Source organism: Syngnathus typhle, linkage group LG14 (assembly GCF_033458585.1).
Source record: "Syngnathus typhle isolate RoL2023-S1 ecotype Sweden linkage group LG14, RoL_Styp_1.0, whole genome shotgun sequence".
In the NCBI taxonomy this organism is placed as follows: domain Eukaryota; kingdom Metazoa; phylum Chordata; class Actinopteri; order Syngnathiformes; family Syngnathidae; genus Syngnathus; species Syngnathus typhle.
The window spans coordinates 12422505-12698378 of NC_083751.1; the positions used below are offsets into that span (position 1 = coordinate 12422505).

A 275874-nucleotide genomic window follows, 5' to 3' on the forward strand; every position below is an offset into this window, starting at 1 on the left:
AAACTTGAGAACTGCGAGCAGCCGAGACCACAATAACAACTGTGATAACGACGACCTGACATGATAGTCGTCTTTTTTTGTTGCATGTCAAGGTGTCTGTCAGGCGTCAGCAGAGCGTCTTCCACTTTGATAACTGGACGTAGGCGAGTCTCACCTGGGTGGAACAACATTTTCAAAATGGAAACTTGGCCTCTGATCTTCATGTTGGAGCAACCGTGACACATTCTTTCCAGCTCAGTGACCTAGTGGTAGAGTGTCCGCCCTGAGACTGGAAGGTTGTGGGTTCAAACCCCGGCCAGGTCATACCAAAGACTATAAAAATGGGACCCATTGCCTCCCTGCTTGGCACTCAGCATTAAGGGTTGGAATTGGGGGGTTAGATCACCAAATGATTCCCGAGCGCGGCGGCACCGCTGCTGCTCACTGCTCCCCTCTCCCCCAGGGGATGGATCAAAATCACATGGGGATGGGTTAAATGCAGAGGACAAATTTCACCACACTCAGATGTGTGTGTGACGATCATTGGGACTTTAACTTTAACTTCTTCCAAACAACCTTTTGACGCACATGCCCATGCACGCCACGGTGGACATCTGTTTTGTCTTTGCCTGTACGGGAGGCATATTGGGGCGGAAGGGGGGGGGGGGGGTATCGCCAGAGGCTGCCGTGGTGGCCATCCGCCCACCCGGCGCTGTGTCCCGCCTCCTGGTCCACATGACCGCACACTGGTGTGCCAGCCATATTTAATCATACCCCTCCACCCCATCCCAACAGTACACACACATGCAGACGCACACACGTATTTAGTGGTGTGTGAGTGTGTGGGGGTGTGGGTGCATCTTTGTTTGGGTGGTTTACTGGACTTGAAAACTTTTTTGGAGGTTGCCCCTGAATGACGTCACAATATTAGGAACACCACTTCCCTTCCATTTTGTTTAGTGGAAGTAACGAGGGCCGCCAGAACCGAAAAGTGTTATAATGGCCGCTCGCGTTGGGCTGCGCATGCTTCAAAACTCACTCACACTCAGCAGCAGGAATGCTGGAACGTGCGAAGAGGGCAAAACACATTGTGGGTGGACCATGATGATGATGATGATGAGAAGCATGATGATGATGAAGACGAGGTTGAGGATAGGGCCCAGTTGAAAGGTTAATCAATTCTGATGTGTTGTTGACATGTTCACTGTAGCAGCAGCTGCGTCGCACACACTGCCAACAACACATGCACGCGCGCACGCGCGCACGCGCGCACGCACGCACGCACACACACTTGAAATGTAGAAGTCAGCGAGTGAAGCGTCCAGCTATTTTTCAACAACTGTCTGTGTGTGTGTGTGTGTGTGTGTGTGCGTGTGCGTGTGTGTGTGAGCGTGTGCTTGCGTGCGTGTGCGTGCGTGCGTGCGTGCGTGTGTGCCATCTGCCTGCTGCGTGTGTGCCAACTCAATAATGTCATTTTTTTACAGCTGCGGACTTGATTTTCCCTCAAAAATGAAAAAAGACAAAGACAAGGTGAAAAGGGCTGACCACGCATGCATGTCATTTTTGTAATACATTCCATCAAACGTGTTGTCAAGAACCGCGATGGAAACATGACCAATATGGATCTAATATTTAATAAAACGCTTCTTTGCAAAGTATAATCTCGTCCGGCGATGCCATGTGAGCCGTGGCTGTCAAGTGATGAGCACAAAGTCAGCGCGTGCGCTCACATTGACAGGTGCATGCGTGTGGCCCCCGGTGTTTGCGCGTGTCGCACCGCGTTAGCGGGCGCCGCTCATACGCCACGACGTGCGGGAGCGTCGGCGTAGCTACTCGCCGGCTGCCCTGAGAGGCCCCGAGGACGCCGCCGACTCGCCGGGACGGCGGCCAAGTGCATGGCGGCAAGGACGACACTTGGCCGCCACCAAGAAAGGCTGGCCCGCATCCATCTCGGCCCATCGCCGACCATCAGCTGAAGCGGTGCTGAAGCGGTGCTGAGCGGTGGCCAAGCGGCTCGTCCGGGTCCAGGCGGCACGCTCATTACGTTCCGTTACGTCGGCGCACGCCCGCTGTCACCTGCGGGAGCTTTCCAAAGTGAAAAGACAGAAAAGACGCGGCTGGGCTTCATCTCACTGCGGAGAAGAAACGGCAAACAGGAAAAAGGTCTCCTTGGTCATTTTGGCTTCATAAACAGTCCAAAATAGGGGTGTAAATCGCAGGTTTTGTCACAATACGATATCATATCGATACAAAGAACTACGATACGGTATTTGCCGATATCTTAAAGCCTGTTGCGATTCATTCACGATATATCGCGATATAGTGCTCTACGATCGATTTTTTTTTTTTTTTAAATAAAAAATATAGAACAATATCCTGATTTATAACAATTCATACGCAAAATCAAGAAGGTACTGCAAACTCTTTATTTAGGAAATTACAAGAGTATTGTAGTATACAAAGTGCTTATTTTAACACTGAACTTTGATGTCGTGTTTTTTCTTTAAATGTGCGGCGAGATTTGTGGTCCCTGAATATTTGATCACCGCATGGCAGGATTTTCAAACTGCATGTGTCTTGTCCGTTGAGCCATCTTTTCTTTGCAATCCAAAGTGCTTCCAAACGAATGACTTGAACCCTAAAGGGGAGCAAATTTCCTCGTCTTTTTGGACACTAGCCATAGCACCAGCCCAGGAGCCGCGTATTAGTTGTCGACTCCCCTTTCACGTGCGTGCTCTGCTCACAACACAACGCCGCGCGCACTGCTCCCGGAAAGAGGAAGCGAGCAACAATGAACTGGATTTCAAAATAAAGTCGCGTCTAATGTCCGAGGTCAAACACGGCGATATAAATCGATGTTTACATTTAGCATCGATGCCAATAAATCGTAGAGCATTATATCGATTAATCGATGTGTATCGATGAATTGTTACACCCCTAGTCCAAAACTTCACTTTGAATAGCGAAGTCTTCGATTTGAGCCAAGCTCCTCTGCCGGGCGGAGCAAGGGAGGCCCCCCAAAAAAGACGCACACTTTTATTTGGAGGGCAAACCACGTGGAGCTATGCTACAATGCTACAAAGTGTGCTTTCATTCAACATGTACTTTGTTGTGGCACCCAAAAGAGTGGCACGCACTTCTCAGGAGGGAAGTGCTAGCATACCTTATCAAACATTTTCCAAGCCCAAGAAACAGTTAGCCTAGCTTAGCACAAGCGTTTGCCCTATTAGGAAGAGGGTTAGCCGCCAGCCTCCCCGTTTACTCACATAGCCAAACAACACGACCCCCGAACCCCCCCACGCACGGTTTAACTGGTCATTTACATAATTAATGTGATTGGCCCACAGTGGGAAACATTACTGCCATTGGCAATCACATCCACACTTGCTCACAGACACCAGAGTCGCTCATCTTAGCTACAGTATAGCCGTGATAATCTTACATATGGTAAGAATTGCTATTAAATACCAATCCTTCACACCTAGCCAAAATAGGAGTTCACCTAGCCAAAATAGGAGTTCAAACACACACACGCACACAAGCAAAGGCGCACGCTCGCAGACGTGTGTCCTGCACGCATTCGGGTTTGTCAGCTTATTGAAGAAAATAAAAGGGCTAGGCGTGACCTTGTGTCCTTTCCAAAGTCAAAGTCTTGTGGCGGGGGCGTAGGACACATATGTCGGCCCCCCCACCCCAGCAGATGTCTGACACGCATGTCAATCTGCTACCCGGAACATTGACCATGTTGCAGATGGAGCCGTTTTGCTCTTTTTCTCTTTAGGAAGTTCAGCAAAGTGGAAGAGCAAAAGCAAGATGGATGGGACGACCATGCAATTCTGCGTGTCTGCGTCTTCCGTCGTTGCTGCCAAGGCCGCAGGGAATTGTAAAACTCCCCTTTTTGTACACTGAGAATAAAACTAGCGAGTGATGCTGCATGCATAACGCTCGCACTTCAACACACGACTGCCAAACGACGAAATGCACGCAAAAACACGCAAACACAAAGCGCACGCACTAACAAAGTGACGGCTTCATCTGGGGTTAATGACGCTAACGATGCTAATTAAAATCTGTCAGGGGTGAATGCTAATGCAGTAATGTGAAGCGCATCTATATCAGAACCCCACTGCCCACCCATGTCACGGTTAGCGCGCCATGCCAATGACGGCGGGCGGGCGGGACTGTGTGTGAGGGTGTGGCCATATTGCGCCATAGCAGGGGTGGGCAATTCCAGTCCTCGAGGGCCGGTGTCCTGCATGTTTTCTATGTCACCCTGTTGCAACACACCTGATTCAAATGGTCAGATAATTAGCAAGGTCTGCAGAAGCTAGATAACAATCCTGATCATTTGAATCAGGTGTGTTGCAGCAGGGAGACCTATAAAACATGCAGGAGACCGGCTCTCAAGGACCGGAATTGCCCACCCCTGCGCTTTCGGGAGCAAGTGGCATGGCGTAAAAAGAAAACATAACCAAACTTAGAGGAATGAAATTACACCTATTTTCATGGGGGGCGGGGGGTCCAAAAACCAAGCACTAATGGCTCCTGAATGGTCGAGGTCAAATCTGGGCCTTCCATCCGAGCAGTCCCGCCCAACCCCCACTGCCGCCCGCGGGCACAAGCTCAGCCAGCCCGTAACCGCCACAATATGTCCCATTTGCATTTTACACGTTTGCATTTGGAGAAAATGTTGCACCCTCGCCATGCACGTGGAGCCGCGGGCCAAAGCGGCAGCCGACGTGGCTCAGCTCCAGCCAACATTTCAATATTTTACAGGCGGGAGGGCAGCAGTGGCTATGATCACGCTCGATGGCCTTCGCCTGCACCGAGTGGCAAGAGAGCGGCAGCGATGGATTGAAATCAACACTTGCGGCAAGGCGGGCTCGCTGCTTGCTATAGCTGCCTTGGCGCTTCTCACAGAATTTTAGAGTTTAAACTTGAAGCACGGATGTTTTTCCCATCCATATATTCCACAGCAAGACGATGATGAAAAATCATCTCAAACAAAATGTGTTGACTTTGAAAATTTGCCATTTTCTCACTTTTGTTTTGGGCCTTGGTTTGTTGTTCTTGTCCCTTCTTTCATGGTCTCGTTAGATCATTGCTCCCATGCACCTGTTCTCATGAGCCCCGCCCCTTGTGTCTTCCAATCAGCTCCCTCAGCCACCTATGCAGGTGTTCCTCATTATCTTGTCTACATGTGTTTACGTCAATAATATTGGAAAAGGCAAAATATAAATAAAATAACCCAATATGACATCCATTTTCTGTACTGCATTGTCCCCACGGGGATCGCGGCCGTGCTGGAGCCTATCCCAGCCATCATCGAGGAGTAGGCGGGGGACACCCTCAACTTGTCAGGGTCGTGTACTTCTTTTTTCCACAGGGAGCAACCGTGAGCAGAGTGGTGGAGGGCTCAAGTGTGGCTCATCAGGCTCATTAAAGGAGGGCTCTTAAGGAGCGTGCTGTCAACCGCTCAACGCCTGAGTGTCCCTACCAGTGTGATCACCTCCACGGTTGTGCCTCTAGCTCAGGGGTGGGCAAACTTTTGGACTCGCGGGCCGAACTGGGTTCTAAATTTGGACCGGAGGGCCGGACAAGGAGCAGATGGACGTAGGCGTTGTGTGAAGTCATATAAGCGACCTGTAAAGGTCATTGCATAAAAGATCTTGGCCTTTAGTAGGTAGTAAAGCATGGATATTCCAAACAAGTTTTTTGAAAACAAATGCATTTATTAACAGCATTAAAAAAAAAAAAATCACTAAAAATCTGCTATCTTATCACATCAAACGGCAAACATTCTGACCAAATATATCATCTTGAAGAATCGGTGAAAGCATACATCCAAATAAAGTAATCAAAACAGCAACACGGTGAGGGGTATCTGAAAATCAGAGCAGAGTTTTAACTCGCAAACACCTGGTAACAGAGGTGAGGAAACGGGAAACACCTCCTTAAAGTAAGCCTTAAGAACTTTACAGGTTAAGATTAGTCGCAAATAGGTGGTGCATCAATGTCCTTGAGCATCCTGCATTGTTTGAAAATGAGAATGGTCGCTAGTTTCAATCCCTGCTATGTGTACAAATCATATTCAAAATGCATTTTTTTACAATAAACTTGAGAGCCTCCCGTTCATTTTCAGTGGGAACAGTGTTGTTGGTCTCCCTTTTTTGCTAGTGCGTCATAGTCTGGAGTAAAATTTGTTGTGGCAATTCTTAGGCGAGATCCGAGGTGTTGGTCCGTTTACCTTGATCTGTGACGGGTTGATGTTGATGTGGCTGAACGTCACGTCGCGTACGTCGAGCCAAATTGTCCACTCTTTTTTAACATTCGGCACTCACTTCTTTTTTTCGGGCCACTCATTTTAATGGAAGGATTCCAGGGGAACGTTTGTGGGTGGCTTTAGCGCAAAACTGCATCTGAAAACTCAGCGCGCGAATTATAAGAATGCTGTCGTCAAAGCTCACGCTCTAAATTCGGGACTGATACGAATAGAGCGAGAGTGCGCCAAGTCCGTACTACTGAGTACGTACGTACACGCACTTGTGAGTGTGCACCGAGCTTTCTGACACGGCTTCCGGTAGTAAATGCGCAGGCGAGCGCTTCGCCATCTACTGGGAAAACGCAGTCATTGCAGGCAAAATGACCAAAAAAAAAAAGTTTAATAATACAATTTGTTCAGGGTTGGCGGGCCGGATTAAACGGTCCCGTGGGCCGGATGTGGCCCGCGGGCCGTAGTTTGCCCACCCCTGCTCTAGCTCCTAGATCTTGCTCCTAGTTCTCGCCTTACTCATCGACGCCACGTTCTCCTGATCCTCTGGTCTGCAGTAAGATCTCCGCCATAGCCACGTTGAATCCTCTGACCAAGTCTTGTGTATTTCGCTTGCAGATTCCCTCCACAGATCACCGCCAAGATCCTTCCCGTCTGGTTGAACTCCACACCCTCCACCTTTGCTGCTCCCGCTCCTTGCTCCTGGCTCAGATCCTCCCGCTCTACCTCCACCGCATCTCCTCCAATAAACACTCCTCACTCATTTTGGGCTTCTGAGTTGGTTTTCTGCGTGTGGGTCAAACCAATAGGCAAAAAGATGACAGAACTGGTTTCCAGCCAATCGCAGGACACACAGAAACAAACAACCATCCGCACTCGCACTCACACCTAGGGGCAATTTGGAGTACTCAATTGGTCTACCAAGCATGTTCTTGGGATGTGGGAGGAAACCAGAGTGCCCGGAGAAAACCCACGCAGGCACGGGGAGAATATGCAAACTCCACACAGGGAGGGCCGAGGTGGAATCGAACCCACGCCCTCCTACTGTGAGGCGGACGTGCTAACCAGTGCCCCACCACCCAATATAACACATCTTTATATATTTGTAAAGGTAATCATTGAGTAGATCCACCAAAGGTAAAAAGTATTGACGCCAAAATCTCAACACCTCGAAAAGTTCAGCATTACAAAAAGAATCTGTGAGGAAAAAAACCGAAATCATGCAAAATAGTTTTTTTCATGAAAAAAGCGTTGGGGCAAATTTCCGTAGGCGTGCACGCACTTGCGTGGGTGCATGTGTGTTTGCATGAGAAGAAAACGCGCGTGCACACTGCACAGCACATTGAATGAATAAATTAAAAGTGTTTAAGTGAGTTAACTATTCAACTGAGAACATCCCCAACATCTGGACTGACACACTACAACCTGCCCCCCCCCCCCCATCATGTATGTTTAATGTGTGCGTATCCCGAATGAGATAAGAAAGGGAGCAAGTGAAGGATGTCCGAGGGTGACACGGAGGGCCGCCTTTGAGTGAGCTTATTAGCATAATGTGGCTTTCCTCCTTTCAGCTACGCCCCCGCCATCCACCCATCCGTCCGGTTGTCAGTCAGTCCGTCAAGGCGGCATCCGCTCCGTCGCGTTGCATCAGTCTCCGCGGCGACGGGACGGCGGCGTCCGCGGCGGTCACCCGCGGTGACGGGCGGCGTCTCGGCGTATGTAAAGCAACCGTCTGCGTGCGAGGGCGCTAATCTATGCTAATTTGACATTTACCAGCTCATTTACATAACAAGCAGCAAAGACGCTCCGCGAACACAAACAGCAAGACGGCTCCCTGTGCCAAGGCGGAGCTGAGCTGGTCGAGGGGGAGGGGCTTGTCGGAGCCAAGTTTGGTGAGCGAGCTGACCGCTAATGGACTTTTGCCTCTATCGGTGAGCTCTGACTTGTTGCGGTTCTTTATCAATGGTGCATGTCATCGATCCGGGACCTTGACACTTCTAGTTGCTCCGGCGATCATGAACCGACCTTCAAAGATTTTGTAGGGAGTTCCACAGGGGAGGCCCGTGCGGGGTTCCCAGCATGATGCGGGCGCGCTCAGCTCATGCCCCGCTACAGCGGTTCGGCTAGATGGCTCTGTGCGGCTGCTCTTCCAAAATGCTGTCGGCTATACGTCTCTCGACTTCTTTGCTTATTTGCCAACTTTCTTGTTGACTCTCATGTGGCACCGAGCGCTGTCCGCGGTGTCACGCTCCGATGCAACAGTTGGCCGACGCAGCCTCGCCGTGCCGTGCGTGCATGCCTGCGCTCTTTTCACAGCCCAAACTGCATGCATGCGTGGGTCAGCGAAGGCGCTCGTCGCGCCAGCCCGCCGGGGCGGCCTTTTGGCTGCCACCTCCTCACGCCCTCACCTCCGCCAGGAGGGAGAATCCAATACGGGCACACGCACGAACACTGATGTCATCTGGCTGCGAAAGCGCCCATTTGACCCCTCTGTCTAATGAAGCAACTGGGCGGCGGCCAGAGAACTGGAGCTAGGCCACAAGCCCCGCCGCGGCCCTCACACTCTTCTCACACGCGGAGGGACACGCGTTATTTTGCACAAAGTTCTATACAATACGGCTAGTTCAGGGGTGGGCAAACTTTTTGACTCGCGGGCCGAACTGGGTTCTAAATTTGGACCGGAGGGCCGGACCAGGAGCAGATGGTATAGGCGTTGTGTGAAGTCATATAAGCGACCTGTAAAGGTCATTGCATAAAAGATCTTGGCCTTTAGTAGGTAGTAAAGCATGGATATTCCAAACAAGTTTTTTGAAAACAAATGCATTCATTAACAGCATTAAAAAAAAAAAAAATCACTAAAAAACTGCTATCAGTGATTCTCATAAAATACGACACTGTTATTATGAATAACAATCTCCATCACTTCAGTGCCTGCAGGTCAGATTAATGAAAGATGTTTATCTTATGGGATCACATCAAACGGCAAACATTCTGACCAAATATATCATCTTGAAGAATCGGTGAAAGCATACATCCAAATAAAGTAATCAAAACAGCAACACGGTGAGGGGTATCTGAAAATCAGAGCAGAGTTTTAACTCACAAACACCTGGTAACAGAGGTGAGGAAACGGGAAACACTTAAGAACTTTACAGGTTAAGATTAGTCGCAAATAGGTGGTGCATCAATGTCCTTGAGCATCCTGCATTGTTTGAAAATGAGAATGGTCGCTAGTTTCAATCCCTGCTATGTGTACAAATCATATTCAAAATGCATTTTTTTACAATAAACTTGAGAGCCTCCCGTTCATTTTCAGTGGGAACAGTGTTGTTGGTGTCCCTTTTTTGCTAGTGCGTCATAGTCTGGAGTAAAATTTGTTGTGGCAATTCTTAGGCGAGATCCGAGGTGTTGGTCCGTTTACCTTGATCTGTGACGGGTTGATGTTGATGGGTCATACCAAAGACTGTAAAAATGGGACCCATTGCCTCCCTGCTTGGCACTCAGCATTAAGGGTTGGAATTGGGGGGTTAGATCACCAACTGATTCCCGAGCGCGGCACCGCTGCTGCTCACTGCTCCCCTCTCCCCCAGGGGATGGATTAAAATCACACGGGGATGGGTTAAATGCAGAGGACAAATTTCACCACACCCAGGTGTGTGTGTGACGATCATTGGGACTTTAATCTTTAATCTTTAATCTTTAATGTGGCTGAACGTCACGTCGCGTACGTCGAGCCAAATCGGCCACTCTTTTTTAAACACTCGGCACTCACTTCTTTTTTTCGGGCCACTCATTTTAATGGAAGGATTCCAGGGGAAGGTTTGTGGGTGGCTTTAGCGCAAAACTGCATCTGAAAGCTCAGCGCGCGAATTATAAGAATGCTGTCGTCAAAGCCCACGCTCTAAATTCGGGACTGATACGAATAGAGCGAGAGTGCGCCAAGTCCGTACTACTGAGTACGTACACGCACTTGTGAGTGTGCACCGAGCTTTCTGACACGGCTTCCGGTAGTAAATGCGCAGGCGAGCGCTTCGCCATCTACTGGGAAAACGCAGTCATTGCAGGCAAAATGACCAAAAAAAAAAAAGTGTAATAATACAATTTGTTCAGGGTTGGCGGGCCGGATTAAACGGTCCCGTGGGCCGGATGTGGCCCGCGGGCCGTAGTTTGCCCACCCCTGGGCTAGTTTAAACTAAAAGACGCAAACACGCAGCGACATGCGACCAAACTGGCGTACACTCGCGCACCGTAAATAACCAAAATGCGATTTTTGTCCCGGCGAAAGGGATTGTATTTTATTTGAAAATACACTAAAATAACTTACGCTTTTCAATAAACACTTTTCGCAGTTTGCGCATAACGTGGCTGAAAGCAAACGTGTAGCCAAGAAAGTTTCCTCCGAACCCTCAGCCACAAATCATTGATTGATTGATTGATTGATTGATTGATTACGCGTACATGTGCGCGTGCGCTATTGCAGTTCGGCCAAACCGCAAGCGGCCCGTCAGCAAACTATCCTGACGCATTAACAAATAAATAAATAAATAAATAGTGTATAAATAAATGGATAAATAAATAAATAAATTGATGAATAAATAAATAAATAAATAAATAAATAAATAAATAAATAAATAAATAAATAAATAAATAAATAACCATACATCCATTCATCCATCCACTCATCCATTTTCTGTACCACTTTGTCCCGACGGGGTCGCGGGCTTGCTGGAGCCTATCCCAGCAGTCATCGGGCAGTAGGTGGGGGAACCCCTGAACTCGTTGCCATGCAGCCAATTCCATTCATTCATCCAGTTTCCATACCGCTTGTCCCCACGGGGTTCGCGGGCGTGCCTATCCCAGCAGTCATCGGGCAGGAGGCGGGGGACACCCTGAACTGGTTGCCAGCCAATCGCAGGCCACACAGAGATGAACAACCATCCCACTCGCACACACCTATCGGGGCAATTTGAAGTGCTCAATCAGCCAACCATGCATGTTTTTGGGATGTGGGAGGAAACCGGAGTCCCCGGAGAAAACCCACGCAGGCACGGGGAGAACCTGCAAACTCCACACAAGAAGGGCCGGAGGTTGAATCGAACCCGCACCCTCCTAACTGTGAGGCAGACGTGCTAACCAGTGCCCCACCGTGCCACCCAAATAAATAAATAAATAAATAAATAAATAAATAAATAAATAAATAAATAAATAAATAAATAAATAAATAAATAAATAAATAAATAAATAAATTAAATAAAACAAAATGAATAAATAATCACCCCGACGCCATCGGACAGGAAGCGGCTGTTGTCCCCGCGCCAGAGCTTCTCTCGCCGGGGGCTGCTAATCGCCCGCTACGGCTACGGACCACCGCACGCTTGCTTGCAGAATTTGTCATCAGGAGCCCCGGGAGCGGACGACGAGCGAGGACAAGCGTGTCACCGTCCTCAACGCACATACATCGTCGACGCAAACGCCGCGTTGTTGTTGGCAACGTATCTTGTCTTGTTTTGCTGCGGTGCGTTGTCATTTCCTCTGCATGCTGTCTTCTTGTTTCCTCCCCTTAATCGCGATGGCGCAGCGTGATGCCCAAACAGGTATTTTGTGTGTGGTCGTGTTACGTACTTGAGTGGATTCAAGTTGTTGCTCGTCGTTGTGACGTTGTGTGCGCACCTCATTTGTCGTCAAGTGCAGCTTTGCCTGCCGGTAGTCGCTGATGGCGGAGGGGTACACTTGCCTGTCTTGTGTGCCGACATCGTGAGTTGGAATTCCCGCATAGGACGGGGTGAATGTTTATGTGTGTGTGCGCGCGTGTGCAACTTTTTTTTTTTGCTTGCTTCTGTTGCGTGTAGTTCCATGCAGCCATTTTTTGTGGTGATGTCCCGTATGCTCGTCTTGTCCGAGTCGGTGGATGAGCATTTCACGAGCGTGCGCCTTGTTGTTCCGCAGGCGGCGAACGCACTGTCAAGCTGCTTCCTCATTTCAAGTGGAAAAAGAAGTAATTACGTGGAAATATGATAATGTGCAACGCTGCGGGAGCCGCCCCGCCTGCCCGCATGCCTGCCCCTTGTTAGCCAGACTGCCCCCATGACCCCCCCCCCCCCCCCCCCCCTCCTGGTATTTCTTGCAGCGAGTCTCGGCCTTTCACGACTGGACAAACATTAGTGACCGGTCGGCCTCGCTTTGCATCAATTCCTTGCCTCGTCGGCATAATTTGAGGATGAGCTCTACCCCACCGGGCCTCAAGGAGTCAATGGTGGAGGTGATACCCCATCCCCACCCGTTGCTAGTTATTTCTGTAACCTGATATAGAGGACTATTTTAGGTTATTTTATAGACCTAAAATAGACGTCTAAATAGGTCGACCGAAAATAGACGACAAATTTAAATCCATTAAATATGAAATATTAAACCTTAAACCAGCTGTAGGTTGTATAAATAATGAACAGAGGGTTGCATTGCTTTGTTTTAAACGACCATTGATCCGGGTGGAGTGTGGTTATTTCCGTAACCTGATCGACGTCTATGTAGACCTACCGTTTTTTTCCGTGTATAGTGCGCAATATTTTACTAATTTATTGTCCTAAAATCTGGGGTGCGTATTATACATGGGTACAAAGAAAAAAAAATTTTTTTTTTTTTTTTTTTTTTTAAATAAAGTCATGGTACAACAAAACCAACAACAGGACTGACCGACAAAGTCGTGGAACAAAAAGACAGGGTGACATTACCAAAGACAGGAACAGAATGACAGTAACACATGCAATGATCCAACGGTGAGCGAGGGGCAGACAGGACTTAAATACAAAACACGTTACATCGATTGAGGTGACACAGGAAGAGCGGGGTGACACGAACAGAAACTATGGCAACCTAGACACATAGCAAAACTGGGGACGAGACATGACAAATCTCCCCCGAAATAAAACTCACCTTTCTTCTTGTTTGTTGTCAATCGCGCATCGCATTCAGCCATCCTGCCCAACACACTTAGTAAAATTCATAATTGACGACACATCGTTTGATGCGATGGTGCAATCCTCGATGGTGTGTTATTGTCAAATATTGTTTGTTTTTTAATCTCCATCGCGGACCGGACGTCATACGGAGGCCACCATTACAGATGCGCAGAACGGTTGCGCAAGACACGTCAGCTATATAAAGAGCGAGAGTTCAGTTCTCCACCTATTAGTTTCAATTCACAGTTTAATTAGCAGTTTCAATCAGCAAATAACAAAATGCGTATTACAGGTAATATTTTATTTCACAACACTTTGTCACAACCGTGCCAGAGCACGGGCTGCCTGCACTTCCCTCGGCCACACCCCTTTCATTACCGTAATGTCTGTCACCTGGTTCCTCTTGTTACCCTGTGTATTTAAGCCCTGCCCGTGTATTTCTCCCTGTCGGTGTCTACTGCTGTGATCCGTCCCTGTCCGCGCCCAGTGTTCCTGTCGTTTGGTTTTCTTGGTCTGTCTGGAGGCTCACGGTCAGAATTTTATCCTTGTCCAAGTGTCCATGTATCCAAGTTTCCAAGAAGACTTCTGTCTGTTTTCTGGCCGTGAGTCTCTATCCCGTTTGTGTCTTCGTTTCCCCACCTGACTCCCTTCCAACTCCCTTTCCCTTCAATAAATCCTAGTCCAAGCTGCATTTGGTCGCCCTGGCTCACCTCACTCCTGACAGAAGACACCGACCAACACAGCGACCAGCGCTTGGACCCCCCTCCACTACCAGCTTCCGTTGTCCAAGCCAAGCCGGGCCACAGCCAAGCCACAGCCCAAGCCACAGCCCAAGCCACAGCCCAAGCCACAGCCCAAGCCGAAGCCGAAGCCGAAGCCGAAGCCGAAGCCGAAGCCGAAGCCGAAGCCAAGCCAAAGCCGAAGCCGAAGCCAAGCCGAGCCAAAGCCGAGCCAAAGCCGAGCCGAGCCGAGCCGAGCCGAGCCGAGCCAAGCCAAGCCAAGCCAAGCCAAGCCAAGCCAAAGCCAAGCCAAGCCAAGCCAAGCCAAGCCAAGCCAAGCCAAGCCAAGCCAAGCCAAGCCAAAGCCGAGCCGAGCCGAGCCGAGCCAAGCCAAAGCCGAGCCAAAGCCGAGCCAAGCCAAAGCCGAGCCAAGCCAAAGCCAAGCCGCAACCAAAGCCGAGCCAAGCCGCAACCAAAGCCGAGCCAAGCCGCAACCAAAGCCGAGCCAAGCCGCAACCAAGCCACGCCTCATCTGCGACGCCATCGGACCCGTGGCCGCCATCGGTTCCCCAAGTCGCCGCCCGAGTGCGGTTCATGTCCCCCAGGTCGCCGCCCGAGTGCGGTTCATGTTCCCCAAAGTTCCTGCCGATTGCGCGTCAGGCCCCCAGTGTGTGCCGCGAGTGTGGCCCTGGGCCCCTGACCTCCGCTGAGTGCAGTTCGGTTCCCCAAGTTCCTGCCGATTGCGCGTCAGGCCCCCAGTGTGTGCCGCGAGTGTGGCCCTGGGCCCCTGACCTCCGCTGAGTGCAGTTCTGTTCCCCAAGTTCCTGCCGATTGCGCGTCAGGCCCCCAGTGTGTGCCGCGAGTGTGGCCCTGGGCCCCTGACCTCCGCTGAGTGCAGTTCTGTCCCCCAAGTCTCCCCCGAGTGCGGCTCTCTGCCCCTAGGCGCCGCCCCCCGAGTGCGGCTCTCTGCCCCTAGTCGTCGCCCCCCGAGTGCGGCTCTCTGCCCCTAGTCGCCGCCCCCCGAGTGCGGCTCTCTGCCCCTAGTCGCCGCCCGAGTGCGGCTCTCTGCCCACCCGCCCCCCCGCGTGCCGTCGTGAGGGATTGGATTTTGGGACGTCGGGAGCCGTCCCTTGTGGGGGGGGGTACTGTCACAACCGTGCCAGAGCACGGGCTGCCTGCACTTCCCTCGGCCACACCCCTTTCGTTACCGTAATGTCTGTCACCTGGTTCTTCTTGTTACCCTGTGTATTTAAGCCCTGCCCGTGTATTTCTCCCTGTCGGTGTCTACTGCTGTGATCCGTCCCTGTCCGCGCCCAGTGTTCCTGTCGTTTGGTTTTCTTGGTCTGTCTGGAGGCTCACGGTCAGAATTTTATCCTTGTCCAAGTGTCCATGTATCCAAGTTTCCAAGAAGACTTCTGTCTGTTTTCTGGCCGTGAGTCTCTATCCCGTTTGTGTCTTCGTTTCCCCACCTGACTCCCTTCCAACTCCCTTTCCCTTCAATAAATCCTAGTCCAAGCTGCATTTGGTCGCCCTGGCTCACCTCACTCCTGACACACTTTGCCTTGTTCCTTTCGTCTCTGCTGTTCATTTCAAACACGCTCCATACGACCGCAATGCTCTTGTATCAGACGCTCGCTCGATCACCTGCTAGTTTGCCGTCTGTCACAATGTACCCTACACAAATCCGAAACATTTGTTGCGGCTCCGAGTCACGACAAGGGGCAAGTTTTGGTTTCCAAGGTTGTTTTTATTCCTCTTCAACGTCTCTCCCATACAGAGCCGCCTTTTTCACGTCCGCAGCCCATGCGCGCACGGAGCGCGGTGGTGCGTTTAGGGGCAGTCGGAGAAATCAACGCCAACAAAAAAAATGACATCCAGCCTAGTTAAGACCATACCAAAGACTTTAAAAATGGGACCCATTGCCTCCCTGCGTGTGTGACGATCTTTGGGACTTAAAAAAAAAAAAAAAAAAAAAAAAAGAAAATTAAAAAAACATTTTAAAAAAATTCATAAAAATTGGGTGCGTATTATACATGGGTACAAGCTTTTTTCCAGCATCAGCATGCCATTGTTAGGGGTGCGTACTATACATGGGGGCGCACTATACACGGAAAAAAACGGTAATTGCTGTACTGTCAAAGTTACTGACTACTAGGGGTGTAACGATTCATCGATACACATCGATTAATCGATATAATACTCTACGATTTGTTGGCATCGATGCTGAACGTAAACATTGATCTATATCGCCCGTTTTTGACCTCTTACATTAGACGCGACTTTATTTTGAAATCCAGTTCATTGTTGCTTGCTTACTCTTTCCGGGAGCAGTGCGAGGCGTGTTGTGTTGTGAGCAGAGCAGGCACGTGAAAGGGGAGCCGACAACTACGCGGCTCCTGGGCTGGTACTATGGCTAGTGTCCAAGAAGAAGAGGAAATTTGCTCCCCTTTGGGCTTCAAGTCATTAGTTTGGAAGCACTTTGTAATTTCCTAAATAAAGAGTTTGCAGTACTGTTAGAAAAATGTATATATATGTTATCATGCGTTCTCTACTCAATGCCTTACTGCAATATTACTGCAATATATGCTTGCTGTTTGGCCTTGCTGTTTTTATGATGTACCACAGAAGGACAGTTCCTTTCTAACAAAGACCACTTTGTTAGACAACATGCCTCATTGCTGTCCTGCACCCCAGATGAACCTCCAAGTGACCATTAAAGTCAGGGTTTTCCTAACTATCTTTATCGTAGGATTAGGTTGGAATGTATATAACTAGTAATAAATAACTTAGCTTGTTGCATCCTACACAATGTCGTAAAACTTCCCTTGCTATGTTTTAACTAGAGGTCAAAGGGTTTTTCTTCTGTATCCAGTCCACTCAAACTCCTCTTCCCAGTTGTTCTTATCAGTATGTAAACACCTAGTGTCTCACACTGTGGGTAGGGCAAATCCAAATAAAAAGAGCGGGAGTGCCTACAGATTTTTAGTGTGTGTAGAGATTGTCTCAAGCTATCTGTACTGCACTCCTCGCGAGAAAAGACTTAATATTCTGTCTCACTTGTGGTTTGTTTGCTGTTGCTCTTCTATTCACTTATTCAGTCAGCGAAATAAACCTGACAGAAATTGGGGGCTCGTTCCGGGATCTCAACACGCCCTGAACGGTTCCAGCGGGCTCTTCGACGCAGGTGACAATCCTCGGCCGAGGTAAACAAAAGCCCTTTGACGGGACTGTCTCGATCAGTCCGGCTGGACACCGGGAAGGTTGACGAGATCTTCCGAGGAAGAGAATCAGCAGACCGTGAGTAGGAATATTAATTCTACTAAATAGAAACAGTTAAATTCCGCAGGGGCGGATGTGGAGCCCCCTAGCTTTCAAGCTAGTTAAATTCTGCAGCAGGAGGGGCGGACTCCTCTGTTATTAAAAAACAAAACAAAAAAACCTTGAGAATTCTAGACCCTATCAAGTACAACTAGAAACAGTTCAATTCTGCAGGGGCGGATGTGGAGCCCCCTAACGTTTTATGTTAGTTAAATTCCGCAGCAGGAGGGGCAGACTCCTCTGTTCTTAAAAAAAAAACGCGCGTGGTATGCTTGTGAACGGTTTGACTGAGAGTGATCTGATTTGAGCGCTCCTCTTAAATAGTAAGCGAAAGTCCCTACCCCGACATGAACTATAAATGGGTTAAAAAATATAAATTTGAGGGACAACCAAATTATTAGGACTTAGAGGTACCATAAACGAAACAACATAAATAAATCTTAAAGAAATTAAAGAAGGCATCTGATGATGTAGTGTTTTGGGAGAGAGAGACAGAGAGAGAGAGAAAGAGAGAAGGAAAGAGAGAGCTCAGAAAGCACTGTATTGCAGGTAGGAAGATGATGAGACTGGGCCTAACAGTAGGCAGGCAAGAGAAAACCAAAATTACAGAGTTAGAGAAGAAGGGAGAAGTCTAGAGAAAGTAGAGAAGCACGTAGAGAAAACACATGCTACAAATTCAAAACTAAAGATCATAGCGGGAGGAATACATAAATCACGCCCTCCATGCAGAAAGAGTAGTAATAGACAAACAAAAACGAAAACAAATGAAAGCTTCAAAAAACACTTTTTTGGTAGACCAGGATAGTGACACTTTTTACCAAAATGCAGGCAGAGGACAGAAAGGCCAGAGAGGGCGAGCAATACCCAACAGAGAAGGCTTTAGAGGCCGAGGAAGAGGAGTTGTGCAAACTCCAATAGAATGCTGGAGTTGCGGGGAAAACGGTCACATGGCACGCGACTGCATAAATTACCAAAGACAGTTATGACTAGGCCAAAGTCAAATCAAATCAGGTTTCCATGTAATGAAGTGGGAACCTGGCTGCCAAAATTAAAGAGAAATTAGCTTAAATATACAGGAGATATTTGTGTTAAAAGGATAAAGTAATATAAAGTAACACTGAAGTTAAATTTGCTAAATAAATAGAAAAGAATTACAAATAGCTTCTAAAAGTGAAATAGAGAATAAATCTGAAAAGTAAGACAAACAAAAAGGTGTGTTAGTGGGATCGATGTGTGTTCTATTTGTTGTGCGTCATTCTTTTGTGCTGGTGTGTGTGTGTGTGCGTGTGCGCGCAGAGGATCCTCATGAATGGGTGTGTGTATGAGTGCGAGTGAGATGTGTGTTCTATGGAAGAAATCAGTAATGGAGGAAATCAGTAATGGAGAATGTTCTGGAGACTGTTGAGCAATACTAGGGAAATTGAGAAGTGGATGATGGTGTGTTTAAGTTGGTTGGAGAAACTGAGATGAGCAAGGTGTGTGCAATAGAGAAAATAAGGCGTGTGTGGCAGAGAGTTACGAGAACGGTGGCTTGATAGGATGGGAACAAGAGACAGCAAATGTTGTGTAAAAGACTGAAAGATGTTGAAGGTGAACATGATGGGGGAGGGCAACAGCAAAGTTGGCCTGCCTTTTGAGAAGGTGGAACTGATAAGCGTGCCTGCGCTCGCGCGTTGTCGCGGGGCGGGGCTGTCCGCGTGGGCCTTTGCTATGCTCGTGTGGGCGGTGGGCCGGCATCATGGTTGTTGCAGGAAATGGCCAGCCTGTGACCAATCAACATTGATGCTACGCCCCCCCCTCGCACGAGGGGTGCTATGGCTGCGGGCGGGGCTGGGACAGTGTGATTTCCTCAGAGAGTGATGCTTAAGGAAGATGTGACAATATTTGCATGAAGGATAAAAGGCACTGAGGAGAAAACAAAAGTATAACCAAAACGTCAAAATAGAGGATGACGTTTGCGCAGCGTTGTTTGTTTGTATTGTTTGTGAGCTGTGTCTCTGCTGTAAGTTTTTGTGTTGTCTGTGTGCTGTCAGTGTTATGTGTTAAAATTGGCTAATGTAGGTGCACAAAAGAATTTGCTAGATTGTAGTCTATATGATTTGCACCGCAAAACAAAAGCAATTTTGTGAAAATAAGAAGAAAAGAAAGGCAAGCAATTTTTTTTGTGGGCAGAAACTGGTCCACACTGCATTAATGCCTAGCCCTGATAAAACAAAATTTGAGAGATGGAAAGAACTTCCTTTCTGGAATTGGATGAAGCAAAATTATTAAATAACATTTCAAAGCTAAATTTAGAAGAAATAGTCGATTGGTTGTGTAAAGACTACACAAGTTTTTGCATTTGAGGATAAGAGAGTGATTGAATTAGTTAAAGTTAAGAAACAACAAGAATTGTCTATTATATTAATTTACTGGCGGTTATTTTGTTAGTTTTTATCTTTATCTTGATTGGTTTGACACCTGGAGGGAGGAAAGGTTAGGATGTGGAACACGGGTTGAGACAACCAGTTACACACGCAAAACATGTGTGCACTGGGACACTGAGAAGCATTTTGAAAGGTGTGTCAAAATTAAATGAAGATGAAATCATATGTAGTAATACAACGCTTTACTACATATGGATTCTCTAAATCGTACAATTGAGTAAAATAAAACATACTTTTTGACTTTTGTTCAAATTACTAAGATTCTTGTGATAAACGATGAGAAACTGATTGAAAAGAAACTACAAGAAACTACAACTAAGCTAGTTGTGGAAGCAGTCCAATTGCCACGACAATTAGCTATGTGCACGTGTGCAGGGCACGCACGAGACTGATAAGGTGTCAAGAGGTAACAAGCTTGCAGACGGAACCGCATAGCTGCAGTGCAAAAGACGCTTCAAATTTTATACACACAAGAAGCGGATTGAATTACTGAAACATTTTTAAAGATGTGCAGCGACAAAGTCCATAGATTGAAATTCAATCATGGACAAAAAGAGGGGCAAGAGTAGAGAATGGCATCTATAAATGACCAGAAGACAGACCTATCCTACCAAAGAACCTATACCAATTGGCAGCAATATTGAGCCATAGTGCGTGTCACATGGCTCAAGAGGAGGGATAGTGGGGCAGGTCAGTCAGCTTTATACAACATACGGATTTGATTCATATCCAAAACATTTTCAAAAAAAAAAAAAATGAATAAAACAATTGTAGAGCTTGTTTAACATGTGCTAAACACAATCCACAGGGTTATAATGCCTGGTCATAATAGATGCATTCTCAAAATGGTTTGATTTGGTTTAAACAAAAACACTGAATGCCTTAACAGTGGCAAAAACTTTATGTAAAAATAATAATAATAATAATAATACCGAGATATGGGATTTTGAAAATTAATTCTCGTGACAGAACTGGTATAAAGTGTGAAAATGTGCATGGGAAAAATGGAAGATCATGGACAAAATGTTTAGACCTGGTCAAACTGTACATAAATGTTACAAGTACTGTGGGTTTAACCCCGTATGAAAAATTGTTTGGGCGACAATATAGATTACCATGTTTTAAAACCAAGTGGGAAACTAAGGATGATTTAAATTTGGCATTTACATTTTATATTTATAATTAATATTTTAAAGGCAAAAAGAACAAAGCACGTTCTCATTAAGAGCAGTGAAAACAAAACACTGGTGTTCTTCCAAGGGGGAAGGGCCACATTGAATATTGATAATTACGTCAACTGCCATTAAAATAGCAGAAAGGCCAGTTGAGGTGGTCCTAGCAAATTAAAAAAGGGTAATTTCTTTTGAGGTAACGTTCAATCGGGAAAAAGTGACCCAAAGGGAGCCTTACCTCTTAGAGAAATGCCGGGAACAAGAAAATGGAACAATGACGTTATTGCATGTAAGGTGGCTATCTTTGTTGCCACTTTGTTAACTTCAGCAATATGGTATTTGCGGGAACTAAGTCATAATGAGTAGGGGAGAGATGAGTGAACAACTTATATTGATCACTCCAAAAACATTTTTTTTTAATTATGCTGCATTGTAGCAATTTAAAAGATCAATTTGACCTTTGCAGGATGATCTGCTGTGTCAGATCTGCACTGCCATGAGAGTATGATGTTTATATGTATACTTTGTCAACAACCGCTGTAGATGTTAACGAATGGGATGAATATATCTAAAGTGAATGTGGATAATTTGTTTCAGGTAACTAGTATAAGAATAAACTGCTAAACGAAACAATTGATTGTTAATGGCAAAACAAGCTGTAAAGACAATTGAATATGTCATGTGTATGGGTTTGCGACCATTGCTTTATGTTCTACCGTCACCGATGATCAAAGATCGTGTGAAGTCTATCACGTCGATTGGATTGTAAGATGTGTGACAGAGCATTCTATATAGTAATATCCATTGAAGAAAGAAAAAAGAAGCCATTGCTTTCAGAGAATGTAGTCAAGCTAAATTGTATATGTATCAACATCCCAAGATCTGAAAAAAGAAAAGGAAAAAAAAGCTGGTAAAAACCAGAATATCTTTGAATTTGACAGCCGATGATGATCTGACCGAAATTGATGCAATTGGTGTTCCCGGAGGAGTGCCGGATAAGTGTAAGCTGGTGAATCAGATAGCTGGTTTTGAATCCACCCTGTGTTGGTGGTGTACTCTTAACAAAAATGTCGACAGGATCAACTACATCCATTACAACGTGCAGAGGCTTGGAAATTGGACCGAGGCGGGTTTCAGGGCGGTCCACTCCCAACTGGCCGCTACTTCCCTCATGGCTTTCCAGAACCAAATGGCCCTTGACATGCTACTCTCAAAAGAGGGTGGTGTCTGCGCCATGTTTGGTGAGCAATGCTGCACATTTATTCCAAATGGTACTGCCGCTGATGGAAGCCTGTCCCAGGCCCTTGAGGGCCTGAGGACCTTGAATGGGAAAATGAAGGAACACAGTGGAGTGTGTGGTGAATGGTCTTTGTTGTTTCGCTGGTCTCCAAAAAAACACTCAGTGGACGATGGCTGGTCCGGGTAAGGAAGCACTTCGGTGACACACGGCTGATTGGGAAAAGATTTATTCAACCGATGTCAAAGTGATGTCTCTCCAAAAGTTAGGGTGGCCCCAAGAGCAAAGATGTTTCAGCTCTTGACAGCACAGATGTTCGCCCCAAAAAGGCCCTCGCGCTTCTTGCTCTTGCCCCTTGTGCCCCTGCGCCTTGCGCGCCCCTTGCTCTTCGCGCTCTCCTCTTCGCGTTCTTGACCCCCCTTCTATCTGTTCTCCCCCATCATTTGTACCTCGTAAGACAACAGCTGCGGTCCGAGTCTCACTCTATTGGTTACTTCCGATGCCCTTAAAAGTGCATGGACAAAGGTATTCCTGGTCACGGACGAATGGCCCTTCCATATTCTAAGCACCTACACATTGCTGAAACTAGATCTTCTGTGTACCGCAAAAATAGCTTAGGGTCTTCTCACTGCTGCAAGGTCGCCATTTAAGGTGACATACAGTGACGCATAGAATCCAAAATTTACCTCATTCCCCCCTCCGGGACTTTATAAATGTCCCGAAAACGGTCCAAAAAGAGATGACATCGGTAAACATCCAAAAATCTTCACCCAACCAAATTTTCTGATCACGTCTACAATTTGGCCTATACCTGCACAGCCTATATCACGCTCGAGGCATGCTACTTAAGGTTATTTTAACTAGGAAAGCTCAAACTACTTTGGTATCCAATTGCTCCCTGACAGCAATCTGAGGCCTCTCAGGAACCACAAATAAAGAAAATTGAAGTCCACATTATTCAAATGACGATAACCACCCCCCTTAGGTAATATCTCAATACCGTCGATAATTAATGAAGCAATGAATTTGGTGTGGTCCGTTAGAAACCTCAAAAAGTTGCCGGCCCTCCCTCGAGAAAAAACCATGCCAGTCTAATGACACGGAAAAAGAGGGAGGCCTTTTCTAACATCCTCAGTGATTCCTTCCACCTGGCGTCAGCCAGGTACAAGGAGTCTTGGCACATATCACAATCCACAAAACAGTATGAGCTCACAAAACAGAAGGAAAAGAAATGACAAGTTCACCGACCGCTAAACAGTCAAACTGCATTGTCAATGTTAACATGTGAAAAGTTAAATGAATAAGATAAAGTAATTGCAGCATGTAGTCATCAGATAAAGTACTGATTGATAAAATATTGACGCAATATCACAGCATACTGAAACGTTGAAGCGCCCTCAGTGTTGCCCCCCTTGCATATGTAAGTGCCTGTCGATGCAAAGTCCAGTCCACTGAATGCTCAGTAGTGAATTTGCCCCGGGATCACTGCTCAGGGCCTGCCGTCCATCCAAAATCTTTGTCCACTTCACCGTCCTCAGAGTCTCTTTCCAGGCCCCGGTCAGCGTCCACGGGGTCTGCAATAATCGGGATCCACTGCCAGTATTTAACGATGACAACAGCACAAAACCTTGAGTTGCAATGAAAAAAGCAGCTATGCCCAGCGTAGGCCGGAAATCCTCCCGGCCCCCTTCGGTCACCCCCAGTAGACGACATCTCCATAACCGTCGTCTGCAAACTAAATCTTCTCTTTTGGGGTTGATTGGGGCACGGGGACGACTGGTGGTCGTCGTCTCATCGAAGTGCTCAGTAGAACCTCCGAGCGTTCTCGGCATCTACTCCTATGATCCAGAGGCCCACGTGATCCCTGAAACAAACAAACAAACAAACAAACAAACAAACAAACAAACAAACAAACAAACAAACAAACAAACAAACAAACAAACAAACAAACAAACACTCCCCCTAGGAGTTATGAATAATCCCCCTTATTTCTCGTCGTGTTGTCGGTCTCGCAAGATCCGTCCTGTAGCAGAGTAACTTCTGCCTGTTCAAGTTAGTCTTTCCTGCTGCAGCTGTCCCTGTCGGAAGTCCTGTCAACCAGTCTTTGCAATTGCTTTTTCCCAGTCCAAATATTACTTTTTACTCCAAATTTTCTCTTTGATTCAAAATTTTCTCAGTATTCTCAAATGGGCATCAGTCCTGTCAATTTTGTTCACCCAATTTGTTTATGTACATTATCTTTGTCTCCCCTTCAAGTCATCTTACTGTTCAAATCAGTCGCCCTTTTGAATGAACCTGTAATCTTCCCAAAATGATTTAACTATTCAACTCTTTTCAACATTTGTTATGCAAATTAACCCTCTTAAAATGTGTTCTTAAATACTTTCCCTTCATTAGCAGCTTTAATGCATTCATATGTTAAGAAATTATCCCTATTGCTTGTTTCTGGTCCAGTTTCCTATTTTATTTAATTACATTTGAAACATTTGTTGTCTATTGCGCTGCAGTCTAATCCCTATCAGCTGTATGATTTGTCATCATTCGTGCTTTTCCGTTGAAACACTTTAACCGTTACTGTCGCTAGATTGTTACCACGCTTTGCATCCATTCCAGATTGTTGTCTCCCATTAACTCCTTTCCTTTCGAGCTGCTTCTCCTGCTCCTTCCATCACTGCCTGTTGAATTCTGGCACGTCCTGTTAAAGCCTCAAAAATAATTGAATCCGAAAAAACATTGAATGTCGCAAATAGCTTTTATATCTACTTACTCATTTAAATGTAACTCCCCCCCTCTGACACATTCACTCAATGTGTCATCAGGCATTCAAAAAGGAACCGCCAAAACGTCCTACCGCATCATCATACGTCCTGCAGCCAGTTTGTCGAACCTTTCACTCATCCAGAACCGTCATCCCCAAGTTCCTGAAAATTGACTGTTCACCCCACACTCGGCAACAAAACAACAATCATCGCACTCCTGCCAGTGAGCATACAGCCCTGCTGACAGCGGACCCTTGTGCTCACAAAAAGTACACAGGCATAGAGTATCAAAATAAAACATAGACACACAACGAATCACGGCGCCCGGGGATTCTGTCCTGAAAATCCTCAATCATCACAAAAATCAAAAGGGTTAGGGTTAACATTTTCACGTGAATTCAATATAAACTCTCCAAGACTGCAATCGCCAACCTGCAAAATTATTACAAGTTATAAAACAGCCAGCAATCTGCTCCTTGGCTGGTGGTTGATGCTGCAATAAGTCAAGTGACGCACAGAAACAAAGCAAAGCTTGCACTTGCCACAAGCAAGCTTAAGTTTCAAATGTTTGGTTGTCATCCACATAGTCAGTCGTCCCATGAGTCCAAGTCTGTCATGTCATATAGTCCATTGTCCTAGTGTTTGATATTAGTCCTGTCTTGTCCATTCGTGTTGCTGAAATGGGCCTTCTCCATGAACTATTTTGTTGTTCATGGTGCCTCTGATTAACCATCAGCTGTTGGTTAAGGTTACAACTCATCACTCATCAAACTTGGGTGTTCCAGTCTCATGTGAGAGGAATCTTACCCTCAACTGTGACCCTTTCACCCCAACTCCAAAATACTTTGGCCTTTCACCCTGTCCCAGACACACATACACATTCTTAACCACACAAGTGCCAATTCAGTCACCTTCATCGCTCAGCTCTCATTCCACACCAAACAAATTTAGTATGTGTAAGTGAGTAGGCAATCAGTGAATATTGAAGGTAACACTTCATTTCTGGATGATCTTCTCGATTAAATATTTCATACAATCGTTCCTCACTTTTACCGTAAAACTGTCAATTAAATGCCTAACAAATTCAGTTATTTCTACTGCTGAGCCTGTTCAAGGGTGAGCATGGGGAAAGAAGCAGCCTCAGATGGTCCTTAAATAATTTTATCCTAATCAATCATTCTGATCGAACCGCTGGGTAAAGATACTCAAAAGGGTCCCTCCGACAGTCTACTCCCCTATGGTGTTTTCACTTTGCCTTGTCAATGCATTTGTTATTTGAGTCCTATCACGTTTGTCATCTCGTTAACTGTCATTTTGTGTGACTCTTATGCCGCATTATTCTTAACTGTCAAAAGTTTCCATGGCTGTTATTCCTTGACTTTCTGACACCAGAATTCCCCGTGAGGTGTAATTAACTTCTAATTTTATTAATTGATAATAATCAGGTCCATTGTACAATTTAGCCACCTCTTGACTGCATCCTATTGGGTCCTAATGTCCTATTTTCATCTCCAATTTGTCAATGACTCTATGTCTAATTGTTAAGCTGGGTGGACTAAATGTGATCCTACTCTTACTTCATACAATTTGGCCTGTTTTATCGAAATTTATCCTCTGATTATGATCCTTTCCCTTTTTCTGTAACACTACACCTTTTGTTCCTGATTTATTTATTTATCTTTTATCAAGACTCCTCAGTTGTGTCAAGTTCAGTGCCCAAGCAAGCTTCCATTCACTTCGACTCAAGCCCCACCAAGTATTGATTACGCCCCAGCAAGGAGTCCAGTTCGCTTGTTGCACATTTCATGTCTCATGGTTCTTTCGCCGCACCTCATTGTCAAGTTGTTGTCTTTAGTTGTAGCCTCAGAGCCAACTCATTCCTCACTTTCGGATGAGTCCATTTTCAACTGAGTCCATTCACATCTTGTAAGTTTCTTCACTCTCGCCTCAGAGGATGTCGTTTTCCTCCGTTGTGCTCCCCCCAAGCACAAATATAGTCCTTCTTTGCTCTTGCAAAAGGTCAAAGGTGCCTCAGAGCCATGCACCGTTTTCTTGTTGTTCTCAGCTGTCGGTGGAGTCTCGGGATCGAGTTTCAGGGTCACTGCTGGATACTGGAAAAGACAGACTGGGAAACCAAACTTAAATATCGTCTTCCAATTAGCCATTAATTACCTAGTACCTTTTGTTAATCAAACTTCCAATTCTCCTATTAACAACAATTTAATATATTTGAGAAAAACGTTGCCTTTCCTTCATGAGCTCTCGGCTGTATTGTGATGGACCTTATGGGAACAATTTTAAAGTGGCAGATTACCCCAAACTTAAAATTTCAAGTCTTAACTGTGATTTCTCTCAATTATACTGTGATTTCCAGAAGCTCATCCTAATTTCAGGCTACATTCTATTGTTTGTTTTCCTGCCTTTGATTTTATGCAATCCTCTCTATCATCTTTTCACCTTTGCTGATTTGAGCCTTCAATTTCAGATAAAGTTTCCCAATTTTGCGTACAGAATGTACATTATTCATAATTAAGTCATGTTCCAAACATAGCATCATCTCCGGTTTGACCTCAGTATTATTGGTGTTATGCTCACTTACCGATATTACTGGACTATCTTGAATTTTTAATTCTCCGCCACTACATCGAAGGCCATTTCTCAGCTGTTCACTTTTCCCATGCTCCAGTTAGGCTCTATTATTCGAATCTAGAATGTGATTTTCATTTGAGTTTCTTACTTTTGGACTTCTAAATTGGTCTTATCGCTAATTTATTTGTACCGAGCATATTTTTACAAGAATATTAAAAGAACCAACAGATTACTACCAAATCCAATCTCTCCTCGTTGGCATCTCCTCCTCTATTTTGAACTTGCTGCTTTTGACCTGTGCGTCTTGTTACAGTGGGCAATGGTCAGCCTTGTCGGGCCAACGCAATTTACGAGCAGGCTCTCCATGCATACAATTCAGTCCTATGTCTAAATCCAGAAAATTCCTTTAATTCCAGCTGCTGCTGTGCAAGTGAGGACTTGATACCGCTCTTGTTCTCATAAATTAGTGTTGACCGGTTGAGTTTTCTTTAGACACTCAATTCACCTATATTTGTGTTGTAGTGGTTAGCCCTCGCATGCTCCTACTCCACCTGTTAGACGGCTGTTAAACATTAATTCTAAGTTCATGCTGTGTCTCTATGTCCTCCATGAGACAACGGATGTATCCGCCGTCTCAGGTTTTTTATGTAACAGAAAATCTGAAGTATTGAGGAGAGCCCCAAAGAAACGAGTATCAATAATTTGTTTTCAATTTTGTCATCCTTTCAGCAATTTAAATTAATAAGTTGAGCTTTTCGTCAGATCCAATTTCCTATTCCTCTCAGAATGCTAAAAGGAGCGTCAGCTGGCCTTAGAGGGGTCCCCCATTATTTACGAGGGGGCCACACTCTTCTGCCACCGCTTGCTGTCGTCCCAGCATGTTTTTCTTTGGATACATCTATATTGGTGTCGTATTGGTTAACACACGCATGCTCCTATTTCTCCAGTTGGTCATGCATTCTTTTGCTCCTTCAGCATTCCGTCTTCCACCATTCTATCATAGTTTCTCTCGCTGCTGGCCACGCAGGCCCCTAAAATGGGCACAACTCCAGCCGTTCGCACCGCCCCGACGTCACCCGCGCGGGGAGGGGCCAGCCTGAAACACAGTGGGCAGGTACAGGTTGGCCACCCTGCCGCCCAGGGGGCTGGATCCCTCTCCCCGCGCGTGCAGCGCAGGTGGGCACGCGCCCAAAGCAACGAGAGCACACCATCCTATCCATTCCTTTTGCTGCTTCTACAAGCACGCGCTCACACCCATGCGCGCTCATGAGCATAACCACACACACGCACGCACAAGCACGCACGCACACACACCCATTTACGCACGCACACACGCACGCACACACGTATACACACACACACGCACACTTACGGGGCCCAACAAATACACACTTCAAGCGTCCATTCATTCAGAAGCTCAAACAGACAACATTAAGCTGACAGAGTTCACAAAAATTACACACGGACACAAAAGACATACAACGGGATTCGAATCCATTCCACATTTTGCTTCTTTCCAACTGCTGTTGAGCAGTTTGGTCATTTTAACTGTCATCAGAGCAGATGCACTGACAAATACGCACGTCTTACTTAACTTTTGTGTCGTTTCGTTTCGTTTCTAATAGCGCTGTATATTTCCCTTTTCTTCTGCGGAATTTAACTTAAGTGTGCACACAAATTACTTTTTATATCACTACTAAACCCCCCAGAGGCCTCTTTTCCACGTTTTCCATTTTTCACACAGCAGCCGCACAAAACCTTCGTCCAATAGCGGTTTTGTCGCCGGCTCAAATTTATCAAACTTTGACAGACGTGCATGCTATTACAGTGCGCCTCGACAAATCGGGATCGGACCGTTGCCGCGATAACGCACCAGCTACCTCGGTATTCAAAAATGACAGCCCACCGAGTTTACTCTGCCATTTTCTTGCACCAGCGTTTAAATCGAGGAGCCTTGTAACCCCCACACACTTCTAATTCGATCAGTGTCCAAACGACGTGGCTTACGCGCGCTTTATTTTCCTCGGTACCCTTAAATCTGACCGGATCTCGGCACCCATAACTGGGTCTGGCCGGACCACTTCGGCACCCTTAAAAAAGGGTCTGACCGGGTCACTTCCACATTCATGCTCACAGTTACGGATGCCAAGGCTGCGCACTTTTCCTATTTGCCAAACGCGGTCAGCGCAAGCCTCCCTTTTTTGTCGGACTTTTGACGGAGACTAACCCGGCCACCGAAACTCTCCACAGGTGCGCACTTGGCCCGTACGGCCACTGAGTGCGACTGCAGTGTCTCGGCTTTTCCAGGAACTGCATCTGGGGCGGGTCGTTTCCTGTCGCAACAGTGTTCAATCGTATCTGTGTTTTCGCCTCATTCACACAGCTAAAATTTCTATCCTCCATCGGATCTGTCGCCAAACTAAAGTCCACGTTTTATGGGACTTTCTACCATTCTTTTATTGTGACGGTCAACAGCGATGTCCCTGACAACCTGTCCCGTCACGAGCCACACTACTTCGGGCTTTTTTCTTTTTCATCATTCATCATTCTCACCAGACATGTCACTCACTCCACTGTGCACATTCCCCATTAAGTTCTAAGTTACTGTTCACTTTTTATTTCTTATTTTTTATTTATTTTCTATTTTTTATTTTATTTTTCCTTTGCTGCTTCTATTTGGGGCCACTCCCCCTTCGAAAGTCGAATTATGACGACTTTTTGACTGGGAGAGACAACTTACTCCCGAGACAGCTCATGGCCACATCAGATTCGGTTGTAACTGCCCCCCTCAAGGGGCCGACCCCCCACCTGTCCAAGAACCGAGCATATCGCGGCAACTGTGGGCGAAGCATCTCACCTTAATGACAGCCGCTGGTCGACCGCTGGATTCTCGCTCAGGAAGCGGGCAGGAATTCCCCGGGGGAACACGAATCCTGTTCGTGACGCCAAAAATGTGGTGAATGGTCTTTGTTGTTTCGCTGGTCTCCAAAAAAACACTCAGTGGACGATGGCTGGTCCGGGTAAGGAAGCACTTCGGTGACACACGGCTGATTGGGAATAGATTTATTCAACCGATGTCAAAGTGATGTCTCTCCAAAAGTTAGGGTGGCCCCAAGAGCAAAGATGTTTCAGCTCTTGACAGCTCAGATGTTCGCCCCAAAAAGGCCCTCGCGCTTCTTGCTCTTGCCCCTTGCGCCCCTGCGCCTTGCGCGCCCCTTGCTCTTCGCGCTCTCCTCTTCGCGTTCTTGACCCCCCTTCTATCTGTTCTCCCCCATCATTTGTACCTCGTAAGACAACAGCTGCGGTCCGAGTCTCACTCTATTGGTTACTTCCGATGCCCTTAAAAGTGCATGGACAAAGGTATTCCTGGTCACGGACGAATGGCCCTTCCATATTCTAAGCACCTACACATTGCTGAAACTAGATCTTCTGTGTACCGCAAAAATAGCTTAGGGTCTTCTCACTGCTGCAAGGTCGCCATTTAAGGTGACATACAGTGACGCATAGAATCCAAAATTTACCTCAAGTGAACACGGAGGTTTGGAACGACTGGCTAAACGTGTTCGGAAAGTACCGTACCCTGGTGTCCTCGGTCCTAGTCTCCCTTGCCGTTTTTTCTGCTGTTTTGACCTTGTGTGGATGTTGTTGTATTCCGTGTCTACGGTCTCTAATTAACAGGTTAATTACAACTGCTATCTCTCCAGCAGCTGAGACTTTTCCGTTGCTCCAAGGGGAAGACTTTGCGACTGACGAGGGTTGTCGCTCTGGCGATGGCCCCATCTGTGAAGCTCCTGTGGTAAACCTGTCCGATTTGTTTCCCGACTCTGACATTGATTATTAAGGTTCGATCTCCTCCCGGGTTTAGATTTGTTCTTATGAATTGTGATCCTACGGCTGAAAATCTTTTTGAGATGGCCACTTTTAGGTGATAAGATGGTCTCTGAGAACTTATGATAAACAGGAGGGAATTGTTAGAAAAATGTATATATATGTTATCATGCGTTCTCTACTCAATGCCTTACTGCAATATTACTGCAATATATGCTTGCTGTTTGGCCTTGCTGTTTTTATGATGTACCACAGAAGGACAGTTCCTTTCTAACAAAGACCACTTTGTTAGACAACATGCCTCATTGCTGTCCTGCACCCCAGATGAACCTCCAAGTGACCATTAAAGTCAGGGTTTTCCTAACTATCTTTATCGTAGGATTAGGTTGGAATGTATATAACCAGTAATAAATAACAGCTTGTTGCATCCTACACAATGTCGTAAAACTTCCCTTGCTATGTTTTAACTAGAGGTCAAAGGGTTTTTCTTCTGTATCCAGTCCACTCAAACTCCTCTTCCCAGATGTTCTTATCAGTATGTAAACACCTAGTGTCTCACACTGTGGGTAGGGCAAATCCAAATAAAAAGAGCGGGAGTGCCTACAGATTTTTAGTGTGTGTAGAGATTGTCTCAAGCTATCTGTACTGCACTCCTCGCGAGAAAAGACTTAATATTCTGTCTCACTTGTGGTTTGTTTGCTTTTGCTCTTCTATTCACTTATTCAGTCAGCGAAATAAACCTGACAAGTACCTTGTTGATTTTGCGTATGAATTGTTATAAATCAGGATATTGTTCGATATCGATCGTAGAGCACTATATCGTGATGTATCGTGAATGAATCACAGCAGGCTTTAAGATATCGGCAAATATTGTATGGTGCTTCTTTGTATCTATATGATATCGTATCGTGACAAAACCCACGATTTACACCCCTACTGACTACAGTTATTTTTTGCTTGATTTACAAGAAAAAAAGTCCTCAATTCAATTTCGTCTAGTCTTAATTCCACTCTTCTGAGACACTTCATAATTCCCTGTATACAGATTGCAAAGCAGTCTTGTGTGAGGAGGCTGCTGATTTTAAGACCTGCATGAAGACCATGGACAGGCATGATTAGTTTGACATCTGTACTGTAGATTAAAAGAAGACAACAGTGAAGGCTTACGATGTGGTGGCTGCGCTCAATGGTGACATTTTTTTCTATTGTAGACTCTACACAAATGACAATGACAACGTTCAATATGTGTGCTCGTGTGACTCATGCAGAGGGCCCTCAGGAAGACTGCTCTGATAGCGCTGCTAAATAAATAAATAAAGAAACTTTTCTGCTCATTCCTGTGCGATTGCTCTATGTTCGAAATGTGCGACTGACATGACATACATCAAGGAAAAACTATTTCACAGGTAGTTTTTTTTTTTTCCCATCTTCATATTTCTTTTACAGAGTAATCCCAAGGTCTACAATGGGTGGTGCCTCGGTATTCAAAAATGACAGCCCACCGAGTTTACTCTGCCATTTTCTTGCACCAGCGTTTAAATCGAGGAGCCTTGTAACCCCCACACACTTCTAATTCGATCAGTGTCCAAACGACGTGGCTTACGCGCGCTTTATTTTCCTCGGTACCCTTAAATCTGACCGGATCTCGGCACCCATAACTGGGTCTGGCCGGACCACTTCGGCACCCTTAAAAAAGGGTCTGACCGGGTCACTTCCACATTCATGCTCACAGTTACGGATGCCAAGGCTGCGCACTTTTCCTATTTGCCAAACGCGGTCAGCGCAAGCCTCCCTTTTTTGTCGGACTTTTGACGGAGACTAACCCGGCCACCGAAACTCTCCACAGGTGCGCACTTGGCCCGTACGGCCACTGAGTGCGACTGCAGTGTCTCGGCTTTTCCAGGAACTGCATCTGGGGCGGGTCGTTTCCTGTCGCAACAGTGTTCAATCGTATCTGTGTTTTCGCCTCATTCACACAGCTAAAATTTCTATCCTCCATCGGATCTGTCGCCAAACTAAAGTCCACGTTTTATGGGACTTTCTACCATTCTTTTATTGTGACGGTCAACAGCGATGTCCCTGACAACCTGTCCCGTCACGAGCCACACTACTTCGGGCTTTTTTCTTTTTCATCATTCATCATTCTCACCAGACATGTCACTCACTCCACTGTGCACATTCCCCATTAAGTTCTAAGTTACTGTTCACTTTTTATTTCTTATTTTTTGTTTATTTTCTATTTTTTATTTTATTTTTCCTTTGCTGCTTCTATTTGGGGCCACTCCCCCTTCGAAAGTCGAATTATGACGACTTTTTGACTGGGAGAGACAACTTACTCCCGAGACAGCTCATGGCCACATCAGATTCGGTTGTAACTGCCCCCCTCAAGGGGCCGACTCCCCACCTGTCCAAGAACCGAGCATATCGCGGCAACTGTGGGCGAAGCATCTCACCTTAATGACAGCCGCTGGTCGACCGCTGGATTCTCGCTCAGGAAGCGGGCAGGAATTCCCCGGGGGAACACGAATCCTGTTCGTGACGCCAAAAATGTGGTGAATGGTCTTTGTTGTTTCGCTGGTCTCCAAAAAAACACTCAGTGGACGATGGCTGGTCCGGGTAAGGAAGCACTTCGGTGACACACGGCTGATTGGGAAAAGATTTATTCAACCGATGTCAAAGTGATGTCTCTCCAAAAGTTAGGGTGGCCCCAAGAGCAAAGATGTTTCAGCTCTTGACAGCACAGATGTTCGCCCCAAAAAGGCCCTCGCGCTTCTTGCTCTTGCCCCTTGCGCCCCTGCGCCTTGCGCGCCCCTTGCTCTTCGCGCTCTCCTCTTCGCGTTCTTGACCCCCCTTCTATCTGTTCTCCCCCATCATTTGTACCTCGTAAGACAACAGCTGCGGTCCGAGTCTCACTCTATTGGTTACTTCCGATGCCCTTAAAAGTGCATGGACAAAGGTATTCCTGGTCACGGACGAATGGCCCTTCCATATTCTAAGCACCTACACATTGCTGAAACTAGATCTTCTGTGTACCGCAAAAATAGCTTAGGGTCTTCTCACTGCTGCAAGGTCGCCATTTAAGGTGACATACAGTGACGCATAGAATCCAAAATTTACCTCAAGTGAACACGGAGGTTTGGAACGACTGGCTAAACGTGTTCGGAAAGTACCGTACCCTGGTGTCCTCGGTCCTAGTCTCCCTTGCCGTTTTTTCTGCTGTTTTGACCTTGTGTGGATGTTGTTGTATTCCGTGTCTTGTCCGTTGAGCCATCTTTTCTTTGGAATCCAAAGTGCTTCCAAACGAATGACTTGAAGCCTAAAGGGGAGCAAATTTCCTCGTCTTTTTGGACACTAGCCATAGGACCAGCCCAGGAGCCGCGTACTAGTTGTCGACTCCCCTTTCACGTGCCTGCTCTGCTCACAACACAACAACGCCGTGCGCACTGCTCCCGGAAAGAGGAAGCAAGCAACAATGAACTGGATTTCAAAATAAAGTCGCGTCTAATGTGCGAGGTCAAACACGGCAATATAAATCGATGTTTACGTTTAGCATCGATGCCAATAAATCGTAGAGCATTATATCGATTCATCGATGTGTATCGATGAATCGTTACACCCCTAGATATGTATTTCTGAGCACTTTGAAATAAATGTTTTTTGATATATTGCCTGAATAGCTTAATGACCCTTAAGGAACTGTTTAATGCATGCCTGATGATTTTCTAAATCACGGACACTACCAAAGTCGTCTAAAAATGTTCAGTACTTGATCATGTCTTATGTTTTGACTAATGCTAGACGCCAGTTTTCGATTACTACTGAACGTTCTGGACATAGGGAAATATTTTGCCTAACAAAGAAAAGATATGGTTGGAAGCATGATTAAACTAAGAATATGATGACGCAAGCAAATACATGGAGTATCAAAAGAACAAACAAACAAAAACATGGTAAGTGGTGAGTACAAACTTTGCATAGTCAGAGAATATTATTAAATTGATGATGTCACAGCCAAAAGCTCACATAATTCAGTACAAAATTGAAAGAATGATGAATGGGCGGTGTATGACAGTGGACGAAGTGGATGTATGTACAAGAATGGTTTACACGAAAAGGACACTTGGAGATAAAACCAGTAGATGTGCCAGAGGAAGAGCGGCAGGAGGAAAACAACCAAGAACGCGGCCAAAGATGATGGCCAAGACGGGATGGAGAACAACAGCCCCCACACACACCGAATCGCCCATAATCAGCACCCAGCCCCACGGAACCAGATCTCACTGAACCAGCATCCACTCCCATGGAATCAAACTCTCCTGCGAACTTGCCACACCCCCTGACTCATCACCCATCAAACTCGGCCCACACTGGCATGTGCAACTGAATATAAGCTGACCATAAAACCTTGAACGTTGCCTTTTCTGAATGGAGACTTTCTGTTCTTGAGCATGATTGCACGAAAGGCCCAGCGCTGTATTGTACTTTCCTCAAAACAGAGCTTTCTTAACAAGAATTGTGATTGAACTCAACCAACCTGTGTAAGTCTAAATTTTGTTTCGGTGTCTTAGCCTTTTCCTAAAACTGAAGAAATAAAACGAGCACGCAGGGAGTAAATTGGATAACAGGTGATTGGCTATGGCTTTTGCCATGAGGCGCGGATAGCGCGCTTCCCAAATTGTGGACCAAAATCCAACAGAATGCATTTAACACATTGCGTTACCCAAGAATAATACAGCACCTTCTCTGCAATTCATCTGATACAACTACTCAAAATACACCCACAAGAAGTGAAAACACCGCACAGCTCCAACTTCAGCAGAAAGACTGACGCTAATGCTATAAAAACAAGTGCGGACAATATTCCATCCATCCATCCATTTTCCGTACCGCTTAGTCCCCACGGGGGTCGCGGCCGTGCTGGAGCCTATCCCAGCCGTCATCGGGCAGTAGGCGGGGGACACCCTGAACCAGTTGCCAGCCAATCACAGGGCACACAGAGACAAACAACCATACGCACTCGCACCTAGGGACAATTTGGAGTGCTCAGTCGGCCTACCAAGCATGTTTTTGGGTTGTGGGAGGAAACCAGAGTGCCCGGAGAAAACCCACGCGGGCCCGGGGAGAACATGCAAACTCCACGCAGGGAGGGCCGGAGGTGGAAACGAACCCGCACCCTCCTAACTGTGAGGCGGACGTGCTACCCAGTGCACCACCGAGCCGCCTGCGGAAAATATTATTAAAGTTTATTATTTTTGTGTCATCTCAAACTTACCGCTTTATTGTGTCCGTCGTTTCAATAGATTGAAGGAACTGAACCATCAACGAAATGAAGTCTTTCGGCAAATCCTTCTCTATACAGACTAAAGATTTCTGAAACACTCCTTAACAAGCAGGACTTTCCCCACAGACGTGAGAACACTGCTTGAAAAATGAAATTTGACCAGGCACTTTGAGGTTCTGATGTGCTGATATGTGTGGATTAATTCATCCAACAACGGAACATTTTGATCTCTCCACTTCGGCATCCTTGAGTTGTTTGGACTGCAAAAGTCTCACCGAGTAATGAACAAGGCGGATTCTACTTACCGTTTTTTCCGTGTATAGTGCGCCCCCATGTATAGTACGCACCCCTAAAAATGGCATGCTGATGCTGGAAAAAAGCTTGTACCCATGTATAATACACACCCAATTTTTATGAATTTTTAAAAAAAATTTTTTTAATTTATTTATTTATTTATTTTTAAGTCCCAATGATCGTCACACACGCAGGGAGGCAATGGGTCCCATTTTTATAGTCTTTGGTATGGTCTTAACTAGGCTGGATGTAATTTTTTTTGTTGGCGTTGATTTCTCCGACTGCCCGTAAACGCACCACCGCGCTCCGTGCGCATGGAGCGTGTTTGAAGTGAACAGCAGAGAAGAAAGGAACAAGGCAAAGTGTTGTGAAATAAAATATTACCTGTAATACAGATTTAGGTAGAGAACTGAACTCTCGCTCTTTATATAGCTGACGTGTCTTGCTCATCCGTTCTGCGCATCTGTAATGGCGGCCTCCGTATGATATCCGGTTTGCGTGTGTGCGAGAGCGAGAGAGAGCGAGAGAGAGAGAGAGAGCGCGCGAGAGAACGCTCAACCGTAGCGCGCCGCCGACCGCCCAACTGCACCGGGCTGGTCGATTATTGTGACAGAGCCGTCGCTGAAATTTAGAAGATATTTTTAAAGTCCTGATGTACTTTCTAAAATTTAAGTGGACCTCAGTGCGCACTGCGCAGGGAGCTTAATTTGGTGCGGTCGCGCAACCGCAGCGCGCCGGGCGCTCACTGTCGCATTGCTTAAAGAGCGCCTTTGTGTTTTAGGATGAACAGCAGAGACCAAAGGAACAAGGCAAAGTGTTGTGAAATAAAATATTACCTGTAATACGCATTTTGTTATTTGCTGATTGAAACTGCTAATTAAACTGTGAATTGAAACTAATAGGAAGAAAACAACTCTCGCTCTTTATATTGCTGACGTGTCTTGCGCATCCGTTCTGTGCATTTTATTTCACAACACTTTGCCTTTCTTCTCTGCTGTTCACTTCAAACACGCTCCATGCGACCGCAATGCTCTCGTATCAGACGCTTGCTCGATCACCTGCTCGTTTGCTGTCCCGTGCGCGCACGAAGCGCGGTGGTGCGTTTACGGGCAGTCGGAGAAATCAACGCCAACAAAAAAAATTACATCCAGCCTAGATAAGACCATACCAAAGACTATAAAAATGGGACCCATTGCCTCCCTGCGTGTGTGACGATCATTGGGACTTAAAAAAAAAAAAAAAAAAATTAAAAAAATTTTTTTTTTTTTTTTTTTTGTACCCATGTATAATGCGCACCCCAGATTTTAGGACAATAAATTGGTTAAATTTTGCGCACTATACACGGAAAAAAACGGTATACTCGGATTCCCGTTTGGCGACACACCATTACCATCTCAGTGGCCTAGTGGTTAGAGTGTCCGCACTGAGACTGGAAGGTTGTGGGTTCAAACCGCGGCCGGGTCATACCAAAGACTGTAAAAATGGGACCCATTGCCTCCCTGCTTGGCACTCAGCATTAAGGGTTGGAATTGCGGGTTAGAAGGAGTGGAGCTCTTTACAAGCCCTAGGCTTCGGCTCCCTCTTGCACAGTTATTGATATAATAATATGTGCTAAACAATAAACTAAACTAAACTAAACCTTGTTTGGTTTGACTCACCCCAACGGATGTGATGTAGTAGACGTCAATAAACGTAATAGAAAGTAAAAAAGAGCAAAACAATCACAACAGTATCTCTGCAGCACGTGGAGGGATATCTTACGATTTTCTACACTCCTGGATATTCCTGATACACAAAAAAATGATTTTAAAAGCAAGAAAACTCAATTTTTCATGATGTGTGTCCTTTAACATAAAACAGCTTTACTTGTTCAAGGCAGGAGTAGAAGAATTTTTTTTTTTTTTATAGCAAGGGGCCAAAAAGGATCAGGGACCGGCCGATGCTTTGGAAGAAATAAAAAATCAGGAAAACCTTGGGGAAAAAGATGTGCAGACAACTCTGGATACTCTTCAAGAGACTGGAGGGGAGATCAGATATTAAGAAGAGTATTATGGAAATGGTGACTCCATTGATTGGATTAGAAACCAAGATGGACGAAATTGGATTTCTCAAAACTGAGAATGCCAAGACAGACCAGCTGATAAAAATTCTCACCAACAGAGTAGAAAATATCAACCAACAATATAAAATGAATGATGTGATTATCTGTTGAAGTAATTGTATATGTTCTCCCATATTTACTCAACATTATTGTGTGTTGTCCTAAATAGCTTGGCAAAAACAGAAGAACGGACAAACAGAGCTGAATAATTGAATAAAAAAAGTAAAAAAATGTATTGTTTTTTACCGTTTTTTCCATGTATAATGCGCAAAATGTAACTAATTCATTGTCATAAAATCTGGGGTGCGCATTATACATGGGTACAATTTAAAAAAAAAAAGATTTAAAATATATATATATTTTTTTTTTAAGAAAATCATGGTACAACATTTTTTGAAGAAAATCTTGTCACTGATGGAGTGTGGAAAGGAGCAGGCCGACCAAGTGCAGCTTGGACCAGGGTTCATTGGAGGAACTCAAAACACAGACTTGGTAAACTAACATAACTCTCTAACAAAACCAACAACAGGACTGACCGACAAAGACGTGGAACAAAAGACAGGGTGGCATTACCAAAGACAGGAACAGAAACCTGTGTTATTGTCAAATATTGTTTGTTTTTTAATCTCCATCGCGGACTGGACGTCATACGGAGGCAGTATCACTGCGCATGCGCACTATGGATCCGATGTGAATAGTCCTCTTCTCTTCTTGACTGACAATGAATGTGATAATTTAAAACAATCAGCAAATAACAAAATGCCTATTACAGGTAATATTTTATTTCGCAACACTTTGCCTTGTTCCTTTCGTCTCTGCTGTTCACTTCAAACACGCTCCATACGAACGCAATGCTCTCGTATCAGACGCTTGCTCGATCACCTGCTCGTTTGCTGTCACAATGTACCCTACACAAATCCAAAACATCTGTTGTGGCTCCGAGTCACGACGAGGGGCAAGTTTTGGTTTCCAAGGGTGTTTTTATTCCTCTTCAACTTCTCTCCCATACATGCCTTTTTCACATGTCCGCACTTTTCATTTGAACCGAACTGATCGCGGTGGTGCCTTTACGGGCAGTCGGAGAAATCAACGCCAACAAAAAAAATACATCCAGCCTAGTTAAGACCATACCAAAGACTATAAAAATCGGACCCATTGCCTCCCTGCGTGTGTGACGATCATTGGGACTTAAAAAAAAATAAAAAAAAATTGGGTGCGTATTATACATGGGTACAGGCTTTTTTCCAGCATCAACATGCCATTTTTAGGGTGCGTATTATACATGGGGGCACATTATACACGGAAAAAAACGGTAGTCATGTAGCGAAAACGAAGGACTAGCAGGCAAGCTACAACTTAAGTCCAAGCTTGAAATCGATTGATAATGAAATGGACAAACTTTGCAGAACAAAACTGTCACGCCCGTGCCGAGCACGCTCGGCCTGCACTTCCCTCGGCCACACCCTTTTCGTTACTGTATTGTCTGTCAACTGCTTCCTCTTGTTACCCTGTGTATTTAAGCCCTGCTCGTGTGTTCCTCCTTGTCGGTGTCTACTATTCTGTTCCGTCCCTCTCCGTCCCCAGTTGGAATTGGGGGGTTAGATCACCAAATGATTCCCGAGCGCGGCGCCGCTGCTGCTCACTGCTCCCCTCTCCGCCAGGGGATGGATCAAAATCACACGGGGATGGGTCAAATGCAGAGGACAAATTTCACCACACCCAGATGCGTGTGTGACGATCATTGGGACTTAAAATAAATAAATAAATAAATAAAAATAAAATTGGGGTGTATTATGGGGTAAATTATACATGGGTACAGGCTTTTTTCCAGCATTGACATGCCATTTTTAGGGTGCGTATTATACATGGGGGCGCATTATACATGGAAAAAAACAGTAATTGTATTTCTTTTTTTCTAATAACAGTGACAGTTTTGACAGTGTAAGGTATTGTGATTGTGATTAAAATCTAAAAGAATCAGCATGACTGCGTTTACTGTTTTAGACTAGCGCTATTTGCTGGTCCTATTTGTGACAATAAGAACAAAGTCATGTTTAAAGACACGCTGCTGTTCTGGCAGCAGCTGAGTAGTTATCATAGTGAAGGTATCACGACTTGACTGTGTACTTTATTTATGTTGGTGAAAAATGCACAATCAAGGTTCTCCGGTCGAAATGCATGCATGGATTTCCGTCAGTTCGCAAATGCACCGTGGCCATCAGAGCGTCACTGCTATCAAAAGCATACAGCACCACATAAATAAGCTGAATATGTGCCAATGCTGCAAAATCAGACCCACACAACATGAAATCTCAAGATTCCCCGATTCCCCACGCGCATGCGATTAGTAAGTGGCTGATCAGGTTTTGCGCTAACTAACCAGTGGTTTGGCGATCCTGTTTACAATGCTCTCCGTAATTAATATTGGACAATTTCCAACGCCACAGCTGAACAGCTCTCACGGGGAAACACTGGTGTAATCGACCAGACTATCTCCACTCGACATTGACCCTCATGGCGTTGCACCTGTAAAATAAGTTGAAAGGAACAAAGTCTGACGTCCTTGGAAATTGACTTCCCGCCTTGCAACCTGAGGGCTGAGAGCAGAGAGGCCGGATGATGACAATGCTTCATCTTGAGATGTCTGAACTCAATAAGAAAATTGTTAAGCTACAGGAGGCCAGCATGGGAGAAGATTACCTGTCATCAGTCGATGCAAGTGCCACCTTTTGCTGGGGACGTTGCCCGGCGTGCCTTCGGGATTGTGACTCCAATTCTCTCGAAATTTATAAAACTGTCACTGTTGTATTCAGACTGTTAAAACATGTAACTAAATCAACTTGACATTGCTGTATTAAAAAAATGATATCAATTGTTATGCAAACTTCCATTTTATTTGTTATTGCTGTATTCAAATCAAATTCAAATGTCCAGTTTATTTGTTATTGCTGTATTTAAATCATTGCCGTATTCAAATAATATTCAAATTTCCACTTTATTTGTTATTGCTGTATTAAAAACATATGTTATCCTGGTCAAATTTCTGTTTTCTTATGGTAGTATTATAGGTAGTACTGTAGCAATGTAGATTGTGGACGTGTCTGGCAGTGTAACCCTTGGTTCTAACCTGGACGGGAGAATTGCTTCCTGCTTCCCTTTTCGACAAGTCAAACAAAATGTGAAATTAAGTTCAGGGACGCACGCGGAGGGGTCCGTACACTGTGCAACATTTTTGTCCTTTCTTGTTCGGTCAAATTCAAAACATGAATTGTGTTTGAATGTGTCAACTAAACTTGTGTCGAAAGACCATCCAAAAAACAAAGGGCTGTAAATGCCGTGAAAACATTCCTGCCTGTCATGGCTTAACCCCCCCATTGTGGGAGGGAGCCGCCACGTCCAACTTCACGCGAGGGCAGTAAACATGCTCATGCAACATGCCAACGGTTTCATCTGCTATGAAAAACCTGTTTCAACTCATCTTTTCTCATGGTTTTGTCAAGTTTTGTTTGGTGGAATCAAGTCTGCAAATTGGCCACGCTAACATGTGAACAGGGGCAGACTGCCACAAGAAGTCGTCTTCAAACTTGGGCACGACCAAAGAAAACCTTCCTGCTTCTGTCACATCCAAAATCATGCTCACAAGCTAACACATACTGAGCTAAAAAAAAACTTTCTTTGCCCACAGTTTCAATCTGCTTGCATGCTTGGAAAAAGGAGAGTTGTTGGAGGTTGACTTTGGTCCAGTTGAGTCCCTTTCCAAACTGTGGAGGGTGCGCTAACGCGATAACACAAATGATGTGGGTACCGCTCGCTGATGAGGCGGCAGGCGAGGTCAAAGTGTCTCTCTCGCTTTGGAAGCGCGTCGGCGGTCCCTCTCCTCTGCCTCCGGTGTGGCGTGCGCGTCGCGATGCCTTGTGACTGTTGGCCTTCGCGTGGCCACTGCGCCGCTTGGCGCCGCGCCCGCGTTGGCTTGGCGCCGCGCCCGCTCCGATACCCGCGAGCCCCTGTCAGCCTGGAATTCATTCTCCGCCGTCGTTGACCCGCAACCGACACGACGCGACAGAAGGAACGTGCACGCGGCCGCGCACGGGAACATTTTGCGGAGCGGCATCCCGGGTAAACACCCGACCCCGAACAACCCCCACTTTGGGAACAGCGACCTCGCCACATCCCGCCTGTGCTGTGCCGCCTCGCTTCCAGAACGAAGATTTTCCTTCCTTTCATCTTGCTCACCTGGCTTCGTTTTTTTTTTTATGAGTTTGTTTATTTCAGCAAGTACAACACACTTCTGACAACACAGCAAAACCGTCAGGACTCAGGGATATTTCAACACCTATGGAGTTGAATTTAACACTTCAAAAGTGTCTACCTTGGTCCACACTAAATCTAGTTAAAACAACACTTTTAAAAGTGTTATTTAAATGGGAGTTAAAACAACCCGGGTGGTAGTTGACATTTAACACTACAACTGGTCAGTGTTGATTTTACATTACACTAGTGCAGGAGTGGCCAAACTTTTTGACTTGCGGGCCGAATTGGGTTCTAAATTTTGACCGGGGGGCCGAACCAGGAGCAGATGGATGTAGTGTTTGTGTAAAGTAATATAAATGACATGTAAAGGTCATTGTATAAAAGGTTTTTACTTTTAGTAGATACTAAAGCATGGATAATAAAAAAAAAGCTTTTTGAAAACAAATGCATTTATTAACAGCATTAAAAAAATATTTCACCAAAAAACTACTATCAGTGATTCTTATCAAATACGCCACTGTTATGATGAATAACATTTTCCATCACTTCAGCGCCTACAGGTCAGATTTATGAAATATGTTTATCTAATGAGGCGAAATCACATCCAACGGCAAACATTCTGACGAAATTCATCATCTTGAAGAATCAGTGAAAGAATACATCTAAATAAAGTAATAAAAGAATCAATAGTATTGTTGGTTTCCCTTTTTTGCTAGTGCCTCATAGTCTGGAGTAAAATTTGTTGTGGTAATTCTTAGGATAGAGCCCAGGTGTCGGTCCGTTAACCTAGATCTGTGACGGGCTTTGTTGACGTTCATGTGGCTGAACGTCTTCTCACACACGTAGGTCGAGCCAAATTGTCCACTCTTTTTTAACATTCGGCACTCAGTGTGCACCTTTCTTTTCTTCGGGCCACTCATTTTAATGGAAGGATTCCAGGGGAAGGTTTGTGGGTAGCATTAGCGTAAAACTGTATCTGAAAACTCAGCGCGCGAATTACGAGAATATTGACTTCACAGCCGACACTCGAAATTCGGCACTGATAGATGAAATTACTACTTACTACAAGAGTACGCACACGCACTTGTGGGTGTGCACTGAGCTTTCTGACACGGCTCCCGGGAGTAATATGTCTCGTCACCGTGGGATAGAGAAAACGTAATTTCGGTTTCTTTGTGTGTTGTGACATGTGGAGAGATTGACAATAAAGCTGACTTTGACTTTTGAGTAAATGCGCGGACATTACTCGCGGTAAAAGTTTTTCTTCGCTTGATTTCATTTGTGTGGCGGGCTCCATTGAGAAACTGAGAAGTGCAACAGAGTTGAGCTCAAGCTTCTTGTGCGGGCCATATTCAATTATGTTTTCAAAATTTGCTGCGGGCCAATAAAAACCGGACCGCGGGCCGCAGTTGGCCCGCGGGCCGTAGTTTGGACACCCCTACACTAGTGTGTAGTGTTAAATTACACTATTTAGTGTTATTGTCATGAACGGAAACAGGTCGACCAAATGCAGCACGAATCTTTATTGAGAAGGGGAAGTGGAAAGCTGGACTGCCGGCTTGGCTGGTGTGGCTGGGCAGCCGATCGGGAACCGGTGAATGCCCGGGACAAAGGGGAACTCTGACGCGCGTCAATACCAGTCCGACAAGTCAGAGTCATCTGATGAACACGTCTCCCAAGCGCAGTCATCAGGTGGCACCACTGACAATTCCCCATCCTCAGCCGCGGAATCAGGAGGCGCCGGCCCTTAGGCCGGCACAGGGACTAAATGTCTCTCTATTGGACGATCTGTTCAAATGCGAGGCCGCAATACCTGTCGGAGTGAAGCCAGGCTGCGGATGTGGCAAAAGCAGCCGAGGAGGAGACTGGACCAGAGACTGCGGCTGACGACGAGACCGGACCCGCGGCTGCAGCCTACGGGGTGATGAAGCAGAGGACCAAGAGAAGGGGACTGGCTGGAAGCGAAGAGCGAGTCTGAAGTGTGACAGGTGTGCAACAGGTGTGAGGGGGCAAGCAAAGAGATCCCAAGCGGATCCCTGCTAGGCGGGTGCTCCTGGCTCTCCTCTGGCAAGAGGTCACCCTGTGGCCCTCACCCCCCGCAGTATAGGCATAGCCGAGCTCTGAGGTGTCTCCAACACTCCTCTGGGAAGAACGAGGTGCGTCCTATCTCCATAGGTTCAGGCCCGCCTGGCTGGGCGGGAGGAGTGTTCATGGAGCACTGGCTGCCGAGGACAGGGTCCCGGGTGGGCGACAGGCAGAGTGGAGCGACAGGGGGTCTCCATGACACCCGAGGCGTCAAGCTGGCGTCACGGCAATCGGGGGGAATTGTCAGGTCTAAGTACCATAACAAAGAGGAGAAGACAACCAGGATAGGTTTATTCGCGAGGAGAAAAATAAAGAAAGGTAGCTCAGTTACAATCTCCATCAATTCTGAGTCCTTACTCTGCGTACTCTTTTTAATATTTCGGTTGCCCTGGTTACAGAAGCGTTGCTACACTAAAGGGAGGGGGTTTGGAACTGTAGCAGCGGTGCCTATCTAAGGAATGTAGTGTGGTGTGATTCAGGATTTAATTGTCGGCCCGTGACCCCAGCACTGGAATTGCAGAGTCTGTCCTGTTTCCTCAACCGGCTGTCTTCTCCATGGTTGGCTGACTCATCCTTGACTGTGATCAGATAACTTGAAGCACGTTGAATGCCGCTTTCCTGTGGAACAATGCAACTAAACCTTTGCTAAGTTTATCTTCTTGGTAAACTAACACAACACACAATAATAATGAATAACTAGCCCTAAACACTTCAACACACATTAAGTAAATGTGGGATAACTGGTATGCAGTTCCTTAAACAAACATTGAGTAAATATGGGATAACTCATATGCAACTACTTCAAACTGTATGTAACACTTAGATATAGGTATATAACACAAAGAAAAACTGTTCCGATCAACAACAATCTAGGAATCAAAGCTACAGTCAACAAAAAGGAAAGAAGTTCCTTTGAACTATACAAAGAACATTTTGCCTGTGCAAAGGAGCTCTGCTCATCGCTAGTGAAGGCCTCTTACAGAAACAAAACAGAAAGATAAGAGAAGGACAGGAAGGATACATAAAAATGATAGGGGGTCAAAGGACATCCATGGAACAAGATAAGAAGAACTTAGAGAAGGAGTTCAACTCGTAAAATATGAGGCTCCATTTCTGGCAGGCCAAGGCTTTACTGCTAAATTATTCCAACAGGAAGGAGTCAACTTCGCTGGCGGGCTGGCTGACGGCAATAACCAACCTGGCGGAGAGAGCAGCTAACCAAGCGCGCCGGGCAGAAGAGCGCAGCGCGTAGTCGTGGTCTGGGGCAAGCAGGTAGTCGAGGCAAGCGGCGATCAGAGCGTGGTCAAGGACGGGTGAGTGGTAGTGGGTAGGGATGGGCGGATCGATACCAAAATATCGATATATCGATCCAGGCGGCTCATTTTTGAATATCGATCTCCCTAGCTAAAATATCGATACTTACAATTATTTAATTATATTTTTCCTCATTTTTTTCTGCTCCAATTTGACGACTTGCACTCATGCTAGCACTACTTTTCCTTCCGCCTGCTGCACCGGCGTGTCCTGCTCTGCTCTGCTCCCGCCCCCTTTTCTCACAAGCCAAGCCCTCCTCCTCCGCTCCCCGTTCCAATCCAAACAAACACAAACAAGCATGGCCACGGCGGCGGCCCAGTCCGAACACAAGAGAAGTCTGGTTTGGGGATATTATATTTTACTTAATAACAACGAGGCAAAATGTGAAATATGTCACAAAACAATTAAATATTGTGGCAACACCACAAACTTGACAAAACATTTAAGCAAAATTCACCCCACGGTTCATGAAGAGCTGCAGTTGAAACGTGCCGCAGACACTAAGGCAGCGACGGAAAACCCTGCAGCCACACCGAGGCTAAGGTACCAAAGTACCTTAGAAGCAGCGTTTCAGAAAGGCAAGACATATCCAGGTATCAGGTGCTAACCAAAAATCGTAAGCATTTGTGGTTGATGTGCTATTTGAAGCAATAATTACTACGCTTTAGTCAGTCATTTATAAATAAAGTTTTCCCCTTTTCAATTTGTGGTCGAACGCCATATGTTTTATTTGTAACTCCACTTCCTATAAACAACACTAAAGTATTACAATATTAAATGTAAGTATCCAGTGGCTTTACAAATTGATAGTTTTGCTGCTCATGACGATTAAGCCCTGCATCTCTGTTGGTACCATGTCTCTTTTTAGATTATACTAAAAGACAAAACTTTTTCTCAACAACAGAGAGAGAGAGAGAGAAAAAAGTAAAGAATAGCTCCTTTTTATTAAAGTTATACTATTAATATGCATCTTCCACTAATGCACTAATGTCTAAAATTCATGTACATGACGTAATACTTTTTTCTACAAAATTCAATAGATGACTCTCCAAGAGCAAGAATGCCACTGCATTTAAATTGTTTTTTTTGGCGGGAAATTACACTTCCGGTATCGATATCGGATCGAATATCGGGTATTTTGGGTAGGAAATACCGTTTTTTTCCGTGTATAGTGCGCCCCCATGCATAATACGCACCCTAAAAATGGCATGCTGATGCTGGAAAAAAGCCTGTACCCATGTATAATACGCACCCAATTTTTAAATTTTTTTTTTTTTTTTTTTTTTTTAAGTCCCAATGATCGTCACACACGCAGGGAGGCAATGGGTCCCATTTTTATAGTCTTTGGTATGGTCTTAACTAGGCTGGATGTAATTTTTTTTGTTGGCGTTGATTTCTCCGACTGCCCATAAACGCACCACCGCGCTCCGTGCGCTCACGGGAAAGAGGCGGCTCTGTATGGGAGAGACGTTGAAGAGGAATAAAAACACCCTTGGAAACCAAAACATGCCCCTCGTCGTGACTCGGAGCCGCAACAAATGTTTCGGATTTGTGTAGGGTACATTGTGACAGACTGCAAACGAGCAGGTGATCGAGCAAGCGTCTGATACGAGAGCATTGCGGTCGCATGGAGCGTGTTTGAAGTGAACAGCAGAGAAGAAAGGAACAAGGCAAAGTGTTGTGAAATAAAATGCACAGAACGGATGCGCAAGACACGTCAGCTATATAAAGAGCGAGAGTTCTTTTCTTCCTATTAGTTTCAATTCACAGTTTAATTAGCAGTTTCAATCAGCAAATAACAAAATTCGTATTACAGGTAATATTTTATTTCACAACACTTTGCCTTGTTCCTTTGGTCTCTGCTGTTCATCCTAAAACACAAAGGCGCTCTTTAAGCAATGCGACAGTGAGCGCCCGGCGCGCTGCGGTTGCGCGACCGCACCAAATCAAGCTCCCTGCGCAGTGCGCACTGAGGTCCACTTAAATTTTAGAAAGTACATCAGGACTTTAAAAATATCTTCTAAATGTCAGCGACGGCTCTGTCACAATAATGCGACCAGCGTGGTGCAGTTGGGCGGTCGGCGGCGCGCTACGGTTGAGCGTTCTCTCGCACTCTCTCTCTCGCGCTCTCTCTCGCTCTCGCTCTTTCTCGCTCTCGCACACACGCGCACACACGCAAACCGGATATCATACGGACGCCGCCATTACAGATGCGCAGAACGGATGCGCAAGACACGTCAGCTATATAAAGAGCGAGAGTTCAGTTCTCTACCTAAATCCGTATTACAGGTAATATTTTATTTCACAACACTTCGCCTTGTTCCTTTCGTCTCTGCTGTTCACTTCAAACACGCTCCATACGAGCGCAATGCTCTCGTATCAGACAAGGCTTGCTCCATCACCTGCTCGTTTGCTGTCTGTCACAATGTACCCTACACAAATCCGAAACATTTGTTGCGGCTCCGAGTCACGACGAGGGGCAAGTTTTGGTTTCCAAGGGTGTTTTTATTCCTCTTCAACGTCTCGGTGGTGCGTTTTCGGGCATTCGGAGAAATCAACGCCAACAAAAAAAATTACATCCAGCCTAGTTAAGACCATACCAAAGACTTACATTGCAAATGGGACCCATTGCCTCCCTGCGTGTGTGACGATCATTGGGACTGTGGTGTATTGATTTGGTAATGTTGGTTGGTATAAGTATTATTTCAGTGCTTATTTGCTGCCAATGTGATACTTCTACTTTTACCCAGTAGAGGGCGCACTCGCCTAGAGTTGACTACCGAGGATTGATGTTAGACAGAAGAAGTTGTACAAGAGAGAAACATGTGCTTGTACTGTGTGTGCCGTTCTTATTAAACCGTCCTCTAAACTTGGAGAGTGTGCGCGTCATTACGGCCACGATACAACATATTCTTGGCGACGAGGATGGGATCACCTAGAGTGCAGCGGTGGGGTGTGAAGTTGAGTGCATACAAATACAACATTGTCTACAAACCAGGCAAACATCATGCAAATACAGATGCCTTGAGCAGGATGCCAGTTCCTGTCAAGTTAAGGAAAGAGGAGAGTACTGAGCAAGTACTTATGATGGACATGTTGGATGAGACATTGATAGATGCAAAGCAGATAAAGAGCTGGACGGCAAAAGACACTGTTTTATCACAAGTTCATGAATACATCCTGAAAGGGTGGCCCACAGAAACCGATCCAAATCTGAAAGCTTTCCACCAGAGAAAATTGGAGCTCGGTGTTAGAGATGGCTGTGTTCTCTGGGGAGCTCGAGTGGTCATCCCTGCCAAAGGAAGAGGTAGGATGTTAAAAATGTTACATCACTCACACAGGAATGACTAAAATGAAAGGTTTGGCAAGATCATACATGTGGTGGCCGGGAATGGATCAGGATGTAGAGAGAACGGTTCAAGCATGTCACGAATGTCAGGCACATCAAAAAGCACCTGCTTCTGCTCCTCTACACCCGTGGGAATGGCCTGAATCACCATGGTCAAGGATTCATGTGGACTATGCAGGACCTTTTCTAGGAGAAATGTTTCTCGTAATTGTGGATGCACATTCAAAGTGGTTGGATGTTTACCCTACAAAAACATGCACATCCTTAGTCACAATCGAGAAACTCAGACAGAGCTTTAGTAATTTTGGAATACCAAAAATGCTGGTGTCCGACAATGGAACTTGCTTCACAAGTGCTGAGTTTGAAGCGTTCATGAAGCAAAATGGTATCAGTCATGTGAGATCCGCTCCTTTTCACCCATCCTCAAATGGACTCGCAGAGAGAGCAGTTCAAACTTTTAAAGAGGGGATGAAGAAGATGAAAGAAGGGACAATACAAACAAGGTTATCAAGATTCTTGTTTAGCTACCGGATCACACCTCACGCAACAACAGGCTTATCACCTGCCGAACTCATGATGTCACGCAGACTAAGGTCCGCCCTGGATTTGGTTGTTCCGGATATGAAAACCAAAGTGCAACAAAAGCAACTTAAACAGAAAGAAAATCATGACACACGGAGTAAGCAGAGAGGGTTTACGTCAGGAGAGGACGTACTCATCAGGAACTATTCCTATGGACCGAAATGGATTCCTGGGGTTATCCAAAACACTTCAGGACCCCTTTCCTATACCGTTAGTGTTGGTACTGGTCAAGTTGTGAAAAGGCATGTAGATCAAGTAAGAGCAAGATTATCCAATCTCGAGACAACGGTTGAGAAGGAGAAAAGCTTAGTATTTTTTCCAGAGACTGTTGCAAAGATTCCACTACCGGAAATAAATAAACCACAGATGTTAGAACTGAGTTCTAATTCAGAGAAGGTGTCAGAGTTGCTACCTGCTACCAATACCCAGGATGAAAAGGTTGTACCACCACAGACAGAGTTGAGACGTTCTAGTAGAGAGAGACATACCCCTGTTCACCTCAAAGACTTTGTTCCTTAAAGTAGAATGTTATTAAAAAAAAAAAAAGTCATACTGAGTTACATTAAGTAATTTTTCTGTTTATGTTTTATTGAGTGTATAACACATGTTGTTTTTGCTTAAATGTGGGGGAGATGTGGTGTATTGATTTGGTAATGTTGGTTGGTATAAGTATTATTTCAGTGCTTATTTGCTGCCAATGTGATACTTCTACTTTTACCCAGTAGAGGGCGCACTCGCCTAGAGTTGACTACCGAGGATTGATGTTAGACAGAAGAAGTTGTACAAGAGAGAAACATGTGCTTGTACTGTGTGTGCCGTTCTTATTAAACCGTCCTCTAAACTTGGAGAGTGTGCGCGTCATTACGGCCACGATACAACAGGGACTTAAAAAAAAAAAAAAAAAAAAAATTAAATTAAAAAAAAAAAAAATGTAAATTTTTTTTTTGTACCCATGTATAATGCGCACCCCAGATTTTAGGACAATAAATTAGTTAAATTTTGCGCACTATACACGGAAAAAAACGGTACTTGCTATCGGATCGATTCCAAAATCATTGGTATCGCCCATCCCTAGTAGTGGGATGTTGGGGTCCGATGCTTTGGAGCGTGTATTGAGTAACCCAGGAAGTGTTTAGTGGAGCGCGTATCGAGGCATGTAGCATTATGGAGCGGTGACGTCATCGGTGACAGACGAGGCTTCGTCGGCTGCCGTGATTGGCTGACATAAAAGCGGCAACACGTCCCGTGTCCTACCCGTGCAATTCGAATTTCTGTGCTACAGTACGAGATTCTTTGCAATCGAACTGTTTTCATGGAGCCTGCGAGAAAACGAAAACATTCCCCAGTGTGGGAATATTTTGATCTCATTTCCCCAAATAAGGTAAGTGTTCTTTTGTATGGTGCTGTCATCGTTTTAGCGATTGATTTGACCGACATGCAGAAAAACCAACTCAGACGTCCAGAATGAGTGAGAAGTGTTTATTGGAGGAGCTGCAGTGGAGGTAGAGCGTGAGGATCTGAGCCATGAGCACGGAGCGGGAGCAGCAGTGGCAGAGCGTGTGGAGTTCAACCAGAACGGGGTGGATCTTGGCGGTGATCGGTGGAGGTAATCTACGAGCAGGATACACAAGACTTGGTCAGAGAATTCAACGTGGCTGTGGCGGAGATCTTACTGCAGACCTGAACAACATGGCGTCGATGAACAAGGCGAGATCTATGAGCATGGAGCGAGAGGCACAACCGTGGAGGTGAGCGCAACCGTGGAGGTGAGCGCAACCGTGGAGGTGAGCGCAACCGTGGAGGTGAGCGCAACCGTGGAGGTGAGCGCAACCGTGGAGGTGAGCGCAACCGTGGAGGTGAGCGCAACCGTGGAGGTGAGCGCAACCGTGGAGGTGAGCGCAACCGTGGAGGTGAGCGCAACCGTGGAGGTGAGCGCAACCGTGGAGGTGAGCGCAACCGTGGAGGTGAGCGCAACCGTGGAGGTGAGCGCAACCGTGGAGGTGAGCATACTGAAGGGACACTCAGGCGACGAGCAGTTGACAGCATGCTCCTTAAGAGCCCTCCTTTAACGAGCCTGATGAGCCACACCTGTGCACACTGCACTCTGCTCACGGTTGCTCCCTGTGGACAAAAGAAGTATGCCACCCCGGACACTGACAGGTGCCCTATTTCATTGAAGTGTGCATTTATGTAATGCATTCTTTTCCAAGTTCAATGTTCACAAGTACAAGTCATCTTCATCCATAAGCACATCAGTCTTTCCTTGTTAAGACACAGCAGCCCTTCAAAACAAAATGTGTTCCGTCAACTTTTAGTATCTTAATAGACATTGAAACACAATATTCCATTTCTTTCAATGTTACATGTGAATGCACATGCAGAGAGAAATCTCATTAATTTTCATCAGGCTACATGAACCAAAATATAAAGGTGAAAGTACCGTTTTGGGCCGAAAATAAGACAGTAGTTTTTGCATTGAAATAAGACTGAAAAAGTGGGGGTCGTCTTACATTCGGGGTCTAGACATTATACCCATTCACAAGATATGGCAGATATCTTTAACACAAATGCTGAACTTAGCTTCCCAGGCCAAAGCCTGTCACAAAGAAGAAAAATAAAAATAGCTGTTAGAAGTGTTCCTATGTTGATGTTAAAAAAGTTACGTCACCACACCTTAAGTCTCGCGTAAATTACCTCAGCTTATCGCGATTGTTGGAGCTTGTGCACAGCAGTAAGTTAAAGGTTGCTGGTATCGACTGAGTTCGTTGCTGTGATCGTGTGCGTCTTTGACACAAAGTGAGTATGTACATTTCATTGTTACTACTGTCTACTGTTGTGCCGTTTGTCTGACCGCGGTTTGTTTCATCTGTGCGCCGTTTGATTGATAGCTTCGCGCACTCCTTTAAATTTGCCTCGCATCGTACGAGTAGCCGTTACGCAGCGGCACGGCGACTAAAGGTCGCCAGCAAATGTATTTAGTTGTCTCGATGACTTATGTTTGGTGTGTTGCTGAGAGTATTTCATTTATGGTTATTTAGTATAGCGGAACCATTACGTGCAGTTATGTAATGTGTCGTCTACTAGTGTTGTGTGACGTCAGAAGTTGAGCGTTGAATTACGTGCTGTATTTCTGTCTGTTGCAGAACCATTCACTGCACATTCACTGCACATACACACACACACCCCACACACCCTTTACATGCTTCATACAATAATCACACACAAGAATCACATTCACACACCCAAAGACTCACCCATGTACACTACACACACCTGCTCTCACGTCCTTACGACCAAACATGTGCCTATACCAGGGGTGGGCAAACCTTTTGACTCGCGGGCCGAACTGGGTTCTAAATTTGGACCGGAGGGCCGAACCAGGAGCAGATGGACGTAGTGTAGGGGTCTCCAAACTACGGCTCGCGGGCCGCAGTCCAGTTTTTATTGGCCTGCAGCAAATTCTGAAAACATAATTGAATCTGGCTCGCACAAGAAGCTTGAACTCAACTCTGTTGCACTTCTCAGTTTCCACACTAGATGGAGCCCGCCACACAAAGCGTTTGACGTCCCATTAGCACCCCAGCCCCCCCCGAAGAGAAGCGAACGCGCAGCGTTTGACGTCCTATTAGCAGCCCCCCCCCCTCAGAAGAGAAGCGAATGTGCAGCGTTTGACGTCCCATTAGCACCCCCCTGGAAGAGAAACGAACGGGCAGCGTTTGACGTCCCATTAGCACGGTGAGGGGTATCTGAAAATCAGAGCAGAGTTTTAACTCACAAACACCTGGTAACAGAGGTGAGGAAACGGGAAACACTTCCTTAAAGTAAGCCTTAAGAACTTTACAGATTAAGATTAGTCGCAAACAGGTGGTGCATCAATGTCCTTGAGCATCCTGCATTGTTTGAAAACGAGAATGGTCGCTGGTCCCTGCTATGTGTACAAATCATATTCAAAATGCATTTTTTTACAACAAACTTGAGAGCCTCCCCTTCGTTTTCAGTGGGAACAGTGTTGTTGGTCTCCCTTTTTTGCTAGTGCGTCATAGTCTGGAGTAAAATTTGTTGTGGCAATTCTTAGGAGAGATCCGAGGTGTTGGTCCGTTTACCTCGATCTGTGACGGGTTGATGTTGACGTTCATGTGGCTGAACGTCACGTCGTGTACGTCGAGCCAAATTGGCCACTCTTTTTTAAACACTCGGCACTGTGTCCACCTTGCTTTTCCTTGAGCGACTCATTTTAATAGAAGGATTCTATGGGAAGGTTTGTGGGTGGCTTTAGCGTAAAACTGTATCTGAAAGCTCAGCGCGCGAATCACAAGAATGCTGTCGTCACAGCCCACGCTCTAAATTCGGGACTGATACAAATAGAGCGCGAGTGCGCCATGTCCGTACTACCGAGTACGTACACGCACTTGTGAGTGTGCACCGAGCTTTCTGACACGGCTTTCGGTAGTAAATGCGCAGGCGAGCCGTTCCCCATCTACTGGGGGAACGCAGTCATTGCAGGCAAAATGACCCAAAAAAATGTTTAATAATACAATTTGTTCAGGTTGTTCCATTTTTTCCATTTATTTTCTTCACCCGTGATTTTCTTACAACTTGTCAATCGTTTGTTGTAGGGGTGGTCTCAGTTGTACTTAGCAGTTAGCAAGTTAGGTATTTGTAAAATCAGATACACAGAAAATATCTATGGAACGTTTTTACCTCCATGAGTCGTCACCTTATCGTGGTGGAGGGGTTTGCATGCCCCTATGATCCTAGGAGCCATGTTGTCTGGGGCTTCATGCTCCTGGTAGGGTCACCCATGGCAAACGGGTCCTAGGTGAGGGGCCAGACAAAGCACGGCTCAAAAAGCCCCTTATGATGATGAATATATATGGAAACAGATTTCCCTCGCCCGGACGCGGGTCACCCGAAAAGGAAATGTGGGTCCCCCTTCCCATGGGCTCACCACCTGTGGGAGGGGCCAAAGGGGTCGGGTGCAGTGCGAGCTGGGCGGCCAAAGGCAGGGACCTTGGCGGTCTGATCCCCGGCTGCAGAAGCTGGCTCTTGGGACATGGAATGTCACCTCTCTGGCTGGAAAGGAGCCCGAGCTGGTGTGCGAGGCAGAAAAGTTACGACTAGATATAGTTGGACTTGCCTCCACGCACAGTTTGGGTTCCGGTTCAAGCCCTCTCGAGAGGGGCTGGACTCTCTTCCACTCTGGAGTTGCCCACGGTGAGAGGCGTCGAGCAGGTGTGGGTATACTTATTGCCCCCCGGCTGGGCGCCTGCACATTGGGGTTCACCCCGGTGAACGAGAGGGTACCCTCCCTCCGCCTTCGGGTGGGGGGACGGGTCCTGACTGTTGTTTGTGTCTATGCACCAAACGGCAGCTCAGAATACCCACCCTTCTTGGAGTCCCTGGAGGAAGTGCTGGAGAGCGCTCCTTCTGGGGACTCCATCGTTCTACTGGGTGACTTCAATGCTCACGTGGGCAATGACAGTGAGACCTGGAAGGGCGTGATTGGGAGGAACGGCCCCCCCGATCTGAACCCGAGCGGTGTTCTATTGTTGGACTTCTGTGCTCGACACGGATTTTCTATAATGAACACCATGTTCAAACATAAGGGTGTCCATGTGTGCACTTGGCACCAGGACACCCTAGGCCGCAGTTCGATGATCGACTTTGTAGTCGTGTCATCGGATTTGCGGCCGCATGTTTTGGACACTCGGGCGAAGAGAGGGGCGGAGCTGTCAACTGATCACCACCTGGTGGTGGGTTGGCTTCGATGGTGGGGGAAGATGCCGGTCCGACCTGGCAGACCCAAACGCTCTGTGAGGGTCTGCTGGGAACGTCTGGTTGAATCCCCTGTCAGGAAGAGCTTCAACTCCCACCTCCGGCAGAGCTATTCACACGTCCCGGGGGAGGCGGGGGACATTGAGTCCGAGTGGACCTTGTTCCGCGCCTCCATTGTTGAGGCGGCCGACCGGAGCTGTGGCCGTAAGGTCATTGGGCCTGTCGTGGCGGCAATCCCCGAACCCGCTGGTGGACACCGGCGGTAAGGGATGCCGTCAAGCTGAAGAAGGAGTCCTATCGGGCCGTTTTGGCGTGCGGGACTCTGGAGGCAGCTGACAGGTACCGGATGGCCAAGCGGAACGCGGCTTCGGCGGTTGCTGAGGCAAAAACCCGGACGTGGGAGGAGTTTGGCGAGGCCATGGAGAATGACTTCCGGACGGCTTCGAGGAAATTCTGGTCCACCATCCGGCATCTCAGGAGGGGGAAGCAGTGCAACGTCAACACTGTTTACAGTGGAGATGGCGTGCTGCTGACCTCGACTCGGGACGTCGTGTGTCGGTGGGGAGAATACTTCGAAGACCTCCTCAATTCCACCGACACGCCTTCCATTGTGGAAGCGGGGCCTGGGGACTCTGAGGTGGACTCTCCAATCTCTGGGGTCAAAGTCACCGAGGTAGTTAAAAAACTCCTCGGTGGCAGGGCCCCGGGGGTGGATGAGATCCGCCCGGATTTCTTAAGGGCTCTGGATGTTGTGGGGCTGTCATGGCTGACACGTCTCTACAACATCGCGTGGACATCGGGGACAGTGCCTCTGGATTGGCAGACTGGGGTGGTGGTTCCCCTCTTTAAGAAGGGGGACCGGAGGGTGTGTTCCAATTACAGGGGAATTTCACTCCTCAGCCTCCCTGGTAAGGTCTATTCAGGGGTGCTGGAGAGGAGGGTCCGTCGGGAGGTCGAACCTCGGATTCAGGAGGAACAGTGTGGCTTTCGTCCTGGCCGTGGAACTGTGGACCAGCTCTTCACCCTCAGCAGGATCCTCGAGGGTGCATGGGAGTTCGCCCAACCAGTCCACATGTGTTTTGTGGACTTGGAAAAGGCGTTTGACCGTGTCCCTCGGGAGGTTCTGTTGGGGGTGCTTCGGGAGTACGGGGTACCGAGCCAACTGATAAGGGCGGTTCGGTCCCTGTATCAACGATGCCAGAGTTTGGTCCGCATTTCCGGCAGTAAGTCGGATTCGTTCTCACTGAGGGTTGGACTCCGCCAAGGCTGCCCTTTGTCACCGATTCTGTTCATAGTTTTTATGGACAGAATTTCTAGGCGCAGCCGAGGCGTTGAGGGTGTCCGGTTTGGGGACCTCAGCATCGCGTCTCTGCTTTTTGCAGACGACGTGGTGCTGTTGGCTTCTTCAGGCCGTGATCTCCAGCTCTCACTGGAGCGGTTCGCAGCCGAGTGTGAAGCGGTCGGGATGAGGGTCAGCACCTCCAAATCCGAGTCCATGGTCCTCGATCGGAAAAGGGTGGAATGCCCTCTCCGGATCGGGGATGAGATCCTGCCCCAAGTGGAGGAGTTTAAGTATCTTGGGGTGTTGTTCACGAGTGAGGGGCGGATGGAGCGCGAGATCGACAGGCGGATCGGTGCAGCGTCGGCAGTAATGCGGACTTTGTACCGGTCCGTCGTGGTAAAGAGAGAGCTGAGCCAAAAGGCAAAGCTCTCAATTTACCGGTCGATTTACGCTCCTACCCTCACCTATGGTCACGAGCTATGGGTCGTGACCGAAAGAACGAGATCCGGGATACAGGCGGCCGAAATGAGTTTTCTCCGCAGGATGTCCGGGCTCTCCCTTAGAGATAGGGTGAGAAGTTCGGTCATCCGGGAGAGACTCGGAGTAGAGTCGCTGCTCCTCCACGTTGAGAGGAGCCAGATGAGGTGGCTTGGGCATCTCATCAGGATGCCTCCTGGACGCCTCCCTGGGGAGGTGTTCCGGGCATGTCCCACCGGTAGGAGACCCCGGGGACGACCCAGGACGCGCTGGAGAGACTATGTCTCTCAGCTGGCCTGGGAACGCCTTGGGATCCCCCGGGATGAGCTAGAGGAAGTGGCTGGGGAGAGGGAAGTCTGGGAGTCCCTCCTGAAGCTGCTGCCCCCGCGACCCGACCCCGGATAAGCGGAAGAAGATGGATGGATGGACGTTTTTACTTTAAATACTTATTGAAAAATAGACTGTTTTAAATGCATTCATGTAATTTCATTAAATATCAAAATACAATTTAACCATATGATGAATTTAATAGAATATTTAATAGTCATATGATACGACTTGTTGAGCCAGCCTCCTGTCTTGCACAATGCAAGCCTTCTGACGCATCCTGAGCAGGGTTCCAGCAACTCCTTCATGGCCTTCCTGGTGACTTTGGCGTGCCAGTAGAGTCCCCAGCCAAGTGTTGAAGGGGATCAGTGGAACAGCCCGGCTGTCTTCACTGAAGTGCTGGATCCTGCCACCGCACAGCAACAGCCCACTGGCTGCCGGTCTGTTGTGGTGCTGGTAAAAATGGCTCCTTCTTGTGCTGCAAGGCAGAGGTCTCGGAAGGCGTCCTCTCTCTCTGCAACAGTGACTGTCCCAGCCAATGGGACTGCCTCCCACTTTGGTTTTTCCCTGGGCTCTGCTATGGAGAAACTTCTTTGCTACCCTCCAGACCAGTGCGAGCGACTTTAGCAGTTTGGTTAGGCTGCTGAACCGCGGGATTTTCATCAGGTTTGTGACTGCAGCCCTGAATGAAGGCCTGTGCAGATCGGCGGAGCTTAAGGTTGGTTTCAGCTTGGGTTCCTTCTTTGCTCCAGTTCGGGTCAGGGCAGCGACGAATGCCTTTTTCTGGATGCGCATGAGATTCTCTCTGGCCTCCGCCACAAAGTCCATGCATCACACGCACATTCTCTTCCCCCCCGTCTCAATGCCCAATCAGCGCAGCAAGTCATTTGTATTGGCAACAAGGAGGATTTGTGAGCTTACCGGCTGTCTGTTCCGATCTTTTGTTTCTTTTTGGTACTTTTCTGTGTTTGGTTTGTATTCCCGTGCTGCTGGAGGTGATCTTTTTTGCCCATTAGGTCTTTCCTTCTGGGGTCCTTGATTACATTCAGGTGAGTCGCGCACACGCTCTGATAGCCTCGATTGACGCAGGTGAGTAGCATGCGCACGCTCAGTCAGCTGCCGTTCGCCGCGACAATCAGGTTTCAGAAATAACCACACTTCACCCGGATCAATGGTTGTTTAAAACAAAGCAGTACAATCTCTGTTCATTATTTATACAACCTCCATCCTGGTATATGGTTTAATATTTCATATTTAATGGATTTAAATTTTAAACCCAAGCCCCTTATGATGAAAAACACAAATAGACTTTGTTTTCCCTTCCCCGGACGCAGGTCACCGGGGCCCCCCTCTGGAGCCAGGCCCGGAGGTGGGGCTCGAAAGCGAGCCCCTGGTGGCCGGGCCTTCCCTCAAGGGGCCCGGCCGGGCATCGCCCGAAAACAAAACGTGTTTTTTTCCATGTATAATGCGCAAAATTTAACTAATTTATTGTCTTAAAATACAATTTTTAATTTTAATTTTTTCAAAAAAAAAAAAAATATATATATATTTTTTTTTGAAGAAAATCATGGTACAACAATTTTTGAAGAAAATCTTGTCACGGATGGAGTGTGGAAAGGAGCAGGGCGACCAAGTGCAGCTTGGACCACGGTTCATTGGAGGAACTCAAAACACAGACTTAGTAAACTAACATAACTCTCTAACAAAACCAACAACAGGACTGACCGACAAAGACGTGGAACAAAAAGAAAGGGTGATATTACCAAAGACAGCAACAGAAACCTGTGTTATTGTCAAATATTGTTTGGTTTTTAATCTCCATCGCGGACTGGACGTCATGCGGAGGCAGTATCACTGCGCATGCACACTATGGATCCGATGCGAATAGTCCTCTTCTCTTCTTGACTGACAATGAATGTGATAGTTTAATACAATCAGCAAATAACAAAATACGTATCACAGGTAATATTTTATTTCACAACACTTTGCCTTGTTCCTTTCGTCTCTGCTGTTCACTTCAAACACGCTCCATACAAACGCAATGCTCTCGTATCAGACGCTTGCTCGATCACCTGCTCGTTTGCTGTCACAATGTACCCTACACAAATCCGAAACATTTGTTGCGGCTCCGAGTCACGTTCAAAAGCCAGCATCTGTGATGGTATGGGGGTGCATTAGTTCCCATGGCATGGGTGACTTTTCTGTGAAGGCAACATAAATGCTGAAAAGTGCATACATATTTTGGAGCAACATATGCTGCCATCCAAGCGACGTCTTTTTCATGGACGCCGCTGTTTATTTCAGCAAGATAATGCCAAGCCACATTCTCCGCGTGTTACAACAGCGTGGCTTCGAAATAAAAGAGTCCAGGTTCTCCCCTGGCCCGCTTGCAGTCCAGACCTGTCTCCCATTGAAAATGTGTGGCGCATTATGAAGCGTAAAATACGACAAGGAAGACCCCGGACTGTTGAACAACTGAAGCGGTTCATCAAGCCAGAATGGGAAAGAATTCCACATGAGAAGTGAAAAGAATTACCGTTTTTTTCCATGTATAATGCGCAAAATTTACCGTTTTTTTCCATGTATAATGCGCAAAATTTAACTAATTTATTGTCTTAAAATCTGGGGTGCGCATTATACATGGGTAAAAATTTTTTTAATTTTTATTTATTTTTTCAAGAAAATCATGGTACAACAATTTTTGAAGAAAATCTTGTCACGGATGGAGTGTGGAAAGGAGCAGGGCGACCAAGTGCAGCTTGGACCAGAGTTCATTGGAGGAACTCAAAACACAGACTTGGTAAACTAACATAACTCTCTAACAAAACTCTCGATTTTTTTTTTTTAAATAAAAAATATAGAACAATATCCTGATTTATAACAATTCATACGCAAAATCAACAAGGTACTGCAAACTCTTTATTTAGGAAATTACAAGAGTATTGTAGTATACAAAGTGCTTATTTTAACACTGAACTTTGATGTCGTGTTGTTTCTTTAAATGTGCGGCGATATTTGTGCTCCCTGAATATTTGATTACCGCAAGGCAGGATTTACAAACTGCACGTGTCTTGTCCGTTGAGCCATCTTTTCTTTGGAATCCAAAGTACTTCCAAACGAATGACTTGAAGCCTAAAGGGGAGCAAATTTCCTCGTCTTTTTGGACACTAGCCATAGCACCAGCCCAGGAGCTGCGTACTAGTTGTGGACTACCCTTTCACGTGCCTGCTCTGCTCACAACACAACAACGCCGCGCACTGCTCCCGGAAAGAGGAAGCAAGCAACAATGAACTGGATTTCAAAATAAATTCGCGTCTAATGTCCGAGGTCAAACACGGCGATATAAATCGATGTTTATGTTTAGCATCGATGCCAATAAATCGTAGAGCATTATATCGATTAATCGATGTGTATCGATGAATCGTTACACCCCTACTTGAAAGTATCTGTTTATTGTATTCGTTTATATGTTTAATAAAGACAAAGCCATCACAAAACTGTTGTAATTATTTAGATTTTGATCTAAATTAGCCTTGAATAAAACCTAAGCAATCACATGAATTAACAGAAAAAATGGACAGCCGGACTCGGACTCGTGGTCAAGAGGCCGGACTCGGACTCGGCCTCGGACTCGGCCTCGGTGCAAAAATCCGACCGAGTCCACAGCCCTTCCGTAAACATCCAATTACTGTGAGTATGCAAATGAGGCAAGACGCAGCCAGAGTGTCAAGTTACAGTCAGCGCTGTAGGACTTGGAAGAAGCAGTAAAAACTCCACCAAACTCGTGATATCAAAGTCAAAGTCTGCTTTATTGATTAATGATTAACTAATGATTAACGACAACTCAAATAATAGTTAATATAACATTCATATTATATGTTTCCCCCCCCTGAGAGATTGCCCCTTTATTGTGGTCAGGGGGTTTGCATGCCTCAGTGACCCTAAGAGCAATACCAGCAGAAGCTTTAATCTTCAGGTGGGACACCCAACCTGGACAGGTATTAGTGTAGAGGCTTAGCTTGTCCCATTTTACACAATGTCGTAAAACATCCCCTGCTCTGCTAATCTAGAGGTCAACAGCTTTAACTTGTTTATTCAGTCCACTGTCACACCCACCCTTTTTCTCTTAATAAAGATCAGTGATTCTCAAATAGTGGGGCGCGCCCCCCTTGGGGGGCGCGGTGCTATTCCTGGGGGGGCGCGTGTGACCCTGGGGAACAGGCTTTTTTTTTTGGCAGTACTAGAATAAAGTGTAATTGCGCGTTTACTACAGCAGGGGGCAGTGGCGCTCTCATTGTTACTTCTGTCACGTTTGCGACAGTGCAACATTTTACGACTTACAAGACAAGTTAGGATAGTCACGGTGGGGAGGGGGGGCGCGAATAGTTTTCTTCTTGCTAGGGGGGGGCGTAACAGAAAATAATTGAGAAGCACTGATAAAGATGCTCTTGTGGGAAGCGAGAGTCAGACTTCATTCGACCATCGTTGTAAGCACAGCGACGAGTGAACTCTCCGCCTGCAGGTGTCTAAAACGACTAACTTGTCTCCGAGTGGTTCTTGCAAAATAAGTTAGAGTGAGCACCACTCTAACATTTTGGTGCCGAAACCCGGGATCCCTCATACCCGCCATCTGGTTGACGGAAGAAGACGTGCTGCATTGTCGACAAGCCAGCGTCCATTAGGAGGATCTGGAAAAGAAAGTCCTGGGAAGAGAACTTCTTCGCTGGGCCAGCATCTTAAGTCTACCTTCGTCTGACGGAAGTGGATTGAAGGGACCCGGCAATGCAACGAACCAGAGGTCAAGTAAGTTAAAGCCCTAAAGTTGTGTGATTGTGTTGTGAAAGGCGAAAAAGTAAAACTGCACAGGGAAAACATAAAAAATAGGCAAGACAGAAGATTTTAAGTCTTGTGGAAGGAGGGGGTGTTGTAGAGTCCCCCTCCGGATGAAGTGGCTCTTCTGGAGCAGTGGTTTTCAAACTGTTTTATATATTTTTGTAAAATCTCACGTACCTCCGTGTACCCTCATTTGACAACCACTGTTCTAAGGGGTACAACTTTGCGTTGGCAGGGCTGGGTAACAGGACTGTTGTCTTTAGTTCCCAGGGAAGGAAGGGGTGTTGTAGCGTCCCCTTTCCGGATGAAGCAGCTCTTTTTTTTTAAAAGAGGACTTCGCGTTGGCAGGGCTGGGTAACAAGACTGTTGTCTTTAGTTCCCAGGGAAGGAAAGGGTGTTGTAGAGTCCCCTCTCCGGATGAAGCAGCTCTTTTTTTTAAAAAAAAAAAAAAAAAAAGAGGACTTCGCGTAGGCAGGGATAAGAAATTTGTGTGGTTGAGAGAGTGTGACTGTTGGGATAAATTGACTAAAAAGCAGTTCTAGCATTGATCCAAGGCAATAACACAGGCTAGTAATCTGTTGAAAGGTCAATTTAAACCTGCATTGAGGATCCTCAAAGAAGGAAAAAAAAATTGGAAAAACTAGAACTACTAAAATTAAGATGGGAAAAAGGAACGATAAATCTCTTGCTCTTGAAGGTGATGAGAAGTTCATGGTGAGTAGATTTCTTAATTGTATGCAATACATGCCAATGTGGAAGAAAAAGTATGGAGTAGAAGGGAAGTTGAGAGTTGAATTGTGCTAGACTGTGGTTGAAAGCTTCACAAGAGAGAAGAGAATAAATCCAAAAGACAAAAGACAGAAAGTTGAAAAGTGCTGCGACTATGTTTGTCATTCCGGAAGACAATGAGGCCACAGTGCGCAGGCGCACTGTCCCGGCCACGGCTCCAGCCGCAGCTCAAGCAGAAGAGCAAGAGAGGCATTCCGCTCGTGTGCAAAACTTGTATACAACGACTATGCAGTGGGCCAGACATGCTAAAAAAGTGATCCAAAAAGGCAAAAGTTCTGATGTATTTCATCTAGATGATGATGGTAGTGATCTAGATGAAGATACAACGGTGATCTTCCAAAGTTCCCAAAGGGGCAGAGGAAGAGTTAGAGTCCAACAAGGCCGCAGGCCGCCATTCAATTCAAACTCTACATCGAATTTGGACTGTTGAAATTATGGGGAACGGGGACACTTGGCAAGAGTGTGTCGTCGTGTAAAACTGTACCAATCAAAGGGCGGAGGAAGTGGCAGAGGAAAAGCCACATTTACAGCATGACAAGATTCCTCCACTTTGACCCCTCATGCTAATACGGAGAAGAATAGATGCTATTATGACAGCAAAACATGTCATTGTTAGATTATTGGAACATTTATTTTGGATTATTAGAGCTCCTGTCCATACAAGAAGTATGACAATGCTGTTTGTATGCCCAATGACAAATGACCAGAGATCAAATTGTGTGTGTACACTAAAGTTAGAATTTGCAAATCAAGTGGTAAATGAATGCAACTTGAAGATAAATAAAAAATTAGAATGTACTGTCCTTGTGTGCGTGGGAGGGACTAGCTCATGATCGACCACAGTAAATGGCCAGCCTGTGACGAATCATTGGTGCTGGGACCTGCCCTACGTGCGCGAGAGCTGTGCATGTGTGTTAAAATGATGAAGATTGGCTAAACTTTTAGTGTAAAGAAATTTGCTAGACTGTGGTCTATCCAATTTGCACCGCAGAACAGAAACGATTTGGAAAGATAAAAATGAGAGGAAAAGAGAAAAATGTGCTCGCGAGCAGAAATTGATCCACACTAGTGCATGTTAAGTGTCGAGCCCTCATGAGAAATTTGAAAGAAAAAAAAATGACAGTACATGCTTTCAGGAATTGGAAGAAGCAAAATTGTGAATTTAAGACATTGCAATGCTACATTTAATAGGAATAATTGATTGATGGTGTTATAAAATTATACAAACTTCTACATGCGAGCTAAATCTGAGAGATTGAGTTCTTTAAATTTAAAAACAAAGGAAAAATTCAGATTAATTTGCCAGTAGTTTTTATGAGTTGAGGTTTTTTTTTTGGATTGGTGGATTGTTCTATCAGGAACCTTGAGTTGAAAATGGTATATGAATGTTGTGTGGTGAGCTTGGATGCATTGAGACCAATGTGATGGAAAGACTCCTTTTTGGAGACTTTGTGTGAGATGCAAATGAGCATTGATGAATGATTGCCTTGAATGATAGGAAAATACAGGTTGAATGGTTGAAGCTGTTGGCGACTACTATGGAAAATTAGTAGAGCGACTTTGCTGAAAGAGTGGTTTTGAGTGTTGAATGCTAAAATGAAAAACATAGCTTTTGGATTAATAATTAACTAGAGAAAAACTGGAGAACCAGTAACGCATGCAGAAGATGTGTTAACTGGGAAATTGATAAGCGTTTTGGAAAGAAAGTCAAATTAAATGATGGGATCATATGTAGTAAAGAACACATTCTCCCAAAACGTTTGTGAAGGTGTGATGCATGGGCGTTGCCAAGCCTCAGAAGGAGGGAGTGAATAGGACAGATAGTGGAAGATAGTAATAATACAACACATATGAATTTTCTAATACATTTGGTGTCATACTGTGGTAAATTTCTATTCTGGTATCATGCAATGTATATCTCACTAGTAAGCCTAAGTGTGACCCGGTCATGTTTCGGGTCAGGTTCGTGCGGGATTGTTTGGGCCTTAGTCCATGATCTCATTGGCACGAGACATCTGGTTTCCATTAACAACTGACAAGATATGCACCCGAGTGAGGAAAGGGAGGCTAACTCATAAATAATGAGGAGATATTGGGAGTAATCTGTTGGTCCTTTCTTCAAGACCCTTCCTGGTGTAGATAGGTTAGCAACACGAGAGATTTAGAGGTTCAAAAGAAAGACAACAACATTATTGATTTGGACAATTGCAGGCTAACAGGAGCATGAGAAAGAAGAACTAAGAAGCGGGATCCAATTTGATCAGGGAGATTGGAAATTCCCAGCACCATATTCTAAGTCACATTTTTGAGCAAGCATGACACAGATAATAACGTTTGAGAGGTCAAGACATAGATCAGGGCTACATGTGGAACGCAGACCTCGTTGAGTTAATTTTGAATAATGATACTGAAGACAATGTACTGTCTCATTAAATTGGAACTATAGACAGAAGGTAGCTCGAAAATAGGATGAGTTGCAGGACTTATAATATAAAGACGAGATCGCTGTTACTAGGAGAATTTGAAGTTTGGTAAACAAACGTTACTAGCAGCAGCTACACTTGGTTACAAGTTTGATGTCCCAGTCTGTCACTCTCAGGGCCAGGATCCCTGAAACTCGATCCCGAGACTGCCTGCAGCTGTGGACGTCTACAAAACGGTGCCTGGCTTTGAGGCACCTTTGACCTTTGGCAAGGACAGAGAAAGAAATCGCTCAGAGCTCAACTTGCCATAGATAGAATTTCAACTTTTTAATAAATACACGATTGACCAGCTCAGTGGCCTAGTGGTTAGAGTGTCCGCCCTGAGACTGGAAGGTTGTGGGTTCAAACCCCGGCCGGGTCATACCAAAGACTGTAAAAATGGGACCCATTGGCTCCCTGCTTGGCACTCAGCATTAAGGGTTGGAATTGGGGGGTTAGAAGGAGTGGAGCTCTTTACAAGCCCTAGGCATAATAATATGTGCTAAACAATAAACTAAACTAAACTAAACTAAAGACTGTTGTTGTGCTTGGAGGGGGGCAAGTACACTCCGGAGGAAAGACGACATCCTTGGGGACGAGAAAAGACAGTGAGAAGCGGAGGAACTCACAATGTTGAAAATGGACTCATTTGAACAATGGACTCATTCGAGAGTGATGGATGGGTTGGCTCTGAAGCAACAACAAAAGAACACCAATTTGCAGCAGAAGACACATGGACATGAAGTGGCCGACAGCCAAATCGCACTCCTTGCTGTGGCGTGGCTGAACTTGGTGGGGCTTGAGTCAAAGTGGACAGGAGCTTCATTGTGCACTGAGTTTGACAGAACTGGGGAGATTTGATAAAAATTTAATAATGCGTAGAGCTACAGAGAGAAGCATCATGGTCAGAGATTGAACAGATTGGACAAAACAAATAGGCTAAAACGGTGAGAAACAAGAGCGAGATCTGATGTTTTGGCTCATCAGGCATAAGAAGTAGAAATTGAGTTAGATAAATTTTAGAATAGGACATTTGGACTAAAGTGAATTCAGTCAAGAGGAAGCTAGGTTGCTCAATGTACCTACTCAATAAAATAGTAAGTTCGTTGCACCACAGTGGAGTTTGGGTGGTCAGAAAGTTGGATACGTTCAATTTTTTACTTTCACACAATCATGCATAGGAGTCGCACAAGGCGACAGTTAACAAGACAATGACTGCAATAGGGATCACTTACGACTGCACCGACATGGAAAAGTAGAAGCAAGGGAGTTGAGTAAGGGATTATATGCAGAACAGTCCGCTATACAGTTACCAATAGGAGGTTCTATCAAAAGGAGCTACATGAGAGATGTATAGAATCCCTTTGTCTGTGTTCTGTGTTCGTGCGTAATCTCTGTAAAGTTGTGTCAGGCTGTTGTCGTTTGTCTGAGCCTTGGGTGCGCGCTCGGTGTGTGTGCGTTTATGTGCACAACATGTGTGGGTGCGAACGTGTTAGGAAGAAGACGGCATGGATAAGGGAATCTCCTTTAAGACAGGAGGCAATAAATGGGAAAGCCCCTGTCATGAACGGTCTTTGGTTAGGAGGAATCATTAGGAAGTGCTCAAACTCTTCTTTCAAACACTCCTATCTGCCTCGTTAAAAAGGGCATTACAATTGACTACAAGAGTTACAAAGGGCAGATGAAGAACAGTCCTTGGCAGATTATATGAACAGGTCCCTCAAACCGAAAGATATGTCCAATGCAAATTTACTGCCGCCTGATCTTTCCTCCTCACAGGTCGACAACCCCATCAATCCAGGAGCCTGGGTCTACATCAGGGTCATCAAAGGAAAGAACTGGGCCAGCCATGGTGGGAGGGACCATTCCAAGTCTTGCTGACTACCCCCACCGCAGTGAAGATCGCTGAACGACCCAGCTGGATTCACCTTAGCCACTGCAAGCTACAAGGAGTGCTGGACCCCTCATTTCGGGGCGGTGGCGAAGTCTGCGAACTACGATCCCAACTCCGCTAGGCGGGGGTATGTCTCGGTGTTCCTGTCATCTTAGTAGCAACGGGGCTCCACATGACAGGTGGATCCTCTGCTGCGTTGTGGTTGGAGCATGCTATGGTCTATGGACACATCTGTACAGACCAAGTGATAATGTTGACCGTGGAAAACGATGGTCACACGATGAGAACTTTGAGGACTGGTCATGAGACCCCAGAAACCCATACGAAACCAAGGCTTGGTACCGGTATGTGAAGGTCACTGTGAGAGCGCACACACAGGTGGGATGTTATGTGTGTGTTCAAAAACTCCCCTTGCTCCACACAAGTTCACTTGGAAGCCAAAGCGATGAATGTCACTGAAGCGAAAGGTATGGCATCCATGGGAGGAGTTGGATATCAACACTGTGCTGTCACAGTCAGTGACGCTACCCCTACCGCCCTGGACTCGCAGGAATGAATCTGTGATCAAACTCTTTTGGATTAATCCCAATGTGACTGTTGGAGGACGACAGATGCCACAAGTGGCCTAAACCAGAACGCTACCTGGAATGGACTACACGCGTTTCATCCAAGAAAACAAGACCCACGAATGCATTCACGACAACTGCTCTCCAGGAGGGAACTGGATGGGAGCTTTGGACATCACCGCTGTGTGCCAGGATGGGAGAGCCATTTCAAGGCGTAAGGGCTCTCCTGCCAACATGGCTGCACCATTGGACGGGACCTACTTCATTCGGAACGGATCGTGGCTTTATTTATCTTTTTTTATTGATAGCATTCTGGTCGCCTAAGGCAGAGGGACCGTGTGAGACTTTTCCTGCATATTAACATCGGCCAGCAGGTTTTTAGATCACACAATAAGTTTGAACTTGAGTATTGAGGAAAGATCTCATCTTCACTGGAGATTGTTGCTATCATTGGTTGTTGTTTTTGTCATGTTTCACCCTACGCGTTCCCCAACCCGTCCGCTGTCATCTCAGTTTTTTTATTGATCTTTTTTATTATTGTTTTTCTTATTTTTACTATTCTTCTTTATATTTTCTTACTTATGTTTGAGTGATCGGGTTCACATAATCATATGATAAAACAGGAGAGATATGTCAGGGTTTTCCAAACTATCTTGATCTATGATTATGTTGGAATGTATGTAACCGGTAATAAACCACTTAGCTTGTCCCATCTTACACAATGTCGTAAAACATCCCCTGCTCTGCTAATCTAGAGGTCAACAGCTTTAACTTGTTTATTCAGTCCACTGTCACCCCTACCCTTTTTCTCGTAATAAAGATGCTCTTGTGGGAAGCGAGAGTCAGACTTCATTCGACCATCGCTGTAAGCACAGCGACGAGTGAACTCTCCACCTGCAGGTGTCTAAAACGACTAACTTGTCTCCGAGTGGTTCTTGCAAAATAAGTTAGAGAGCACCACTCTAACAGCATGCATGACGATTTACTCTCTGAATTAAAACTCACTCTTTTTGAGGAATTATCATCTTGGAGTTATAATGACATAAACAACAGATAAATTGACTAGATTTCTATTGCTGAAAATCTAACACTTTTGAATTTGCTGTGTAGAATACGTGCACGTCGTGTACGTGTAGTGGCCCAAAGTGGAAAAATCATCTGGATACAAGTGGAATGTGCAGAAGGAGGAACAGAGGGGGCCCAGCAGAGGCGTATGTGTGCGCGTGTGTGTGCGCGCGCAAGTTAAAGTTTGAGCTCCGACTTCCTGTCTGCTTAGGGACTCGCTAAACGAGGAACGAGCGGCTCGCTAGGCCTTGTTGACTTTTGTCAGTCGGGATCGAGAAGCACCCGCTGCTCGTTCGTGCACGCGCGCGAGCCAATCACAGCAACGACAGACAGGTAAGCGACCGCGAGCATTCTTGGCGTGGCGCCAAGTTGGCGTGGACTACCGCTTCCTTGCCTCCTGCTGTGCAAAGCAGTCGTCCACATGCTGCTGGCGTCCGCGTCACGTCGCTAAGTACAAACAAAGGCGTCGTGTCACGTGTCAAACTTCTGACCAATACACTGAGATGAATTGATAATGACCGAATAAAGCTGTGTGAAGCCAGAAAGGCCAAGTGGTAAGATGACAATAGAGCTGAGAGAATCGAGGTCGTGTGAGAAGAAGGCTGGCGTCAAGTTGGGAGAAGTGAAAAACAAAGCTATGCAGTGACCAAGCAAGTGGAGCCAAGAGACAAAATGTGACAAATTGACAAAGTTAGCCAACGTGAAAAACAAGATGACTGACACGAGGGCCAAAATGTGGCAGTCAAGTGTTGAGAAGGTGCATAACAAAAGGACAAAAAGGGGGGGGGGGGAATCACATTGTTCTGGTGCTCTTGCCATCTTTTGTCTCGCTTTTCTTGAGGGCTCACTGTTGTCCTTGCGGTGTCTTTAGTTGTCCCGCCGTTTTTTTTCTTTGTGGTCGTGTTAGTCTCTTGAATTTGCCTTCTTCAAAAAGCACAAACACGACTATTAGTGACCATTCAAGCATGTCTCTGTCAAAGCACACAAATTAGCAATCATGTCAAATTAGCCATAAACCATCAGCGACAACAGTGATGAGCTGTCTGACAGGAAGCCTGTCAAGCGAGTAACGTCCGTGGTGCTGCCCACCGCGGTTCCAAGATGGCCGCCACGAGCGCGTCGCCGCCGCCGCTGCTGGTGCTACTGCTGCTACTGCTGGCGGGAGCGACCGCCGGTGCCATCGTGGAGGTGAACGCCGGCATGGAGGTGGCCAGGGGGCGCTCGGCCTTCCTGGGCAAGGAGATGCTGCAGATCCGGACGGAGCCCGACGCGCACTGCAAGGTGGAGGTGGCCCTCAACCAGCCGCTCACGCAGCGGGTGGGCCGCATCATGCCGCAGGTCGGCTTTCTGCCGTCGCCCGGCTCTGCGTTTTGCAGCCGCTTGTTGTCAGTATTGCTCTGGTCTTGTCTCGCTGCCATTAGGTGTTTGACTGCGACTTCCTGCCGGATGAGGTCGTGTACCAGCACAACGGAAGTCCTCTGCTGGACAGCGACCAAGTTCTACTGCGGGTCTACAGGTCAGTACCTGCCGTCCGCTCCAAGTTACTTTTAGCTAGCGATGTTGGCAAATGTGCCAATCCCGTCCCGAGCGAGAGTGGGTGTCCCAAATGAAGCCCCGATTCAGAGCCTGTGCCGTTCCTGAGAAGAAGAGACCTCGGATTGCGCAGATGACCTTATCTGTTCCTTCAACGTCTCGTAACTTCACGAAAACGTCGGAGACACCCTTGCGAGAAGTGACGAATGTGTTGCAGGCTGGGCTTGTCAGAGACGAGAGTGGAGAGAGCGGTCCTGCGGGTTCGCGTGGTGGACCGGTCGCCCGGCCTGGTAGACTTGGGCCCGACCTCCCTGTATGTTCCCAACTTTTATGCGCTCTCCAATGCCATTGACCGCTCGGTCGTCAACATCAGAAGCCGGCACGGTGCAGCGTGCACCGTGCAATTGGTCACTGCCGCCGGAGTGCTGACCGCCGGCCAGCTGGTGCGGGACGACGATGCCCTCCAGAGGAAAGGTATGGGGCTGATTCCCAAGCCCCCCCACTTCCTCCCACGGTCGGACTGACTCATTTGACAGTTATCTCCAAAGCGATGGGACGTCCTTCTTGTCATACTTGAATGTTGAAGTTCCCCGAGTGCCATCAACGTGCTTGGATGTGCTTTGCGTCCAGGTCGTGACGCGGCAGCGCTTTGCCCGGGCAACCGAGCCTGCGCGTCGGGCACCAAGGAAGTCCATTTCCTGAAGACCACCTGCCATGACTTCCTGAGTTCGGGCCTCAAGTACCGACACTTAAGCCCGCCCTCGCCCGACCTTGACTACATCGCCATCAGCGTGGAGCTGAGGGAGCAGGAGACCAGGGCTCTGCTGGAGGTTAGCTCACAGCGCGTCAAGACTGGACTGGCCTCAATTTCCAAGATGACTGCTTTCTTACTCTGGGACGTTTTTGCCTGCGGGATCCAAAGCTCCTCCTGCTAGCAGTGTATTTGCACTCGGTCAACGCTAACAATTCAAGAGAAGCGTTAACGTTGTTGCACCTTTGTTGGCAGTCAGGAAGTGACACTTTGGCATTCCGAGCGCTCCAAAAAGTTCTTCCTTCACAGTGTTCTGTATGTGCAATAACACATTTTTGCGCTCCCCCCTTCGTCAAGACGCAGTCTCTGTGGCTGCCTGTCCAGATCGTCGGGGCAACGCCAAACCAGCCGCCGCGGGCCACCTTCATGGCGTCCTTCATCCTGGAAGTGGACCAGTTTGTCCTGACGCCCATCACCACCGCCACACTGGACGCTGAAGACCCCGAGGGCCCCAAAGACGGTTTGGCGTTTAACGTGACCATCCCACCCCCCCGAGGCTACATCACCCACCTGGACGAGCATAGCAAGCCAGTCGGCTCATTCAGCTGGTCCGACCTCCACGACCTTAAGATGGCCTACCAGCCGCCCAACAGCAGCCGCCCCGCGCGCGACAACTTTCAGGTACTACCGCTAAGCTATCACTTTCAAATGGCATCCTCCCTGTGGCTCTCTTCAACACCAACTTTGCTTTGGTTCTGCGAATGATATCGTGCTAATTTTGGCTAACTTGTGCCCAAATGTTAGCCACTACAAAATAAAATACATTTCTTTTATAAGACCAAGATGTAAGAAATAGACGAAAGGTATACCGGTTTTTTCCATGTATAATACGCACCCTAAAAATGGCATGTTGATGCTGGAAAAAAGCATGTACCCATGCATAATACGCACCCAAATTTTGACTCCTACTTAAGTCCGTAAACGTAAAACTATTTCAGAAAAAAGATCATCTTTGGGAACAAAGATTCTGCAGGTCAGTATCACTGCGCATGCGCTAGCAAACTCAATAGCGAAGAAAAGTTTCGGATTTGTGTAGGGTACATTGTGACAGCAAACGAGCAGGTCATCGAGCAAGCGTCTGATACGAGAGCATTGTGTTCGTATGGAGCGTGTTTGAAGTGAACAGCAGAGAAGAAAGCGCATCTGTAATGGGGGCCTCCGTATCATATCCGGATAAAAAAAAAAAAGAAAAACATTTTTTTTTTTTTTTTTTTGGACCCATGTATAATGCGCACCCCAGATTTTAGGACAATAAATTAGTTAAATTTTGCGCATTATACATGGAAAAAAACAGTACATACTCCTTCCCTCCAACATCAGCTTCAGCATTAGCTTCTGAAGTTGGCTCATTGAAAAACCTGAGTCAAAATGTTAGTGGCTAAAATGTCTAATGACAAAAGCAATATAATTCATTCGGAGAAATCGAATGCTGATTTATGTTGGCTGGATGTCTTTTATTTTTGTCCGGCTGCTAATTTACTGGCCATGTACGTATGCCGCCACAATGTTTGGCTGCTAAACTTGTAAATCTGATTAATCAGCAGCCGTGAATGTCACTCATCTACATAGAAAATGCAGTCGACACTTATAAATACACTTTAAATACAAATTGTACTTGCTAGCGTGCTAGCCGCAGTGCTAGCTTTTCCTAACATGCGCTTTTTTGCTTGAGTGTTGTTCTCGCTGGCTCAGGAACGCTTCTGCTTTTTGTACCAGATGGAGTTCCGGGCCATTGACACTTCCGACGCTTTCAGTCCGCCCATTGTTGTCCACGTGTCCATCAGGGCAGCGGAGACCGACGCGCCCCGGGTCTCCTGGAACACGGGTAGGCCACGAGCGCATATCGGCCCCTGTCCGTCAGCTCACACATAGCCCTTCGGCCTCCGCTCAGGTTTAGACCTGCTGGAGGGTCAATCGCGAGCCATCACGTGGGAGGAGCTGCAGATCGTGGACCGCGACAACCTCGACGATGTCGTCCTGGTTGCTGTGGATGGGCCCGTGCATGGGTGCCTCATTGTGAGAGGTGAGCGCTCTTATGACCTGGCCACAAAATGGCTGCCGAAGTGAGTATGCATGCATGCGCACCCGTGGAACTGGGCGACCATGGGTGGTGGGGCCCAGCAGATTGCTCGCCGTGCGTGCTAAACGACATGCGAGTTGCCTGCGGGCATAATCATCCTCATCTTCTTCCACATTGACCAGCAACTTCTCTTACTGTCAGTGGCGGAAAGTCAAAGCGGCCAAGTGGATTTTTCCAAAATTTGTCAAGTTTTGCTGCGGCGTCGTCCCGTCTTCATTGGAACGGCGGGCAGCGTACGACGCCTTCGGTCAATTGGACGCCAGCCCGCCTGTGTTCCCGTCCCGACCACGGGCGCCCCTCCCTTTCGGGCGCTGGGCCCAATCACACCTTTGGGACCAATTAACAACACTTCCTTCACACCCGCGTGCGCCAGCGAACAGAATTAAACATCACAATGATGACATCATGGTACATCCTAAGAGGTTTTTAAAAATGAAAAAATTCCATATGGCTGAAAACGTAATGGTTGTCTTTCCGATAGGTTTTCATTGAAATTCAAATGTTAAGAAGGATGAGTTTCTCATCAATCATCGTTTAAACGACCTGAGAAACTCTTTCGTGTGAGTAACAAGCTTACTTTTTGGGTTAAAAGCATCAAAGTGATTTGCTTTTGGCGTGGCACGTGCGACAGACGGCTTGGGCCAAATAGCGGCGGGCCAGTCCCGCGCCCGGCACCACCTTCGGGCCCAATTAGCGCCTTGCCTCTCGCGCTGACCGGCCGCCTGTGTCCCCTCGGTGGTGCCGCTAACGAGTGAGCGGCTGGCGAGCGCCCGTGCCCCAATCTGTCACGTGACCCAAGCCTTCTGTCCTGGCACGTGCGCGGCCGCCGGGACGGACACCACGTGGCGGCAACCCCTCCAATTGCGTCTGGTAGGTTCGCGTGGCGCTCGCTAATTGAATCAAAGCGCGGGCGCTGACGACGACACGCAGCCTGCTGTTAGCGTTAGCGTGTTGCTCTGTGCCCGCTACGCGGCACGCCGCCCATTTTTGTTGTTATGCTGAGCCAGGAAGTGCCGAGATTGCCAAGTGGGCCGAGAGCGAACCGTGAGAAAGATGCGACCATTCTCGCTCATTAGTGGCTGTCAGGATGAGCGTTGATGGATTGACGTGACGATGACAGATTGATATCGCAATGGTGTCACAATTGCATGATGATGTCATCGTTGTGGCACAATGTCGATTGACAGCGATGGCGCTTATCGCAATGATGACGCGTGGCCGTGATGACAGAAGGGCCTACGCGATGGGGCAGCGACATATCAACGCTGTCCCGTTCCTCCTGCGGCACGGCAGGTGTGAAGGCGTTTGCATTCGGTGTGCGAGACCTGCGCGAGGGCGTGGTGGCCTACGAGCACTCGGACGGTGAGAGCACCCGCGACCATGTGGTCTTCCGCATCAGCGACGGGCGCCATAGCCTGCGCTATAAGTTCCCCATCAACATCCTGCCACGCGACGACATGCCGCCTTCCCTGGTCAACAATGTGGCGCTGGAGGTGCCCGAGGGTGGCGCCCTCAGGCTGGGCCCAGCCGCCCTCTTAGCTTCCGACCCGGACTCGCCCGACGACCGCATCCTCTTCAGGGTGGACACCCCCCCCAGGGCCGGCCGGCTTGTCTCCAGAGCCGACCCACGCAACTCCGGTGAGTGTGTGTGTTTTTGACTCTGCGTTTGTGTACGTATGTGTGTTTGCCTTTGTGAATGCATGCGCTATTCTGTCCGTTGACGTTGACAGGCCTTCCAGTCACGTTTTTCCTCCAGCGCGAGTTGACTCAGGGTCTGATCTTCTACCAACACTTCGGAGACGAAATCTTTGAGGACTCCTTTGATGTCACGCTGGCCGACTCGCACGTGCCGCCCAACCTCTCGGAAGCTTACGTTAGTTGGGGGCCCACCCACTGGCTCGCTCCCGACTCGCTGAGCGACTCCTCCGTGTCCTGCCCCGCAGATGGTGTCAGTGGTGGTGTTCCCCATGGAGGACGAGCTCCCGGTGGAGTCCGGAGGCAGCGTGCGTCACCTGACGCTGAAGGAGACTCAAGTGGCCTTTGTCACCCGTGCACACCTGTGCTTCAGCCACCCCGAACACCCGCACGCTGACCTCACCTACACCGTCACCCTGCCCTGTCACAGCCCGACGCATCCCGGGTACAGGCGTCGCGCGTGCCACAATGGGCTTCGTCAGACCTTCAGCTCAAGCGATGCTTTTGCCATGCGTGCACAGTTTGATGGACGCCGGCCGCCTCATCTTTGTAGACGGCGCCGCCGCCCTGCGGCGGGATCCCACGGCGCCGGCGCTCAAGTCCTTCACACAGGTGGGTGCGCGGAAGGGCGGCCGAGCGGTGGGCCCGAGTGCTGACCGCGCGTTGTGGCTCGTGGCAGCACGCGGTCGACCACCTGAAGGTGGCGTACATGCCACCGCTGGAGGACATCGGCCCTGACCCACTCGACGTCCGATTTATCTTCACTGTCAGCGACCGTCGTGGTGGCGCCCTCTCCGGCCTCGACTTCAACATCACCGTCACGCCCGTCGACGACCGGCCACCCGAGGTCACCACAACGTTACCTTGGTGCTCGCCCACTCGGCTCGCGCTTTGTTGACGGGCGTGTGTGGCACGTGCGCTCAGGCTTTCAGCAACCTGCTGCGCGTGGAGGAAGGCGGGACGGTGTTCGTGACGGACGAGCACGTGCTGGTGCGCGACAGCGACACCCGCCAATCGAACCTCAAGGTGGCGCTTGAGCGCTCACCGCGCTGCGGTCGACTGGAATTGCGTGGACGGAGCCTGCGACCTGGCGACTCATTCACGCTGGCCGATCTCAGAGGACTCGCCGTCAGGTGACGCTCCCCCCCCCCTTCGAGACCGCCTCATAGCCTCCATTTTACCGGTGCAATCCGCGTCGCAGGTACATCCATGACGACTCGGAGAGCACACAGGACGACGCCGGACTTCGCGTAACGGATGGCGTCAACGCTGTCTTGCTGGACCTGCTCATCCACGTGTGTATTGTGAACGGTTTTTTCTGAATGTTTTTTTTCAAAATTTGATGAGAACAATCAACAAAATTAATCTTGTGTCAATAATCCAGTAAAACTCCCAACTTGCTCATGTGACTCTGACAATCGTTTGTGTCCATTTGTGTCGTCTATTCAAATTTAACATGACATAGCTGGTGTCAACCTTTGCTCCGTCAGGTGGTGCCCGTGAATGACGTACCTCCGCAGCTGAACGCGGGCCTGCGGGGCGAGCTGCGCTGCCCCGAGGGCGGCCGCGTCCAGCTGACTGCCGACTATGTGGCGGCCACTGACCACGACAGCGAGGATGCAGAGCTGATCTTCATGTTGGCGCGGAAGCCCACCAGGGGCGAGCTGCACAGTGCGGGACTTCCCGTGGACAAGTTCACCCAGATGGACCTCCTGCAGGGTCACGTGTTCTACGTGCACACGGGTAAGGCGTACCAATGCTAACGTTACCTAATGATGATAAGCTAACACGCTTGACTGCTCCGGTGCACTCAATTCAGCTAACGTTGTTAAGGTGGCATACATGATATCGTGATGTTACTGTGTTAAATTTATCGAAGGTTTGCTTGTGCTCATGTTAAATAGCTAACATTGCTAAGCCGATCCACTCGAGCTGCATCATGATGTTGTCTTGGGCTAATGTTGCTAAACTACCACACAGCAGCTACTTCTTCAGGTTAATTTTAGTTAACATTGCTAAGCCAATGCACTTGAGTTTCATCATTCTCATCATCACGCTGACGTTGGCCAATGTTGTTCAAGCTAACGCACTTAAGCTAAACCTTCATGCTAAGCTAATGCGCAAGAGCTTAGCCACCAGCCCGGCTGCTCTCGACTGTGCAACTTCCTGTCGGAGTGTTCAGGTGGCGAGATTGGCCCCGCCTCCACATCCGACACTGTCACACTCATCATCTCCGACGGCAACGAGGGCGGGACGGACGGCTGTTGCCACCGTGACGCACCGCCCATACCTCTGCATGGCACGCTCCCCGTGTACGACCTCAACATCACGCTGCTTCCAGTCAACAACAAAGTTCCCAGCGTGGTCCTGGGTGAGTTTGTGTACGTGTGCCTGCGAGCTGCTCGTCAGCGTCGATGAAGGACGCCGACACCTTTCTGTGCCAAGCATGCTCTGCATACTGGGAAGCTTCCCTTCCTTTGGGGAAGACAATGGTCCTTGCGGGAATACGAGCCAAGAGCGCTTCGAGCGTGTTTTTGTTGATGGGCATGCGCCAGCGAGCATGTGCACGGGCGGGCGTGTGTGTGCTGCAGGAGCGTCCGCGTTGCAGGTGGACGAGGGTTTGAGGGCGTGCCTGCGCGGAGCCATCCTGGGGGCCTCAGACCCCGATAGCACTCCAGAGCAGCTGACCTTTCACCTGGATGCCAAGCCCCTGCACGGCTTCCTGGAGAACGTTCAGCCAGCAGCCGGGTCCGAAAAGAGCAATGCGGGAATTGCCGTAGGTCAGCAAGCGTGATCGGCACAATTGCATTCTCGTGCATGTCAAAAACCTTTTTGGAGTTTCGGCAGAATCATTCAAGCTGGACGAGTTGACGTCGGGCTTCGTCAACTACGTCCAATCAGAGCACAAAGGGGCGGAGCCCACGGCGGACCGATTGCTCATTGGTGTGAGTGATGGGTTGCATCACTCTGCCTCTGTCCCCGTCGACATCATCATCAAGCCCACCAATGATGAGGCGCCGTCGCTGCATCTCGCCAACTTTACAGTACGTCACCATGTGCATGTCACACCTGCGCCATATTGAGTGAGGCGTTGTGTCCAGGTGAAGGAGGGGGGCACGCGGGAGTTGACACCGTCCCTCCTGGACGCCTTTGACCTGGATGCCCCCCCGGATGAGCTGACCTTCAGCCTGACAGCGGCGCCGGCGCACGGCAGCCTGAAGATGAGCGTCTCCCGCCCTGGAGAAGAGGCCCGCGCTTCCGCCATCGCCGTCATGTCCTTCACCCTGCGGCAGCTGCGCCAGGGTAGGCCCCGCCCCTTCCTGCCGTTCCTCAAGTGGCAAAAGCTTCTTGTTGCTGACGGAGCATTTGCCCTGTTCATTGAGGCATGCACCTGTGGTACGCGCACGATGACTCGGAGAGCCTGGATGACCGGCTGACTCTGCGACTGACAGATGGCGTCCACTCACTCAGTGCTACCGCCACCGTTACCGTGATGCCCGTTGACGACCACCCGCCCCACCTCCTCAAGTATGCGCAAAATGTGAAATTTCTTTCGAAACAGGAGGCAGACGGGTTGTACGTGGCCTCCCGCCGGTCTCGTTTGTGTCTCGATTTACTTTCCACGCGGCCTCATTGGCTAGATTTTTCTCCTTTGCTTAACGTGGTTTGTGCATTGCTGTTCTTCCTTATTTGATTCCTTGGTGGTACATGCTTGCTTTTTTTGAGGCGCTCATGTCACGGGGAGCACGTGGAATGTTTCAAAGTTGTACCCGTGCCACCATGCGAAACAACGTCATTATCGGTGAGCTGGCGGGAAGTCGCCGTCGTGGGGGCGGACATGTGGCGGGTCGCTCTGCTTGAGTGCGTGAGCGCTCAAACTGTTTTCATTTGAATGAGTGATGAATTTGCACCCTTCACTGGCTTGCACGTCACCCCCCATCAACCCCGCCCCCTGTTAGGAACCCCTCCGGACCCGGGCGGCAGCGGCAGCGTGGCAGCGCGAGCAGGCGGAACAAACGCGAAGGAACGCGTGCGCTTGGCAGATGTCCGCTGCCGCTTCCTGCAGGACGAAGGCAGCGGCTGCGTTCCTGCGTGGCTTTTACTTCCGAGTGAAGACGCAGACAGACGTTTTGTCGTGTAAGCCACCCCCCCCCCCCCCACCCGCTCTCCCCTCCCGCGACACCAGCAGGCGCCCCCGCGAGGAACCTGCTGTCACACCAATGCTGCGACCTGCTCCGTCCGTCCAGCTGCTCATTTGCTGTCACGAGGGGGAAAATCCAAGCTCCTGAAATCGTTACCGCGTGTTATTTTACGTGCTTGTTTTCTTTGTGTTTGTTTCACTTCTGTCTTGCTTTGTGTCATTCTTGTTTGCTTTGCGTACCAATTGCTCGTCTTTTGTTTTAGGGTGTATTCAGACCTGACTGTTTGGTCCATTTAAAGCGTTTCGATTGTAACGCTGGTCCGTACCTTTTGTGCAGGTGTGAATACACGCAAACAAATCCTGGTGCGGATTAAAGAAACAGACCAAGACTCACTTTTTCAAGTGGTCTCTGTTCGCTTCCAAATGTACTCTGGTGCAATTTGCTTCAGGTGTGAATACAAACAGCGAAGATCCGAACCAACTGCACAAATATGCAGAGCAGGACTCATGTTTTCCTCAATTTCCGGGTCTGTACTCTCTGTGCCGCTCTGGTCATTGCTGTCCAATGGCAGCACAGATCGTCACAAGCGTGGATGTGTATACTTACCTTACAAAATATACAGTCTGAATTGGAACCGCACCAAACGAAAAAAATTAAGTCCGCTTTTGGTCTGGACCAAACAAGCGGACTAAAGAACTTTTCTGTTCTGAATACACCCTTAAATTGTCTCTCACTTTGTTTGCCGCTCTGATTGTGAACTGCAAAAGCACCATTCCCTCTAGGACCGACTGAGAAATTGAGCAAATTTTGCCTGACATGAACACCCGAACCTGAGGCTGTTTGCGTTCACGTGTGACTTTGCGGCACCTTCCGCTAACTGTCGACGTCTTCTCGTTTCAGGAATGCCGGGGCAGAGGTGGAGCCTGGCGTGCGGCGGCGGCTCTCCGCCGTGGTCCTTCAGGCCGAGGACGCCGACACGCCAGCCCATAAACTCTTCTACCTGCTACACGCCACGCCACGCTTGGGAAAGCTGCAGTTGGAGGTGATGCTAATGTTGCTCTTGCTTATGTTGTCCTTGCTTATGTTGCTTCCTCTTTTGCTCTTCCTCCAATTTGGCTTCCTCCTTGGCTCCTCCCCTCGTTGGCTTCTCGGTGGGCAACGTTCTTCCCGGTGGTCAGAGCGAGACGGGCCCGATGGAGCTGGGGGCGGGTCAGAACTTCACTCAGGATGACGTGGACGCGAACCGGCTGAGCTACATGCCTGGCGAGCGCGCCGACGCGGCCGGGTTCAAAGGTCACGACGGCTTCAGCTTCAGCCTCAGCGACCTGGAACACCAAAGCTCGCTCCACACCTTTTCTATCAACATCAGCGCCACCCACAAAGGTCAGAAGCGCTTCGCGGAAGCCGTTTCTTATCGTCCACCTTGGGTTCATTGACGACCTGTTTTTTGCTTGACGTTGTCCCCTTCGCTCCCCGCTTTGCCCCGCCTGCGTGATGCTTTTACCTGCTTTTACCTGCTTGTGTTTGCTTCTTCGTGCACCTCCTTGTGTTGGCCTCATTGCGGCTTGTTTGATTCCTTCTCTTTTACTTCATTTGTGTCCTCGTTTACTTCAAGTGGCTGCCTCGTGCGCTTTCTTGTTGACTTTCCTCTTTTCATTTCTTCGGCCCCCCCGGTCTTGATGTGTCCGGGTTGGCGCCGTTTAGTCTCGGAGGCGGTCGCACTCCACAGCGGGCGAGTGTGCCAAACATGGCGGCTTGGCACGCGGGCAACGTCTCATCTATTATTGATTGCGACCGACGCGGACGTGCCCACTTTGCCAGTCGGGTGAACACGGCCGAGACAACACCTCGGGACCACCTGGACACTTCTGGCAGGCACTTGGGGGGGGTGCTCAATTATTGACAGGCCACATGTCTCCACGCGCCAACCACCGTGACCTTCCTGTGATGACATCACCCGGATGTCATTCAGCTTTTGGCTGCTTGACGTTCTTCTTTTGGCACTTCGGAGTTGACTTTGTCACTTGCTTCCGCATTTTAATCAATGTGGTTGTTTGCATTATCAAAATCCACTTCAAGTAAATCCTCATGCGCTCGCTTCTGCGCTTTCTCGTTTGTGTCCCGGTTTGCTTTCTCAGGCGACATCTTTGTGTGGACGGGCGAGGTGCGCGTAAGGGCGGGAGAGCGCGTGGTCCTGAACACCGACTTCCTGCGGGCGTGGGACGGCGGTGGGCGCCCCAATCGGCTGCGCTACACGGTGACGGTGACGCCGCGCCACGGCCTGCTGCACGCCGTAATGCAACCTGGCATGCCGCTCGACACCTTCACGCAAATGGATGTGGCCGCGCAGCGCGTCTGCTACACGCACAACAACGGACAACTGCAACGCAGCGACACCTTCAGGTTAGTGAGGGAGGGGACGCCTCGCACCGTCAAGCATCCGAGAAAAGAAGGCTTTTCTGTTGATGTACGAGCGGCGGGCGCCAATTTGGCAGGTGGCGGACTTTGCATGTTGGGAAGCTTGGATGAGGGGGGGGCCCATTTGGGACACCAGAGAGTGCCGGCTTGCCGTGTTTGGCAACAAGATGCCAAAGACGACATGCCAACCGGCTGCACGTTTAGCGGCACAAGCGCAAACCCATCATAGCCAAAAAGAATGCGTGCGTGTGTGTTGGCATGACAACGGGTGATGAATGGTCGCCATTAGGAGAGCGACAACAACAACGCTGGCACGCCGGCGTGCCAAACATCCATGGCCAACGCCACTGACAGATGTTGCACCGCGATGCGCGTGCCAATGCGTCTGCGTGTGCGTTTGCTGGCCCAGGATTTTGAAACTTGTGGCGCTTTGTCAGCTGATTGGCTCCAGGGCGGAGGGACAGATTGTGCTGGCTGCATCTGTGTGCATAGATGTGTGTGGACACTCAGTTCGTTTGGACGTGCATGTAGTTCGTTTGGATGTGCATGTCGTTTTGTCTGTATGTTTTGCAAGAGTGATATTTGCTGCGTGATTGTGTGTTTGCATGTGTGTTTTTTTCTGCAGATGTGGGTGTGTGGTTTTGTGGCGTATTTGTATGTGGTTTTGTCTGGCACACGTCGTTATGTACACGTGTCGTCGTATATGTGTGTTGGACATGAGTCTTCATGTTTGTCATTGTGCGCGAGTGTATTTGTATTTGTGCGTGTGTTGTATATGTGTGTCTGGGTTAGGTCCAGGGCAAGTGTGTTAGTGCACGTTTGTGTGTGACGAGTGCAGCATGTTTGTGTGTTTTGCACGCGATTGGTCTGGTCCAAAGAGTTGTTGACCTTTTTTCCCCGCCAACTTTGTTTCGTGCGTCAGTTTTGTGGTGAGCAACGGTGAGCGGACACAAGTCGGCAGCGTGCATTTGTCCATCGAAGAGGTAGACCGCATCCCGCCGACGTTGGAAGTCAACGTGGGCATGCGCGTGCAAGACGGCAGCATGGCAGCCATCACCGCCGAGCACCTGCGGCTCAGCGATGCTCAGGCGTCTGCCTCCGAGCTCACCTTCACGCTGACCCGGCTGCCGCGATACGGACGCCTGCTGCTGCGGGGCATCCCGCTCGGCTCCGCACCCAGGCTCCTGATGCAGGCGGGCTTCACCCAGGCGGACGTGGATGGGCGCCAACTGGCTTACCGGCATAACCTGGGCGCCGACCCGACGAGCCGGCCGCTCAACGACAGCTTCCACTTCCTGCCTGGCGACGGCCGCAACCGGGGCTACTTGAAATACGGGCAGTTGAGGACGAAGCCGTCTGTCTTTCACATACACGTAAGCTATGATCACTTCGGTTGCAATCGAATCACCATCAATGAAGACTTGAAAATTCAGCAAAAATGAAAGTAAATGTCCCAAACTTGAATGTTTAGCCATAGCTTTAATTTTAACCGTGGACTGATGCCATAGCCCTTGTTTGAGAGCCAAATCCAGGCATAAAACGGGTTCATTCCTCAGTCCTTGAATCCTGACATAAAAAGAAAAAGTAAGCTCAAAATAGGCAGTCCAAACAATTGTGATTAGCGCGACCCAGTGGCTTCTGAGCACAACTGCAACAAAAATCAACCAATTATGTATCTGACCTGGCTAACAAAAAACAAAGACAGCTGGTGAGCAACCTGCAAATCTATGCCTCAGAACTCTGCTGACTCCCTGTTTCTGCGCTTAGGTGGAGCATGCAGACCGCTCGGCTCCCTTCCTGACCGCCTTGGGTCACCCCAGCGAGGTGGTCCAGCTGAGCGACGGCCGCCGGGCACTGTTGATCACGTCCAAGCATCTGCGGGCCGCCGACACTCACAGTCCGCCTGATCGGCTCCAGTTTGCCGTTATCACACCGCCCCGCTTTGGCCACCTGGAGAACATCCGCACTGGTAAGAGGGCTGCCATACTATGTTGTGACTGCTGAGCAAGTTGGTGCCACTCGACATGTGATTTGCTTGAGCCAAGTTGCGACGTGACCCGACTCACTGGCGGCTTGCTTCCCCACGGGCGTCCTCACCCCCATGCTTCCAGGAGCTTACGTCCAAGGCCGTTTCTCACAGCGAGATGTAGAGGGCCGCTCGCTGGTCTACGTGGTGCCTGCCGACGTAGACGTGACAGAAGACGGCTTCCTGTTCCGACTAAGCGACCTGGCAGGGAACGTCGCCGTGCCGCAAATGTAGTGTAGCCCATTTATGTGTCTGTTGCGATGCTAATTGCTACAATTACCTTCTTCGTATTAGCAGAGTTCCGAATTTTAAAAAATTGGCTTCTTTGAAAATTGTTAGAATACCAAAATAGGATTCAGAAATGGGGTAAGGGAAAAAATGATGATGCGGATGACTATTTTTCTTATACGGGGTCCTGCTGATTTCCAGAGAAAAATGTCCAAGACAGGAGCCTGCTAGGTGTGGTGGTGTCATGTGACTAGCAACTAGCATAGTGAACAGCGCACTTCAGTCTCAGATGACTAGCGTAACGAGTCGCGCGTCGGATGCAGGCTGAACCTTTCCTGGTCCCGAATCGAGTTGACAGCCAGCTGTTTTCGGACGTGCGAGACGGCGGGAATGCTCCAGATCCAGATTCAACGACGTGGGAAGAGTGCCGACCCGGCCTACGTGGCCATCCAGGTATAAAATGCACCACGGACAAAAAAAAAAAAGTGTCACAGGGAGCATACACGGTGACTCCTTGCAGGCACAGGACGGGACTGCCAAAGCGGGTAGAGACTTTACACACAGCACAGCCGGACTGATACAGTTCGATCCAGGTGAGACCAGAAGGTGACCCTTGCGTGAATACCTGACTCATAGCTGTTGGGTAACCCATCCACGCCCTCCTTGTAGGAGTGGACAGGAAAACGTGGAACCTTTACCTGGAAGCCGATGGCCTGGAGGAGAATGACGAGAACTTCACGGTCACGTTGAGGAACCCCAAGAATGCCGTCTTGGGACAGACGACCTCAGCCAAGGTGGAAATAATTGACCCCAGAGGAGGTGAGCTCGTGCACGTTTGTCCTCAACACCTTCGGAATTGTAAGTTTACATTGAGCATAACAAATGTCTTTCTGTCCTCGGCATCAATGTCATGTTCCTGTTACTTTCCATCAATGTTAGGATCAGCATGGTCTTATTCCTGTTGACCTTACGTTGTTGTTGTTCCTGACAGACATTAGCAGGAACATGCCAGCCGTAACATTTTGTTAACTGTAAGACTGAACATGTTCCTTATCAGAAAGAGGCACATGATTTTTTCTGCTCATAAGGATCATGTGTCCTATTCCTGTCGTCATGTTCCTGTCCCTGCCCGGCAGGACGTTGCAACCTCAGCATAGAACAAACTGCCAAGGCCACTCCCCCTCCGATGGTTGCCACACCTCCTCTGGCGATTGCCACACTCCTTCCGGCAGAGGACGACGGCATGCTGGATGTGGAGGCGGAGCTTCTGTGGGAGACCACCCACCCTCCCCGAGGCGACGTCCCGAACCGCCGACCCTTTACGGATGACCACGGCCAGGAAGAACTGCAGGACCAAGGGCACCCCCCACACACACACAAAGAAGTCGCCAGAAATGCCGGCAATGCTGGACTCAAGGTAGGTAGACCTGAATTTTGAGGAACTATCTTGGTCCAATATATAGGCCACAATGTAAAATCCACATGTAGGGAATGACTAAATGGTTGAATCACACATCTTCCATGTGCTAAGGTGCTGTCAGCGAGCGCAAAGCCGGACCAGAAAGTTTGGACGGTAAGACCGAACGTTGACTAAAGAAGCTAAAATAGGAACAGGACCTAGACAAAAACCAAACTCAGAATAAGGATCAGAAGAAAAAACTAAATAGATCAAGAAGCAAAACAATAATAAAAACAGGAACCGGGACAAGATACTGAATCACAAGGACCAGAAGAAAAAAAAGCCACATCAAATCCACAACCAAAATCGAAAACAGTTAGTTGGGACCACAAAAAGGTTCCAGAATCAGATCCACTATAAGAAGCAGAATAGAACAAGACCAAGAATCACAACATGATAAGAATTGGACAAAAAACATCCACAGCCAGGATTGAAAGCATGAAACAAAATCAGAACAAGAGTCCAAATCAATACAAGATTCAGAAAAACACCGGAAGCAAATTCAGAAACTAAAAATAATCAGAACCACCGTATTATCCGGACTATACGTCGTACCAGCCATATGTATAAGTATAAGTCGCATTTTTGGGAGAAATTAATTTGATAAAATCCAACACCAAGAACAGACATGCCCTCTTGAAAGGCAATTTAAAATAAAAATAGAATAGAGGCAACAAAAGGCTGAATAATTGTAACGTTATACGAGACAAACAACGAACTGTGAACATGCCTGGTATGAAATCTTCATCCTGTCAATTTTAAACAACCGCTAACTCCAGAAGTAGAAGATGCAGCGCTTCCTCTTCTACGTCGCTTTCGTCAGACTCATTGTCAGTTGCAGTTACAATTATTCCACAGGCCTAGAGCGCCCTCATGCGGTTCAGTGTGAAAATAACATGTGACAGGATACAATGTGTCAATAATTTCACGCAAGTCACTCCTGAGTATAAGTCGCACCCCTGGCCAAACTATGAAAACAACTGGAAAATACGGTACAATCAAGCGTTTGAACCAGAACAGAAAAAGATGAGAACCACCATCAAAAGAGGACACGAATCAGAATTAGAAGAATCCGAATTTGGCTAACATTCGGAACCCTAACCTGACCAACTGTCCTCAATCAGTTCCACAGTCTGACTTCCCTACGGTTGGAGGAGGCAGTGGCACTGGCACTGCCAGCAGATAGCGCCACCGATGAGCACCATCCAGGAACAGCCCCTGTGACAGATGACACGAAGGCGGACTCACACCAACGCAAAGTACGCCTGCTATCCTACAATGAGACTTGTTGTTGTCGTCTGGCGATTGCTCAGTAGCCAGTTTGTGTTGTTCAGATGGGGAGGTCGCTGGGTAGCCGCTGCCAAGAGGGCTGGACTCACCACGGCGGGTGCTGTTACCTGGCCAGCTCGTTCCTCGGCAGCTGGGCCAGCGCCGAGCGCGCCTGCTCCCTCCTGTGAGGCGCCGAGCTCAGCCAGCGCCTGAAACCTGCAGTCACATCCCTCCATGATTCATTGTGCCAATTATTGACAGGTCTAACAGCAGCCTGCCGAGCGTCCGCTCCAGGCGAGAACTGGGCTGGCTCTGGAGATTTGTCGGCAGGAAATCCTTTTGGATGGGCCGCATCGAGATGGCGCCAACGCACCGAGGTAAGTGGGCTCGCCAGTCGGCTTTCGAGCAAGCGTGTTTGGCGCTGGAAATGACGTTGCGTTTGCGTCAGGTCTTTCGGGGTCGTCGCCATGCTTGCTGGCGAAGAGCTCCTCTCGTTGGACGTCCGCCTACTGCAACGCAGACGCGCAGCACGCCTTCATCTGTGAGGCACCGCCGCTGACAGGCTAAAGCTGGAGCCGTCGTCCTGCCGCTCCTCTCGCCATGGATGACAGCGATGAAGACGCCGATGCTCGATGGCTTTTAGGTTTCTTCCCATGAGCGCCGCTCCTGCCCAAAGCATGCAAATGTTCCCCCATTGTGAAGTTGGGGAAGCTTGCAATGATGACACCTAAATGGCAGCCGCGTCTTGTTCATAATTTCCAAATGAGCAAGAAAGCTGTGGCACACCTCAAACACCAAAGACCCCCCCCCCCAAAAAAAATTCACAGCGCAATTAAATACGTGCTGCACACATTTAACATGCTACCACTCTTATTGAAAGCTGATCCGTGTATATTTTAGCCAACACCCCACACAGCCAACGCAATTGCCAATTGTGAAGGCAGTATTTTATCACCAAGCCATCAAATTACACACGGGGCAGCGATGAGTAGTCACCAGAGGTCACTAGAGCCGACAGAGGCACTTTTGACTAAACAAAAAGGAAATCGTGAGCGTTACAAGAAAATACTGGAAATATACATCCATATCTACTTTTACACGAGCTGGAGAAATGACTGGAAATATACACCCAGATATACTTTTACACGAGCTGGAGAAATTGATGAGTAAAACTGATTCTACCAAACTGTTGTCTCATTCTTATGATGCACATCGGACTGGTTTTGGACCGGTAGATGTTTGATGTTTAAGCCTAAGTGTGACCGGGTCAGGTTCGTGTGGGATTGTTTGGGGCTTGGTCCAAGAAGGTAGGCTCATTGGCGCCAGACACATCTGGTTTCCATTAACAACTGCTAAGATACGCACCGTGTAGACTTAGGGAGGCGGACTGCGGGGTCATAGGTCAGCCAACAGCCCCATGTGAGCGCTCAAAGTCAAAGTCTGCTTTATTGTCAACATCTTCACATGCCGAGACACACAAAGACATCGAAATAATGTTTTCCCTATCCCACGGTGACAAGACATATTACACGATAGACACACAAGTAAACAATGCGTAAAGCGAAGCGCAAGAGTATAAGTTTTAGGGCGAGAGTAGACAAGGGGACTCGACATCTTGGCTAGGGCGCGAGACACTTCTCTCTGACATCGGTTGAATAAAATCTTTCCCCAATCAGCCGTGTGTGACTGAAGTTTTCCTTCCCGAGCCAGCCACTTTTTCACCATTTTGTTTGGAAGACCAGCGGACCATCGAAGAGAATTCACCACACAGTCACTGAGAAAGCTGTCAAACTGACGATGATTGAGACCTCTGGCTCGGATGAAATTAACAGTTTGGACAACCACCTCCATGATGTAATCCATTTTTAGCGACTTGCAACATAATGCTTCCTGATGCAAAATGCAATGAAATGTCAAAAAATCACCTCTTCCATTTGCGGCTTGTACTTTCTCTCTGAACTTTGTCACAACCCCTGCCTTTTTCCCGATCATTGACGGCGCACCATCAGTAGGCAGGCTTACGGCGCGGGACCAGTCCGCCCCGACTCTGTCCAGCGCTCCAACAACGGAGCGGAAAATGTCATCAGCTGTTGTGGTGTCGGTCATCGGCACCAACTCGAGAAACTCTTCTGTGACAGTCAAAGTCTCGTCAACTCCACGAATGAATATGGCCAATTGAGCGACGTCCGTAACATCAGTACTCTCATCAATTGCAATGGAAAATGCCAGAAATGACTCCCATTTGCGTTTCAGTTGGCTGTCCAAGTTTGCCGATAGTTCCGAAATCCTGTCTGCCACGGTATTTCCCGTCAAGCTAATATTGGCAAAAGCTTGTCGCTTCTCAGGACACACAATTTCGGCAGCCTTCAACATACAGTTTTTGACGAACTCCCCATCACAGTATGGCTGTGACGCTAATGCTATTTGGCTAGCAATTACGTAGCTGGCTTTCACCGCAGCATCACTGACCTCTCGGCTCCGGGTGAAAACAGATTGCTGTTTCCTCAGACCCACCAGCATTTCATTTACCTTTTGTCTTCTCAGTTCTCCGTGCAAGCTGTTGTATTTTTCTCCATGCTGAGTTTCATAGTGGCGCCGAATATTGTATTCCTTAAGCACAGAAACTTGCTGCATGCACACCAGGCACACGGGTTTCCCATTCACCTCCCTGAACATATAGGAAGAGGTCCATTTTTCTTGAAAAATCCGACACTCTGTGTCCACTTTTCTCTTTTTTGACAAAGACATTTCACTGAAGAGGGTGCCAGGGTCAACAAAAAAGCGGGTAAAGCGATAGAACTGACTAAAACACAGTTTATTCTTCTTTGATAATGCAGATTTATCCTGCGGGCCAGACTGAACCCACTGGCGGTACGTTTGACACCCCTGTTGTAAAATTATCAGTGCACAAATCATTTATTTACATATACACCGTTTTAAATGGGGGGGGGGGGGGGGGACATACACGGGGCCGCCGTGAGGATCTGTTCTCCCCCTGTAACTTGGGCTAGAAATGAGGCAACCTGTTCAAATTTGCCACACTACCTGAACAGACCCCCAGGAGGACAGAAAAAAAGCCAGTTGGAGTCCAGGACTCGCCGTTTTCAAAATGGGAGGGGGGCACAAATCCTCAAGGGTTGGCATTTTTATAGAGTTCCTGTTACAATTTTTATTTTTATCACCCCCTCCCCTCACCTGTCACTTTGCTTGGGACAAAAGGAGCCTTGAGAACTGAAATTTCTTCTCAACCATTCATTCAAATCAATTCACTCAAATCATTATCGTTATGAAAAATTTCATCACAAAATGTGTGTGGTTTTTTCTTAAATGAATACGTTTGACATTGCTATAGTGTCCGCATTTATAATGCACTTTCATTTTAAAGCAAATTAATAAATGCAACAATATTAATTTGCTTTGAAAATACATTAGTAATAAAAATGGAGGAATGATGACCACAATTCAAAGTCAAAGTCAGCTTTATTGTCAATCTCTTCACATGTCAAGACACACAAAGTAACCGAAATTACGTTTTCTCTATCCCACGGTGACAAGACATACTACACGATAGACATACAAGTAAACGACACAATATAAAACAAGAAGGCACAAACAATAAATAATAAGAGTGATGAATAAGTAACAGAATAAATAAGAGGAGCAAAACGGAGCCAGTGTGCATACAGCAGAGAGTAAGCATCGCGCAAAAGTACAGGACGCTACGCAGAAAGGGGAAGCGAGTTCAGGATCCTAACAGCCTGGAGTATGAAGCTGTTGTTGAGTCTGGTGGTGCGGGAGCGCAGGCTGCTATACCTCTTCCCAGAGGGCAGAAGATCAAACAAAGAGTGAGCGGGGTGACTCACATCACTCACAATCCTGGTCGCCTTGCGGGTGAGATGGGAGATGTAAATGTCTTTCAAGGAGGGGAGTGAAGCACCAATAATCTTACCAGCCGTGTTCACTATGCGCTGCAGGGCCTTCAAGTTGTCGTCAGTGTAGCCGCCACCCCAAACAGCAATTAAGCGTAAGGTTTAAAAAGCAACTTTAAAAAGGTGTTTTTTTTGTTTTGTTTTTTTGCTTGGAACGGATTAATTTTTTTCCATTATTTGTAATGAGAAAACAAGATTCAAAATTCGAATGATTCACTTCTCAAACAGCCTTCTGGAACGGATTGTGGTCAATAACCAAGGCTCCACTGTACCTGAATAATGAAAATGGATGAATGATGATCACAATTAAGTATTAGGTCTCCTTTGTAATATATACCCCTTGTAGCATGTAATGCTCCCCAAAAAGTGGACCTCCATTGCGTCGAGGTTTATGCAAAGAGCTCACGTAATTATATCGTTGCTTTTTGGTGACGTGATTGAGTATTCCTCCAGCTCAGTGACCTAGTGCTAGAGTGTCCGCCTTGAGACTGGAAGGTTGTGGGTTCAAACCCTGGCCGGGTCATACCAAAGACTATAAAAATGGGACCCATTGCCTCCCTGCTTGGCACTCAGCATTAAGGGTTAGAATTGGGGGGTTAGATCACCAAATGATTCCCGAGCGCGGCACCGCTGCTGCTCACTGCTCCCTTCTGCCCCAGGGGATGGATTAAAATCACATGGGGATGGGTTAAATCTAGGGATGCACCGAAAATTCGGCCACCGAAAATTTTCGGCCGAAAATGACCCAAAAGTGCATTTTCGGTTTTTGGCCGAAAGACCTAAATCACCGAAACAACACGGCCGAAACTTGTGATGACGTGAGCAAACAGCGCAGCCAGCACGCGGGAAAACGGGATAAGTCTGCGGTGTGGACTGATTTCACTATCTCAGAGAAAGACCCACGGATAGCGATTTGCAAAACATGCAATGCTGAAAGGGGTGCATCTGCAAAAAGTTTCTCCATGTCGGGTTTAATTCACCACCTGAAATCCAAACATCCCGATCGCCATTCTGAATATGAGAAGAAGGCGACACAGAAAAGGAAACTGACACCGAGCACGCCCACTCCGTCTGTGGGGGACGTTTTTGAAAAGGCAAGAAAGTTCTCTGTGTTTTTATAAGAGAACATATTTAATTTTACAGTCAGTTATAAGCCTGTAAATTATTATTTAATGTACACATGAGTTGGGTCAAGTTAAACATTTTATTTTATTTTTGAATTTTAATTTATATTGTGCATTGTTGTCAGTGCTAAATAAATATTTTCATACTTTCGTAACTGGTTTATTGCAATGCCTTGATTTTAGTGAGGTTAGTACACATGTAGCCATAAATGCTGTGGTTCTAATAACTGACATTTCTTTCGGTGTTTCGGTTTTCGGTTTTCGGTTTTCGGCCTTGGTTTCCTCATTTTTGGTTTTCGGTTTCGGCCAAGAATTTTTATTTCGGTGCATCCCTAGTTAAATCAGTGCTTCTCAATTATTTTCTGTTACGCCCGCCCCTAGCAAGAAGAAAACTATTCGCGCCCCCCCTCCCCACCGTGACTATCCTAACTTGTCTTGTAAGTCGTAAAATGTTGCACTGTCGCAAACGTGACAGAAGTAACAATGAGAGCGCCACTGCCCCCTGCTGTACTAAACGCGCAATTACACTTTATTCTAGTACTGCCAAAAAAAAAGCCTGTTCCCCAGGGTCACACGCGCCCCCCCAGGAATAGCACCGCGCCCCCGGGGCGCGCCCCACTATTTGAGAAGCACTGGGTTAAATGCAGAGGACAAATTTCACCACACCCAGATGTGTGTGTGACGATTACTGGGACTTTAACTTTAACTGCTGTACGATTGGTCTTTGAACGCACCTCGCTTCAGCGGCAGAATACAAATGAACTTAAAGAAATTAAATGAATGATCATTTTTAAAAATTAAAACTAACTGATGCAAACGTGTGTTTTTCATGTTTTTATTTAAAACAACATAGTGCTGACGTCGTACGACGCCTTACGGCAACGGTTTTTAGCTTTCCAAATAAGGCGCGGCAGGGGAAACAAATCCTCACGGGGGACCCAAATCGAGCACAACACGGCGCTGTCTTTACTTTCTCACAAAGGCGCTGCGATTTCTCAACCCGGAGAAGAAGAAAAAAGACCGGGACGACGACAAAATTACGTCATAGTTTCTCCTAACAAGTGCCTAGTTCAGCGTGACACCTTTGCTGTCGGCCAATCACGGACTTTTGTTCGACTAACGTGCTTGGTGCTGTTGTAAAGCGGCCGCTGTGTGTCGACTAGCGTAGTGCATTCCAGTTATTTTAAGTGAACTGAATCTTTAGAATCAGTTTACTCAAAAAGATTCGTTCAAACGAATTGTTCACCCCCAATGATCCGTTTTTTTTTTTTTTTTTTTTTTTTACTTCAGTAACACACACAACTAAGAAATACACCTCACAATATAATATATTTGTATATGTAATATAAAGCAGGTAACCAAATGTCTGATTTTTGTTTTGATTGGCGAATATAAAAATAAGGAATAAAACACCAGACAAGTTTTAACATAATTTTTAATTAAAATAATAATAATAATAATAATAATAATAAAAGTAAATTTCAAACCAGCAATCTAATGTGAAATTGCAGTAGATATATTGGATAACAATATTTAGGCGTATACAGCAATCCCTCGTTTATCGCGGATAATTGGTTCCAAAAACCACCCGCGATAAGTGAACTCCGCGAAGTACGGTCACCAACAAGAAGTACTGGGCAGGCTAACGAGTTAGCGGAAAGATGCTAATTTGCGATCGTGCTAACACGCGAAAACAGACCTCTAAAGAAATTTAAACGAACATTTGCAGGAATACTACATTGTCGTAAAATTTAGACACGTTTCCTCAATTTAGAAGTCTTATTTTGACTTTTAAATGGTCTTGTAATTTGGAAAAAAATGTAGTGAAGCCACGATAAATGAAACGCAAAGTAGCGAGGGATCACTGGATATGCACACACGTTATTTAAAAACTACTATGAGTAAATCGTAAATCTACATTCTGACTTACATAGTTCACGCCAGGAGAAGCAACATGTTGTTATGTTTATTCTCTTACATAACCTTTGTAAAGAGCACAGATTCACGTTACTTTTGTTAGCGTGTTTTTATTTCCTGAACAAGCCTCATCACAATGATATTCATCCGCTGACCAATCACACCTCCACACCGCACGGAGAAGGGCAACAAAAAGTAGAGCATACCAAACAATGCAATATGCAAACGAGAAACAACACTTCCAAGTCAATACATAACAATTCCTCTCTTCCAGCTTTGATGCACCAATAATCATCAAATAAAAAAAATATAAGTACTATGTTTCTATGTGCTATTAAGTGTATACTTTTCTTTTTAGAGGCATTTCAAAATTCACAACAATTTTCAACATCAAATATTAACAACTTTTTTTTTTTTTTTCTTTTAAAGAACATTTGTTTCCTTTCAACATTTATAAATCAAGTCTGTCTGGTGGTTTGCGAACCCTCTCAGGATATCTGCGTCCAGGAGGATCAGGTAGGTTTGTCATTGGTTTGTGTATGTCCATTATCTCCGGTGTGGACATGTTTTCCTCAGGGGTGATGTCAGAGGCTGGAGTACTGTCCTTAGGGTTTTGTGGGACAGTAGGTGTGGTAGTTTGAGTAGCGGCATTTCCAGGTGATGCGTCCAAAAGTTGATCAACATGTCTGCGCCAGACGACATTAGGCTCAACACTCACTGTATATGAGAGTGGTCCAGTTTGTGTCAAAATTTCCGCATGTTGCCATTTGTCGCCTTGGTTACGATAGTCTCTTGCCAATACTTTTTGTCCGATGTCAAATGATCTTAGTTTCCTTTGTAATTGAGTTGGTGAACATTGTCTGTTTGAAACATGTTCTCGGATGTCCGGTTTCAGGAGATCTAAACGAGATCTTAGGTTTCTTCCCATGAACAACATTGCAGGTGACTGTCCAGTAGTAGTATGTGGAGTGTTTCTGTAGGCTAGCAGAAAGTTGGCGATTTTCTGCTGTAGTGGAACTTCCTCCCTCCTACTGGCTTTCATCGACTGTTTGAAAGTTTGTACAAAACGTTCAGCAAGTCCATTCGTCGCAGGGTGGTGAGGAGCAGAAGTAAGGTGTTTTATTCCGTTGCTTTTCAGGAAGATCTGAAACTCCTCACTAGTAAACTGGGTACCATTGTCACTTACAAGCTGAAGAGGGTATCCTGTACGTGCAAAAAGCATCTGTAACTGGTTCACTGTTACAGTTGTAGTTGCTTTCTTTACAGTGAAAACCTCGGGCCATTTCGAATGAGCGTCGACCACAATAAGGAACATGTGATCCATGAAAGGTCCAGCATAGTCAATGTGAACGCGTTGCCATGGGGCAACAGGCCATTCCCAAGTGTGGACAGGGGCAATCTGAGGTGAGCGCTGAGTCTGGTGACATCCTCTGCATGTTTTGACCAGAGTTTCAATTTGGTTGTCAAGGCCAGGCCACCACACATAACTTCTAGCAAGACTCTTCATCTTAACTACCCCCATGTGCCCATCATGCAGCGAGTTTAGAACTTTGGATCGCAGTTTGGGAGGTACAACAACGCGTGACCCCCACAGGACACATCCTTGGGACACAGTAAGTTGGTCTTTTCTGGTGAAATAGTCCTTAAGTTCAGTATCTGCATGCATTGGCCAGCCATTAACAGTTAAGTCATACACTCGAGATAGCAGAGGGTCGTTTCTTGTTTCTTTGCTTATTTGAGCGCAAGTCACCGGAAGTGGTTCCATTTGCAGCATGTGAAGATTTAAAGCAGGATCAGTAGCCTTCTCTGTCAGTGGTTGAGGAAGGCGAGAGAGACCATCTGCATTTCCGTGTAGTTTCGTCCCTTTATAGTCTATGGTATAGGTGTGTGCTCCAAGAAAGAGAGCCCAACGTTGTAAACGAGCGGCAGCCATAGCAGGAACACCTTTCTTTGGACTGAAAATGGAAACAAGAGGCTGGTGATCTGTAATCAGCATGAAGTGTTTTCCATACAGGTATTGGTTAAACTTCTTAACACCCCACACTAAGCTTAAAGCTTCTCTGTCAATCTGTGCATAATTACGCTCTGCTGGTGATAAAGAGCGTGATGCAAAGGCAATGGGGCGTTCAGAGCCATCAGTCATTTTGTGAGATAGAACTGCACCAATGCCATAAGGTGAAGCGTCACAGGCTAGACATAGGGGAAGCTTTGGATCAAAGTGTGTGAGCACCTTGTCTGAAATAATGAGTTCCTTTGCCTTTGTAAATGCCTGTTCACAGTCTTTAGTCCAGTCCCACTTTGCCTTTTGGTGCAGTAGTGCATTCAGTGGGTGCAGCACAGTGGAAAGGTTTGGCAAAAACTTGTGATAATAGTTAACAAGGCCAAGAAATGAGCGTAACTGGCTGACATTTTCTGGTTGTGGAGATTTTACTACAGCTTCAATTTTGTCTTGCGTTTTGTGAAGTCCGTGCTTGTCTATTTTGTGTCCACAATACTCAATGGACTCCTTGAAAAACTCACATTTCTTTTTGTTTGCTTTTAGACCATATTCTTCCAGTTTTGTTAGAACTGCATTCAAGTTTTGCAAGTGTGAATCTTTGTCCCAACCAGTAACAATAATATCATCCAAGTAACATTGAGTACCTGGGATTCCTTGTAGCACTTGGTCCATTGCACGTTGCCATATCGCAGGGGCACTTGTAATACCAAATACAAGCCGGTTGTATTGGTATAGTCCTTTGTGAGTATTTATGGTGAGGTACTTGCGTGAACTTTCATCCATTTCCATCTGTAGATATGCTTGTGCGAGGTCAATCTTTGTGAAGTGCTCACCATTTGCTAGAGATGCAAAAATGTCATCGATGCGAGGGAGTGGATACTGGTCTGCATGCATGACAGGGTTAACAGTTACTTTGAAATCACCACAAATGCGCACTTTGTCTGAAGATTTCTTGGCAACAGGTACGATTGGTGTAGCCCACTCAGACCAGTCCACTTTGGATACTATTCCTTGATCCATGAGATTTTGCAGCTCAGCTTCAACTTTTGGGCGTAGCGCATATGGAACAGGGCGTGCTTTATGAAACTTTGCTTTTGCACCTTCTTCCAGCTCGAGACGTGCTTTGATGTGTTTCATTGTTCCTATGCCTTCGCTGAACACATGTGCATGTTTATCCAGTATCTCAGTTAACTTCATGTCTGTGAGCTGTTTGGAGGCTATGTGCATGGACTTTATTTCATGCCAGTTAAGCTTGATTTGTCGTAGCCATCTACGACCAAATAGTGGTACACCTCCCTCTTTAAGGACGAACAGCTCAAGATTGCACTTTTGGTTTCTGTATTTCACTTTCACTTTGAGTTTTCCCAGTGGTGCAACCTTTTCTCCTGTGTATGTCTTCAGTTTTACACTGGTGCGTGACAGTTTAGTGTCTGGGAACATTTTCTTGTAGTCGTTGAATGATATGATCGACAGTGCTGACCCTGTGTCCAGTTCCATTTTTAATGGCACTCCATTAATTTTTGGTGTCAGCCAAATCACATCACCGTCATTCTCTTCTGTAGCACACAGCCCTAAACAAGCCAATTCTTCCTCACTTGAACTGTCAGAATCTGTCTGTGCTACTTTGTGCAATTTTTGTCCTTTTCTTATATTGTGTTTATCTTTTGCATTACTGTACTTTAATTTACACATCTTCTGTATGTGCCCTCTTCTATCACATTGTCGGCAGTCTTTATCCTTAAAACAACACTCTGCGGGGTCATGTGACTGTTTACCGCATCTGAAACAGGGCTTTGCTTTGGTATTATGCCGTTTGGTGTGCAGTTTAAACACAGAGCTTGTGGCTGCGTTTTTACCTTGAAGCTCCGTCGCATCCCTTGCTGCTGTCTCCGCTGAAACAGCTATTTCCACTGCTCGTTGCAAGGTGAGTTTGTCCTCCGTCAAAAGCCGTTTCTGAATGCTCTCGTTGTGCAGCCCGCACACGAACCTGTCCCTCAGAGCATCTGAAAGTCCGTCTCTGAACTGACAGTGTTCGGCCAGTTTCCTCAGTTCTGCGATGTACTCTGACACCGTCTCCGTCCTTGACTGGTTTCTCTTGTGAAATCTAAAGCGCTCAGCAATCACCAATGGAGCTGGGTTTAGATGACTTTTCATTATCTGCATTATTTCATCAAATGTTTTGTCTGCCGGTTTAGCTGGGGCGACCAGGCTGCGGAGTAAGTTATACATTTTGGCGCCCATGACACTGAGTAGGACAGCTACTTTTCTTTCGTCCTGTATCTCATTAGCTAGGCAGTACTGCTCAACTCTTTCCACATAAGTTGTCCAGTCTTCTACCGAACTGTCAAATATGTCCATATTTCCCAAGATTCCGGACATTTTATTATTTTTTTTTCACTTTTCTTGGCGTCCGTTCACTTTTACCTTGGTCCTGAGCGACACCCGTCCTCACCTCCGGCTTGCTTGATCAGAGCAGAATTCGGGGCGAGCAGACGAAACTTACGTCCACACAACCAAGTCCATGAAGCACTATTCACTTGTGTCCGGTCCACCTCCGCATTTGTAGGGTCCTTTTTAAGTCTCGTCGCCAATTTTGTTATGTTTATTCTCTTACATAACCTTTGTAAAGAGCACAGATTCACGTTACTTTTGTTAGCGTGTTTTTATTTCCTGAACAAGCCTCATCACAATGATATTCATCCGCTGACCAATCACACCTCCACACCGCACGGAGAAGGGCAACAAAAAGTAGAGCATACCAAACAATGCAATATGCAAACGAGAAACAACACTTCCAAGTCAATACATAACAATTGTTCACTGACAGATCCGTTGATGCACGCGAAGGCATTTCACTCATTGACTCGTTCGCGAACGGGAAAGTCAGGACTCGTTCCCTCACTGATACGTTCTCGCGATGAACTGGAAATGCGAATCACTGACTCGTTCACTTACAGATTCGTTCGTTGGTGAACGGGAAATGCAATTCACGACTCGTTCGTGAACGGGAAGTTACGTCATTTTTCTTCTTCGTTTTGTTTTATGGCGAGGTGGCACCAGCTTCAATGCGCATTACCGACACCTACTGGTTGAAGTCATATGACTTGAAAAAAGAACGAATCACCTTAGGAAGTTCACTCTCGTTCACTGAAAGGATTCGTTATTTTTGAACGAATCGTTCACTCACGAGCCAACACTAAGTGTCGACCTTCGCTTCTTATCGCTGTCGAGTGACGCAAAGCAGCATGGCGAGCAAGGAGCCCAATGTAAGAGTTACAACTTACAACCTTCGCGTACTGACGTGAATTGTTGCTTATTGGGGAGGGATTCCGCGTGTGAAGGTCTAACAATCGTGTGTTTAAACCAGAACCTCCTCTGAAAAAGTAAGGGATCAATTAACTAGCCTACACGCTAGCTAGCATGCGACTATGCTAACCAGCGCGATGTGCAAACTTTCGAGGGGTTTTCGATCAAGGTCATGTTGATCACGGATTTGTCTTGAAAAGTCTTAACACACAGTTGAAGACGTATCAGAAGACTATCAAAGATGTGTTGTGTTTTGTTAAAGATGTCCGCTGTTGAGCAAGGAAAACAAAGATGTGGAATAATAGTTGGTTCTTTATTTGCAAGAGCTTGGGTTGCTTTACGGTAGTCGGTACACAATGCACTTCAGCAGATAAAACGACAACCTCATCGTTCTGGTCAGAAGGCTTTATCTATAGTGTCCACAAGCAGGAATAAGAAGGAAGAGTAGAAAGGGGAGGGGAAAAGAAGGAAAAAGCAGATATTTGTCTTATCTACTGAATGTTTTGTATCTTTGTCTTATCTACTGAATGTTTTGTATCTATGTGTCATGAAGTTATTGAGCTGTGCCTTATGTGTAATGGAAAATGTGTGTATAAATTAATAAGTATTTACAATTGACATGATAAAATATATAAATTAATAGGAATATGTACACCTTGATTCACATAAGTATAACAGTATAAAAATATGGAAAGTATATAAGTTTATATAACGTAACAAAAATATGCTGTTGCTCTCTCTTCCGATGACATTCAGCAACGTCTCGACTTACCCCGTTATGCCGATTTTGTACTCCCAAATTTTTAGATGTGCGCTCACGTTATCTTGTCTTGGGGCTATTCTTTGTTTGTGTATTTTGCATCCAATATATATAATTGTAAATGTAATTTTGTACTTTTGTCTTCTCTAATTTTCTTTTTTAACGAATATTTTCTCAAGTTTTTTTTTCTATTCATCCATTTATCTAATGTTTATGTATTTCCCATCAGATATTTCTTGTTATACCCATCTATTGCAAATTCTTTCTGTCTACTTTTCACTTTTTTTTTTTATCCCGACTCAAATTTAAATGATGATGTACCCATGTTGCTTTGTACCGATTGCCGTTCTATTGCAGCGGTTGGTCCAGAATCTCCGAGACCTGATGGGTCGCATGGCAGGCTCGTCCGGCGGTAGGGGCGCCGGACTTGGAATCAAACTGCTGCTTGGCGCTGGCGCCTTGGCGTACGGCGTCAAAGAAGCCACGTACACTGGTACGCATTGACATGAATTTATAAATGGAGCATCAACTTTGTTGAGCAGATGTGGCAAAGTTCTCACAGTCAGTAAATAAGTCCTATTTCCCTCTTTTATTAACTTGTACAATTGGAATATGTTGAGAACCTTTGTAGTGCTTGTACCATGATGAAATTGCTCCAGCTGCGCTAATTTCTGGACCGCATTTCTGCTCACAGTGGAGGGCGGTCACCGAGCGGTGGTGTTCAACAGGATCGGCGGCATGCAGATGGACACTGTGCTGGCCGAGGGCCTTCATTTCAGGTGACGGGTCCGCGTAACTTGGACCTCGCCTGTTTGTATTGTGCCTCTGTTAGAATTGTTTTGGATTTCATTTCGATAGTTTCTCTTTTACTTTTTGTTTTTTAAAATTCGCTTAGTTTCAGCTCATTTTTAGAGCAAGCCTATAAGCCAGGGGTAGGGGTGGCCAACCAGTCAGACTAAGAGCCACATTCTTTACGGTGTTACAGCAAAGAGCCACATCATACACATGGGCACACATGAACATCACCCCATCACACACACCTCTGCTCCGCCAAATTTATTGTGTGACATTATCATGTCACACACACACACACCAACATGATAATAACAGAAATTGACTCATGCAGTACCAAGACCACAGGCCAGTCATTTTCAACAATGAACATTGTGTGCACTGTCTCGCACACACAAACTTTTAGTTCAACAAAGTCCACAAACAAAAACATAATTTCCAATAACGTTTTTTCACTTACTATGTATGTTCCTTAGTACAACTTCTGGCATTCCTTGCCTTGAACAATCCTCTTCTAATCTGGCTTGTATTCTGTTGTTGCCACTCGAAGTAATTCTTTTATGTGGATGTCTGATACCATTCGTTTTAGTTTGTCGTTTTCAGGAGACAAGATTTCAACAACGTCACTGAGGCATTTTTAACGAACTACCCTTACAATGATGTATGGCTATTTAGCCCGTGCAATGTTCCAAGCCAGTTGATACGATGCAGGCGTGACAGTCTCTGAGTGTTTCGTAATTTTGGGGAAAAACTGTACCTGTTTTTCTGCCTAACTTTTCAAAGTGTCCAACTTGCTCTTGCGAAAGTCATTATCGATGTTAGCATGGAGTGAGCTGAAGTGGCGCTGAAGATTTGAAGCTTTGGAATGCGCTTATGTCATCTGACATATCAGGCAGAATGGCTTGCCATTACGTTCAACAAAAAAATATAAACTTCCCACTCTGTTTAAAAACGTCCTGTGTTCAACTTCATATTTTCGTTTAGCTATGGATTTTTCCCCCGCCATTTTGAGAGCGAAATTGACACTAATTGGTTACTCGAATGGGTTTGCCCCTCCTGCTTTGTGGAATTTCGCCGCATGCGTGTTTGACGATAATACCATATTCAACTCAAGCAAAGTGAACGCGCACCAAAAAAAAAAAAAAAAACACAAATAAAAATGTTGATATGAATGTAAAAGAGCCGCATGAAACCAGGCTTAAGAGCCGCATGCGGCTCGGGAGCCGCGGGTTGGCCAAGCCTGCTCTAAGCCTTTGTGGTTTCTCAGATTTTTCCCAAAATTATTTGAGTTTTTATTAGTTTTACAATTAGATTTTTATGTAGCTTGGGTCGAGCGCAAGATAAAAAAAAAAGTCATGCGGTATTCCATAGTAAAGTAAACTAAAGGTAAGTAGTAAGTAAAGTAAATAGTTTCACCAATTTTCGTCTTCAGCTCCGGTTGTAAATCAGTACGGAAATAGATTTAAAGCTCATGTATGAAAATTGACAAAAATGGAAAAGGGCATTTTTACTCCGGTTCTTGTTTTAGCAACATAATTTTAATTAAATTTTTTTTTTTTTTTGCTAAGAGTTTTCATTTTCAGTCTTAATTATTTTTGCAATAGGCACTGAGCTTAGGTGCGCCCTGTGTGTGTTAGGATCCCGTGGTTCCAGTACCCCATCATCTATGACATCAGAGCCCGACCCAGGAAGATCTCCTCACTGACTGGTAGCAAAGGTAACCCAAACCCCACCGCATCTGTCCAAGTCTGTCACGTGGCGGCGAGGTGACGTTTTTGCCAGACAACGTAAGCAGATGCGAGACGTTTTGAAAGGTGCACCCCCGATGACTATGCTGGTCGTGCCGATTAGACCTGCAGATGGTGAACATAGCAGTTAGGGTGCTGTCGCGTCCGATGGCATCCAATCTACCTGCCATGTACCAGCGTCTGGGCAAGGACTACGATGAGCGGGTGCTGCCCTCCATCGTCAACGAGGTCCTCAAGTCGGTGGTGGCCAAGTTCAACGCGTCCCAGCTCATCACGCAAAGAGCGCAGGTACGCTCGTCTTCCGGCTGGCCGAAAACGGAAGTCGGCCGTCCGCGGGCACCCACGGTGAGCTTGTGCTTGCGCAGGTGTCGCTGTTGGTGCGCAGGGAGCTCTTTGAACGCGCCAAAGACTTCAACATCATCCTAGACGACGTGGCCATCACCGAGCTGAGCTTCAGCAGCCAGTACACCGCCGCCGTCGAGGCCAAGCAAGTCGGTAAGGAATCTATGCCCTTTGCTTTGGGAAAGTGAACCAAAAAAAAAACATCAGAGGCGATTCGCCACAAACTAAAGAAGCGCTCGCTGGCCCTTTCTTGGGGTTCAAGAAAAGGGTCATGACTTGACATTAACCAAACTAAAGAGGAGCATCATTCACATCAGACCAAAAGCAAAGCAATATTTATTCATATATAAATATTATATATTAATATATAAGAAGAAATTACGAAGATCCGGTCATCCTTTCCGGACACCCAAAACACATTTGATGCCACACAAAAACTCTGACATAAGAAAAGTGTCACTTTGACGTTGCGCACAAATTTTGGAAGAGGGAGGGAGGGAGACCCTTTCAAGCCACTTAGTGCACTCAATGGCCGCTCCGCGCCGCAGTACGAACTTTCAATGGCCGCTAAAGACGCTAGAAAGACGCTAGTAAGACTGGCTCGCACTCTGCTCGGTAAGTCGGGCGTTATTGGCTTTAAAGGCCGCTGAGAAGTCGGGCTCTTCGCCTTTAGGGAAAGTTTCTTGCCATTTTTGCTTGTGCATGCGGTGCCATCGTTGAGCGTGTTGGAGGGCAAATTTCAACATTGTTTAGCTCACAACTGTTGATGAATTGACATTTGTTGACAATTGTGCGCTTCCGCCACCGAGCATTCAAACCAAGAGTTTTTTAAATTGTGACCATTCATCCATCCGTTCTAGGGGTGTAAAACGCGGGTTTTGTCACGATATGATATCATATCGATACAAAGAACCACGATACGATATTTGCCGATATCTTAAAGCCTGCTGTGATTCATTCACGATACATCGCGATATAGTGCGCTACGATCGGCTTTTTTTTTTTTAATAAAAAATATAGAACAGTATCCTGATTTATAACAATTTATACGCAAAATCAACAAGGTAGTGCAAACTTTTTATTTAGGAAATTACAAGAGTATTGTAGTATACAAAGTGCTTATTTTAACACTGAACTTTGATGTCGAGTTTTTTCTTTAAATATGAATATAGAGATTTGTGGTCCCTGAATATTTGATCACCGCATGGCAGGATTTACAAACTGCACGTGTCTTGCCCGTTGAGCCATCTTTTCTTTGGAATCCAAAGTGCTTCCAAACGAATGACTTGAAGCCTAAAGGGGAGCAAATGTCCTCGTCTTTTTGGACACTACCCATAGCACCAGCCCAGGAGCCGCGTACTAGTTGTCGACTCCCCTTTCACATACCTGTTCTGCTCACAACACAACACGCCGCTCACTGCTCCCGGAAAGAGGAAGCAAGCAACAATGAACTGGATTTCAAAATAAAGTCGCGTCTAATGTCCGAGGTCAAACACGGCGATATAAATCGATGTTTACGTTTAGCATCGATGCCAATAAATCGTAGAGCATTATATCGATTAATCGATGTGTATCGATGAATCGTTACACCCCTAATCCGTTCTCTTCTCTTGAGCTTCACACCGGTGTTGCGTTTCACAAGTGAGTCGAACGCCGTGTCTCCGTGTGCGCAGCTCAGCAAGAGGCGCAGAGGGCTCAGTTCTACGTGGAGAAAGCCAAACAAGACCAGCGGCAGAAGATCATCCAGGCCGAAGGAGAAGCCGAGGCGGCCAAGATGGTAAAAAATACGCAGATTTTTGCAACAAAGAATCCATGGGAGATTTCTTTATACGGCGCGTTCCCAGCAGCTGCCACAAAGCGTCAACAACGGACGCAGAGCGACCGATTGTACCGAGGCAGTCTGTTGGCCAATTTTCTGCCCAAAATGTGCGCTTCCAGTTGTCTTGAATACGCCGAGACAAGTCGGCCATGGAGCAGCAATGTGGGCCATGTGGCGAGCATGAAAGCAACCCGCCCACCTCTGAATTTCTGTGTTTCAGCTTGGCCAAGCCATCACCAAGAATCCCGGCTACCTGAAGCTGAGGCGCATCCGAGCCGCTCAGACCATCGCCAAGACGGTCGGTCACTCACTCGCTCGCCTTTTATCTCAGTGTTAGGACGGCGACAATGACGAGAAATGCAATGATGACTTTGACAAGGTCAAGGAAGGTGCTCTTGACACCATTGACAATTAAGATCACGGCCATGAGCATGCTGGTGACCGCCATCATCGAGGGGAGGGGGAGGAAGCTTAGTTGGGCCTGGCCAAGAGGGATTTTCTCACAGCGCTTCCCAAGTTTGGCAGAAAAATTTTTGAATAGGCGAGTCAACCCAAAAACACACAGACTGAATTAAAGAACTTCTCCTCCCTCCTAAGTTTTAGGCCTTTAATGCCAACAACAGCACAGGGAAGATTTACAGGCAGAACTTTGGAGCGCTTATAGCAGTGCTTCTCAAATCGTGGGGCGCGCCCCCCAAGGTGCTATACCTGGGGGGGCGCGTGTGACCCTGGGGAACAGGCTTTTTTTTTGGCAGTACTAGAATAAAGTGTAATTGCGCATCTACTCAGTCTACGTGCCAGAGATGAGCCAACACATTAAATTATGAAAAGACCTTCATGTCTAATAACTGAGGCGATGTCAGTTCCTGCACTGATGTTAACGCCGATGTGGTCCCGCAGGTGTCGACGTCTCAGAACAAAGTGTACCTGAATGCTGAAAGTTTGGTCCTCAACTTGCAGAACCAGGCCTTGTTTGACAAGTGAGTGCCCCAAATGTCCCTCGTTACATGCGTAGCGCGTCTTTGAACGTGAGCACCGTGACCCCTTCGGCCATGCCTGGCTCATTTCGTGATCTTGTAACTGCTGCGCCCATTTGTACCGCAACTCGACTTAACGGAAAGAATGAAACTGTCCGACTGATTGTCGTCGGAGCCGCCTGCTCCGCTAGCTCCTTTCCATTGTGTTCCACCAAAAGAGATTCCACGTCGACAAAAAAAGCGACGCACCGATTGCTGTTGGAACTTTGCGTCTCGCCTCCTACTCGGGCTGAATAGTTTCAGAATTGACTCTTGTACAGAATATCCCATTGATTGATGAAACTGGAATTAGATGAAAACAATAGTTTGCTTCCGTCCACTTGGGGTCGCCATTCTCCTGTTCCAAACGGTCGTTCCTTTTTGAGGCGAGGGCGGGTGTACTTTGGTACTGTACTTAAGTCATTTATTGTACTTGAATCAATTTCTGTATTTTTTCTTTTCCTATGTTTGAAGGCTGCATCTGAGCGGGGATGGTTTGTGAGTGTGCGTGCACACGTAGCAAAGATTGTTTTTGGGCAGGCTTTGTCCTAGTTCGCAAACACGTTTGCCAACAGTTTTAATGGTCTGTAATAGTTTTTCTTGTCCCTCAAAAAATTGGAACATGATCCAAATTTTATGACAAGAAAAGGGAATACATTTGTGCCGTTTTGTTTATTTTCCAACTATAGTGAGTGAACCTATATTGAGTGAACTTGATCAAGTTTGACTTGGGATCAAGTCCTTGTTTCTTTCTGCTGCCCTGAGTCTCAGACAAGTTGCAAAGGGCTTCACGTGCATCAGCATTCCCAATCGGCTACTTTTACTTTGACTCAAGTCAAACGTTTTGCACCTGGATCTGTCTTGAACTTCATTCACTAAATTCATGACCCACCAACGGCCCGGTGAGTGAGCAAAGCGGGCGAGAGCGCACATTGCGGCTGCTGGGCTGCTTTGCATTCGATTGAAAAGCTTTGCTGCTGTTGCGTCTGCACGACCTGCTGACATTTTACTACTTTGATGGAAACTAATTTGCTTCATCTGACCACTAATTCCTGTTTCAGTTTATCGTTGGGCCTGAAGAAGTGATGAAGAGGCCGTCGTGTTCATCGCGACCGACCGATGGGCACTCGCGGACGCTGCGGACAGCTGGTGGACACCAAACAAAAGTCGGGAACAAGTTGATTTTGTTTTTCTTTAGTTTTGTTTTTCTCATTGTGACAAGATGCCGGTGACGTCGTTGATAGCGCCACGCAATCGCTCCTGCGTGCGTTTGTAAATGGAAATTTGACCTCCTTGGAGATTAGCATGCAACATCTCTGTTAGGACGTCAGTTTAAGCGTATCAGCTGCCCGTTTTCTGTTGCAACGTGCATGTGATGAGGTCCTCCCGCCGCGTGCGTGACTCAAGCAATTAGCACTCCTGATTTTCACGGTGGCAGTTATTGATTGTGTGATTGTCATGAATGTGTTGCTTCCCAACATCTAACTTTAACGTCGCTGCAATAGGACGACTCAGAAAACCATCTCGTCTCAGTTCACTCTGTCATCTAATGGAAGAGCATTTCATGTCATCGTTTTGAAAAATACAAAGCTTTCATGCACAGGTTTCAATAAATCGAAGACACAAGAAAGGAAAGCATTGAATGATTAAATCTAAGTTTGCTCATATTGACAAATGAAAAGGTCAGAAGACTTCCCAACGTGTCTGACGTCTTCAAGGATTCGGAACGTTTACAAAAAATATTTTTCCCCCCCCATGCAATAAAATTATAATGGGCGTCAATTGCACGCAGACTGTATATAAATCTAACTCGTTTGCTGACTCGGGTTGTGTGCCAGCTAGGCCAACCCAAATCCAGTTGTTCAAGCACAACGAGTAGTAGGAAGCGCCTCGACAGGCCTCGCTGGAATTTGGCTCAACATGTCCGAACACGCACAAAACTCGTTCACCTTGTCTGCTCCTCCTTCCGCTTCCGATTCTTCCGCTTTCTATTAGACTTTCATCAGACAACTTGACATAGCACTGACCATCTGTCATTGTTTAACACATTAGGTATAATAACATCTACAACTACAAACAGACAAAAACAAAAAAAAGACATCCACAAAACCAGGAGAGAAAAAAACTAATTACAGGGCAAGTCCATCTTATATCCTAAGAGTATACAGCCAGAGCAAGCATCTTACAGAAACAGCCTTTCAATAAATGAGGTCAGTTTTACAGCATTCTTTGTGTTAATAAGTTTTAACAAAATGTTGTAGGATTTCAGATCCTTCTTCCAATGCAGAATGTTGGATTTTGCTTTAAGGAGGTGGCATTTGTGTATACATTGTTTGGCCAACAAAATAATAAAAAATCAAATTTACCGTTATGAAAAATTATTTTTCATCAGAGATAGTAAGAGTAACAAACAAGCCCATTGATGAAAGTCAAGCCAAAACCTTTGTACAGACTCACACCAAGACCATTTGTCCATCTTCACCCCTGAAGCTCCAGAAATGCTGAAATATTTCTGCAATTGCTAGTCGAAAATCGTCCGTGCTGCACCAAGTTTCTAGACCTCTCAAGTGCAAGAAGAAGGTGCTGTTTATCAGCGCTAACTAAAGGTGCAGTCAAAACACACTAAAGGTGCAGTCAAAACACACAAAAGGTTCTTTGCACTTGGAGTTTCCGCCACTAATGTGTTTTGATCGGGCGCTTTCTAGAAGGACAAACCAAGGTTTGTCTTTGGGACCTGATTTGGACTATTGTTGCCATAGTCAAAACCTTAAATGGTGTCACTGATGTCACGTTGTACTTGCTATTTGCTGGCCAGTCCAGGGCCAGTTGATAGTCGAGATTCGCTCCGGGCTTTCGGGCTTGCCTCTCTGCAGTACTTTTCTTCTCCTCCTCCTCCTCGTCTTTTCACCCTTCACATTGCTCCACTTTTTCCATTTTTCAGCTCAGGAAAAAAAGTATATCTGTTTCTGTCTGGCCCTCCCCTTCCACGTGACGTTTTGCATCGATTCATTACAACTTGCAATGAAATGAAGTGCTCGAATCGCAACACTCCCAACTGCTTTGATGTCGTCCCTCAGAACATGTAAAAATTCAGAAAAATATATTTTTTAAATATATCAGTGTACACTTTTGTTTTAATTGAGGAGCTTGGTTTATTTTTGTTGCTTTGTGTCACAAGCCCAAATAGAAATTACAGGAAAGAGTAAGATACGCTCAAAGGAAGTGAGGAAAAGAACTGTTGAGCAGCTGTTCAGAGCCGGTCGCCGCTGTCTTTTCAGTCGTTTATTTAAGAGACAAATGCAAAATCACAGGCCGAGCACGGGCTCCTGACGCCAATCGAACCCACGCCCTCTTTTAACTCAAAGGGTAACCAATACAAAACTATTTCCTATCATTCACGTTTTTTACGTTCACATATTTTACAATGCTTTATGTATTAGAACTGCAACAAAAATGTGATTGCTGAAAATCAATGAGTAAAAAAAATTAGGTTTGAATTTGAAGTTTGCTCATAAAACTAATTCAAATGTAAGTACCACTACGTGGGAAATCGGCGCAACAATTTGGACACCATTTTTTCTGACGAAAATAATGAAATAAGAAACCTTGTCCAAACTTGATTGGTCGTCTTGTACTACCGATTTTTGACGTGGCGACTAAAGTATGCTACCCCCTGCTGTACGACTGGAAAAGGCTGGAAGCCCCATTGACGCCAGCACAGCTCAATGTTGATGTGACTTACGTACCGATATAGAGTTTGCTCCGCTTTACCTTGGTCACCATATTGTCAATTAACTTTCAATGTTGGAGTTTATCGCGTAAAATCAAGGCAAGGTCGTTCATGAATACGGGCTCCTTCTGGTACAGGATTTCCTTCGCCCCGAAGTTCCCACCCACGACCAAGTTTGCTGTTGATTGACGACGGCGTCGACCACTCACCCTACGCAAAGCGTCAGCCTTATGTTCGCTTCAGCAGACCGGCCAGTAACGAGCCGCTGGACAAAGCTTTAACGCCACACGGGCGAGGCGGGTGGACATCTTGGTGAGGGACCGAGCAATAGTCACAGCCGCCATCTTGGTGAGGGAAATAAAGCAACAAGCCATCGACTGTCGTCGTTTGTTAGCAAACAAAATTTTGCCGAATTAACAACCATATATTTCCACAGTTTCCACACGATATTTTCTCCTTCTTGTGAGGTTTTGTGGACACTTGATGCTCAGTCTGTCGTGTCTTACCATAGCTTCTCCGGTACACCCCCGCCCTCACGCCTGTCCTACTTTTTCCTCGCACATGCGCGCGCGCGTACACACACACGTATACGCACACAGACACTCACGCACGCACACATGCGCGCACACACAAACGCTTATTGTGAAATACTATTTCCAAATACAACTCGAGGCAACCCATTTAAGCACCACAGTAGAACCACGCTCGCAATACGATTTGAGACCACAGTAGTCTGGTTTGGTTAGTGTTGCAGCACGTTACATGAGTAACGAAGTCGTCAGCAAAAGTGTTAGTTGCCGTACAGCTTGCAGTGGAGGCGCAGTGGGATTTCTTGGGCGGCCTGAGACGTGTTCTTGTTTCTTCTCGTGTCATCTTGTCGGTGAGGGCATGTGACTCAAAAAGTCGTTATTTCGCAAATCAAGTTGCAACAATCGAAACAAAAAACACACTTGAATTTGCATACATGCAAAAATGCGCCCACGTCGAGCCATAAACCTCATCGTAGTGTGAACAAACGCTTATGGGCTGTGATTATTATGGGATTAGTGCCGCCAAGCGCGTGAACATGAGGGGTTTTTTTTAGTCACACGTTAGTGTTTTTGCAAGGCGGCTGCGTGCGGGCCAATGCGTGTGCGCGTGCGTGGGTGGCACACTTTTTGGGCTACAAGGGAGGCGCGTCCATTGTTTGGTGGCGTCCAATCGGCAGCCCAGTTTGAGCGAAGTGCGCTCGACCAATGGGCGCGTCCGCCGTTCGCCAGGCCCCGCCCACCTGGGTTATAAAAACGCGCGCGGCACTAAGAGAGGGCGGGTACACGCGCTGCTGAGGAGTACCGCTCCGTCTCAAGTGGAAATTGGAAATCTTCATCTCCTCACCCTCGTCTTGCTGCTAATCTGCTCGACGGCCATTCTTGTTTGTTAACCAGACAGACATCAAGACGAAGATGGCGGACAGCAAAGTGGAGAGCGGCGGGGAGCTGAGCGCCAAGGTGAGACGCGCACGCGCACGCTTGATTAATCAAGATCAGGCTGCAGGACAAGCGCGTGCGCGCGCACACGGTCGCGTGCGCGCGTTCTTTACCTCTTGCAGCATCTCGCAAATGTGTTAAGCATTTGGATTCGACATAAATCCCAAAGATGATGATAAAGTGCGCGTGCGCGTGTCACCGGCGCGTTACGTGGGAATTGAGAGCGGATTTGGCGGTCAGCGTCTCTTAAAGTGAACACGCGCAATAAGAAGACGCGCGACGCTTTCTCTTTCGATTCAAACCGCACTTTATTTGAAAATAAAGCTCATCCAAATGTCGCTTCTGTGCATGAACGGAGGCGTGTATTGGGCTTGGAGGTGTTTTGCTCCCAGAGCTTCTGTCCTCCCCCGCCGCCTCACAGTGGCGGCGGCCTCTGGCAAGGCGATAGGCAGGGAGGAGCCATCGGAGCGAGGGGCCCGGGGGGGCCGGACGCGTCGGTGCCACCACGGAGCTCAACCGAGCCGCGCGTGCTCTCACAACAGGACGCAGCATTCTGTCTGGCGGATAAAGATGTACCGGGAGTGTTTTGGGGGTCGCAAGAGATTTGATTGACGTCTCCTCGGTGGATTTTACCTTTGACTCCACACGGGGGCGCCGTTCGTTGTCACGATGGATTGAGAAGGAGCAAAATAAAGCGGAATTGGGGAGTTTAAAAAATTTCTAATATTGAATAAGAACGTGGTGTGATTACCAGCAATTTCAGAAAATGTCACAACTGTTGTTTACACATTCTAGTGTGAAGAGACTGTTGGTGGCAGGTGATATCTTTCAGCATCCTAAACCCAGTGGGAGGGACTGGAAGCATGTAGCCGATCTGAGCCTCGGCATGGGAGTGGGAGCCCAACCTCTCCCCTAAACAGGAAACCTCCGGTCACCCTCCTAATCCAGGAAGCGAAGCACATGTTTACTTTATGAATGATGTACTGTACTTGCATGTGTTTGTGTGTGCGCATGCGCAACAATACATTCAAGTGGATAAAAAGCTGTCGGCGAACACAACTGTTGCGTTCAAGTTCACATGAATGAGTTGAGGGAAATTAATGTTGCGTCCAAGTGTTTGTGGACATCTGAGGTGCGTTCAGGTGTTGGTGACAGAAAAGGCCATCTGAGGCTCGCTAAGTGTATATGTGTGTTTATGGCCTTTCAGGAGCTGAAGGAGAAGAAAACGGTGGAGGAGAAGAACGGCGACGAAACCACCGCCAATGGAAAAACTGTGAGAGCGGCTCCTCTTCATCACCATCTTCCTCTCTCAGTGTCACCCTCACTGTGCGTGCGTGTGTATGTCAGGATGAGGAGAACGGGGAGCAGGACAATGAGGCGGAGGACGACGACGACGATGTGGGGGACGAGGAAGAGGAGGATGGAGAGGGTGCGCAGCAGTATCACATACGCGAACAAAAACGAGTTCATGTCGAAAATGAACTTTCCCAACACTGCGTGTGCATGTCCAGATGAGGAAGAGGATGACGAAGACGACGACCTGGTCACACCCACGGGGAAAAGAACAGCCGAGGATGACGCCGATGACGATGAAGATGACGAGGTGAGCGAGAGATGGGAACATCGCGCTCCTGAACGGCTTGCGCGACCATTCGCCTAATGTTACCCAAAGAAGCAGAATCTGGTTAGATCCAGCTGACATCCGTCAAAGGGGCGTGTCCCGCATCGCTGAGCCGTTTGTTGCCGTTGTTGTCGTAAACAGGACGAAGTGGAGCGGAAGAAGCAGAAGACGGATAAGTAGACAGCAACCGACATGACGTCCTAACCTCAGTCCTCCCTTCTTAACGTCCAAAAGAGAATTTGTTTGTATTTTTTTTATTTACATTTTATATTTTTGTATATATTGTATGGAGGTCGGCCATCTTAATGAGTACCAAGCGGTGCTTCGAATTCATTTTAACACCCCGAAAGTGTCAGCGTACACGAGCATCTTGGCGCAAGTCCGTGTCATACACACAACACACACACGCGCGCAAACACACACCCAGCGAGCGCAAAATACACTCAAACCTGCACCCATGCAGGGCAACGGATGCGTTTAGGTACACCGCGGTGACGCGGCACTTTGCCGCATCTGTTTTTCGTGCTAGTTTGTAATAGACAAGCGGGATGTAGCGTGATGTCTAATCAGAATGTTTTCATGTCCGTGTTGAGTCGTTGGAAAATAAAGTAATTGGATTTTGTCCATTTGGAAGCATCTTTAGTCAGCGTGCTGTTGAAAAGTACTGAAAAAAGATGCTGTTTAAAGTTTTTATTTTGTACATGTCAAACTTTAATTCCAATCTAGGCTACAGTGGTGCCATCTTTCCAAATTGTAATGAAAGGAAATGATGGCCCACCCAAGAAAAAGAGGGAACTGGGAGAAATCTTACCCTGGTCAAAACAATTTGCAGGCTTTTCTTAAATAATATTTTTAACGTCACATTCTGACAACACTTTGGCGCGCACAAAAAGCAAACATCCGCTGGGAAATTAGAAAATTGCACCTTAATTCGCAGAGGTGGGCGTTGTCTTGCGTGCGTATGCCGCCGGGGAAGTCCAGTGTCTTACAGGGGCGGAGCAAGTGGAAGCTGAATTCTCGCGATATTTGAGTTCACAACAACACGAGAACTTTTTTTTTGTCACGCACAATCACAACGTCATACGCGGGACTCGAACTCAGTGTCGGCACACAAGTCAGGCAAGTGTACCCCTACACTAGGGGTGTCCAAACTTTTTGCAAGGAGGGCCATATTTAGTAACGTGAAGGGGCCCGGGTGCCAATATTTTTTTCGGTTCTCTTCCTTGCTAATGGGACGTCGAACGCTGCGCCCCGGTTAAAAAAAATCGAGCTTTTTCGATTCTTCATTTTCATGCCGTTTTTTTTCTTTCGTTCTTGCGCGAAAGTGCTTGCGCTATTCTATGTGCGCGATGTTATCCATTAACCGTTTGCCTCCTGGACCCGGATGTTGTTTTAGCGATCAACGAACGGCGTGGGTGATGTTCGATTTTTTTTCCTGTGGGCTACGCCGCTGATTTATTTATATAAATGCCGGTGCGCGAACATATTTCCGACATGTAACCGGTCCGTGGCACAAAAAAGGTTCGGGGCCACTGGTTTAAACCATGAAAATTCTCTTATTCCCGAGTTCTTTTCCCTCCGTGTATCCCCTAAAATCAGGTGTGTCCAAAGTCCGGCCCGCCGGCCAAATCCGGGCCCCGGTCAGATTTCATACGGCCCGCAGCTTCGGTCTATAATGTATTATTTATGGCCCACCTGTACTGTCAAACTGATTTAAAAAAAATCATGAAACTTGAAACTATAATACAAGCTAACAGGGAGTGACCGCGCTGAAGCAACTCCAAGCTGAAGTGGCATCACAACAGCGATTCTTCACGCGGGGCTGTTAGTAAATATGACTCAAGCAAGCTACCAAGTGGCCATGTTAATACTGTTGATGTTATGAACCTGTAGGCGTGAAACGAACTATTACTTTCTGAAAGATATTGTAAATGACGAGCAAAATTCACTTGTTCTATACAGAAAACGTTGCATTACTTATAGCTCCTGTTTAAAATGTTCATGAGGCAAAAATAATTTTAAACTCATGTAAATTTAAGTTATTTCATACAGTTTGTTCAATGTTATTTGACTATTCAGATATGAATGAAAGGCAGAATTTGTGTTTTAAGAGTTGTTCACATCTGCCTGAGTGGCTTATATTTGGTTATTTTGTCATTTCAAAAACAAAGACAATTGTGACAATGAAATTAGTTTTGCAGTTAAAAAATGGCCAAAAAAACTATTGGCCTCCAGGCCTCTTCACTCCTTGCAAAAAGTTTGGACACCCCTGCCTAAGATTATTATTCATCACAAGCTTATTAATTATCAAATTATATTGGGGTTTCCCAGTTCTCTCAGGCCACCTATTTAGCCATTCGTCTGGGGTGATGTTCCAGTCTCCACCGCATATGACTTTATCAATCAGATAATGACTTTTAAGTTCACCAATCACCTATAATAAACTGTTCATCATTTCCTCATTTTGAGTCATTGCTGTATCCATATACATTCAACAAAATCAAAATTATACCATCAATCTCTGCCACAACTGCCAACCAGTGTCCTTCCTTGTCAGTCTAATGTGTGATTACTCCACCAAGAAAGTTGTTGAAACAAACAGCCACTCTTGCAGATCTTGACGAGCCATGACTGAACAAGAGTTTGCCTCCCCATTGATTGGACCAGAACGAATCATCTGCCTCTGTAGAGTGAGTCTCGTGCAAAAAAAAGACAGTTGAATTTTTGCCCTTTACAAAAATATAGCGTTCCTTTTAACCAGCGCTCTTAAGCCCCAAACATTCAATGAACCAAAAATAGTCCTATAACATTAAACATGAATGATAAAAAAACAATTAAAAGAAATACACACACACTAAACCGTAGGAATTTACTTCTACCTGGAAGAAAAAAAGAACTCTCAACCTTAGCTCTTAAACTGCACTAATGTCCTTCACCATTAAAGTTTCATATTTTATCCCAACTGCTGTCCACCTTCTCAAACACGACAACCTTCTATGTAAACGTAGGGGCCTCGAACGTAGGCCCGTCCTCCACCATTAAAGATTCATATTCTATCCCAACTGCTGTTCATCGTCTCCAACACGACGTCCTTCTATGTAAGCGTAGGAGCCTCGAAAGTAGGCCTATTCCCCAGCTCTTCTTGCTTGCTCCACCAACGGCCACTGTCGTTTTCGCTCCCCCAAGTCTTCTTTCAGTAACATCTCTGCAAAGCGTATGCCTTTCGATTTATCGAAACGTGCGTCCAAGAGCTTTTTCATTTTTGTTTCCGACAGCATGGGCGAGTGGGCGTGTCAAGCAGTTTATTTACACTGTATTTACATTACTGTAGTAGAGACTGCAGCAATGTGGGCGTCACAAAAGTCTATGAAGCCGCCGTCACAAATATATTCTTTTTCAACGGAGTCAAAAGAAACGAGTCAATCAAAAATGTTACCCATGCAACAAATCTGAACAAATAAACATTTCAAAGATACTGCTGGCTAAATGGCATGTTCATAAATGTCGATACATTAACCAGAAACCTAATTTTAGTATAACGATTGGTCAATCCATAAATTCTAAAGCACACAAACCTTGTATTTGAGTGCTTTATTTCTTAGGCTCTATGTTTGACACCTACTAGCAGTTGTGTTTACATGTTCTGAGTTCCTATGTAAATAATTTAAAAAGTAATAAAAAGAAACAAGCCCGTCGCCATGGAAATGAAGGCCAGTTTTAAGGCTGCATTAGTGTGTCAAGTGACGTGCCGTTGGGTTGCTCCGGAAATGGCGTCATGTAACCTGAAAACCGCCTTTGAGGCGGGGATGACTGATGGTATAGTCACTATACCACTATACTCGCCTGTTTTGTGTGTGCGTGTACGTGTACACGCAGCCTGTGAATTTGAACATCAGGTATGTTTTCCTTGAAGTACTCCTATCACGAGTGATGGGTCGATGAGGCGTTTCGACACATTGCCAAACTTTATTGATACTGTGTCACTGAGTGCTGACATCTGCTGGACTTTAAACATACTACAGGCAACCTAGTTGACAGACTCAACTGACACTGATTGGATGACCTAGTACAAAGGTGGCCAACCCGCGGTTCGCGAGCCACATGCGGCTCTTTGGCATGGTTTCATACGGCTTTTACGTTCATATCAACATTTGTGTTTATTTTTCGTGCGTATTTGCTTCGCTTGAGTTCAATATGGTATTTTGGTCAAACGCGCATGCGCGTGAGGTGAAATCCCGCAAAGGAGGAGGGAGAAACCCATTTGAGGAGTGTCAATCTCGCTCTCAAAATGGCAAGGAAAAAATGCACAGCTAAACGAATATATGACGATGAACACAGGGCAGAGCGATTGGTTTTGCTGGCTTTTTAATGAATGGCGACTGTGACTACGGGGGCCCATTAGGTCCAGAAAAGCTGACAAGACGCTAAACAAGGGGTGGCCAACCCGGCCAAAATGGCAAGGAAAAAATGCACAGCTAAACGAATATATGACGATGAACACAGGACGTTTTTAACAGAGTTAAAGTTGTTTTTTGTTGAACGCAATGGCAAGCCATTCTGCCTGATATGTCGGACGTCATTAGCGCATTTAAAAGCTTCAAATGTTCAGCGCCACTTCAGCTCACTTCACGCCAATATCGATAAGGACTTTGCAAAAGGGACTGAATTTCGCAAGCACAAGTTTGAACACTTTGAAAAGTCAGGCAGAAAAGTAGGTACAGTTTTTCAAAAAAATTACGAAGCACTCAGAGACTGTCACACTTGCATTGTTTCAACTTTCAGCCCTGCAAGTTGAAACTTTCAACTGGCTTGGAACATTGCACGGGCTAAAAAGCCATACAATGAAGCGGAGTTCGTTAAAAGATGCCTCAGTGACGTGATTGAAATCTTGTCTCCTGAAAACGACAAACTAAAACGAATGGTCTGTCCCGCCACACATAGTAAGTGAAAAAACTTGTGTTTTTGTTTGTGGAATTTGTTGAACTGAGAGTTTGTCTGTGTGAGACAATGCACACAATGTTCATTGTTGAAAATGTGGTCTGTGGTTTTAGTACTGTAGGAGTCAATTTGTCATTATCATGTTGGTGCGTGACATAATAATCTCACACACTAAATTTGGCTGAGCAGAGGTGTGTGTGTGTGTGTGTGTCCGTGTTTGTGTGTGTGTGTGTGTGGGGGGGGGGTGTTCATGTGTGCTCATGTGTATGATGTGGCTCTTTGCGATGACTCAGGAAAAAATGTGGCTCTTAGTCTCTGACTGGTTGGGCACCCCTGACCTAGTATATACATTAATTAATTTAAGTAAATATATTTTATATTGTATTCTTTTACATATTCATTTAAATTTAAAATATATTTTCCTTTTTCGTTACAGTCAATCAATAATGTGATCATGCATCATAACATGAAAATCAAAGTGAACGTGTTGTGAAAGAGGATGCTTGTGCACTGGGATTTGTTTTGTACAAATTTTTATTTCCCAATGTTTAGAAATTTAGCCTGTTGTGCTTTTTGGACACAATTTCTCCAGCCGTTGAAAACATCCGCTCACACAGCACAGATGAGGCTGGAGTGCAGTGTAATGGGTCTTTTGATTGTCCCAGTATCTGACTTGGGGCTGCTCCATAATTCTTGATAACTTCCACGTTGAACCGCAAAAGATCAGATATTGTTTTTGCAGATCCATCCCGTTGACAATGCGCTTCCTTGACAGGCGATATTGCTGCTGTTGCGGTCACGTGACTTTCTTGAAGCGATACGCGCACAGACACAGGGCTTCCCTCTATGAGCGCGACACATGCGCCGACGCATCGGTGTTGCCGGGGGTCCGGCAACACTAGAGCCTATCACTATTAGATTATTTGTGAACAAAAAAAGAGATCCCAAAATAATAACTAATAAAAGGCGATTATGTTGCTTATCATGTCATATCTCTTACTATCGTACACCAGGGGTTTTCAACTGGTTTAGTCCAAGGGACCGCCATTATCACCAAGAAGCAACTCGGGAACCACTGCTTTGGTGGAATATTATTTTATTTTGCACCTAACGAGGATAGCGCTGTACAGTCTATTTATTCAATAACTAATGATGTTATTTCTCGTGATTGATGTTTTCAATCACTCTTTAACAGCATTAGGTAGCTCCGCTTTCGCAGAGCATAAAAAAATTAACATAGGCTCTTGTTGTTCCTCCCCACGGAAATCTTTAGTAAAAGGCGAAAGCTTTATACGATCTGAAGAGAAACAAGAGTGAACTACGGAGTCGGGGCAAAACAAAGATCGGATTGTTTTTGGCAAATGACTAATTTGTTTTGTTGGTCATTAAAAGCTATTCCCATCAGGAGCTCAGTTCATCGTTATTCTATTGGGTCAACGTGAACCACGTGACACTAAACCTCCGCGAACACACGAAAGTCTGCAACCGATGCACAGGTTGAAAACAGCCCGGTGACGCATTATCATTCCAAACTGTTAATAGTTGAAGTTTGTTACGGTTGTCGGTACGTGGCATTAGTATGAGTCAATATATTCAAACCGTAACTTGAATTGGTAGTCTCTTTATTTAAATAGTTTTCTCAGACCCACATTTGGTTACCGCTTCTCGGCCTTCTGGCTAAGATCAAGTGTAGTATCTGTGCTATGAGATAAATATCTGATACGTTCTTTATCCGGGGACCATATATTAAATTGTTTTTTGGAACAGGGATGTGGGATAGGGGCTTTCTCCGTCCACTCCACGCATCGACCTGGTTTTGCAATACCTCCAGGAATGGTGCACCCCCCTCTATTGGTCAGATCAAGAATAGTTTAATTAGGAAGCCATCGCAATCCGTTAGCTTCATTCTCAAAGGATAAAGCAGAAAGTCAATAACCTCTTGATGGGGGTTTGATTCCAAGTTTATGACGGCTCGACTTGAGCGGCAGCAAGGATATACGTAGCCGTTCTAAAATATAATCAATAAAATAATGTTGGAGATTTTCAATAAATACAAATTCAGACCGTTTTAGGGTTCTCAGGTGAAAAGAGATGCATTGGGATGATGGGCATGTTTTTACTTCATTTATTATGGATGCTGCCATCACCACTAGATGGCGACTCCTTTTTGGAGGTGAACAAAGGCGTGGAGGCAGTAGAAAAAGAAGCAAAGCATGAACGTAATGTTTTTGAATGTATTTTTTACTTAATTTATAATGTTTTGGTTTTGTAATAACTAAAGGTGTACTATGTTAACAGTTCTACGAATGCTGTCTCATCTACTGAATATGTGTGCTCACACTTTTGTAGCAAGTTAGCCTCTGACTGAAGGTGGTTTGCGCGGTAAAGACGTCGGCCCCGGCGACTTGTATGACTCATACTTACCTGGCAGGGGCGATACCATGTTCAAGAAGGTGGTTCACCCAGGGTGAGGCTCAGCCATTGCACTCCGGATGTGCTGACCCCTGCGAATTCCTCAAATGTGGGAATCTTGACTGCATAATTTCTGTTAGTGGGGGACTGCGTTCGCGCTCTCCCCTGGTCCAATTGTGAATAGTAACGAAATAATGATTTAGCGCGTTCCGGCCAAGTATAAAACGCACCACTTGATGGCGACTCCGTGGAAGTGTTTACACTTAAAACGTGTCGTTGAGTCCACGCTTGCTCTGCTGCTCATAGCGTTCGGTTCCAACTCCCTTCCCTGACCCCTTTGTTTGCATTGTGCACGTTCTCCACTCTGGTTTCCTTCCATTTCCCCCAAACATGCATGATAGGCCCATTGAGCGCTCCAAATTGCCCGTAGGTGCGAGTGCGGACGGTTTTTCGTCTCTGTGTGCCCTGCGATTGACTGGCAAACGTTTCAAGGTGTCCCCCGCCTACTGCCCGATGACTGCTGGGATTGGCTCCTGCACGCCCGCGACCCCCCGTGGGGACAAGCAGTACAGAAAATGGATCGATGGACAATACAAAGTATTCGTCATCAGTGCTCACGCCCGGTGGATGAACTGAAACGTGTCTACGATGTTGATTGTTTGGCTACTATAGGCAAACATGATGTTATTTTTCGTGATTGATGTTTTCTTTAACAGCATTAGGTAGCTCCGCTTTGGCAAAGCATCAAAAAAATTGACATAGGCTCTTGTTATTCCTCCCCACGGAAATCTTTAGTAAAAGGCGAAAGATTTATACTGTAGATAATTGCATGATTGTGTATTGTGCTAAAAGAATGTCCCGCACGGCTACCGTAGCTTAGACGAAGAAGCTGCTCTGGCTCCCTGGATGTAACGCAACCAAGTGATAGGTTTTGTTCTCCGAATCCTCGTGTGAGTTTATTAAACTGCTGTCCTCTGAACGTATGGTGCTTGCTTCGACGCACATAACGACATGGTGTCAGAAGACGTCTCGGACCTGCCCTCTGTGTATTGAGTGGTGTTTTTTTTCTTCGCCGTGCTCCGAAGTGCGAAAGGAATTAAGTGAAGGCTGACTATGGCGGAAGGGTTCCGCAGGCCTGGCCCGCTTGTTTTTGAAGGAGACGTTGCCGAGAATTGGCGTATTTTTGAAAGAGAATATGACATTTTTATCGAGGCTGCACACGCGGATAAACCTGCCAAGACAAAAGTGTGCATCCTCCTCAACCTTGCAGGAGCAGAAGCCATTGAACGGGAGCGTTCATTTGTATACGCTGCGGAAGTTAGAGCGCCAAGAGAAAATGGAGCCGTCATGGTCCCGGCCGAGTCTCGGGAAGACCCCACATGTCTCAAACGAAAATTTCGAGAAATGTGCAATCCACAACACAACAAGACGATGGAAAGGCACAAGTTTCACACTCGAAATCAGAAGCAAGGTGAGACTATTGAATCTTTCATCAGTGATTTGAAAATAAAGGCAAAAAGTCGCCACTTTGCAGAGCTCACAGACGAATTGATTTGTGATAGAATCGTGTGTGGCATCAACAACGACAGTTTAAGAAAGGCTCTGCTACATGATAGTGACTTGTCCCTCGCTAAAGCAATTTCTATCTGCCGTATTTATGAAATGACCGAGGAAAACACAAAAGCATTAACTCTGCAAGTAAACCCTGTGGATGCGCTACAACAAAGCTCCAGTAGAGGGCAGTACAGGTCAAGAAATAAGAAAGCAAATCATTATGATTCAAAGAACATCACTACTTGTAATCATTGTGGAGGCAGCCACCCAGCGCAAAGGGATAAATGTCCAGCGTTTGGCTTGAAATGTCACAAATGTGGAAAGATGAATCATTTCAAGGATTGCTGCAAGTCAAAGCCAGCGTATCACAACACAGAAAGAAAGAGTTTCACAAAGAAAAGCTCCACTAGAAGACCAGTGTATCACGTGGAGGTCGAGCAAGAAAAAGAATACACCGCTGATGATGATACATACTATGTAGATGGAATTTCTGTGGACACTATCAATGCACATATGAAAAATAGAGATGAAGGGTTTGTCACTCTGCATGTGCACGGGAAACCCATCGAAATGAAGATTGACACTGGAGCGAAATGTAATGTAATGGCTAAGGACATGTTTGTACAACTCTCAGAGGGGAACATTATTCCCTGTGGCAAGTCTACAAATCTAGTGGCTTATGGCGGCAGCAAGATCGAAACTGCAGGTCTTGTCTCACTGTCATGCTACTTGGATGAACAGCAACACACGCTACCCTTCTTCCTCGTGGAGCGTGATGTTATTACACTTTTGGGATTTCGTGCATGTATGCGTCTCGGACTTGTCACATTCAGCCCTCACGTGCACCAGGTCGGTACGGAGACTATTACAGACTTTGTCAAAAAATATCAAAGAGAAATACAAAGATGTGTTCAGCGATGAATTAGGAGAACTGCCAATCACCTACTCCATGGCAGTAGATCCAGCTGTACAGCCAGTCGTGCGTCCAGCGCACCGTGTCCCCTTGGCGATGCAGGCCCGCGTTAAAGCTGAACTTGATAACATGACAAGCAAAGGAGTCATCTGCCCCGTCTCTGAGCCCACGGACTGGGTTTCATCGATGGTAGCTGCACACAAGAAAGACAAAGAAGAGATACGACTGTGCATTAACCCCAAAGACATAAACACTGCTTTAAAGAGACCCCACTATCCGATGCGTAGTGTGGAAGACGTAGCCAGCAAAATGTCAGGTGCCACCCTGTTTTCGGTGCTTGATGCCAAGAACTCCTTTTGGCAAATAAAGCTAGATCAAAAGTCATCCATGTTGACAACATTCAGCACACCTTTTGGGCGCTACCGATTTCTCCGCATGCCATTTGGCATTAACTCAGCAAGTGAAGTTTTCCAAAGCTCAATGGAACAACTGTTTGCCGGTTACCCATGTGCTGTCATAGTCGATGACATAACTGTGGGAGGTCGCGATGCTGCAGAACATGATGCTAATCTGAAGAAAATATTGGATCGTGCACAAGAGATCAAACTTAGACTCAACTCTCAAAAGTGCAAGTTTCGGCTCGACCAAGTCTGCTATGTTGGTCACATATTCACAAAAGAAGGTCTGAAAGCCGATCCAACGAAAACAGAAGCCATCACGGAGATGCCGGTCCCGCAAGATGCCCTAGCTGTGCAACGATTCCTGGGCATGGTGAACTACCTGGGGAAGTTCATCCCGAATCTTGAGAAATTGAAGTCATGTCTATCCAGCTCACCTGTCCTTTCTTATTTTGATGTAGGGAAATCTGTGATGCTAACATGTGATGCATCTCGTTATGGGTTGGGTGCAGCATGTTTACAAGATGGAAAGCCAATTGCGTATGCATCTCGCACATTGTCAGATACAGAAACCCGTTATGCGCAAATTGAAAAAGAACTCCTTGCTGTTGTTTTTGCATGCACTAAGTTTAAGGACTACATCTATGGCAAGCACACTGTCATTGAAACAGACCACCAACCTCTGGTCACTATACTGAAGAAGCCGATCCTCACAGCTCCAGCTCGTCTGCAGAGGATGCTACTTCGTCTACAAGCTTTTGACATCACCTTGGTTTATAAAAAGGGCAAGCAAATGTACCTTTCCGACACCCTGTCAAGAGCCCCAAACGGTAAAGTTTCTGAATTATCCAGTGCTCACAGCTCGTTTGAAGTCATGTCAGTCAGTTTTATCTTGACAGCCAGGCTTGAAGAGCTGAGAACACACACTGCCAGTGACCAAGTGCTTCAAACTCTTAGCAATGTGATCCAGAATGGATGGCCTAACAAAGAACGTCAGGCACCGCTCTCTGTCCGCCCATACTTTCCATACAGAGACGAGTTGGTAGTGGAAGAAGGTATTGTTGTTAAAGGACACAGACCTGTCATACCAATCTCACTGCAACAAGAGTACATCCAAATTATGCATAGAGGTCACCCAGGCCTTGAATCAACTAAATGTAGAGCCAGAAGTACAGTGTTTTGGCCCAACATGAACACGGACATCACAAAAGTACTACTGTCTTGTGCTGTATGCAATAGCACACGACCACACCAGCAAAAGGAACCGCTGAAAGCTCATCCTGTCACTACCCTGCCATGGTCTACGGTCGCAACGGACATTTTTGAATGGCATGATCAACAGTATTCAGTCCTTGTAGACTCTTACTCGGGATGGTTCGAAATTGATCTGCTTTGTGATTTGTCTTCAGCTACAGTGATAAAAAAGCTAAAGAGACATTTTTCTGTTCATGGAGCACCCCATACACTGATTTCTGATAATGGCAAACAGTACACAAGCCAACGATTCCGTGACTTTTCCAAACAGTGGGACATTACTCACGTTGCCAGCAGTCCCGGATACCCGCAGTCAAATGGATTAGCCGAGCGTGCCGTCCGCAGTGCCAAACAGCTCATGGAAAAGTCACACCGAGATGGAACAGATGTTTTTCTCAACCTGCTCAACCTCAGGAACATTCCTCGAGACAACACGCTTGGATCAGCTGCACAGCGTCTCATGTCTCGCCAGACACGTTCTACCTTTCCTGTCAACAATCTGCTTGTGCCTACAATAAAGGGTGCAGGACAAGTTGCTACTCAGCTTCAAAGGAAAAGACTTGTTCAAAAGCAGTACTATGATGCAACAAGTCGCCCTCTGGTGCCACTTGTGAGAGGACAAATTGTCCGGTTACAGACTGCAGAGGGATATGACCGCCTCGGGAAAGTGGTTCAGGCTTGCAAAGAGCCGCGCTCCTACATCGTTGAATCCAACGGAGGTATCTACAGGAGGAATCGCCGTCACATCCTTCCTGTTGCTGAACCAACCCCACCTTTGCACGCCGACTCCGACCATCACTCTCAACCACCGGTTCCGAGTACGCCAGACCCTCTTCTATCCAGTCCACATGCCCGACCGTCTCACTTCTCTCAGCCATCTGCTCACTACTCCACCAATGAGCAATCAACAACATCTCCAGCTGACGTGCCCACCCGAGTGTCACACGATTGTTCTGCTTATGTGACTCGCTCAGGTCGGATTTCTAAGCCGAATCCGAAGTACAAGGATTGAACTGCATGTTTGTTAGTTGCGTTTTGAAGAAAAAAAAGAAGAAAAAAAGTTAAGCTCTAAGGTTGTTTACATACTTATTATTACCAAGTGTACCTTCGTGCATTTCCAAGAGGAATAATTTGTTAATTCAGTAAATTTTATGCTGCCAGTTTTACGCAGAATTGTTTATTGTTAGACTGTCATGTCACATTTGTATATTACAGTTTTTTAGTTAACAATATTTTTTTATAGAGGCAATGTTCTAAAAGGAGAGGATAAATGAATGTCCCGCACGGCTACCGTAGCTTAGACGAAGAAGCTGCTCTGGCTCCCCGGATGTAACGCAACCAAGTGATAGGTTTTGTTCTCTGAATCCTCGTGTGAGTTTATTAAACTACTCTGAACGTATGGTGCTTGCTTCGGCGCACATAACGACATATACGATCTGAAGAGAAACGAGTGATCTACGGAGTCGGGGCAAAACGGGCCACCCCATTGCTGGTCTCACCAGATTAACAGGCGGTCTCACGCTGAAATTGCAGCAACCATTCCTTCTAATACAAACAATAGACGTTCATAGATTTACTACACTTAGAAGGACTCAACCTAAATAGACAGTCTAAACGAGTATGTTGTGTTCATCAATGTGTTTTTTTCTTGAAACATTGTTGGCCCACAGGATTATGGATACCTGATATTTCAAACAGCGTCACCTATCGATTGGGCAACTATTTTGAGTGTGAGTTTTGAACGTATAAACAGTTGTATGTCTTGGTCCGTGTACTTTTGGTATGAGAGAACGGGAAATGATCCGATTTCCCTGTGTTATATTCAAATGATTTCAGATTTTTATTCAACACAAATCGGGAAACAAAAGACGATCGTGATTTCCTCAAATGAGTGTTACGAAATGCTGGCATGGATTGGAATGCAATTCAACTCCACTGCGTTCGAGGGTTAATGTAAATTGCCACAGCAGGAAATAGGAAGTAGTTTGGCAAAGTGGGCCGCGTGTTTTTTTGCTGCGTGGTTTTTGTTCCGTCAAAATGTTCATCAAACAGCTATTGTGCCTTCGGTCCCGAAATGTATCCAAAGATCAGATTGTTTTTGGCGAATGACTAATTCGTTTTGTTGGTCATTAAAAGCTATTCCCATCAGGAGCTCAGTTCATCGTTATTCTATTGGGTCAACGTGAACCACGTGACACTAAACCTCCGCGAACACACGAAAGTCTGCAACCGATGCACAGGTTGAAAACAGCCCGGTGACGCATTATCATTCCAAACAGTTAATAGTTGAGGTTTGTTACGGTGGTCGGTACGTGGCATTAGTATGAGTCAATATATTCAAACCGTAACTTGAATTGGTAGTCTCTTTATTTAAGTAGTTTTCTCAGACCCACTCTTGGTCATCGCTTCTCGGCCTTTTGGCTAAGATCAAGTGTATTATCTGTTATTATCAGTTTAATATCTAATATGTCTCCTATCCGGGGACCATATATTAAATTGATTATTGGAACAGGGAGATGGAATAGGCACTTTCTCCGTCCACTCCACGCATCGACCTGGTATTGCAGTACCTTCAGGAACGGTGCACCCTGCTCTACTGGTCAAATCAAGAATAGTTTATCCAGGAAGGCATCGCAATCCGTTAGCTTCATTCTCACAGGATAAAGCAGAAAGTCAATAACCTCTTGATGGGGATTTGATTCCAAGTTCATGACGGCTCGACTTGAGCGGCAGCAAGGATATACGTAACCGTTCTAAAATATAATCAATAAAATAATGTTGGAGATTTTCAATAATTACAAATTCAGACCGTTTTAGGGTTCTCAGGTGAAAAGAGATGCATTGGCATGATGGGCATGTTTTTACTTCATTTATTATGGATGCTGCCATCACCACTAGATGGCGACTCTAAGAAAAAGGAGGTGAACAAAGGCGTGGAGGCAGTAGAAAAAGAAGCAAAGCATGAACGTAATGTTTTTGAATGTATTTTTTACTTAATTTATAATGTTTTGGTTTTGTAATAACTAAAGGTGTACTATGTTAACAGTTCTACGAATGCTGTCTCATCCACTGAATATGTGTGCTCACACTTGTAGCAAATGTGGGAATCTCGACCGCATAATTTCTGTTAGCGGGGGACTGCGTTCGCGCTCTCCCCTGGTCCAATTGTGAATGGTAACGAAATAATGATTTAGTGCGTTCCGGCCAAGTATAAAACGCACCACTTGATGGCGACTCCGTGGAAGTGTTTGGACTTAAAACGTGTCATTGAATCCACGCTTGCTCTGCTGCTCATAACATTCGGTTCCAACTCCCTTCCCCGACCTCTTTGTTTGCATTGTGCACGTTCTCCACTCTGGTTTCCTTCCATTTCCCCCAAACATGCATGATAGGCCCATTGAGCGCTCCAAATTGCCCATAGGTGCGAGTGCGGACGGTTTTTCGTCTCTGTGTGCCCTGTGATTGACCGGCAAACGTTTGAAGGTGTCTCCCGCCTACTGCCCGATGACTGCTGGGATTGGCTCCAGCACGCCCGCGACCCCCCGTGGGGCCAAGCGGTACAGAAAATGGACCGATGGACAATACAAAGTCGGTGGATGAACTGAAACGTGTCTACGATGTTGATCGTTTGGTTACTATAGGCATTTCTAAAAGCCTCATGATGTTACTTTTCGTGATTGATGTTTTCTTTAACAGCATTAGGTAGCTCCGCTTTGGCAGAGCATCAAAAAAATTGACATAGGCTCTTGTTATTCCTCCTTACTAAATCTTTAGTAAAAGGCGAAAGATTTATACGATCTGAAGAGAAACAAGAGTGATCCAGTAAACGTTAAGTAGATGTGAGATAACTTGCATGAAGTCTACTTAAACTAAATTTGAGTAAATATGGGATAGCTAAAAACTGTCTCGGACAAAAGCAATTAACAGAGAAAGGACTTCTCTTGAACTAACAAGGAACAAAGGTGTTCTGTTCATAACTAGTGAGGGCCTCTCGCAGATAAGACAAGGAAGGGAGTATAAGGACTGCCCAAGGCTAGCCGGCACATATGTTGACTTGAGCGAAGATATGTGACCTTCGGTTTCAGGCCGACCAGCGCTTCAGCAAAACTAATTATTCTAACATTTCCCTCCTGTTTATCACATATTTGCTCAAATCCTCACATCACTGTAAACAACCACCTCTCGATTTTCAGTTGTCGGATCACATTTCATGAGAACAAATTTACCCCCGGGAGGAAAATGAGCCTTAATAATCAACGTCAGAGTCGGGAAACAAATCGGACAGGTTTACCACAGGAACTTCAAAGATGGAGCCATCGCCAGAGCGACAACCCTCGTCAGTCGTAAAGTCTTCCCCTTGGAGCAATGGAAAAGTCTCAGCTGCTGGAGAGATAGCAGTTGTAATTAATCTGTTAATTAGAGACCGGAGACACGGAATACAACAACATCCACGCAAGGTCAAAACAGCAGAAAACACGGCAAGGGAGACTAGGACCGAGGAAACCAGGATACGGTACTTTCCGAACACGTTTAGCCAGTCGTTCCAAACCTCCGTGTTCACTCCGCTGTGTTCCCTCATTTTCCCATTCAAGGTCCTCAGGCCCTCAAGGGCCTGGGACAGGCTTCCATCAGCGGCAGTATTATTTGGAATAAATGTGCAGCATTGCTCACCAAACATGGCGCAGACACCACCCTCTTTTGAGAGTAGCATGTCAAGGGCCATTCGGTTCTGGAAAGCCATGAGGGAAGTCGCGGCCAGTTGGGAGTGGACCGCCCTGAAACCCGCCTCGGTCCAATTTCCAAGCCTCTGCACGTTGTAATGGATGTAGTTGATCCTGTCGACATTTTTGTTAAGAGTACACCACCAACACAGGGTGGATTGAAAACCAGCTGCTATCTGATTCACCAGCTTACACTTATCCGGTACTCCTCTGGGAACACCAATTGCATCAATTTCGGTCAGATCATCGTCGGCTGTCAAATTCAAAGATATTTTGGTTTTTACCAGCTTTTTCTTTTTCTTTTCTTTTTTCAGATCTTGGGATGTTGATACATATACAATTTAGCTTGACTACATTCTCTGAAAGCAATGGCTTCTTTTTTCTTTTTTCAATGGATATTACTATAAAGAATGCTCTGTCACACATTTCATAATCCAATAGACGTGATAGATTTCACACAATCTTTTATCAATGGTGACGGTACAACATAAAGCAATGGTCACAAACCCATACATATGACATATTCAATTTTTGTTTGTCTTTACAGCTTGTTTTGCCATTAGCAATCAATTGTTTCGTTTAGCAGTTTACTCTTATACTAGTTACCTGAAACAAATTATCCACATTCACTTTAGATATATTTATTCCATTCATTAACATCTACAGCGATTGTTGACAAAGTACACATATAAACATCATACTTTCATGGCAGTCTAGATCTGACACAGCAGATCATCCTGCAAAGGTCAAATTGATCTTTTAAATCGCTACAATGCGGCATATATATATATATATTTTTTTTGGAGTGATCAATATAAGTTGTTCACTCATCTCTCCCCTACTCATTATGACTTGGTTCCCACAAATATCATATTGCTGAAGTTAACAAAGTGGCAGCAAAGATAGCCACCTTACATGCAATACCGCCATTGTTCCATTTTCTTGTTCCCGGCATTTCTCTAAGAGGTAAGGCTCCCTTTAGGTCACTTTTTCCGATTGAACGTTACCTCAAAAGAAATTACCCTTTTGTAATTTGCAAGGACCACCTCAACTGACCTTTCTGCTATTTTAATGGCAGTTGACGTAATTATCAATATTCAATGTGGCCCTTCCCCCTTGGAAGAACACCAGTGTTTTGTTTTCAATGTTCTTAATGAGAACGTGCTTTGTTCTTTTTGCCTTTAAAATATTAATTATAAATCTAAAATGTAAATGCCAAATTTAAATCATCCTTAGTTTCCCACTTGGTTTTAAAACATGGTATTAAAAATTGTTGCCCAAACAATTTTTCATACGGGGTTAAACCCACAGTACTTGTAATATTTAAGTACAGTTTGACCAGGTCTAAACATTTTGTCCATGATCTTCTATTTTTTCCATGCACATTTTCACACTTTATACCAGTTCTGTCACGAGAATTAATTTCCGAAATCCCATATCTCGGTATTATTTCTTTACATAACGTTTTTGCCACTGTTAAGGGATTCAGTGTTTTTGTTGAAGCCAATTCAAACCATTTTGAGAATGCATCTATTATGACCAGGCAGTATAACCCTGTGTATTGTGTTTAGCGGATGTTAAACAAGCTCTACAAAAAAAATTTGTTTTTAAAATGTTTGGAATATGAATCAAATCCGTATGTTGTATAAAGCTGACTGACCTGCCCCACTATCCCTCCTCTTGAGCCATGTGACACGCACTATGGCTCAATATTGCTGCCAATTGGTATAGGTTCTTTGGTAGGATAGGTCTGTCTTCTGGTCATTTATAGATGCCATTCTCTACTCTTGCCCCTCTTTTTGTCCATGATTGAATTTCAGTCTATGGACTTTGTTGCTGCACATCTTTAAAAATGTTTCAGGAATTTAATCTGCTTCTTGTGTGTATAAAATTTGAAGCATCTCTTGCACCACAGCTATGCGGTTCCGTCTGCAAGCTTGTTACCTCTTGAATTTAATCAGCTTCTTGTGTGTGTGCCCTGCACACGTGCATATAGCTACTTTTTGTGGCAATTGGATTGCTTCCACAACTAGCTTAGTTGTAGTTTCTTGTAGTTTCTTTTCAATCAGTTTCTCATCGTTTATCACAAGAATCTTAGTAAAAAAAATAAAAATCTAAATGTATGTTTTATTTTACTCAATAGTACGATTTAGAGAATCCATATGTAGTAAAGTGTTGTATTACTACATATGATTTCATCTTCATTTAATTTTGACACACCTTTCAAAATGCCTCCCAGTGCACACATGCACACAAACCGTGTTCCACATCCTAATCTTTCCTCCCTCCAGGTGTCAAACCAATCAAGATAAAGATAAAAAGCAACAAAATAACCACCAGTAAATTAATATAATAGTCAATTCTTGTTTCTTAACTTTAACTAACTCAATCACTCCCTTATTCTCAAATGTAAAAACTTGTGTGGTCTTGACACAACCAATCGACTATTTCTTCTAAATTTAGCTTTGAAATGTTGTTATTTAATAATTTTGCTTCATCCAATTCCAGAAAGCAAGTTCTTTCCATCTCTCAAATTTTGTTTCATCAGGGCTAGGCATTAATGCAGTGTGGACCAGTTTCTGCCCACAAAAAATTGCTTGCCTTTCTTCTCTTCTTATTCTTTTCAAAATTGCTTTTGTTTTGCGGTGCAAATCAATTCTTTTGTGCACCTACATTAGCCAATTTCATCCTTTTGACACACAACACTGACAGCACACAGACAACACAAAAACTTACAGCAGAGACACAGCTCACCAACAATACCAACACACAACGCTGCGCAAACGTTATCCTCTATTTTGACGTTTTGATTATACCTTTTTATTTATTTATTTTTTATCTCATCAGTGCCTTTTATCCTTCATCTAAATAAGGATAAGCATCACTCTCTGAGAAAATCACACTGTCCCTGCCCTGCCCGCAGCCATAGCACCCCTCGTGTGTGTGGGGGGGGGCAGCATCAATGTTGATTGGTCACAGGCTGGCCATTTCCTGCAACAACCATGATGCCCACACGAGCATAGCAAAGGCCCACGTGGACAGCCCCGCCCCGCGACAACGCGCGAGCGCAGGCACGCTTATCAGTTTCACCTTCTCAAAGGGCAGGCCAACTTTGCTGTTGCCCTCCCCCATCATGTTCACCTTCAACATCTTTCAGTCTTCTACACAACATTTGCTGTCTCTTATTCCCATCCTATCAAGCCACCATTCTCGTAACTCTCTGCCACACACGCCTTATTTTCTCTATTGCACACACCTTGCTCATCTCAGTTTCTCCAACCAACTTAAACACATCATTGTCCACTTCTCAATTTCCCTATTATTGCTCAACAGCCTCCAGAACATTCTCCATTACTGATTTCTTCCATAGAACACACATCTCACTCGCACTCATACCCATTCATGAGGATCCTCTGCATGCACACGCACACACACACCAGCACAAAAGGATGACGCACAACATATAACACATAAAACGCAGTAAGAACACCTTTTTGCTCGTATTACTTGTCAGATTTATTCTCTATTTACTTTTAGAAGCTATTTGTAATTCTTTTCCATTTATTTTGCAAATTTTAACTTCAGTGTTACTTTATATTACTTTATCCTTTTAACACAAATATCTCCTGTATATTTAAGCTAATTTCTCTTTAATTTTGGCAGCCAGGTTACCACTTCATTACATGGAAATCTGATTTGATTTTGGCCTAGTCATAACTGTCTTTGTTCATTTGTGCAGTCACGTGCCATGTGACCGTTTTCCCCGCAACTCCAGCATTCTATTGGAGGTTGCACAACTCCTCTTCCTCGGCCTCTAAAGCCTTCTCTGTTGGGTATTGCTCGCCCTCTCTGGCCTTTCTGTCTTCTGCCTGCATTTTGGTAAAAAGCGTTACTATCCTGGTCTACCAGAAAAGTGTCTTTTGAAGCTTTCATTTGTTTTCGTTTTTGTTTGTCTATTACTACTCTTTCTGCATGGAGGGCGTGATTGACGTATTCCTCCCGCTATGATCTTTAGTTTTGAATTTGGAGCATGTGTTTTCTCTACGCGCTTCTCTACTTTCTCTAGACTTCTCCCTTCTTCTCTAATTCTGTAAATTTTGTTTTTCTCTTGCCTGCCTACTGTTAGGCCCAGTCTCATCATCTTCCTACCTGCAATACAGTGCTTTCTGAGCTCTCTCTCTTTCTCTCTTTCTCTCTCTTTCTCTCTCTCTTTCTCTCTCTCTCTCTTTCTCTCTCTCTCTCTCTCTCTCTCTTTCTCTTTCTCTCTTTCTCTCTCTCTCCCAAAACACTACATCATCAGATGCCTTCTTTAATTTCTTTAAGATTTATTTATGTTGTTTCGTTTATGGCACCTCTAAGTCCTAATAATTTGGTTGTCCCTCAAATTGATATTTTTTAACCCATTTATCGAAATTTCTAAGTTGGTCGGGATCCTGCCTTTCAATTATTTTCCAATCGTTACATTTTAGAGTATCTCGGATATTACCGTTTTTTTCCGTGTATAGTGCGCAATATTTTACTAATTTATTGTCCTAAAATCTGGGGTGCGTATTATACATGGGTACAAAGAAAAAAAAATTTAATTTTTTTTTTTTTTTTTTTTTAAATAAAGTCATGGTACAACAAAACCAACAACAGGACTGACCGACAAAGTCGTGGAACAAAAAGACAGGGTGACATTACCAAAGACAGGAACAGAATGACAGTAACACATGCAATGATCCAACGGTGAGCGAGGGGCAGACAGGACTTAAATACAAAACACGTTACATCGATTGAGGTGACACAGGAAGAGCGGGGTGACACGAACAGAAACTATGGCAACCTAGACACATAGCAAAACTGGGGACGAGACATGACAAATCTCCCCCGAAATAAAACTCACCTTTCTTCTTGTTTGTTGTCAATCGCGCATCGCATTCAGCCATCCTGCCCAACACACTTAGTAAAATTCATAATTGACGACACATCGTTTGATGCGATGGTGCAATCCTCGATGGTGTGTTATTGTCAAATATTGTTTGTTTTTTAATCTCCATCGCGGACCGGACGTCATACGGAGGCCGCCATTACAGATGCGCAGAACGGTTGCGCAAGACACGTCAGCTATATAAAGAGCGAGAGTTCAGTTCTCCACCTATTAGTTTCATTTCACAGTTTAATTAGCAGTTTCAATCAGCAAATAACAAAATGCGTATTACAGGTAATATTTTATTTCACAACACTTTGCCTTGTTCCTTTCGTCTCTGCTGTTCATTTCAAACACGCTCCATACGACCGCAATGCTCTTGTATCAGACGCTCGCTCGATCACCTGCTAGTTTGCCGTCTGTCACAATGTACCCTACACAAATCCGAAACATTTATTGCGGCTCCGAGTCACGACGAGGGGCAAGTTTTGGTTTCCAAGGGTGTTTTTATTCCTCTTCAACGTCTCTCCCATACAGAGCCGCCGTGTGCGCACGGAGCGCGGTGGTGCGTTTAGGGGCAGTCGGAGAAATCAACGCCAACAAAAAAAATGACATCCAGCCTAGTTAAGACCATACCAAAGACTTTAAAAATGGGACCCATTGCCTCCCTGCGTGTGTGACGATCTTTGGGACTTAAAAAAAAAAAAAAAAAAAAAAAAAAAATTAAAAAAAAAATTAAAAAAAATTCATAAAAATTGGGTGCGTATTATACATGGGTACAAGCTTTTTTCCAGCATCAGCATGCCATTGTTAGGGGTGCGTACTATACATGGGGGCGCACTATACACGGAAAAAAACGGTAGTTTTACTCTTCCCGTTCCCCATTTTAATCAATTTGGTCCCAACTGTAAAACCATAGGGGTTTCTAAAGTCGGGTGTTCCCAGTGGGATAACGAAAAGATCCTGTGGTGATTCTCACTTCTACCAGCGTTCTGGTGGAGAATCCTTGCCTATTGCGTCCACAGAACCACGTTATGTGTTCCCCACTGCTTTAATATGGAATACTATATCTAGTGATATGTATTCTCATTCACACTCTCATTCACACAGTTTTGCGTGACTTTCGGTTTAACTTCCCGCGGACTACTCTAACCCTTTTGAACGGATTTCTCCGTCGGACGACTGTGTCCTTTTATTTGAACGGAATTTTCATTTTCAGCTTTTCTGTAGCTCCGCAACCTACTTACTTGGACATCGCTGTCCTACACGGATTTTCAGTTATGCAGGGTCTGTGGACTTCCGTTGTCCTAATTACACACCTAGGGTTTTACAGGGCATGACAAGCCCTCGGCCGCACCACACTTTTAAACAAAAATAAACTCACCCTCTGGTTCTCTTCACCTCTGCACCTCGGATTGCCTTCAACCTTTAGATCCCAGCTGACGAGCAGACAGCCAGCCCTTGAAAAGGATTCTAGGACCCCACCTAGGGAGGTCCTGCCGCGCGCAGTCTTTCTGGATCTCTGCTGACGCCCGCTGGAATCCTCAGGTGTATTGGCATCCGGCTCGAAGGACCAATAAAATGTCAGGTCTAAATACCATCAGACATTTATTTACAAACTGGAAACAAAGAGGAGAAGACAACCAGTATTCTTTTGCTCGCGAGGAGAATTAGGTAGAGGGCCCAGTTCACAGTCCTCCACCAATTCTGACCTGCCCTACCGTCATCTCCTCTTTTTATATTGGGTTGCCCTGGTTACAAGAGGCGTTGCTACACTAAAGGGAGGGGCGAGTGTGACTGTAGCAACGCTGTTCAGCTAGCTAATAATGTTGTGTGGTGCGAGGCCACATGGCCTTGGCCGATCCGTGACCCCAGGAATGCAGAGTCTGTTCTTAAATGGTTGGCAGCCTCATTCTCGGCTGCAATCTCCAAACCTGGATGCCGTGTCCCTCTTGTGCATACACTCCAGTAAACGTTAAGTAGATGTGAGATAACTTGCATGAAGTCTACTTAAACTAAATTTGAGTAAATATGGGATAACTAAAAACTGTCTCGGACAAAAGCAATTAACAGAGAAAGGACTTCTCTTGAACTAACAAGGAACAAAGGTGTTCTGTTCATAACTAGTGAGGGCCTCTCGCAAATAAGACAAGGAAGGGAGTATAAGGACTCCCCAAGGCTAGCCGGCACATATGTTGACTTGAGCGAAGACACGTGACCTTCGGTTTCAGGCCGACCAGCGCTTCAGCAAAACTAGTTTTTCTAACAGATCTACGGAGTCTGGGCAAAACGGGCCACCCCATTGCTGGTCTCACCAGATTAACAGGCGGTCTCACGCTGAAATTGCAGCAACCATTCCTTCTAATACAAACAATAGACGTTCATAGATTTACTACACTTAGAAGGACTCAACCTAAATAGACAGTCTAAATAAACGAGTATGTTGTGTTCATCAACGTGTTTTTTCCTTGAAACATTGTTGGCCCACAGGATTATGGATACCTGATATTTCAAACAGCGTCACCTATCGATTGGGCAACTATTTTGAGTGTGAGTTTTGAACGTATAAACAGTTGTATGTCTTGGTCCGTGTACTTTTGGTATGAGAGAACGGGAAATGATCCGATTTCCGTGTGTTATTTTCAAATGATTTCAGATTTTTATTCAACACAAATCGGGGAAACAAAAGACGATCGTAATTTCCTCAAATGAGTGTCAAGAAATGCTGGCATGGATTGGAATGCAATTCACCTCCACTGCGTTCGAGGGTTAATGTAGATTGCCACAGCAGGAAATAGGAAGTAGTTTGGCGAAGTGGGCCGCGTGTTTTTTTGCTGCGTGGTTTTTGTTCCGTCAAAATGAACAGCTATTGTGCCTTCCGTCCCGAAATGTATCGGATTGTTTTTGGCGAATGACTAATTCGTTTTGTTGGTCATTAAAAGCTATTCCCATCAGGAGCTCAGTTCATCGTTATTCTATTGGGTCAACGTGAACCACGTGACACTAAACCTCCGCGAACACACGAAAGTCTGCAACCGATGCACAGGTTGAAAACAGCCCGGTGACGCATTATCATTCCAAACTGTTAATAGTTGAGGTTTGTTACGGTGGTCGGTACGTGGCATTAGTATGAGTCAATATATTCAAACCGTAACTTGAATTGGTAGTCTCTTTATTTAAGTAGTTTTCTCAGACGCACTTTGGTTATCGCTTCTCGGCCTTTTGGCTAAGATCAAGTGTAGTATCTGTTCTTATCAGCTTAATATCTCACACGTTCTCTATTCGGGGACCATATATTAGATTGATTTATGGCACAGGGACATGGAATAGGGGCTTGCTCCGTCCACTCCATGCATTGACCTGGTATTGCAGTACCTCCAGGAACGGTGCACCCCCCTCTACTGGTCAAATCAAGAGTAGTTTATTCAGGAAGGCATCGCAATTCATTCTCACAGGATAAAGCAGAAAGTCAATGACCTCTTGATGGGGGTTTGATCAAGTTCATGACGGCTCGACTTGAGCGGCAGCAAGGATATACGTAACCGTTCTAAAATATAATCAATAAAATAATGTTGGAGATTTGCAATAAATACAAATTCAGACCGTTTTAGGGTTCTCAGGTGAAAAGAGATGCATTGGCATGATGGGCATGTTTTTACTTCATTTATTATGGATGCTGCCATCACCACTAGATGGCGACTCTAAGAAAAAGGAGGTGAACAAAGGCAGTAGAAAAAGAAGCAAAGCATGACCGTAATGTTTTTGAATGTATTTTTTACTTAGTTTATAATGTTTTGGTTTTGTAATAACTAAAGGTGTTTTATGTTAACAGTTCTACGAATGCTGTCTCATCCACTGAATATGTGTGCTCAAACTTTTGTAGCAAGTTAGCCTCTGACTGAAGGTGGTGTGCACAGTAAAGAGGTCGGCCCCGGCGACTTGTACAACTCATACTTACCTGGCAGGGGTGATACCATGTTCAAGAAGGTGGTTCACCCAGGGTGAAGCTCAGCCATTGCACTCTGGATGTGCTGACCCCTGCGAATTCCCCAAATGTGGGAATCTCGACCGCATAGTTTCTGCTAGCGGGGGACTGCGTTTGCGCTCTCCCCTGGTCCATTTGTGAATGATAACTAAATAATGATTTAGCGCGTTCCCGCCAAGTATAAAACGCACCACTTGATGGCGACTCCGTGGAACACCTAAAACGTGTCGTTGAGTCCACGCTTGCTCTGCTGCTCATAGCGTTCGGTTCCAATTCCCTTCTGTTGTTTATTCTCTTACATAACCTTTGTAAAGAGCACCGATTCACGTTACTTTTGTTAGTGTTTTTATTTCCTTAACAAGCCTCATCACAATGATATTCATCCGCTGACCCAACACACCTCCACACCGCATGGAGAGGGGCAACAAAAAGTAGAGCATACCAAACAATGCAATATGCAAACGAGAAACAACACTTCCAAGTCAATACATAACAATTCCTCTCTTCCAGCTTTGATGCACCAATAATCATCAAATAAAAAAAATATAAGTACTATGTTTCTATGTGCTATTAAGTGTATACTTTTCTTTTTAGAGGCATTTCAAAATTCACAACAATTTTCAACATCAAATATTAACAACTTTTTTTTTTTTCTTTTAAAGAACATTTGTTTCCTTTCAACATTTATAAATCAAGTCTGTCTGGTGGTTTGCGAACCCTCTCAGGATATCTGCGTCCAGGAGGATCAGGTAGGTTTGTCATTGGTTTGTGTATGTCCATTATCTCTGGTGTGGACAGAAGCTGGAGTACTGTCCTTAGGGTTTTGTGGGACAGTAGGTGTTGTAGTTTGAGTAGCGGCGTTTCCAGGTGATGCGTCCAAAAGTTGATCAACATGTCTGCGCCAGACGACATTAGGCTCAACACTCACTGTATATGAGAGTGGTCCAGTTTGTGTCAAAATTTCCGCATGTTGCCACTTGTCGCCTTGGTTACGATAGTCTCTTGCCAATACTTTTTGTCCGATGTCAAATGATCTTAGTTTCCTTTGTAATTGAGTTGCTGAACATTGTCTGTTTGAAACATGTTCTCGGATGTCAGGTTTCAGGAGATCTAAACGAGATCTTAAGTTTCTTCCCATGAACAATATTGCAGGTGACTGTCCAGTAGTAGTATGTGGAGTGTTTCTGTAGGCTAGCAGAAAGTTGGCGATTTTCTGCTGTAGTGGAACTTCCTCCCTCCTACTGGCTTTCATCGACTGTTTGAAAGTTTGCACAAAACGTTCAGCAAGTCCATTCGTTGCAGGGTGGTGAGGAGCAGAAGTAAGGTGTTTTATTCCGTTGCTTTTCAGGAAGATCTGAAACTCCTCACTAGTAAACTGGGTACCATTGTCACTTACAAGCTGAAGAGGGTATCCTGTACGAGCAAAAAGCATCTGTAACTGGTTCACTGTTACAGTTGTAGTTGCTTTCCTTACAGTGAAAACCTCGGGCCATTTTGAATGAGCGTCGACCACAATAAGGAACGTGATCCATGAAAGGTCCAGCATAGTCAATGTGAATGCGTTGCCATGGGGCAACAGGCCATTCCCAAGTGTGGACAGGGGCAATCTGAGGTGAGCGTTGAGTCTGGTGACAACCTCTGCATGTTTTGACCAGAGTTTCAAGTTGGTTGTCAAGGCCAGGCTACCACACATAACTTCTAGCAAGACTTTTCATCTTAACTACCCCCATGTGCCCATCATGCAGCGAGTTTAGAACTTTGGATCGCAGTTTGGGAGGTACAACAACGCGTGACCCCCACAGGACACATCCTTGGGACACAGTAAGTTGGTCTTTTCTGGTGAAATAGTCCTTAAGTTCAGTATCTGCATGCATTGGCCAGCCATTAACAGTTAAGTCATACACTCGAGATAGCAGAGGGTCGTTTCTTGTTTCTTTGCTTACTTGAGCGCAAGTCACCGGAAGTGGTTCCATCTGCAGCGTGAAGATTTAAAGCAGGATCAGTAGCCTTCTCTGTCAGTGGTTGAGGAAGGCGAGGGAGACCATCTGCATTTCCGTGTAGTTTTGTCCCTTTATATTCAATGGTATAGGTGTGTGCTCCAAGAAAGAGAGCCCAACGTTGTAAATGAGCGGCAGCCATAGCAGGAACACCTTTCTTTGGACTGAAAATGGAAACAAGAAGCTGGTGATCTGTAATCAGCATGAAGTGTTTTCCATACAGGTATTGGTTAAACTTTTAACACCCCACACTAAGCTTAAAGCTTCTCTGTCAATCTGTGCATAATTACGCTCTGCTGGTGATAAAGAGCGTGATGCAAAGGCAATGGGGTGTTCAGAGCCATCAGTCATTTTGTGAGATAGAACTGCACCAATGCCATAAGGCGAAGCGTCACAGGCTAGACATAGGGGAAGCTTTGGATCAAAGTGTGTGAGCACCTTGTCTGAAATAATGAGTTCCTTTGCCTTTGTAAATGCCTGTTCACAGTCTTTAGTCCAGTCCCACTTTGCATTTTGGTGCAGTAGTGCATTCAGTGGGTGCAGCACAGTGGAAAGGTTTGGCAAAAACTTGTGATAATAGTTAACAAGGCCAAGAAATGAGCGTAACTGGCTGACATTTTCTGGTTGTGGAGATTTTACTACAGCTTCAATTTTGTCCTGCGTTTTGTGAAGTCCGTGCTTGTCTATTTTGTGTCCACAATACTCAATGGACTCCTTGAAAAACTCACATTTCTTTTTGTTTGCTTTTAGACCATATTCCTCCAGTTTTGTTAGAACTGCATTCAAGTTTTGCAAGTGTGAATCTTTGTCCCAACCAGTAACAATAATATCATCCAAGTAACATTGAGTACCTGGGATTCCTTGTAGCACTTGGTCCATTGCACGTTGCCATATGGCAGGGGCACTTGTAATACCAAATACGAGCCGGTTGTATTGGTATAGTCCTTTGTGAGTATTTATGGTGAGGTACTTGCGTGAACTTTCATCCATTTCCATCTGTAGATATGCTTGTGCGAGGTCAATCTTTGTGAAGTGCTCCCCATTTGCTAGAGATGCAAAAATGTCATCGATGCGAGGGAGTGGATACTGGTCTGCATGCATGACAGGGTTAACAGTTACTTTGAAACCACCACAAATGCGCACTTTGTCTGAAGATTTTTTTGCAACAGGTACGATTGGTGTAGCCCACTCAGACCAGTCCACTTTGGATAATATCCCTTGATCCATGAGATTTTGCAGCTCAGCTTCAACTTTTGGGCGTAGCGCATATGGAACAGGGCGTGCTTTATGAAACTTTGCTTTTGCACCTTCTTCCAGCTCGAGACGTGCTTTGATGTGTTTCATTGTTCCTATGCCTTCGCTGAACACATGTGCATGTTTATCCAGTATCTCAGTTAACTTCATGTCTGTGAGCTGTTTGGAGGCTATGTGCATGGACTTTATTTCATGCCAGTTAAGCTTGATTTGTCGTAGCCATCTACGACCAAATAGTGGTACACCTCCCTCTTTAAGGACGAACAGCTCAAGATTGCACTTTTGGTTTTTGTATTTCACTTTCACTTTGAGTTTTCCCAGTGGTGCAACCTTTTCTCCTGTGTATGTTTTCAGTTTTACACTGGTGCCATTTTTAATGGCACTCCATTAATTTTTGGTGTCAGCCAAATCACATCACTGTCATTCTCTTCTGTAGCACACAGCCCTAAACAAGCCAATTCTTCCTCACTTGAACTGTCAGAATCTGTCTGTGCTACTTTGTGCAATTTTTGTCCTTTTCTTATATTATGTTTATCTTTTGCATTACTGCACTTTGATTTACACACAGTTTCAGATGTTATATTCATCCGCTCCGCATTCCAATCCCCACTCTCCTGGATTTAGCAGATTGGTTGGAGTATGAGCTTCAGATCCAGGAGGACATCGCACAATATCGCAACAGGAAGGACACTGGCCCCAAAAGGAAAGACAAAGACTGTAGGAGTAACTTGAAGCCGTCACCAAAGACCTCAGTCCTCATGTTGGGTGCGGAACCCAAACCCGACGAAGAGACTGCCAAATCTGCTCCAATCAGCCAGGTACCAAAGAGGTTATGTGCATTCTCTGACAATGATAAGCACACCTTGAATAACTGCACAAACTTCAAGATCCTATCTGCCACCCAGAAGAGTAACTGGGTTCAAGACAACAATCGATGTTGGCGGTGCGGCAGAGAACACAGATCAGCTGAATGTGATCTAAAAATGGGTTGTAAAACATGCAACCGCAGACACCTCCTCGTCCTCCATGAGGTTAATGAGAGAAGTCCAGTCAAGACAAGTAAAGCGGAGAAGAAATTGGACCAGGCTAAACCCAACGAGAGCAAACCCTCAGCAGCACCAACATCAGAACAAGTGCTGTTCATCGGCAAGCCACCACAGGGCCCACGCGTACTTCTCAAGATCAGCAAAGTTATCCTCCGCTTTGGTGACCAAGCTTTGGAGACCTACGCCGTACTGGATGATGGTTCAGAGCGCACCTTGCTCCTTCAGCCAGCAGCACAACACCTTGGTATCGAGGGTCAACCTGAAGTCCTGCCGCTGCGCACAGTCAGGCAGGAGCTGCAGATGCTTCATGGGGCGGCTGTTTCCTTCACCATCTCTCCAGCCAGTTCCCCAGCTATGGTGTTCAACATCGAGAGAGCCTTCACTGCACCCGCTCTGGGACTTGGCCAGCACACGTACCCAGTCAAAGCACTGCAGAGTAAATACAGGCATTTGAAGCAACTGCCTATCCCATCGTTCACAGACATCGCCCCACTGCTGCTTATTGGCTCAGACCACCCCCACTTGGTGACTCCAGTTGAACCAGTCATCTTCGGTTCTCCCGGTGCACCAGTTGCTGTCCGTACCAGGCTTGGATGGACCCTGCAAGGTCCGACCCACAACTTGAAACAATACCTCGCTGAACAGCGCTGCCTTTTCACCTCCTTTGGAGCTCCACCAGCAGACATCTATCAGCACGTTGAGAGATTATGGCAACTGGACGTCCTTCCGTGGCGCAATGAAAAGGCCAGCACGAGGTCTCGGCAGGACAAAGAAGCCCTTGAATGCTTGGATAAATACACTGTGCGCATAGAAGTTGATGGTGTTCACCGTTACGCCACTCCCCTCCTCCGTGTGAAAAACTTTCCCAACCTGTGTGCACCAAAGGAGGCAGTGCTTCCCCTGCTCAGGAACACTGAACGAAGACTGGCAAAGACACTTGACATAGCTCAAGTCTACAACGCTGAAATCCACAGGCTCGAACAAGCTGGCTATGTGAAAAAACTACCACAAGGTACAGAGAACACCTCGAGCAGCTGGTATATTCCCCACCATCTGGTTGAGCACAACGGCAAACACAGAGTGGTTTTTAATTGTTCTTTCCAGTACGATGGGGTTGACCTCAACAAACTCCTAGTTCCCGGTCCAACCCTTGGCCCACCTCTCCTCTCAGTTCTCCTGCGATTCAGAGAACATTGTGTGGCATTCAGCAGTGACATAAGAGGGATGTTCCACCAGGCCAGGCTTCTTCCGCAAGACCAGCCTCTCCTCTGCTTCTTATGGAGAGACCTCAAGCGTGACGAGCAGCCCGCCATCTACCAGTGGAAAGTGCTCCCCTTCGGGACAACCTGTAGCCCCTGCTGCGCTACATATGCCCTGCAGAGACATGTCACCGACCACACTCAACCCACCGATGCAGTCCAAGACTCAGTACTGAGGCACTTCTATGTGGACAACTGTCTTCAAAGTGTGTCTTCAGCTGAAGAAGCCAAGTCCATCATTGACAAGTTGCAGACTCTGCTTGCTGAAGGGGGCTTTGAGCTACGTCAATGGGCCAACACTCACCCCGAAACCATCCATCAACTTCCTGCCGAGATCAGATCAGTCAGTGCCGAGAAGTGGATCACCCAAGGTCACCCAGGATCAGACGAGTCAGCACTGGGCCTGCAGTGGGACTGTCAGAAGGACACGCTGTCGTTCAAATGTCGAGCCACCGTGACTACAGGAAATCCCGTCACTATGCGTTCCATTTACAAGGTACTGGCAAGCCAGTATGACCCTCTCGGCTTCCTTGTACCTTACACCACAAGAGCCAAGGTCGTCATCCAACACTTGTGGGATAAAAGGCGTGACTGGGATGACCCTTCTCTCCCTGATCATCTGCTTGCCGCATGGAGAGAGTGGGAGGAGGAGTTACAGCACCTACAAAGTATAGCCCTTCCAAGATGTTACACTAGCACAGAGTTGGACTCTTCTATCTGCAAGCGTGAAGTGCATGTGTTCTGCGATGCCTCAGAGCAAGCCTATGGCTCCGTGGCATACCTCAGAACTGAGAACCCTTGTGGCGTAGTTCAGGTGGCCTTCATCACTGCAAGATCCAGAGTTGCTCCAAAGAAGCAGCAGTCGATTCCACGCTTGGAGTTGTGCGCCGCCCTGACTGGAGCGCAGATGGCACAACTCCTCAAATCTGAACTCACACTTCCCATTCAGTGTGTGGTGCTCTGGGCTGATTCTACCACCGTGCTCACATGGCTCCAGTCAGAGTCATGTAGATTCAAAGTGTTTGTCGGCACACGGGTGGCAGAGATTCAAGATCTCACAAAGGGTGATACATGGCGCTATGTAGAGTCCGCAGAGAACCCTGCAGATGACATCACGCGTGGCAAGCCTCTCCACACCTTAACTACGGATAGCCGCTGGGGCCAAGGTCCAACGTTCCTGTGGTGCAATGCAGACAAATGGCCACAAGCCCCTCAGCTCCAAACTGGGCCAGAGCAGAGTGAAGAACTTAAGAAATCTCCATTCTGTGGCCTCACTACTGCTACACCTAGTCAGGTACCTGACGCAACACAGTTCTCATCTTTCAGAAATCTCCTGGCGTCTACAAGTCAGACTGCACTGGGCGGCTTCAGGCGATGCCACCGCTGATGACTACCACCAAGCCCAGCTGTCTCTGCTACAACAGGTACAACTGGACAGTTTCCCCACTGATTATGCCCAGCTACAATCAGGAAAATCTATCCCCAAGAGCAGCCGTCTTCTCACCCTGGCCCCTGAGTTCGACCACAATGACAAGCTCATACGTGTGGGTGGTCGTCTGCGCCACAGCAACCAGCTCGAATCAGAAACTGTGCACCCAATAGTTCTTGATGGCAAACACCCTATCACCCATCTGCTCATTCAGGAGTACGATTATCGTTTGCATCATCCTGGTCCAGAGAGGGTATTTTCGGAAATGCGCCGGAAGTACTAGATTCCAGGTGGCCGAGAAGCCATCCGCCGCTTCCAGCGCAAGTGCCCAGGGTGTCAGAAATGGTGTGGAAAGCCACAGATCCCTAAGATGGCGGACCTACCACCTCCCAGAGTCCGGCTTTTCAAGCCTGCATTCTACTCAACAGGAGTGGACTGCTTCGGCCCATACACTGTGAAGATTGGTAGGAGAAGTGAAAAGCGCTGGGGAGTAATCTTCAAATGCATGACCATCCGGGCAGTACATATTGATCTCCTCTCCAGTCGATCCGCAGACTCTTTCCTCATGGCCCTGAGACGATTCATCGCTCGAAGGGGAAAACCTTTTGAGCTGATCTCAGACCAAAGGACTAATTTCAGAGGTGGTGAACGAGAGCTACGCGAAGCATTCACTGAACTTACACCAGGCCTTCAAGCTCAACTTGCTTTTCAGCAAATCTCTTGGCGGTTCAATCCACCTAATGCCCCCCACTTTGGTGGTTGCTGGGAGCGTGAGATACGCTCTGTGAAGCAAGCTCTTCAGGTCACACTTGGAGCACAGCTTGTACCTGAAGAAGTTCTGAGAACTCTGCTAGTAGAGATTGAAGGGATTCTGAACGCCAAACCATTAGGCTACACTTCTGCTGATATAGCCGATCCCGATCCAGTGACCCCCAACTCCTTGCTCATTGGTCGTCCAGATGCCTCTCTCCCACAGGTGGTATACCCAGCTTCCGAGACCCTGAGCAGCAAGCGTTGGCGCCATTGCCAACAGTTGGCCGACCACTTCTGGAAGCGGTTCATCCGATTCTACCTGCCCAGTCTCCAGGTCCGGCAAAAGTGGAACGCAGAATACCCAGACCTGCAAATCGGCCAGACGGTTCTCATCCTTGACCCTCAACTTCCTCGCTCACTGTGGCCAGTGGGCAAAGTGACCAGCATCATCCCAAGCCTTGATGGTAAGGTGCGAGCTGCCGAAGAGAGAGAACATACACCCGTCCTGCGGCTCGACTCATCCCTCTTCCAGAGCTGCCGGACAACTAACAACAGGACTTGAGTTGGAGCCTTTTCTTCTTATGCAGATTTCCTACTGAAATCTGGGGGCGGCTGTAAAAAAGGCCCCCTTGTGGACGCCAAGTATGACACCCTTTACTGTGACTTTCTCTCTCCCTGCTGATGACGCATCGCTTCAACTAACGTTCAGCCAATCAGCGTACAGTTCGGGCTTGCGATAATACGCTGTAGTAATTCTACTGAAGACCCCGCTCTAACAGCGCCAAGTAAGTAATCCAACCTTGTACTCACAGCTGTCCGTTTATGTGCGTCTTTGGCAAGTAAGAGGCTGTATTATGTTCAATAATAACCATTGTGAACGTGTATACTGTTAGTGTAGATTCCTGTGTGCGGCCATGCCAACGTGTAGCTTAGGCTTTGCCTTGCCTTGTAGGCCTCGATTTGCTATGTTTACGAAGTGCATGTTTCCGCGATTATATAAACAGTCTTTCAGTTGCCATTACTTGTAGCATTAGTTCGTCTCCTATGTGTAGCATAAAGGCTAAAGTACTGTTCTACACATGGTTTGTTATGGTTAATTGGTTCGGGCCATACTCCCGTTCACTTGCAGTAGCGGTCACGTGACCCAAACTTCTGGGTGCCACATACTGTAATGCGTTCTTGCGACCAATAGAGGGAGCTATTGCTCTGCAGATGGCATACACTTTCCCTGTTTCATGTATGGCGTCAGTTGAACAGCCAAATAGTCATTTCAGCAGGCCTAATGCCTATTTGGACATGTTTATTCCACGTTGGAAATGATTAGATAGTAAAGTAGAATGCAAACTCGTTCATGTTATTAATGTATATTGTATTGGAACCATAGTTGTACTCATTGTGGTGTTTATTTCTGTTTCTCTAAGAACCACACATACACAAACCCTACATACCTGCAAAGCTATGTTGCAATAAATCAGCTGTGAAGCAATAAAGAAATTGAGGGAAGACATCTGTGTGATTCTGACCGGTCACCCGATGCGAGCTCTATTCAGCGATCCAGTATAATATATCATAGGAACCCATCCCTTCCTTACACAAAGTATTCGTCATCAGTGCTCACGGCCGGTGGATGAACTGAAACGTGTCTACGATGTTGATCGTTTGGCTACTATAGGCATTTCTTAATGCCTCATGATGTTATTTTTCGTGATTGATGTTTTCTTTAACAGCATTAGGTAGCTCCGCTTTGGCAGAGCATCAAAAAAATTGACCTAGGCTCTTGTTATTCCTCCCCACGGAAATCTTTAGTAAAAGGCGAAAGATTTATGCGATCTGAAGAGAAACAAGAGAACTACAGAGTCGGGGCAAAACGGGGCACCCCATTGCTGGTCTCACCAGATTAACAGTCGGTCTCACGCTGAAATTGCAGCAACCATTCCTTCTAATACAAACAATAAACGTTCATAGATTTACTACACTTAGAAGGACTCAACCTAAATAGACAGTCTAAACGAGTATGTTGTGTTCATCAATGTGTTTTTTCCTTGAAACATTGTTGGCCCACAGGATTATGGATACCTGATATTTCAAACAGCGTCACCTATCGATTGGGCAACTATTTTGAGTGTGAGTTTTGAACGTATAAACAGTTGTATGTCTTGGTCCGTGTACTTTTGGTATGAGAGAACGGGAAATGATCCGATTTCTTTGTGTTATTTTCAAATGATTTCAGATTTTTATTCAACACAAATCGGGAAACAAAAGACGATCGTAATTTCCTCAAATGAGTGTTAAGAAATGCTGGCATGGATTGGAATGCAATTCACCTCCACTGCGTTCGAGGGTTAATGTAGATTGCCACAGCAGGAAATAGGAAGTAGTTTGGCGAAGTGGGCCGCGTGTTTTTGTGCTGCGTGGTTTTTGTTCCGTCAAAATGTTCATCAAACAGCTATTGTGCCTTCGGTCCCGAAATGTATCCAAAGATCGGATTGTTTTTGGCGAATGACTAATTCGTTTTGTTGGTCATTAAAAGCTATTCCCATCAGGAGCTCAGTTCATCGTTATTCTATTGGGTCAACGTGAACCACGTGACACTAAACCTCCGCGAACACACGAAAGTCTGCAACCGATGCACAAGTTGAAAACAGCCCGGTGACGCATTATCATTCCAAACTGTTAATAGTTGAGGTTTGTTACGGTGGTCGGTACGTGGCATTAGTATGAGTCAATATATTCAAACCGTAACTTGAATTGGTAGTCTCTTTATTTAAGTAGTTTTCTCAGTCCCACTTTTGGTTATCGCTTCTCGGCCTTTTGGCTAAGATCAAGTGTAGTATCTGTTCTTATCTGTCACGTGACTCTGAACCTCCGCGAACACACGAAAGTCTGCAACCGATGCACAAGTTGAAAACAGCCCGGTGACGCATTGTCATTCCAAACTGTTAATAGTTGAGGTTTGATACGGTGGTCGGTACGTGGCATTAGTATGAATCAATATATTCAAACCGTAACTTGAATTGGTAGTCTCTTTATTTAAGTAGTTTTCTCAGCCCCACTTTTGGTTATCGCTTCTCGGCCTTTTGGCTAAGATCAAGTGTAGTATCTGTTCTTATCAGCTTAATATCTCACACGTTCTCTATTCGGGGACCATATATTAGATTGATTTATGGCACAGGGACATGGAATAGGGGCTTGCTCCGTCCACTCCACGCATCGACCTGGTATTGCAGTACCTCCAGGAACGGTACACCCCCCTCTACTGGTCAAATTAAGAGTGTACCGTTTTTTCCATGTATAATACGCACTCTAAAAATGGCATGTTGATGCTGGAAAAAAGCCTGTACCCATGTATAATACGCACCCAATTTATTATTATTATTTTTTTTAATTTTTAATTTTTTTTTTAAGTCCCAATGATCGTCACACACGCAGGGAGGCAATGGGTCCCATTTTTATAGTCTTTGGTATGGTCTTAAATAGGCTGGATGTATTTTTTTTGTTGGCGTTGATTTCTCCGACTGCCATAAAGGCACCACCGCGATCAGATGAAAAGAGAGGGAAGTGGCGTGCGGACATGTGAAAAAGGCGGCTCTGTATGGGAGAGACGTTGAAGAGGAATAAAAACACCCTTGGAAACCAAAACTTGCCCCTCGTCGTGACTCGGAGCCGCAACATATGTTTCGGATTTGTGTAGGGTACATTGTGACAAACAGCAAACGAGCAGGTGATCGAGCAAGCGTCTGATACGAGAGCATTGCGGTCGTATGGAGCGTGTTTGAAGTGAACAGCAGAGACGAAAGGAACAAGGCAAAGTGTTGTGAAATAAAATATTACCTGTAATACGTATTTTGTTATTTGCTGATTGAAACTGCTAATTAAACTGTGAATTGAAACTAATAGGAAGAAAACAACTCTCGCTCTTTATATAGCTGACGTGTCTTGCGCATCCGTTCCGCATCCGTTCTTCTGTTGTTATTTGCTGATTGTATTAAACTATCACGTTCATTGTCAGTCAAGAAGAGAAGAGGACTATTCGCATCGGATCCATAGTGCGCATGCGCAGTGACACTGCCTCGGTATGACGTCCGGTCCGCGATGGAGATTAAAAAACAAACAATATTTGACAATAACACACCATCAAGGATTGCACCATCGCATCAAACGATGTGTCGTCAATTATGAATTTTACTGACTGTGTTGGGCAGGATGGCTGAATGCGATGCGTAATTGACAACAAACAAGAAGAAAGGTGATTTCAAGTTTTATTTCGAGGGAGATTTGTCATGTCTCGTCCCCAGTTTTGCTATGTAACTAGGTTGCCATAGTTTCTGTTCGCGTCGCCCCTCCCTTCCTGTGTCACCTCAATCAATGTAACGTGTTTTGTATTTAAGTCCTGTCTGCCCCGCGCTCACCGTCGGATCATTGCATGTGTTACTGTCATGATGTCTGTTCGGCTTCTGTTCCTGTCTTTGGTAATGTCACCCTGTCTTTTTGTTCTACGTCTTTGTCAGTCAGTCCTGTTGTTGGTTTTGTTGTACCATGATTTTCTTAAAAAATAAAAAATTAAAAAATTTTTTACCCATGTTTAATGCGCACCCCAGATTTTAGGACAATAAATTAGTTAAATTTCGCGCATTATACACGAAAAAAACGGTAGTTTACATCACAATCCGTTAGCTTCATTCTCACAGGATAAAGCAGAATTCACTTGTTCTAAGTTTTAATAACAGAAAACTTTGCATTACTGATAGCTCCTGTTTAAAATGTTCATGAGGCAAAAATAATTTTAAACTCATGTAAATTTAAGTTATTTCATACAGTTTGTTCAATGTAATTTGACTATTCAGATATGAATAAAAGGCAGAATTTGTGTTTTAAGAGTTGTTCACATCTCCCTGAGTGGCTTATATTTGGTTATTTTGTCATTTCAAAAACAAAGACAATTGTGACAATGAAATTAGTTTTGTAGTTAAAAAATGTCCACAAAAACTATTGGCCTCCAGGCCTCTTCACTTTATCAAATCTGGCACTCCTTGCAAAAAGTTTGGACACCCCTGCCTAAGATTATTATTCATCATAAACTTATTAATTATCGAATTATATTGGGGTTTCCCAGTTCTCTCAGGCCACCTATCTAGCCATTCGTCTGGGGTGATGTTCCAGTCTCTACTGCATATGACTTTATCAATCAGATAATGACTTTTAAGTTCACCAATCACCTATAATAAACTGTTCATCATTTCCTCATTTTGAGTCATTGTATCCATATACATTCAACAAAATCAAAATTATACCATCAATCTCTGCCACAACTGCCAAGCAGTGTCCTTCCTTGTCAGTCTAATGTGTGATGACTCCACCAGGAAAGTTGTTGAAACAAACAGCTACTCCTGCAGATCTTGACGAGCCATGACTGAACAAGAGTTTGCCTCCCCATTGATTGGACCAGAACGAATCATCTGCCTCTGTAGACTGAGTTTCTTGCAAAAAAAAGACAGTTGAATTTTTGCCCTTTACAAAATAAAAATAAAGCTTTCCTTTTAACCAGCGCTCTTAAGCCCCGAACATTCAATGAACCAAAAATAGTCCTAACATTAAACATGAATGATAAAAAAAACAATTAAAAGAAACACACACACACTAAACCGTTAGGAATTTACTTCTACCTGGAAGAAAAAGAACTCTCAACCTTAGCTCTTAAACTGCACTAATGTCCTTCACCATTAAAGTTTCATATTTTATCCCAACTGCTGTCCACCTTCTCAAACACGACAACCTTCTATGTAAACGTAGGGGCCTCGAACGTAGGCCCGTCCTCCACCATTAAAGATTCATATTCTATCCCAACTGCTGTTCATCGTCTCCAACACGACGTCCTTCTATGTAAGCGTAGGGGTCTCGAAAGTAGGCCTATACCCCAGCTCTTCTTGCTTGCTCCACCAGCGGCCACTGTCGTTTTCGCTCCCCCAAGTCTTCTTTCAGTAATATCTCTGCAAAGCGTATGCCTTTCGATTTATCGAAACGTGCGTCCAAGAGCTTTTTCAGTTTTGTTTCCGACAGCATGGGCGAGTGGGCATGTCAAGCAGTTTATTTACACTGTATTTCCATTACTGTAGTAGAGACTGCAGCAATGTGGGCGTCACAAAAGTCTATGAAGCCGCCGTCACAAATATATTCTTTTTCAACGGAGTCAAAAGAAACGAGTCAATCAAAAATGCTTAAGTGTTACCCATGCAACCAATCTGAACAAATAAACATTTCAGAGATACTGCTGGCTAAATGGCATGTTCATAAATGTCAATACATTAACCAGAAACCTAATTTTAGTATAACGATTGGTCAATCCACAAATTCTAAAGCACACAAACCTTGTATTTGAGTGCTTTATTTCTTAGGCTCTATGTTTGACACCTACTGGCAGTTGTGTTTACATGTTCTGAGTTCCTAAGTAAATAATTTAAAAAGTAATAAAAATAAACAAGCCCGTCGCCATGGAAATGAAGGCCAGTTTTAAGGCTGCATTAGTGTGTCAAGTGACGTGCCGTTGGGTTGCTCTGGAAATGGCGTCATGTAACCTGAAATCCGCCTTTGAGGCGGGGATGACTGATGGTATAGTCACTATACCACTATACTCGCCTGTTTTGTGTGTGCGTGTACGTGTACACGCAGCCTGTGAATTTGAACATCAGGTATGTTTTCCTTGAAGTACTCCTATCACGAGTGATGGGTCGATGAGGCGTTTCGACACATTGCCAAACTTTATTGATACTGTGTCACTGAGTGCTGACATCTGCTGGACTTTAAACATACTACAGGCAACCTAGTTGACAGACTCAACTGACACTGATTTGATGACATAGTACAGGGGTGGACAACCCGCGGTTCGCGAGCCGCATGCGGCTCTTTGGCTGGTTTCGTACGGCTCTTTTACGTTCATATCAACATTTGTGTTTATTTTTCGTGCGTATTTGCTTCGCTTGAGTTCAATATGGTATTTTGGTCAAACGCGCATGCGCGTGAGGTGAAATCTCGCAAAGGAGGAGGGAGAAACTCATTTGAGGAGTGTCAATTTCGCTCTCCAAATGGCAAGGAAAAAATGCACAGCTAAACGAATATATGACGATGAACACAGGGCAGAGCGATTGGTTTTGCTGGCTTTTTAATGAATGGCGACTGTGACAACGGGGGCCCATTAGGTCCAGAAAAGCTGACAAGACGCTAAACCAGGGGTGGCCAACCTGGCCAAAATGGCAAGGAAAAAATGCACAGCTAAACGAATATATGACGATGAACACAGGACGTTTTTGAGTTAATGTTGTTTTTTGTTGAACGCAATGGCAAGCCATTCTGCCTGATATGTCGGACGTCATTAGCGCATTTAAAAGCTTCAAATGTTCAGCGGCACTTCAGCTCACTTCATGCCAATATCGATAAGGACTTTGCAAAAGGGACTGAATTTCGCAAGCACAAGTTTGGACACTTTGAAAAGTCAGGCACTCAGAGACTGTCACACTTGCATTGTTTCAACTGGCTTGGAACATTGCACGGGCTAAAAAGCCATACAATGAAGTGGAGTTCGTTAAAAGATGCCTCAGTGACGTTATTGAAATCTAAATAACTCTCTCTGGGTTCTTCATAGAAAAAAAAACATGGAACATTAACTTTCTGTTGTGCCATGCACAATCTTAACAGATAAAAGTTCAGCTCAGAGCAGAACCTCTCTGACACATATGAGCAGTCTCTTAAAGTTCTTGTGTTCCTTCCTTATAATCCTTTTATAGGTTCCAGTAGGCTTGTAGACACCGCTGTCTTTTTTGTTAAAGTTTGATAGTGCGTCATAGTCTGGAGTAAAATTTGTTGTGGCAATTCTTAGGCGAGATCCGAGGTGTTGGTCCGTTTACCTCGATCTGTGACGGGTAGATGTTGTCGTTCATGTGGCTGAACATCACGTTGCGTACGTCGAGCCAAATTGGCCACTCTCTTTTAAACGCGCGGCACTGTGTCCACCTTGCTTTTCCTTGGGCGACTCATTTTAACGGAAGGATTCCAGGGGAAGGTTTGTGGGTGGCTTTAGCGCAGTGCTTCTCAAATAGTGGGGCGCGCCCCCCTTGGGGGGCGCGGTGCTATTCCTGGGGGGGCGCGTGTGACCCTGGGGAACAGGCTTTTTTTTTGGCAGTACTAGAATAAAGTGTAATTGCGGGTTTACTACAGCAGGGGGCAGTGGCGCTCTCATTGTTACTTCTGTCACGTTTGCGACAGTGCAACATTTTACGACTTACAAGACAAGTTAGGATAGTCACGGTGGGGAGGGGGGGCGCGAATAGATTTCTTCTTGCTAGGGGGGGGGCGTAACAGAAAATAATTGAGAAGCACTGCTTTAGCGCAAAACTGCATCTGAAAGCTCAGCGCGCGAATTACAAGAATGCTGTCGTCACAGCCCACGCTCTAAATTTGGGACTGATACAAATAGAGCGCGAGTGCGCCATGTCCGTACACGCACTTGTGAGTGTTCACTGAGCTTTCTGACACGGCTTCCGGTAGTAAATGCGCAGGCGAGCGCTTCCCCATCTACTGGGGAAACGCAGTCATTGCAGGCAAAATGACCCCAAAAAAAATTTTAATAATACAATTTGTTCAGGGTTGGCGGGCCGGATTAAACGGTCCCGTGGGCCGTATCCAACCCGCGAGCCGTAGTTTGGTGACCACTGGTCTAGAGCAGGGGTGGGCAAACTACGGCCCGCGGGCCACATCCGGCCCACGGGACCGTTTAATCCGGCCCGCCAACCCTGAAAAAAATTGTATTATTAAACTTTTTTTTTTTGGTCATTTTGCCTGCAATGACTGCGTTTCCCCAGTAGATGGGGGAAGCGCTCGCCTGCGCATTTACTACCGGAAGCCGTGTCAGAAAGCTCGGTGCACACTCAAGTGCGTATACGTACTCAGTAGTACGGAGTTGGCGCACTCGCGCTCTATTTGTATCAGTCCCGAATTTAGAGCGTGGGCTGTGACGACAGCATTCTTGTAATTCGCGCGCTGAGCTTTCAGATGCAGTTTTGCGCTAAAGCCACCCACAAACCTTCCCCTGGAATCCTTCCATTAAAATGAGTCGCCCAAGGTGGACACAGTGCCGAGCATTTAAAAGAGAGTGGCCAATTTGGCTCGACGTACGCGACGTGACGTTCAGCCACATGAACGTCAACATCAACCCGTCACAGATCGAGGTAAATGGACCAACACCTCGGATCTCGCCTAAGAATTGCCACAACAAATTTTACTCCAGACTATGACGCACTAGCAAAAAAGGGAGACCAACAACACTGTTCCCACTGAAAATGAAGGGGAGGCATTTTGAATATGATTTGTACACATCGCAGGGATTGAAACTAGCGACCATTCTCGTTTTCAAACAATGCAGGATGCTCAAGGACATTGATGCACCACTTGTTTGCGACTAATCTTAACCTGTAAAGTTCTTAAGGCTTACTTTAAGGAAGTGTTTCTCGTTTCCTCACCTCTGTTACAAGGTGTTTGTGAGTTAAAACTCTGCTCTGATTTTCAGATACCCCTCACCGTGTTGCCGTTTTGATTACTTTATTTGGATGTATGCGTTCACCGATTCTTCAAGATAATATATTTGGTCAGAATGTTTGCCGTTTGATGTGATCTCATAAGATCTTTCATTAATCTGACCTGCAGGCACTGAAGTGATGGAGACTGTTATTCATAATAACAGTTATTCATAATAACAGTCTCGTATTTTATGAGAATCACTGATAGCAGTTTTTTAGTGAATTATTATTATTATTTTTTAATGCTGTTAATAAATGCATTTGTTTTCAAAAAACTTGTTTGGAATATCCATGCTTTACTACCTACTAAAGGCCAAAATCTTTTATGCAATGACCTTTACAGGTCGCTTATATTAATTCACACAAACACTACGTCCATCTGCTCCTGGTTCGGCCCTCCGGTCCAAATTTAGAACCCAGTTCGGCCCGCGAGTCAAAAAGTTTGCCCACCCCTGGTCTAGAGCCTATCACTATTAGATTATTTATGAACAAAAAAAAAGATCCCAAAATAAAAACAAATAAAAAGCAATTATATTGCTTTTCATGTCATATCTCTTATTATCGTACACTTGGGGTTTTCAACTGGTTTAGTCCAAGGGACCGCCATTATCACCAAGAAGCAACTCGGGAACCACTGCTTTGGTGGAATATTATTTTATTTTGCACCGAACGAGGATAGCGCTGTACAGTCTATTTAGTTGCATCTGTATGTCTATTTTTGTGAATCTCAGCTACATTTTATATAAATTGGATGGGTAAATGATTCAAGACTCAAGAGTTTTTATTCGCCATGTTTGAGCGTGCCAAACAAGGAATTTGATTTCGGTACATCGCAGGCTCTGTTCAACATTTAGGTGACTAACAACACTCAGGACATGTGAAAAATGACAAATATTCTCAAACATCCCCTGATCTTAAACTCCCAGGAGGGCAAGGAAAAACTCAAAACTCCAGCTAGGGGAAATTAGAAACCTTGAGAAGAGACCACAGATGGGAGGGTCCCTCTTCCAGGGTGACCAGGCTGCAATGGATGCAGAGAGGATACATAGTACAAACAGTGTAGACAATTCAAAAAAGGTGTGGAGAGCAGGATGTTATTGCACAGCAATGACTCTGAGACTCTAAGAGTGGTGTGAGTTCATCAGAGCAACAGCCTGGCGGAAGAAGCTGTCTCTGTGTCTGCTGGTTTTGTCGTACAGAGCTCTATAACGCCGTCCGGAGGGGAGTACCGTTTTTTTCCGTGTATAATGCGCAAAATTTAACTACCGTTTTTTTCCGTGTATAGTGCGCAAAATTTAACTAATTTATTGTCCTAAAATCTGGGGTGCGCATTATAAATGGGTACAAAAAAAAATGTAATTTTTTTTTTTTTTTTTTTAAGTCCCAATGATCGTCACACGCGCAGGGAGGCAATGGGTCCCATTTTTATAGTCTTTGGTATGGTCTTAACTAGGCTGGATGTAATTTTTTTTGTTGGCGTTGATTTCTCCGACTGCCCGTAAACGCACCACCGCGCTCCGTGCGCGCACGGGAAAGAGGCGTGCCGGGCGCTCACTGTCGCATTGCTTAAAGAGTGCCTTTGTGTTTTAGGATGAACAGCAGAGACCAAAGGAACAAGGCAAAGTGTTGTGAAATAAAATGCACAGAACGGCTGCGCAAGACACGTCAGCTATATAAAGAGCGAGTTGTTTTCTCCCTATTAGTTTCAATTCACAGTTTAATTAGCAGTTTCAATCAGCAAATAACAAAATGCGTATTACAGGTAATATTTTATTTCACAACACTGCCTTGTTCCTTTGGTCTCTGCTGTTCATCCTAAAACACAAAGGCACTCTTTAAGCAATGCGACAGTGAGCGCCCGGCACGCCTCTTTCCCGTCCGCGCACGGAGCGCGGTGGTGCGTTTACGGGCAGTCGGAGAAATCAACGCCAACAAAAAAATTACATCCAGCCTAGTTAAGACCATACCAAAGACTATAAAAATGGGACCCATTGCCTCCCTGCGTGTGTGATGATCATTGGGACTTAAAAAAAATAAATAAAAAAATAAATAAATAAAAATTTTAAAAATTCATAAAAATTGGGTGCGTATTATACATGGGTACAGGCTTTTTTCCAGCATCAGCATGCCATTTTTAGGGTGCGTATTATACATGGGGGCGCACTATACACGGAAAAAACGGTAATTTATTGTCCTCAAATCTGGGGTGCGCATTATACATGGGTACAAATTTTTATTTTATTTTATTTTTAATTTTTTTTTTTTTTTTTTTTTTAATTTATTTATTTATTTATTTTTTTAAGAAAGTCATGGTACAACAAAACCAACAACAGGACTGACCGACAAAGACGTGGAACAAAAAGACATTACCAAAGACAGGAACAGAACCAAACAGACATCATGACAGTATTACATGCAATGATCCGACGGTGAGCGAGGGGCAGAAAGGACTTAAATACAAAACACGTTACATTGATTGAGGTGACACAGGAAGAGAGGGGCGACGCGAACAGAAACTATGGCAACCTAGACACGTAGTAAAACTGGGGACGAGACATGACAAATCTCCCTCGAAATCAAACTTGAAATCACCTTTGTTCTTGTTTGTTGTCAATCGCGCATCGCATTCAGCCATCCTGCCCAACACACTTAGTCAGTAAAATACATAATTGACGACACATCGTTTGATGCGATGGTGCAATCCTTGATGGTGTGTTATTGTCAAATATTGTTTGTTTTTTAATCTCCATCGCGGACCGGACGTCATACGGAGGCAGTATGACTGCGCATGCGCACTATGGATCCGATGCGCAGAACGGATGCGCAAGACACGTCAGCTATATAAAGAGCGAGAGTTGTTTTCTTCCTATTAGTTTCAATTCACAGTTTAATTAGCAGTTTCAATCAGCAAATAACAAAATGCGTATTATAGGTAATATTTTATTTCACAACACTTTGCCTTGTTCCTTTCGTCTCTGCTGTTCACTTCAAACACGCTCCATACGACCGCAATGCTCTCGTATCAGACAAGGCTTGCTCGATCACCTGCTCGTTTGCTGTCTGTCACAATGTACCCTACACAAATCTGAAACATTTGTTGTGGCTCCGAGTCACGACGAGGGACAAGTTTTGGTTTCCAAGGGTGTTTTTATTCCTCTTCAACGTCTCTCCCATACAGAGCCGCCTTTTTCACGTCCGCACGCCTTTTTCAAATGTGCGCACTGAGCGCAGTGGTGCCTTTACGGGCAGTCGGAGAATTCAACGCCAACAAAAAAAATTACATCCAGCCTAGTTAAGACCATACCAAAGACCATAAAAATGGGACCCATTGCCTCCTTGCGTGTGTGACGATCATTGGGACTTAAAAAAAAAAAGAAATTAATTTTTTTTTTTTTTTAAATTAAAAAAATTGGGTGCGTATTATACATGGGTACAGGCTTTTTTTCAGCATCAACATGCCATTTTTAGGGTGCGTATTATACATGGGGGCGCATTATACACGAAAAAAAACGGTAAGTCTTGGATAGATGGGAGTTTGATTCCAATGATCTTTTCTGCAGTCCTGATTGTCCGTTGTAGTCTGTGCTTGTCTTGTTTGGAGGCCGATCCAAACCAGACAGTGATGGAGGTGCAGAGGACAGACTGGATGATGGCAGTGTAGAAGGCCTTCAGCAGCTCCCGCGGCAGGTTGAACTTCTTGAGCTGTCTCAGGAAGTACAGCCTCTGCTGTGCCTTCTTCCGGAAAGAGTCTATGTGGCCGGTCCATTTCAGGTCCCGAGAGATTGTTGTTCCCAGGAACTTGAAGGTGTCTGTGGAGAGAATAGTATTACTGTGGATAGTGAGGGGTGAAAGTAGTGAAGGGTCTCGCCTGAAGTCCACTGTCATCTCCACGGTCTTGAGCGGGTTCAACTCCAGGTGGTTTTGGCTGCACCAGTGGACCAGCCGCTCCACCTCCTGTCTGTACGCAGTCTCATCATCGTCCTGGATCAGTGCGACGAGAGTGGTGTCGTCTGCATACTTCAGAGCTTCACAGGAGAGTCACCTGAGGAGAAATCGTTATCTGGAAAATAAATCAAGTATAAATAAGAAATTATTATTTTTTGTTTAAAACGTTACGATTATTTTCCATTTCCAATTTCGCGGGCCACCTGCAATATTGCCACTGACCACTAGAGGGCCGTGGACAACCGGTTGGCGGTCACTGTTTTACACCGTTGCGTAGTCATTTGCCGTAGTGAGAGCCAAGCGGGCTGACCTTTGCGCATGCGCGTCTCAGATTGCGTGAGGGTCACAGATCGTGTATTGGTACTGTAGTGGACTTTGTAACCAGGTGTTAATTTCAAAATCATGAGGATGACTTTTCTTTTAGTCAATGCCAAAACGCGTATGTAAGGGAGCATCGAATCCGCGTAAACGTCCCGACCTTTCTTCTTCTTGTTCTTCCCGTTCTTTTTTTTTAAACTATCATGTGACTAGGGATGAGCGATACCAATGATTTTGGAATCGATCCGATACCAAGTATTTCCTACCCAAAATACCCGATATTCGATCCGATATCGATACCGGAAGTGTAATTTCCCGCCAAAAAAAATATTTATAAATAATTAAATGCAGTGGCATTCTTGCTCTTGGAGAGTCATCTATTGAATTTTATAGAAAAAAGTATTACGTCATGTACATGAATTATTAACCTTTTTAGACATTAGTGCATTAGTGGAAGATGCATATTAATAGTATAACTTTAATAAAAAGGAGCTATTCTTTACTTTTCTCTCTCTGTTGTTGGGAAAAAGTTTTGTCTTTTAGTATAATCTAAAAAGAGACATGGTACCAACAGAGATGCAGCGCTTAATCGTCATGAGCAGCAAAACTATCAATTTGTAAAGCCACTGGATACTTACATTTAATATTGTAATACTTTAGTGTTGTTTATAGGAAGTGGAGTTACAAATAAAACGTATGGCGTTCGACCACAAATTGAAAAGGGGAAAACTTTATTTATAAATGACTGACTAAAGCGTAGTAATTATTGCTTCAAATAGCACATCAACCACAAATGCTTACGATTTTTGGTTAGTACCTGATACCTGGATATGTCTTGCCTTTCTGAAACGCTGCTTCTAAGGTACTTTGGTACCTTAGCCTCGGTGTGGCTGCAGGGTTTTCCGTCGCTGCCTTAGTGTCTGCGGCACGTTTCAACTGCAGCTCTTCATTAACCGTGGGGTGAATTTTGCTTAAATGTTTTGTCAAGTTTGTGGTGTTGCCACAATATTTAATTGTTTTGTGACATATTTCACATTTTGCCTCGTTGTTATTAAGTAAAATATAATATCCCCAAACCAGACTTCTCTTGCGTTCGGACTGGGCCGCCGCCGTGGCCATGCTTGTTTGTGTTTGTTTGGATTGGAACGGGGGGCGGAGGAGGAGGGCTTGGATTGTGAGAAAAGGGGGCGGGAGCAGAGCAGAGCAGGACACGCCGGTGCAGCAGGCGGAAGGAAAAGTAGTGCTAGCATGAGTGCAAGTCGTCAAATTGGAGCAGAAAAAAAATGAGGAAAAATATAATTAAATAATTGTAAGTATCGATATTTTAGCTAGGGAGATCGATACTCAAAAATGAGCAGCCTGGATCGATATATCGATATTTTGGTATCGATCCGCCCATCCCTACATGTGACTTCCGAACGCATTAGGGAACGTCTTCCCTATAGTGAGTTGACGCGCGTCGCTAGCTTGGAAATATCAACAATCTGCCGACTCATCTTTACTTGTAAAAGTGTTTTTATATATGTTTTCTGACATGAATCGTTGTGTGGGGAAGGATGGTTTCTATCGGATGCCTTTATGGAGCCGAGCCGCGTTCGCCCAAACTTTCACCTCTAGCACTGGCTGTAGATTTGTGTTGTTTCTTTTCGAGAGACACCTGACTTACGATCGTTTTGTCTTTTAAGTTGGTGTTAGATGTGTGCTGACTTTGGAACGTTTAATGAGTTTGTTTTCTTGTTTGTTTGTTTGTTTGTTTGTTTGTTTGTTTGTTTGTTGGGTGTGTGCGCGCGTTTTGCAGCGCAGAGATGTGGCTCCCGCAGGAGCTGTTACTGCTGTTCTTGCTGCCAGTCGACACTTCAGGTGACTAGGCATTCTGCGTTTTCCCCTTGAAGAGCGGTGTTAAAACGAGCGTACGCGTGATGTCTTGTCATCTGGTGTCTGTGCTGCAGAGTCACTCGTCTTGCTGTCTGTTCCGGAGGAGGTTACGCTCCAAGAAGGCACTAGTGGCAACCTGACTATTGCTTCCAGGTGAGGTGCGCATCAGCAAGTGTACGCCAACGGGAAAGGATAGCTTTGGAGATGGCCGCTCATCCTGGACGAAGGCGACCAACCGTTTTCCTGTTGGTCAAAGAGTTTTGCTCGTTTTTTTGGATTCCTGGCGAGACGTCTCAGATAAACAAGTCGAGCGCTTCCGTTAGTAGATTGCTGACAAACAGAAATCTGTGTCGCCCTGCATTGACATTCTCAAATATATTTAGAAATAATTTTCTCAGAACCCCTATGCCGATGTAGCCGCAGCCTCTCTCCAAATCGTTCCTGCTTCTGTGTCTAAGGCGAGTCGATGAAATGTTCCAAAATTGGATGTGGAAAGTTTGGTTTGATTGAAATGATTCCAATTCTCTAGATCAGTGGTCCCCAACCTTTTTTGCGCCACGGACCGGTTACATGTCAGAAATATTTTCGCGGACCGGCATTTATATAAATAAATCAGTGGCGTAGCCCACAGGAAAAAAAATCGAACATCACCCACGCCGTTCGCTGATCGCTAAAACAACATCCGGGTCCGGAAGGCAAACGGTGAATGGATAACATCCCGCACATAGAATAGCGCAAGCACATTCGCGCAAGACCGAAAGAAAAAAACGGCATGAAAATGAAGAATCGAAAAAGCTTGATTTTTTTTCTCCAACCGGGGCGCAGGGAGTCCTAACCGGGGCGCCGCCCCGGCTTGGCTACGCCACTGAAATAAATGATACATTTATATAAAATAATAAATAAGACATTTATAATAAATATATAAATACGATGAAATAAAATTATACGACTGACATAAAATCAAGTACAAATGACAAAAATAAAACTCACCATTACGTTAAATTAGTGGGAGCACTGAGTTTGTTTCTCAGAAACGAGCCGGTCCCATCTAGACGTAATTGGAGACAATGACACCCGAAGTGATTAAGGTTTGTCTTTTATTGCTGGATGCTTGGTCTCCATGTGTTGAAGCAGTTTTGAATGCTTCATTGCCTGGTTAGTTAGCCTGTCGCCACATATTAGCTTTGCGGGCTCGACTGGCGAAACATGTCACGTGACCGGGACGAGTGTCTTGACCTGAATTAATTGATCGTCGATCTTTTTTTTTTTCTGTGCGGCTTGGCGGCCCGGTACCAAGTGACCCACGGACCGGGACCGGTCCGCGTACCGGTGGTTGGGGACCACTGCTCTAGATCAGGGATTGTCAACCGTATCCGTGGCCCTCTAGTGGTCCGTTGTGGCAGGTGGTCCACGAAATTGGAAATGGAAAATAGTAACGTTTTTCAAAACAAAATTTATTTGTTATTTAGACTTGATTTATTTCCCAGCTAATTTTATCAATCATTTACCTATAAAGAATATGTCAAAGGTAGCTGATATTCCCAAAAATAGACATACAAATGCAAATAAATAGCATGTATAGTGCTATCCTCCTGTGCAACATAACATAATATTCTGCCAAAGCAGTAGTCCCCAAGTTTCTTTTTGGTGATAATGGTGGTCCCTTGGATTAAACCAGTTGAAACCCCCTGTTCTTGATAACAAACATGAATATTTTCTGATGGCAATTGCATTTATTTGCAGCAAAACACAGAAATGTTGAACGAGAACATATTGACTGCACATTTTAGCATCACGCCCTCTAGTGGCAGGCGTGTGACTGGCTTGGGTGTGTTTGCAGTGCGGCGCTACCGCAGCCACTGGTCGTCCGTCTGAATGTCACCTACAGCTCCAAGAGCAACTCGTCAGCCATCGTTGGGCTGCCGGAGCGGGTAAGTCCCGCGTCGCCGCCGACAAGACTCAGTGACCCACCATCTTGCACCGCTGCTGCCGCCGTCCATTAGGTGACGCTGCCTGTCGGTGCCACCTCGGTCAAGTTCACGGCAACGGCCCACGCAGCTGGACAAGTGACAGCGTACCTGCTGAGCAACAGCACAGACGGCTTCGGGTGAGTGGCGTCAGTGTAGGTGGCAGCGGCGTCTTATGATGCCGGCTCCCGTGTCTCGGCAGCTCGGGACCCCGTCTGCACTTCCTGGTGGTCCGCAGCAACGCCTTGGCGCTGCTCAGCGAGGCCGTGGGCTGGCTCTACTTTCTGGCGTGGTCCGTGTCCTTCTACCCACAAGCCTGGGAGAACTGGAGGCGCAAAAGGTGTGACCGACCGTCACCGTGCATGACTGGGGATGTGGCACGACATGACTGCGGGACACAACACAAGCGTGTGACATGACACACGATGACGTAACAACTCACGCAAATGGCCTGTGTGTGATGTGACCTTTGACCTGATATCATTCCAGCGTGGTGGGCCTCAACTTCGACTTCTTGGCACTCAACCTGACGGGCTTCTTTGCCTACAGCGTCTTCAACATTGGCCTCTTCTGGGCGGGGCCTATTAAGGTGACGTGATGTCATCACATCACGTGTCATCAAACCGCACATCATGTCATTTTTGCACGTCGCTTCCTCTTCGCCAGGAGGAGTACCTGCAGACAAACCCAAACGGCATCAACCCCGTCAAGGCCAATGATGTGTTCTTCAGCCTGCACGCCTTCCTGCTCTGTCTGCTCTTTGTTGGGCAGGCTGCCATCTACGAGGTACGCCGGCTGCTTCGCTTTCCACAAATTCTCTTCTCGAGTGTGGCCGGAACCCTGTGCCATCTTGCCAACTCTGCGCCGAAGGCAAAGGTCGATCTTCTGATGTGGCATACAGTGTCTCTGCGTCTTGACTGGTTTCTGTGCAAGAGGGAAATCGAGACATGATGGCGGATCTTGTGACACTGGATTTTGTCTTGCAGAGCGGGGCCCAGAGGGTGTCATGGACGGCCCGCCTCCTACTGCTGATGGGCTGGTCCTTTGCCGGCGCCACCTTCTTCCTGACTCTCTTTGGACGCCTCAGCTGGTTGGACTACCTCTACTTCTTCTCCTACATCAAGCTGGCCGTCACGCTGGTCAAGTATGTGCCGCAGGTCGGTTTGCCGCCACCCCCACCTCCTGTCCGCCGTCTTCCCTAGCAGCGTAAATCGCCAGAACATTTCATGGAACAAGGAATCGAGATCCAGCTGGGTCTGCATCCCGGTTGTTTGTTTTTGACATGTCACCTTTCCATCAGGCCTTCATGAACTACCGGCGGCAGAGCACGGAGGGCTGGAGCATCGGTACCGTGCTGCTGGACTTCAGCGGCGGCCTGCTCAGCATCTCACAGATGACCTTAGATTCCTACAACAACGGTCAGGGCCCCTCCCTCCCCATGTCCGCCTTCTCGATGTCGGCTCCGTCAAAGTCCCCTGATGCTTCTTTTCTTGTGTACAGACGAGTGGCGCCTGATCTTCGGAGACCCCACTAAGTTCGGCCTGGGCTTCTTCTCGGTAGTCTTTGACGTGGTCTTTGTCTTTCAGCATTACTGCTTGTACCGCTTGCGGTACCAGGAGCTTGGCCGCAGCCAGACGGAGTGAAGCGCCGCCTGCCTGAACTGCAGGGCAGTTGCGCTCAAACTTGAAATTGCAAGTCTTAACTGTGATTTTTTTTTGTTTTGATTTTTGATTTTTCAGTGTTTGGGCAAGGACATTCTTAAAATAAAGTCATCAATGATGAGGTTTTTTTTTTTTTATCTTAAATTTGGTGGTTCCCCCCAAAAAGTTACTCAAACACTTTCTCCAAAAAATTAATCCTGTCTTCTCCGGAGGGAGGGGGAAGATTTCTTTGAAAAACATACGCCAGGTGCACCCTGGGTTTAGGAAGTTACTATCGAGCATTATTTCAGTGAAATTGGTGGTAGGATGTATTGCCCTCTCTGCATCCATTGCAGCCTGGTCATCCTGGAAGGGGGATCCTCCCATCTGTGGTCTCTTCTCAAGGTTTCTCATTTTTCCCCAGTAGGGGTTTTTGAGTTTTTCCTTGCCCTCCTGGGAGTTAAGATCAGGGGATGTTGAGAATAATTGCCAATTTTTGCACATGTGAAGGTTTTTGAGACTTGTCTGTGATTTAGGGCTATATAAATAAACTTAACCAGCTCAGTGGCCTAGTGGTAGAGTGTCCGCCCTGAGACTGGAAGGTTGTGGGTCATACCAAAGACTATAAAAATGGGACCCATTGCCTCCCTGCTTGGCACTCAGTATTAAGGGTTGGGATTGGGGGGGTTAAAACACCAAATGATTCCCGAGCGCGGCACCGCTGCTGCTCACTGCTGCTCACTGCTCCCCTCTCACTCAGGGGATGGATTAAAATCACACGGGGATGGGTTTAATGCAGAGGACACATTTCACCACACCCAGATGTGTGTGTGACGATCATTGGGACTTTAATCTTTTTTTTAATCTTAACTTGGCAAAAAAATTATTTGCTGCAAATACTGTGAGTTAGATATACATAGATGAAGGAAATTGAGGGACATGTCAAACATGAAAATGTTTCATAAAAGAAATTGAGGAACAAAGAAAATGACTTCACATTCTGAGAGGAATTTTACGGGGCAAATGTTTTATTGGTGCCCTGCAACCAGTTCGGAGTGTACTCTTCCTTCGGCCCGATGTCAGCTGACCCTCACCGGGATGGTGATTGTTTTGAAAATGGATGCATTAACATTTTTTTAAATGAAGCAAATGGGAAAAAGATACCGAAGACTGACTACAGTGTTTCTCCTAAAAATGAATGACTTTGCTCTTCAAACAATAAAACAAAGTCTCCCACCAACAAAATGTTGCTGTTATTTACATCGGGGGTCTCAAACCCCAGTCCTCGGGGGCCGCATTCCTACATGTTTTCCAAGTTTCCCTCGTTAAACACACCTGATTCAAATGATCAGTTCATCCTCACGTTCTGCAGGAGCCTGATAATTGAATCAGGTGTGTTTAACGAGGGAAACTTGGAAAACGTAGGAATGCGGCCCCCGAGGACTGGAGTTTGAGACCCCTGATTTACATTATTCAATATAGTCTAATAATATTCTAATATCCATTGGTAGGGCATTCCAAAGCTCTGGAGCCCGAATAGAAAATGCTCTAGACCCTGCAGACATTTTCTTGGCCCTCGGTGTTGCTAAAAGACTAGCGTTTTGCGAACGAAGGTTACGAGACGGAACATAAGGAACAACTAGGTCGACGAGATATGAAGGCGTTAAGCCATGCAGTGATTTATAGGTTAATAGAAGAACCTTGAAGTCACATCTTAAATGGACCGAGAGCCAATGTAAGTTGGCTAATATTGGGGTAATGTGATCAAAACGCTGATAAGATGTGCTTGAGGTTTTTCAGTGAAAACGGGCTGAATATTGCCAACAGTCATCCCACTTTGTGAATGCTACTTCAGTTACCGTTTTTTTCCATGTATAGTGCGCCCCCATGTATAGTACGCACCCCTAACAATGGCATGCTGATGCTGGAAAAAAGCTTGTACCCATGTATAATACGCACCCAATTTTTATGAATTTTTTTAAAAAATTTTTTAATTTTTTTTTTTTTTTTTTTAAGTCCCAAAGATCGTCACACACGCAGGGAGGCAATGGGTCCCATTTTTAAAGTCTTTGGTATGGTCTTAACTAGGCTGGATGTCATTTTTTTTGTTGGCGTTGATTTCTCCGACTGCCCCTAAACGCACCACCGCGCTCCGTGCGCACACGGCGGCTCTGTATGGGAGAGACGTTGAAGAGGAATAAAAACACCCTTGGAAACCAAAACTTGCCCCTCGTCGTGACTCGGAGCCGCAACAAATGTTTCGGATTTGTGTAGGGTACATTGTGGCAGACGGCAAACTAGCAGGTGATCGAGCGAGCGTCTGATACAAGAGCATTGCGGTCGTATGGAGCGTGTTTGAAATGAACAGCAGAGACGAAAGGAACAAGGCAAAGTGTTGTGAAATAAAATATTACCTGTAATACGCATTTTGTTATTTGCTGATTGAAACTGCTAATTAAACTGTGAATTGAAACTAATAGGTGGAGAACTGAACTCTCGCTCTTTATATAGCTGACGTGTCTTGCGCAACCGTTCTGCGCATCTGTAATGGCGGCCTCCGTATGACGTCCGGTCCGCGATGGAGATTAAAAAACAAACAATATTTGACAATAACACACCATCGAGGATTGCACCATCGCATCAAACGATGTGTCGTCAATTATGAATTTTACTAAGTGTGTTGGGCAGGATGGCTGAATGCGATGCGCGATTGACAACAAACAAGAAGAAAGGTGAGTTTTATTTCGGGGGAGATTTGTCATGTCTCGTCCCCAGTTTTGCTATGTGTCTAGGTTGCCATAGTTTCTGTTCGTGTCACCCCGCTCTTCCTGTGTCACCTCAGTCGATGTAACGTGTTTTGTATTTAAGTCCTGTCTGCCCCTCGCTCACCGTTGGATCATTGCATGTGTTACTGTCATTCTGTTCCTGTCTTTGGTAATGTCACCCTGTCTTTTTGTTCCACGACTTTGTCGGTCAGTCCTGTTGTTGGTTTTGTTGTACCATGACTTTATTTAAAAAAAAAAAAAAAAAAAATTAAAAAAAAAAAAAAATTTTTTTTTTTCTTTGTACCCATGTATAATACGCACCCCAGATTTTAGGACAATAAATTAGTAAAATATTGCGCACTATACACGGAAAAAAACGGTAATCAGCAAGCACTGTAAGCATCCCACTTTGTGAATGCTACTTCAGTCAATCAGCAAGCACTGTAAGCATCATATAAAGCAGCGTACCAAATTGCTCAGTCCAAAAACAACAACAACACCATTGCATAAGAGCTTATTGATACTACCTGCAGCCGTGGATATGGCTCCGTCATGTTGCCTCATTTTGATTAAAAAAAACAGCACGTTGTTTTATTCATTTTTGTTTTGTAGGTTAAAATGTTTTAGGTATATATTGTGCTCCTGAGTTAATGTTGCTGATTACTTTGATTTAACGTAATTTCTGGACTATAAGCCGCAACTTTTTTCCAAAATTTTGAACTTTGCGGTTTATAGTCAGGTGCGGCTTATATAATGATTTTTTTCATGATTTTTGTGATGACTTGATCACTTTTATACACTGCGGTATCTTGAAGAAAAAAACCAACAACGGCGGCGCGGCGTATTCATGGATTTTTATGGCCTCCAGGGGGCGCTCTAGCAGGAAGCAAGAGCGAGACAGACGAAGAAGAGATAATGCGCCGAAGACGTGCTTTTGTGTTTTGATAGGCGAATAGTGCCGTATAATTCACACAAAAGTCAAAGTCAAAGTCAGTTTTATTGTCAATCTCTTCACATGTCAAGACACACAAAGAAACCGAAATTACGTTTTCTCTGTCCCATGGTGACGAGACATATTACACGATAGACATACAAGTAAACGACATAATATAAAAACAAGAAGGCACAAACAATAAATAATAAGAGTGATGAATAAATAATAAATAAGCAGATAACACAATAAATAAGAGGAGCAAAACGGAGCCAGTGTGCATACAGTAAGCATAGCGCAAAAGTACAGGACGCTACGCAGAAAGGGGAAGCGAGTTCAGGATCCTAACAGCCTGGAGTATGAAGCTGTTGTTGAGTCTGGTGGTGCGGGAGCACAGGCTCCTATACCTCTTCCCAGAGGGCAGAAGATCAAACAAAGAGTGAGCGGGGTGACTCACATCACTCACAATCGTGGTCGCCTTGCGGGTGAGATGGGAGATGTAAATGCCTTTCAAGGAGGGGAGTGAAGCACCAATGATCTTACCAGCCGTGTTCACGATGCGCTGCAGGGCCTTCAAGTTTAGTCAGTGCAGCCGCCACCCCAAACAGCAATACAGCTGGAGAGGACGCTCTCAATGGTGCCACGGTAAAATGTAGTCATGACGGCCGGAGGAGCGCTCGCTCGCCTGAGTTTCCGCAGGAAGTACAGGCGGCGCTGGGCCTTCTTTGCCAGTGATGCGGTGTTGGTGGACCAGGAGAGATCCTCACTTATGTGCACCCCCAGGAACCTGGCGCTGCTCACTCTCTCCACCACAGCACCGTCGATGGTCAGCGGCAGGTGTTGGGTGTGACCCTTCCGGACGTCAACAACAATCTCCTTGGTCTTGTCGACGTTCAGCAGGAGGTTGTTGTCCCTGCACCACGTGGTCAGAAGGTCAACCTCCAGCGTGTATTGAGTCTCGTCTCCCTTGGTGATGAGACCCACCAGAGTCGTGTCGTCAGCAAACTTCACTATGCGGTTGTCACTGTGGGCTGCAGTGCAGTCATGCGTCAGGAGGGTGAAGAGTAGCGGACTGAGCACGCAGCCTTGGGGGGCCCCTGTGCTCAGCGTGATGCTGGCGGAGATTTTGTCGCCAACACGTACCACCTGTGGCCTCTGACAGAGGAAGTCCAGTAGCCAGTTGCAGAGGTAGGTACTGAGGCCCAGCTTGTCAAGTTTGCTGATGAGACGTTGTGGCACAATGGTGTTGAAGGCAGAACTGAAGTCCACAAACAGCAATCTCACATACGAGTCCCTTCTCTCCAGGTGGGTGAGGGCCTAGTGGAGGGCAGAGCAGATGGCATCCTCAGAGGACCGTTTGGCTCGGTAGGCAAACTGGAAGGGGTCAATGGTGGGGGGGGAGAACGGAACGGATGTGCTCCATGACAAGCCGCTCAAAGCACTTCATGATGATGGGCGTAAGTGCCACGGGGCGGTAGTCATTGAAGCAGGACGGAGCAGGTTTCTTCGGCACAGGTACGATGGTGGCAGCTTCGAAACACGGCGGGACGATGGCCTGCTGCAGGGAAGTGTTAAAGATGTCTGTGAAGACATCCGTCAGCTCACCAGCGCAGTCCTTCAGCGCTCGACCCGGGATGTCGTCAGGACCCGCCGCCTTACGGATGTTGATAGCGGCAAGAGACCTCCTCACGCTGTCGGCGGAGAGGCACAGGGGCAGCTTGTGTGAAGCGGGAGTGGCCTTCAGCGGGCAAGTGCTGTTCTGAGCGTCGAAGCGAGCAAAGAAGCGGTTAAGGTCATTGAGCAGACGGACGTCTCCTACACAGCTCTGCGGCGCGGGCTTGTAGTCCGTGATAGTCTGAATGCCCTGCCAAAGGCTCCGTGCATCCCTGCTGTCCTTGAAGTGGGCGGTAATTTTGCAAGAGAACGCCCTCTTCGCTTCTTTGATGCCCCGGGACAGGTCGGCCCTCGCAGTCCTCAAGCCAGCCTCATCCCCCGCTCTAAAGGCTTTGTCCCTGGCCCTCAGCAGCCTGAAGACAGCCCCCGTCAGCCATGGCTTCCGGTTAGCCCGAGTGACGATGGATTTTGAGTGAGTCACATCATCAATGCACTTCCTGATGTAGAAGGAAACAGAGTCAGTATACTCCTCAATGTCTGTCCGATCGTTGCAAGTGGCAGCCCTCCTTGACAGAAGAAGAAGAGACAGAACGAGATCAAGACGGACATTACTGAAAGGAAGCTTTTATACACAAACAGTCATTATGGGGGACAAAAGAAATGCATAGGATGCCGCTTTTAAGCTAAAGGCAGTCGATGTTGATGACGTTGTGTTGCGCCACCCTTTTCTTTATTTCGTGGTCCCGTCTACTCTAGAGCTATACGTGTCGCTCGCTAGTTTAATGTAATTTAGCGCTTCGTGCCTGAATAAAATAACATAAGCATAAACAGACCCTCATCACACTCGAAGAAATGTATAAAAGCGATGACAAAAGAGAGACTGAGAAAGTGTGAGGCGAAGGATATCTAACCCTATTCCAATCGGACACTGATGAGGAAGACTTCGATGGTTTCAGTGCACAGGAGGAAGATGAAGACGATGAAGCTCTTTTTTTACTTGTATGTTTTTTAACGAGCCCTGTTGGTGCTGTACTACCGTGTTGCTGCTGTGTTACCGCCGCGTCTCAGTGACTTTTACCGGTATGTTTTTTTTAATCCAGCCCTATTAGTCTTGTGTTACTTCCGTGTTGTTGCGGTATTACTGCCGCGTCACAGGAAGCGTTTGGAAAGAAATGTTAAGGTATGTTATTAAAATTTTAAAAAAGCTTTCTGTGTCCAGTCTTTCTTTGTTAATAACTCGCGTGCACACTTCCGTGTTGCTGCGGTACTACTACTGCGTCACAGGCAATATTTAGAAAGACATGTTAAAGTATGTTATTAAAACTTTAAAAAGGCTTTCTGTGAACTGTCTTTCTTTGTAAAAAACGCGTGTGCACGTGCGGCTTATAGTCCGGTGCGGCTTATATAAGAAGAAAACTAAAATATCCCTGAATTTTAACTGGTGCGGCTTATAGTCCGGTGTGGTTTATAGTCCGGAAATTACGGTAATTTAATATAATGCATGTTTATTATTATTGTATTATATTTCTTTCAGCATAAAATGGCAGTTGGTCAAGAATGTTTATAGTTTGAATAACTAATTTATTTTTTGATTTCAGGCAAAGTGATGCACTTTGAATCTGTTCTGTTACAGACTAAAAACAATGTTATTAATAAAGTTATTCTTTATTGTAAGTTGATCTTTCTTTTTTATTTATTTTTTATTTCTTTAATGTTAATAACATGGGTGGGACGCAAAATGTTTTTTTTTCTCCCTGGGGGGCATCACAGAATGATTGAGAAGCACTGCTATAGTGACAGATTTTTGTTCTTTTAGAGTCGCTTCTTTTGCAAAGCCACTTATTACAACAGGCTACAGCAAACTGGAGAACCTTCATGTGAATTGTATCCTCCGCAGGTAAGTCTGCATGCACATGGCACATGTTGCACACAAAGCGACTCAAGCTTTGCTTTTTGTTCCACATGCAGAAGTCTGTCACTGGTTCAGTGGACGTGCTGGAGCTCACATGTGGACTGTTGTTCCATCAAAGTCCGGAAGGTTTTGCTTGCAAGGCACAGCTGGGCATCAGCAAGTCCTTTGTCCATCCATCCATCCATCCATCCATCCATCCATCCATCCATCCATCCATCCATCCATCCATCCATCCATCCATCCATCCATCCATCCATCCATCCATCCCTCCCTCCCTCCCTCCCTCCCTCCCTCCCTCCCTCCCTCCCTCCCTCCCTTTTCTGGACCACTTTGTCCCCATGGGGGTGGTGGGCGTGCTGGAGCCTATCCCACCGGTCATCGGGCAGTAGGCGGGGGACACCCTGAACCGGTTGCCAGCCAATCGCTGTGTAGAGTCATACCATTAAGTTAAATTTTTTCTCAAACTTTTTAAACTACCTATCGATCTAAAGAAACTACAAGAGAGTGAAAATGTCTAATAGTTTGCCAGATGAGTCTCTCCCCCTTCAAGAAGGCCATCCACACTGTTACACTAGTTGCGTAAATGTGCCACACACCACAGGCACGGACCAAGTCTCAAATGGGAACCGATTACAGACGACAGGCGAAGAACAGTCCTTAGCAGATTACACGAACGCTCAAACTGAAAGATGTGTCAAATGCAAATTTACTGCCGTATGATGTTCCTTCCCCGTAAGTTGACAATCCCATCAACCCAGGAGACGAGGTCTACATCAAGGTCGTCAAAAAGAAAAACTGTGCCAGCCCACGGTGGGAGGGACCATTCCAAGTCTTGTTGACTACCCCCACCGCAGTGAAGATTGCAGAAAGGCCCAGCTGGATTCACCTCAGCCACTGCAAGTTACAGAGAGTGCTGGACCCCTAATTTCGGAGTGGTGGGGAAGGCTGACTACAAAGGGGCTCTGTCGTTTAGGGTTGGGTGTCTCAACGTCAGTGAAGCAACCAACGATCCCCACTGACGGGCGATGGGATGTTCTGGTGTCTCTGCCAACCTGGTAGCAATTGGGACTCCACAAGCCAGGTGGATCCTCTGCTGCGTTGTGGTTGTAGTGTGCTATGGTCTATTGGCTCATCTGAATAGACCCATTGACAAGGTCAACCGAAGAAGAAGATGGTCACATGACGAAACCATGGGGACTGGTTATGGGAGCCCAAAAACCCACAGGAAACCAACACCTAGTACCGGTATGTTAAATTCACTGTGAGATCCCACACACAAGAGGGGTGCTATGTGTGTTCCAAACTGCCCCTTTCCTCCACGCAAGTTCACCTAGAGGCCAAAGTGATGAACGTCACTGAAGCGAAATGTATGGCCTATATGGGAGGAGTTGGATATCAACACCGTGCTGTCACCGTCATTGATACGGACCCCTACAGCCCTGGAATCGCAGAGAGAACGTTTGATCAGCTCTTCTGCTTAAATCTCAATGTGACTGTTAAAAGACAAACAATACCACAAGTGCCCTATACAAAAAGGACACCTGGAATGAACTATACGTGTCACATCCAAGATTCTAGCCGGAGCGGCAGTGGTGTTCAAGCTAGCGCGACGACGGCGGCGCGGAAAACGAGCCGGAGCACTCGTAAGGCTGAGGCAGAGAGGGTTCCGTTCTGCCCTACCGTCAATTCATCTGGCGAATGTCCGCTCCCTGGCGAACAAGATGGATGAACTGCTGCTCCTCACTTCAAGGAACACGGACTTCAGCAGATGCGCCGCGCTGTGCTTTGTGGAAACGTGGCTTAGCGAAGGAACCCCCCACCACGACGTGGAGCTAGCCGGGTTCAGGCTAAAGCGAGCAGATCCCAGCGCGGAGCTCTCCGGAAAATCAAAGGGAGGTGGTCTCTGTTTCTACATTAATGAACGTTGGTGTACTGATGTCACGGTGTTGAAAGAGTTTTGCAGCCCTCTCCTAGAAACACTTTTCATAAACTGCCGGCCGTTCTATTCACCACGGGAGTTCTCCTCGATCGTCATGGCGGGAGTTTACATCCCACCACACGCACGTGCGAGTGAAGCCACGCAGATGCTGGCTGACCAGGTAACAGACATAGAGAAACTTCTACCAAACTCACTAATCATTGCTCTGGGTGATCTTAACAGGGCGAACCTCGCACACAAACTCCCCTGATACAGACAGCACGCAACGTGCCCCACCAGAGGGGCACAGACTCTGGACCACTGCTACACCGTGATCAAGGATGCATACCACTCTGCGCCTCGTGCAGCTTTAGGACTTTCGGACCACTGTCTAGTTCATCTGATCCCGGCCTACAGGCAGAAACTAAAAACTACTAAGCCTGTGGTGAGGACTGTGAGGAAGTGGACAGTGGAGTCAAGCAGGACCTCCAAGCCTGCTTTGACTGCACCAATTGGGGAGCTTTCGAAGCTGCAACTTCAGACTTGCATGAACTCACTGACACTGTCACATCACATCATCAGTTTTTGTGAGGATCTGTGTGTGCAGACTAAGACCTTCTGCACGTACAACAACGACAAACCTTGGTTTACACCGAACCTCAGGAGGCTGCGCAAAGTCAAGGAGGAGGCCTACAGGAGCGGCGACCGCAACCTGTTCAGGCAGACCAGAAACACACTGAACCGAGAGGTCAGGAAAGCCAGGAGGTGTTATGGGGAGAACCTGAAGAGACACCTCTCTGCCAATCCTGATCCCTCAACGGTGTGGAAAGGTCTGCAGAGCATCACGGGCTACAAGAAACGATCCCACCGTCCTGTAGAGAGACCAAGGCTTGCTAGCCAGCTAAACAAGTTCTACTGCCGGTTTGATCGGTCCTCCCACACAACGGGACTTCCTGCAGCACAATCTACATACTCACCTCTCCCCACAACTGGTCTGTTCACACCTCTATCATCGTTGTCACCCACTCACTCTCTTGCAGAGGCCGCACCCGCACTCCAGGTCCGCGAGGAGGAAGTGCGCCAGATGTTCCGGAGACAAAAGACCAGGAAGGCACCAGGCCCAGACGGCGTGTCACCTTCCTGCTTGAAAGTCTGCGCTGAGCAGCTGGCGCCCACCTTTGCACGGATCTTCAACCGTTCTCTGGAGCTGTGTGAGGTGCCCTCGTGCTTCAAGAGCTCCACCATCGTTCCAGTGGCCAAGAAGCCCGCCATCACAGGTTTGAATGACTATAGACCCGTCGCACTGACATCTGTGGTCATGAAATCTTTCGAGAGGTTAGTGCTGAACCACCTGAAGGAGGTCACGGACCCCCTGTGTTAGGGTGGTGCTCACTCTAACTTATTTTGCAAGAACCACACAGGAGTCAAGCAAGTCATTTTAGACACCTGCAGGCGGAGAGTTCACTCGTCGCTGTGCTTACAGCGATGGTCGAATGAAGTCTGACTCAGGCCTCGTCAGGTGCTTATTTATTGAGAGAAACAGAGTGGGGTTGAAAGTGGGGGTGTGGGAACACACAGGATAAGGTGAAGACGGTCCCCTGCTGATCAAAGCATAGCAGGGGGCCTTTTAGGACTTTCTGTAAACAAAGCAACTTTGATTGCTTCCTCTGCGTTTAGTCAATCAGTGGTAAACTAATTTTGTCTAGACAGGACAAACTAATTAAATTATTACAGGTTACATTCCAACATAATCATACGATGAAGATATTCTGCAAACCCTAACATATCCCTCCTGTTTTATCATATGATTATGTCAACCTGAACAATCAAGCATAAGTAAGAAAATACAATGAAAGCAATAACTTCCAGTGAAGGTGAGGTTTTCCCACAACACTCCAGTCCAAAGTATGTGCAACTTAAAAAACCTGCGGCCAGATTAAATGCAGGAAAAGAGTTACACGGTCCCTCTGCCTTAGGCGACCAGACTGTTATCAATAAAAAAAAGAAAAAGAAAAACACAGAAACGGTACATCATTGAATCCATCACTTGCAAGGCATTTTCGATGGTCAAATCATCAAGTTTCCGTAAAACAATGCTGAGTCAAACAGCATCTACGCAATCCACGTTTTGCACCACATCATAGTTATCACATCCGTCATCTCTAAGAAGCTGTATATGTACTTGTGCCACGGTAGAAGACACAAACCTTGTCACAGCAGACTTCAAACACGGGATAACACAGGTCGTAAACAAGCACAACAATACCAGCACAGCAAGCACAGGAGCCAAAAGTTTCAACAGCAACTGCCACCAGGCGCCAGAGAATAGCCATGAAAAGAAATCCCATTGACGTGGGATTTTGTCCTCCGACATGGCCTGCTGTAAACTCCTCAATGAGTTCATGGCTTCCTTGATGTGCGTGTCGTTATCTCCTGGAATGTATGTGCAACAGGAAGTCCCAATGACGTGGCACACACCACCTTGTGCTGCCGTTAACAAGTCCAGAACCATCCTGTTTTGCAAGACCATTAGTCTAATAGCCTGGATCTCTCTATTCTGTCCATCATCGACTTGCAGTGAGAGGTTCACAAAGGACTGAAAACGATAGTTCAGTGTCTCGATGAAGAGAGATTGTTTTCCAACTCCGATCCAAGGAAAAAGTGCATGAACAACTTTGTTTCCGACAGGCCATATTTTATGGTCGTCCGGAACATTCGCACCCCAGACAGGGTCATGGGGGTCAAAGGTTGTAATCGCCCTGCGTCGACGTCCAGAAGAGTTGTGTGCTGTCGTCAGTTGACGATGTTGTATCCTGTAGGTGTGGTCCGTCACCCACACTGGTGCACACACTCCTGTCCAGTTGGCGGGCAGCATCGGATAAACCTTGTGACCACAAAGCCACCAGCCATTCCGTATGAAGTATGTTCCGTTCGATGGTGCAGCCATGTTGGTCGGAGAGCCATCACCACCTGAAATGGCTCTCTTATCCTGACACTCGGTGGCGATGTCCAGAGCTCCCATTCAGTTCCCTCCTGGAGAGCAGTCACTGTCAATGCATTTGTGGGTCCCGATTCCTTGGATGTAACACGTATAGTTCACTCCAGGCGGCCGCTCTGTGTAGGCGACCTGCGGCAATGTTTGTCCTTTAACAGTCACATTGAGATTTGTCCAGAAAAGCTGATCACAGGTACCTTCTGCATGTCCAGGGCGGGAAGGGTCGGCATCACTGACTGTGACATCCTGGTGTTGATATCCAACTCCTCCCATGGATGCCATGCATTTCGCTTCAGTGACATTCATTGCTCTGGCCTCCAAGTGAACTTGTGTAGAGGAAGGAGGAAGTTTGGAACAAACATAGCAACCCTCCTGTGTGTGCGACCTCACAGTGAATTTGACGTAGCAGTACCAAGTGTTGGTTTCGTATGGGTTTCTGGGGTCCCATGACCAGTCCTCAAAGTTCTCATCGTGTGACCATCGTCTTCCACGGTCAACATTGTCACTTGGTCTGTTCAGTTGAGTCCATAGACCATAGCACGCTCCAACCACAACGCAGCAGAGGATCCACCTGGCATATGGAGCCCCGTTGCTACTTGGATGACAGGGACTCCGAGGCATACCCTCGCCTAGCGGAGTGGGTGTTGTTGTTCTCTTCACCAACATTGAGACGTCTAACCCTAGACGATGAGGCTAGTTTGAAATCAGGCTTCCCAACCACTCCAAATTAGGGTTCCAGCACTCCTTGTAGCTTGCAGTGGCTGAGGTGAATCCAGCTGGGCCGTTCAGCGATCTTTACTGCAGTGGGGGTAGTCAGCAAGGCTTGGAATGGTCCCTCCCACCGTGGGCTGGCCCAGTTCTTTCTTTTGATGACTTTGATGTAGACCCAATCTCCTGGCTTGATGGTGTTGTCGACCTGTGAGGATGAAAGATCAGGCGGCAGTAAATTTGCATTTGACACCTCTGTCAGTCTGAGCGTTCTGACCATGTAATCTGCCAAAGACTGTTCTTCATCTGCCTTTTGTAAATCTGCATGGAACACAGGTAGTCTATATGGCCTCCCGTGGACGATTTCAAACGGTGTTAGCCCTTCTGAAGTGGGAGTAATTCTCATATAGAGCTTCACTAAGTTTAGGCACTCTGGCCAAGGTCTGCCTGTTGTTTCCATGCATTTCTTCAACCTGCTTTTGATAGTATAGTTTGCTCGTTCAACCAGGCCAGCGCTGGAAGGGTGATAAGCGCAGTGGTTTTTTAACGTTATCCCAAGGTGTACAGCCATGTTCTGTACCACTTGGTTCACAAAATGTGGACCATTATCACTGTAAATGGTTTGGGGAATGCCATGAGTCGGTATGATGGCTTTGCAAATGGCTTTTGCCACTGTTAAGGCATCTGCATGTTTAGATGGAACTATTTCCACCCATTTGGAAAATGCATCAATCATCACTAGGCAGTATTTGTGAGGTCCACTTTGTGTGAGCTCAATAAAATCCATGTGCATGATTTGAAATGGGTAAGACGGTTTTGGAAATGAGCCTCTCTTAGGTCTCATGTTTCCTTGTGGATTATGTTTCACACAAACGGGACATGCTTTACAAAAACATTTTAAGTAAACATCCAAACCAAAGGTAGTGAATTGTTGATGTATGATGGACCTCATCCCACCTGTCGACACATGGCAAGGCCCATGCGTCGCAATTGCTGCTGCCTTAAAAAGTGATTTAGGTAAACAGGTTTGTCATTGATGCGGAGGATATTATCCGTATCCGCTATCGCACCTTTTGTTGTCCACATTCTTTTTTCCACCATTGGAGCATTGCCCTGCATATCTGTCAGTATAGTCTTATCTATGAGTTGCGTGTCCTCTGAATCTATTGAAAAAAAATTCATGGCCATGTTTCCCTGCCGCTGCTTCTTTAGCAATTCTGTCTGCTAATCTGTTTCCATTTGAGGCTTCATCTGTGCCTGTGGTGTGAGCAGCACATTTACACACAGCTAGTTTAGCAGGTAAATGAATGGCCTGTAACAAGTCTTTCAACAAGGAGGCATGGGTAACCGGCTTACCAGTTGATGTTGTCATCCCCCTGCGCTCCCATTGTTTTGCAAAATAGAACAGAGTAGAAAACGCATACTGACTGTCTGTGTATACAGTGACTTCCTTATCTTCCGCCAATTCACAAGCTCTTGTTAGTGCAATCAGCTCAGCCGCCTGCGCTGACCTGTTGTATGGAAGCTTCTCTGCTTCAACAATTTGGTCTGGCAATCTCACAATTACATACCCACTTTGATTGTTCCCTCTAGGATCCTTTGAACATGACCCATCCACAAACCACTTTTCCCCTTCGTCAAGTGGTGTGTCAATTAAATCTTGTCTGGGCAGCTGTAGATGTTCTGTAGCATCCAAACAGTTATGTGGTGTACCATCCCCCGGCAACGGAATCAACGTTGCTGGGTTAAGGACTGTGCACCTCTTTATCACAATGTGTGGTTGTGACAGAAGCGTAGCAGTGTAGGATAGGTGTCTGGCAGGTGACAAAAAGTTCATCTTGCTTTGCAGTAGCAACACGTCTACAGCATGTGGAACTAGCAACTCCATTTTGTGAAAGAGCACCACATCTGCAGATTGTCTCACTGCAAGCGCTGCCGCGCATACTGCTTGGACACAGTCTGGCAAGGATAGAGCCACTGGATCCAATTTTTTCGAATAAAATGCAATTGGCCGTAGTTTGCTGCCATGGCTCTGCAGCAACACTGAAGTCATAAAACCATTCCTGCAGTCTGCTGTTTGTACAAAGGTTTTACTGTAGTCTGGCAAGATAAGAGATGTGGTTTCCATCAGAGCCTGTTTCAGCACTACAAAAGCATCGTCTGCTTCCGGAGTCCACATTAATTTTTCTGTCATTGCCATGGGGACTCCATGCGCAATATCTAACAGCGGTTGCGTCTTTTCCGCATAATGTGGCATCCATGCTCTGCAGTAATTGCAGAGCCCCAAAAATGACATAATTTGTTTATTCGTCTCCGGTTTTGGTGCATCTGCAATGATTTGCTTTCTGGTTTTCCGTATCTGTCTTCCCGAAGCTGTCAACGTGTGACCTAAATAGTTCACTTCCTGTCTGACCCATTGGAGTTTGTTCTTGTTCACCTTATTCCCTGTTTTGCAGAGATAGCGTAACAATGCTAAGGAGTCTTCCCTGCAAGCAGCTTCAGTTTCAGAGGCCACCAGGAGATCATCTACATAAACTAGAAGTTGGCTTTTGTTTGACATCTGAAAATCAGCCAAACAGGCCATGATAGCTTGCATAAAAATAGTTGGACTATCAGCAAATCCCTGTGGCAATCTGGTGTACGTATAACTTTGCCCTTTAAAGGTGAACGCAAACCAGAACTGTGAGTCTGGGTGAATTGGCACCGAGAAAAATGCATTACTAAGATCAATTACCGTGAAAAACTTCTGAGTAGGTTTCAAAGTGTTCAGAAGTGTGTGTGGGTCAGGCACATTAGGTGCTCTTGTCTGCACTGCATCATTCACTGCTCGTAAATCTTGTATCATTCGCCAATCAATTTTATTGGCCTTTCGAACTGGAAAAATAGGGGTGTTGCAAGGAGAATCCGAGCACTTCCTAATAATTCCTCCTGACAAAAGATCATTTATAACAGGGGCAATCCCGTTTATTGCCTCCTGTTTTAAAGGATATTGCTTAACTCTTGGACGCCACTCTGATCTTGGTTTGATCTGCACTGGCGGAATGGATGTTAACTGTCCTACATCAGATGGCCCCTTTGTCCACAGCTTGTCAGGAAGCCCAGCCAATTCCCCCTCCTCCTTTTCATTCAAACAAATGTTAACTAGTCAGGGACGCGCATACGCGCCTGCCCCACCAACACCTACTTCACACACAGTTCGCTTCCACATGTCACAACTGGTACTGTAGCTCCACCCATCACCTTTATCCTCATAATCAGTGACAGAATCAGCAAGTTTAATCCGGCAACCCACATCTGCCCATGTTATACTGTGAGGTTTAAACAATGAAATGTGGGGTACAGCCGACAACTTGTATTTGTCATCCTGAGGAGCGGGCAGAAGCACAGCAGCAGCTGCAAATGACCTGCGATCAGTGTACAGAGCAGTGATTGTTAAAGTTACTTCTGTGTCACTGAGAAAACTTTCAATATAGTCATCATGTGGGTCAGTGAGGATATTCATGGTGACATGTAATTGATTACAAGGCATTTCTGATTCAGGTCGTGTCAATTGTTTTCGGGTTTCACTCAGCAAATCGCCTGGTAGCTTGGGATTCTGTTCAGCGGAGACGTCATAGGAACAGAAAATCCGCTCACCTGCTTGTGCAGCATATGAGTCCGCATCTCTCACTCTACATGCTCGCATGCCATCCTTTACTGGAATTATTGCAATTCCCAATCTAGTCATCAGATCTCGTCCCAGAAGGTTTATGGGACATTTTGGGGATAGCACAATCGAGACTGAAGCTATGACTCCCGTTTCATCATCTCTCACTACAACTGGATTGGAGATACTCTCCTTGTGTACCTGCCCATCAGCTGATTTTACCCAAATAGTATTTTGGGAGGCCTTTAGATTTGGGACTTTAGTTTTTATTACGGTTTTACACGCTCCGGTATCACACAAAAACTCTACCTCACTTCCTCCAATGTTTAAGGTAACATATGGTTTTTCTTTCAATGCATTCAAAATGTCCCATGCTGCATGGACATCTACTATCTCTTCCTCCGTAGGAGGACAAGAGATTACAGGGGGGGCAATCTAGTCATGCTGAGAATTTGGCTTTTCCTCTGCCCCTTCCTCCACCCTTTGATTGGTGTCGTTTTGCCCGACGACACTCTCTTGCGAAGTGTCCTCGTCCCCCACAGTTCCAACAGGTCTCTGAATCTGGTGGGGGTTTTGAATTATGCGGAGGCCTGCGACCTTGTTGGCCTCTACCTCTTCCTCTGGCCTGCTGGGACCCATGAAAGAAGACTGTTGTATCTTCATGTAGGTCAACATCATCATCATCGCCTAGATGAAATACATCAGAACTTTTGCCTCTTCTGATCACTTTTTCAGCATGTCTGGCCCATTGCATAGTTGTTGTCACACTTGCAACATCTACTTCCACCAAATGTTTTCTCACCCAGTTGCCGATTTCAGGGCGGAAATTGCTAAGGAGCGCATTCTTAAGCTGTTGCTGATAAGCACTCTCAGCTGCATCATTGAATGGGATGCCACTATGCACCCTGAATTCTTTTTCAAATCTTAAGCGAAAATCATCAGTATCTTCCCCAGGCTTCTGTATAATTCCTGCCAAATGACCATAATCCGCTCGTCTTCGAAATATAGTTCTCACTCTTTGCACAAGATCATTCCATTGTGCTGCATACTCCCCTACCAATTGATTTCCCTCACCGGGATAGGGAAAAGGCCCTTGATTATTTCTACCTGTATAATGACCTCTAACCTTTGCCCAGTCTTTTCCCAAAGAAGACATTGCAGCTTCTCCTGCCTCATGCCCATTCAGTCTATAGGAATGTATGATTCCAGCCATGTCTTCTGCCCATATATCTGGGTCTTCAGCAACAGGGGTAACCCCTTCAACTGCTTTTCTTGCCTCTTCCAAAGTCCATGGCCGAAAAACATACGTATGTGGAGGTTGGCCTTCCCCTACAATAGGGTTTGGCACCTGTATCATTGGGCACACATCAACATTGTCCAAATTTTGGAAAAACCTAGCAGCAGTGGTCAAACTTCTTGTTTGTACAGGACTTCTAGCAATGTGACACTGATTTTTTTCCTGTTATATGGGGGAGGGTGCAGGTCTGTTAAACCTGGATACAAGTTTTGCTTACGAACGGAAGATCCCTCTTGCTCCGCTTGAGCTGTACTTCCAGCTGCGGCTGGAGCCGTGGCCGGGACAGTGCGCCTGCACTCATTTTCCTCCGGCCTGACAAACATAGACGCAGCCCCATCACTTCTCAACTTTCTATCTTTTGTCTTTTGGATTTGTTCTCTTCTCTCTTGCGAAGCATTCAACCACATTCTAGCACAAATCAATTCTTTCTCTTTACTTTTCTTTTTCAGTCCCTTTGACTTCCTATTAACACTCTCCTCCAAAACATCAACCACTATCTTCCAGACTTCCACTTTCAACTTTGCTTCTACTACTTTTTCTTCCACTTTGGCATGTATTGCATACAATTAAGAAATTTACCTGCCATGTACTTCTCATCTCCTTCAAGAGCTAGGGATTTACCGTTCTTATTTCCCATCTTAATTCGGTTTTTTAGGTTTATACAATTTTTTATTTCTTTTTTTTCTTTTCTTTGAGGATCCTCAATGCAGGTTTAAATTGACCTCTCACCAAATTCTCTCTGCAGTCAATTTATCGTACCAATCGCACTCTCTCAACAACACAAACACCAACGCTTTTTATTTTTAGGCCTATCCAAGATGGGTGTAAAACCCTCCAACACAGCTTGGAAGAACGGACAAAAAAAAAGAATCTACGCCCTCCTTCAATCAAGAAAAAGAAGCTCTGTTTTTTCTTAGCCCGTTCCTTCCACTGGGACTTGAACCCAAGCTGTTCTTTGGCCAGAAAAACGTACAAAGAAAAATCTACACTCTTCTTTGACTAACAAAAAAGAAGCTCCGTGTTTCTTAGCACGTTCCTTCCACTGGGACTCTAACCCAAGCCAGAAAACCTTCCAACACAGCTTGGAAGAACGGACAAAAAAAATAATCTACGCCCTCCTTCAATTAAGAAAAAGAAGCTCTGTTTTTTCTTAGCCCGTTCCTTCCACTGGGACTTGAACCCAAGCTGTCTCCCGTGCACCCTTTACGCGTTTCACAACCACACAATTTTTTAACTTACCTGACCCCTGGTCCGTTGCATTGCGGGAACCCGTCAATCCACCTCTGGCAGACGAAGGCAGACTTAAGATGCTGGCCCAGCGAAGAAATTCTCTTCCCAGGACTTTCTTTTCCAGGTCCCCCTAAAGGACGCTGGCTTGTCGACAATGCAGCACGTCCTCCTCCGTCAGCCAGATGGCGGGTATGAGGGTCCCGAGCACCAAAAATGTTAGGGTGGTGCTCACTCTAACTTATTTTGCAAGAACCACAGGAGTCAAGCAAGTCATTTTAGACACCTGCAGGCGGAGAGTTCACTCGTCGCTGTGCTTACAGCGATGGTCGAATGAAGTCTGACTCAGGCCTCGTCAGGTGCTTATTTATTGAGAGAAACAGAGTGGGGTTGAAACTGGGGGTGTGGGAACACACAGGATAAGGTGAAGACGGTCCCCTGCTGATCAAAGCATAGCAGGGGGCCTTTTACGACTTTCTGTAAACAAAGCAACTTTGATTGCTTCCTCTGCGTTTAGTCAATCAGTGGTAAACTAATTTTGTATAGACAGGACAAACTAATTAAATTATTACAGGTTACAATCCAACATAATCATACGATGAAGATATTCTGCAAACCCTAACACCCTGCTTGACCCCCTCTAGTTTGCCTACCGGGCAAACAGGTCAGTGGATGATGCGGTCAACATGGGACTGGACTACATCCTGCAGCACCTGGACACCCCAGGAACGTACGCCAGGATCCTGTTCGTGGACTTCAGCTCGGCGTGCAACACCATCGCTCCTGACCTCCTCCAACAGAAGCTAATCCATCTTGCGGGGCCTGCCTCCAACTGTCAGTGGATCACCAGCTTCCTGACCAACAGGAAACAGCGTGAGGCTGGGGGGCATCACATCTGACACCCAGACCACCAATACTGGAGCCCCTCAGAGGTGCGTCCTCTCCCCACTGCTCTTCTCTCTCTACACCAATGATTTCTCCTCAGGTGACTCTCCTGTGAAGCTCCTGAAGTATGCAGACGACACCACTCTCATCGGACTAATCCAGGACGGTGATGAGACTGCGTACAGAAAGAAGGTGGAGTGGCTGGTCCACTGGTGCAGCCAAAACCATCTGGAGCTGAACCCGCTCAAGACCATGGAGATGACAGTGGATTTCAGGCGAGACCCTTCATCACTTTTACCCCTCACTATCCGCAGTAATACTATTCTCTCCACAGACACCTTCAAGTTCCTGGGGACCACAATCTCTCGGGACTTGAAATGGACTGGCCACATAGACTCTGTTAGGAAGAAGGCCCAGCAGAGGCTATACTTCCTGAGACAGCTCAAGAAGTTCAACCTGCCGCGAGAGCTTCTGAAGACCTTCTACACTGCCATCATCCAGTCTGTCCTCTGCACCTCCATCACTGTCTGGTTGGGATCGGCCTCCAAACAAGACAAGCACAGACTACAACGGACAATCAGAACTGCAGAAAAGATCATTGGAATCTTTTCCAATGACACCCAGACCACCAATACTGGAGCCCCCCAGGAAACGTGCAAGGAACATCTCTACAGACCCTTCTCACCCAGGTTGCAGTCTGTTTGAACTACTCCCCTCCGGACGGTGTTATAGAGCTCGGTACGCCAAAAACCAGCAGACACAGAGAAAGCTTCTTCCCCCAGGCTGTTGCTCTGATGAACACACCACTCATAGAGTCTCAGAGCCATTACTGTGCAATAACATCCTGCTCTTCACACCTTTTTGAATTTGTCTACACTGTTTTTTCCATTATTCACATGTCCTGAGTGTTGTTAGTCAACTAAATGTTGAACAGAGGGTGTGTTTTTACCGATGTCAAATTCCTTGTTTGGCATGAGCTCCTTGAGCGGGGCAGTTACAACTGAATCTGATGTCGCCATGAGCTGTTCCGGGAGTAAGTTGTCTATCCTAGTCAAAAGTCGTCATAATTCGACTTTTGAAGGGGGAGTGGCCCCCAAATAGAAACAGCAAAGGAAAAGTAAAATAAAAATAGAAAAAATAAACGAAAAAAATAACAAATAAAAAGTGAACAGTAACTTAAAACTTAATGGGGAATGTGCACAGCGGAGAGAGTGACATGTCTGGGGAGAATGATGAAAAAGAAAAGCCCGAAGGAATGTGGCTCGTGACGGGACAGGATGTCTTATGACATTGCTGTTGGCCGTCACAATAAAAGAATAGCAGAAAGTCCCATAAAACGTGGACTTGAGTTTGGCAACAGATCCGATGGAGGATAGAAATTTTAGCTGTGTGAATGAGGCGAAAACACAGATACGATTGAACACTGTTGCGACAAGAGACAGCCACCCACTTAGCCCCCAGACGGTTAAAATTCCTGGGACAAGCCGGGACACTGCAGTCGCACCTAATGGTCGTACGGGCCAAGTGCGGTTGTCGAGATGTTCGGCGGCCATGGTAGCCCAAAAAAGGGAGGCTTGCGCTGACCGCGTTTGGCAAATAGGAAAAGTGTGCAGCCTTGGCATCCGTAACTGTGAGCATGAATGTGGAAGTGACCCGGTCAGACCTTTTTTTTAAGGGTGCCGAGGTGGTCCGGCCAGACCCGGTCAGATTTTTAAGGGTACCGAAGAAAATAAAGCGCGCGTAAGCCACGTCGTTTGGAAACTGATCGAATTAGAAGTGTTTGTGGGTTACAAAGCTCCTGGATTTAAACGCTGGTGCAACAGTCCCTTTGAGCTCGGACGGACTCAAATATCCAGATAAGCCGGTGTGATTCCGAGACGCGGTTCGATTCCGGGCTGTCGAGGCACACTGTAATAGCATCCACAGCTATCAAAGTTCAATGAAATTTGAGCCTGCGACAAACGGCTATTGGACGAAGGTTTTGTGCGGCTTCTGTGTGAAAATGGAAGACGTGGAAAAGAGGCCTCTGGGGGGTTTAATATTGGTATACCATGAGAGAAAAGTAATTTGTGTGCACACTTAAGTTAGATTCTGCATAATAAAGGGAAAATATACAGCGCTATTAGGAACGAAACGAAACGAAACAAAAGTTAAGTAAGACGTGCGTATTTGTCAGTGCATCTGCTCTGATGACAATTAAAATGACCAAACTGCTCAGCAGCAGTTGGAAAGAAGCAAAATGTGGACTGGATTCGAATCCCGTTGTATGTCTTCTGTGTCCGTGTGTAATCTTTGTGAACTCTGTCAGCTTAATGTTGTCTGTTTGAGCTTGCGCATGAATGGACGCTTGAAGCGTGTATTTATGGGTGTGTGTGGGGCCCCGTAAGTAAGTGTGCGTGTCCGTGAGTGAGTGTGTGTGTACGTGCTCGTGAGTGCGTGCGTGTGTGTGGTTGTGCTCATGAGTGCGCATGGGTGTGAGCGCGTGCTTGTAGAAGCAGCAACAGAAACGGATAGGATGGTGTGCTCTCGTTGCTTTGGGGCGCGGGCCCGCCTGCGCTGAACGCGCGGGGAGGGGGATCCGGCCCCCTCGGCGGCAGGGTGGCCAACCATTTTAGGGGCCTGCTCTGCCAGCAGCGAGAGGAACTATGACAAAATGATGGAAGACGGAATGCTGAAGGAGCAAAAGAATGCCTGACCAACTGGAGAAATCGGAGCATGCGTGTGTTAAAAGGTGTGTCAAAATAAATGATGATGAAATCATGTGAAAATGTCTAATCATTTGCTAGCTGAGTCTCTCCCCATTCGGGGAGGCCATCCATTTACTTGCTAAGCTAGTTGTGGAAGCAGTAGCTATATATGCACGTGTGCAGTGCACACACACGAGACTGATAAGGTGTCAAGAGGTAACAAGCTTGCAGACAGAACCGCAAAACAGCAGCGCAAAAGACACTTCAAATTTTAGACACGCAAGAAGCAGATTAAATCACTAACACATTTTTAAATATGTGCAGCAACAAAGTCCATAGACTGAAATTCAATTATGGACGAAAAGAGGGGCAAGAGTAGAGAATGGCATCTATAAATGACCAGAAGACAGACCTATCCTACCAAAGAACCTATACAAATGGGTAATATTGAGCCATAGTGCTCAAGAGGAGGGATAGTGGGGGAGGTCAGTCACCTTTATACAACATACGGATTTGATTCATATTCAAAACATTTTCAAATCAAAATTTTTACACAATCCACAGGGTTATACTGGCTGGTCATAATAGATGCATTCTCAAAATGGTTTGAATTGGTTTCAACAAAAACACTGAATGCCTTAACAGTGGCAAAAACGTTATGTAAAGAAATAATACCGAGATATGGGATTTCGGAGATAAATTCTCATGATAATGGGGGACACTTTGTAAATCAAGTAATGAGGAGAATAAGCACAATGTTCCATAAAGACTTAAAAATCATTGTGCACACCATCGCCGAAGTGCAGGATTAGTATAAAGTGTGAAGAAGTGCATGGAAGAAACTGGAAGATAATGGACAAAATGTTTAGACCTGGTCAAACTGTACATAGATATTACAAGTACTGTGGGTTTAACCCCGTGTGAAAAATTGTTTGGGCGACAATATAGATTACCATGTTTTAAAACCAAGTGGGAAACTAAGGATGATTACAATTTGGCAGATTACATGAAAAAAATATTTTAAAGGCAAAAACAACAAAGCACGTTCTCATTAAGAGCATTGAAAACGAAACACTGGTGTTCTTCCAAGGGGGAAGGGCTACATTGAATATTGATAATTACGTCAACTGCCATTAAAATAGCAGAAAGGTCAGTTGAGGTGGTCCTAGCAAATTACAAAAGGGTCATTTCTTTTGAGGTAACGTTCAATCGGAAAAAGTGACCCAAAGGAAGCCTTACCTCTTAGAGAAATGCCGTGAACAAGAAAATGGAACAATGACGTTATTGCATGTTGGGTGGCTATCTTTGTTGCCATTTTGTTAACTTCAGCAATGTGGTATTTGTGGGAACTAAGTCATAATGAGTAGGAGAGAGATGAGTGAGCAACTTATATAGATCACTCCCAAAATATTATGCTGCATTGTAGCAATTTAAAAGATCAATTTGACCTTTGCAGGATGATCTGCTGTGTCGGATCTGGACTGCCATGAAAGTATGATGTTTATATGTGTACTTTGTCAACAACCGCTGTAGATGTTAAAAAATGGGATGAATACCGTTTTTTTCCATGTATAATGCGCAAAATTTAACTAATTTATTGTCCTAAAATCTGGGGTGCGCATTATACATGGGTACAAAAAAAAAAATTTTTTTTTTTTTTTATCTGGATATGATACGGAGGCCGCCATTACAGATGCGCTTTCTTCTCTGCTGTTCACTTCAAACACGCTCCATACGAACACAATGCTCTCGTATCAGACGCTTGCTCGATCACCTGCTCGTTTGCTGTCACAATGTACCCTACACAAATCCGAAACATTTCTTCGCTATCGAGTTTGCTAGCGCATGCGCAGTGATACTGACCGGCAGAATAACATCCGGTTGTTCCCAAAGATGATCTTTTTTCTGAAATAATTTTACGTTTACGGACTTTTTCAAAGTCAAAGTCAGCTTTATTGTCAATCTCCCCACATGTCACAACACACAAAGAGACCGAAATTACGTTTTTCTCTATCCCACGGTGACGAGACACATAACACGATAGACATACATGTACGCGACACAATATAAAAACAAGAAGGCAAAAATTCTACCAATCAATAGTAAGAGTGATGAATAAATAATAAATAAACAGATAACACAATAAATAACGGAGCCAGCAAGCATAGCGCAAAAGTAAAAAACATCATAAACAAAAGGGCACAAACAATAAATAAGAGTAATAACAAATAATAAATAATAAGAGCCAGTGTGCATTCAGACAGTCCAGACAGTAAAAGTACAGGACGCTACGCAGAACGGGGGAGCGAGTTCAGGATCCTAACAGCCTGGAGCATGAAGCTGTTTGAGAGTCTGGAGGTGCGGGAGCGCAGGCTTCTGTACCTCTTCCCAGAGGGCAGAAGCTCGAACAAAGAGTGAGCGGGGTGACTCGCATCACTCACAATCGTGGTCGCCTTGCGGGTGAGATGGGAGGTGTAAATGTCCTTCAAGGAGGGGAGCGAAGCACCAGCAATCTTACCAGCAGTGTTCACTATGCGCTGCAGGGCCATCAAGTTGTAGTCAGTGCAGCCGCCACCCCAAACAGCAATACAGCTGGAGAGGACGCTCTCAATGGTGCCGCGGTAAAATGCAGTCATGACGGCCGGAGGAGCGCTCGCTCGCCTAAGTTTCCGCAGGAAGTACAGGCGGCGCTGGGCTTTCTTTGCCAGTGATGCGGTGTTGGCGGACCAGGAGAGATCCTCACTGATGTGCACCCCCAGGAACTTGGCGCTGCTCACTCGCTCCACCACAGCACCGTCGATGGTCAGCGGCAGGTGTTGGGTGTGACCCTTCCGGAAGTCCACAACAATCTCCTTGGTCTTGTCGACGTTCAGCAGGAGGTTGTTGTCCCTGCACCACGTGGTCAGAAGGTCAACCTCCAGCCTGTATTGAGTCTCGTCTCCCTTGGTGATGAGACCCACCAGAGTCGTGTCGTCAGCAAACTTCACGATACGGTTGTCGCTGTAGGTTGCAGTGCAGTCATGCGTCAGGAGGGTGAAGAGCAGCGGACTGAGCACGCAGCCTTGGGGGGCCCCCGTGCTCAGCGTGATGCTGGCGGAGATTTTGTCGCCAACACGTACTACCTGTGGCCTCTGACAGAGGAAGTCCAGTAGCCAGTTGCAGAGGTAGGTACTGAGGCCCAGCGCGTCAAGTTTGCTGATGAGGCGTTGTGGCACAATGGTGTTGAAGGCAGAACTGAAGTCCACAAACAGCAATCTCACATACGAGTCCCTCCTCTCCAGGTGGGTGAGGGCCGAGTGGAGGGCAGAGCAGATGGCATCCTCTGAAGACCGCTTGGCACGGTACGCAAACTGGAAGGGGTCAATGGTGGGCGGGAGAACGGACCGGATGTGCTCCATGACAAGCCGCTCAAAGCACTTCATGATGATGGGCGTAAGTGCCACGGGGCGGTAGTCATTGAAGCAGGACGGAGCGTGTTTCTTCGGCACAGGTACGATGGTGGCAGCTTTGAAACACGACGGGACGATGGCCTGCTGCAGGGAAGTGTTAAAGATGTCGGTGAAGACATCCGTCAGCTCACCAGCGCAGTCCTTCAGCGCCCGACCCGGGATGTTGTCAGGGCCCGCCGCCTTACGGATGTTGATGGCGGCAAGCGCCCTCCTCACGCTGTCGGCGGAGAGGCACAGGGGCAGCTCGTGTGAAGGGGGAGTGGCCTTCAGCGGGCAAGTGCTGTTCTGAGCGTCGAAGCGAGCAAAGAAGCGGTTGAGGTCATTGAGCAGACGGACGTCGCCTTCACAGCTCTGCGGCGCGGGCTTGTAATCCGTGATGGTCTGAATGCCCTGCCAGAGGCTCCGTGCGTCCCCGCTGTCCTTGAAGTGGGCGGTAATTTTGCACGAGAACGCCCTCTTTGCTTCTTTGATGCCCCGGGACAGGTCGGCCCTCGCAGTCCTCAAGCCAGCCTCATCCCCTGCTCTAAAGGCCTTGTCCCTGGCCCTCAGCAGCCTGAAGACAGCCCCTGTCAGCCATGGCTTCCGATTAGCCCGAGTGACGATGGATTTCGAGAGAGTCACATCATCAATACACTTCCTGATGTAGGAGGAAACAGAGTCAGTATACTCCTCAATGTCTGTCCGATCGTCGCAAGTGGCAGCCCTCCTAAACATGTTCCAGTCAGTACAGCCAAAGCAGTCACGCAGTGCATCAGAAGCACCCTCAGGCCACACCCGTACCTGCTTGCGAACCGGCCTGGACGCTCTCACCATTTGTCTGTATGCGGGCAAAAGCATAACAGTGATATGGTCAGAAAGTCCAAGATGGGGGAGGGGGGCGGCTTTGAAAGCTCCTTTATGCGAAGAGTAGACCCGGTCCAGGAAGCTGTCGCCACGCGTAGGAAAATTAACATGCTGGTGAAGCCTCGGAAAAACAGACTTCAGGTTAGCATGATTAAAATCCCCAGCGAAGATGGTGAAACCGTCAGGGTGCGCTGTCTCTTGTTCACTGACAGCCTGGTACAGTTCACTAAGAGCCGCGACCCTGTCGCCTTCGATGTTGGAAGGCGGGATGTAAACCGCGACTAGCAGAATCGCGGTAAATTCCCTTGGCAGGTAAAAAGGACGGCACTTAATGATCACGAACTCCGCCAGTGGCGAGCAGTGCTTGCATACCACTACAGAGTCCCGGCACCATTCCACCTCCACGAGATTTCCCCCCTTGTACAATGGCCCGGTCCGCCCGATAGCACGCTAGCCGCTCCAGATGTACGGCAGAGTCCGGAATGTTGACAGTCAACCAAGTCTCAGTGAACACGAGCACACAGCAGTCCCGCACTGTCCGGTTTGTAGATTGCAGCAGGCGAATGTGATCCATTTTGTTGTCCAGCGATCGAACATTCGCCAGAAGAATGGAAGGCACGGCCGGGCGAGCAGGGCTGGCCGCCAGCCTGGCCCGGACGCCCCCGCGTTTGCCCCTCTTCAGCCTCCTCGCACACCGCTTTCGACGCTTCCCAACCGGGGGAGGAATAGCAGACGAGCCCGGCGACGCTTCAGGACGTAGCAGTCCGAGCTCCTTTGATGTTCCCGCATCAAAGTCCAGAACTCGACAAAACTCGCTATTGCCGATGTCAAGCAGAACCTGCCTGCCGTACTTGTAGCGCGACTCAGTACGACGAGACGAACAAAAAAAACTGCCGGACAAACACTCATTAGACGGACAAAACACCGTTTGGGCGGGACAGAGAGAGGTCGCTGCGTATGCACGCGCCGCCATCTTAAGTAGGAGTCAAAATTTGGGTGCGTATTATACATGGGAACAGGCTTTTTTCCAGCATTGACATGCCATTTTTAGGGTGCGTATTAGGGGTGTAGATCGCGGGTTTTGTCACGATACGATATAATATCGATACAAAGAACTACGATACGATATTTGCCGATATCCTAAAGCCTGCTGCGATTCATTCACGATATATCGCGATATAGTGCTCTACGATCGATTTTTTTTTTTTAATAAAAAATATAGAACAATAACCTGATTTATAACAATTTATACGCAAAATCAACAAGGTACTGCAAACTCTTTATTTAGGAAATTACAAGAGTATTGTAGTATACAAAGTGCTTATTTTAACACTGAACTTTGATGTCCTGTTTTTTCTTTAAATGTGCGGCGAGATTTGTGCTCCCTGAATATTTGATCACTGCATGGCAGGATTTACAATCTGCACGTGTCTTGTCCGTTGAGCCATCTTTTCTTTGGAAGCCAAAGTGCTTCCAAACGAATGACTTGAAGCCTAAAGGGGAGCAAATTTCCTCGTCTTTTTGGACACTAGCCATAGCACCAGCCCAGGAGCCGCGTACTAGTTGTCGACTCCCCTTTCACGTGCGTGCTCTGCTCACAACACAACACGCGCAGTGCGCTCCCGGAAAGAGGAAGCAAGCAACAATGAACTGGATTTCAAAATAAAGTCGCGTCTACTGTCCGAGGTCAAACACGGCGATATAAATCGATGTTTACGTTTAGCATCGATGCCAATAAATCGTAGAGCATTATATCGATTAATCGATGTGTATCGATGTATCGTTACACCCCTAGTGCGTATTATACATGGGGGCGCATTATACATGGAAAAAAACGGTATATCTAAAATGAATGTGGATAATTTGTTTCAGGTAACTATAAGAGTAACTGAAAAACGAAACAATTCATTGCTAATGGCAAAACAAGCTGCAAAGACAGAAACAAAAATTTAATATGTCATATGTATGGGTTTGCGACCGATCCTTTATGTTGTACCGTTGCCATTGACCAAAGATTGTGTGAAATCTGTCACGTCTACTGGATTGTGAAATGTGTGACAGAGCATTCTATATAATATCCATTAAGGAAAAAGAAAAAAAAAGCCATTGCTTTCAGAGATTGTAGTCAAGCGAAATTGTATATGTATCAACATGCCAAGATCTAGGAAAAAAGCTGGTAAAAACCAAAACATCTTTAAATTTGTGACGATGATCTGACTGAAATTGATGCAATTGCAGTCCCTAGAGGAGTTCCTGATTAATAAGAATTAATTAACCAAATTGCAACGGGATGGGAGTCCTCCATTTGCTGCTGGTGAGCGATGAACAAGAACGGAGACAGGATAAATTACATTCATTACAACATGCAGAAATTGGGCAAACGGACACAAGCGGGGCTTGAGGCAGTGCACGAACAGCTAGCCATGCCTTCCCTAATGTCAATCCAGAACCGCAATGTTCTTGTTATGTTGTTGTCTGAGAAAGGAGGGGTCGGCGCAATGTTCGGAGAGCTGCACCTCGTTTTGAGGGATTGCAGGCCTGGAATCCCTCAAAACGAGGATGAAAGAGCACTACAAGTGGATGACTGCTTTTGGAAAGTATAAAGCCTTTGTGTCCTCAATTTTACCATCAGTTGGAGTTTGCTGCTATGCTCACCTTGTATGGATGTTGCATACCGTGTCTTCGTGCTCTGTTTAATCGTCTCATCACTACAGTAATATTGCTCAGATGTACCTAATGTCTGAACGGCAACATGATGATGTTGATGGCAAATAAAACCTGCATCTGTGTTACCAGACTTTTTCCCCGATCCATGGGATTCTGAATGATGACGACGCGACATTTATCCTTTGAGTGTAAACATATTTGTTTTCATAAGTGTGATCCGACAACTGAAAATCGAGAGAAGTGGTTGTTTATGGTGATGTGAGGATTTGAGCAAACAGGCGTGTGATAAACAGGCGGGAAATGTTAGAATAATTTGTTTTGCAGAAGCGCTGGTCGGCCTGAACCGGAGGTCTCATATCTTCGGTCAAGCCAACTTATCTGTCTAGTTTTAGGGAGTTCTTATACTCCCTTCCTTTTCTTATCTGTTAGAGGCCCTCACTAGTTATGAACAGAACACCTTTGTTCTTTGTTTAGTTCAAGAGAAGTTCTTTCTCTTTTATACCTTGTAGTTTCTATTCATGAATTGTTGTTGACCGGGACAGTTTTTAAGTTATCCCATATTTACTCAATGTTTAAGTAGACTTCATGCATCTGATTATTTACTCATTATTATTATTGTGTGAAACGTAGCAAGAAAGTCGAGAGCAGGGGTCCCCAAACTTTTTCCTGTGAGGGCCACATAACGTTTCCCTTCTCTGATGGGGGGCCGGTGTCAGTTTGTAACAGAAAAAGTGTGACAATCGTAGGGGAGCTTAAAAAAATTGTTTTCCAGAAAGCCACACATAACCAAATAACGGTTATTTAATAACCCTTTCCAGGTTCTTTACAGAAAAAAAGTCAGGAAACAAATAATAACACTATTAATGAAATAAATAATAACTAAATAACCCTCTCTGAGTTCTTCACAGAAAAAAACAGGAAATAAATAATAACTAAAGAACTCTCTCTGGGTTCTTCATAGAAAAAAAAGGCATGGAGCATTAACTTTCTGTTGTGCCATGCACAATCTTAACAGATAAAAGTTCAGCTCAGTTGTCAGAGCAGAATCTCTCTGACACATATGAGCAGTCTCTTAAAGTTCTTGTGTTCCTTCCTTATAATCCTTTTGTAGGTTCCAGTAGGCTTGTAGACACCGCTGTCTTTTTTGTTAAAGTTTGCTAGTGCGTCATAGTCTGGAGTAAAATTTGTTGTGGCAATTCTTAGGCGAGATCCGAGGTGTTGGTCCGTTTACCTCGATCTGTGACGGGTTGATGTTGACGTTCATGTGGCTGAACGTCACGTCGCGTACGTCGAGCCAAATTGGCCACTCTCTTTTAAACGCTCGGCACTGTGTCCACCTTGCTTTTCCTTGGGCGACTCATTTTACTGGAAGGATTCCAGGGGAAGGTTTGTGGGTGGCTTTAGCACAAAACTGCATCTGAAAGCTCAGCGTGCGAATTACAAGAATGCTGTTGTCACAGCCCACGCTCTAAATTCGGGACTGATACAAATAGAGCGCGAGTGCGAGTACACGCACTTGTCAGTGTTCACCGAGCTTTCTGACACGGCTTCCGGTAGTAAATGCGCAGGCGAGCGCTTCCCCATCTACTGGGAAAACGCAGTCATTGCAGGCAAAATGACCAAAAAAAAAAAAAGTTTAATAATACAATTTGTTCAGGGTTGGCGGGCCGGATTAAACCCTAGTTTGGTGACCACTGGTCTAGAGCATTGTTTTACAGGGACACGGCATCCAGGTTTGGAGATCGCAGCCGAGAACGAGGCTGCCAACCACCTAAGAACAGACTCTGCATTCCTGGGGTCACAGATCGGCCAAGGCCATGCGGCCTCGCACCACACAACATTATTAGTGTCATACTGTCGGGTTTTGTAGATTGTTTTGTCCTGTCCTTCATGTTATCACTTCCTGTTTTATTTTGTACACGACCTCTGCACTTCCTCTGCACTACCGTCCACTTGACCTCCCTGTTTTGATAAATACGTACACCTGTGTCGTCCGCCCTGATTGTCTGTACCTGTGTCCTCCCCCTTCCGTGTGTGTATTTAGCCTGTGTCTTCCCCTTGTCTTGTGCCAGTGTGTCTTGCTAGTCATGATGACCAGCGACCCCATAGCCACAGCTATTCTCCGTGAAAGCCTTGATAGCAGAGACTTTTTGCCCAAGCTCTGTGCTTTGCCCGTGAGATTTTGCCTTCGTTTTTCCCTCAGTTTGAGGCGCCTTTTGTTTGCTGTTCTCAGGCCTTTTTTCCCTCGTGTTGAGGCGCTTTTGTTTTTGCCCTTTTTCCCTCGTGTTGAGGCGCTTTTGTTTTTGCCCTTTTTCCCTCATTGTGAGGCGCCTTTTGTTATTGGAGCTGACGTCCGTGAAGGAAATAAATTCCTTGATTTTTTTTTTTAACTCTGCATTCGAGTCCTCTCCCTGCTCTGAGCTTGACATTACGCACTGGCCAGACATGGACTCGGCAGAGTCGGAACAGCTGGCCGCCGCAGTGCGCTCCCAGGCGTCGAAGCTAGTCAAACACCAGCAGCAGGTAGATGCCCTGGGAGTTGATGTCCATGAGATCTGGAAAGCACAAGAAGACTTCAGAGCGGCGGTGGCCGCCCAGGTGGGAACACTGAGTCGCCCGTGAAGGAAATAAACTCCTTGATTTTTTTAACTGTGCATTCGAGTCCTCTCCCTGCTCTGAGCCTGACAATTAGTTAGCTAAACAGCGTTGCTACAGTCACAATTTCCCCTCCCTTTAGTGTAGCAACGCCTCTTGTAACCAGGGCAACCTATAATAAAAAGGGGAGATAGCGGAAGAGGAGTCCAGAATTGGTGGAGGACTGTAACTCAGCTTTCTACGTAATTCTCCTCGCAAGCAAAAGGAATACTGGTTGTCTTCTCCTCTTGTTTCAGTGTATAAAATAATGTCTTATGGTACTTAGACCTGACAAAAACAATCACTCTTCATAGAAACACAACTTTCGTTTTCAATCTTTTGTGAATCTCTCGCTGCAGGGTGATGAAAGGACAAAACAGATTCAGACCAATGGTCTTGCAAAACACGATGGTCCTGGACTTGATGTCTGCAGCACAAGGTGGTGTACGCCAGGGGTCCCCAACCCCCGGTCCGCGAACCGGTACCGGTCAGTGGGTCACTTGGTACCAGGCCGCCTAGCCGCACAGAATTCTTTTTTTAAATATATTTTTTTATCGACGATCAATTCATTCAGGTCAAGACGCTCGTCCCGGTCACGTGACATGTTTCCCCAGTCGAGCTTGCAAAGCAGGGCTGTGGACTCGATCGGATTTTTGCACCGAGTCCAAGTCCGGCCTCTTGACCACGAGTCCGAGTCCGGCTGTCCATTTTTTCTGTTAATTCATGTGACTGCTTAGTCTTTATTCCAGGCTAATTTAGATCAAAATCTAAATAATTACAACAGTTTTGTGATGGCTTTGTCTTTATTAAACATATAAACTAATACAATAAACAGATACTTTCAAGTTTTAATCATTAATTACACCATTATAGCTCAGACATTTATCTAAACACAAATAATTAGTGACGACCCCACAACTATCGAAACACATCAATGATATAAGCTGGGTGACATAATCGTCCTTGACATTGGTACGTAATGTAAACATTAGCCTAAGTGCAACTCAACGTGGCCGCATTGCTCGTAATTTACGCTCCGTTTCCCCCCCAAATCTAGAGGCAAAACATTGTTCTCTCGCTGCTCCCGGGTTCTTCCATCTTGGCTGCGCGCGGGGCACTGTGGGTCTTGTACGTGCACGCACGCACGCAGGCTGGCAGGCGCGGGCGCGGACGCAACAACTAAATTTGTCTTCATAACAAGCAAGCAGGGCTGTGGACAGTATTCCTACGCGCATTCTCAGCAGCATGATGAAAATAAAATTGAACGTATTTTTTTTATTGGTGGACTCGGTCAAAATCAGCACCGAGTCCGAGTCCGGCAAAAATGACCGAATCCGACGAGTCAGAGTCCCCGAGTCAGAGTCCACAGCCTTGCTGCAAATCTAGCAAAAATGAGTAAAAATTTATTTTGAAAAATAATTAAAAATTTGGGATTCTTTCTCAATTACATCTGTCGGTTCAGGTCAAGACGCTCGTCTCGGTCACATGACATGTAACCTCAGTCGAGCCCGCGAAGCAAGCAAATATGAGGAAGAAACAGAGATGTTTAGAAAGCTTCTTCAGAAAGGGAAAAAAGGCCAGAGGAGACGGAAGAAGAGGCTACAAATTCTAAGAAAAGGAAAGCTGCATTTAAAAGAAAATTCCTGGAGTCCTACTTAAAAAATGAATTAATCGCCACAGGCGACTCTGACGCGTCAAGCCCACTCTGCATAATATGTGGCGACAGGCTAGCTAACGAGGCAATGAAGCCTTCAAAACTGCTTCGGCACATGGAGACCAAGCATCCTGCATTAAGAGACAAACCTTAACCACTTCGGGTGTCATTGTCTCCGATTACGCCTAGATGGGACCGGCTCGTTTCTGAGAAACAAGCTCAGTGCTCCCACTAATTTAACGTAATGGTGAGTTTTATCTTTGTCATTTAAACTTGTTTTTATGCGAGTCGTATCATTGTATTTCATCGTATTTATATATTTATTATAAATGTATTTATTTATATAACTGTATTATTTATTTATAGAAAGGCAGGTTCGCAAAATTATTTCTGACATGTAACCAGTCCATGGCGCAAAAAAGGTAGGGGACCACTTGTTAGGGTTTGCAGAATATCTTCATCGTATGATTATGTTGGAATATAACCTGTAATAATTTAACTAGTTTGTCCTGTCTAGACAAAATTAGTTTACCAAAGTGCTAAGATCATTTCAACTTATTGACTAGCTGCAGAGGAAGCAATCAAAGTTGCTTTGTTTACAGAACGTCGTAAAAGGTCCCCTGCTATGCTTTGATCAGCAGGGACCGGCTGCTTCACCCCAACCTGTGTATTCCCAAACCCCCACTTGCAACCCCACTTTGTTTCTCTCAATAAATAAGCGCCTGACGAGGCCTGAGTCAGACTTCATTCGACCATCGCTGTGACAACAGCGACGAGTGAACTCTCCACCTGCAGGTGCCCAAAACGACTAACTTGTCTCCGAGTGGTTCTTGCAAAATAAGTTAGAGTGACCACCACCCTAACATTTTTGGTGCCGAAACCCGGGACCCTCATACCCGCCATCTGGCTGACGGAGGAGGACGTGCTGCATTGTCGACAAGCCAGCGTCCTTTATGGGGACCTGGAAAAGAAAGTCCTGGGAAGAGAATTTCTTCGCTGGGCCAGCATCTTAGGTCTGCCTTCGTCTGTCAGAGGTGGTTTGACGGGGTCCCACATTGCAGCGGACCAAGGGAGACAAGTAAGTCATAGAAAAAAGCGCAGATACGGCTTTGGTTTGTCCGAGCTATGAGATACGGCTTTGGTGTTTCCAAGCTATGAGATACGGCTTTGGTGTTTCCAAGCTATGAGATACGGCTTTGGTGTTTCCAAGCTATGAAACAGCTGGGGTTTCAAGTCCCAGTGGAAGGAACGGGCTAAGAAAAAGAACAGAGCTTCTTTTTCTTAAGTGAAGAAGGGCGTGGATTCTTTTTTTTGTCCGTTGTTCCAAGCTGTTTGCATGAATGTTGTGTGGTTGAGAGTGTGCGACTGGTAGGATAAATTGACTGCAGAGAGAATTTGGTGGAAGGTCAATTTAAACCTGCATTAGAGACCAACAAGGCGGCAGGCCGCCATTCAATTCAAACTCCAGCTCAAATTTGGACTGTTGGAACTGTGGGAAACGGGGCCGCTTGGCGAGAGCGTGTCGTCGTGCAAAACAATACCAATCAAAGGGTGGAGGAAGAGGCAGAGGAAAAGCCAAATTTTCAACATGTCAAGCTTCCCCCCCCCCTTTTTTGACCGCTCATGCTAATACAGAGATATTGTATGCTACATTTAATAGAAATTATTGATTGGTTGTGTTGTAAGATTATACGATCTTCTATATGCAAGCTGAATCTGAGAGATTGAGTTCTTTAAATTTGAAAACAAAGAAAAAGCTTGATTTAATTAATTTGCCAGCCGTTTTTATTGTATTGAGTTTTTTTTGGGATTAGTGGATTGTTCTATCAGGAACCTTGAATTGAAAATGGTATGTGAATGTTGTGTGGAGTGCTTGGATGAATTGGGACCAATGTGATGGAAAGACTCCTTTTTGGAGACTGTGTGAGAGATGCAAATGAGCATTGATGACTGAATGCCCGACTGAAGGGAAAATACAGGTTGAATGGTTGAAGTTGTTGGAGACTGCTATGGGCAAGTAGTTGAGCGACTTTGAAGGGAGAACTATTTTGAGTAAGTTAGATGCTAGGAAGGGAAATAAAAAACCCGAGCAAATACAAACGAAAGAACAATAAAGGTTGCTTTTGACAGGAGTTGCAAAGAACAGACGAAGAACAGTCCTTGACCCGGCATTTGCGTTTGGCGGTCGTTGATGTGGTTCCCAGACCTGTGTCTTGTGGTTTGTCATTTGTAACGTTTGGCTGTTGTGATCCTCCCAAACTGACATAAGTGATTTGTGCTTTTGTTGTATGTTGTAATTGGTTAGTGGGAGGACTGCTGGAGCTTGCTCCTTCGGTGTCTCACCTGTGCCTTCCTGCCGTCCATTGTCTCCACTTAGACTGGACTGTGGAGGGGGGAGTGTGGTATTGTGGTGTGAAAAGGGTGTGGGAGCCGGCTCCTGTGGTGATTGATATTGTAATTTGATTGTGGGGGAGACTGATGTAGGTGTGGGGCTCTGGACTCTGCGGGTAGCTGTTTGCTGGGTTGGCGCGGGTGGGGGACAGCGGCATTGATTGTCCCAGTACTGGCCAGGCTGGGATAAATCAGTATGAAAATGCCGGGCCCCCCCCTCTTGTTCCCTTGCTGTGGCTGCGCGCGGAGTGGGGTCGTACCCACTCCAGGGGTGTGCTGAGTGCGTGGTGGCAAGTGATGTTGAAGCAGGGTGATGCCTAGGGAAGGTGTGACAATAGTTGCACGAAGAATAAAAGGCACTGAGGAAAGAAAAAAGAAAAAGAAAAAGTATAACCAACACGTCAAAATAGAGGATGACGTCTGCGCAGCGTTGTTTGTTGGTGTTGTTTGTGAGCTCTGTCTCTGCTGTTTTTGTGTTGTCTGTGTGTTGTGTTATGTGTTAAAAGAATGAAATTCGCTAATATAGGTGCACTACAGAATTTATTTATCTGTAGTCTATCTGATTTGCAACGCAAAACAAAACCGATTTTGTTAAGATAGGAAGGAAAAATAAAAAATAAAAAATAAAAAGCGAGCAATTTGTTTATGGGCAGTAACTGGTCCACGCTCCTTTAGTGCCTAGCCTTGGTTAGACAAAATTTGAGAGATGGAAAGAACTTGCTTTCTGGAATTAGATGATGTACAATTATGAAATACCGACATTTCAAAGCTAAATTTAAAATTTGAGAATAAGAGAGCGATTGAGTTTGTTAAAGTTATGGAACTACAACAGTTAACTATTATATTATTTTATCAGCAGTTATTTTTTTATTTTTTTTATTTTTTTGTTATTCGATTGGTGGATTGGGTTGTCACGTTGAGAAAGGGAAGGAAACGATACAAATGGGCAGCTGTATTGAGCCATGGTGTTGTCACGTGCCGTTGACACCTGGCTCAACAGGGGGGATGGAAGGGCAGTTCAGTCAGCTTTATACAACATATGAATTTGATTCATATTCAAAACGTTTATAATTTTTTTTTTGTAGAGCTTGTTTAACATGTGCTTAACACGATCCACAGGGTTATAATGCCTGGTCATAATAGATGCATTCTAAAAATGGATTGAATTGGCTTCAAAATAAACACTGAATGCCTTAACAGTGGCAAAAACGTTATGTAAAGAAATAATAGTTTGTCAACAACTGCTGTAGATGTTAAAGAATGGAATCAATATCTCAAAAATGAATGTGGATAGTTTGTTTACTGATTGTGGAAATGTGCGACAGAGTGTTCTATATAATATCCGTTGAATGGAAGAAAAAGAAAAGAAACCATTGCTTTTAAAGAATGTAGTCAACCAAAATTGTATATGTACCGACATGCCAAGATCTGGGAAAAAGCTGGAAAAAACAAAAATATAATGTCTTTAAATTTGAGAGGCGACGATGATCTGACTAAAATTGATGCAATTAAAGTCCCCAGAGGAGCTGATTAATAAGAATTAATTGACCAAATTGGAGCGGGATGGGAGTCCTCCATTTGCTGCTGGTGGACGATGAACAAGAACATTGACAGGATAAATTACATCCATTGCAACATGCAGAAATTGGGCAAACGGACACAAGCGGGACTTGAGGCAGTGCACGAACAGCTAGCCACGCCTTCCCTAATGTCAATCCAGAACCGCAATGCTCTTGTTATGTTGTTGTCTGGGGAAGGAAGGGTCTGCGCAATGTTCAGGGAACAATGCTGCACCTTTCATCCGGAATGACATCGCCCCTGATGGAAGCCTGACGAAGATGATTGCAAACTTGCAAGCCCTCAACACGAGGATGAAAGAGCACAACAAGTGGATGACTGCTTTTGGGAAGTATAAAGCCCTTGTGTCCTCAATTACTGCTATACTCACCTTGTGTGGATGTTGTTGTATTCCATGTCTCCGTGCTCTGTTTAATCATCTTATCACTACAGCAATCTCGCCCATGGACGACGAGATGGCCCGGGGATGCCTAATGTCTGAACAGCAACATGTTGATGATAACGATGATGATGATGCAATTTTTGCACTTGAGTTTGCAGACTTTTTCTCAGATCTGTGTGTTTCCGAATAATGATGTCGCAACATTTATCCTCTCTGGTGGAAATATTTGGGCGCATACTTGTGATCCGACAACTGAAAATCAAGAGAAGTGGTTGTTTTTGGTAATTTAGAAATTTAGCAAATGTGTGATAAACAGGAGGGAAATGTTGGAATAATTTAAGTGAAGCCTTGGCCTGCCAGACCTGTAGGCCTTGTCTTTACGAGTTTATGGCTTTCCTTTTATCTACGTTCTTCCTCTTTAGTGACAGGGATGTCTTTTGATCCCTGTCAGCCATATATAAAGTCTAGCAAAGGTCTAGTTGCATTGTTCCACAGGAAAGCGGCAATAGAAGTTATCTGATCTCATTCGCGGCCAACAACTGGAGAAGAACAGATGGACAAACTCTGCGGGGGTCACGGGCCGACAATGAAGTGCTAGTTCACACCACACTACATTCCTTAGCTAATCAACGTTGCTACAGACACAATCTTCCCTCCCTTTGGTGTAGCAACGCCTCTGTAACCAGGGCAACCAAAACGGTGATGAGAGGAGCAGAACATCTCAAATGACTAATGCAAAGGTTGCGGAAAAGGTGCTGTTTTTTTGCTGTTTTCCGGACGTGCTGCTGTCCTTTCGGTGGCGGATCCAGGTCCAGATCACCCCAACGTTCCCAAGAAGGAGGGGGACGGAGCCTGCGTCGACTGGACCCTATAAATTGGTGGAGCGCATCTCACATGCCGTCCGGCTGGCCGGCAAAGGAGGATCGTGGTATCGTCTGTCCCAGTGCGCCCCAGTGAGGGGTTCCTGCAAGGAACCAGACCAGCCATCGACAGTCCCCGCCCCAGTTCATACAGAGGCAGAATAATCCTCTTCCCCCTTGGTGGCCAGGTAGTCCACCCTGAGCCACTGAAGACGACGACCACGCAGCAGACATTCCCGAGTTCTCCCCGGACGGAGCAGATCTGCGAAGGGGGTGAGAATCGTGCTCACCCTCCACCAGTGGGCGTGCCAAGCCCCCAACGGCTGAACAATCACGAGCAATTTTTATCTTGATTGATAACAGTCTGGTTGCCTAAGGCAGAGGGACCGTGTAACTCTTTTCCTGCACATAATCTGGCCGCAGGTTTTTTGAGTTGCACATACTTTGGACTGGAGTATTGTGGGAAAACCTCACCTTCACTGGAAGTTATTGCTTTCATTGTATTTTCTTACTTGCGTTTGATTGATCGAGGTTGACATAATCATATGATAAAACAGGAGGGATATGTTAGGGTTTGCAGAATATCTTCATCGTATGATTATGTTGGAATATAACCTGTAATAATTTAACTAGTTTGTCCTGTCTAGACAAAATTAGTTTACCAAAGTGCTAAGATCATTTCAACTTATTGACTAGCTGCAGAGGAAGCAATCAAAGTTGCTTTGTTTACAGAACGTCGTAAAAGGTCCCCTGCTATGCTTTGATCAGCAGGGACCGGCTGCTTCACCCCAACCTGTGTATTCCCAAACCCCCACTTGCAACCCCACTTTGTTTCTCTCAATAAATAAGCGCCTGACGAGGCCTGAGTCAGACTTCATTCGACCATCGCTGTGACAACAGCGACGAGTGAACTCTCCACCTGCAGGTGCCCAAAACGACTAACTTGTCTCCGAGTGGTTCTTGCAAAATAAGTTAGAGTGACCACCACCCTAACACCACTGGTGTAGGCTACATTATTGGGACTTACATACCAAGAGAAAATGATAAATGAAGCCATGAACTCACTGAAGAGCAGGCCACGTCAGAGGACAAAGTCCCACAACAATGGGATTTCTTTCCAACCTCTGGCACCTGGTGGCAACTGCTGTTGAAATTTGTGACTCCTGTGCTTGTTGTACTTATTTACAACCTGTGTTATCCCATGTTTGAAGTCTGCTGTAACAAGGTCTGTGTCCTCTACCATAGCAGAAGTACAAATGCAACATACGTATTAGGAATGTCAAATGTGATGACTATAACACGCTGCAGAATGAAGATTATGATGATTGTGATGATGCTGTGTAGCCAAACATGTATTACAGAAACTTAATGATTTGACCATCAAAAATGCTTCGCAAGTGATATACTGTTTCTGGTTTTAATTATATTTTCTTGCTTATGTTTATTGATTGGGGAAACAGAATCACATGATAAACAGGAGGGAAATGTTAGGGTTGACAAATAATTTTTATCATATGATTATGTTGGAATGTTGACTAGAATCATTCACTTTGTAAACTCGTTAAAACTTTCCACTTTCTTGCAGTTGTTGAAACCTTCCATATGATTTGGAAACATTCTTGCATAGTTAGCTATCTAAAATGCTCCGCTAGTATCTGTTTTCCCAACCTTTGAAAAGGAAGAGCTAAGACCCTCTGCACTGATTAACCAGTTTGCAGAGGTGACCCCCAAAACCTGTTCACTCTCACCCTCACCCTGCTTTCTCTCAATAAACAGTCCCTTGCAAAAGACAAAAGTTAGACTGCTGTCAAGCACATCCGTACCACACAGGGGTCATGATGGCTTTCTCCACTTGCAAACATAAAACAGGCAAACTGTCTCTCGCATAAAAGGTCGAGTGGGCAAAATTTGGTCAGCTGTTCCTCTGGGAACACTCTGTTGATGGTGGTTAGCGCGAGGTGGGAAAAACATCTGTACACACGGCTGATTGGAAAAAGATTTTATTCGACCAATGTATGAATGGGTGGCTCGGTGGAGCACTGGTTAGCACGTCCGGCTCACAGTTAGACGGGTGCGGGGTCGATTCCACCTCTGGCCCTCCCTGTGTGGAGTTTGCATGTGCTCCCCGTGCCTGTGTGGGTTTTCTGCGGGTCCTTTGGTTTCTTCCCACATCGCAAAAACATGCATGTCAGGCTGACTGAGCACTCCAAATTCCCGTAGGTGTGAGTACGAGTGTGGATGGTTGTTCGTCTCTGTGTGCCCTGCGATTGGCTACCAACAAGTTTATGGTGTCCCCCGCCTACTGCTTGATGACCGCTGGGATAGGCTCCAGCACGCCCGCGACCCCCATGGGGACAAGCGTTACAGACAGGGCTGTGGACTCGGTTCGGACTCGGGGACTCGGTCATTTTTGCCGGACTCGGTGCTGATTTTGACCGAGTCCACCGAGTCCGACAATAAAAAAAAGAGGCAAGGCGCAGCCAGAGAGTGTCAGGTTACAGTCAGCGCGGTAGGAGTTGGAAGAAGCAGTAAAAACTCCACCAAACTCGTCGTAATGACCCGTGATATATGTTATAGCCTTACTATTTTCCAGGTTCTTAGATAGCAAGAATAGGTCGGACAACGACGTGAATGATAACTGCTTTATTCCTTACTCACAGTGCGTTCACAGGGCGTACCACAACAACACAGAATGCGCCCATCCCACTTCCGGGGTTTTTCTACTACGGAATTTGAGTTCGCCCAAAATATACAACATCTCTTCCCCTCTTACAATGAACGTGCTATATGCATGAATGCGACCAACATAGTCTTATGCACCTATAACTTGACATCTTCAAGATCTATCAATAACTACCATTAAACAATTATCATATATGGTCCAGACAATTATGACAATAATATTCCCATGAAACCTTAACTTTGGGTGAGGGCGGACTACCTCGAATTATACCGAATTATAGCGAAAAAACGATGTCGTACGCTGTTGTACGGCGTCAGCACTATGTTGTTTTCAATAAAAACATGAAGAACTCACGTTTGCGTCAGTCAATTTAAATTTTTATAAAGGATTATTCTCATTTGATGTCTTTAAATTCATCTGCGTTCTGCCATTGAAGCGGGGTGCATTCAAAGACTAGTCGTACAGACGGAAACGTTTTGTGATCAAATCTTTCATAACGAGAATGATTTGAGTGAATTGATTTGAATGAATAATTTAGAAGAAATTTCAGTTCTGAAGGCTCCTTTTGTCCCAAGCAAAGTGTAAAAAAATTGTAAAATCAATTCACTCAAATCATTCTCGTTATGAAAGATTTGATCACAAAACGTGTGGCTTTTTCTTAAATGAACACGTTTGAAATTGCCATCGTGTCATGTTAAAGCAGTGCTTCTCAATTATTTTCTGTTACGCCCCCCCCTAGCAAGAAGAAAACTATTCGCGCCCCCCCTTCCCCACCGTGACTATCCTAACTTGTCTTGTAAGTCGTAAAATGTTGCACTGTCGCAAACGTCACAGTAGTAACAATGAGAGCGCCACTGCCCCCTGCTGTGAAGATTCGCAATTACACTTTATTCTAGTACTGCCAAAAAAAAAGCCTGTTCCCCAGGGTCACACGCGCCCCCCCAGGAATAGCACCGCGCCCCCCTTGGGGGGCGCGCCCCACTATTTGAGAAGCACTGTGTTAAAGCAAATTAATAAATGCAACAATATTAATTTGCTTTGAAAATACCTGAGTAATAAAATAAAATGGATGGATGGATGGATGAATGATGATCACAATTAAGTATAAAGTCTCCTTTGTAATATATACTCCTTGTAGCCTGTACCCAAAAAGAGGAGTTTCTTTCCATCGAGGTTTATGCAAAGAGCTCACGTAATTATATTGTTGCGTTTTGGTGAAGTGAATGAGTGTTCCGTCTGTACGACTGGTCTTTGAATGCACCCTGCTTCAATGGCAGAACGCGGATGAATTTAAAGACATCAAATGAGAATAATCCTTTATAAAAATTAAAATTGACTGACGCAAACGTGAGTTCTTCATGTTTTTGTTGAAAACAACATAGTGCTGACGCCGTACGACATGGGTTTTTCGCTTCCCAAATAAGGGGTCGTCACTAATTATTTGTGTTTAGATAAATTTCTGAGCTATAATGGTGTAATTAATGATTAAAACTTGAAAGTATCTGTTTATTGTATTCGTTTATTTGTTTAATAAAGACAAAGCCATCACAAAACTGTTGTAATTATTTAGATTTTGATCTAAATTAGCCTTGAATAAAGACTAAGCAGTCACATGAATTAACAGAAAAAATGGACAGCCGGACTCGGACTCATGATCAAGAGGCCGGACTCGGACTCGGAGCAAAAATCCGACCGAGTCCACAGCCCTGGTTACAGATAATGGATGGATGGATAATTTCACGCATAATTCACTTCTGAGTATAAGTCGCACCCCCGGCCAAACTATGAAAAAAACTGCAACTTATAGTCCGGAAAATACGATATAAATACTATATCAACACATCCGCCTGATTTTGAGCTAATTGAAGGCATGTATACAAAGTTGCGTCCAATTTGTTTTACGCTTCAAAAAGAATTGGGCAGAAGTAAAAGGCACATCTTTAATGTTTAACCGACTAAAACGAGTGAAGAAATAAAATATTATGCAAAAAAGAACATGCGGTTAACACCCAAATGCTGGCTGGGAGGCACAGTCCGAATGTCCGCCAATTGTTTGTTGCCTATCCGCAGTCTGGGACCGTCCCAGTTAGCCCAACTTTGTAGAAGCCGGCGTACGTTGGTTTGCTCATCTGGTCACACACCAGCCAAAAATTGGCATTTCTTTTCCAAAGTAAAACACATCTCGCTCACATTTTCTGACCATCCGTTTGTCCACTATCTGCACAGCTTGTTCTCGCCAGACTCGCAGGTGCGCTGGAGCCGTTCAAGAGAAACAAAGCAATTCTCAAAATGTTTATTTTTACTTCTTAACTTTGCCCCGTGACTACTGGGTCACCAAAATGTCTGTGACTTTGTGTGCTCAGATTGATTTTCGTAACAATTCCCGGGCACGCACGTGACCCGGTCCCCTGAGCTGCGATTGGTCGTCGGAGCCCGTCGCTCAAGACAGTTAAAGCCTGAATTTGTTTGTCCTCATTTGGCCTTCCTGGAGCTGTCCGCCTGCTCCCTCCCACTAACAGTCAAGAAACCAACTCAGCTTTTGAGCAAATATGCTATTTTGAAGCCAAATTAGGTGAACCACGTGAACAACGGAGGTTTCGATGAGAAGGTGAAAGAAAATTTGCGTGCACGTAGACTCAATTGGAATCGGGACAAACATTCCGATATGTGCAAAAGGGTTTGCCTTTTAAGTTTCTGGGTGATAGAGGATAGCGGGTTTAGGTATCTGGCTGAGACTCAGCCTATTATTATTCCTTTGAATGATTTCCTTAAACTGTGACTTTTCTTCTACCGGTGCTGGTTTGTTAGTCCTTGTGTTGACCTTTTGTCTAACATTCCCCGTGACTGCCGAGTCAACACAAAGTCTGTTTGCATGCTCGGATTGATTTTCCTGATGATTGCTGTTAGGACAGCTGAAGGTCTTGAGCACGGACGTGACCCATTTCCTCCTCTGCGATTGGTCAGCAGAGCCCCTCGCGACGGTTAGGGTGGGCAAAGTCTGTGTTTGTTTGTCCCCATTCCGCCTCTTCTGTCACCGACTGCCTCCTCTCCAAGGGCCTTAAAAGCACGCCGTCGGCTCATCCCGAATGCACTGGCGGCGATTCTTCCTCATCCTCGTTTTCATTGCGGCAATGGTGGCTCGCCTGTTGGCTGTTGTGATGTGCTGCGCCCTGGCCCCTGCGGGCCTCCTGGGGGCGCCGGCAGAGGTGACGTGCGGCGAGGACAGTGCGACGGCGGCGGCCAACTTGGCTGTTCGACACATCAACGAGCATCACAAGCACGGCTTCAAGTTTAAGCTGCAGGAAGTCCGCAGCAGCAAATACCAAGCAGTGAGCCCGGCGCCGGTTCAAAAGGACGCTTTGCGTTGGCACGCATTGCCGTTGTTCTCACCGAAAATAAATCTTCCAAACAGAACACGTTTACATATAGCACACGTTCATGGATTTCTTTGTTTGTCTGTGCGCGCAGGTGGAGGGAGGCTGCCACGTTGACATCAACATGGAGCTGAAGCAGAGCGACTGTCACATCACCAACCCCAAACTGGAAGACCAGTGCGACTTCATGATGCAGTCGGAACGGGTACAGAGCAGGCATCGTGTCGTATCGTGCTGGTCGCTCACATGCGCTCACAGCCTGTGTGTGCGTGTGTGTTTGCGCGCGGACTCTAGGGCGCAGTCGCCAACTGTAGCAGCAAGTTGAACGTGATGGGAGGTGTGGCCACAGTCACCAATCACAATTGTGTCACCAAACCAGGTCAACAATGATTGAAAACAAACTGCCGGCAATTTTTTGTCCCTGCCTGATCCCAAACTAATTTGACCAAAGGTGAAACACAGACATTTCCGTTCATTTTGTTCCACAATGCAATATCACAAATGGAAGTTGCATCAGGGCAGGAAAAAGTCCCTCTGGGGCTGAAAGCCTAAAGAGAGCCCAGACCAGGCCCGGCCGACGCTCTCTGCCGCAACGTGCTTTTCTCCCATTGACATGCGCGCAGAACTCAGCAACGCAGAGATGGCGATGATTTGTCCTGACTGCCCGGTGCTGCTGCCTCTGAATGATGAGACGGGTGTCAAGGCGGTGGAGGAGGCGGTGAAGAAGTTTAACCGTGAGAGCAACCACCAGCATTACTTTGCCCTGATGGAAATTTCCAGTCTGACAAGCGGGGTGAATTCCGACTTTCCATGGCTTTCTCTTTGGCGGCGCAGCAGCGTACGTCTTTCTCATCATGGTTTATGTTCTTCCAGTACATCCCGAGCAGCGGTATGAGGACCTATCCCAAAATCGCCCTGGTAGAGACCACCTGCCCCAAAGATTCTAAGATTATGCATGAGGCCTGCACGCCGCGCTGCCCGGACAGAGCTGTGAGTTAGCTTTTGCACTAATGCTAATGGCGAACACATTCCGAGAGCTAAAGGTGCACTTAGACTCGGCCGACCTCGAGAGGCCATGGGCAGAAGCCATCTTATTCGCCAAAGATGATTTTGTAAGAACCAAAATGTGTGCATTGCATTGTCTGTTGAGGCGGGGCAACTTGTAGCGGCGTTAAACCACAGCAGCGGAGTCGGTTGGCTTGTTTGGCAAAGGCCAAACTGAGCCCGCATATGACGCGAAATGAGGCGACGTCTTGTTGCTGTTGTTGTATTGATGGCGGCGGGCTCGTCCATCCTTCTATGGACTGATGGTTTTACTTCCTTTTGAAGCACCACGTCTTTTGCGAGACCTCCTACTCGAACAGCAACACAGAAGTGGGGGAACTCCGGTGCGAATTGTATCTCCCCAAAGTAAGTCTCCACCTAGAGCAGAAGTGGTACTACCGCGCGCCTCACTGTGGCTCTTTGTCACCCCCAGAATAGCGAGCCGCTCGCGGACGGCGAGGAGGAGCCCACGTGCGGGCCCTTGTTCCACCAAAGTTTGGAAGAGTCGGCCTGCAGGGCGCAGCTGAGCACCCGCGAGCCGGCCATCCACCAGATTTGTCCTTTCCCGCTTGCCGTACCGTACGCGCAAGCGTAAAGGCCCGAAAAGGCCCACCGCCCAGTCAGTGCGCTCCAACTTCATTAAAAAACCCATTAGAACTAGTCTGGTCTGGTTTATGCTCACCCCTGACGCAAGAATGGCTTTTCCTCCTGTGATCTAAATGCCGAACGGCCCATCGAGAGTAAGTAGGGCTTCTGTGTCTTGGCCGGTTGGAAGACGACCACTTGACTATGGCCATGCTCGCTTGGCCTGCCATTGCCACGCCTAAGAATACGAGTGTGAGGCGTTGTGATTTAGCTTCTTTATTTTTGCATAGGCAAACATACTCAAAGAAAGGAATCCATCAGCATCGCCCAAATGCAAGAACTGAACATGTTGGGATGATGTCACTTCCTCATTTTACGATTGACGTGGCATGCAAATAAATAAGGGTTGATATGAAAAATTTTGCATTCGCTTTTTTTTTTTTTATTAAGGAAAGAGAGTGGGGAAGATGCACACATGTTAAGCACGTTGCTACCACACTAGGAAAAAAAAGTTTCAAGATGGAATGTGATAAGTCACAACGTTGAGGAATGTGTGTGAATTCCACATGAAGCAAAACAAACGGAAGCAATTTCTTCCAACTGCCGGATGCAAAGTCCGTTCAAAATTTTGAATCCATTTTAGCGCTTGGCCTTGTTGTAACGCTAGTTACGGAGTGAGTAAATTTGATTCCTCAGTAAAAGACTGCTATCGACTTAAGCGGAAGACAAACTTATTCCATTTGAACGTGATGACTTACCACCAAAAAGTGAACATTGCAATCTGACATTCAAGTGTGAAGCGGATGGTGTTGTTTTGCAATGGTGACGAGCCGCTAGCTTGGCTTTTTGCTTGCGCTGCTATTGTGCGGCCTGAAAACGGATGGGTGGGCGCATGGGTGGGCGGCCTTCCAAAAACAATCCAAATGGAAACACGATGAAAACCAACTGAAATAATTTTTTTGTTGTTTGCAAAACACCAAAAAGTTTAGCGTAATAGACGTGTTAGCGTTCCATGCTAGTCGTACGGAAACAATGCCAAGTGCCGTCACCACACGGACTGAGCTCAATCCAGCAAATTGCATCATTTCCATGTTTGCTAAAGCACATGCATCGTGGCTCGCCCGCCTAAAATGATACCGCAAGACACAAATGACATTTGGTTGAAAAACAAGAAGCAGCTATGAATGCTAAATGCTCAAGCTATTCATTTAGCTTGTAACCGCAAAACCCACAGCCTTTGCATTGTTTTCCTTCTGCGTGGCAGCTTCCCTTCTTCCTACCTTCACAAAATGTAATTTTCAAGTTTGATATCAAGATGGCATCGCACGCATGGAAAGCAAAGAACATTCGGCTAAATGAACACAATGGTCACCTTTGGTTTGAGAGGGGGCGACAAAAAAAGCCCTTTGAGGGAATCAAAACTTGAACGAAAATGTCCTTGTAATACAATTTGCATGGCTTTGGTCTTTTTTGCTCTCACATTTCACTCGCTCATTTTTGTTCCTTTGCAAAGAAAAACTTTATCCTCCTGGCAGAGGCTAGCTTTAGCATCTTAAGCATCACGATCGCGCGCATGTGGCTTGGCCACTGGTTGGTTAAACATTTCATATACATTCAGTATTTAGACACGTGTGTGTTTCATCATTGGATAAACTTAATAAGGGCACATGCAAAATAATAAAAAACAAACGGCCCATCGGAGCTCAGGCCGGCCCATGCTGTCATTCACCGCTTCGCTTAGCTATAGCGTAGCAGCAGTAGCAGCACACGTTTCCCTCACCGCCCCTTGTTGTCTGGAGTGTCGAGTGCAACTAAAGTGTCAGCTCTCAATTAAGCGCTGTAGCGTTAGAGTAAAGATGAGCTGATTTCAAAGTGAGTAGACCCTTCCACGACTGCCCGTCCAATAAAGTCAAGCGTCAACGGCGAAAGGTTCCTTTTATGCGCAAGGCCAGCTTCGCTTTGCATCCGTTAAGTGTTCCAGATGTTGTGGTGGCACCGAAAATCACAAAGGGCAGCGTCCAGATGACAAGTTGACAGGAAGTTCCAGCAGAAATCCAAAAGGCTTCTTCACTGCCTTCAAATCTGGTTGGTTGGCTAATTTTCTTTCTTTGAGTTGGTCAACTGACAGATTACTTATTTAGTCTGTACTTGATTGGTTTGTTGACTTTGTAGGGCAATTGGTTGCTTGGTTGATTAGTCTGCTCACGGGCTGGTTGGTCAATTGGTCAGTCAGACTGTCATGTGACTGTTTGGTCAGTTGAACAGTCAACTGGTCAGTTGATGAGTTAAGTCATTGGATGGTAAGTTAATTATTTTACTGGTTAGTTGGTCAGTATTTTGGGCTGATGATGTCTGAACAATTTATGACTATTTTGTTTTTAAAAAGTATTAGTAGTATTTAAAAAAATAAATTGACAAAGTGATTAATATGTGTAACATAAATATAGAAGTGTTTTGTTGGATTAAACATTTGTAAATAATTCATTGTATTTCAAAAAATACTTGCCTATTTAACCTTTATTATATCCGTAATTTCCTTTGATTGACCCGTCTCAGTTATCATCAAAGAAGATGCAGAGCCAATCAGTGAAGGAGAAAGAGACAGAGGAGAAAGGGTGCGGACCAAAGTGATTATCAAAAGGTGATCAATGTTGAAGAACATTCTTCTAGTAATCAAGTGGTGACGTGTAGCCAAGAAGGCGACACTCTAAACTCCGGGACGCTTGTACACATTGGGTAATATGTTCTTATTACCTTTGCAGGTCAAGCGTCAACCAGCTAGTTAGCTACAGCTAGCCGCGCTTATAGCTTGCTAGCTGGCTAATGGAGGGAGCCGCGTCAGAGGCGCGAAGAAGCACCATCCAAGGAATTTGGATTACAGAGGGTTGATGCTTGTCGCAGGTATACTTTTGCTTCACTGGAGCACCACGTCACGGTCCCTGCTGCGGGTCTTCTGAACTGTGAGTACATCGATTAATTCCTTTGGCGAGGACGCCACCTACTGGACGGGTTGCGATCAGGCCTGCGACGTTTTTCTTTTTAGAGTGTAAATTGGAGGCTGTGCTTGGGGAAAGAAAGTACCGTATTTAATCCGTTTTTTTCATAGTTTGGGTGCGACTTATACTCAGGAGCGGCTTATATGTAAACTTATTAACACATTATTATATAACCTCACGTTATTTTCACATTAAACCGCATGAGGGCGCTCTAGGCCTGTGGAATATTTGGAACTGCAACTGACGATGAGTCTGACGTAAGCTACGTACAAGAGGAAGCGCTGCATCTTGTACTCCCGGGGTTAGCGGAGTTGTTTATAAGTGACACCAAGGATGAAGGTTTCGTTGGATTTAATGAGTGATTGAGTGACGCGGATGGTTCAATAAACTAGTTAGCATGTTATTTATGCTATAGTTATTTGAATAACTCTTAATGTTACATCAGGCACGTTCCCATTTACCCGTTCATGTGTTTATGTAACGTTAGCATACTATACAGTTCAGCTTGTTGTTGGTTATTCATGTCTGTTCTTGTTGGATTTTGTCAAATAAATTTCCCCCATAAATGCAATTTATACTCCAGTGCGATTATGTATTTTTCGTCTTTATTATGTATCTTATGGCTGGTGCGATTTATACTCTGCACGACTTATAGTCCGGAAAATACAGCTTCGAATAAGTTGCTTCTACAAATGGGAGTCAAATTATGTACATCTTTAAAAGGCAGCTATCTTGAATGTCGGATCACTTGATTGTATTGTCTCTTTTGTCTTAATCCCAGTTTATCATGAAAACCATTTTGATGTTTGATATTTTGTCTATTAGCTCTCAAATTACGGAAAAAAGGTTTTCTACATGTGGTAATTGGGGCACTTTTACTTCAACGGGGATCAGACTGGCTACAGTTGGTAAATTAGTGAGGTCATCAGTTGGTTGACTTTTAGGTTGGTCAATCGTTGGTTGGTTAGTTAAATAGTCGAGTCGTTGGCTGCTTGTGCAATGGTTGTCGTTGATTTGTCAGTGCGTCTGTTGGTTGTTTTGTAGGTTACTCATTTCTTTGATCGGTTACTTGATTAGCCCACTGGTTGATTGCTCAGTTGGTTAGTCAATTGATTAGCTGGTGGGTAGGTTGATCATTATTGGGGTTAGTAGCTTATAGTTAGTTGCTGTTGGTTGGCTGTTTGGGCAATTGATTGGTCGATTGGCTGGGGGACTAGTCAATTGCTTCATTTGTCAATAGGTCGATTGATTTGCTGTTTGGTTGGTTAACCGATGACTCATTGGTTGTTTTTTTTGTAGAATCACCAATTGATTGGTTGGCAGATCAGTTAAGTAGGTGGTTGATCGGTCAGTTTTTTTTTTTTGTGGGGAGGGGGGTGGATTTTTGTGTCTCTGGTGGCTGTCCCCCACATGGTTATTGGTGCCATAGCAAGCATGTACAATGAATGAGATAATGAGCGGGAGTTCACCTGTGTTGTTGTCAGCCGACGCACCATGCTGCCATGCAACCCGGCTCCTCTTGTTGCTGCTAAAGGCAATGGGCACCGATGGCAAGTTCGAGGACACACAAAGCTTTTTGCTAGTTTGCGTTTGCCACCAACTTGCAAAGTTTTCTATTCCTTCATACTGATTTCCGTTAGAGCAGGACGTTAGCAATGCCTTCAAACGTTTTGGTTGAACACTTTGGTGTTTAAAGATGCAAAGTTCCAGTCTCTTTTCCTTTGTGCTTTTTGCAGTCAACTTCAAGTGGGAGTCTATCGTATAGAGTCTATACGATATGACGCTCGCATGAGTTCCTTTCCTCAAACTGATGTGATATGATAGTTGTCCGCTTCTTGATCGTGAGCGGAAACAGGCCTTGAAATACCTTGAAAAGTTTCTTTTACTGGGCTGAAGTGTCCTTTGACTCTTTCAAGGCAGATGATAGTGTTTAAAAAAAAAAAAAAAAGGATTTCATGTGCTCTACATATTGCAGATTTCGTCGCTAGTGGATGTGGAAGGTATGCTCAGTGATCAACTTGCTTTGAATACGTCCAAGTGACCCTTTGCCGACCCGCGAGGCGACGTAGCGTCAAGCAATCTGGCATGCAACTTTTTTGTTTGCTTTTCTTGCAGCGGTACGGGAGATGTTTTTCCTACATTTGCAAAATGTGTCATTCTTCTTGTTGAACCAAAGGAAGGCAAGGCACATTCCGTGTTTTTCGGACATATCGTGCAAAACAGACTTTCAAAACGGTCTGGCGAGCAGGGCTGGAGGGATGGCAAGGACTCCCAGTGGAAGTCTTGGGCTGGGCAAAAAAAAAGAAAGAGAGAGAGACACAGAGAGAGAGACACAGAGAGAGAGACACAGAGAGAGAGAGACAGAGACAGAGAGAGAGACAGAGAGAGAGACAGACAGAGACAGAGAGAGAGACAGACAGAGACAGACACAGACACAGACACAGACACAGACACAGAGACAGAGACAGAGACAGAGACAGAGACAGAGACAGAGACAGAGACAGAGACAGAGACAGAGACAGAGACAGACAGAGACAGAGAGAGAGAGAGAGAGAGAGAGAGAGAGAGAGAGAGAGAGAGAGAGAGAGAGAGAGAGAGCGAGAGCATTCCCCATTGCTTGTATAGGCCATGGCTCCAAATCCTTTTTACATGTCTTCACAGCAAGGCTTCGTCGCAGTGACGCAAGAGTGAGTGAGTCGCTATTCAGCATTTGGACAGCGCCCGGCCAAAAATCGCATCTCCCAATGAGATTGTCCTTCATGGGCGTCCTTCTTCACCGCCTAAGTGATGCTTGCTCGCCTCCAAAAGAGCGCCCCGCACTCGTGTCTATCAAAGCGTACTTGAGAACGACATCACGCTTTCACGCCCACGCAGATTGTCAATCCGAGTCATTCTTTTTCTCCTCTTTCTTTTTGTTCTTTGTGGGGACGATGAAGAAGGGAAGGGGGAAAAGTGCAAACACCAAGTTTGAATGAAAAGACAGTCTCGCTTTCTCTCGCTTGTCCAAGTCTTTTGTGGAATAGAGGAAAAAAAGAGCAAGGCTTATTTGCATATATGATAATAAGCAGCACCTGCAGGGAGGGGCGGGCTTAAAGGCTGGATTGACGTCCTTTGCCGGCAAATTCTTGCGGCGACCGGTTCTCAAAAGCCGTTTGCAGTCCGAGTGGCCCTCAGTGGGCCCGCACCCGCACTAGGCCCGGAAACCGGATAGCGTAAATGGCCCCCCACAGAATGTTAGGCTGGAGTTAGGGGCGGTGTGAGCGCACGGAGACGAGATCACCGTGTGTTTCAGTTGCCCAGATACCAAGACTGAAACACACACACACAGACACACACACAGACACACACACACACGCACACAGACACAAAATTCTGTCCCATGGCTTAACAATATCACGAGAAATCTGATCGAGTTTAACCACACACAGCACAGGGTAACAAATTAGAACACGCCGGTGCCGTGACATGCGAGTCAAATCAGTCGCAGCCAACAAACGTACGTTTAACGTGCCGATGTGTCGCTCGATGTCCAATTCGACGCCGGGTGCCCACAGCAGATGGACTTTGTAAGACTCAGTACGAGTGTGCAGCGAGGTCGGGACCAACCTGGGCTTGGTAGAGTCCACCGGGGTCTCGAGGCGCGATGCCCACAAAGGAAGAACGAGCGGCGGGGGGCGTCCCCGGGGTTCCGGGAGCCGAGTACGCTGTTGCAATGACATTATCAGTGTACGGGCCCGGTTTAGTGGCAGCACAAGCAACCGTTCTACCAAGTGGCAAAGGGTTGCTCGTTTTCACCAGACGCCGCGCTTTCCGCAAAAACAACGTAGGAAGGACAAACCAGCCAATGGGGCAGGAAAATGCACAATGACCTGAAATGACGCCCAAGGAGCCAAACACTTTCAAATGTTAAAATCGGACAACAAATGTGCAACTTGCAACATGAAGATGGTCAAGACTGCAATTCGAGGTTTTTCGCGAGAATTTGAGTTGTTGACGCCACTGGAATAAGCTAAACGGTTTGAAATCGGAATGAATCAGATCATTCAATGAGAAGTAGAAATGTTCAATTTGGGTTTTTTGTTTGAAATTTGGGGCATATCAATTTAGGAGAATAGGAATCTGCAGCTTGACAGAGCCAAGCAATTTGTGGGCAAGAAAAAGGGTCAAATGTGGTGGTTGTTTTTGCTGTGTTAAAACTTGTTAAACGTCAACAGGCTGGAATGGCCGAGAACGCAAACGGAATTCTGTAAAACGAGCAGCCGCTTGGGCTCCGAAGCACATACTTGGTGACGTGGGCGAGCTCGTGGCCGCATCCGAGGAGGTGCTGGCGGGCTTGACGTCGGCGGGCCGACCCAAGGACGACGGCCCCAGGCCGGGCGCCAGCATCTGAGAGGACAGGTAGTGGTCGCTTGCTTTGAGCTGGTTGCTGCCATTATGCTGCAAACACAAACAGTGCTCAGGGTCAAGACCGAGACCAAGACCTGAAAATGAAAGCGAGATAGGCTCACCGAGCTTTGATTGGCGGGCTCACAGGCCAGAGAGACCAGATCCTTCAGTGGGTCCTGGCCTAAGTGAGGAGGGTAACGGATGGCTCCGTGCGGGAAGTAGGACGAGGAGGCAAAGTGCAAAGACTGCGACGGGTGAGCGCGGGACAGGCCTGGACCACCACACACACGCAAACACGCGCACGGCGTCATCAGTTTGGCATTTTTTGATTTTGGGTGCAGGCTGGCTCTCTGCGTCACCGACCGCTGTGCACTGCGATGACAGGCCGATGATGCTGAGTGAAGGACCTGGGCGAGTCCTCCCGCGCTGAAGGACTATCCAGCTCGGCCTTCTTCACTGGAGGAGACACACCTTACACACGCATGCATTGACCGAGGTCAAAACGATGCACACGCTCGCATTCCTTTTGCTTTACCTCCTTCCATGTCGTCCGTCCAGTTTCTGGAACTGCTGGCCGGGGAGGACGGCGAGTGGTAATATTCTCCTCCTGGACTGTTCACCTCCTCCTCCACGGAGCCCGATTTATGCCGCTTGCTCCTGCGCACACCCACGTCTTTTAATTGGGGGGGGGGGAGGTCGTGTGCGTGTGTAGTGCGTGTGCTTACCCGCCAGACGAGGTGCTGGTGAGCGAGCGGCGCATGTTGACGGACTGGGGGATTGCGTGGTTGAGATCATAGGCCAGGTGGCCTTGAAGCTCGCCAATGGAGAAACTCGGCGCCACCCCTGAGACGACGGGAGCTACAAAGGAACCCGCAGGCGACAGTGACCCGTCAATGTTTTATCTCATGTAACCAACCCCACCCCCCCCCCCCCCCCCGACAACTCAATATGAAAACGCCGGGGTAACGACCCGCTTTCTAGGTTTGGTCGTGCGACGTTGGCAAACTGAGCCCACCCGGCCGGCACCTTGATGTCATTTTGGGTCGGTGGCGAGTGGTAAAATGGTTCACTGAATGCGGTGAGGCTGAACGAAGCGTGTGCACAAAAAGCGCAGGTCGCGTGAGAGCTGACTTACTTCTGGACACCCGCACCAGCTCGGTGACGTTGAAAACTCCAGAGGTCACAAAGGCGTCTCGGAACTCGGGACCATCTGCAACATGGACCGCAGCGGGACAGTTAGCCAAGTCCACGAAAGTACGGCGGTCACGGTATACTATGCGCAGGGTTACCCGTCGCGGTGCCGCGACCGTCCTCCTGATCGGATGCCGTCCGAGCGGGACTGCTCCCCTCCTCTGCGCACACACAAAGAAAAAGAATGTTGTGTGACGTGAGCCGTAGACAACTCTATTTCTATACTGTGGCGCATTTCGCAACAAAGCGTCTTGCGGTTAGCGACGGGACAACTGCAAGTTACGAGCGGACTTTGTAGCTCGCGCCAGGACCCATGATCCGAAAGCAGAAGCGTACTTGCCTTTGTGATGGACGTAGTAGGCCAGGTAAAGGTCGAGCTCCTTGACGGAGACGGAGATGTGTCCGGGCTGCACGCACAGCAGCGGGTTGGCACACTGGCCACCCTTGACCAGACGCTCGCCGTCCGTGCTCTCCAGCGGGATCCCCTTGAACAGGATCACCATCACCAGGTCCAGCCGCCACACCTGTGGGGCCAAAAGGGGCAGGCAAGCGACTCGAACGATTAGCCCCCCACCTACCCACGCCCCATCTCCCCAACCTTGTCGGCCTGTCTGAGGCAGTCGATGCGTCGCATTTTGCCTTTCTGGTCAGGGTTGGACAGGACGCAGCAGGCCGCCTTCTTGCCCGTCACCGACATGGCAAAGTCCTCTCGACATTCTGGACGGATGTCTTTCCGCAGTTTAGCCAGAAGGCGACTGGCCCACTTCTGCTTCACCTGCCACCAAAACAACAGGGGCAAGACTTAAGTTAAGGTAAAGTCCCAATGATTGTCACACACACATCTGGGTGTGGAGAAATTTGTCCTCTGCATTTAACCCAGTGCTTCTCAAATAGTGGGGCGCGCCCCCCTTGGGGGGCGCGGTGCTATTCCTGGGGGGGCGCGTGTGACCCTGGGGAACAGGCTTTTTTTTGGGCAGTACTAGAATAAAGTGTAATTGCGCGTTTACTACAGCAGGGGGCAGTGATGCTCTCATTGTTACTTCTGTCACGTTTGCGACAGTGCAACATTTTACGACTTACAAGACAAGTTAGGATAGTCACGGTGGGGAGGGGGGGCGCGAATAGTTTTCTTCTTGCTAGGGGGGGGCGTAACAGAAAATAATTGAGAAGCACTGATTTAACCCATTCGCGTGTGATTTTGATCCATCCCCTGGGGGAGAGGGGAGCAGTGAGCAGCAGTGGTGCTGCGCTCGGGAATCATTTGGTGATCTAACTCCCCAATTCCAACCCTTAATGCTGAGTGCCAAGCAGATAGGGAATGGGTCCCATTTTTATAGTCTTTGGTATGAGCCGGCCAGGGTTTGAACCCACAACCTTCCAGTCTCAGGGTGGACACTCTACGGAGCTGGTCACGTCACTGGATTTCATGCGGACGCCAGCGTACCTGACCTAAACTACGATAACTAAGCTGCTAAGAGGCCGATGTTCACCGAAGTTCGCAACTGAGTTATTTTTTGGGCGGTGGGGCAAAATGCTTCTTGGTGCTATAACCTGGTTTATGGAGCAATTTGTTTTTTCCAAACAATCTTATTTTTTTTGTCTTTTCTTTTCTCAATTGTATGATAAAGGGCGTCAATTGTACGTGGACTTTCAGAATCTTCTGGCGGCTCAGTCCCTCTCTTCTGTCTACTGCGGTGCTAAATTATAGGGAGCACACAACAGCAGCGGCTTGCTAGTTCGATGAACAATAAAATCCGGGCCCCCTCTCGTGGACACGATTAGCATTACACACCACGGTGCCTGTCCCAAAATCACATCATCACGTTAAACAAGGTCAGACAAGGCAAGCAATTCAAAGATGGGGGAAAAACATGTGTACTAGAAGTAGCATAAGTGGTAAAATTATTTCTTTTGATATAAAAAAAAATCTTACTCGTTTTAAAATTGGTATTACTTACAATGAATTGAATGATTCAGATTCAGATGATGGACAAATGACTAATAAATTAATGAACAATTGGTGTATTTTACTCTTCGCTCCTTTTTAAAAACAAAACAGTAAAATTTGAAAAGTATTTGATGTTCTAACTGAATGTAAAAAGGTCAAATCTGTTAGTCCCGAGTATGCGCATACTTTTAACGCGAGCGCACCCTGCACGTGCAAGAGTGCCCCCAACGCACCTCTGCCTTCTCGCCGAGGAGCTCTTCCTTAACGGCCCGCTCTTCGTCTTTGGTCATCCTCTTCTCGTGCTTCTTGAAGTACTTTCTCTTCCTGGCCTGCAGGTTGAACCACGTGTAGGCGAAGGCGCGCACCTGCGGCAGGAGCGCCTCAATGAAGGGGTGGAACTCGTCCTGAAAACAAACGCGGGGGGAGCACAAATGACCATGCGGCCGCAAATGCACCGAGTCGCTCTCGCCGGCGCGAACCGAGGCGACAAGCCCGCTCGGCATTCCCGAATGACTCGGACGCGTCTCAAAAGTGGTGAGGGAAAAGAAAAGGCGAGTCGTAGAAGCCGGCAAAGGGCTCTCCTTTAAGGTCCTGGTTTTGCTCCTTCGAGCAACCGACTGTACCCTTTTCTAATTTTAGAATTAGCAGCAAGAGAAGACAACATCATAGTTTGAGCCCTCAAATACGCTGAAGTAAAACGGCAGCACGACTGAGTTCCACTCGTGCCCTGGTAAGGTGAGCCCCCTCAAATGAGGATGGACTCTTTCTTTTAGCGCCAGTCAAAATGACAAACACAAAATGATACCACTTGCAAGGAGCCGCCGTAGACCACGATCGGCACCCAGACATGAAAGGGACATCGGACCCTCGGCCGCACCCTTCGACTGTTAGCAGCAAGTGGACCTATTCCACTTACAAAACAGTAACACAAATGTGAGTTAAACACAAATGTGAGCTGAGCCGTCAAGTAGGTCAGTGGTGTCTGCTGGAGAGTTCAAAGTGAGCTTTCAAATCAACACTTGGATCACTTTGTATCTTCTCGCCCATCAGCTGTCACAATAATAACTGACGCTAGGCTCTCCTGCGCTACTCCTTGAATTTGCAAACCAAGGCTAGCACTGGGACCGCAGCCCGAGCGGCGCTCTGCGCAACTGCTCGCCGGGACCGGAGGCCCTCTGTCGGCCACACTTTAGTCCCTCGGCCCGCCGTGTCCGACTGCGGCCATTTTCTGCTGAGTAACATGACGCGAACGCGCGCGCTCCGCCGCCTGGAGGAAGTTGAACTTGGCCTTGCGCCGTCCCGGCCGGCCAGTCGCCCCAGGCACACGCGGGTCCGCCGGCGCCGAGCGCCCTTGCGAGCGGCGTTTGTCTCGCCGCGTGGCGGTGCGGCGGCGATGGAGCTCGGCGGGCGACACAAGCGCCCAAAGCCCTCACGCCAAACTCCCTAGCGATAAGCCAACACTCCCAGTTGAGCGAGATCTGTGGCAAAATGGTGTCGTGTCCCGCAGGAAGCACTCAATGTTCCCCTTTTTGGTGGCGTTCGGACAAATTCGGCGTCAACGCTGGACGCTCTAAAAGCCTGTTGAGGACAATATAACAAGTTTTTACCTTAATGTCGAAGGCTAACTTCCGCTCTCTAAAGGAAGCCCTTCAGAGGCAACTCAACTCTAAGAGTTACACTTTTCAAACGCAAAACGTTTCGTGTCGCTTTCTATTTATTACTCAACCGAATTGTAGTTCACAGCGTGAATGTTTAGGGCGCTCGAGCGGTAATTTTCTAAAAGACACGAGTATCTGCCAGTGTCCACATTTTCTGGATTTAGCTTGAATTTTGAATGAAGTTTGGCAGTGGACTCACCAACGTCATACGTCACACCGAGGCTGTTCCAGAACTAAACATGGGACATTTGGAACAGAGAAAGGAAAAGCAGCAGCACAAGTTTTGTGCCAAATGAATTTCCTCACTCGGCTCCTGGCCTTTTCTGGGCACGCCGCGTTCGGGACTCAAAACGGCAGCGAGCGGAACCGCTTTTGCTTGGTGTTGTTGTTGTTGCAGTTGTTGTTGTCCTACCATGTCCGAACCGAGCCGCCGACTGAGAATGTTGAAGCCAATGTTAAAGGCGGCCCATCTCCAGCCGCCTTTCTCATTCCATATTCACGGCGGACAGCAGCTCCGTGCCAGCGGGGTAAAATCCAGGAGCGCAACCGTCCCGCGTCGAGCCTCGAACAGCCATCCCTCCTCCTCCTCCTCCTCCTCCTCCTCCTCCTCCTCCTCCTCCTCCTCCTCCTCCTCCTCCTCCTCCTCCTCCTCCTCCTCCTCCTCCTCCTCCTCCTCCTCCTCCTCCTCCTCCCTCCCTCGCGCTCGCCGCTCGCTCGCCCGCCCGCTCGCCCCCTCCCTCTCCCGGCAGGCTGCGGCAGATCACGATGGAGCCACGTTCACCTTTTGGGTTTACCTCCGCCAAGGAACCCGCCCCCTGTCCCTTGGCCCATTAGTAATAACAATTGTTTGTGCGTAATATATGTACGTATATGAATGAGACCCAAGACGACAGCTGTTGTTCCAGTCTCTCTCTGTATGTATTCAACTGGCCCCCCTCGCGTCATGACGTCACACAACCCAGCATAACATCCCTACCAACAATCATAATAAATAGACTTCGGTATTGAGTTTTTGCCCCAGAATGTAACACGAGCTTGTTGTATTATCACTGAAACTGACGTTTCATACAGTTGTGTATCTTAAATAAAACAAAATAATAACAATAAGACGTTTATTTGCTGCGCATGGACAGCAGCTCACCTTGAACATGCATAAAGAAGACTTCACAGTTAGACAAAATTATTGTAGGAAACCAAGACTCGAAAGTTAAAAAAGAGTCCCCGTTGCCAAAACGTATAAAATTTAGTGTTCATGTCCATTGTAACAACGCGCGCGCGCACACACACACGCACACAGACACACGCGCGCACACACACGCACACACACACACACACACACACACAGGCAGCTGCAAAGTGATGGGGAAGTCGGCCATATTGGTCTTGTATCACAATAATACTTAGATTTTGGTCATAATTTCGTTTTAATGTCGACGTTGCACTGGGCCTGGGGGGCTTAATGATCGGCATGCAGTGCCCGTGTGCGCGCACGTACATGCGAGCTGCTGACTCAGCCTTTTCCCACGAGAGCCTTCCTGCCTCCCTCTGCTGGTCGTCGCACAGAAGGAACTTAACACGCGAGCGATAACAAAGCCGTGATGAAAAACTGGCGGGCAGCAGACAGAAGAAGAGGTGAGAACATTTGTGTGACCCCTACACACACATGTAATGTAATGTTGCCAATTCTGTGTAAATCAAAAAAGTAAACATTACTTAATATTAAATATTACAAAGTGGCCATGTTAATACTGTTGATGTTATAGACCTGTAGACGTGACACAAACTATTACTTTCTGAAAGATATTGTAAATGACAAGAGCAAAATTCACTTGTTTTGTTTTAATAATAACAGACAACTTTGCATTACTTATAACTCCTGTTTAAATTGTTCATGAGGCAAAAATAATTTTAAACTCATGTAAATTTAAGGTGTTTCATACAGTGTGTTCAATGTTATCAGACTCTTCAGATATGAATGAAAGGCAGAATTTATTTTTTAGTTGTTCACATCTGCCTGAGTGGCTTATATTTGGGTTTTTTTGGAATAAAAAAAAGACAATTTGGACAATGAAATTTGTTTTATAACAGTGTGTATTTGCATGAAATCTTTGTAGTTAAAAAATGTCCGTAAAAACTATTGGCCCCCGGGCCCCTTCACTTTATCAAATCTGGCCCTCCTTGCAAAAAGTTTGGACACCCCTGGGTTAGAGCAATACTCTATTCCAGTGGTCCCCAACCTTTTTTGCGCCACCGACCGGTTACGTGTCAGAAATATTTTCGCGGACCGGCCTTTATATGAATAATAGGGGTGTAACGATTCATCGATACACATCGATTAATCGATATAATGCTCTACAATTTGTTGACATCGATGCTAAACGTAAACATCGATCTATATCGCCCGTTTTTGACCTCGGACATTAGACGCGACTTTATTTTGAAATCCAGTTCATTGTTGCTTGCTTCCTCTTTCCGGGAGCAGTGCGCGGCGTGTTGTGTTGTGAGCAGAGCAGGCACGTGAAAGGGGAGCCGATAACTACGCGGCTCCTGGGCTGGTGCTATGGCTAGTGTCCAAGAAGACGAGGAAATTCGCTCGCCTTTGGGCTTCAAGTCATTCGTTTGGAAGCACTTTGTAAATTCCTAAGTAAAGAGTTTGCAGTACCTTGTTGATTTTGCGTATGAATTGTTATAAATCAGGATATTGTCCTATATCGATCGTAGAGAACTATATTGTGATGTATCGTGAATGAATCACAACAGGCTTCAACATATCGGCAAATAACGTATAGTGTTTCTTTGTATCGATATGATATCGTATCGTGACAAAATCCGCGATTTACACCCCTAATAAATAATACATTTATATTAATTAATTAATTAAGGTAGTGGGATGTTGTTTATGCGCTGGATAGATTTTATTGTGCGTTGAGAATGTGCGCTGAGAATGTGCGCGCAGCTTAGAGGGAACATTGTAAGTGTTGGATTTATGTTCTCCTGAGTGAATGTGTTGGTTTATCTTTTGTTGTGAAAAGATGTTCTTCTTAATTGTCGTTTTATTTTGGAGGTGATTTTGTTTTGGTGATCATGGAAGACTTCACTTCCTGTTCCGGGTTATGTAGCGTGAACGGCATGCAAAACGCGATGTGCGAATATGTTTGCCCTCCTGTGTTGCGGACAATAAAATAAACGGGAAAAGTAATCAACCAACCAAGTGTGTGCATTATTAAGAGAACATGGCCGAAGAAGAACAAAACCCTTCGAGCTCAACAGTAAGCCAGGGGTGGCCAACCCGGCCAAAATGGCAAGGAAGAAATGCACACCTAAACGAATATATGACGATGAACATAGGACGTTTTTAACAGAGTTAAAGTTGTTTTTTGTTGAACGCAATGGCAAGTCATTCTGCCTGATACGTATGTCGGACGTCATTAGCGCATTTAAAAGCTTCAAATGTTCAGCGCCACTTCAGCTCACTTCATGCCAATATCGATAAGGACTTTGCAAAAGGGACTGAATTTCGCAAGCACAAGTTTGGACACTTTGAAAAGTCAGGCAGAAAAATAGGTACAGTTTTTCAAAAAAATTACGAAGCACTCAGAGTCTGTCACACTTGCATTGTTTCAACTGGCTTGGAACATTGCACGGGCTAAAAAGCCATACAATGAAGTGGAGTTCGTTAAAAAAAGCCTCAGTGAAGTTATTGAAATCTTGTCTCCTGAAAACGACAAACTAAAACGAATTGTCTGTCCCACCACACATAGTAAGTGAAAAAACGTATTATGTTTTTGTTTGTGGAATTTGTTGAACTGAGAGTTTGTCTGTGTGAGACAATGCACACAGTGTTCATTGTTGAAAATGTCAAAGTCAAAGTCTGTTTTATTGTCAATCCCTTCATATGTCAAGACACACAAAGAAACCGAAATTCCGTTTCCTCTATCCCACGGTGACGAGACATAGTACACGATAGACATACAAGTAGACGACACAAAATAAAAACAAGGCACAAACAATAAATAATAAATAATAAATAAATAATATGAGTGATGAATAAATAATAAACAAATAACACAATAAATAAGAGGAGCAAAACTGAGCCAGTGTGCATACAGCAGACAGTAAGCATAGCGCAAAGTACAGGACGCTACGCAGAAAGGGGGAGAGAGTTCAGGATCCTAACAGCCTGGAGTATGAAGCTGTTGGTGAGTCTGGTGGTGCGAGAGCGCAGGCTCCTGTACCTCTTCCCAGAGGGCAGATGATCAAACAAAGAGTGAGCGGGGTGACTCACATCACTCACAATCGTGGTCGCCTTACTGGTGAGATGGGAGGTGTAAATGTCTTTCAAGGAGGGGAGTGAAGCACCAATAATCTTACCAGCCGTGTTCACTATGCGCAACAGTATGAAGCTGTTGGTGAGTCTGGTGGTGCGAGAGCGCAGGCTCCTGTACCTCTTCCCAGAGGGCAGAAGATCAAACAAAGAGTGAGCGGGGTGACTCACATCACTCACAATTGTGGTCGCCTTACTGGTGAGATGGGAGGTGTAAATGTCTTTCAAGGAGGGGAGTGAAGCACCAATAATCTTACCAGCCGTGTTCACTATGCGCTGCAGGGCCTTCATGTTGTAGTCAGTGCAGCTACCACCCCAAACAGCAATACAGCTGGAGAGGACGCTCTCAATGTGTTCTTTGGTCTATGGTTTTAGTACTGTAGGAGTCAATTTGTCATTATCATGTTGGTGCGTGACATACCATTTTTTTCCATGTATAATGCGCAAAATATAACTACTAATTTATCTGGGGTACAATTATTATTATTATTATTATTATATATATATATTTTTTTGGACACGTCAGCTATATAAAGAGCGAGAGTTCGGTTCTCTACCTAAATGCGTATTACAGGTAATACTTTATTTCACAACACTTTGCCTTGTTCCTTTCTTCTCTGCTCTTCACTTCAAACACGCTCCATACGAACACAATGCTCTCGTATCAGACGCTTGCTCGATCACCTGCTCGTTTGCTGTCACAATGTACCCTACACAAATCCGAAACATTTCTTCGCTATTGAGTTCGCTAGCGCATGCGCAGTGATACTGACCGACAGAATAACAACCGGTTGTTCCCAAAGATGATCTTTTTTCTGAAATAATTTTATGTTTATGGACTTAAGTAGTAGAGTCAACATTTGGGTGCGTATTATACATGGGGGTACATTATACATAGAAAAAAACGGTAATAATGTCACACAATAAATTTGGCTGAGCAGAGGGGTGTGTGTCGTTGGATTTGGTCCATAATTTAGGGAGCGCGCTATCTGCGCCTAACGGCAAAAGCCATTGCCAATCACCTGTTATCCAATTTACTCACTGCGTGCTCGTTTAATTTCTTCAGATGTAGGAAAATGCTCAGACACTGAAGCAGAAATTAGACTTACACACGTTGGTTGAGTTCAATCACAATTCTTGTTAAGAAAGCTCTGTTTTCATGGAAAGTACAATACAGCGCTGGGCCCTTCAAGAGCAGAAAGTTTCCATTCAGAAAAGGCCACGTTCAAGGTTCCTTGGTCAGCTTATATTCAGTTGCACAGGCCGGTGTGGGCCGAGTGTGATGGGTGATGAGTCTTTGGGGTGGGGCAAGTTCGCAGTAGAGTTTGATTCAATGGGAGTGGGTGCTGATTATGGGAGATTCAGTGTGTGTGGGAGCTGTTGTCTCCCATCCCGTCTTTTCGGCCTTAGCGATCATCTTTGGCCGAGTCCTTGGCCGACTCACTCTGGCACCTGGTGGTCTTTATCTCCAAGTGACGTTCCTGTAAACATTCTCCTCCACCCTTGCACATACACTGTCGCACCTCATCCATTCGTCATTCTTTCAATTTTGTCATTCTGTACGAAATTTTGTGAGCTTTTTGGCTGTGACATCATTAATCTATTAATGTTCCCTGACTATGCAAAGTTTGTTCTTTTGATACTCCATGTCTTTGCTTACGTCATTATATTCTTAGTTTAATCATGCTTCCAACCATATCTTTTCTTTGTTAGGCAAAATATTTCCCTCTGTGCAGAGCGTTCAGTAGTAATCGAAAAGCTGGCGTCTCGCATTAGGCGACATATGACGTTTATAGTCAAAACACATAGTCAAAACACAAGATATAATCAACTACTGAACGGTCAAGACGACTCTGGCCGTGTCCATGATTTAGAGAAAAAACATCAGGCATGCATTACACAGTTCCTTAAGGGTCATTAAGATAGTTAGGCAATATATCAAAAACATTTGTTATTTCAAAGTGCTCAGAAATATATATCAGATCATAAAGTTATAAAAACCTTTGTCATTACCACCTATCAAAAATGTCTAGTTATGTCTTCTTTATTGATTTGGTGTGTAAGTATAATTATATGCTTAAAATGTTTCTTTTATTGATTTAATATGTGAATATACTTTTCTGTTTATGTACTTTATTCAATGAGGTTTGAGCATATCTGTTTTTGTAGCGAGGCAGGACTTTTTGTGTTTCGACCCCATTCCTTCAGTGTGTGTGTGTGTGTGTGTGCGTCTGCGTGTGCGTGTTTGTGTGTGTGTGTGTGTTCATGTGTGCTCATGTGTATGATGTGGCTCTTTGCGATGACACAGTAAAAAATAAGGCTCTTAGTCTCTGACTGGTTGGCCACCCCTGGGCTATCGGCTTAACCCAGTGCTTCTCAATTATTTTCTGTTACGCCCCCCCCTAGCAAGAAGAAAACTATTCGCGCCCCCCCTCCCCACCGTGACTATCCTAACTTGTCTTGTAAGTCGTAAAATGTTGCACTGTCGCAAACGTGACAGAAGTAACAATGAGAGCGCCACTGCCCCCTGCTGTAGTAAACGCACAATTACACTTTATTATAGTACTGCCAAAAAAAAAACCTGTTCCCCAGGGTCACACGCGCCCCCCCAGGAATAGCACCGCGCCCCCCAAGGGGGGCGCGCCCCACTATTTGAGAAGCACTGGCCTAGGTGACTGATTCACAATTTGGTTTTGTCTGATATCAGAGATTAAATAAAGAAAACCAACTGGCTGATTGATTTGTTTTAATTGAGAGGAAAAAAAAACAGCAAAAGCATTTCACTAGCTGACCAGGAGATGGCGACAGCGTGGCATCTGAAGACCATGGATTGTTTGTTCTGCTATAGCCTAGGTGACTGATTCACAATTTGGTTTTGTCTGATATCAGATATTAAATATAGAAAACCAACTGGCTGATTGATTTGTTTTAATTGAGAGGGAAAAAAAACAGCAAAAGCATTTCACTAGCTGACCAGGAGATGGCGACAACGTGGCATCTGAAGACATTGGATTGTTTGTTCTGCTATAGCCTAGGTGACTGATTCACAATTTGGTTTTGTCTGATATCAGATATTAAATAAAGAAAGCCAACTGGCTGATTGATTTGTTTTAATTGAGAGTGAAAAAAAACAGCAAAAGCATTTCACTAGCTGACCAGGAGATGGCGACAGCGTGGCATCTGAAGACCATGGATTGTTTGTTCTGCTATAGCCTAGGTGACTGATTCACCATTTGGTTTTGTCTGATAATAGATATTAAATAAAGAAAACCAACTGGCTAATTGATTTGTTTTAATTGAGAGAAAAAAAAACATCAGCAAAAGCATTTCACTAACTGACCAGGAGATGGCGACAGCGCGGCATCTGAAGACCATGGATCGTTCTGCTATGCCGGTTTAAAAAAAAAAAAAAAAAACGTAATTAGCTAGGGGTCAAAGGTCAAAGTTTACGGTTCAAAGTTCACCCAGGGGTCAAAGGTCGGTTCAAAGTTCACGGGGTCATGTGCACATTTTCGATTTTTAACTAGAGTTGAAAGTTCAGGGTTCAAAGGTCACCCAGGGGTCACCACGGGGTCACCACGGGGTCACCGCGGGGTCACCGCGGGTTCAAAGTTCAGGGTTCACTTTTTTTTTTTTTTTTTTTTTAGGTTAACCTTTATTTAACCCAGTGCTTCTCAATTATTTTCTGTTACGCCCCCCCAGCAAGAAGAAAACTATTCGCGCCCCCCCTCCCCACCGTGACTATCCTAACTTGTCTTGTAAGTCGTAAAAGTCACTGTCGCAAACGTGACAGAAGTAACAATGAGAGCGCCACTGCCCCCTGCTGTAGTAAACGCGCAATTACACTTTATTCTAGTACTGCCAAAAACGCGCCCCCCCAGGAATAGCACCGCGCCCCTATCGTACAGTCACTTAAGCCAAGACAAATTACCGTTTTTTTCCCATGTATAATGCGCCCCCATGTATAATACGCACCCTAAAAATGGCATGTTGATGCTGGAAAAAAGTCTGTACCCATGTATTATACGCACCCAAATTTTGACTCCTACTTAAGTCCGTAAAAGTAAAATTATTTCAGAAAAAATATCATCTTTGGGAGCAACCGGATGTTATTCTGCCGGTCAGTATCACTGCGCATGTGCTAGCAAACTCGATAGCGAAGAAATGTTTCGGATTTGTGTAGGGTACATTGTGACAGCAAACGAGCAGGTGATCGAGCAAGTGTCTGATACGAGAGCATTGTGTTTGTATGGAGCGTGTTTGCAGAGAAGAAAGCGCATCTGTAATGGCGGCCTCTGTATTATATCCGGATTAAAAAAAATAAAATAAAAATGTAATTATTTTTATTTTTTTTTGTACCCATGTATAATGCGCACCCCAGATTTTAGGACAATAAATTAGTTAAATTTTGCGCATTATACATGGAAAAAAACGGTATCTTGAATATAGCCAAAACCAAATTACCCGGCGAGGGTACGAGTTGATCTGATGCCACGTGTATACCCGCCCATTAGTGTTGGCTCGTGAGTGAACGATTCGTTCGAAAGAACGAATCCTTTCAGTGAACGAGAGTGAACAAATCGTTCTTTTTTCAGTTCATATGACTTCAACCAGTAGGTGTCGGTAATGCCCATTGAAGCTGGTGCCACCTCGCCGTAAAACAAAACGAAGAAGAAAATGACGTAACTTCACCTTCACGAACTAGTGAATTGCATTTCCCGTTCACCAACGAACGAATCTGTGAGTGAACGAATCAGTGAATGAGTGATTCGTATTTCCAGTTCATCGTGAGAATGGATCAGTGAGGGAATGAATCCTGACTTTCTTGTTCGCGAACGAGTCAATCGGTGAACTGCCTTCCCGTGCATCACTGGATCAGTCAGTCAACATGTTGCGTCTCCTGGCGTGAACTATGTATGCCAGAATGTAGATTCAGGATTTACTTCTAGTAGGTTTTAAATAACGTGTATGCCTATATATATGCCTAAATGTTGTTATCTAATAAATCAACTGCAGTTTCACATTAGATTGCTGGTTTGAGATGTACTTTTATTATTATTATTATCCATCCATCCATCCATTTTCTGAACCGCTTAGTCCCCACGGGGGTCACGGGCGTGCTGGAGCCTATCCCAGCCGTCAAAAAAATTAAAACATCAATGTCGGCATAACGCAAGTCGGCTGGAAATGCTGTCTGTCACTCATTCGTTAAACTTCGCGAACGACCAATCAGCAGCAAGTGATAGGCGGGACTTTACGAGTCAGTGACGTGATTTCCCGTTCACGAACGAGTCAGTGACTCAACTTACCGTTCACGACCGAGTGAGAGACTGTTGCCAACGGATCAGTGTGTAGGTGTTGTGGTGAATGGTCTTTGTTGTTTCGCTGGTCTCCGAAAAAAACACTCGGTGGACAATGGCTGTCCCGGCCAAGCACTCCAGTGACACACGGCTGATTGGGAAAAGATTTTTATTCAACCCACGTCAGAGTGAAGTCTCTCCTAAAGTTTGAGTGGCCCCAAAAGCAAAGATGTTTCAGCTCTCGACGGATGTTCGCCCCAAAAAAGCTGTCGCGCTTCTTGCTCTTGCCCCTTGCGCCCCTTGCGCGCCCCTCTATCTGTTCTCCCCCATCATTTGTACCTCGTAAGACAACAGCTGCGGTTCGAGTCTCACTCTACTGGTTACTTCCGATGCCCTTAAAAGGGCATGGACATAGGTCTTTCTGGTCACGGACGAATGGCCCTTCCATATTCTAAGTACCTACACATTACTGAAACTAGAGCTTCTCTGTACCGCAAAAATAGCTTAGGGTCTTCTCACTGCTGCAAGGTCGCCATTTAAGGTGACATACAGAATGCAAAATTTACCTCATTCCCCTCTCCGGGACTTTATAAATGTCCCGAAAACGGTCCAAAAAGAGATGACATCGGTAAACACCCAAAAATCGTCACCCAACCAAACTTTCTGATCATGTCTACAATTTGGCCTATACCTGCACAGCCTATATCACGCTCGAGGCATGCTACTTAAGGTTATTTTAACTAGGAAAGCTCAAACTACTTAGGTATCCAATTGCTCCCTGACAGCAATCTGAGGCCTCTCAGGTACCACAAATAAAGAAAATTGAAGTCCACATTATCCAAATGACGATAACCACCCCCTTAGGTAATATCTCAATACCGTCGATAATTTGCGAAGTAATGAATTTGGTGTGGTCTGTTAGAAACCTCAAAAAGTTGTCGGCCCTCCCTCGAGAAAAAACCTTGCCCGTCTAATGACACGGAAAAAGAGGGAGGCCCTTTCTAATATCTTCAGTGATTCCCTCCACCTGGCGTCAGCCAGGTACAAGGAGTCCTGGCACACATCACAACCCACAAAACAGTATGAGCTCACAAAACAGTAAGGAAAAGAAATGACAAGTTCACCGATCGCTAAACAGTCAAACTGCATTGTCATAATGTTAACATGTGACAAGGTAAAGGAATGAGATAAAGTAATGCGCCATGCGGTCATCATGTGGCATGTGGTAATGAATGATACAATATTGACGCAATATCACAGTATACTGAAACGTTGAAACGCCCTCAGTGTTGCCCCCCTTGCATATGTAAGTGCCTGTCGATGCAAAGTCCAGTCCACTGAATGCTCAGTAGTGAATTTGCGCTGGGATCACTGCTCAGGGCCTGCCGTCCATCCAAAATCTTTATGTCCACTTCACCGTCCTCAGAGTCTCTTTCCAGGCCCCAGTCAGCGTCCACATGTTCTGCAATAATCGGGAGCCACTGCCAGTATTTAACGATGACAACACCACAAAACCTTGAGTTGCAATGAAAAAAGCAGCAATGCCCAGCGTAGGCCGGAAGTTCTCCCGGCCCCCTTCGGTCACCCCTAGTAAACGACATCTCCATAACCAGTCGTCAGCAAACAAAATCTTCACTTTTGGGTTTGATTGGGGCACGGGGACGACTGGTGGTCGTCGTCTCATCGAAGTGCTCAGTAGAACCTCCGAGGCGTTCTTGGCATCTACTCCTATGATCCAGAGGCCCACATGACTCCTGAAACAAACAAACAAACAAACAAACAAACAAACAAACAAACAAACAAACACTCCCCCTAGGAGTTATGAATAATCCCCCTTATTTCTCGTCGTCAGTCTCGCAAGATCCCTCCTGTAGCAGAGTAACTTCTGCCTGTTCAAGTTAGTCTTTCCTGCTGCAGCTGTCACTGTCTGAAGTCCTGTCAATCAGTCTTTGCAATCGCTCTTTCCCAGTCCAAATCTTAAGTTTTACTCCAAATTTTCTCTTTGATTCAAATATTTCTCAGTATTCTCAAATGGGCAACAGTCCTGTCAGTTTTGTTCACCCAATTTGTTTATGTAAATTATCTTTGTCTCCCCTTCAAGTCACCTTACTGTTCAAATCAGTCGCCCTTTTGAATGGAACTGTAATCTCCGCAAAATGATTTAACTATTCAACTCTTTTCAACATCTGTTATGCAAATTAACCCTCTTAAAATGTGTTCTTAAATACTTTCCCTTCATTAGCAGCTTTAATGCATTCATATGTTAAGAAATTATCCCTATTCCTTGTTTCTGGTCCAGTTTCCTATTTTATTTCGTTACCTTCCAAACATTTGTTGTCTATTGCGCTGCAGTCTAATCCCTATTAGCTGTATGATTTGTCATCATTCGTGCTTTTCCGTTGACACTTTAACCGTTACTGTCGCTAGATTGTTACCACGCTTTGCATCCATTCCAGATTGTTGTCTCCCATTAACTCCTTTCCTTTCGAGCTGCTTCTTCTGCTCCTTCCATCACTGCCTGTTGAATTCTGGCACGTCCTGTTAAAGCCTCAAAAATAATTGAATCCGAAAAAACATTGAATGTCACAAATAGCTTTTATATCTACTTACTCATTTAAATGTAACTCTCCCCTCTGACACATTCACTCAATGTGTCATCAGGCATTCAAAAAGGAACCGGCAAAACGTCCTACCGCATCATCATATGCCTTGCAGCCAGTTTGTCGAACCTTTCACTCATCCAGAACCGTCATCCCCAAGTTCCTGAAAATTGACTGTTCACCCCACACTCGGCAACACAAACAAAAATCATCACACTCCTGCCAGTGAGCATACAGCCCTGCTGACAGCGGACCCTTGTGCTCACAAAAACTACACAGGCATCAAGTATCAAAATAAAAAATAGACACACAACGAATCATGGCGCCCGGGGATTCTGTCCTGAAAATCATCAATCATCACAAAAATCAAAAGGGTTAGGGTTGACATTTTCACGTGCATTCAATATAAACTCTCCAAGACTGCAATCGCCAACCTGCAAAATTATTACAAGTTATAAAACAACCAGCAATCTGCTCCTTAGCTGGTGGTTGATGCTGCAATAAGTCAAGTGACGCACAGAAACAAAGCAAAGCTTGCTCTTGCCACAAGCAAGCTTAAGTTTCAAATGTTCGGTTGTCATCCACATAGTCAGTCATCCCATGAGTCCAAGTCTGTCATGTCATATCGTCCATTGTCCTAGTGTTTGATATTAGTCCTGTCTTGTCCATTCGTGTTGCTGAAATGGGCCTTCTCCATGAACTATTTTGTTGTTCATGGTGCCTCTGATTAACCATCAGCTGTTGGTTAAGGTTACAACTCATCACTCATCAAACTTGGGTGTTCCAGTCTCATGTGAGAGGAATCTTACCGTCAACTGTGACCCTTTCACCCCAACTCCAAAATACTTTGGCCTTTCACCCTGTCCCAGACACACATACACATTCTTAACCACACAAGTGCCAATTCAGTCACCTTCATCGCTCAGCTCTCATTCCACACCAAACAAATTTAGTATGTGTAAGTGAGTAGGCAATCAGTGAATATTGAAGGTAACACTTCATTTCTGGATGTTCTTCTCAATTAAATATTTCATACAATCGTACCTCACTTTTTTCAATTAAATGCCTAAAAAATTCAGTTATTTCTACTGCTGAGCCTGTTCAAGGGTGAGCATGGGGAAAGAAGCAGCCTCAGATGGTCCTTAAATAATTTTATCCTAATCAATCATTCTGATCGAACCGCTGGGTAAAGATACTCAAAAGGGTCCCTCCGACAGTCGACTTCACTATGGTGTTCCCACTTTGTCATATCAATACATTTGTTATTCAAGTCCTATCACATTTGTCATCTCGTTAACTGTCATTTTGTGTGACTCTTATGCCGCATTATTCTTAACTGTCAAAAGTTTCCATGGCTGTTATTCCTTTAACTTATTGGACTTTCTGACACCAGAATTCCCCGTGAGGTGTAATTAACTTCTAATTTTATTAATTAATAATAATCAGGTCCATTGCACAATCTAGCCACCTCTTGACTGCATCCTATTGGGTCCTAATGTAATATTTTCATCTCCAATTTGTCAATGACTCTATGTCTAATTGTTAAGCTGGATGGGCTAAATGTGATCCTACTCTTATTTCGTACAATTTACCCTATCTGTTTTATTCAAATTGATCCTCTGATTATGATGCTTTTTCTTTTTCTGTAACACTATACATTTTGTTCCTGATTTATTTATTCATCTTTTATCAAGACTCCTCAGTTGTGTCAAGTTCAGTGCCCAAGCAAGCTTCCATTCACTTCGACCCAAGCCCACCAAGTTTGATTACGCTTCAGCAAGGAGTCCAGTTTGCTTGTTGCACATTTCAGGTCTCATGGGTCTTTCGCCGCACCTCATTGTCAAGTTGTTGTCTTTAGTTGTAGCCTCCGAGCCAACTCATTCCTCACTCTCGGATGAATCCATTTTCAACTGAGTCCATTCACATCTCGTAAGTTTCTTCACTCTCGCCTCAGAGGATGTCGTTTTCCTCCGGAGCCCTGTGCTCCCCGCAAGCACAAATATAGTCCTTCTTTGCTCTTGCAAAAGGTCAAAGGTGCCTCAGAGCCATGCACCGTTTTCTTGTTGTTCTCAGCTGTCGGTGGAGTCTCGGGATCGAGTTTCAGGTTCACTGCTGGATACTGGAAAAGACAGACTGGGAAACCAAACTTAAATATTGTCTTCCAATTAGCCATTAATTACCTAATACCTTTTGTTAATCAAACTTCCAATTCTCCTATTAACAACAATTTAATATATTTGAGAAAAACGTTGCCTTTCCTTCATGACCTCTCGGCTGTATTGTGATGGACCTTATTTGAACAATTTTAAAGTGGCAGATTACCCCAAACTTAAAAATTTCAAGTATTAACTGTGATTTCTCTCAATTATACTGTGATTTCCAGAAGCTCATCCTAATTTCAGGCTACATTTTATTGTTTGTTTTCCTGCCTTTGATTTTATGCAATCCTCTCTATCATCTTTCCACCTTTCCTGATTTGAGCCTCCAATTTCAGATAAAGTTTCCCAATTTTGCATACAGAATGTACATTATTCATAATTAAGTCATGTTCCAAACATAGCATCATCTCTGGTTTGACCTCAGTATTATTGGTGTTATGCTCACTTACCGATATTACTGGACTATCTTGAATTTTTAATTCTCCGCCACTACATCAAAGGCCAAGGGTTAGCCCTCGCATGCTCCTACTCCACCTGTTAGACGGCTGTCATTAACTCTAAGTTCATGCTGTGTCTCTATGTGCTCCTGGAGACAACGGATGTATCCGCCGTCTCAGGTTTTTTTATGTAACTAGAAAATCTGAAGTATTGAGGAGAGCCCCAAAGAAACGAGTATCAATAATTTGTTTTCAATTTTGTCATCCTTTCAGCAATTTAAATTAATAAGTTGAGCTTTTCTTCAGATCCAATTTCCTATTCCTCTCAGACTGCTAAAAGGAGCGTCAGCTGGCCTTAGAGGGGTCCCCCATAATTTACGAGGGGGCCACACTCTTCTGCCACCGCTTGCTGTCGTCCCAGCATGTTTTTCTTTAGATATATCTATATTGGTGTCGTATTGGTTAACACACGCATGCTCCTATTTCTCCAGTTGGTCAGGCATTCTTTTGCTCCTTCAGCATTCCGTCTTCCATCATTTTGTCATAGTTCCTGTCAGGGTTTTCCAAACTATCTTGATCTATGATTATGTTGGAATGTATGTAACCGGTAATAAATAACTTAGGTAGATTAGTTTTATGCTTATGTTGGTATGTAACCGGTAATAAATAACTTAGCTTGTCCCATTTTACACAATGTCGTAAAACATCCCCTCCTCTGCTAATCTAGAGGTCAAGAGCTTTAACTTGTTTATTCAGTCCACTGTCACCCCCACCCTTTTTCTCTTAATAAAGATGCTCTTGTGGGAAGCGAGAGTCAGACTTCATTCGACCATCGCTGTAAGCACAGCGACGAGTGAACTCTCCACCTGCAGGTGTCTAAAACGACTAACTTGTCTCCGAGTGGTTCTCGCAAAATAAGTTAGAGTGAGCACCACCCTAACATTTTGGTGCTGAAACCCGGGATCCCTCATACCCGCCATCTGGCTGACGGAGGACGACACGCTGTACACCGTCGACGGGCCAGCGTCCATTTAGCCGGACCTGGTACAGAAAGACCTAGGAAGGAAATTCTTCGCTGGGCCAGCATCTTAAGTCTGCCTTCGTCTGACAGATGTGGATTGACGGGATCCGGCTGAACAGCGAACCAAGGAGACAAGTAAGTTAAAGCCCTAAAGTTGTGGGATTGTGTTGTTGTGAAACGCGTAAAAGTGCACAGGAATAAAAATAGGCAAGACAGAAGATAAGAAGTCTTGTGGAAGGAGGGGGTGTTGTAGAGTCCCCCTCTGGATGAAGTGGCTCTTCTGGAGCAGTGGTTTTCAAAATATTTTTGTCAAATCTCACGTACCTCCGTGTACCCTGATTTGACAACCGCTGTTCTAAGGGGACAACTTCGCGTTGGCAGGGCTGGGTAACTGGACGGTTGTCTTTAGTTCCCAGGGAAGGAAGGGGTGTTGTAGAGTCCCCTATCCGGATGAAGCAGCTCTTTTATTTTTAAAAGAGGACTTCGCGTTGGCAGGGATAAGAAATTTGTGTGGTTGAGAAAGTGTGACTGGTAGGATAAATTGACTAAATAGCAGTTCTAGCATTGATCCACGAAAATAATACAGGCTAGTAATTGTTCAAAGGTCAATTTAAACTTGCATTGAGGATCCTCAAAGAAAAAGAATAAATTAAAAAAAAAAAAAAAAATTGTATAAACCTAAAATACCAAATTAAGATGGGAAATAAAAACTGTAAATCCCTAGCTCTTGACGGAGATGAGAAGTACATGGCGAGTAAATTTGTTAATTGTATGCAATACATGCCGAAGTGGAAGAAAAAGTATGGAGTAGAAGGGAGGTTGAAAGTTGAAGTGTGGAAGATAGTGGTTGAGGTCTTGGAGAAGAGCGTGAACAGGAAGTCAGAGGGACTGAAAAAGAAAAGAAAAGAGAAAGAACTGATTTGTGCTAAAATATGGTTGAATGCTTCACAAGAGAGAAGAGAACAACTCCAAAAGACAAAAGATAGAAAGATGAAAAGTGATGAGGCTGCGACCATGTTTGTCAGGCCGGAAGACAATGAGGCCACAGTGCGCAGGCGCACTGTCCCGGATACAGCGCAAGCAGAGGAGCAAGAGAGGCTGTCCGCTTGTGCGCAAAACTTGTATCCAAGCTTAACAGACCTGCGCCCTCCCCCATATAACAGCAAAAAAGGTCAGGGTCAAATGATTAGAAGCCCTGTACAAACAAGAAGTTTGACCACTGCTGCTAGATTTTCCCAAAATTTAGACAATGTTGATGTGTGCCCAATGATCCAAGTGCCAAACCCTATTGTAGGGGAAGGCCAACCTCCACATACATATGTTTTTCGGCCATGGACTTTGGAAGAGGCAAGGAAAGCAGTTGAAGGGGTTACCCCTGTTGCTGAAGACCCAGAAAAATGGGCAGAAGACATGGCTGGCATCATACATTCCTATAGACTGAATGGACATGAGGCAGGAGAAGCTGCAATGTCTTCCTTGGGAAAAGACTGGGCAAAGGTTAGAGGAAATTACACAGGTAGAAATAATCAAGGGCCTTTTCCCTATCCCGTTGAGGGAAATCAATTGGGAGGGGAGTATGCAGCACAATGGAATGATCTTGTGCAAAGAGTGCGAACAATATTTCAAAGACGAGCGAATTATGGTCATTTGGCAGGAATAAAACAGAAGCCTGGGGAAGATACTGATGATTTTCGCTTGAGATTTGAAAAAGAATTCAGGGTGCATAGTGGCATCCCATTCAATGATGCAGCTGAGAGTGCTTATCAGCAACAGCTTAAAAATGCGCTCCTTACTAATTTCCGCCCTGAAATAGGCAACTGGGTGAGGAAACATTTGGTGGAAGTAGATATTGCAAGTGTGACAACAACTATGCAATGGGCCAGACATGCTGAAAAAGTGATAAAAAAAGGCAAAAGTTCTGATGTATTTCATCTAGACGTTAATGACCTAGATGAAGATACAACAGTCTTCTTCCAAGGGTCCCAGAGGGGCAGAGGAGGTAGAGGCCAACAAGGTCGAAGGCCACCATACAATTCAAAACCCCCACAAGATTCTGACAACTGTTGGAACTGTGGGAAACGTGGACACTGGTCAAAAGAGTGTTTTAGAAAAAAACAAAACCAATCAAGGGGTGGAGGAAGGGGCAGAGGGAAAGCCAAATTCTCAGCATGACTAGATTGCCCCCCTATGACCTCTTGTGCTCCTACAGAGGAAGAAATAGTAGATGTCCATACAGCATGGGACATTCTGAGTGCATTAAAAGAAAAACCATATGTTACCTTAAACATTGGAGGAAGTGAAGTTGAGTTTTTGTGTGATACCGGAGCTTGTAAAACCGTAATAAAAACTAAAGTCCCTAATCTGAAGGCCTCCCAAAATACAATTTGGGTGAAATCTGCTGATGGGCAGGTACACAAGGAGAGTATCTCCAATCCAGTTGTAGTGAGAGATGATGAAACAGGAGTCATAGCTTCAGTCTCGATTGTTCTATCCCCAAAATGTCCCATAAACCTGCTGGGACGAGATCTGATGACTCGGTTGGGAATTGCAATAATTCCAGTAAAGGATGGCATGCGAGCATGTAGAGTGAGAGATGTAGACTCATATGCTGCACAAGTGAGCACCACTCTAACATTTTGGTGCCGAAACCCGGGATCCCTCATACCCGCCATCTGTCTGACGGAGGAAGACGTGCTGCATTGTCGACAAGCCAGCGTCCATTAGGAGGACCTGGAAAAGAAAGTCCTGGGAAAAGAACTTCTTCGCTGGGCCAGCATCTTAAGTCTACCTTCGTCTGACAGAGGTGGATTGACGGGACCCGGCAGTGCAACGAACCAGGAGACACGTAAGTTAAAGAAAAAAAAGCGCTGATACGGCTTCGGTTTGTCCGAGCTATGAGGTACGGCTTTGGTTTCTCCAAGCTATGAGATACGGCTTTGATTTGTTCGAGCTATGAAACGCGTAAAAAATTAAAGGTGCACGAGATATACGGCTTTGGTTTGTCCGAGCTATGAGAGATACGTCTTTGGTTTTTCCAAGCTAAGAAACAGCTGGGATTCTTGTCCCAGTGGAAGGAACGGGCTAAGCAAAAACAGAGCTTCTTTTTCTTAATTGAAGAAGGGCGTAGACTCTTTTTTTGTTTGTTTGTTTGTTTGTTTGTTTGTTTGTTTGTTTGTTTGTTTGTTTTTTTGTCCGTTTTTCCAAGCTGTTTGCATGAAAGTTGTGTGGTTGAGTGTGACTGGTAGGATAAATTGACTAAAAAGCAGTTCTAGCATTGATCGACGGCAATAACACAGGCTAGTAATTTGTTGGAAGGTCAATTTAGACATGCATTGAGGATCCTCAGAGAAAAAAAAGATTGAAAAAAAAACTAGAACTACTAAAATTAAGATGGGGAAAAAGGAACGATAAATCTTTAGCTCTTGAAGGAGATGAGAAGTTCATGGCGAGTAGATTTCTTTATTGTATACAATACAGGCGCACTGTCCCGGCCACGGCTCCACCCGCAGCTCAAGCAGAAGAGCAAGAGAGGCATTCCGCTCGTGTGCAAAACTTGTATACGACTATGCAGTGGGCCAGACATGCTAAAAAAGTGATCCAAAAAGGCAAAAGTTCTGATGTATTTCATCTAGATGATGATGGTAGTGATCTAGATGAAGATACAACGGTCATCTTCCAAAGTTCCCAAAGGGGCAGAGGAAGAGTTAGAGACCAACAAGGCTGCAGGCCGCCATTCAATTCAAACTCGACATCAAATTTGGACTGTTGGAATTGTGGGGAACGGGGACACTTGGCAAGAGTGTGTCGTCGTGTAAAACTGTACCAATCAAAGGGCGGAGGAAGTGGCAGAGGAAAAGTCACATTTACAGCATGACAAGCTTCCTCCACTTTGACCCCTCATGCTAATACGGAGAAGAATAGATGCCATTATGACAGCAAAACATGTCATTGTTAGATTATTGGAACATTTTTTTTTTACTATTAGCGCTCCTGTCCATACAAGAAGTATGACAATGCTGTTTGTATGCCCAATGACAAATGACCAGAGATCAAATTGTGTGTGTACACAAAAGTTAAAATTTGCAAATCAAGTGGTAAATAAATGCAACTTGCTTCTAGAAGATAAATAAAAAGTTAGAATGTGCTGTCCTCATGTGCGTGGGAGGGAGCAGCTCATGATCGACCATAGGAAATGGCCAGCCTGTGACGAATCATTGGTGCTGGGACCTACCTTACGCACGCGAGAGCTGTGCATGTGTTAAAATGATGAAGATTGGCTAAACTTTTAGTGTAAAGAAATTTGCTAGACTGTGGTTTATTCAATTTGCACCACAGAACAGAAACGATTTGGAAATATAAAAATGAGAGGAAAAGAGAGAAATGTGTTTGTGAGCAGAAATTGATCCACACTAGTGCATGTTAAGTGTCGAGCCCTCATGAGAAATTTGAAAAAAATGAGAGAACATGCTTTCAGGAATTGGAAGAAGCAAAATTGTGAATTTAAGACATTGCAATGCTACATTTAATAGGAATAATTGATTGATGGTGTTATAAACTTATACAAACTGCTATATGTGAGCTAAATCTGGGAGATTGAGTTCTTTAAATTTAAAAACTAAGAAAAAAATCAGATTAATTTGCTAGTAGTTTTTATGAGTAGTTTTTTTTTGGATTGGTGGATTGTTCTATCAGGAACCCTGAGTTGTATATGAATGTTGTGTGGTGAGCTTGGATAAATTGGGACCAATGTGATGGAAAGACTCCTTTTTGGAAACTGTGTGTGAGATGTAAATGAGTGTTAGGGTTTGCAGAATATCTTCATCGTATGATTATGTTGGAATGTAACCTGTAATAAGTTAATTAGTTTGTCCTGTCTAGACAAATTAGTTTACCACTGATTGACTAAACTCAGAGGAAGCAATCAAAGGTGCTTTGTTTACAGAAAGTCGTAAAAGGCCCCCTGCTATGCCTTGATCAGCAGGGGGGGCGTCTCCAGCCCAACCTGTGTATTCCCAAACCCCCACTTGCAAACCCCACTTTGTTTCTCTCAATAAATAAGCGCCTGACGAGGCCTGAGTGAGATTTCATTCGACTATCGCCGAGAGCACAGCGACGAGTGAACTCTCCGCCTGCAGGTGTCTAAAACGACTAACTTGTCTCCAGTGTGGTCCTTGCAAAATAAGTTAGAGTGAGCACCACCCTAACATTTTTGGTGCCGAAACCCGGGACCCTCATACCCGCCATCTGGCTGACGGAGGAGGACGTGCTGCATTGTCGACAGGCCAGCGTCCATTGGAGGACCTGGTAACGAAAGACCTGGGAAGGAAGTTCTTCGCTGGGCCAGCATCTTAGGTCTGCCTTCGTCTGTCAGAAGTGGATTGACGGGAACCCGGCAGCGCAGCGGACCAAGGGAGACAAGTAAGTCATAGAAAAAAAGCGCAGATACGGCTTTGGTTTGTCCGAGCTATGAGATACAGCTTTGGTTTGTCCGAGCTATGAGATACAGCTTTGGTTTGTCCGAGCTGTGAGATACAGCTTTGGTTTGTCCGAGCTATGAGATACAGCTTTGGTTTGTCCGAGTTATGAGATACAGCTTTGGTTTGTCCGAGCTATGAGATACGGCTTTGGTTTGTCCGAGTTATGATATACGGCTTTGGTTTGTCCTGGCTATGAGATACATCTTCGGTTTGTCCGAGTTATGAGATACGGCTTTGGTGTTTCCAAGCTACGAAACAGCTGGGATTCTAGTCCCAGTGGAAGGAACGGGCTAAGAAAAGGGAGTTTCTTTTTCCTAATTGAAGAAGGGCGTAGATTCTCTTTTTTTTGTCTGTTTTTCCAAGCTGTTTGCATGAAAGTTGTGTGGTTGAGTGTGCGACTGGTAGGATAAATTGACTGCAGAGAGAATTTGGTCAGAGGTCAATTTAAACCTGCATTGAGGATCCTCAAAGTAAAGAAAAGAAGAAAAAGAAATAAAAAATTGTATAAACCTAGAAAACCGAAGTAAGATGGGAAATAAGAACGGTAGATCCCTAGCTCTTGAAAGAGATGAGAAGTACATGGCGAGTAGATTTCGTAATTGTATGCAATACATGCCAAAGTGGAAGAAAAAGTTTGGAGTAGAAGCAAAGTTGAAAGTGGAAGTCTGGAAGGTAGTGGTTGATGTCTTAGAGGAGAGTGTGAAGAGGAAGTCAAAGGGACTGAAAAAGAGTAGTAAAGAGAAGGAATTGGTTTGTGCTAGAATGTGGTTGAGTGTTTCACAAGAGAGAAGAGAACAAATCCAAAAGACGAAAGATAGAAAGTTGAGAAGTGATGAGGCTGGATCTATGTTTGTCAGGCCGGAAGACAACGAGGCCACAGTGCGCAGGTGCACTGTCCCGGCCACGGCTCCGGCCGCAGCTGGAAATGCAGCTCAAGCGGAGCAAGAGAGATCTTCCGCTCGTATGCAAAACTTGTATCCAGGTTTAACAGACCTGCACCCTCCCCCATATAACAGAAAGAAAAGTCAGTGTCACATTGCTAGAAGTCCTGTACAAACAAGAAGTTTGACCACTGCTGCTAGGTTTTCCCAAAATTTGGACAATGTTGATGTGTGCCCAATGATACAGGTGCCAAACCCTATTGTAGGGGAAGGCCAACCTCCACATACGTATGTTTTTCGGCCATGGACTTTGGAAGAGGCAAGAAAAGCAGTTGAAGGGGTTACCCCTGTTGCTGAAGACCCAGATAAATGGGCAGAAGACATGGCTGGGATCATACATTCTTATAGACTGAATGGACATCAGGCAGGAGAAGCTGCAATGTCTTCTTTGGGAAAAGACTGGGCAAAGGTTAGAGGTCATTATACAGGTAGAAATAATCAAGGGCCTTTTCCCTATCCCGGTGGGGGAAATCAATTGGTAGGGGAGTATGCAGCACAATGGAATGATCTTGTGCAAAGAGTGAGAACTATATTTCGAAGGCGAGCGAATTATGGTCATTTGGCAGGAATTAAACAGAAGCCTGGGGAAGATACTGATGATCTTCGCTTAAGATTTGAAAAAGAGTTCAGGGTGCATAGTGGCATCCCATTCAATGATGCAGCTGAGAGTGCTTATCAGCAACAGCTTAAAAATGCGCTCCTTACTAATTTCCGCCCTGAAATCGGCAACTGGGTGAGGAAACATTTGGTGGAAGTAGATGTTGCAAGTGTGACAACAACTATGCAATGGGCCAGACATGCTGAGAAAGTGATCAAAAGAGGCAAAAGTTCTGATGTATTTCATCTAGGCGATGATGATGATGTTGACCTAGATGAAGATACATCAGTCTTCTTTCATGGGTCCCAGCAGGCAAGAGGAAGAGGTAGAGGCCAACAAGGTCGCAGGCCTCCATATAATTCAAAACCCCCACCAGATTCAGAGACCTGTTGGAACTGTGGTAGACGAGGACACTTGGCAAGATCGTGTCGTTTTGCAAAACAATATCAATCAAAGGGTGGAGGAAATGGCAGAGGAAATGGCAGAGGAAAAGCCAAATTCTCAGCATGACTAGATTGCCCCCCTGTGAGCTCTTGTCCTCCTACAGAGGAAGAGATAGTAGATGTCCATGCAGCATGGGACATTTTGAATGCATTAAAAGAAAAACCATATGTTACCTTAAACATTGGAGGAAGTGAAGTAGAGTTTTTGTGTGATACCGGAGAGTGTAAGACCGTAATAAAAACTAAAGTCCCAAATCTAAAGGCCTCCCAAAATACTATTTGGGTAAAATCTGCTGATGGGCAGGTACACAAGGAGAGTATCTCCAATCCAGTTGTAGTGAGAGATGATGAAACGGGAGTCATAGCTTCAGTCTCGATTGTGCTATCCCCAAAATGTCCCATAAACCTTCTGGGACGGGATCTGATGACTAGGTTGGGAATTGCAATAATTCCAGTAAAGGATGGTATGCGAGCATGTAGAGTGAGAGATGTGGACTCATATGCTGCACAGGCAGGTGAGCGGATTTTCTGTTCCTATGACGTCTCCGCTGAACAGAATCCCAAGCTACCAGGCGATTTGCTGAGTGAAACCCGAAAACAATTGACACGACCTGAATCGGAAATGACTTGTGATGACTTACATGTCACCATGAACATCCTCACTGACCCACATGATGGCTATATTGAAAGTTTTCTCAGTGACACAGAAGTAACTTTAACAATCACTGCTCTGTACACTGATCGCAGGTCATTTGCAGCTGCTGCTGTGCTTCTGCCCGCTCCTCAGGATGACAAATACAAGTTGAAATACAAGCTGTACCCCACATTCCATTGTTTAAACCTCACAATATAACATGGGCAGATGTGGGTTGCCGGATTAAACTTGCTGATTCTGTCACTGATTATGAGGATAAAGGTGATGGGTGGAGCTACAGTACCAGTTGTGACATGTGGAAGCGAACTGTGTGTGAAGTAGGTGTTGGTAGGGCAGGCGCGTGTGCGCGTCCCTGACTAGTTAACATTTGTTTGAATGAAAAGGAGGAGGGGGAATTGGCTGGGCTTCCTGACGAGCTGTGGACAAAGGGGCCATCTGATGTAGGACAGTTAACATCCATTCCGCCAGTGCAGATCAAACCAAGATCAGAGTGGCGTCCAAGAGTTAAGCAATATCCTTTAAAACAGGAGGCAATAAACGGGATTGCCCCTGTTATAAATGATCTTTTGGCAGGAGGAATCATTAGGAAGTGCTCGGATTCTCCTTGCAACACCCCTATTTTTCCAGTTCGAAAGGCCAATAAAATTGATTGGCGAATGATACAAGATTTACGAGCAGTGAATGATGCAGTACAGACAAGAGCACCTAATGTGCCTGACCCACACACACTTCTGAACACTTTGAAACCTACCCAGAAGTTTTTCACGGTAATTGATCTTAGCAATGCGTTTTTCTCGGTGCCAATTCACCCAGACTCACAGTTCTGGTTTGCGTTCACCTTTAAAGGGCAAAGTTATACGTACACCAGATTGCCACAGGGATTTGCTGATAGTCCAACTATTTTCATGCAAGCTTTCATGGCCTGTTTGGCTGATTTTCAGATGTCAAACAAAAGCCAACTTCTAGTTTATGTAGATGATCTCCTGGTGGCCTCTGAAACTGAAGCTGCTTGCAGGGAAGACTCCGTAGCACTGTTACGCTATCTCTGCAAAACAGGGAATAAAGTGAACAAGAACAAACTCCAATGGGTCAGACAGGAAGTGAACTATTTAGGTCACACGTTGACAGCTTCTGGAAGACAGATACAAAAGGCCAGGAAGCAAATCATTGCAGATGCACCAAAACCGGAGACGAATAAACAAATTATGTCATTTTTGGGGCTCTGCAATTACTGCAGAGCATGGATGCCACATTATGCGGAAAAGACGCAACCGCTGTTAGATATTGCGCATGGAGTCCCCATGGCAATGACAGAAAAATTAATGTGGACTCCGGAAGCAGACGATGCTTTTGTAGTGCTGAAACAGGCTCTGATGGAAACCACATCTCTTATCTTGCCAGACTACAGTAAAACCTTTGTACAAACAGCAGACTGCAGGAATGGTTTTATGACTTCAGTGTTGCTGCAGAGCCATGGCAGCAAACTACGGCCAATTGCATTTTATTCGAAAAAATTGGATCCAGTGGCTCTATCCTTGCCAGACTGTGTCCAAGCAGTATGCGCGGCAGCGCTTGCAGTGAGACAATCTGCAGATGTGGTGCTCTTTCACAAAATGGAGTTGCTAGTTCCACATGCTGTAGACGTGTTGCTACTGCAAAGCAAGATGAACTTTTTGTCACCTGCCAGACACCTATCCTACACTGCTACGCTTCTGTCACAACCACACATTGTGATAAAGAGGTGCACAGTCCTTAACCCAGCAACGTTGATTCCGTTGCCGGGGGATGGTACACCACATAACTGTTTGGATGCTACAGAACATCTACAGCTGCCCAGACAAGATTTAATTGACACACCACTTGACGAAGGGGAAAAGTGGTTTGTGGATGGGTCATGTTCAAAGGATCCTAGAGGGAACAATCAAAGTGGGTATGTAATTGTGAGATTGCCAGACCAAATTGTTGAAGCAGAGAAGCTTCCATACAACAGGTCAGCGCAGGCGGCTGAGCTGATTGCACTAACAAGAGCTTGTGAATTGGCGGAAGATAAGGAAGTCACTGTATACACAGACAGTCAGTATGCGTTTTCTACTCTGTTCTATTTTGCAAAACAATGGGAGCGCAGGGGGATGACAACATCAACTGGTAAGCCGGTTACCCATGCCTCCTTGTTAAAAGACTTGTTACAGGCCATTCATTTACCTGCTAAACTAGCTGTGTGTAAATGTGCTGCTCACACCACAGGCACAGATGAAGCCTCGAATGGAAACAGGTTAGCAGAAAGGATTGCTAAGGAAGCAGCGGCAGGGAAACATGGCCATGAATTTTTTTTAATAGATTCAGAGGACACGCAACTCATAGATAAGACTATACTGACAGATATGCAGGGCAATGCTCCAATGGTGGAAAAACGAATGTGGACGACAAAAGGTGCAATAGCGGATACAGATAGTATCCTCCGCATCAATGACAAACCTGTTTTACCTAAATCACTTTTTGAGGCAGCAGCAATAGCGACGCATGGGCCGTGCCATGTGTCGACAGGGGGGATGAGGTCCATCATACATCAACAATTCACTACCTTTGGTTTGGATGTTTACTTAAAAAATTTTTGTAAAGCATGTCCCGTTTGTGTGAAACATAATCCACAAGGAAACATGAGACCTAAGAGAGGCTCATTTCCAAAACCGTCGTACCCATTTCAAATCATGCACATGGATTTTATTGAGCTCACACAAAGTGGACCTCACAAATACTGCCTAGTGATGATTGATGCATTTTCCAAATGGGTGGAAATAGTTCCATCTAAACATGCAGATGCCTTAACAGTGGCAAAAGCCATTTGCAAAGCCATCATACCGACTCATGGCATTCCCCAAACCATTTACAGTGATAATGGTCCACATTTTGTGAACCAAGTGGTACAGAACATGGCTGTACACCTTGGGATAACGTTAAAAAACCACTGCTCTTATCACCCTGCCAGCGCTGGTCTGGTTGAACGAGCAAACTATACTATCAAAAGCAGGTTGAAGAAATGCATGGAAACAACAGGCAGACCTTGGCCAGAGTGCCTAGACTTAGTAAAGCTCTATATGAGAATTACTCCCACTTCAGAAGGGCTAACACCTTTCGAAATCATCCACGGGAGGCCATATAGACTACCTGTGCTCCATGCAGATTTACAAAAGGCAGATGAAGAACAGTCTTTGGCAGATTTCATGGTCAGAACGCTCAGACTGACAGAGGTGTCAAATGCAAATTTACTGCCGCCTGCTCTGTCATCCTCACAGGTCGACAACACCATCAAGCCAGGAGACTGGGTCTACATCAAAGTCATCAAAAGAAAGAACTGGGCCAGCCCACGGTGGGAGGGACCATTTCAAGCCTTGCTGACTACCCCCACTGCAGTAAAGATCGCTGAACGGCCCAGCTGGATTCACCTCAGCCACTGCAAGCTACAAGGAGTGCTGGACCCCTAATTCAAAACGTGGATTGCGTAGATGCTGTTTGACTTGGCATTGCTTTACGGAAACTTGATGATTTGACCATCGAAAATGCCTTGCAAGTGATGGATTCAATGATGTACCGCAGGGGTCCCCAAACTTTTTCCTGTGAGGGCCACATAACCTTTCCCTTCTCTGATGGCGGGCCGGTGTCAGTTTGTAACAGAAAAAGTGTGACGATCGTAGGGGAGCTTAAAAAATTTATTGTTTTCCAGAAAGCCACACATAACCAAATAACGGTTATTTAATAACCCTTTCCAGGTTCTATACAGAAAAAAAGTCAGGAAACAAATAATAACACTACGTATTAATGAAATAAATAATAACTAAATAACCCTCTCTGAGTTCTTCACAGAAAAAACAGGAAATAAATAATAACTAAATAACTCTCTCTGGGTTCTTCATAGAAAGAAAACCATGGAACATTAACTTTCTGTTGTGCCATGCACAATCTTAACAGATAAAAGTTCAGCTCAGTTGTCAGAGCAGAACCTCTCTGACACATATGAGCAGTCTCTTAAAGTTCTTGTGTTCCTCCCTTATAATCCTTTTGTAGGTTCCAGTAGGCTTGTCGACACCGCTGTCTTTTTTGTTAAAGTTTGCTAGTGCGTCATAGTCTGGAGTAAAATTTGTTGTGGCAATTCTTAGGCGAGATCCGAGGTGTTGGTCCGTTTACCTCGATCTTTGACGGGTAGATGTTGACGTTCATGTGGCTGAACGTCACGTCGCGTACGTCGAGCCAAATTGGCCACTCTTTTTTAACATTCGGCACTCACTTCTTTTCTTCGGGCCACTCATTTTAATGGAAGGATTCCAGGGGAAGTTTTGTGGGTGGCTTTAGCGCAAAACTGCATCTGAAAGCTCAGCGCGCAAATTACAAGAATGCTGTCGTCACAGCCCACGCTCTAAATTCGGGACTGATACAAATAGAGCGCGAGTGCGCCATGTCCGTACGTACACGCACTTGTGAGTGTGCACCGAGCTTTCTGACACGGCTTCCGGTAGTAAATGCGCAGGCGAGCGCTTCCCCATCTACTGGGCAAACGCAGTCATTGCAGGCAAAATGAGCAAAAAAAAAAAAAAAGTTTAATAATACAATTTGTTCAGGGTTGGCGGGCCGGATTAAACTGTCCCGTGGGCCGTATCCGGCCCGCGGGCCGTAGTTTGGTGACCCCTGATGTACCGTTTCTGTGTTTTTCTTTTTCCTTTTTTATTGATAACAGTCTGGTCACCTAAGGCAGAGGGACCGTGTAACTCTTTTCCTGCACTTAATCTGGCCGCAGGTTTTTTGAGTTGCACATACTTTGGACTGGAGTATTGAGGGAAAAACCTCACTGGAAGTTATTGTTTTCATTTCATTGATTTCATTTTCTTACTTATGGTTGATTGTTCAGGTTTGACATAATCATATGATAAAACAGGAGGGATATGTTAGGGTTTGCAGAATATCTTCATCGTATGATTATGTTGGAATGTAACCTGTAATAAGTTAATTAGTTTGTCCTGTCTAGACAAATTAGTTTACCACTGATTGACTAAACTCAGAGGAAGCAATCAAAGGTGCTTTGTTTACAGAAAGTCGTAAAAGGCCCCCTGCTATGCCTTGATCAGCAGGGGGGGCGTCTCCAGCCCAACCTGTGTATTCCCAAACCCCCACTTGCAAACCCCACTTTGTTTCTCTCAATAAATAAGCGCCTGACGAGGCCTGAGTGAGATTTCATTCGACTATCGCTGAGAGCACAGCGACGAGTGAACTCTCCGACTGCAGGTGTCTAAAACGACTAACTTGTCTCCAGTGTGGTCCTTGCAAAATAAGTTAGAGTGAGCACCACCCTAACAATGAGCATTGATGAATGATTCCCTGAATGAAAAGAAAATACGGGTTGAATGGTTGAAGTTGTTGGCGACTACTATGGAAACTTAGTAGAGCGACTTTGCTGAAAGAGTGATTTTGGGTAAATTAAATGCTAAAAAGAAAAACGTAGCTTTTGGATTGATAATTAACTAGAGAAAAAACTGGAGAACCAGTAACACATGCAGAAGATGTGTGAACTGAGAAATTGAGAAGCGTTTTGGAAAGTAAGTCAAATTAATTGATGATGGAATCATATGTAGTAAAAAACACATTCTCCCAAAAAGTTTGTCAAGGTGTGAGGCATGGGCTTTGCCAAGCCTCAGAAGGAGGGAGTGAATAGGACAGATAGTGGAAGATAGTAATAATACAACACTTTACGACATATGGATTTTCTAATACATTTGGTGTCATACTGTGGTAAATTTCTATTCTGGTATCATGCAATGTATATCTCACTAGTAAGCCTAAGTGTGATCATGGTCATGTTTCGGGTCAGGTTCGTGCAGGATTGTTTGGGCCTTGGTCCATGATCTCATTGGCACGAGACATCTGGTTTCCATTAACAACTGACAAGAAGGAGTGGAGCTCTTTACAAGCCCTAGGCTTCGTCTCCCTCCTTGCACAGTTATTGATATAATAATATGTGCTAAACAATAAACTAAAACTAACTAAAACTAAAGATATGCACCCGAGTGAGGAAAGGGAGGCTAACTCATAAATAATGAGGAGATATTGGGATTAATCTGTTGGTCCTTTCTTTAAGACCCTTCCTGGTGTAGATAGGTTAGCAACACGAGAGATTTAGAGGTTCAAAAGAAAGACAACAACATTATTGATTTGGACAATTGCAGGCTAACAGGAGCATGAGAAAGAAGAACTAAGAAGCGGGATCCAATTTGATCAGGGAGATTGGAAATTCACAGCACCATATTCTAAGTCACATTTTTGAGCAAGTTTGACGTTTGAGAGATCAAGACATAGATCAGGGCTAGATGTCGAACGCAGACCTCGATGCGTTAATTTTGAATAATGATACTGAAAACACAATGTGCTGTCCCATTAAATTGGAACTATAGATGAAACGTAGCTCGAAAATAGGATGAGTTGCAGGACTTACAATATAAAGACGAGATCGCTGTTACTAGGAGAATTTGAAGTTTGGTAAACAAGCGTTACTAGCAGCAGCTACATTTGGTTACAAGTTTGATGTCCCAGTCTGTCACTCTCAGTGCCAGGATCCCTGAAACTCAATCCCGAGACTCTGCCTGCAGCCGTGGACATCTACAAAACGGTGCCTGGTTTTGAGGCACCTTTGACCTTTGGCAAGGACAGAGAAAGACTGTTGTTGTGCTTGGAGGGGGGCAAGTACACTCCGGAGGAAAGACGACGTCCTCGGAGACGAGAAAAGACAGTGAGAAGCGGAGGAACTCACAATGTTGAAAATGGACTCATTTGAACAATGGACTCATTCGAGAGTGATGGATGGGTTGGCTCTCAAGCAACAACAAAAGAACACCAACTTGCAGCAGAAGACACATGGACATGAAGTGGCCGACGGCCAAATCGCACTCCTTGCTGTGGCGTGGCTAAACTTGGTGGGGCTTGGGTCAAAGTGGACAGGAGCTTCATTGTGCACTGAGTTTGACAGAACTGAGGAGATTCGATAAAAATTTAATAATGCGTAGAGCTACAGAGAGAAGCATCATGGTCAGAGATTGAACAGATTGGACAAAACAAATAGGCTAAAACGGTGAGAAACAAGAGCGAGATCTGATGTTTTGGCTCATCAGGCATAAGAAGTAGAAATTGAGTTAGATAAATTTTAGAATAGGACATTTGGACTAAAGTGAATTCAGTCAAGAGGAAGCTAGGTTGCTCAATGTACCTACTCAATAAAATAGTAAGTTCGTTGCACCACAGTGGAGTTTGGGTGGTCAGAAAGTTGGATACGTTAAATTTTTGACTTTCACACAATCATGCATAGGAGTCGCACAAGACGACAGTTAACAAGACAATGACTGCAAAAGGGATCACTTACGACTGCACCGACATGGAAAAGTAAAAGCAAGGGAGTTGAGTAAGGGATTATATGCAGAACAGTCCGCTATACAGTTACCAATAGGAGGTTCTATCAAAAGAAGCTACATGAGGGATGTATAGAATCCCTTTGTCTGTGTTCTGTGTTCGTGCGTAATCTCTGTAAAGTTGTGTCAGGCTGTTGTCGTTTGTCTGAGCCTTGGGTGCACGCTCGGTGTGTGTGCGTTTATGTGCACAACCTGTGTGGGTGCGAACGTGTTAGGAAGAAGACGGCATGGATAAGGGAATCTCCTTTAAGACAGGAGGCAATAAATGGGAAAGCCCCTGTCATGAACGGTCTTTGGTTAGGAGGAATCATTAGGAAGTGCTCAAACTCTTGTTTCAAACACTCCCATCTGCCTCGTTAAAAAGGGCATTACAATTGACTACAAGAGTTGCAAAAGGGCAGTTGAAGAACAGTCCTTGGCAGATTATATGATCAGGTCCCTCAAACTGAAAGATATGTCCAATGCAAATTTACAGCCGCCTGATCTTTCCTCCTCACAGGTCGACAACCCCATCAATCCAGGAGACTGGGTCTACATCAGGGTCATCAAAGGAAAGAACTGGGCCAGCCATAGTGGGAGGGACCATTCCAAGTCTTGCTGACTACCCCCACTGCAGTGAAGATCGCTGAACGACCCAGCTGGATTCCCCTTAGCCACTGCAAGCTACAAGGAGTGCTGGACCCCTCATTTCGGGCCGGTGGCAAAGTCTGCGAACAACGATCCCAACTCCGCTAGGCGGGGGTATGTCTCGGTGTTCCAGTCATCTTAGTAGCAACGGGTCTCCACGTGCCAGGTGGATCCTCTGCTGCGTTGTGGTTGGAGCATGCTATAGTCTATGGACACATCTGAACAGACCAAGTGTCAATGTTGACCGTGAAAAAACGATGGTCACACGGTGAGAACTTTGAGGACTGGTCATGGGACCCCAGAAACCCATACGAAACCAACACTTGGTACGGGTATGTGAAGGTCACTGTGAGAGCGCACACACAGGAGGGATGTTATGTGTGTGTTCAAAAACTCCCCTTGCTCCACACAAGTTCACTTGGAGGCCAAAGCAATGAATGTCACTGAAGCGAAGTGTATGGCTTCCATGGGAGGAGTTGGATATCAACACGGTGCTGTCACAGTCAGTGACGCTACCCCTACCGCCCTGGACTCGCAGAAATGAATCTGTGATCAAACTCTTTTGGATTAATCCCAATGCTGTTGGAGGACGACAGATGCTACAAGTGGCCTGAACAAAAAGGCTACTTGGAATGGACTACACGTGTTTCAGCCAAGAAAACAAGACCCACGAATGCATTCACCACAACTGCTCTCCAGGAGGAAACTGGATGGGAGCTTTGGACATCACCGCTGTGTGCCAGGATGGGAGAGCCACTTCAAGGCACAAGGGCTCTCCTGCCAACATGGCTGCGCCATTGGACCTGCTTCATTCAGAACGGATCGTGGCTTTATTTTCATTTTTTATTGATAGCATTCTGGTCGCCTAAGGCAGAGGGACCGTGTGAGACTTTTCCTGCAATTTAACGTCGGCCAGCAGGTTTTTAGATCTCACAACCGTTTGAACTGGAGTATTGAGGAAAAACCTCATCCTCACTGGAAGTTATTGCTATCATTGGTTGTTGTTTTTGTCGTGTTTCACCCTACACGTTCCCAACCCGTCCGCTGTCATCTCAGTTTTTTTATTGATCTTTTTTATTATTGTTTTTCTTATTTTTACTATTCATCTTTATATTTTCTTACTTATGTTGGGTTGATCGGGTTCACATAATCATATGATAAAACAGGAGGGATATGTCAGAGTTTTCCAAACTATCTTGATCTATGATTATGTTGGAATGTATGTAACCGGTAATAAATAACTTAGGTAGATTAGTTTTATGCTTATGTTGGTATGTAACCGGTAATAAATAACTTAGCTTGTCCCATTTTACACAATGTCGTAAAACATCCCCTGCTCTGCTAATCTAGAGGTCAAGAGCTTTAACTTGTTTATTTAGTCCACTGTCACCCCCACCCTTTTTCTCTTAATAAAGATGTTCTTGTGGGAAGCGAGAGTCAGACTTCATTCGACCATCGCTGTAAGCACAGCGACGAGTGAACTCCCCACCTGCAGGTGTCTAAAACGACTAACTTGTCTCCGAGTGGTTCTTGCAAAATAAGTTAGAGTGAGCACCACTCTAACAGTTCCTTTCGCTGCTGGCCGCGCAGGCCTCTAAAATGGGCACAACTCCAGCCGTTCGCACCGCCCCGACGTCACCCACGCGGGGAGGGGCCAGCCTGAAACACAGTGGGCAGGTACAGGTTGGCCACCCTGCCGCCCAGGGGGACGGATCCCCCTCCCCGCGCGTGCAGCGCAGGCGGGCACCCGCCCCAAAGCAACGAGAGCACACCATCCTATCCGTTCCTTTTGCTGCTTCTACAAGCACGCGCTCACACCCATGCGCGCTCATGAGCATAACCACACACACGCACGCACTTCAAGTGTCCATTCATTCGGAAGCTCAAACAGACAACATTAAGCCGACAGAGTTCACAAAGATTACACACGGACACAGAAGACATACAACGGGATTCGAATCCATTTCCACATTTTGCTTCTTTCCAACTGCTGCTGAGCAGTTTAGTCATTTTAAATGTCATCAGAGCAGATGCACTGACAAATACGCAGGTCTTACTTAACTTTTGTTTCGTTTAGTTTTATTTCTAAAAGCGCTGTATATTTCCCCTTTATTCTGCAGAATTTAAGTCAGGTGTGCACACAAATTACTTTTTTCACATGGTATATCAATTTTAAACCCCCCAGAGGCCTCTTTTCCACGTTTTCCATTTTCACACAGCAGCCTCACAAAACCTTCGTCCAATAGCAATTTTGTCGCAGGCTCAAATTTATCGAACTTTGACAGACGTGCATGCTATTACAGTACGCCTCGACAAATCGGGATCGGACCGTTGTCGCAAAAACGCACCAGCTGCCTCGGTATTCGAAAAATGACAGCCCACCGGGTTTACCTGTATTTTCCTTGCACCAGCGTTTAAATCGAGGAGCCTTGTAACCCACAAACACTTCTAATTCGATCAGTTTCCAAACGACGTGGCTTACGCGCGCTTCCTTTTCCTCTGTACCCTTAAAAATCTGACCGGATCTCGGCACCCATAACTGGGTCTGGCCGGACCACTTCGACACCCTTAAAAAAGGGTCTGACCGGGTCACTTCCACATTCATGCTCACAGTTACGGATGCCAAGGCTGCGCACTTTTCCTATTTGCCAAACGCGGTCAGCGTAAGCCTCCCTTTTTCATTTGACTTTGACAGAGACTTGTACGTCCGCCGAACATCTCGACAACCGCACTTGGCCCGTACGGCCATTAGGTGCGACTGCAGTGTCCCGGCTTGTCCCAGGAATTTTAACCGTCTGGGGGCTAAGCGGGTGGCTGCCTCTTGTCGCAACAGTGTTCAATCGTATCTGTGTTTTCGCCTCATTCACACAGCTAAAATTTCTATCCTCCATCGGCTCTGTCGCCAAACTCAAGTCCACGTTTTATGGGACTTTCTACTATTCTTTTATTGTGATGGCCATCAGCGATGTCCCAGACAATCTGTCCCGTCACGAGCCACATTCCTTCGGGCTTCTGTTCACTGTTACTGTTAGTTACAGTTCACTTTTTCATTTTTTATTTATTTTTTCTATTTTTATTTTACTTTTCCTTTGCTGTTTCTATTTGGGGGCCACTCCCCCTTCAAAAGTCGAACTATGACGACTTTTGACTAGGAGAGACAACTTACCGTTTTTTCCGTGTATAATGCGCCCCCATGTATAATACGCACCCTAAAAATGGCATGTTGATGCTGGAAAAAAGCCTGTACCCATGTATAATACGCACCCAATTTTTTTTTTTTTAAAGTCCCAATGATCGTCACACACGCAGGGAGGCAATGGGTCCCATTTTTATAGTCTTTGGTATGGTCTTAACTAGGCTGGATGTATTTGTTTTTTGTTGGCATTGATTTCTCCGACTGCCCGTAAAGGCATTACCGCGATCAGATGAAAAGAGAGTAAAGTGACGTGGGGACATGTGAAAAAGGTGGCTCTGTATGGGAGAGACGTTGAAGACGAATAAAAACACCCTTGGAAACCAAAACTTGCCCCTCGTCGTGACTCGGAGCCGCAACAAATGTAGGGTACATTGTGACAGCAAACGAGCAGGTTATCGAGCAAGCGTCTGATACGAGAGCATTGTGTTCGTATGGAGCGTGTTTGAAGTGAACAGCAGAGAAGAAAGGAACAAGGCAAAGTGTTGTGAAAATAAATATTACCTGTAATACGCATTTTGTTATTAGTTGATTGAAACTGTGAATTGAAACTAATAGGAAGAAAACTGAACTCTCGCTCTTTATATAGCTGACGTGTCTGGCGCAACCGTTCTGCGCATACTGTAATGGCGGCCTCCATATGATATATGGGGTCTGCGATGGAGATTAAAAAACAAACAATATTTGACAATAACACACCATCAAGGATTGCATCATCCCATCAAACGATGCGTCGTCAATTATGAATTTTACTGACTAAGTGTGTTGGGAAGGATGGCTGAATGCGATGCGCATTTGACGTGTCTTGCGCATCCGTTCTGCGCATACTGTCATGGCGGCCTCCGTATGATATCCGTATGATATATAAAACAAACAATATTTGACAATAACACACTATCAAACGATGTGTCGTCAATTATGAATTTTACTGAGTAAGTGCGTTGGGCAGGGTGGCTGAATGCGCTGCGCGATTGACAACAAACAAGAAGAAAGGTGATTTCAAGTTTTATTTCGAGGGAGATTTTCTTCAAAAATTGTTGTACCCATGTATAATACGCACCCAAGATTTTAGGACAATAAATTAGTTAGATTTCACGCATTATACATGAAAAAAAACGGTAATAAACATGGCGGATTCGCAAATTCCGCATTACTAAATTTTTAGAATCAGTTCACTCAAAGGTTTTGTTCAAAAGAATCGTTCACCAAATCGTTCGCGCCCTCTCCCCCCTCCCCTCACCACACACTCATCCGTTGTTGAAGGGGAAAGGCAAGGCAACAGTCACTCACTCGGTCGTGAACGGAAATTGCGTCACTGACTCGTTCGTGAACGGGAAATGGCGTCACTGACTCGGTTTTTTTGTTGTTTTTCACACCTACACACCGTCATGTGCGAGAATCGAATTCAAGATTCAACATTCAAGAGTTTTTTATTCGCCATGTTTGAGCGTGCCAAACAAGGAATTTGACTTCGGTAAATCACACCCTCTATTCAACATTTAGGTAACTAACAACACTCAGGACATGTGAAAAATGGCAAATATTCTCAAACATCCCCTGATCTTAAGCTCCCAAAAGGGCAAGGAAAAACTCAAAACTCCAGCTAGGGGAAATGAGAAACCTTGAGAGGGACCACAGATGGGAAGGTCCCTTATCCAGGATGACCAGGCTGCAATGGATGCAGAGGGGACACATAGTACAAACAGTGTAGAAAAATTCAAAAAAGGTGTGGAGAGCAGGATGTTATTGCACAGTAATGACTCTGAGACTCTAAGAGTGGTGTGAGTTCATCAGAGCAACAGCCTGGGGGAAGAAGCTGTCTCTGTGTTTGCTGGTTTTGGCATACCGAGCTCTATAACGCCGTCCAGAGGGGAGTAGTTCAAACTGACTGCAACCTGGGTGAGAAGGGTCTTTAGAGATGCTCCTTGCACGTTTCCTGGTCCTGGACAGGTACAAGTCTTGGATAGATGGGAGGTTGATTCCAATTATCTTTTCTGCAGTCCTGATTGTCCGTTGCAGTCTGTGCTTGTCTTGTTTGGAGGTCGATCAAAACCAGACATTGATGGAGGTGCAGAGGACAGACTGGATGATGGCAGCGTAGAAGGTCTTCAGAAGCTCTCGCGGCAGGTTGAACTTCTTGAGCTGTCTCAGGAAGTACAGCCTCTGCTGGGCCTTCTTCCGGACAGAGTCTATGTGGCCGGTCCATTTCAGGTCCCGAGAGATTGTGGTTCTCAGCAACTTGAAGGTGTCTGTGGAGAGAATAGTATTACTGCGGATAGTGAGGGGTAAAAGTGGTGAAGGGTCACGAGAAATCGTTGGTGTAGAGCAGGGGTCACCAAACTACGGCCCGCGGGCCGGATACGGCCCGTCAGTGCATTTGGTCCGGCCCTCTGAACAAACGGCCCGTCAGCGCATTTGGCCCGCCCCTCTGAACAATACCAGAGACGCTATCGGATTTTGGAATAATGGCGAAAAGCTTTGGTAAGAGAAAAATTGATTCAGAATGCAGGGTATTAACCAAATGTCAGATTTTTTTGTTTTCATGCGCAAAAAGAAAAACAAGGAATAAAACACTCAAACGCCAGGCAAGTTTTAAAATGAAAGTTTATTAAAATAATAATAATAAAAGTACATTTCAAACCAGCAATCTAATTTGAAATTGCAGTAGATAGATTAGATATTTAGGCGTATAAATGCATACACAGGTTGTTTAAAAACTACTGTAAGTATTATAAAATAAAGATTTCCCAAAGAGAAGAGTAATCTCCCCGCTGTTGCATACTGGTGCATTCTTCATGCAATAAAGTTAGCCATTAGTTTGGAGAAAACGAGCATGAAAGAAGTGGTGTTTCAGTGAGTGGTTCTTTCTTTCCTTGGCAAATCATAAGTCTACATTCTGGCTTACATAGTTCACGTTCATTCACTGAATTGTTCACGCCAGGGGATGCAACACGTTCATTGACTGATCCGTTGTTGCACGGATAGGCAGTTTACTCACTGACTCGTTTGCGAACTCGTTCGTTCGAAAGTCAGCACTCGTTCACTCACTGATCCGTTCTCACAATGAAGGGTAAATGCAAATCACTCACTCACTGAGTCGTTCACTCACAGATCCGTTCAGATGATGAACGGGAAATGCAATTCACTGACTCGTCTGTGAACGGGAAGTTACATGATTTTTCTTCTTCATTTTGTTTTACAGCGTGGTGGCACCAGCTTCAATCCGCATTACCGACACCTACTGTGTGGGATAAGTTACGTTATTGCATGTTGGTTGAAGTCATATGAACGAAAAATGAATGAAAGGATCAAGAAGTGATCCGTTCACTCATGTTCACTGAAAAGAGGCAACACTATCCGCCATTAGCTTACTTCGTAGCTTGACTGCAGTGCTTGTCTACAAGACGTTCATAGTATTAGCGTCTGTCTTTCTGCTGATTTTGGAGCTGTGAGCTCTATGTTTTAACTTCTGGTGGGTGTATTTTGTGTAGTTGTATTAGATAAATTGCATCAAAGGTGCTGTTTTATTCTTGGGTAACACAATGTGTTTAATGCATTCGTTAGCTTCTCGCTAACGCTAGCATTAGCTTATTTCGTAGCTTGACTGCAGTGCTTGTTTCCAAAACGTTCATAAATATTGTGAGGGGATTTATTTTATTACGTGTCATGTATGGTTGTATGGACAAATCGTCTGTCGTTGATATCTTTTAATCACTCAAAAGGTTTGCGGCGCAAGTAAACACTACCTCATTTAAATGAGGCAAACAAAAAACAAGTAAATGCTACTGAAGGAATAGGGTCGAAATACAAAAGATCCTGGCTAGCTACAAAAACAAATATGCTCAAACGTCATTGAATAAAGTACATAAGCAGACAAGTATATTCACATATTAAATCAATAAAAGAAACATTTTAAGGATATAATTATACCTACACACCAAATCATTAAAGCAGACATAACTAGACATTTTTGAAAGGGGGTAATGACAAAGGTTTTTATAACTTTATGATCTTCTTTGTATTTCTGAGCACTTTGAAATAACAAATGTTTTTTGATATATTGCCTGAATAGCTTAATGACCCTTAAGGAACTGTTTAATGCATGCGTGATGATTTTCTAAATCACGGACACTGCCAAAGTCGTCTAAAAATGTTCAGTACTTGATTGTATCTTATGTTTTGACTAATGCTAGACACCAGTTTTTCATTACTACTGAACACTGTGGACAGAGGGAAATATTTTGCCTAACAGAGAAAAGATATGGTTGGAAGCATGATTAAACTAAGAATATGATGACGTAAGCAAGTACATGGAGTCTCAAAAGAACAAGCAAACAAAAACATGGTAAGTGGTGAGTACAAACTTTGCATAGTCAGGGAACAATTATAAATTGATGATGTCACAGCCAAAAGCTCACATAATTCTGTACAAAAGGACAAAATGGAATGATGAAAGAATGATGAATGGGCGGTGTGCGACAGTGGGCGAAGTGGATGTATGTGCAAGAATGGTTTACAGGAAGGACACTTGGAGATAAAACCCGTAGAGGTGCCAGAGGGAGACAGCCAAGAACCCGGCCAAAGATGATCATCAAGGCTGAAAGACAGAAAGGAAAACAACAGCCCCCAGACACATCGAATCGGCCATAATCAGCACCCAACCCCACAAAACCAGCTCTCACCGAACCAGCACCCACTCCTATTGAATCAAACTCTCCTGCGAACTTGCCCCACCCCAAAGACTCATCACCCATTAAACTCGGCCCACACCGGCCTGTGCAACTGAATATAAGCTGACCAAAGAACCTTGAACGTTGCCTTTTCTGAATGGAGACTTTCAGCTCTTGAGCATGGTCGCATGAAAGGTCCAGCGCTGTATTGTACTTTCCTGAAAACAGAGCTTTCTTAACAAGAATTGTGATTGAACTCAACCAACCTGTGTAAGTCTAATTTCTGCTTCTGTGTCTTAGCATTTTCCTAAATCTGAAGAAATAAAACAAGCACGCATTGAGTAAATTGGATAACAGGTGATTGGCAATGGCTTTTGCCGTGAGGCGCAGATAGCGCACTCCCTAAATTGTGGACCAAAAATCCAACACTACCTTGGCTAAAAATATGTTGACTGGAAAGGGAGGCGCACATCTTGCGGCCTGGGGGGGGATGTGAAGTATCTCATTTGCATTTAAAGAGACTACACCTAAACGGCTTGCTCTGAGCTGCACATTAGAACAAGTAGAAAAGAGGGACCTGTGATGGTATCAAAACGAGGAATTCAGACAAAAGCATTGTTGTTCCACTTTATATAGACAACAACTAAATGAGTACATCGTAAAACAGTAAAATTTATTACCGTGATATTTGGACTTTATGTTTACTTCTGACACCATGTAAATAAATGATGGCAAAGGAGGCTATTGTATTTTGCATCTCTCTGTAATGGCAATCAACAACCTTCGTCAGTGTGTGGTCCTTTTGCCGCGCATGAACCCCTGCGGGACTTAGCGAGACCTTCACAACATTGAATAACATTGAATAGACCAGCGATCCCCAACCATTGGGCCGCGGACCGGTACCGGTCCGTGGGTCACTTGGTACCGGGCCGCCAAGCTGCACAGAAAAAAAAAAAAATCTTATCGACGATCATTTTATTCAGGTCAATCATTGGTGACATCGTTGCTTTAGTCCTCGGACCCATTCCTTATGTGTCTAGAAAGTTGATCATATCATAAATGCATAATACCCTACTGCGAGGTTGGCATGAAACCTGGGAATGCGACCATGTCAAGTGTGTTCCGAGGAGCAAGTTACCATGGCATCACACTAGGCATCAGATCAACTCGTACACTCGCCGGGTAATTTGGTTTTGGCTATATTCAAGATCATTTGCCTCAATTAAAGTGTCTGTATGATAGCGTAGCGGTTAAGCCGGTAGCCAGTGAGCCATTCTTTATTACTTTGCGTCACAGATTAATCCCATTTATGACTGTTCCATTTTTAATTTTTTTTGTGTGTTTGCTATTTCTTGTAGCCAGTCGGAAATGTAAACTAGACATTTCGTTCAACGTTTTTATTGAGAATCTGAACAGTTTTGCAGTCAGGCAAGTTCCGTATTGTTTGTGACGAATCTGCAGTCACGAAACACAAGATTGTGCACGCTTTACCCTAACGAGCGCAACTGGAGACGGGGAGCAAGATAACATGGGAGCAAGTTAACTTGTTACACCGCTCGTTTCTGAGAAACAAGCTCAGTGCTCCCACTAATTCAACGTAATGGTGAGTTTTATTTTTATGTGGTTTATACTTGTTTTTATGCCAGTCGTATCATTTTATTTATTTATTTATTTATTTATATAAATGTATTATTTATATAAAGGCCGATCCACGTAAATATTTCTGACACGTAACCGGTCCGTGGCGCAAAAAAGGTTGGGGACCACTGCCTTAGACTGCAGCTGACAAACAACCTGACGCTGACTATTGAGACAGTCAGGCAGTGTGAAGTGGTAGCGTCCCAAATCAGCATGCAGGGGGAAACTGCCGGTATGGTTCGTGAGGTCACAAGTTCAACGGTTATACCAACCAACGCACTACGCAAAGAGTGGGAAATAGAGGGGAATGTGGTAAATGTGGGAAAGCAAAGCATAATGATGATGAAACTTGCGCTGCTAGAAAATCCAAATGCAACTCATGCAATAAAAAGGACACTGGAACAGAGTTTGCGGGAACAAAAAAATCTGTGAATGAGTGTTACAATAGGTCTCTTTGGCACATGTGATTAGCTAAGTAGCTTGAGCTATGCCGCTACGTATATTGCTGTAACCCTTCCCTTGCCTTATTGGCTTTCTCTTCTCTACGACACTCTTTGCACATATGTAGAAGTCGCTCTCAGTTAAGACTACAAGATCACACAGTATCACACAGGCTAGGCAGAGTCGCCTCCTTGCAGGAGGGCGGCCCAGAGTAGTATAAGAGCAGGAACCTTGGTGTTGGGAGTTCAAGATTCAAGAGTTTTTATTTGCCATGTTTGAGCGTGCCAAATGGCGTCACTGACTCGTTTTTTTGTTGTTTTTCACACCTACACACCGTCATGTGTGAGAATCGAATTCAAGATTCAACATTCAAGAGTTTTTTATTCGCCATGTTTGAGCGTGCCAAACAAGGAATTTGACTTCGGTACATCGCAGCCTCTGTTCAACATTTAGGTGACTAACAACACTCAGGACATGTGAAAAATGACAAATATTCTCAAACCTCCCCTAATCTTAAACTCTTAAACTCCCAGGAGGGAAAGGAAAAACTCAAAACTCCAACTAGGGGAAATGAGAACTCTTGAGAAGAGACCACAGATGGGAGGGTCCCTCTTCCAGGATGACCAGGCTGCAATGGATGCAGAGAGGACAAATAGTACAAACAATGTGTAGACAATTCAAAAAAAGGTGTGGAGAACAGGATGTTGTAGTGAGGTAAATTTTGGATTCTATGCGTCACTGGTCACCTTAAATGGCGACCTTGCAGCAGTGAGAAGACCCTAAGCTATTTTTGGATGTTTACCGATGTCATCTCTTTTTGGACCGTTTTCGGGACATTTATAAAGTCCCGGAGGGGGGAAGGAGGTAAATTTTGGATTCTATGCGCCACTGTATGTCACCTTAAATGGCGACCTTGCAGCAGTGAGAAGACCCTAAGCTATTTTTGCGGTACAGAGAAGCTCTAGTTTCAGTAATGTGTAGGTACTTAGAATATGGAAGGGCCATTCGTCCGTGACCAGAAAGACCTATGTCCATGCCCTTTTAAGGGCATCGGAAGTAACCAGTATAGTGAGACTCGAACCGCAGCTGTTGTCTTACGAGGTACAAATGATGGGGGAGAACAGATAGAGAGGAGCGCGCAGGGGCGCAAGGGGCGAGCGACGAGCGCGCAGGGGCGCGCAAGGGCGCAAGGCGCGGAAAGGCGCGAAGGACAAGAGCAGGCGCGCGAGGGCGCAAGGGGCAAGAGCAAGAAGCGCAAGGGCCTTTTTGGGGCGAACATCTGTGCTGTCGAGAGCTGAAACATCTTTGCTCTTGGGGCCACTCTAACTTTTGGAGAGACATCACTCTGGCATCGGTTGAATAAATATTTTCCCAATGAGCCAGGTGTCACCGAAGTGCTTCCTTACCCGGACCAGCCATCGTCCACCGAGTGTTTTTTTGGAGACCAGCGAAACAACAAAGACCATTCACCACAGTAGCACAGCAATGACTCTGAGACTCTAAGAGTGGTGTGAGTTCATCAGAGCAACAGCCTGGGGGAAGAAGCTGTCTCTGTGTCTACTGGTTTTGGCGTACAGAGCTCAATAACACCGTCCGGAGGGGAGTAGTTCAAACAGACTGCAACCTGGGTGAGATGGGTCTGAAGAGATGTTACTTGCACGTTTCCTGGTCCTGGACTGGTACAAGTCTTGGCTAGATGGGAGGTTGATTCCAATGATCTTTTCTGCATTCCTGATTGTCCGTTGCAGTCTGTGCTTGTCTTGTTTGGCGGCCGATCCAAACCAGACAGTGATGGAGGTGCAGAGGCCAGACTGGATGATGGCAGCGGAGAAGGTCTTCAGCAGCTCCTGCGGCAGGTTGAACTTCTTGAGCTGTCTCAGGAAGTACAGCCTCTGCTGGGCCTTCTTCCGGACAGAGTCTATGTGGCCGGTCCATTTCAGGTCCAGAGAGATTGTGGTTCCCAGGAACTTGAAGGTGTCTGTGGAGAGAATAGTATTACCGCGGATAGTGAGGGGTAAAAGTGGTGAAGGGTCTCGCTTGATGTCCACTGTCATCTCCACGGTCTTGAGCGGGTTCAGCTCCAGGTGGTTTTGGCTGCACCAGTGGACCAGCTGCTCCACCTCTTGTCTGTACGCAGTCTCATCACCGTCCTGGATCAGTCCGATGAGAGTGGTGTCGTCTGCATACTTCAGGAGCTTCACAGGAGAGTCACCTGAGGAGAAATCGTTGGTGTAGAGAGAGAAGAGCAGTGGGGAGAGGACGCACCCCTGAGGGGCTCCAGTATTGGTGGTCCGGGTGTCAGATGTGATGCCCCCCAGCCTCACACGCTGTCTCCTGTTGGTCAGGAAGCTGGTGATCCACTGACAGGTGGAGGCAGGCACCGCAAGCTGGATGAGCTTCTGTTGGAGGAAGTCAGTAGCGATGGTGTTGAACGCCGAGCTGAAGTCCACAAACAGAATCCTGGCGTACGTTCCTGGGGTGTCCAGGTGGTCCAGGATGTAGTGCAGTCCCATGTTGACCGCATCATCCACCGACCTGTTTGCCCAGTAGGCAAACTGGAGGGGGTCAAGCAGGGGGCCCGTGACATCCTTCAGGTGGTTTAGCACTAACCTCTCGAAAGATTTCACGACCACAGATGTCAGAGCGATAGGTCTACAGTCATGTGTGATGGCGGGCTTCTTGGCCACTGGAACAATGGTGGAGCCCTTGAAGCACGAGGGCACCTCACATAGCTCCAGGGAATGGTTGAAGATCCGTGCAAAGGTGGGCGCCAGCTGCTCAGCACAGACTTTCAAGCAGGAAGGTAACACGCCGTCTGGGCCCGGTGCCTTCCTCAGCTTTTGTCTCCGGAACATCTGGGGCACTTCCTCCTCGCGGATCTGGAGTGCGGGTACGGCCTCTGCAAGAGAGAGAGTAGGTGTCATCGGTAATGGAGGTGTGGACAGAGCGGTTGTGTGGGGAGGTGAGTATGTAGATTTTGCTGCAGGAGGTCCTGTTGTGTGGGAGGACCGATCAAACCTGCAGTAGAACCTGTTTAGCTTGTTAGCAAGCCTTGGGCTCTCCACAGGACGGGGGGTTCTTTTCTTGAAGCCCGTGATGATCTGCAGACCTTTCCACGTTGTTGAGGGATCAGGATTGGCAGAGAGGTGTCTCTCCAGGCTCTCCCCGTAACACCTCCTGGCTTTCCTGACCTCTCGGTTCAGTGTGTTTCTGGTCTGCTTGAACAGGTCCCGGTCGTCGCTCCTGTAGGTCTCCTCCTTGACTTTGCGCAGCCTCCTGAGGTTCGGTGTAAACCAAGGTTTGTCGTTGTTGTACGTGCAGAAGGTCTTAGTCTGCACACACAGATCCTCACAAAAACTGATGTATGATGTGACTGTGTCAGTGAGTTCATGCAGGTCTGAAGTTGCAGCTTCAAAATCTCCCCTTAGACCTTCTTCCGCATCTCGCAGAGAAGGCTCCACAGCTGTATATCTTTCTGGCATACATTAAATAGTTAAACTCTGAAGGTTGCCTCTTGGTATTTACTGTTAGCATAGCGAGCTTTAAAGATAAATAACTGGGACTAAATCTAACATGAGTTTACAGAAGAAGAAAAGCAACAACAGCAGCAGCCATATTTTCTGAGGGCAGTGACAAAACCAGACGGGTTTCAGAGCAATGGGCCGTCGAGTTGCTACTGGGCTCTACACCAGTAGAGTTTAAGATTGACATAGAGGCGGACGTGAACGTCATTCGAGAACAGAACTACGACTCCCTCGTGCAAAAAACACGACTGCAGTCTGCTGATATTCCACTTGGTAGCCCAGGGGGCGAATTGCAGTGTTTAGGTCAAATTCAAAGCACAGTAACCCCCAAAGGCAATACCGTTTTTTTCCGTGTATAATGCGCCCCCATGTATAATACGCACCCTAAAAATGGCATGTTGATGCTGGAAAAAAGCCTGTACCCATGTATAATACGCACCCAATTTCTTTTTTTTTTATTATTATTATTTTTTCAATTATTATTATTATTATTTTTTAAGTCCCAATGATCGTCACACACGCAGGGAGGCAATGGGTCCCATTTTTATAGTCTTTGGTATGGTCTTAAATAGGCTGGATGTATTTCTTTTGTTGGCGTTGATTTCTCCGACTGCCCATAAAGGCACCACCGCGATCAGATGAAAAGAGAGGGAAGTGGCGTGCGGACATGTGAAAAAGGCGGCTCTGTATGGGAGAGACGTTGAAGAGGAATAAAAACACCCTTGGAAACCAAAACTTGACCCTCGTCGTGACTCTGAGCCGCAACAAATGTTTCGGATTTGTGTAGGGTACATTGTGACAGACAACAAACGAGCAGGTGATCGAGCAAGCGTCTGATACGAGAGCATTGCAGTCGTATGGAGCGTGTTTGAAGTGAACAGCAGAGACGAAAGGAACAAGGCAAAGTGTTGTGAAATAAAATATTACCTGTAATACGCATTTTGTTATTTGCTGATTGAAACTGCTAATTAAACTGTGAATTGAAACTAATAGGAAGAAAACAACTCTCGCTCTTTATATAGCTGACGTGTCTTGCGCATCCGTTCTGCGCATCGGATCCATAGTGCGCATGCGCAGTCATACTGCCTCCGTATGACGTCCGGTCCGCGATGGAGATTAAAAAACAAACAATATTTGACAATAACACACCATCAAGGATTGCACCATCGCATCAAACGATGTGTTGTCAATTATGAATTTTACTGACTAAGTGTGTTGGGCAGGATGGCTGAATGCGATGCGCGATTGACAACAAACAAGAAGAAAGGTGATTTCAAGTTTGATTTTAAAGGGAAACGTACTTTCGGCAGTTTGCAAACACATTTGATTAAGGCTCCGTTAGACACATATAATCATATCAATATAATATCTAGTAGTAGTGTGGTCGCTTAATAAGTGGAAAGGAATGTGCAGGCTACATGAATTTGTTTTCTTCAAAGTATTGTGGAACAGGAGGTCCAGACAGGGAGGACATCTCAAGGCCGATGGGGAACGCGAATAACAACTCGTCTTTGTGGTCCAGGGGAAAACCCAAACGAGGAGGAGATGACCATCGACCATCGACCAATCACCACACAATCTTTTGCATGTTTGAATATTCATATTGTGTTTCTTTAAAACTGGGCAACCCGGAAGAATGTGTTGTCTTTCTGGTCACGAAGGCACACGAGTTTTTGTGTTAAGGACCCAAGACCCAGGCGCCTGTATTAGCTTGCTTTGTCAAGATTAAACAATTGGTAAATTCGGTCTGATTGATCTACTGGTCTTCTCTTTGACAGAACGAACTTGCAAAATTGTTAGGTGCGCCAGTGTGTGGATTAGAACATAGCAATTCTTGTGTTAAGTGTTGATCACAATTTGGAGTCAGATCAATAGCTAAAATCCGTATTCTAATAATTTCTTGGTGACCCCGACGTGATGTCAAGAGAAGGGTAATTGACAAACTCGTGGTCTGTGTCCAAGTCATCGGACAGTTAGTCTGGGACAGCTGTCTCCCGGTCGGCGTACCGTTTGAATAAGGAATAAGCGCACAACGTTGAGCTGGTACGACGTCTCCTAAACCCTGAGCTCATCAATGACAAGGTAAACAGAATACCTGTTACTATATGTCCAAATTCTGCAAATTGAAAGAGGAAATTTAAGAGGAGACTGTCGTTCAGATCAAATAAGGTGTGAAAGCAATTAGAAACAGTTAAATTCCGTGGTGGGAGTGCGGGCTCCTCTGTTCTTTTAGAAACAGTTAAATTCCGTGGTGGGAGTGCGGGCTCCTCTGTTCTTTTAGAAACAGTTAAATTCCGTGGTGGGAGTGCGGGCTGCTCTGTTCTTTTAGAAACAGTTAAATTCTGTGGTGGGAGTGCGGACTCCTCTGTTTCGCTTCGTCGTGGCGGACAAGGGTGCGGTGACGACCGTATTCAAATAGCTGGGGTGTTTTTGAGATCCCCGAGGAGAAGTGAGGCCTCCTCAAAAAGTATCCGGTGGTAACAGTTCCTCCTGTGAGAGACCAGACCGCTAAAATATCCAAAATGTGCAACCAAATTGGGGGGAGTGTGTGTGTGATGAGAGGAATGAATGGAGTGAGATTGAGTGGAATGTATGCTGATGTGGAAGCGCAAATCGTGAGCTACATGAGAGATGGATTCAAATCCCTTTGTTTGTGTGTTCTGTGTATGTGCGTAATCTCTGTAAAAGTTTGTGTCAGTCTGTCATCGTTCGTCTGAGCTCTGTGCGAGCACTTTGTGTATTGGCGGGCGTGCCGTGCGGATGCGTGTGTGTGTACGTGCGGTTCTGTGCGCGCTCGGTGTGTGTGCGTTTATGTGCACATGTGTGGGTGCGGGCGTGTGAGGAGGAAGATGGGATGGATCAGAGAATGTTCAAGAAAGGAGGGGGCCCGTTCGGCTCATACCAGCGAGGGTGGGGGCCAGCGGGACGCGCGGGCCTGGCCAAATTGTGACGTCAACATTGATACGCTGACACCCCCCCCCCCCCCTCGTCCAGGGGCGCTGTGCCGAGGATACTGCAAAGGCGGGGCTGGGTCCCCCGGGAGAGGTCAATGTTGAGGAGAAGTGAGAGAAGAGAGGGGGGCTAACTTGTAAATAGTGAGGAGATAATTGCTCAATTGATGGGGGTTAATAATTATCCAAATTTTAGTCGTATGTTTTGAGGGACCACAGCAACAACATTGTATTTGCAGGTCATTAATTTAGTAGGTGATGACAGTGTCTAGATAAGTAGGCTATTTTATCAACAAATGTGAGAGTGAAGGAGGAGGTTTGATTTGTAATCTGGCATTTGGGTGCCACTTTTAAGAGTCTGTGCAGGAGCATAGATTGTTTTGGTTGTTTTTAAAGATATATTTAACAGTTTATTTCGGTGCAGTAAGGATATAGCAGTTTTGAAAGACTTAAAATTGAAAGCAAAATTACATTTTAATTCTGACATATGCCAGCTAACATGAGGATGGCAAATGAATAAATACTAGCTCAAATGTGGCATTTGTTTTAAATTGGGCGATAAGACATTCACTTTCAAGCACTATCATTTAGCGCTGCTGACAACAATAACTTATGAGATGGTAAATCAAGGAGGAGTGTCATAGTTGGAACACAGGGGCTGTATGACCTATAGATTGAAAAATAACATTCACCGCATATACAACCATGTTGGTAGATTGTTAAATTACATTACAGTTTATTACAAAGGATTTTGTAACTTTATTTGATGATAAACACTGGAACGAGGATTTTAGCCGTGTTAATGGGTAGGGTGGATGGATTGCTCAGAAGAAAAAAAACATTTGATAAGGGCGGCTTGATAGTAAGATGATGAGTGTGCGCAACTGATAGGATACAAAATGTTAATAGGAAGATTTGGGGTGTAAGGAACAAATACTACACAGGAAGACTGATAACACAAAGATAGTTTTGTTAAATTTGTGCCCCAGTGTGTTCTTCCCTAGCGCGTGGCACGATTCCTGAACTGAGTCCTCTTACTCCACAAAATCAACAGAGGACTGTCCCTGGTCATGAGACACCTTTGGGAGAACAACAGGAACTGCTATCATGCTTGAAGGGGGCAAGCACAGCTTTTCACAGGACAAGAACCATACAGTTGGCGGGAATACACACAGTTGCAGATCAAAAAGAAAATGGACTGAAAGAAAAAAGAGAAGATGGACGTATTTGAGAGTGGCAGATGATCCAGGCCTGAATCATCATCATGAGAATCTAAGAGGAGAGGCTGCTAAAGACTTGCATGAGTCACATGAAGTCAAACTGGACACATTGCTAAAGACTGCGGAAGCATTACAAAGTTGGTGGAGTGTGGGACAAAAGGGATGGAAGTGTGTTTGGGTGCTGGGGCGGACATATCTGAGGAGTTTTGATAAAAGAGGGAATAATAAGGCTTCTTATTGACACTAGAACGGGGATAAAAACAAAATACATAGATATGGACAGTGAAGATGCACTAATAATGATAAATCATACGACAGCAAAATAGTAATACAGGGCACTACTTTTAAAAAGGATACAGTAGGGCTTTAAATAACAAATACAGTGACATGACCCTTGCAACAATTGATTTAAATGACACTTCATGATAGGCATTTAGGGTTAGGATTAACCATCTATCCATCCATCCATTACTGGTGCGGCTTGTCCTTACGAGGGTCACGGAGGATTAACAGTAATAACTAGAATTTGTAATTTCTGGAGAAATTGTGTGTGAAGGCGAAGAGGCTGAATACAAATTTGGGGAATGCTACAAGATTATGTTTAAATTTGGAACGTGTTGAATTGGTCAGAAAATGGATGAAAATATCGAAAGAATTTTGCAAAATTGGGCGTGAATTTTAAAGTTGAAGATTTGAAATTTTTCACAAGTGGGAAGTTTTGGAATAGGTAGGCATAAGATGAACAGTAAAAAAAAAAATTAAAAAAAATTAAAAAAAATTTTGCAAAATGTTACCGCATTTCGCAATGTTGAAAGTGAAAATGTGAAATTTTAATCTAGAAAGTGAGAGAAGGTGAATTGGAAAGTGAAAGAAGGTTAATTGGAGGAATTATGTGGAAGAAAATGAGAAATATTGAATGTGCCATGAAGAATGAATGGTGAAATATTGGCTTAAATTTGTAAATTTCTCGAAAATCGTAAATATTTAGAATATTTGGCATGAATATTTGGAATGTGTCAAAAGTGGAATGAAGTGAATCAGATGAATTCGTAGAAGTAGTAAAGTTAAAAAATGAATAAATAAATAAAAAGAGGCAGAAGAATGCAGAAGAAGTTGAATAATGATAAAGTCGAGGCAAGTCAAGTTTATTTATATAGCCCACAAGCAAGTCTCAAAGGGCTTCAAAGGTACAAAAATTGACAATTTAAAGTACGGGAACAATAAGTGTGAGGGACACAATGATGATCATGACAGCAAAAATATTTCTAATTGGTTTTGATAGGTAGAAAGGGAGAGCGTGGAAGAAGGTTTTCAAAATTTGTGATATAGCGTGACTCTATTAGCAAAAGTAAGCATTTTGTTTTAATTCTAAGAATTGGCATCAACAAAAATGAGAACGATAATCTTCAAGGTGATAGCGCAAGTGGCAGGAGGAAGCTGTGTATATTGTTTTTGAACATTATTTTTGGTATCATTATTTTTTAGGAGGGTCAGTTATGCTTGTGAGAAGATGACTGAGGGAACAAGGTAACAGTAAAAGGGAGTGCTCTATAAATTATTGGTTCTTTGCCAGAGGTAGTTATTTGGAGGGATGAATTTAAACTGAAAGCCAAATGGAGCTGCTTAGTGGAAGAAATATGGGAATGTGGAAATATTGAAGTTACAGCTCAACACAAAGTGTCAAATCGTCTAAGTGAGAGATGTGAGCAAACTAAATGGGGAGTTAAATCATGTTCCAGCATTATGCATATTGGCAAACGAGGAGAGGACAGGAAACCAGACAATTAGATATTAATTTTGGATTTAAAATAAAAAAGGGAAATTTTAATTGAGGAGAATATTTTGTGTAGGGACGGTTCCTTTTTACAATTTAATATTGTATGTTTTTATGTGTGTTGTGGAATGACAGTTTGTCTGTAATGGTGTATGAATGTCAAGTCTGTGCTTGTGGTGTGGTG

The 275874-nt window shown here is 45.6% G+C and overlaps 8 protein-coding genes, 1 long non-coding RNA gene, 9 other non-coding genes and 3 pseudogenes across 35 annotated transcripts; 14 read left to right on the top strand and 7 right to left on the bottom strand.

The window, feature by feature from the left end:
- Positions 1 to 15450: 15450 nt before the first annotated feature.
- LOC133167122 (uncharacterized protein K02A2.6-like) lies at positions 15451 to 99771 on the bottom strand. 3 transcript variants are annotated; one of them, XR_009717916.1, is made up of 2 exons: positions 98468 to 99771; positions 15451 to 15465 (listed from the first exon to the last, which is right to left on the bottom strand). XR_009717916.1 is itself a non-coding variant. In XM_061297684.1 (2 exons), the coding sequence occupies exon 2, from the start codon at positions 98301 to 98303 to the stop codon at positions 95064 to 95066; it is 3240 nt and encodes a 1079-aa protein (XP_061153668.1). In that variant the 5' UTR covers positions 98304 to 98715; positions 99036 to 99269; the 3' UTR covers positions 94707 to 95063. The 3 variants fall into 3 exon arrangements, 2 of the variants coding, with proteins under 2 accessions (XP_061153668.1, XP_061153669.1); XM_061297684.1 differs by lacking the exon at positions 15451 to 15465 and having other exon boundaries at positions 94707 to 98715; positions 99036 to 99269; XM_061297685.1 differs by lacking the exon at positions 15451 to 15465 and adding an exon at positions 96429 to 96567 and having other exon boundaries at positions 98468 to 99584.
- Positions 49573 to 52580, top strand: LOC133166652 (uncharacterized protein K02A2.6-like). The gene is made up of 2 exons (XM_061296749.1): positions 49573 to 50678; positions 52190 to 52580. Exons 1-2 carry the CDS (start codon positions 49924 to 49926, stop codon positions 52578 to 52580), a joined length of 1146 nt encoding a protein of 381 aa, XP_061152733.1. The 5' UTR covers positions 49573 to 49923.
- On the top strand, positions 70154 to 88828 carry frem1b (Fras1 related extracellular matrix 1b). 3 transcript variants are annotated; one of them, XM_061296797.1, is made up of 35 exons: positions 70157 to 71319; positions 71403 to 71497; positions 71732 to 71988; positions 72145 to 72344; positions 72623 to 72946; positions 74042 to 74150; positions 74217 to 74348; positions 75699 to 76043; positions 76136 to 76278; positions 76349 to 76545; positions 76622 to 76712; positions 76780 to 76947; positions 77025 to 77233; positions 77302 to 77395; positions 77591 to 77843; positions 78283 to 78471; positions 78692 to 78880; positions 78948 to 79144; positions 79202 to 79403; positions 79484 to 79628; positions 81143 to 81284; positions 81421 to 81625; positions 82381 to 82645; positions 83583 to 84033; positions 84428 to 84629; positions 84772 to 84916; positions 85238 to 85367; positions 85435 to 85507; positions 85584 to 85733; positions 86051 to 86331; positions 86446 to 86487; positions 87498 to 87632; positions 87708 to 87826; positions 87904 to 88019; positions 88091 to 88828. In XM_061296797.1, the coding sequence occupies exons 1-35, from the start codon at positions 71083 to 71085 to the stop codon at positions 88207 to 88209; spliced, it is 6351 nt and encodes a 2116-aa protein (XP_061152781.1). In that variant the 5' UTR covers positions 70157 to 71082; the 3' UTR covers positions 88210 to 88828. The 3 variants fall into 3 exon arrangements, 2 of the variants coding, with proteins under 2 accessions (XP_061152782.1, XP_061152781.1); XR_009717833.1 differs by lacking the exons at positions 85584 to 85733; positions 86051 to 86331; positions 86446 to 86487; ... (2 more) ...; positions 87904 to 88019; positions 88091 to 88828 and having other exon boundaries at positions 70154 to 71319; positions 85116 to 85367; positions 85435 to 85456; XM_061296798.1 differs by lacking the exons at positions 84772 to 84916; positions 85435 to 85507; positions 85584 to 85733; ... (4 more) ...; positions 87904 to 88019; positions 88091 to 88828 and having other exon boundaries at positions 70154 to 71319.
- Positions 99716 to 108759, top strand: LOC133167124 (prohibitin-2-like). Of its 2 annotated transcripts, none has more exons than XM_061297686.1 (10): positions 99716 to 99877; positions 101035 to 101170; positions 101372 to 101456; positions 103107 to 103186; positions 103321 to 103505; positions 103583 to 103712; positions 105233 to 105336; positions 105599 to 105676; positions 106279 to 106358; positions 107456 to 108759. In XM_061297686.1, the coding sequence occupies exons 1-10, from the start codon at positions 99857 to 99859 to the stop codon at positions 107478 to 107480; spliced, it is 924 nt and encodes a 307-aa protein (XP_061153670.1). In that variant the 5' UTR covers positions 99716 to 99856; the 3' UTR covers positions 107481 to 108759. The 2 variants fall into 2 exon arrangements, with proteins under 2 accessions (XP_061153670.1, XP_061153671.1); XM_061297687.1 differs by lacking the exon at positions 99716 to 99877 and adding an exon at positions 99976 to 99994.
- A 2658-nt stretch (positions 108760 to 111417) lies between these two features.
- On the top strand, positions 111418 to 113833 carry LOC133167125 (prothymosin alpha-B-like). The gene is made up of 5 exons (XM_061297688.1): positions 111418 to 111611; positions 112798 to 112863; positions 112938 to 113019; positions 113102 to 113193; positions 113353 to 113833. The coding sequence occupies exons 1-5, from the start codon at positions 111567 to 111569 to the stop codon at positions 113389 to 113391; spliced, it is 324 nt and encodes a 107-aa protein (XP_061153672.1). The 5' UTR covers positions 111418 to 111566; the 3' UTR covers positions 113392 to 113833.
- Positions 113834 to 119352: 5519 nt separating this feature from the next.
- Positions 119353 to 119465, bottom strand: LOC133167556 (U5 spliceosomal RNA). The gene has a single exon (XR_009718021.1). It is a non-coding gene; the product is annotated as a U5 spliceosomal RNA (small nuclear RNA).
- A 341-nt stretch (positions 119466 to 119806) lies between these two features.
- On the top strand, positions 119807 to 119996 carry LOC133167596 (U2 spliceosomal RNA). The gene has a single exon (XR_009718054.1). It is a non-coding gene; the product is annotated as a U2 spliceosomal RNA (small nuclear RNA).
- A 569-nt stretch (positions 119997 to 120565) lies between these two features.
- Positions 120566 to 120729, top strand: LOC133167574 (U1 spliceosomal RNA). Its single transcript, XR_009718033.1, has one exon. It is a non-coding gene; the product is annotated as a U1 spliceosomal RNA (small nuclear RNA).
- A 556-nt stretch (positions 120730 to 121285) lies between these two features.
- Positions 121286 to 121409, bottom strand: LOC133167558 (U5 spliceosomal RNA; annotated as a pseudogene).
- Positions 121410 to 127081: 5672 nt separating this feature from the next.
- Positions 127082 to 127272, top strand: LOC133167595 (U2 spliceosomal RNA). Its single transcript, XR_009718053.1, has one exon. It is a non-coding gene; the product is annotated as a U2 spliceosomal RNA (small nuclear RNA).
- A 1112-nt stretch (positions 127273 to 128384) lies between these two features.
- Positions 128385 to 128498, bottom strand: LOC133167557 (U5 spliceosomal RNA). The gene has a single exon (XR_009718022.1). It is a non-coding gene; the product is annotated as a U5 spliceosomal RNA (small nuclear RNA).
- A 9018-nt stretch (positions 128499 to 137516) lies between these two features.
- Positions 137517 to 137707, top strand: LOC133167593 (U2 spliceosomal RNA). Its single transcript, XR_009718051.1, has one exon. It is a non-coding gene; the product is annotated as a U2 spliceosomal RNA (small nuclear RNA).
- Positions 137708 to 138260: 553 nt separating this feature from the next.
- LOC133167575 (U1 spliceosomal RNA) lies at positions 138261 to 138424 on the top strand. The gene has a single exon (XR_009718034.1). It is a non-coding gene; the product is annotated as a U1 spliceosomal RNA (small nuclear RNA).
- A 616-nt stretch (positions 138425 to 139040) lies between these two features.
- Positions 139041 to 140268, bottom strand: LOC133167216 (uncharacterized protein K02A2.6-like; annotated as a pseudogene).
- Positions 140269 to 147768: 7500 nt separating this feature from the next.
- Positions 147769 to 147882, bottom strand: LOC133167555 (U5 spliceosomal RNA). Its single transcript, XR_009718020.1, has one exon. It is a non-coding gene; the product is annotated as a U5 spliceosomal RNA (small nuclear RNA).
- A 946-nt stretch (positions 147883 to 148828) lies between these two features.
- On the top strand, positions 148829 to 148900 carry LOC133167597 (U2 spliceosomal RNA; annotated as a pseudogene).
- A 194-nt stretch (positions 148901 to 149094) lies between these two features.
- LOC133167594 (U2 spliceosomal RNA) lies at positions 149095 to 149285 on the top strand. Its single transcript, XR_009718052.1, has one exon. It is a non-coding gene; the product is annotated as a U2 spliceosomal RNA (small nuclear RNA).
- An 11961-nt stretch (positions 149286 to 161246) lies between these two features.
- ctns (cystinosin, lysosomal cystine transporter) lies at positions 161247 to 165486 on the top strand. 2 transcript variants are annotated; one of them, XM_061297904.1, is made up of 11 exons: positions 161247 to 161306; positions 161661 to 161722; positions 161812 to 161890; positions 163578 to 163668; positions 163741 to 163844; positions 163907 to 164044; positions 164194 to 164293; positions 164371 to 164490; positions 164691 to 164861; positions 165005 to 165122; positions 165205 to 165486. In XM_061297904.1, the coding sequence occupies exons 2-11, from the start codon at positions 161668 to 161670 to the stop codon at positions 165345 to 165347; spliced, it is 1119 nt and encodes a 372-aa protein (XP_061153888.1). In that variant the 5' UTR covers positions 161247 to 161306; positions 161661 to 161667; the 3' UTR covers positions 165348 to 165486. The 2 variants fall into 2 exon arrangements, with proteins under 2 accessions (XP_061153888.1, XP_061153886.1); XM_061297902.1 differs by having other exon boundaries at positions 161262 to 161366.
- A 3601-nt stretch (positions 165487 to 169087) lies between these two features.
- nfic (nuclear factor I/C) lies at positions 169088 to 224853 on the bottom strand. Of its 12 annotated transcripts, none has more exons than XM_061298215.1 (13): positions 224452 to 224627; positions 222828 to 222998; positions 221245 to 221421; positions 220987 to 221170; positions 220745 to 220807; positions 220591 to 220665; positions 220181 to 220313; positions 219991 to 220112; positions 219819 to 219926; positions 219578 to 219726; positions 219353 to 219506; positions 218676 to 218773; positions 169088 to 171220 (listed from the first exon to the last, which is right to left on the bottom strand). In XM_061298215.1, the coding sequence occupies exons 1-13, from the start codon at positions 224458 to 224460 to the stop codon at positions 171185 to 171187; spliced, it is 1479 nt and encodes a 492-aa protein (XP_061154199.1). In that variant the 5' UTR covers positions 224461 to 224627; the 3' UTR covers positions 169088 to 171184. The 12 variants fall into 12 exon arrangements, 9 of the variants coding, with proteins under 9 accessions (XP_061154199.1, XP_061154196.1, XP_061154201.1 ...); XM_061298212.1 differs by lacking the exon at positions 169088 to 171220 and adding an exon at positions 178195 to 178395 and having other exon boundaries at positions 224452 to 224631; XM_061298211.1 differs by lacking the exon at positions 169088 to 171220 and adding an exon at positions 196026 to 197443 and having other exon boundaries at positions 219819 to 219911; positions 224452 to 224637.
- On the top strand, positions 197347 to 199580 carry LOC133167418 (uncharacterized). The gene is made up of 2 exons (XR_009717982.1): positions 197347 to 197486; positions 197882 to 199580. It is a non-coding gene; the product is annotated as an uncharacterized LOC133167418 (long non-coding RNA).
- LOC133167417 (alpha-2-HS-glycoprotein-like) lies at positions 210151 to 212148 on the top strand. The gene is made up of 7 exons (XM_061298218.1): positions 210151 to 210399; positions 210539 to 210649; positions 210739 to 210823; positions 211068 to 211237; positions 211318 to 211434; positions 211774 to 211854; positions 211922 to 212148. The coding sequence occupies exons 1-7, from the start codon at positions 210157 to 210159 to the stop codon at positions 212081 to 212083; spliced, it is 969 nt and encodes a 322-aa protein (XP_061154202.1). The 5' UTR covers positions 210151 to 210156; the 3' UTR covers positions 212084 to 212148.
- Positions 224854 to 275874: the final 51021 nt, after the last annotated feature.

What these genes read in the sequence shown, in the direction of transcription:
- LOC133167125 (XM_061297688.1), top strand. Translation starts at nt 111,567, where the DNA reads ATGGCGGACAGCAAAGTGGAGAGCGGCGGGGAGCTGAGCGCCAAG. An exon ending in CCACCGCCAATGGAAAAACT is followed by an intron (nt 112,864 to 112,937) that starts GTGAGAGCGGCT and finishes TGTGTATGTCAG; the next exon opens with GATGAGGAGAACGGGGAGCA. An exon ending in GGAAGAGGAGGATGGAGAGG is followed by an intron (nt 113,020 to 113,101) that starts GTGCGCAGCAGT and finishes GTGCATGTCCAG; the next exon opens with ATGAGGAAGAGGATGACGAA.
- LOC133166652 (XM_061296749.1), top strand. Translation starts at nt 49,924, where the DNA reads ATGACTAAAATGAAAGGTTTGGCAAGATCATACATGTGGTGGCCGGGA. An exon ending in TCCTATGGACCGAAATGGAT is followed by an intron (nt 50,679 to 52,189) that starts TCCTGGGGTTAT and finishes ATCTTACTGCAG; the next exon opens with ACCTGAACAACATGGCGTCG.
- nfic (XM_061298209.1), bottom strand. An exon ending in CGGTCGCGGCACCGCGACGG is followed by an intron (nt 220,666 to 220,744) that starts GTAACCCTGCGC and finishes TCCATGTTGCAG; the next exon opens with ATGGTCCCGAGTTCCGAGAC. An exon ending in GCTGGTGCGGGTGTCCAGAA is followed by an intron (nt 220,314 to 220,590) that starts GTAAGTCAGCTC and finishes GTTCCTTTGTAG; the next exon opens with CTCCCGTCGTCTCAGGGGTG.
- ctns (XM_061297904.1), top strand. Translation starts at nt 161,668, where the DNA reads ATGTGGCTCCCGCAGGAGCTGTTACTGCTGTTCTTGCTGCCAGTCGAC. An exon ending in AACCTGACTATTGCTTCCAG is followed by an intron (nt 161,891 to 163,577) that starts GTGAGGTGCGCA and finishes GTGTGTTTGCAG; the next exon opens with TGCGGCGCTACCGCAGCCAC. An exon ending in TCTGGGCGGGGCCTATTAAG is followed by an intron (nt 164,294 to 164,370) that starts GTGACGTGATGT and finishes CCTCTTCGCCAG; the next exon opens with GAGGAGTACCTGCAGACAAA.
- LOC133167124 (XM_061297686.1), top strand. Translation starts at nt 99,857, where the DNA reads ATGGCGAGCAAGGAGCCCAAT. An exon ending in GCCGAGGGCCTTCATTTCAG is followed by an intron (nt 101,457 to 103,106) that starts GTGACGGGTCCG and finishes TGTGTGTGTTAG; the next exon opens with GATCCCGTGGTTCCAGTACC. An exon ending in CTCACTGACTGGTAGCAAAG is followed by an intron (nt 103,187 to 103,320) that starts GTAACCCAAACC and finishes CGTGCCGATTAG; the next exon opens with ACCTGCAGATGGTGAACATA.
- frem1b (XM_061296797.1), top strand. Translation starts at nt 71,083, where the DNA reads ATGGCCGCCACGAGCGCGTCGCCGCCGCCGCTGCTGGTGCTACTGCTG. An exon ending in CCGGGTCTCCTGGAACACGG is followed by an intron (nt 74,151 to 74,216) that starts GTAGGCCACGAG and finishes GCCTCCGCTCAG; the next exon opens with GTTTAGACCTGCTGGAGGGT. An exon ending in GATGGCGCCAACGCACCGAG is followed by an intron (nt 88,020 to 88,090) that starts GTAAGTGGGCTC and finishes CGTTTGCGTCAG; the next exon opens with GTCTTTCGGGGTCGTCGCCA.
- LOC133167417 (XM_061298218.1), top strand. Translation starts at nt 210,157, where the DNA reads ATGCACTGGCGGCGATTCTTCCTCATCCTCGTTTTCATTGCGGCAATG. An exon ending in TCATGATGCAGTCGGAACGG is followed by an intron (nt 210,650 to 210,738) that starts GTACAGAGCAGG and finishes CGCGGACTCTAG; the next exon opens with GGCGCAGTCGCCAACTGTAG. An exon ending in CGCGCTGCCCGGACAGAGCT is followed by an intron (nt 211,435 to 211,773) that starts GTGAGTTAGCTT and finishes TTCCTTTTGAAG; the next exon opens with CACCACGTCTTTTGCGAGAC.
- LOC133167122 (XM_061297684.1), bottom strand. Translation starts at nt 98,303, where the DNA reads ATGTGTAAATTAAAGTACAGTAATGCAAAAGATAAACACAATATAAGA.